The sequence below is a fragment of the Sphaeramia orbicularis genome, chromosome 17 (genome assembly GCF_902148855.1).
Source record: "Sphaeramia orbicularis chromosome 17, fSphaOr1.1, whole genome shotgun sequence".
Classification (NCBI taxonomy): Eukaryota; Metazoa; Chordata; class Actinopteri; order Kurtiformes; family Apogonidae; genus Sphaeramia; species Sphaeramia orbicularis.
In genome coordinates this window covers 14,802,850-15,044,363 of record NC_043973.1, presented here as the reverse complement: position 1 = coordinate 15,044,363, position 241,514 = coordinate 14,802,850, and the positions used below count along the sequence as shown (strand labels likewise).

Genomic DNA, 241,514 nt, shown 5'->3' with positions numbered 1-241,514 from the left:
CAAAAATAAGTCATTAATTGCCAAAAGGTCTACTTTTGCACAGAGTCTTTCATCATCAAAACACGGACAAATGAAATCATCTTCTACAGTGTTTTTATTTTTTGAAGTGAGATAATCTTATGTTTTTTACTCTGTGTTCATGTTGGCATTTTATGTCATTTTCTTCTCATTATCTCTTTAAGTCAGATCTTCAGTCTTTAATGTTATTTTTATCTTCTTTCATCTTATGACTGAGGCCTCAACTCTGCATTTCCCATGACTTCAGTGAAAAGGTTTATAATCGGTCATCAGGGAATCGAACCGACGTTCCTTCGGTCATAAACTGCATATTCTCACACTGCTGATGCTGCAATTCAGCCATCTGCAGTGATTCTGCTATTTCTACACTTTTCATATTCATGCTGTATATGACATTTATATACATATTTTACATTTTATGGGGACACTTTTGCCATCATGTATTACTGTAATTTTTATATTAGTATTTATTGTAGTCTTTTCTGCTTTACTCTTTAAATGTGAACATGACTGCTGTAACAGAAACATAACCCAAAGTGTGAATATTGTGTGATGTTTTCATACAGTCCTTTTAGCACCAAGTGTTTGTGCTGCTAAATAGAACAAAGCTGCTAAACTGACTTTCATTGTTCCAGTGACAGTGACAATAAAAATCTTTTCTATTCTATTCTATTCTATTCTATTCTATTCTATTCTATTCTATTCTATTCTATTCTATTCTAAAGTATCTACAGTCATGTACAATTTTTTTTTTCTTCTCCACGTGTTTCTAAGTACATTACAGAACAATTATGAGCATTTTACATTTTAGATTTCAGACACTTTTATTGGCAAATAAATCGTATTTATAGAAACAGGAAATTTGTCAGAAATGCTAAAATTGTAATAATAATAATAATAATAATAATAATTCTGTTATTATCATTATTATTATTATTATTATTATTATTATTATTATTATTATTATTATTTATATAGCACCTTTACAGTACCTTTACAAAGTACTTTGAGGGCATACAGGACATTTGGAACAGAAAGGTCATTACCACGTGTTAACCAAACAGTAGCGAACAGTCAGCGAAAGTCAATTTATCATGGCCGTGGCTGTATTTATATATTTTTAGATGTATATAATAATATGAAGAAGAAGAAGAAGAAGAAGATTATGATGATGATGATGATGATGATGAAGATGATGATGATGATGATGATGATGAAAAAGAAGAGTTTGTCCTTTTTTTCCCCAACTTTACTGAAAACATTTAAGCATATAGTACAAAAAAATTGAACAAACAAGATGTCAAAAGGGAAAAAGCATTTGAACATAAGTTTAAGAAAATAATGAAAGATACAAAGCATAATATACAAACAATAGTATAAAAAGTAAACAAACAAACAAACAAACAAACAAACAAATAAATAAATAAAAATAACAGATCTAACAAATATAAATAAATAAATACAACAGAGAGTTCAATCAATGTTAAAGAATTGTTTATAAATAGCCAGGGTGTTATAGCTTTATTATTATTATTATTATTATTATTATTATTATGGATAAATTCTAAAGATTTAATATAATTTTCAAATTCCAATACGATTTTAATTTTTGGGTGTGTTTTTTAAAATTTGGGTGTGTTTTAGTGTATTTATTTTTATGTATATGAAATTTTCCAAATAAGATGAACAAATTTACAACAAATTCGAAATTGTGAATATCGTGTTTAAAATATGTAATTCAATTTTGGGATGTTATAGTTATCTTATTATTACTTTTAGATATGATATATTTTTCAATTTTGGACCAGAAATTAAAAGAATGTTCATATAAAAGAAGAGTTTGTCCTTTGTTCAGTTACATTGTAATAAAGACTGTTTTCCGGGTTTTGACGGAACCGGAAGTGCGTAGGGCTGAACCCTCTCATTCCTCCGTGTCACTCTCTGGTTCTCTGCTCCGTTAATCGATCCCTGGCTCCACCTTTCCCCTGCTCTTCGTCGGGTCGCGATTGATATCAAAAAGTCCTTATATGGAAGGAAACTTCCCGAATTCCTGAATGGTGGGAGTGATTCTCCGGTCCCACCCTGCATACCAGACGAGCACCGGACCAGACAAACGGTCGCACTGAGTTGAGTCACTGTCGAAAAAAGTGCAGAGGAACTAAAGTCAGTCCAATGAGCTACTGGGCTGACGTCATGTCTGTGCTATGAGGCTGCAGATAAGAAATACAACTACTATTCTACTGGCAGAGTGTGTCCAAACAGCTGCACAGTAATGACTGATGAAGGACAGGGGTTATGATCTGTTTGATGTGGTTTATGGGGGGGGGGGTTCCATTTCACACAGCACAGAATAAGAAAAAAAAAAACACTGAAAATATGCCTTTAAGAGAAAAAGTGGAAGCATCAGACTGTTTTACCATTATACATAACTACGGATGTCCGATATTGGCTTTTTTGCCAAAAAACGATTTGCTGATATTGTCCAACGCTTAATTTCCGATTCCGATTTTTACCGATACCGCTGCCGATATATGTGGAATATTAAACTAATTTTAGGTAACATCACATATCTCCTGTCATGGAATTAACACATCATGCCTAATTTTATTGTGATGCCCCATTGGATGCATTCTCAAATGCAACAAGGCTTTCAAAATGTAAACACTGTCTGTGCAAAGAATACATACTTCAACTTAAGTTGTGAAAAAATGTCATATTTATTTATTTTCCTCTCCCTCCCTCCATGAGTCTATTACAGTGTGGCAACTCTACTGTACAATTTTGAAAACTGCACATTTCTTTCAGCTACAAACAATGCGTCATTTACATGTCGGTAAATGCCGGCGAAATCAAGGCATTATTTTATCGGTTTTAATGATAGGCAAAAAAAACGATAACGATATTCACTGATATTACATTTTTATGCCAATATCGGGCCGATAATATCGGTGAGCTGATATTATCGGACATCCCTATACATAACATTATACTTGGTTATTTCACTGTAGCGCAGAGGTGATTTCTCATAGACTGCAAGGGAAGCCCGGTGTTCTGGTAGGTGGCTCAACAGGACCCCTGTTTTCCCCTAAAATTACGAAAATTAAATGGTTGAATATGTTCAGTTGTGTTGACATTTCATTGACTCCAAATGTGTTAGAACACGTTCATCTCACAGATGAGTTCGTTCAGAATCAGCTTTATCACAAATCAACAGACTCTATGTTGTTCACTTCTCCTCCATTCCCGTGTCTCTGTTTTCTCATCCATCTCTGCTCAGTGCATTTGTCCGTAGACACTCAGCGTCCATGCACTTCAATGGGACTGAGTGGAACAGTTGTTTTCATTGCCTCAAAACTGGACGGTAATTGGATAAATGCCATGATGTTGTCCCGCCCCCGGACGCCGGGCGTCTCTGGGGGTGAATGGAGCTGTGGGCGGAGCTCAGCCGGGCTGGATGCCAGGGATTTCACATGCTGATTGGAGGATCAGTCAAAGGCTGAATCCTGTTTGATTGACAGCTGTTTTCAGATCTACTCCTTCACTGACACAGTTCAGTTTAATACTGTCGCACATTCTGCTGTGAAATTGAGAGAAACCACTACGAAATAACTCGTTCATTTCTTGCACTGTAAATAAAACACACTCATTGTACTTCCTTGTTTCAATTTAACATAAGTTCAGCATTTTCGTGTTTCAGTTACATAATTTAATCATTTCTTGTTCAAGTTTAATATTGTTTTGTAGATAGTTAAATCAGTCAAACTGTTGGCTAGGTCGGAATGAACTAGCTATCTAGCAAGGTGCACATGATGGCAGACTGCTAATGTAGTCGACCTAATTTTGGCAAAGCCATTTGATAGTCTTCCTTATGAGGAGAAACTTTGAATTAAACAGCAGGGCAGATCAACACCTGACAAGACGCCTACTTGGTACGATAAGGTCACTGACCATTTTTTTAAAAAAGGAACGGAGGGACGAATTTATGTTTAAATAACTTGACAAATTTTTTGATGTAAGCTGACAATGAACTTCCCCTGTCTGAAAGATGAGCCGCCACCACTGCTGTGGCATAAATGTACATGTTAACTGAGCTCTTTCTAAGTAGTTTATGTAAATTATCTATTTCATGGGTGTCAAACATACGGCTTGTGGCCCAAAACAGGCCCTTCAAAGGTTTCATTGCGGCCCATTGAATGAAAGTGCAAAAATTACACAGAAGTCACTAGTCCAGTGTTTTTAAACCTTGGGGTTGGGACCCCAAATGGGAAATTTCTAGTAATTGATAAAAATAAAAATAGAAACTTACTAATAAAAAATATATGGTGAGTTGAGAGAGACAATCCCAATCCATAAAAGACATGACAAACTCTGAAGCTGAAACTGAAGCACTGTGGTTCCTTTTATCTGTCAAATGTTCATTGTGGTCAGTTTCAGATGCTGCAGCTCTTTCATAATTCATAGTTTGAGTTCTTGTTTGTTCAGTATTAATTGTCAGCCTTGTAAATCCAAGCTGGACTGACTGTACATATCCTGACCAAGGAAAATAAAATTCTCTCTTTGTGCAGTAATCTACACCTGGCTTTTCTGCCTCCGTCCATAATAATACACATTATATAGACTAAATGTTGTCTAAAATTAACGTTTATTTGTAACATAGTATAGCAAACTATAACATGATAAAAAATAAATCAATTTTAGCAAAAAAATTTCTCCGTTTTAAATGTCTGGGGTCACCAGAAATTTGTGATGTTAAAATGGGGTCACGAGCCAAAAAAGGTTGGGAACAACTGCACTAGTCGTTTTTCCACTGACCCTAAAATTGCGCAAATATAACTTATGCATAAAAAATTACCTAATGGAAAAACGACAATTTCACCCAAACTTTCAATGTTTGCGCTGGCAAGAGGTGGTTTTTCAGGTGTAGTGAAATTGGTATATCACTGAAAACTTCAATAGAAAGACCTTTTTCTGCAACTACAATCATGTGAATAAAAAAAAAAAGATGCTGACAGATGTTACAACAAGTTAAGAAGAAGAGTTCTAAAAGAAACATGGTATGTGTGAACACACCAGGAAACCGAAGATTTTTTAAATTTATGCTGTGTTCCAGGCTGTTTTCTGAGCCCGTAAGTCACGACTTCAAACCACGACTCACAACTTTGTAACGCTCCAGGCAAGTCCCACCAAACTGCCTGAGCACAAGGAATGGTGGTAGTTAGATGTAAACAAACCAGCATGGTGGACCATACATTATGCTCATTTCTATCACCAAAGGTGCTTGTTTTTTGTTTATTTGAGGGAAAATGAGGAGTAAAAACAGTACATAAGGCAAGAGAAGCTGTTCTACCTTTTATGTTGTTATTTCAGTATTTGGATACATATTTGGTATTAATTTATTCTTGCACTAAGAAAACTAGCTAAGGCTAGAGTAGCTGCTGATCATGTAGAACATTTGCAGTTAAATAATGTCAGAGCAATACCTTGTTTTAATAAATAATCTGCATAAACACCGCATCCATGGGGGCTGCCATTGCTACGTGATGTCAGAGCTCAGAACTGGGAGTACTTCGATCTAGTACGAATTCATGGGTGGGACGTCACAGGTCTGACTGCCATTCCCGTGCCTTTTCACCAGTAGAAGGTTGGAAAAACATGAGTTACGGGTTGCCTGGAATGCAGCATTAGTACAGGATAGAGGAGTAATATATAATAATATTGAATATATCTGTAAATCAGCGTGATATTTACGTTTGTTGCCATGTTTATAAAATGACTTCTTGTGTCATCTCACGATAATAAATAAACAAATCATTGCATTTGTGATTTAAAGGAGTGATATTTTGCTTTTTTTAAAAGGAATTATGCATTTTAAAACATTTCCCTTTGGTCTACATTAACTGTAAATGCTATGCTTGGGTCTGAATTCTTCATTAATTCAACTCCACAGGTCCATCTTCAACCCTATTTCTGAGTAATGACACCAGAAAGGTTGTTTTTGAGTGCTGGCCCTTTAAATGCACATGAGCCACTTCATGCCCAGCCCCCTCCAGGTTGTTGGCCGTGCTGATCTGTCCCGTTCAACCAACAACTGAACATTTTAAGTAATCATTTCGAAGTTCGGACATATTTTCAGTGTTTACCACAACCGCTGCTGCTGACAAACAATTATGTCGTACTCGGAGAAATATTCATCCGAAGTCTTGACCTTATATGTCCAAATGTCGTGACATAACTAGTTATAAATTGTAACAAATTAAGCAGGAATTAAATGGGTTGTAGAAATCCACTCGATTTTTGCCAGAAGGAATATAAAGATAGCTTTGCAGCACCTGGAGGGTTCAAATTCAAACTTCGTGAACTTTTAGGGTCCAAATACACAAATAAATGAACCAAAGACGAATAAAAGTGGGTTTAGCAAAATATGACCCCTTTGATGAAAAAAAAAAACTTGACATTACGCACTTCTGTTGTCTCAACATTTAGTAAATATCAGTAAAGTTTTGCACAGATGTCCAATGGAAAAGCCACTATTGACAGTCAACAGAATCTTTATCTACTAATATTAGCTTTTCAATAACATTTAAACCACTAATGGTATCAATGCATGTAAATAATTACGGTAAAATGCAGTTTCTTAGGGTTTTCATTGCAATTATACATTACCCATTTGGATGTTCAGATGCTCCATAGTGAATGTAGAAACGTTATCTGTTTCTGCAACATTGATTCGCCAATAAAACTTGTAAGACAGTGGTTGTAGACGCTTGTTTTTATGTTCAGTTACTGATATATTTTGATGAAGAAGTCAGTTTTTCTTCAGTTTTCTGTTTTCTTATAACCTTTTACTTCGTAGTAAATTAGTAAATTAAAGGAAACTACCTGATTTAAACTGAAAAATGAAAAATTCAGAGAAGACTACTATAATAAATTATGACAAATCATTTCAGAAAGGTTAAAAAAATAAATTGAATTAAATGTGTGCTGAGCTTTTATCAGTAAATTAAATAGAGGAAAATATTTGAATTTCACAGAAAAATGCTAAAGTCAGACGATAATATTCTAATAAATGGTGACAAATTTCTGCAATTTCCCCGACTGGGATCAATAAAGTATGTATATATCTCTCTAAATCACTTAAAGGATAAAAATAGACAAAAATTTCACCAACAAATATACTTAAATGGTTAAAGTTTGAACAGTTTCAGTTATAGAAAGACCATTAAATTACCTACTTGAAGCCACTGGTTAGAGTTTTCTGTCTTATTACCTCCGCCAAGGAGGTTATGTTTTTGCCAGGGTTTGTTTGTTTGTCTGTTTGTTTGTCTGTCCGTTAGTGTGCAACATAACTCAAAAAGTTATGGACAGATTTTGATGAAATTTTCAGGGTTTGTTGGAAATGGGATAAGGAAGAAATGATTAAATTTTGGTGGTGATTGGGGGTGGGGGGGCCCACGGGGGGGCCCATTTCCAACAAACCCTGAAAATTTCATCAAAATCTGTCCATAACTTTGAGTTATGTTGCACACTAACGGACAGACAAACAGACAGACAAACAAACAAACAAACAAACAAACCCTGGCAAAAACATAACCTCCTTGGCATGGGGGGGCCCACGGGGGGGGCCACTGATCAGCCTTGGCGGAGGTCTGCGCTCTACGAGTGCTTCTTGTATTAAGATTTTTTTGCTGGTATTTGCACATATTTGGACACTTTATACAAAGTTGTATTCTGGTTTCCTGCTCAAACAAAAGGGTTTTTAACCCTTTCATGCATGGTGGTCACTACAGTGGACAGTTATTTTACAGCTGTTATAGTGTATATTCATGGGTTTTGTTGTTTTAGTTCCATATCAGCCAACACAGTGGATGCTTATGCATCGTCCCATACACTGACATTCAGACCATTACTGAAACTTTGCTGTTTTTGATCAACCTGATCTGCAGAAACATGTTTGAGTGTAAATCAAGTGTCATTTGTTAGACAAAATCAGGGTTTTTTTTGTATATTATCTCCATGAAGTGAGTAATAACTAGCATTAGAATATGTTAAAATGAGAGAAAACATCAGATTAGCAGCATTAAAAATGTTATTATTTCATTGTTTTTATATCACTTTCTAATATTGGGTTTTAAACATGTTTCTTAATTTCCAAAATTAAATGCATGGACATTTTTGTGACTTCATAAAAAAAATAAATAAAAAAAAACCTTGATTGCATTGTTTTTTCATGCCTAAGGAGGAATAAAAACACTCAAGAAAAAAAAAATCTTGACTAAGGTTCTTATAATTCATGCATGAAAGGGTTAAAAGTGAACAAAAAAGTAGGATAACCAAAGTCCAAACAAAAATCCATCTGTTGATTTAACAAAATTCAGGAGGAATGGTACGGAAAATTACTTAAGCTGTTGGAGGAATGTAGAATGTGTTTACCTAAAAAGATACAGATGAAGATTATTGATCCCAAAAGGGGAAATTCACCTTTTTTCATCCGATCAATAAAAAGAAAGAAGCATTGTAGACTCTGATGGCAGTTGGCATGAAGGGTCTTCTATACCTCTCGGTCCTGAATCTTAATGAGGTTAGTCGTCCACTGCAGCTGCTTTTCTGGTTTGTTAGAATGACATGAAAAGGATGATCTGGATTTTCCAAGATGCTCTGTATAGATATAGCAGAAAAAAGTCAAGTAAAACACAAGTGGCAGGAAAAAAAAAAAAAACCTGAATATATTTTTACTGAGTCAGAAACAAGAAAAGAAGCAGAAATGTATTTTGTAGGTCACACAAAAAAAAAAAACAAGGTCACATCGCACTTTATCTGTGGCCTAGAGGAAAAAGTAACATTAGATTTATTCTTAAGTTGTTGTAAATGTAGAGCAACAGTGTCACAATGACAATACCGTCACTAAAACATGATCTGACTGTCAACATTTGTCTTCAGATACTCCCAGTACATGACAGTGCAACAATACAAGTCGATCCTCCTAAAACAGTACCGAGGAAAAACCCATCATCAGTTTTACACTCGAAGGGACGACCTTTTATATTATATATTACACCGCCACTCGCTGAAAAACAGGTTGATTTATCGCTTTTGCGGGGTTGAAATGAGCACACATGTTCATAACTCAGTCTCTTTTCTTCTGATACAATAAGAAAATACAGGAAATATGTGCACAGCCTTAAAAGACACACAAATCTGAACTAAATGGGCTCTAAAAGTTACAGTCAGTGTTTAGTGTGACCTCTGACCTCTGAACAGAAACACCTGACATGTGATGAATGAAACCTGGTATAAAACATCAGAAAATGAACTCAATAAATCTCATATTGTCCGAACAGAAGTATTAAAAGGAAGTCACAATAAAGACTATCTCTTTGGTTTATAGAAGCTGTTTTTCCCAGTGAAACTTTTGTTTTTCCTGTTGTACATACTTCACATATATCCAGATTGGATCTTAACACAAACACTGACAAATGCATACAGTCACGGCAAAAATTATTAGACCATCAAAAGTCAACAAAAACAATAGTTATGCAATCAAATACTAACTCCTGTGTGTATCATGTGACTAAAACAGACCGAAAAGAAAACATGGAATGCCTAAAAGCAATGTTTTTGTCAGTATAATGCCATAGATATTGATGTACACTGACAGTCATTAAAAACTTTGAGGCAACATTTGGTGGAATTATTTTTATTTTCTTATCTAAAATGTAAGTTTTGTGTCACAGACAATTACACAGACATATCAACAATGAGAAAACGTTAAAAAAAAAAAGGTCAAAACAATAACCTAACCTTGACAAGAAGTACAAAAGAAAATACTGAGTGTGAAAGTACTGAGTGTGGCCTCCATTAGAGTTAATGCAACCTCTCTAATTAGCCGCCGTATGGTGTCCTGCACTATCTAAATCCACTCCTCCTCCAGTGCCTGGACCAGTTGTTACCTATTCTGAGGCTGGGGGACCCAATCGCCAACCTGCCTGCCAAGTTAACCCTTTCATGCATGGTGGTCACTACAGTGGACAGTTATTTTACAGCTGTTCTCTTGTATATTCATGGGTTTTGTTGTTTTAGTTCCATATCAGACAACACAGTGGACGCTTATGCATCGTCCCATACACTGACATTCATACCATTACTGAAACTTTGCTGTTTTTGATCAACCTGATCTGCAGAAACATGTTTGAATGTAAATCAATCATCATTTGTTAGACAAAATCAGGTTTTTTTTGTATATTATCTCCATGAAGTGAGTAATAATTAGCATTAGAATATGTTAAAATGAGAGAAAACATCAGATTAGTGTCACAACGGGGGGGAAAAGAGAGGACTCAAGTGCACGGTACTGAAGAGAAAAAATTAAAAGTTTATTTAACAAAAATGAAAACAACACAACGAAAAACCTAACACCAAAACTAAAGCAGAGTCCATAGAAAAAAACAACATACAAAACCTGAATCAGAGTCCGTGGATGAATATGGCTAAATGTCCAGGCTATGAAAAGGAGATAGGAGAAATGGACCAGCGCTGCATGGCTGCAAACCAAAGCCTTAAATAGGCCAGAGGTAATTGGCTGCAGCCACGCAGCGCCAGCAGGTGAGTCAGATGATAATAATTTGGAGAAGGAGGAGCTGAGGGTCACACAGGCACAGATCCTGACAATTAGCAGCATTAAAAATGTTATTATTTCATTGTTTTTGTATCACTTTCTAATATTGGGTTTTAAACATGTTTCTTTACTTCAAAAATTAAATGCATGGACATTTTTGTGACTCCGTAAAAAAAAAAACAACTTGATTGCATTGTTTTTTCATGCCTAAGGAGGAATAAAAACACTCAAGAAAAAAAATCTTGACTAAGGTTCTCATAATTCATGCATGAAAGGGTTAATCCCACATGTGCTCGATGGGGTTCATGTGTGGAGAACAGGCAGGCCATAGCAAGACATTCCCTCTGAGAACAGCACAGCAGCCCAGTGCTGGTGGGTTCACCTCAGGTGTGGTCTAGCCCATACGCCTTTAGGTCACACCAGCCTTCACCATCCCCAAGACCTTCACGTTCTTCACGTGACACACATGGCATTTTGACATGCACTGGAATAACACTGGTGGCCATTTTAGACCTTATTTAAAGGTTTTTCAACGTCTTAAAATCAGCATGCAGCTCCAGTCACTTCAGTTAAAAACCTCAGACCAGGCCAGGAATTTGGGTGTTGTCATGGATTCAGACCTGAATTTTAAAAACCACATACAAACAATTACAAACTCAGCTTACTATCACCTCAAGAACATTTCTAGGATTAAAGGACTGATGTCGCAGCAGGACCTTGAAAAACTTGTCCATGCATTTATCTTTAGTTGAGTTGACTACTGTAACAGTATCTTCTCTGGTCTGCCTAAAAAGTCTATCCGACGACTACAGCTGATCCAGAATGCTGCTGCTCCAGTCCTCACTAAGACCAAGAGAGTGGACCACATCAGTCCAGTTCTGAGGTCTCTACACTGGCTCCCTGTCTCTCAGAGAATAGACTTTAAAATTCTCTTGCTAGCATATAAAGCACTGAATGGTTAGGCCCAAAATACATCAGAGACCTTCTAGTCCAGTATGAACCATCCAGACCACTCAGGTTGTCTGGTGCAGGTCTGCTCTGTGTTCCCAAAGTCAGAACTAAACATGGAGAATCAGCGTTCAGTTTCTGTGCTCCGTATATCTGGAACAAACTACCAGAAAATATCAGGTCTGCTGAGAGTCTGAGTTCTTTTAAGCCCAGGTTAAAGACTCACCTGTTCACTGCTGCCTTTGACTAAAAGGATTTTGACTTTTTAACCCTTTCATGCACTGTCCACTCCAGTGGACAGTTCTTCTCCAGCTGTTCTCTTGTATATTAATGGGTTTTGTTGTTTTAGTTCCAAATCAGCCAACACAGTGGACGCTTATGCTCCATCCCATACACTGTAATTCAGATCATTACTGTAACTTTGCTGTTCTTGATAAACCTGATCTGCACTAACATGTTTGAGTGTAAATCAATTATTTGTTAGACAAGAAGGTTTTTTTTTTGCATATTATCTCCATGAAGTGAGTAATTACTAGCATTAGAATATGTTAAAATGTGAGAAGACATCAGATTAGCGGCATTAAAAATGTTTTTATTTCATTGTTTTCATATCACTCTCTGATATTGGGTTTTAAACACATGTTTCTTTACTTCAAAAATTAAATGCATGGATATTTTTGTAACTCCATAGAAAAAAAAACTCGATCGCATTGTGTTTTTCATGGCTAAACACTGAAGAAAAAAATCTTGACTAAGGTTCTCATAATTCGTGCATGAAAGGGTTAAATTTTATATTCTCTTTTGAAACTCTGCACTGCAACTCTTACTTTAATATGTGTGTGTTTTATTTTTATTTTTTTTTATTTTTTATTTTATGTGTTGTTTTCTTACTTGCTGTTTTTAATCACCTTTCACATGTTTCTTTTATAATGTTTTAAATGTGTTTCTTTTTCCCTGTTGTTGTATTTCAATGTCCTGTGTGAAGCACCTTGAATTGCCTTGTTGCTGAAATGTGCTATACAAATAAACTTGCCTTGCCTTGCCTTCAAACCACTCCTCAAACTGTACAGATTCATATTGTTTACTTCTCAAAATACATTTGGTCCACTTTTCCACAGTGGCCCCTAGATGTGCAATGAAACATGACCAAGAGACAACTCCTCAATTTCTTAAGCAGTCACACACCAAGTGATCAAACAAAACAGATCGTATCAATCCATCCTCCCCACTTACCCAAATATACCAAATTTGGTACTTCAAAGTTTTGAAAGACTGTCAGTGTAAGAACTGAAGTGATTTTGGTTATTATCAAGAAAACCATGGAAAATGGATAGATATCAGCTCTGAAATTAAACTGTTACGAGCTATTTTTGTTGTCATCATTATATTTGTCCAAATAAATCTACCTTTAGTTGTACCAGGCATTAAAATGAACAAGAAATTGAAGAAAACAAGGGTGGTCTAATAATTTTTTCCATGACTGTATGTGTGGTCATTAGAGCTTTTTACTAAACCAACAAAGGTTTAGTTAGGACTTTTCCACAGTACAGGAAACTATTCCTGCCTTTGGTCATCAGACTGTTCAGTTCCTCATAATAACCACATATTTTTTAATAACACCACAATATTTTTGCACACTTATTTATTTATATCTCTTTAATTATCATATTGATAATATATTGTCTAGTCCATATTGTACAAACTGCTGTTCTAATTGTGTCGTAACAGAGTGTTTTAATATGTATATTTGGTGTATGTGTGTGTATATTTAGAGTTTTATATGTGGGTCCAATCAAGTGAAAGTGAACATCAACATGAAAAAGTAAATTTGCACACATCATTTATCAAGTGGGCTCATTTTTTAGCTAAAGATCTCTATTTTTACCCTGCTCCCAAGGAGTATTGTTTTTGGTTCGGTTTGTTTGTTTGCTTGTTAACACTCTAGCAGCAAAACTATTGGTTGAATTCATACCAAAGTTGTTTTGTAGATTGCCAGTGACCCAGAATAGATCTGATTATATTTTGGGAAAAATAGGTTAAAGTAAAAAATTTTTATGAATTTTTAAAATCTTTTTTTCCCCATTTACTTATAATGGGTGAAATTTTTAATGTCTGTAGCAGCAAAACTATTAGTTGAATTCATACCAAAGTTGTTTTGTAGATTGCCAGTGACCCAGAATAGATGTCATTACATTTTGGGAAAAAAAGGTCAAATTCAAATATTCTATAAATTTTTAAAATCTTTTTTCTTCTCCCATTTACTTATAATAGGTGAAATTTCACATGTTTATAAAAACATCAATTTTGTTTCAGTTTACTTCAAACTTGGCACATATGTATATAGAGGCAATTGATATGCTGACATCAGCACATGCATAGACATGATGACATCAGCTGGACCGATGCCAAAATAAACCTGTAATATGTGTGAGGGGCGAGGTTTGTTTTGCATGACACCACTTGTATGGAACTGTTATCATTTTTAAAATACTATTTATACAGTACAGGAGAAGTTCTGAACCTTCTGCTAGGCTGCATTAAATTAACAAAAAGACGTGAAAAGACTGTCTATTACTTTGAGGAATTAAAAAATCTTGAACAATGAAGTTTGTGAATTCATGCACTGGTCACATTTAAAAAGACTATCTGAGAACTGTTACCGAGAAATGACTCTTTATTTGTACTTTACCTATATCAGTATGGACCAGCACAAGTTGTAAATAACACTGTTAGTATTAATATATTAAATAAAGCAGTGTTTTTCAACCTAGGGGTTGGGACCCCACGTTGGGTCGCCTGGAATTCAAATGGGGTCGCCTGAAATTTCTAGTAACTGATTAAAAATAAAAACAAAAACTTACTAATAAAAATATATAGTGAGTTCAGACAGACAATCACAATCCATAAAAGACATAACAAACTGTGAAGCTGAAACTGAAGCACTGTGGTTCTGTTTATCCGTCAAATGTTCATTGTGGTCAGTTTCAGATGCTGCAGCTCTTTCATAATTCATAGTTTGAGTTCTTGTTTGTTCAGTATTAATTGTCAGCCTTGTAAATCCAAGCTGGACTGACTGTACATATCCTGACCAAGGAAAAAATCAAATTCTCACTTTGTGCAGTAATCTACACCTGGCTTTTCTGCCTCCGTCCATAATAATATACATTATATAGACTAAATGTCCTCTAAAATTAACATTTATTTGCAACAATAGTATACCAAACTATTACATGATCAAAAACAAATTAATTTTAGCAAAAAAAATAAAGTCTCTGTTTTGAATGTCTGGGGTTGCCAGAAATTTGTGATGTTAAAATGGGATCACGAGCCAAAAAAGGTTGGGAACCACTGAAATAAAGCATCATGATTATATCTGACTTGTTGTTTTGTTTAAAAAATAAATCAACATTTTGGGTGATGCATACAATGGTAAAGAGTCGTACATGTGTTACCACATTCTCATGTCAATAAAACAAAGACTTTTCAATATTTTACTCCAAACATTATTGTCAGCATATAATATCTGAAAGGTTTTGTCCTACTTGATATCAGTTTCTGTCAAGAATCGCATGTTTTGATTGTTTGCAAAAAACTGATGTCCATTTCATGCCCACGTGTTACGGAGCAGTAATTTGACATTTTTCACCTAAAAATTTTATCTCCCCAAATTTTGTTACACATAATGTTAAAGTGCATATAAATACCTACCCAAATAGCTTATTGCAGGGGTGTCAAACTCATTTTAGCTCAGGGGCCATATCCTCCCAATATGATCTGAAGTGGGCCGAACCAGTAAATTAATAACAAAATAATATATAAATAATGCCAACTCCAAACATTTCAATGTGTTTTATTGTGAAAAAAGTAAAATTACATTATGGAAACGTTTACATCTGTAAACTGTCCTTTTGTGAATAACATGAACAATCATGAAAAAAATTAAATTCATTAAGAAAAATAAGTGCAATTTTACCTCTATTCTGCCTCTGTTTATCATTTCTAAATGTGCATTACAACTTACAGATCACAGAGGATCTGCAAATTTACAAAATATTTGAGTAACTGGCAGAATATTAGTAAAATTACACTTACTTCTCTTAACACATTTCTAATTTTTCATATTTTTTTGTGAAAGACGAGTTTGTGAATTTACACATTTCCCTGTAATTTCCCTTTTTTTTTACACTAAAACAGAGGAAAAATTTGGAATTGTCATTATTTGTAGGTTTTTGTGGTAGTATTTTACTGATCTGACCCACTTGAGACGAAAGTAGGGCTTTAAGTATGGGCCCTAAAGTAAAAGGATTGACCGTTAATATCTTGAGTGTAATTTTTGCATTCCACAAATTCATCCCATGGGCTAGACTGGACCCTTTGGCGGGCCGGATTTGGCCCCCGGGCCGCATGTTTGACACCTGTGGCTTATTGAATTGTTGAAGGAATTAGTGAAAGGTCAAGCACCATGTGTTATATTGTTCTCAGTGCAAACTTCCCTTAGTAGCACTATGCCTTGTTGATATGGTCAGTTGGCTCGTTGGTCTAGGGGTATGATTCTCGCTTAGGGTGCGAGAGGTCCCGGGTTCAAATCCCGGACGAGCCCATTATTCTGGAATTTCCCCTCATGGGACTAGTAAAGGAGCATCTTGTCACTCTTAAATATGTATAATACACAGGTGTCAGACATGTGGCCTACCGAAGAATCCAATCTAGCCCTTGGGATGAATTTGTAGAATGCTAAAATTCCACTAACATATTAACAACCATTTAGTTCAGGTTCCACATTCAAACCAATTCAATCTCAAATGGCTCAGATCAGTAAAATACTACCCAATAACCCATAAATACTCATAACTCCAAATTTTTCTCTTTGTAAATGCAATATTTTCATGTATTTACACTAAAACAAAGTATAATTTCGCCAAAAATATGAACAACCTGAAATGTCTTAAGAGAAGTAAGTGCAATTTTAACAATATTCCACCTGTTACTAAATGTTCTGTGTATATGTAGACCTACTGTGATCTGTAAGTTACATACAACGCACCTGTGGAAATGATAAACTGAAGCATGATATTGTTAAAATTACACTTATTTTTTCAGTTTGTTCATGTTATTCACATTGTTTGAAAGGATAGTTTGTAGATGTAAACATTTTCATAATGTAATTTTACTTTTTTCACTCTAAAACCTAGAGGAAAGTTTGGAGTTGACATTATTTATATATCATTATGTTATTATTTTACTGCTTTCGGCCTACTTCAGATCAAATTTAACTGAATGTGGCCCCTGAACTGAAATGACTTGGACACCCCTGGTATAATACTTGCGAATAAATTACTCTGTTTACATGTCAGACACTGATAATCGCAAAATGTGTCCATGTCTAACTGCTTGATTAAACCTACATACATAAATTTTCTGTTTTTGTTGTGTTGATCATTTCTTTCCTGCTACTTTTTATTATACTTGAATGGAGCAACTGTAACACAAGCATTTCTCTCTGGAATTAATAATGTATTCTGATTCTGTTTTTCATTGTATATACAGGTCACTAATCTACTGCATCTGTGGACAGTGTTTTTTTTTTTTTTATTTTATTTTTTTATCATGTTATCAGTCATCAGCAGACTTCACTATATTTCACAACTGAAACTGACTTAGCATTTTCTGAGATGACGCCTCATGAGTCTTCAAAGATAAGAAGACCAGATGGGAGGTGTGATGTTCAAAAGGAAACATGACGTTAACTCGTTTATACTCCTCAGACTCTGACGTCGTGTCCACTCATAAATACACCTGACTATGTACGCATATGTCATATAATAACATCATCCAGGTGTGTAGAGGACTGACTCAGAGCCTGACAGTAAATACAGCTGGAGGAGGGGGTGGGGGTGGGGGTGGGGGGGTATTACTCATCCAAATAGCTGTGGCTCCCTGTGATGTAATTATAATACCTCTGATGTGATCAGACATGTCACGACTGTCCGTAGGATCTACTAAAACTGAGGGGAAGGGAAAGGAAAGGAATGGAAAAACCTGCATCATGTATCTTAATAATAAGGTGTTGGGATTCAGTCGACCGTGGGGGAATTTTGCCCTCACGTATTTCTTGCAGGAATTTCTGGCTTTTGCACAAACAGTAAAGAGTTCCAATGATTTATCCATTAGTGTCAGTTGAATCAGTTTTCGTAAAATTAGCTCCAAAGTGGTGTGTGTTTTTTGGTTTCTTTCCTTCTCTGTAGCAGTAAAATAAATATCCTCAGGTATTTGAGCAAACTAGACATTCTGGGATTTGAGAAACAAATGTTCGCCATTTTCTGATATTTTATAGTCAAAACAATATCTAAGCAATGCTGTATGGGGGGGGGGGGGGGGGGGGGGGGGGGTATGTTATTTTCTTTGATGGATGTAACTCATGAATGTAATAACTAATCCCATAATTTTCTGATGATGTCTTATGTTTTTAATGATGTTTCTAATGGTTATTGCTTTTACATTTGCATTGTTAATAATGTGAATTGTGATTGTCATGCTTATCGTCGGCTAAAATTTACTTAGGGGGTCAAATGAGCGGCCATTTTTGTCAAAAAAAAAAAAAGTTGTAAGAAATGCATAGAACTGTGTTGAAATAATACTAATACATTTGTGCTCAGACTACTGATATTATTTGACAGTGGAAGCTATATTTTCAGAAATATCGGATTTTGAATAGCACATGTATGTGAAAACTTTTGCTGGTGGACGGACGTGACATTACCCATGATGATCTGGTCAGTACCAGTACTTTATTAGTAATAAACTTATAGACTTACTATTGCTAATTCTCCTCTTATTCATAAATGTTAGTATTGTGGATCTAAAACAATAACAGCTGACACAAAAACACAAAATGTGTCAGTGGACGGATGTGACATGGTTGTTACAGATCCCATCATACTGATGCTCAGCAGCCATGTCACCGTTTCCACAAATGATCCCTGTGCAAAAACTAGTATCAGAATTATTTATTGTATAGTTTATCATCATACTAAAGAGTAAATAACAATATAGAATTGTTATTTCTTTATAAAAATGCTTATTAGAAAACTATTGATTTAAAAAGTGACGTGTGACATTCTTAATGTATGTGTTGGCGTAACATAAGCAGGATGGATCAGCACCATACTCCATTTTCATTCATTCATTCATTCATTTTCTGAACCCGCTTTATCCTCACTAGGGTCACGGGGGTCGCTTGGAGCCTATCCCAGCTACATAGGGGCGAAGGCGGGGTACACCCTGGACAAGTCGCCAGTTCATCACAGGGCTGAACATATAGAGACAAACAATCACTCTCACATTCACACCTATGGGCAATTTAGATTAACCAATTAACCTATTAGTGCATGTTTTTGGATTGTGGGAGGAAGCCGGAGTACCCGGAGAGAACCCACGCAGACACGGGGAGAACATGCAAACTCCACACAGAAAGGTCCCACCCCCGTCGACTGGTGTTGGAATCGAACCCAGGACCCAGACAGATACTCCATATTGCAACCTGTAAAAATAAAACATGTGATATGTAGGATAGAATCTTGTAAGAAAAATTGGGGAATCTAAAAGAATAGAATATTTGTTTTTCAGGTAAATTCAGTTCAAATATAACTTGGCCATTTGTGACATGAAAATATAGCATTAATTGTGATGAAATTGGACATTTTTGACCTGAAAACATAGTTCATATGACCATCAACATGTTGCAACAGAACTGAAATCCTGTAAATTTGCCTAACTTGCATTTACCAACACAAAGTTCCTTTGGGGATTCACTTATGTTGATTTCTTATGCACAAAGACATAAATAAGACCTCTAAGCAAATTTTAGCCAATATAAATATTATAGTTTATATTAGAAAAGGTTGATTATGCAAATCTGACTGTGTGTGAGGTGACTAAAAAAGTGTTTGTGAATGTTTTTGTATGGATGTTTTGTATTATTGTAAATATACAAGGGTTGGACAAAATAATGGAAACACCTTAAAAAATCAACAAAATATAATTTAATATGGTGTAGGTCCGCCTTTTGCGGCAATTACAGCCTCAATTCTCCGAGGTATTGATTCATACAACTTGTGAATTGTTTCCAAAGGAATTTTAAGCCATTCTTCAGTTAGAATACCCTCCAACTCTTTAGAGACGATGGCGGTGGAAATCGACGTCTTACTTGAATCTCTAAAACTGACCATAAATGCTCAATAATGTTGAGGTCTGGGGACTGTGCCGGCCATACGAGATGCTCAACTTCATTAGAATGTTCCTCATGCCATTCTTTAACAATTCTAGCTGTATGGATTGGGGCATTATCATCTTGAGGTGAAGGTGTTTCCATTTTTTGTCCAACCCCTGTATATATAAAGTGTGTTAACAAAGCAAAGGAAGCTGAATTAATTCAATTAGTTTGTAAAAAGGAGGTGGGAGTTTATAAGTTATACTTCTTCCCACTCTTTTTCGAGAGCTGAAAATTTTGTTTGACCAAGTTGGTTCCTTGTTATCTGATGATGTTATGTGCTTTAACTAAAACTAATGAAAAATAGTTTTTTTTCTGTTTTGAGTAAAAGTGAGAGTTCTGTGCGTCACACTTTTCAGTAAGATTTTTTGACTTAAACTTTCTTTTCAGGCTTTTAAAGGACAAGTCTGATCACAGAAGTTGATATTACATCAGATCTCACTCCAAAGGGACATTTATAGCAGATTTTGGACCAACATATAAAACAGCGTTCCCACCAAACAATGAATATAACATTCATCTGTCCAGTAGAGTTTATACAGCTGAAGACCTGAAATTTAACTCTTCTGGACACATGTGGTAAAACAGTTTACCAAGACAAGTAATGTTGGGTTTTCCTTTCATTTTTCACCTGTCAGAAAAACACATGGACAATGTGCGCCCCCACGTGGAGGATCTGGGTAAGTACAAGACATTAACACCAACTTCCTACAGTGAAGGTGAAAATAAAAATCACTGTATCACATATACTTTTCCAAAACCAAAAACCCTTCTCAGACACTGACCTGGTTAAAACAACAACACGATGCGTTACATATAGCTCTGAAAGACAAACAGGTCCATAGACTGAACAGAAGATTTAGATAATTTTATTTTTCAAACAATTGAGAGATGTTAAACACTGAACAAATAAAGATGCCCCAGTCAAAACTCCAGAAAACAGATGCTTATCAACCAGTTGTAGCACTTTCCTTTATTGCCAGCTTTGTTGTTGTGCAGTATTCATTGTCTGCAGCTTCACCCTCACTGGATCAATGTGTAAAAAAAGAAACATAACGGTGCATATACCAGCGTCGTATTGATTTGGAATTCTCGCACATTAACCCCAACTCCAAGGACAGGCGTGTTTAATGCGGAAGCAAATCTAGATTTACCATTTACCAAGGCACATTGGTAGGGATGAATGACTAACAGAATGGATGACTGAAGAGGCTGTGCAAAAGCCAGTCTGGGTTAAAGTCAGAATGTGTGAACTGAGGTGGTAGTGACTGATGAGTAGAGAGATAAATCAAAAGTTCCACAATTAGTTGTCAAATTGAAACTGCAACGATATCTGATGCACACAGCTTTCTCTGTTTTATGTTATGCGAAAGAATGGAAGCAAATAAATGCGACCTCAGACAGGATCCTAAAGGTTTTCTAAACTCTCACAAGCAGCTGAAGTTTAAATGCGTCTGAAACTCCGAATAAACTATGGTACATAACTGGAACTTGCAGGAACATCAGTCACAAAGTCAGAGATCAACAAGTTGCCAACTTACGTACAAGTGCATAAGAGGTGTCATACCTGTACATTCACTAAGGCTGTTTAACTTAAAACATCTTTAAAGATATTTCAAAAGGCAAATAATATCTATAGGAATGGAAGGAGAGTTTCAGATGCATTCAGATTCATGGTTTTTGTCTCTATAATGTGATTACTGATGAGCACCAACTGTTTTGACATTCTTTAATTTCAGGCTAGAGAGAAAACTAGTGGGTGACGAGAGCATTTCATGTTAATGAAGCTGAAATAATTATGAATTAGCTACCACCACACTACAGTACTTCAATGGAAATTTCAAATAATTGCTAAGGATATGTTTCTGCCAGAGAGTTCAGACAGATGCTGTGTGACGAGAGCGAAAGTTGGTGAAGTGAGGTATGGAATGTTAATGACCGAATGCATTGACCCACCTTAAAGACGGACCATGCAAAAAAAAAAAAAAAAACATTGTTATGCCCCCTTTTACACTGCAGATCAGGTTGACAACATTTTAATGCAAACAGGAAGAAGGAAAAAGAAAAGATCCATAAGTTTTTGAACATCTGTTTTGATGAACATCCCATAAATGAACTGGTCAAAATAAATAGATGTATACATGATAAGAAATCTATAATTTACTCTTTATATCTCACATAAAGCTTCTTGTAACTGCCAAATATGCTCCAGAATTTCACACCCTGGACACACTTGGCTCTACCTGTGCTAGATGAACACCTTTCTGGGCACCAACATGGCGGTCTGAACAGGACAGCTAAACCCCAGCCTTCACTCAGATTCGACCCTAGATTGTAATTCCTCATTAGAAACTAGGAAGAACAAAATAGAAGAACAGCACCATTCCACTGAGCCTGAAACAAAGGCCTCGTTCAGAAATGTAGTTTTGGTGGTACGTATTGTAACACTCCCCTTTTGGCTGAATAATGCTGTCCCCCTATTTTGCCTTCTCTGTTAGTAGCAGCATGTCTGCAATGAGGGCCTCAGTATTCCTGTGTCTTTCAGTTTGAAAAATAAAACAGAAACAGCCCTTGATATTATAAACTCAACTATTTTAATTTTTTCTCTCTTTTTTTATTTTAACAAAACCTTATTAGATCTGAGAGGACAAAGAGGCATGGGTGGGCAGGGGAGTTTAGCAGGCCTGGCTTTTGCCAAACTCACAGTGGACAAACAAAATCACAAAGTATCTTGTCTCTGTGGGGAGACAAAGACAGGAGTGGAAAGGACAGGAGCCTTCCCAAACCCCTTCAGTCTAGGCAAACATATGGCAGGATGTTCAATTTGTTTTCATCCCCATGAGGGTCCAATGATATGCATTCTGTCCAATCATACCACTTGCCATTGGTGTCATAACACCCATTAACCCCCGGCCAGTTCTGTGTATGTATCCTCTCCAGGTCCTCGTCCGTCACCTCCCGGCTCACGCCCGGTAAATCTACTACAGGGTTGTCCACCTGCAGAACATGCGTCTTCCTCGTCTCCTTGATGTCTTGCTCTTCCCTTTTCAGATACTCCGACATGAAAAAGTGTGCGCCAGGGGCCTGGACCCCTGAGGAGGTGAGCACATTGCTCTGAAGGTTCAAGTACGACTGGATGATTTCATTCCTAGATAGCTCCTTCCAGTTTGTCTGGTGGAAAGGGTTGGGACCAGGACCAGGACCCGGGGCTGTGGGTGCATGCTGTTGTACAATGCTTTCAGTTCTCTGCCGAGACTCAGCTGGGTCAGGAGTGGAGGCTTCCTCTGTGGGAGAAAGTTCTTTATGAACCAGAGGTTTAATCTGACCTGTGACGGGGTCAAATGTTAATCTACGCTCTTTTAACCGTACAGGTTTAGTTGTGTCTTCTATTTTCTGGCCTTCTAAGTTGACAGCGTAGTCTCTAGACCTGTACTTTCTCCTTTTATGCTCTGAGTTGGGGACTCCTGTGCCGTCCGGGTCATCGGACACAGTCATAGCACCCTCAGGTGTCGGTCTGTTAAGTTCTGAATTGTGCTGGGGATGAGGAGGTGATGGGGAAACTGATGGGGAGTCCAGTGTTGCAGAGATGTCTTGTGGTGGTTCTGACGAACTGGCCCAGTGCATTGAAGACCTATGAGAAGAATGTGGCAGCTTGTCAGCATAAGAAGGCTGGGCAGGGGAGGACACAGACTGGGATGAAGGCAGAGGAGAGTCCCTGGAGGAGGGGCTGGGGATAGACGTTCCTTTCAGTGCATGTGCCAAGGAGCGCTTGGTCATTGTGTCTTGCTTCATGCTCCTCGGGCTGCCAGTGAGGCTACGGGGGCTTCTGGCTTGATAATACCCCCCTCCACTGTCGTCCATTCTGGCCTGTTGCTGCATCACAGCAACTTTGATCAAAGAGGAAGTGCTAGGTAGTTTGGCCACTCCGGGGGAGCTGGGACGAGGCTTGACAGCATTTACTGGAATTCTGTTTAATTTATCATTATCTAGGTGTTCTAACCGTGATCTGTCAGGGGAGGGGACGACTTCCTGCTCAGGCATTGCGTCAGGACTGCCTGCGATCCCATTACTGGGGGGCGGTGACGCAGAGTTATCATAAGACGACATCCGGGAGATTTTTTCCGGTAAGTGCACTCCGCTGTCTCTATGCTCCGCCCTGCGTTTGCGGCTGCTTGATTTCTCAGCTTTTGGCGAGTATGTGTTGTGAACATCATTTCTGACTTTGACTTCGGGGACACCCTTCCCTGACACAGAAACATCAGGAGGAGAAGAATCTGTTCTGCAGGGATGAGAGCTGCCATTGGTAGATCCAGGGACACTTGGAGCCACAGCTGACCCAGGTTCAATCAGCTTCTGCCAATTCCTTAAGAGTTTCTTAGCACGTTTGGCAAGGTCTTCATCCTTGGTTTTCTTCCTTACATCATTAATCAGTTTTCCTAGCCGAGTTTCCTATTTGAATGACAGGTAAAAGAATAGGAAAAAAAATTAAGCAACACAAACGGATGAGGGTAAAGATAAACAATAGGATGAGCCATCTTACCTCAAGTGCTTCTTTGGTGATAGGATACTTTTCAAGACAGGCAATTACCTCCAATACAACCACCATATTGCATATCTGAAGAACAGACACAAAAAGCATTTTGGATTACTTCTTTGCCTCTCAGCTATCATATAACAAAAAGCACTTAAATAAAAGTCAGAGTGACAGTCAATATTATATGAACTTGAAATTCCTTCTGATGTGATTTCCTCCTTGTCAACTATACTTTACCTTTACTGTCCATTACGGTGTATGTGCAGTGTTTTATATTCAGCTGCTGATGGAGAATTTGTACATATTTTCCATTAAGCTCATGTTTCAAAATGAGAATCCCTGTGTGGGAGATATATGGTTGTGATACGTACCACTAATAGCAATAAGAAAATGCAAACCATCATGAAACCACAAAACACGGTGGCAAACTTCCTCTTGAGATGATTAAAAACATTGATAATGAAATGTACCTGAAGTGACAAAACTTATCAATTAAGAGGGGGGCAGTGCAAAGCCAAGCTAACACTGATAAATTGGGGATCAAAAGACATCAAGTAGCATGGGAGAAAATCTGCACACCAATGTATCTGCCTCTGAATACTTTATAGAGCTGTGAAGTTTCAAGTACAATCGCTTTTTTGAGTTTGTGTTCTTTGATTACAGTACCCTAGTGTGATGAAAATAATACCTGCAGGTGACATAAGTGACACACCTATTCTGGGGGAGATCAAGACTTGGTAAATTATAGCTAAACCAGTTACCTGTGGAAGCTACATGACAATGACATGAGCAACAAAAAACTCTTAACACCACTTCGCAAGAAAAGAAAGTGTAGCACACAGGTATACACTTTCCAAATGGAATACCACTGTAACCAAGTGGTTTAACACCGCACACTGACCCTGTACATACCACACTGCATTCAGCATTCTGTGTGAGAGCAGAAAATGAGTGTGACACTTAAACTTTCAGATTATGTAAATACTGATTGGTCTTATTCTTTACATTGTATTTTGTTGCATGTGTGCCTTGATATAAGTGACCTCATCCCAAACTTTTTTCTCCCCCCTTCAAGATCATTATTAAAGGCCCAACCCCATGCTCACATATCACTGTGTTTTGTGACTTTACAACTATTTTGTCACGAGATTGGGGCTTGTTGGAGACACTCACAAGTTGGAGGTAAAAACTTGAGCAAATTAATAAATATGTCCAGTAAAAATGGATGTATGACAGCTAAAGCCCACCAGTTCAATTACTGAGGAAAGAACTATATTTTCACATTACGAGATAGAAAGGAGACGTTTTAAAAAGGGTGCACAACTTTTTAACGAGATGACAAATCATTTAACCTACTATATTTTTTATTTATGTATATATTACATGTCTTGATGGTATTTTAATACCAGTTCTATTGAGAGAATAAGACATGAAGAGAAAAACTGAGTGGAATAAATAAGGTTACAAAAAATCCTGTGTTAAACGAAACTCAAAGTTATTCGTGCCTGCAACGTGTGTTGGGATGAGACTAAGTTAGCTTCCCCCAAGCTAGGTAACATTAGCTTGTTTTACAGCTTTTGAGAGACTGAGCGATGTTGTAAAGTACAAATGGTAAAGTGACAACTCGAAAAAAATCTCAACTGACGCATAATTTTGATAAACGTGGCATTTGTCGGAAAAAAGACATCTAAATAATATTTGTTTTAATTTTAAGTGAGTTTCTTGTTCGGCTGAGAAAGGCAGTCGCCTTTTAAGTGTCAGCAGACGTACCTGTGTTAGCTGATTTGGCTACAGCTAACATTTACCTAAGTTGAGAAGGAAGGGTCCGACTATTTCCTAAACCGTAGCCATTCATGCTAAAGTTAGCTAGCTACCTTTCTACACGTCGGTTGCAGGGGACTGAAAACGTGAACCACATTGGAACGAAACTCCGGTCAAATAGGATTAACAGGCGATTTACAGCAATGTAAATTTATATCTAAACCATTTTACATAAAGTCTCTTTATAGAGTTAAATAGTTTCCAGTCGCTTTGGTGTTCCGGCTAGGCTAATGTTAGCATGCTTGGTAAACCAGCTAACACCAGATTACAGTGTAAAGGGTAGCTAAACGCTGTTGCTAAGTTAGCTCACAAGCTGTCAACTCAAGAGCTCCACGTCTCTGCTCTTAGCACACTTCGACATGAAGGCACTGTCACAAGAGCTGAAATACGCTTCTTTCACAACAGTAAAACTCTTAATTGGTAGCTGTGTGGTGAAATGTGTAGGTTAGTTTTTGGAGTCCAGGTAAACAAGCTAATGTAGCTTGCTAGCCAGCTAGCTAGCTCCACTCACATTGCTCTGACTGTCGATGGCCTGCAGCAGCCGGTCCCTCATCTGCTGCGGGGTTGCTGAGACCGTTGTCATTGCCTGTTCGGTGCGATCCGGAGGATGGAGGGAGGAATCCTCCAAAATGAAAACCGGGTGACAATGGTGACTCAAAAGCCGCTGCGGTGACACGTCAAGCGTCCGAACAGCATATTTTTCGTCGCCTCTAAGGTAGACGGCTCCGTTTATCTCACATGGAGTGAGCAGTGTGTGTGCGGGGCTGACCGTTGGCTGCTGCCTGCTCGGCGCTCGAGCAACTCACTCCCAGCTGCTGGGTCTGTGCACGGCCTCCTGCTGCATGCTGGGATACGATGGATGCGCTTTGACGTCTGCACGTAGCCAAGTAAACATCCCCACGGCCCACCTACACTCGTGGGTTTACCTGCGGGTGTAGCAAGAGGTGGGTAGAGACTACATCATCTGCAATAATTTCCCTTGGGATTAATAACGTATTCTGATCTTTATGAATATCCCACAATGCAACAGTCTCATATTTGTGACTGTATATAAAATGAACCAATAATACTGTCTTATGTGGTCAGGTCCTTTTTTGGGTTTTGTTTTGTTTTTAATTAATCCACTACAGAGGATAATTAACACTGCTGGGTCTCAGGGCGATATTGTTATTTTATTTTATTTTATTTTATTTTATTTTATTTTACTTTATTTTTTTTTATATATCCTGCTGGAACAGATAATGCATTTTGTACTTTTTTGTTTGTTTGCTATTAGGGATGTAACGATATGAAAATTTCATATCACGATTAGTGTGACCAAAATTATCACGGCTATCATTATTATCGCGGTATTTATACTTATACACACACTGAAATAATCCAACCAAGTTGTATTTTGAAAATACTACTACTACTACTACTACTACTACTACTAATAATAATAATAATAATAATAATAATAATAGGCACAATGTACTTTTTGTTGGCAGAAACGTTCAAATATTAACATGTAAACATCAAACATACAAATGTGCAATAAAGATGGCACTGTATGGCCATTGTTTGACCATTTTCCAGATCAAGTTTGAGTTGTTTTAGTTTCTTTTTCATAGCTAGCTAGCTAGATAGATAGATAGATAGATAGATAGATTTACTTTATCAATCCCCAAGGGGAAATTCAGAATACAAAAGGCGGTCACAAAAACAGTCATACCACATCAACAATCAATAAATAAATAAATGCAGAGTATAAGTAACTAAGAATAAATTAGATTAAAAAGATAAATTAGATTAAAAAGGAGAAATACATGTATTACTTGTATTAAATGTATTGGAAATACATGCATGAATGTAATGTATTAATTTTATTTTTTTATTTATTTGCACAAATAAAGATAGATAGATAGATAGATAGATAGATAGATAGATAGATAGATAGATAGATAGATAGATAGATAGATAGATAGATAGATAGATAGATGTAAACAAACTTAATAAAAATGTTGAATATAAGCAACAAATGAACAAAATACGGTACAAATTGGACAAAAATGCACAAATATAAGCAGCAAAATCAATGAAAATGAACAAAAAATGAGATAAAATGAATAAAAACTGACCAAAATTGTCAAGAAAATGAATAAAAATAAATGTAAATAAGTAGCACAATGATCCAGGAAATGTGCAGTACTGTGACTTTTCAAAGTGCGGTAATCAAACACGATTATCATGATAATTAGAATTTAAACGGTAATACTAACCGTCGAGAATTTTACCGCGGTTTATCATTATACCGGTAATCGTTACATCCCTATTTGCTATGCACCTCTTGCACAATAATTTCCTGATGAAGTTTTGGAAAAGCAGCAGTAAGGCATTAACAAACAGGTGTCAAACATGTGGCCCGGGGGCCAAATCCAGCCCACCAAAGGGTCCAGTCCGGCCCTTGGGATGAATTTGTGAAATGGAAAAATTACACTAACATATTAACAGTCCTTTTAGTTCAGGTTCCACATTCAGACCAATTCAATCTCAAGTGGGCAGGACCAGTCAAATACGATCATAATAATATATAAATAATGGCAACTCCAAATTTTTCTCTTTGCAAATGTACATATTTTCATGTATTTACACTAAAACAAAGTATAATTTTGCAAAAAAATTAATAACCTGAACAAATATGAACAACCTGAAATGTCTTAAGAGAAATAAGTACAATTTTAACAAGATTCTACCTATAACTAAATGTTTTGTGTATTTGTAGATCCACTGTGATCTGTAAGTTCTAATGTACATGTGTAAATGATAAACTGAGGCAGAATATTGTTAAAATTACACTTATTTTTTCAGTTTGTTCATGTTATTCACATCTTTTGAAAGGATAGTTTGTAGATGTAAACCTTTTCATAATGTAAATTTACTTTTTTCGTTCTAAAACATAGAGAAAAGTTTGGAGTTGACATTATTTATATATTATTATGTTATTATTTTACTCGTCTGGCTCACTTCAGATCAAATTTAACTGAATGTGGCCCCGGAACTAAAATGAGTTTGACACCCCTGCATTAACAGATTAATAATATTCTTGGCATTTTACTATTCTTACTTTTAGTATATTTCAAGATAATCCCTCTGCACTTTTACCTAAGAAGGCAATTGTTTTGAATACACAGCCTTTCTTACTCTGCGGTAGGGATGTAATGATATGAAAATTTCGTATCATGGTTATTGTGACTTAAATTATCACGGTTATCATTATTATCGCAGTATTGTTGAAATTGTGCTCAAAATGTTCAAAAAGTACTTATACACACACTGAAATAATTTAACCAAGTTGTATTTTGAAAAAAAAAAAAAAAAAAACAACAACAAAAAAACCAAATAAAATAATAGGTATAATATATAAACAAATGTTTACTATACCCATGTTTGGTATCTTTTTTTTCAGCACAACTTCATATATCTCATCTGCCTATTATTTTTTCACTTTAACCTACTATATCAACACAAAAGGACAAAAAAACACAAAAAAATATATAAAATCCAATTTGAAAAATGTATATACTTTACTGCATAAATAACACAAAGATGCTTAACGAACCTTTTCAAAGACTTTAAAAGTGAATATTGGTTCCAAATATTAGGTATAGAAAATTAAAATTGTAATAAATTTAAATTATACTCAAATATTTGACATAAAAGCAGATCTTTACATAGGGTTTTTTCCCCTAAAAGTCTGGTAATCAAACACAGTTATCATGATAATTAGAATTTAAATGGTAATACTAACCATCTGCAATTTAACTGCGGTTTATCGTTATACCGGTAATCGTTACGTCCCTACTCTGCGGTACACTATTGTTAATCAGTGTCATTCTTATCTTATCTTATCTTATCTTATCTTATCTTATCTTATCTTATCTTATCTTATCTTATCTTATCTTATATATTTATTATAAGACATCAAATTTAACAATTTAACAAAACTGGATGACAATGAAAGTTTTTAGTAGAATATAGAATATATAACTAATAGCATTGTTGAGGGACATGCATATGGAACAATCTGTCATTATTTATGTATATTATCCTTGATGCTTTGGTAATATTATTCACCATGATATTTATGTCAATAAAGCACAATGAAATGAGGAAAAAAATTATTCACATTTGAGTGTTGGGATAAAAAATTTTTTTTTAGTTATTTAGAAAAAGAAAATCAGACACGCCAAAGTGAAAATGTTAAATTCTTATAATTTATCAGACATAACATACATTCTGACATACAGAATACATATCTTTAATACATGAATTTATTTAAACAGTTGCCGTGTCATATAGTTCTCACTTATATTTATAGATGTTTATCTTTTTATCGTCAGTTTCCATTTTAGTTTGTTAAGTTACTTCGTACATTTATTTGTAATGGTAAAATTGTAGTTTTCTGTGAGGCTATGTAGCTACTTGTTTATTGTGCACCAGGTTTGGGGATGTAAATGCCTGTTTTTTGTGCCAAATAGGACCTACTGAACTGAACTGAAGTGAACTGAACTGAACTGAATTAAAAGACAGTTGGGAAAGTAGGCGTACTTCAGCATTTGTCCAGCAGATGGAGCCCTGTGGCCTTTAAAGTGGATTAAAACCCAGTAAAGAATCTGTCTGGAGAAGGATGCTGCATGTTTGGACCAGTCTGCCTGGTGATAACATCCATCCATCTAAGCTCATCTGTGACACTAAAGGTTCGGAACACGGTTTTTAATCGGAGTGAGTGTTGTATTTGTGAACCCACCACGCTTAGTTTTAATGCATTCGGTGGTTTTCATTCATTATTAGACGCTCTAAAGCTGTGTCTTTGGGTGTAAAGACACCATATCTTAAATTCTATTTTCTAATTCCTACTTTTATTTGAAAATCCAAAAGAGGAGAAAAAAACTTACAATATGTCTGTTACAGTTTAATAGAAAATGAGGCACTAGGAAATGCCAAGTTCAATCTTTGTATTTATGTAATGAACTGACACCTGTGTACATTTGTCCTCTGCATTTCCACGGTTGTGTTTAAATATTTCCCCTGCATTCATCATGACTGAATGTTGGCATCAGTCATGCTGCTTCAGTAAAGAACCTCCGCTTACACTTGTCAAATAAGCTTTTTGATGCCAGTAGCATAAGCCAGTAAATAAAAATGTTCCAACACAAGTTCTGATCATGACCACAACAATTCACACGATAAACAGAAATCCCACCACCAGCCATTACTTTTGTCGTGTCCATCCCACATGCAAAATGTCCAGTGTCAAATCTTAATTCGTGGGTGTGGACAGAGTGGGAGAGGCAGGGAAAATGCTGGGCAACAGGCTGTGGAGTGTGTGAGAAAGTCTAAGTTATGGGACTGAAGTTGTGTATCGTTTCTCTTTTTTTTTCCCAGTTCCTGTGATGCCAAAACAGGATAAGAGACATGTTTGCTTACTCAGATATATCTGTTTTAATTTCCTTTACAAATAATAATGCAAAGATACAAAGACTGAAGCCTTCACACAAGAAAAAATACATCAGGTACAGTTCAAACAGAAGCATATTTCATCTTAAATATAGCACACATTTACAGCCAACTTGGATTCTTTTGGTCCGATTTGACAGTGAAATTAGAAAACACACGATTTGAAGAACAATGTTTGAACCAGTCACTTTTAAAGGGTTAGCTCAACAAAGTACCACCTTGCCAAGCTGTGCTGCAGAATGCTAAATCTTGCATATTCTAAGAGCATAATATGTTTCCCGTTGCTGTGTTCCTTATGAACTTATAGGAACATAATGCACCCCGAACGGCAGTAAAATGCACGTGCACTGTTTGAATTAGTATCACTGTACTCAGAAACAAAATACATTTTATAACAATTTAGCTGCCATTGTATGAGGTTTGAACCAGCAGAAGGCTGCCCTCAAAATGTACACAAAGCATCCATAGACTCCTGAGTCTATCTCATCCTCCTGATTCATTCCGTTTTAACATGTGTCACAAAGTCAACCTACATAACCTATATTTATATATCTATAGAAATAGCAGATACAGTATGTGGATCTGTGACTGCATTTCATGCTGTATGTTAATGCTTATTCCTCAGACTATGTACGTATATAGTGTTTGACAGCAGATTTATAAAACATACTCAGAACTAAATGCTTTTGATTTAACAAAAATGTCTAAATTTTTTAAATTCAGTATCATGCAGAAAAGAAATTTCCGGGAAGTATATATCAGTCACGTCTCTTTATGCTGCTATAATTTCAGTAACTATCCTCAATGTAAACAATGCATTGATAAAGTCATAGATTATGTAATAATTCATACTCCACTAGTGACAGTTGGGACACATTATATATTCTTACTTCTGTTCTTATTTATGGCTATTTTGAACTTTGGCTTTTTGGTTCACCTGTTGTTTTAACAAGAAAAGAAAGACTAGAAATAACATTACTGATTTGCTTTAAAATGTCTTAAACTATCATTAAAATCTTATTTATTCCCATACCCTACTGTAATTCAAGTCAGCTTGTCCAGGTAAAAACGACAGCACAGAGCTGCTCATATTAAGTGTGAATAATCAGAAAAGTGCTTTCAGGGCCTTGAAACGCATACAGGTTAAGTTGAAATTATTAACATAACTTCCAAAACTCATGATACAGAAAATATCATAACACTTGTGGAGAATTGTGTGTTCATATTATTGAAATTACATAATGGATTCTCAGTTAATTCTGGTTATTAGAAAGCTAAATCATTTGCTAAACTACACAGCAAGTGGCTAACATGTAGTCTGTGATTCGGTTGAGAGAAAAACCAACATTGCTCTCTTGTAAACTCTTGTCTAGTAAACATTGGTACTAAACCAATGAATGCTGATGCATAAAAGGTGGCATAACAGGCGATACATCAGAGCTATCTACATGAGCACAAAAAGAGTGAAAAGAAAATACCAAAAACAGAAGAATGGACCTACAAAGATGTCAGGCTCACTATAAAGTCTGAGGTCCAGCAGAGAATATAGAGCCACAATGACATATTGCAGCACAGGATTTCTCAGTGCATTTTCTCACTTTGACATCATATCACATAAAGCACAAAAACATTATTCCTACCATATAGCAATATACAAAGCTACTCTATAGATTTACCATGACATAATCAAAACTCTGTGGGTATTGCACAGAAAATAAGCACATACAGTATATTGCAGTGTAAAACATAGTACCAAACAACAGCGTGTACATGTGCGTAAAAAGGCTGATTACCATATTTCTGATGCTTTTAGGCTCCATTTAGCGGTTACATAGCCTACACATGATGCTGAAATAATGAGACAAAAGACAGTATCACCAAACAAGAAAAAAAACAACACACTTAGACAAAGCTGACCCCGTCTTTTCGAAAGAAATAATAAAAAAAAAAGCAAGCCATAACAGGGAAAATATCCTCAGAAATAAGTCATGCTGTCACAAAGTTATTAAAATAGAAAAAAAACAAGAGAAATAAACCAAAAAAACACTGCATCATAATTCAAAAGCATGATGCAACCTTAGAGTATTTAAAAAAAGATACAGAAAAAAACCTGAAAATGAAAAGCTTAAATTCGATCACATTTTCACAACATTTCAGATTGACATTGTATGAAAATAACAGTGAAATATGCGGGCACAGGAGGACCTTGACATACATCAACGGATGTAACATCGCAGCTACAAAATACAGTGTGGAAAATATACATGAAGAATGGTTATATAGTGTCCTAGAAAAGAAAGAATGCTCTCTTTTATGGGCTTATATTAATTAAAAAGAATATTCAAAACTGGACTGAGTTACGTATAAATTTAATAAAATACTTTTTGATTCCATCTAGTACATTTTTGTGATGTGACTGCAAATTTTATCTGAGAAATCACTAAAAATGTGTCTGGAACAATTTTAATGATACACTAAAACTGGCCAATTAGTGATTAAAAACAGTTCCTAGTAAAGTTATTTATTAAAACACGCCATCAATAGCACAGAGAGCTGCAGCACAGGAATAAGACCATGTAGGTCAGTTATACAGACACCTTTAATCACCACTGCCCAAGTATACAAATGTAGACTAGATTACCAAAATTTAGGAAACAACGGTGTAACAGCAGACGGCTAACAAAATACTCACTGATTAGAAACTCAGCTCTTTTAAATAGACGATCTGTATATGAGTTCTTCCAAAAATAACTGTCATTTAATTTAGCTTTTTTAATATTATATATATTTTTTTTTTACAAGAAGGCAAGTTTAATCAAAGACAGGGCGAACAGGTCCAGTGCACATACAGTAACAGTCACAGGGGGGGTGTTGGTATATAAACTCTCATAAATTTGTGTTTTAAATAAATGCATAAAGTGCAATATGAACAAAGTGAAACATGGGGCAGGGCAGTGAGTGGACGTTCTGCATCCACTCACTGATCCACACGCAAACTTCACAGAGGACTTTTAAAGAGCAAATGCACAAAGCGATAAAAATGCAAAACACACAAGACAGACAACCAACACATTGATAAAGGGCACACACAACATGAGCAAGAAAAAGAACTGGGAATATTCAGCGTGGTGGGAGTGTAGTTCCACAGAAAAAACATGATGGGTACATTTTTAACAAACATATTTGGTCCTACAGTACATTAAAACCATACAAGAGGCGACAAGGATGATGAGATGGAAACAACACAACTGTACAGATGTGACCTAAATACATTCTCATTGCATCAACAATGCTGTTCTAGTATAGAGGCAGTTCAATTGTTTGGAAAAATATAAATATTTCAACTACACTGAGGTCACATCTTTGGGGAAAAAAATCCAGGAGTTTCAGTTGCTATTTTATGCCACACTTCACCGAGCCTTTTTTTTTTTTTTTTTTTTTCCTTACACCGTATTCATCTGAAAAGAAAAATGTCTTTAAAGTATCAAAAGAAATATAACATGGCACCGTCGCTGTGCATTCTATAAGAATTTTGCACATTTGCTTCATCTTTATAAGGGTTAATTTTGTCGGTTTTGTTTTACAGTCCTAAATCAATCGCTGTAGTTTTGCATAGATACCATTACGCAAATCTAATCACATTCTGTACATGTAAAATATAAAACAAAACAAGCCTGTAAACATCTATTTCATAACAAAGAAGTCATTTATCTGTTTAGGTTTTAGTCATTAATGTATGTATATGAAAAACTGAATGTTAGTGACAATAGATTTTTGAATAAAGATCAGCACGCCTCAAAAATACAACTACAGAAACACAACTGTGAATTATATAGGCCAAACCACCTGTAAAACATGAAAAATTACTCAACAGGTAATACATTTTTCCATTTATATAATAGTCATCTTTGCATGAAAACCAAAATGTCAAACTATTAAGGCAAAACAAGTATGCACAGTGCTTTGTGATTTCATGCATAACTGATGACTGCTATTTACTATGATGAAATTAAAATTCAGCAGTTCTTAAAGTAACTTTGGTGGCAAAATCACTCTGACACTCACGATTTAAGAGGAAATTTGGGGTCTGGTTTTGGCGTCTTTGCCAAAACGACACAGGAATTTGCACTGAATTAATACTATAATTGAATGTACATGAAGAACAATCGTCTTGGCACAGAGGGACGTAAAAACTTCACAGAACGACCAAAAACCAAAAGTAGGGATGGGAATCAAGAAGTGGTTCCAAACTGTGGAATGCATAAGAATAATATGCATTTTGGGTTTAGCAAAGAAAGAGTTGAAAGTATTATTTTAGGAGGTAAAAAGTTGTCTTTTTTATTTACCCAGGGCAGGTTTCCTTTTCCCCACAGAATCAATAATGGGATTTGTATCGATAAAATCGTATTAATTCCCATCCCTAACTAAGAGTGGTTTCCTCTTATCATCAAGCTACTTTATGTTAACAAGTAAGAGTTTTAGTGTAAATGCTTTCTCTGCAGACATAAACCACATTTCCATCCAAAGTGACTGGAACGTTTACTGTCAGAACTCTAGTCTGAATTTGTCTGGAGCCTCTCTGGTTACTTCCAAGAAGACTGGATAAACTTACAGCCAATCAGAGCACTGACCAGCAGGTAAATGAATGTTACCCAATCATGTAAGAAGAACAAGAGTTGGTATGTTAAACACATCCTTCTTATCAATGAGGGTCTTAAGTGTAGCTGTTCGTTCTTGTTCTGTTCAAAAGACGTATTGTATGTTTAGAGAAGTCATCGTATTGACTGGTTTGACACAATGCGGTTTGGTTCCAACCTGAACTGAGTCAAATAAGAACTTATGATTGTGCTTGTGATCTAGGAAATCAGCGGGCGGATTTAAATGAAATATTACAATCAGGAAGATGTGTTTGGTTCCATGTTACCAGAAATTGAATCCCAGGAACTTAAAGGATGTAAAGACAATAACGCCTGGAATTTGGGCTGACCATCGCATGCTTTTTCCCTCCTACTCTACAGTAATAGGTTGAAAAAGAGCTAGGGCTTTTTAAAACCAGTGGCTAAAGTGAAACCAATTAGAAATGTTTACACCCAAAATTCCTGAACTATTAAAGAAAGACCACACAACTAAACTTAGACCCTGATCCCTGTGATGCAAACTGAGTTCTTCCAAAGGTTCCTGGTTCCAGTGATGGAAACGCAGCTTTACTGTAACTCATTCAGTCAGTTATAAACACAAAGACTCGGCTCCTTCTGCCCACATTATACTTATATATATATATTTATATATATATATTTTTTTTTTTGTATCAAGCTTCCTCAAACAAGTGCTTCTAAAAACTGGGCATCTAAAAATAAATCAAAAGAGATGTGTCATTAGCAAAGAGTAGGAAAATAACCATAAACAGGACTCATTCCATAACATGTACGTCATTAGTGGTGAACCATCTTTCTGGTTCTGAGAAGATGGATGGCTGGTAGCACTGATATTTCTTCTAATCACGTCTTCGAGGGTTTGTTGGGTTAGTCAGTGGTCGTGTGGAACTGCTGGACCGCCACCAGATTACTCCAGAAACCCGCTCCTCCTGGTTTTATCCTGTCTGATGTCAACTCAGAGCGGCAGTAGTGTCCACACACCTGTGCGTGAGTGTACGGCGGGGGTTAGAGCCGGTCGAGGCGAAATGCGTCCTCTGTGGCCGGGTCGGCGAGGACCATATCGGGATCATTGAGCATGTGCAGGCCATCGAGTGTCAGTGGGTCGATTTTCAGATCGTCCAGCGGGAACTGGGAGTCGACATCGAAGCTGACGTCTGAGGGCAGGGACGCTGTCAGGTCTTTCGGTAGACTGGGCGGAGACTCTCCACTGACTGAGGAGACGCAAGACAGCACAGTTTAGAAGAAGGCAGCAGTGGTGTAGTTTTATTTTCTTTTTTCTTTTATTTTAACCCTTAAAGACTTAACTGTTTTTTGTGGTGATTTGTAAATGCTTTTCTATAATTTCTTAGGTCATTTATCTTCATTTATTATTTTATTGTCTGTATTTTCCAGTGAAAAGCGGATACTTTCCTAAATTTTATTTACTGAAAATCTACATCAATATTCACATTTAAAAACTGTTGTAATTTTTTTTCTTGATTAGCTCCTAAAGGTGTATCAACTTTCAAATTAATTTCTTAAAATTTTTTACCTTCCTTAAGTGATTTATCATGATTTATTATAATATTCTCCTCTACATTTTGCATTTTTCATTTTAAATTGGGTAGTTTAGTTTATTTAATTTACTAATCATGTAGATTTTCATAAAAGGTCAGAGTAAAAGGTTATATCAAAACAGAAGAAGCAAAAGTGACTTTTGTAACAAAATATGTCTTTAACTGAACATAAAAACTAGAGTCTATAACCACTGTCGTTTGTCAAACTCCATGGGTTTTACTGATGAATCAATGTTGCAGAAAATGACAGTGTTTCCAGGTTCACTACGGAGCCTCTGAACGTCCAAATGGGTCATATCTGATGATGGTGAAAAGCTGAGAAACGGCATTTTACCTGAATTATTTACATGTATTGACAGGATTAGTGGATCAACAGTTATTAAACTTCTTATGTCAATAGTTGGTTTTGGTCACCAGCGGCTGTTTGGGTCCTTGACGCTTTATTAGTGGGTTTCATATTTTATTTTAAGTTGCACAAATTGCATCTTAAGTGGGTTTAATTTTCAATCTAATCTTGAACTAATTAATTATCAAACGTAGAATGTTTTTATAGTAATTTAATTTGCATATAATGTGTTTTTTGGATGTCCTTTTAGTTGTGTTTCTTGTATAAAAGTTGTTATAGTTACAAAAAATATGTTTATTTGTGTAGCACATTTGAACGACAAGCAGTCACATTAGTACAAGTACTACTACTTTCCAGTGTGCAAATCCCTGATTTTCAATAATGTTTTTATAGTTATTGTTATTCTTATTTTCTTGTAATATTTGTTATGTGTACATTAGGTGTTGTGTTGCAATTGGAACCTCAATTTCCCGAGGGCTCTGCCCAAGAGATCAATAAAGTTCTATCTAATCTAATCTAATCTAATCTAACATTTAGTCTTCTATCTTTTGCCACTTTGTCACTTCCTTTGACTCTAGAGGTTATTTCAGAATCAGAATCAGAATACTTTATTAATCCCAGGGGGAAACACATAGACCCATTGCCCTGTGTATGAATTGTGCTATACAAATAAATCTGCCTTGCCTTAAAACAGCTTTAAAAACATTTCAATATTAAAAAAAATGCATCATAAAATAAAAGTTAGGCGAAATGGAGATATAAAAGTTACAGTGAATACAGAAAATAACTGAGAATCGTAGCTGATATGCAGTTCTCTGAGAGTTGGTTCCAAATAACTGGAGCATAAAAACTGAATGCTGCTTCTCCGTGTTTAGTTTTAACTCTAGGGATGTAGAGTAAACCTGTTCCACATGACCCAAGGGTCTGGAAGGTTCATAACAACACCAGATCTTAATCCAACAGAGCACCTTTGGGATATGATGGAAAAGATTTGCGTCAAGGGTGAGCAGCTGACAAATTTGCAGCAACTTCCATGTCAATGTAGACCAAAACCTCTGAGGAATGTTTACAGCATCTTGTTGAATCTATATGCCACAAAGGCTTACAGCAGTTCTGAGGACCAATGGGGGCCCGAACTGGTATAAGCAAGGTGTACCTAATAAAGTGGCCAGTAAGTGTACATCACTTATTCTCTTATTTTATTGTAGATATACTTTTATTCGGTTTAACTGTATCCTAGCCTCATTCATTATGTCATTTGTAATCATGTCTATTTTATTTTATTTGGTTATTTTACTATATTTATGTTTTATGTGACATAAATTACTTTATCTATTGATTTCTGTTTTTTAATTAAGTTGCTATTACACTACATTTCAGTTTACTCTTGTTATGTCTTATTATCTGCTAATGAGTCACCAGTGAAGCATCTTGAGCGACAAAGGTACAGATAAAATTTGACTGTTCGAGTGAAAAAAACAGAAGTACATCTAAAACAGAAAGCATGGTGAACTGTCTTGGTTATAATTTGATAGCAACTTGGGAGGGTTGACATCTTGACATCATAATTACATATTTCAGTAAAGAGGCACTTAACAAGAGAGACAGCCAGTTTTCAGAAATAACACATAAAATTGGTTTGTCTCTATGTGATGTGACAGGGCGGCGTTAATGTTAATGTCAGCAGTATAAATCTGTCGCCCCTAACACATGTGGATAGCTACCAATGTACATCATATTAAGCCTTTTCAGACGTGTTTGGGAAAGTTGTTGACATTGTGGATCAACTGTCAGGAGGAACATGTAGTTTATAAATGGAAGATGACTTGGCTGTAAGAAAAAAAGTAAATTTAGAGACTCAATCGTCAGAATGAATTAAATGCACTGTTTTTTCCAGAATTGATACTACTAATGTATCTCACCATCTTCTCTACTTTGACATTACAATTATTGTTTGGGTCTTTCCATGTGAAATCACTGGAAACAAACATGACACATTTGTAAATTTGAATTTTTAGAAAAATATTTAGTCAACACAGCTTTAATACAAGATGAGAAATAAATACACCAATTTAAAAGATGTGATCTTCAGTCTGGAGATGCACAGATCCAAAAATGTATTTTATTTTAGGAATGAATGAATTTTAAGATGAAACACATTGTATCCAGCAACAAGGAAACCCAGAGAAGAAAGCAGTGGAAACAATACACTAGGTACATTTCCATATATGTATTTAAAGGTGCAGGAGACTTTCGTGACCAATTTTTCATCAAATCTGTAAAACCCCAGTCATAGCCTAAGTATCACAAATCTGTAAGTCTTTCTGTGGTTACTCACCTGAATCTCTTGCATTACGGTGAACAATTTTGAAGTGCCACCCACCATAAACAAACCATATGTTTACAAACAGAGCCAGTAAGTAACTCGGGTATCTTCAGAATTTTGTCGCGACGTGTATTGTGGGAAACGCCGATTTGTGCCGCTGTCTGGCAGTGGTAGCTGCTGAAGACACGATGCGGAAACGGCAGGAGCTCCCTTCCCTCTATGCATATTCCTCCAGCCATTTCTGCATCGTGTTTGTTTCATCCACATAATATCATTCGTATAATATCATATGCTCGCGCTGCCGCTGTCAGGCAGCGGAGTGAGCCTTCACCTCCCACAATGTACGTCGCGACAAAATTCCGAAGAGTTACCTTCCGACTCTGTTTGTAAACATATGGTTTGTTTATGGTGGATGGCACTTCGAAACTGTTCACCGCAATGCAAGAGATTCAGGTGAGTAATCACAGAAAGACTTACAGATTCTTGATACTTAGGCTATGACTGAGGTTTTACAGATTTGATGAAAAATTGGTCACGAAAGTCTCCCGCACCTTTGAGCTGCATTATGACATTTCACCTTAGAGAATTTATGGAAACTGCTGAATTTCAGCAAAAATTTGGCAAAAATGTTTTTTTTCACTCATTTGAGGTGATATTTCCTTTTTTTGCAGAAGAGTAAATGCACATGAAATGGAAACACCTTAGGGAACACTAATGCATGTGATTGATTAGCTTGCCCAACTCTGAAAACAAATCTGGTGCAAAAGGTTGTGTGGACTAATGAGGAAATTGAATTATTCCTTTGTCCTATGCATGAAAAAAGACATCACAGAAAACAACTACAGAATACTCTCCATCTTCTACTCGGTTAATCAGAGCCCTGTTTAATGTAGCCTACAGTACTGTCAGCTGGTGACATAACACAGCCTGGATTATTCACTCTAAATCAGCTCATGAAAGCACATTTAATTTGCATATTCAATATAGCAACTTTGCAAAAGTTTGCCTCACATTTATTTGATATTTTATGAAAACAGCTATTCTCATGTAGTTGGTGAGACTTGGCAGGTTTTGGTCATTGCAGATTAACTGTTAGAGCCATTTTTTGTGCTTCAGTTAAAAATTCATATTTATATTTATATTTGATTTCTTATTAATAATTTATGCATATTATATGAATGTTTGAGTAATAACAGCATCAGTCTTGATGTCATTGTGTAATGCAATCCTATTGGCTGCTAAGATTATAAAAACGTAAAGAAAGAGAAGCAGAACCGAAGTCTGGAGCCCAGGAGCATCACAGTCTTTTGGCCGTCATGTAATTTAAATTAGGAATTCATCTTTTGTTTGTATCAATTTAAGTTTTAAGTAAAGACACGAAACATAAAAGTTTGGATTCCTGACCCTTGGTTTACTGATACGTGTCGCATGCAGAAGAACTCCGAGGTCCACGGCTGGTGAGTTAACATGCTGCACTCACATTAATGCTTACGTTTGATCTGTCTCTACCTTTGGTCTGAACACCAGAAAAATCAAGAAGAATAATCAAGAGGAAGAAGAAGGATCAAAAAGAAGAAGAAGAAAATGAAAATCATAGCCTTTAAACGATTTCTCACTTTATTTACAGTTAGCAATTCAGTCAACTGCTCTGTGTCTTATATTATATTATTGTATATATTCCTGTTGTTTTGCACTGTGTTCAGTGTGTACTGCAACCAATCATTTCCCATCCTGGTATTCATACAGTATTTCTGATTGTGAATGATTGTGATTGTGAATGTATCAACAAATATTTATTCATTCATGAAGAACAAGCAAACAAACCCCCACAGAAGTGCCATTTCTGCCATTAAACACAGGTACAATGCAATGCTAATGCTAATGCTAGGTACTGTATGTGTATTCAGATGGGTAAAATGCAAAGACAGAATTTTCCTACAGGGATAATAACGCGGGTTAACCTTAACCTTATCCTCAGAATGTGTGTTCTTTACATTTCCAGCTGTAGTTCTCCATCTAAATAGCCTTAAGGGATAAGACAGAGCTGTACCTGTGAGAATGATGTTGGGAATGTTGCCATGGTTACTGTAGCCCAGCTGCTGCGAGTCCTGTATGTTGCAGTGCCCACCGGTTAAACCCATCATAAGCGCCTGGGAGTAGTTGAGGGTGGAGGTCTGGTTGTATAGGTTGTCAGAGCTGATGGGAGTCTCCATCATGTTGAACTGCTCCAGCTGCCAATCACAAACCAAACGGAAAGAAATATCAGGCAGTTGAATGTTTCCTATTGCATCTGAAAACACTCTTGCAGGTTGATACTACAGATGGAATGTGGCATCTGTACCTGCTGTGAGAGAGCGCTGGCCTGGATGCAGGGGAGCTGCTGGTCGTAGAAGTCTGCGAACACACTGCCCAGTATGGAGTTATGCTGCAACAACAAACAGGCCCTGTGTGTTTACTCACACTCAAGTACTCAAGTATCAGGAAATAGTCTTCATTCAGGCCGTAGAAGTTTAGACACTTTACAGAGAACATGAAGCATGAAAACGTTAGATTAGGAGAAGACAGAGCAGCAAGTCAACACTGAAACGGCAACATACAAATCATCTGGAAATGTGTCTTTGAGACATGATGATGCTATATTCTTCATTTTTGAAGAACTGGACTACTGTTACTGTGTTCTTTTATTGGAAGCTCTAAGGACGAGTCTGGATTCAGATCAGTCTCAAAGTAGAAAAAATTTATTCGGATCACGAATAAGGTGGACACTCAGCGCTGAGGACTCAAAGACAATGAGCCCCAAACATCACATGAAATGTACATTTATTGACCCTATGGGCGGGCTCACATGTACAAATGGGTTGGTCTTTAACTAAGCGTTATCTAAAAAGATCAAACAGATGTGGGGTCTTAACTCTCAGTAAACTTATGCTAACAATAAGTTTACCCTTATCACCTATATTTGACAACACTATGTGTATGAATGTGTGTGTTCAGACGTGTATCTTAAAGAAGAACAGAACCTACTTAACTCTTGTGCAGACAGATGTTTCCTATCTTAACAAGTTTAACCAGTGAAAACATACTTAAACTACAACAGAGTACTACATAAATCCTGGTAACAAAGAACTCACTATTGACATTATTGAAGTAAAACAGATTAAACAAAAGAATCCGATGTTAAAACAATAACTACTTAATATCAAAACAATTCATCCTAAAACTTCAATATCTAAAGCAAAATAAATATTTCACTAGAGAGTGAAATTTTTACATTATTCTGGTCACAGTTTTCTTTTTTAGCTACTTTTACACAGAGATCCCAGAAAAAAGGCAGGATGGTGATCCCTCCTTTTTTCCACCATTGACTGATTTCCACAGCCAAGCCGAAGGAGTAACAGAGGTGAGACAGGCTGGATTTTTACAGCCTGTCTCCGGAATCAAAGGGGTGGTGACGCAGTACAGTGTATAGTGCGCATATAGAGAAACTGGCATGGATTCTGTAGCAGCCGCCCCAGGTGCCGCGGGTCCTGCGGCTTCGTGCCACGAGTGAAAATGGCATGTAGCTGCGGCACTTGCGGCACCCCTGGCACATAGCCGTGGCACCTGGGGTGGCTGGGGTGGCTGCTGCAGAATCCATGCCAGTGGCTCCATATGCACCCGCTGTCTCTCAGGAGGTCGCTGTCATCAAAACGTCACACCTTGGTTGTGGAACGAGAGGTGTTCCCTTTCCACCAGGGGTCTCAAACATGCGGCCTGGGGGCCTAATGCGGTCCGCAAAAGGTTCCAGTCCGGCCAGTGTGCAAAAATTCCACAGTCAAGGCTTTTGAACTCATTTTAGTTCAGGTTCCACATACAGACCAATATGATGTACAGTAAAATAATAACAGCATAAAAACCTACAAAAAATAATGACACTATATTTTCTTCTTGCTTTGATGTGAGAAAAATATTACAGTATGCCTAAATAATACAAACTTCAATTTTTTTTCTTTGTTTTAGTGCAAAAAATAACATTAAATTATGGAAATACTTACATTTACAAACTGTCCTATAACAATATAATGTGAATAACCTGAACAAATATGAGCAACCTGAAATGTCTGAAGAAAACTAAGCATAATTTTAACTATTTTCTGCCTGTTACTAAGTGTTTAGTGTCTTTGTAGATTCGATCCATAATGCACATGTATAGATGATAAGTTGAGGCATAATATTGTTTAAATTACACTACATTTCCTTAAGAAATTTCAGTTTTTTTCAGGTTATTTACATTTTTTTTGGACAGCAAGTATTTTCATAATTTAATGGTCCGGCCCACTTGAGATCAAATCGGGCTGAATGTGGCCCCTGAAAGAAAATGAGTTTGAGACCCCTGCTTTACATAGTATTCCGGAATCATGGTTCCACCTTTATCACAGCTCTGTTACTACCTCCAGAGGCATTACAGAGCTGCGACAAAGCCAGGACCAAATGATCCCACCATTTCGTTTTGAAATAAAAGTGAAATATTCCCGTAACAGAAGTGCTGTGTAAAAAAGGGGCTTTTCTTTCTTTCTTTCTTTCTTTCTTCTTAATCCATTTCTTTTCTTTTTTTTTTTACTCTTCTTTTAGTTACATTCCTGACAATCTCGTGAGTTGGAAGTATCAGACTGGAAATATAGGGATTATCTTTAGCTCTGCAAATTTGTATTCTTTTTTTTTTTTGTTCCTTAATCTAATGCAACAACGTCAGGTACAGAATGTTTATTGTACTGTGTTTTTGTATATCCTCCTGACACCCAGGAAACCAAATATTTTGGCTTTTTTATATTAAATAATTGCCATCTTGATTGCCTTGATTCAGATATATTTTTGAGTTTTTTTAAGTATTGTTTGCAGTGGACAGCTTTTTTTGTAAAACACACTGGAGTATATTCTCAGCTAAAGGAAAACAGGACAACAGTGTACTTTTTGTCTCCTTTTCCAAATCTCTTCCACATTTTACAGGCCATGTGGGACCCATAAATAATATCTGTACAACCCAACCAGAGCAGAACGAACATAGAAGACACATAGAAGTGAATACAGTCAAATCCTAATGAACATACAAACAACTGCAACAGCTTGATTATTATGTGTATAAGTCCATTCTTAGTGGAAAGCGGGGAAAATAAACATGTTGCAGCCAGCTAAGCACTCCTCTGTCTCCATTTCTAATGCAAACTAAACCAATCCCCATAATATTTGCCGAGTCTTACAGTATTTAAAGTGTTTTCAGAAGCAAAAACCCATGACACCAAGAAATTATGGATGAATTTTTCATGAAGTGAGTAACTTACACCATTCCCAAATGCCACTTTAGGAGCTTTTACTCAAAAATACTATTATACAGGCATTAATAATATAAAAAGGGTAGGGTGTAATACATAAGGATTAATCAAAGCAGTGAGAACTATTATGACATGTATTGTCATCACTAACATCACTAACTAATATTAGAGGAAAAGACACCAGAAGTAATCAGGACATTACTTTTTAAAGACTGTTCCTTCCTCTGCCTGTCTTCTGTCTCACTTGTATTAATTAACACAAACCAAATACAATCAAAACCAAATTAAATAAACCGAATCACTGAAAATATTATCCCCATTACGACTTTATTCTCCCGCTGCTGAGCCATTAAGTGTAAGATAATTCTCTTGAAGTTTCTCATCTGAATGTTCTCACTGAAGCAGCAGCAGAAATTCTCCTTATTCCATTGCGGCCTTTTTAATGTATAAGTAATTGGATCATATTCTCGGGCCGTGCTCCTCCTAGTTCAAAACCAAATTATCGTTGTATGCTGCAGATGTCCCCACAGGCCAGTGCAGGATAATAGAGCACAGCCTGTCAGTTGTGGTTTAGCCCGTTTACAACCTCAGGACAGAGAATGAGCCGCTTCAGCACAAGAAAAGAACCGTGTTTGGTGAGGAAACAGCAGGAGAAGCACGTTGACATCCCCATCAATGTCACTCTGCACATTTGTCTTCCTCGGCGTCGCAAACATGTTACACTGACAAGTCATCAGAAATAATACTGTCATAAAAAAAACAAAAAAAAAAAACGCTGCTGGCTTCTTTGGTTGAATGATGCTGTTAAGATGTTAAATTAAAGCTCAATAGTAACATGGTAATAGTTAGGTTGATACAGAGGCAAGAGCTGGGTATTAACATGGGAATAAGTGGTTGATATTACACTGAAATCAACTGAACAGGGTAATTATGTGGAATAATTTAAAGATAGAAACGAGGTAAAACTGGAAAGTAGTGGTGGGCTACACAGACTGACCTGGTATACTGTTTTTAATTTTTCATACCAACATACTTTAGTACGGCTGAAACAACAGCTGCAATGATTCAGTGGGCAGTAAATGATATCATACTGTTTGACACTAGAAACTATAGTGTATTGTGGGAACCATATATTAAATATGGTGACACTTCCTTCTAGGGCTGCACGATTCTGGCAAAAATGTGAATCACGATTTTTTTGCTTAGAATTGAAATCACAATTCTCTGGGACGATTTTTTTCACAAAATAGTTATTTCACCGCTGTCAAGGAAAATGGGTTCTTTTACCTCTGATTCACGTCTTTCATATCACTCCGCAAGTAGTCTGTTAACTTACGGTCCCGGTTGTTAAGTGACATCAGCTGATCTGTGAAAGTTTGCAGCATGAAGAAACTTCCCAGCCGGCACAATGTTTTTTTTTTAACCCTTTCATTCATACTGGTCACTACAGTGGACAGGTATTCTACAGCTGTTTTCTTGTATATTCATGGGTTTGGTTGTTTTAGTTCCATATCAGCCAACACAGTGGACGCTTATGCACCATCCCATAATACACTGGCATTCATACCATTACTGTAACTTTATATTCTTGATAAACCTGATCTACAGTAACATGATTGAGTGGAAATCAATGGCTAGCTGTTATTCGACTGTAATTAACAGTTTTCTTAAACAAAAACTTTTTTTTTATATTATCTCCATGAAGTGAGTAAGAACTAGTATTAGAATATGATAAAAGGTGAGAAAACATCAGATTACCTGCATTAAAATGCTTTTGTTTCATAGTTTTCACACTTTCTGATACTGCGTTTTAAATAAATGTTTCTTTGCTTCAAAAATTAAACACATGGTGTCCAAATGAGTGGATTGTAACTCCATGTAAAATAGGTTAATTTAAAAAAAAAAAAAAATCAATCTCATTGTTTTTTTCATGCCTAAAGAGGAATAAAAACACTCAGGAAAAAAAATCTTGACTGAGGTTCTTATAATTCATGCATCAAAGGGTTAATATAAAATTTTTTGGAGAGGGTGAGGCTTTTGATTCTTGGTTAAAGGCTGAGTTATTCTCACTGGCAAAGAAAAGAAAAGAAAAGGAGAAGAAGAACAGCGCAGAAGTCAGAGAAGTGAAAGTGAGAAGACACCTGGATTTGGACGACAGAAAAGAAGACCGACATGAGGTTAACACTGCTGAATGTGAACCTTTATTAGGCACGAGTTCAGGTGGGTGACTCTTCCCACTACCACTGGGGTTTTCATCCGGTTCACTCTCTTTACCGCAGATGTTCCTCCGCTGTAATTCACTCTTTCTTTACTCAACTGCAGCCGACAGCAGCAGGCTCACATGTTGTAAAGACGCTTTATCATTGGTTGAGGGAGGAGGAGGCGGCGGTTCTGCGCTTGTGGGCATTTGTTTGTAATGCAGCCCGTGAAATAAAATGCCAAAGAATTGTCCGTGTTTAGAAATGAGATCGCATACATGTGTGAATCGAGATCGCGATCTTTAAACGACTAATCATGCAGCCCTACTTCCTACTGAGCTTGAACTTTTTAATATAACAATTAAGTAAAACAGCTTGATTTCTAATAATAATCTATGTCTTTAAGGCTCGGAGCTCATTATAAACAGCTAAGATTTTATTTTGAAAATGAAATAAAAGAAATGATGGAAAATGTTTAAGCTGCACTTCTTCCCACCCCTTTTCGGACATGTAAATGGAACTATTGTGCTGTTCTTCTGTCTAAAATGGTTATGATTGTTGATATTTGTATTATGCTGCATGTTTTGCTTGTTCGCAAATATGTTAAACTTCATTGCATGTTCAGAATAAATCACTAAATCAAATTATGTTTTAAGTGCACATTTTGCAGTACTTTCATGCATAGAGTCTGCATTTCATACTGTATCATTTTGTGGGTTCAAGAAATTTTGAATATGCCATACATGATTGATTTAAAAGGTTTTCTCATATAGTACTGAGCAAAAGTTTGAAACCACAAGTAGGTTTGTTGTTTTAGTAAGACTATAATAATAAAAAATAACTAATTACCCTACTGGTGGGATTCATACATTTTTCTGAATGAATAATAGTATAACGTACAGTATTGTGCAAAAGTCTTAGGCCACCTTTATCTGTTGTTTTTGCAGGGTTGAAATTAGTATACATATTTAATTTTCATTCTCTTTTCATTAGATACAACAAGAAAATACAGGAAATATGTGCACAGCCTTAAAAGACACAAAAAAACAGAACTAAATTGGTTCTAAAGTTTCAAGTCACTATTTAGAAATATCTGACATGAACTGAATGAAACCAAGTATCAAACATCAAAAAATAATGCAATACATCTCACATTGTTTGAGCAAAAGGGTTTAAAACATGTTAACTGCAAAGAGAGGTCACACTAAATAGTACCTCTTTGGTTTATAGAAGCTGTTTTTCCCTGAAACTTTTGTTTTTACTGCTGCTTAACCATGAAAAACACTGTACCGTCTGTTTCAATTCATCCAACACCACTCTAACCAAGCAGAAACATGCACTTAGAGGTTTTACTTAATACATAATTGACAGAAAACACAAATACTGAATGACCAAAGCTGTGAACTCTTGGCAGTCTTTAACCAAGGTTACAAATCTCTAATGCTTTACTGAGTCTGACACAGATTAACAACCCTGATGTTTACCTTGGGTGTGTTTGGTTTACCTTTAAGCTCCACCCGGCCATCAAGGTTCAGTTTGTTGAGATTCAACCGCGTAAAATTATCAACAGCGTCTTCATTTGGTCGATTAAGAACAGGGTGATAAACGTCTCCCCTCATCCTCACTCCACCCCCCATTGTCAGTGTACAAAACCACAGTGAACATATATAACAATAACAGATATCTGATGAACATAAAAGCTCAGAGTCCACTGTACTGTAGCAAGATGTGGGGGAAACAGTGGAGATGCAACGCAAATACCACAAAAGCAGCAGAGAAGGAAGGTCAGGGACACAGCTACATCACAACACATCAATGACACTGAGTGTTTCAGGACTGGTGGTCAGATCTGGGCAAAATGAAAACGTCTAGTTTAACATCCGTCGCTGTCAGACGACCACATTATTTTCAATATTTGACATTTCAACTAAAAAAAAAAAATGTCTTGAGGGAATTGTTCTAAAGTCATTTTCACCAGGACTGTGTTTACATTGGGTTCTGTCAGAGCAAGAAACCCCCAGGTGCAATCAGTGGATCTTTATTATCAGTGTTGAGTCTGATGACTCTTATCTGAAACCTCATTCTTTCAGAACACCTGTGATCTTTTGCCATGTCGAAAGGTTGGATGCAAGTGTGTGTTGCATTAGATTTTTTTATCACCCAACCCTAGCAACTGTGTAGCTTGTATCATTTCTGGTAAGAGAGTAATTAGTATAAACAAAATAAGTTACTGAATAACAGTGGTGGAAGACATATTTATAACCTTAAGTACTGACGCTGCACTGGAAGCACAGATTTCGCATAAAAGTATTTAAGTACGATGAATAAAACTTGCTTAAACTAGAACAATTAGACAACTTCAAAATGCATTTTTCTCATATCAAACCACTCCTACATGATTTATCATCATTTACCATATTATCCTCTGCGTTTTGCATTTTCCAGTAAAAATCTGATATTTTCCTGTATTTGTTTTACTGATCGTGTAAATGTTCATAAAAGCTCAGATTAAATTCAAAGGTTATTATATCAAAACAGAGAAAACTGAAGAAAAAGTGACTTTTTCTGAAAAATATATCATATACTGAACATGGAAACCAGCATCTACAACCACTGTCATTTATCAAACTATATGGGTTTTACTGGTGAAGAGGGGTGTGTATTGGCAAAAATCTGGTGATACGATCCCAATCACAATACTAGGATCACGATACAACATATTACGATATATCATGACACTATTTCTGTTGTAAAAAAAACAAAAAAAAAACCCCAAATTTCCTGGAAGAATTGAATTATGCCAGAAATATGCACAAATACTAAACACATTTTTTTTTTTAGCAGAACAGGATCTAATGCTATATCACAAAATTTTCCTCTGTAAAAACTTAAAAATTAAATTATGTCTAACAGAAATTACAGTTTAAGATTATGTTCAAATGTTCATATTCTATTAGTTCATAACTAACATCGTAACATTATTTTATACAATCCCAACAAAGGAACTAACATCTGCCTCTCTCGGACACTAAAAAGTGCTTTTAGGATGCTTCAAATAACCATTATTTAATAAAACAACATTAAATAACAATAAAATAAAATACAAACAAAAAAAAACAAAAATAAACTTCGGCCATATCTGCATTTGAATAAATACATAAAGATATTGATACAGTAATTTTTAATATCAATATAGTATAGTGAAATCAAATGTCATGATATATTGCAGAACCGATATTTTCTTACACCCCTACTGGTGAATCAACATTGCAGAATATGACAGTGTTTCCAGGTTCACTACAAAGCCTCTGAATGTCCAAATGGGTCATATCTGACGACAATGAAAAGCTGAGAAACTGCACTTCACCTGAATTATTTACATGTATTAATAGGATTAGTGGTTTGACAGTTATTATTTGAGATCACTATTGGTCACTGGAAATTGTTTAGGTCTTGAAGTGTTAAAGTATGAAAAGTTCAAGTGATTTTTCTGCAGTAAAATGCTCACTATCAGTGTTTTACTATTACATATATTGTGTCTGGATTCATATTGGTGCACATTACTGTTAATATTAATATTACATCATATTTTACTGCTGCAGATGTTTAGGTTTCATCTTTGCACATAGTGCTGAGTGGTGCTTGTAGCTTGTGAGAACCACATATGCCAAAAAAATCTCCACTTTTCTTGAAGTCAGAAAGGGAGAACAGTTTTTTTAGCTTTGTGATGAGACTATTTCCATCTGGGAAGGTTTTAAATACTTCATTGAGCTTAAGAAGGAGGAGAATTTTTAACTCAGTCCCTAAAGAAACACTTCACCCTTCAGTTTATCACAAATGTTAAAAATGCACACGTTTAGAAATGGCTTCCACTGAAAATCCAAAAAACTGTAAAGTGACTAAAGCTATCAGACAAATATAACTGACTAAAGAAATAGAGAGGAAGCACAAATCTGCTAAAACTGTCAATATTCAAGTAAAGTACTAATACTTCAGATTTGTATTTTTTTTTTTCAAGTATAGTCAATTCCACCACTGAACTGGTATTTTAGTGGACACTATATATCAGTTGTATAAAGCCTGATGTCATCAAGTGATCTTTTTTTTTTTTTTTTTTACTGATTCCTAATTTTTGACAAAGTGCATGTAAAATCTATTGTTGACTGGCAGAAATCCACTTTAAATAAAGGTACAACAGCAAATATCTAATTATTTAACTAGTCTGATTTAATTCATTTCGATGTTTTTTGCCCAGATCTGCAAATGTCGACACAAGAAAGCAGCTGTAGGGGGCAGCCACAGAGTCCGACTTGGCAACGATAACCACAGAGCTACGATGCAGGGACGGTGAAGTTTATACAAAGCGAGCCAGCAGCTCGTCGGTTCACACGCCCTTACTTGAGGCGAGCCTCCGGGTGAGAAGCCTTGATTGGAGACGGGGGAGGTTGGAGACTGATTGGCAGAGGATCCAACCCTACTGCGGTACTGTTGGAGGGAGGAGGCCTGATACAAGAGGATACGTTTGAGTTATTCATCCACATGGGGGGATTTCAGTGTCCTCATCCTGGTTTTTTGTTATGTGTTCATCCTGGATATGAAGTTTTGTCGTGTACCTGTCATAATGTGAGCTGCTTCGTATTCAGTTTACCTTCAACCAGCTGGAAATCACAAACAGCAGGAACTCTGACAGAAAAATCTCTAAAATATTCATCATTGCACACAGTTATGGGTACAACCGACCATACTTCACTAGTGCCTGATATTGAAACACATTTAAAGTAATTATTTGAAGATGGAAAACCACAGTGAACACTACTTACTCCATATATATTATTAATACTGCAAAGGATATGAAAGAAATAAAGGAAATTGGATGGGGCTAATTAGGCGAGGAAAACATATTGCTGCCAATTTGAGCTGAGAGACTTGAAGATCAGAGAAATCCATCTCTTCCCTCTTTCATTTGCTCCTGTTTTATCTGTTCGTTTACATCTACACACCCAAGAACATCAAGAGAAAACTACCAGACAAAAAAGGATAACATTCACAATACATTTAAGGGATACGCCATCTAACGTAACTGTGGAAAGAAAACACAGAGGTAGCATCACAGAAGACAGATGAGCTATCATTTCAGAGGTTTATCAAATAAAACTGATAATCCCTTATCGTGCAAAAGCTGCGGGAGTTCAAAGCTCCACATTCCTAATCTACTGATAGATAATATATCAAAACATTAAGAGAAAGGAGATAAAGAGTTCAAGGTCTCTAGGATCACATATAAACCAGTGATAGCTGATGCAGGATACGTGTTCGATGTCGAGAAGGACATCCCAAACCATCTCATCCCTTAATTTGGGGTTTAATTAATGCAATAATTACTCGGTGTGTTCCTTGTACTGTTTTGCTTCGCACCACACAGTAAAGTCTGAGTTGAAGAGAATGTAGGCCACTTCATTTCTGCAGTAATCCAAACACATTCCCACTGCAACAGAAGTAGAGCAGCGAGAGCCAAGATCTGAAGGACAAGCAGTGAGTTGAAAAAGCATTTAGATTCCTTGATGTTTGGAACATCTTTATGCTTTTATTTCACGCTTTGCTTTGAGCTTTTATATTTGTTCTGATAAAAGCAGGTGGCTAGTGAAGAACTGATTCTACGATTGTAAAAATTTGTGTTAAATTTACCTTTTAAGCATTTATATTTACATTGTTATGCAAATCATTGCAATTAATGATTTAATTGCTATTTATGTTCATTTTACTAATATACACTGTTGAAGTTAAAGTTAAAGTTGGAATAATTTTGTTTTCAGACACATTCTTTTGTTTATTCCTATTTATATACATCAGTATCACCTTTGACCAAGTGCAGTTACAGTTTATCTATCAAGAATAAATCACATTGTCACAATCATTTTATGAGAAGAGGTAAAAATATTTGAATCCAACTTTATGGCCAACAGTGTACTATAAGCCTAGTGATAGTTAATTTATTTTTAGAGTATATCTAATGAAGAACAAGAGACATTTATTGACACTGATCACTGGAACATGTAAAGAAAAAGTGAATTTCTGTTTCCCTATTAGGCTCTGTAAATAAAATGTAACTTAACCTCCTGAGACCCAGGAAATGTCAGCAAAGTACAAGCTTTTTTTGTTTTTATTAAATAAGTGCCTGTATTGGAAACATCATGATGCAGTTTATTCAGATGCAGTTTTAAACATTTTTATGGAAAGTCCTTTGTGGTGGACAATTTTCTTTTCTTTTCTTTTTTTGTATAAAGTTGTGAAACTCTTGTCCACAAATGTGGACAGAAAACCCATAGCTGGGTCTTGGGAGGTTAAATATTGAAATATATATAGAGAAATGATTGACAGTGACAGGTATTAAAATAAGTGCATTGAGATGAAGGGGGAGCTAATAAAAGTGAAAGTAAAAATTATGTAGAAATAGTGTCGGAAATATGGCATTTTTGTTAGATGCATCCAGTAAAGTCTGATCAGGTGATTATGTAATAACCAACTCAATCAGAGAAATCACAAATACTGTCACAGGCTTCAATTTCAGCTTCTTCTTGATGTAAGTGATGTCATAGTGCAACATCTGAGTAGCTGGAAAAGTAGGTGCATTGTCATTAAGATTTGAGAGAAGTGAGAAATTAGCAGTGGATGCATTTCTTTTCTAAAACCCACCGACATGACGTAAACAGACTGCTCACCGTGTTCATGTCCATGGTCATGTTGGTTTGTGAAGACGTCTGGTTGTCTGGCGTCGAGCAGGAGTTCACGGAGGACGGCAGCTGGACCAGGCCTGTTTGCTAGAAATTAAAGAGTGGAGTCATAAACAGACAGACCCATAATACAGTCATCAAGTACCTCTTTATGGTCTTAATAATCTTGGCTTATCGCAGATTCATTTTATCACTATCTGCTTGTAATGTTGACAGTCATATAAAAAGATTTTGCAAGGAATAAATGGCTACAGAGGCATTTGGATATCTTAATTATTTTAAATGTGTGAAATGAAATCAGCGTTATTATGGCAAATTTCCTATAATTTTATTTTTATTCAGTCTTTCTGTTTGGCTTTTGGGCTCAGTTCGGTTCTGTATATTCCTAGTTTTACATTAGTATTTAGGTACCATGTATTGATTCAACACAATGTGATTCAATACATTAGAATGTGATGCTGCTCAATATGGTACAGAAAAATCAATCTGATTATCCAGTGTTTCTCCAATACTGCAACTGTACTGGTTCTTTTTTTTTTTTTTTTTAAATACTTGGCCCTTGAAAAAGTCCCCTGAGGAACAAAGACAATAGATGACATAAAACCAGGCCTGGACCTCGCCTTAAACCAGTCCTTCTTTTCTGTTCTGTCTACAATTACACTTTTATAACACGAAGCAGCATAAAGTTTTGTTTATACTCCCAAAGAACTTGGCAGAAGGATTTGGCCACTGACAGCAGTGGAGATGAGAGAATACACTTGAGAAACAGTTTCAAAAGGAGTTGGTCTGCCAGTAAGTATGAAAATTATGGCCACATTTCGAAATAATAAAGGCTTCGATGATTAATTAAACCTAAGTAAATAAGATTATACCAAAGGAAAGATGCGTCGTTATTGTAAATGGCTATTATGGCCTCCTTTTTCTCCTCTGAACATGTTAAGTTCATCTGTGTGAGCCGTCCTCCACACCTAGTGACTGCTTCTGTACCCGGACCCACCTCCCATCTGTCTGATTGGACCAGTGCCCCAGTCCTGTGAACCAATCAGGCTTCAGCAATCACCGCCTTGGGTATAAAAGCATTACTGCAGCTTCAGTCATGCAGCTGTGATTTTGTGTGAGTAACATTAACAAAGCAGTCACGAAATTAGTGTTTGTGGTTTTTCTTTTACAAAGACCTGATTTTTTTAATTGACTCCTAGAGGCTGGGACAGGTAGCACAGCATGTTGTTTTTTGAGTGGTTTTTTTGGTCTGGTTTGTTAGTCTCAAAGATCACAGGAAGTTAAAATATGTCTTTAGTTGTTTTTGGTTAATTTTAGAACAAAAGGTAAGTTAAGTGGTTTTCAACTCATTTTGTTATATTACTTTATTGATCTGACTGATCTGTTGGCTCTTTTTAAAAAGCAAATTTAAGGAAATTAAAATTTTCACTCTACTATTATTATTTTGTACAGACACAAAGGCTCAAATACAAACATGCACAAACAGAAAGCACATGTACTTAAACTGGAAGTGCAGGCTGCCACATGGTTGTGCACCCAGAGTAGTTAGAGGAGTAGTGCTTTGCTCAAGGGCACCTCAGCAGTGACCTAGCACCCCTCCAGCTACCACTTCACATGCACTAACTTGTTGGATGGGATATGAACTGTCAACCTAACTGTTACTAAGCCAAGCCCCTACCAGTTGAGCCACTTTTACGCTCTATTATCCACCTGTTTTTGTTGGTCTTTTGCAGTTACTTAATGGACTGTGTCATTTATTTTGTACACAAACCTATTTATTATATGCGCTAAGGAGGTTATGTTTTTGCCGGCGTTGGTTTGTTTGTCTGTCTGACTGTGTGCAAGATAACTCAAAAAGTTATGGACAGATTTGGATGAAACTTTCAGGAAATGTTGATACTGGCACAAGGAACAAATGATTAAATTTTGGTGGTGATCTGGGGGGGTGCAATGATCTGCCTTGGCGGAGGTCTGTGCTCTCCAAGTGCTTTTCTAGTTTTAGTTTTATTTTACTGGTTTATTTAATAGGGACCATGCATATTTATGAACACTGCTGTATAAAAAATACACCCATGTAAATATGAGTAAAAATAACTACTTTTCATCTGCACCCATGAATCCACCCATGAATACCTATAACTTGCTTGCATACCCGTGGCTCACCTGGTATCATGCATTCCACATGACTGAGGGCATTACTGCAGCAGCCTGTGTTTGATTCCTAACCCAGCTGCATGTCATTCCCCATCTACATAGTCTCTAATAAAGGTGTAAAAGCCCAAAAAACCTTACAAATTTCTTCATCCTCGTTCTATTTTGTTTTATGTTTTTAATCTTTCCCCAAGTGAGCTGTGGTCACATTGTGAGCTTTTATGCTGGTGCACCAATGTGAAGTGAATTGTTCCATGTCTAGTTTATTTTCTGTTAATTCCATGCTGCTGTCCCCTTAATATGGCAGCTATGACTGACCGTTCATCCTGATTTAGTTTTTGCAGATAGTGTTGAGGGTAACTCACTGGTTGACTCTGGTGTGTCTGGGTTGACGGCTGCTGGTTGAAGAAGGCATACTGGGACAGCTGCTGTTCAAGGTTCATGGCGTTGATGGCCGCCTGGGGGAAGAACACATTTATTGGCTGGTTGGTTGGTGTACTGAGAGTCTACAATGGATAGTCTAATAAAACACATTTCCTTCTCTTCTGTTAGAGTTGGAGATAAATATACAGGAGGTGGAAATCAGGGGAAACATCTTCCTTCTGCAGTCTGCTCTTCTGCATCCAAATGAAAACACTAAATATTAAGATAGATGACCTGATGCTGTTTTCTGCTGCTGTGCAAACACATGTTTAAAGGAGCTGCCAAGTTGATTCTATGACAAGCCATGGAGCACAGTAGTAGAGTAAGTTGTGATTTGTGTAATTGAAGCTGTTAATCACATATTTAATCCTTGTACTGCTCTGAAAACATTTATGAGTTATAATGGAGTAGATTTTATGTTGTATTATTACACTTGGTGAAATGCTGAAAGGCATTTATAGATGTCTGAAAACTATGACGCACCTTTGAATGTCCGTTAAAATCAAGGGGTAAGGACTTAGATCCAAAACGAAACCAATGAGGAGGCATCTTAAAAGTGTAAGATCATTAAAGGCCACTGGGGTTGACTCGAATAGACTTACACTGAACTTCTGTTTACTAAAAATACATCAAGATTTTTCTTCCTCAGCAGTCCTTCTGGTCTTATTCATTTTATATAGACCCTGTAATTTATACATGGATAGGTGGTCCATCTCTGAGGAATTGCTTCATTAATAACGTTTAAATGTCCGTCTTGTCCGGCTCATTCACCTGCTGCAATGGACACTGGGACCTTCTGTTTATTTAATAAAACACATTTTACGCTGTAGCTGTGTTTGAAAGGTTCCATTAACAAGTATGCATGATGAATTATTTGCAGAATGCTGGATGACATTAACCATTTTACAGTCAGAAAGCTAGCATTTAGCATTAGCTCACCTATGACCCCTTACGCTCCCACAGTTTTGCCCTTTTGTCCAAATATGACCACGTTCATCTCCAAAAAAACGATATTACTGCACTACTACACAAATGACAGTTCAGAAAACAGTGGTTAAAAGACTGTAGGTTAAGGACAACTCACTTTATTGTCCCCCTGGGGAAATTTGGTCCCTGTATTTTACCCATGCTAACACACACATTGTACATAGCATTAGCAGTTAGCTTTAGCACACAGCACATATTAGGAACAATGAGCTGCCATTGAAGGCGCTCAGGGACCAAGTTCAGATCTTCATCGATACTATGGTCAAGGACACTCACAGGAGAATTAACATATATATATATTTATTTAACTACTATGCCACCGTGCCACCCAATGGTGATATCACAGTTCCTCTGTCCACTAATTATAGAGTCTATGTTTAAAATATATTATTCTATTAACATTACACAACAAGTAGGACCTAATAACTATTTCTCACAAAATCAATGTGAACCACTAGTAACTGTCTACAGTAAATGAAAACAACACAATCATCTCTTATCAATAACCAATAAAGCGGTCATGATGGACTCTGTAGAGAAGGTCAGGATCTGGGTCAGGGCTATACCTGAGAGAGAGTGAGAGGTGGAGATGTGGGAGAGAGCTGCATGGGCGGCTGCTGGTGGGAGTCTCCTGCGTTTAAGATGAGAGGAACCATGTTGTCCTGCCCAGGCTGCATTTCCATGGTTACTGCGGACTGAGAGGCGTTCACTCCTACCCAGCACACAGACACAGCATAAGGAAAGAGTTCTTAAAAAGCACACATCAGAGTCTGAAATTAAGACTAAACAAGGGCCAGAGACAGTTTAGAAAATAATTGGCAACACAATATGACTGCCACACTGACAAGAAACCTACAGAGGATTATGCTGAAACTCATGGCAAATTGTAAAAAAAATCTGATTTAGTAAGATACCAGCCCTTTACAGTGACAAAATGTTGGTGACTGAGCTCAAAAAACTGTTGTAGCAGTGTAAGCATAACAGAGGGTGTCTATAGTGGTACCTTGTGTGTTAGCCAGAGGCTGTGTGCTGTTAGAGGAGCTGAACGAGGCGGCAGCTGCATCCTCTAAGTCCAGCGGAGTGGGCAGTGGAGGAGGGAATTGGATGTTGGTCAGGTCAGGCAGTGAACCGCCAGTATTGTGGGCTGCTGGTTTTAGTGAAGCAGTCAGCTGCTGGTCCGGAGACGGAAATATGCTGCAGAAAGCAAACAGGAACTCAACAGTGATGACAAGCAAGATACCAGGGTTGAAGATGAAATAATAGTGTTGCATGTGTAATTATGAAATTAATAGATAAGTAGAATCTCTTACAATTGCTGATTAAAAATATGTAACTAAACTACAGCTACAAATCAAAATGTTTGTGATTGCAAAGAGGTTTCAAGTGAATGTAGAATATAGCATTCTTTATTGGATTTTACAGCTGTGAAGGAAAGTGTACTTTTGGATGAAAAAACAAGTCCTTAAGTCAAGTGCAACACCATTAAAAGCAAAATGGCTTACGAGTCGTTGTCTCTACATCCAGACAGACTCGATCCAAGTAGAATGCACTCAGATAAATCTTGCTTGAATTTGCACCAATCAACTAAACTGCACAAAGCAACTTAAATCTGTAGATGGTTCCATTCAATGTATGTCAATACAAAAGAGGTACTGAAAAAGCAGTCATGAGGAAACAATGCCAAAACTTGTTTCCTGAATGACCCCAGCTTTCTTGATGGTTCTATTCCCATTAAACATGAGAAGAATACGAAGAAGAAGGTAGAGGAGAAGAACAAGAGGAAAAAGTAGAGAAAGAACAGTAAGAAGAACAAGAGGGAGCATAAGAAGATGAAGATGGAGGAGGAAAGACACAAAGGATAAGAGGGAGAAGAAGAAGAGGAGAGAGGAGGAAGAGAAGGACAGGAGGAAGGACAAAAAGGAGAAGAAAACAGAAAAAGAAAATGGAGGAGCAGGAGGAGAACAGGAAGAAGTTGAGAAACGACAATAAGAAGGAAATTTAGGATTGGAAGAAAAAGATGGAGGAGAGAAGGAAGGACAAAGAGGAGAAAAGGCAGAAGTAGAAGAATGCTTCCATTAAACAGATTACCAAACTTTCTCACTACCACCCATCTCTGATATTTGTCAATCTGATTGGACTGTTCCAATTATTAGTGTAATATTAGGGTCAGAGTAAACACAGTCACTGACAAGATGAATGAACGTGGATTTCTTCTTATTTGGATTACTGAGCATTACTTAAAAACATTTTCTGAGACAAACCACACTAGAAATATTTGCACTTCCTTCATGTCACCAGCTGTACATTTGTTAATGTTTCAGCTTTAAACTCTTGGCAAGCTAATGAGTAAATGTAAATTAACTGCAGTCAGATGGCTTCAAGTTATAGCAATGTTTTATTCATACACTTTCATTGCGCATGTGTAAATGTGCATTTCAACACCATTTCTGCTCCAACAGAACATCCTAAAGTAAATATTTTCAGCACATTTTGCAATATTCAGGTTTTTTCTGCAGCTCTGGAGGAAAGTCTGCAAAATACTCACTGTATCCCAGGGACTTTGCAGGGCTTTGACCTCGAAACATTCTGAAAGGAAGAAAAATATTCACAGATAAAGCACTGTACAAACACAGCAAGCTGCTGTAAACATTTATGTGAACGTACAAGTTTCACCTTTTTGCATTCCCAGTTCTGTTTTTGCCCATCTTCATCAACCTCTTGCTTAATTGCTTCAGACATTGGAACAGTCAGCAGGAGAACTACAGAAAGGCAAAAGAAAGAAAAAAAAATCTCTCAATCTCATGGGTTTACTGATGTCCAGCCTGTTTGAGCTCAGAATAATTAAAGCCTATGTCTTCATCTGAGATGATAATGTGATAAATAAATATAGAAAACCACAAAAAGGTTGTAATAAAACACACGATGCAAGAAAGAAACAAAAAGATGAGAACCTTTAATGTTGTGTAAAACCCAAAAGATATCTAAAAAATTTGATTTATACACAGCTAAGTGCTCCTAAAATGAAAAACATCAGCCCAGCCAAGCCATTAGGACTAAAATTCATCGGACCCTTGAATGCATCCTGCCTTCTCAGTCGTCATTTTCCTCCTCAGCCTTCAAAGCTACACTCAGACCCTTTCATCATATCGAGTGCACTCGACTGAATCGTCAAGAGAAAGCAGAAAAATACCACGAAAATAAACGGGCTTACAACAAAACAGCCTCAGCCAACCCTGCCGAGTAGCACAACAGCAACACCTGAGCACTCGAGTTAGGAGGAGAACACAGTATACATTAAATACTTAGAGTATGTGTGTGGTCTCGGCAGCTCCGTAATGAAAGCCTGTGATTTTCTTGTGTTGTTTAAGTGACATAATCTGTACCTCGTTTCGGTTGGAGCTCCTGTGATCCCCCGGTGAAGGAGGCCTGCTGTGCCGGAGTCAGTGTGCTCTGGTGCAGTGCCGAGTCAGAGTTTGTCCTGAAGCACAAGGAATTAAAAATGACTGTCTTAAGTAAATTCATTCATTCATTTGTGCACCCTTTATTTTAGCTCAGCATGTACTGAAGTGGAGACATAGAAACATAGTAGGAAACATTAGGAGCAATTGCAGCGATTAAAATACAAAACAACTGAATCAGCTAAAACAATGTGACAGAATTAAGAGTGTAAAATACCTTGGGGATAAAAATGAAGTGAGGGTAAAATCCCTCTGCACTTTCATATAAATTGCAAGATAAGATAAGGCTGTCACAATATTGAAACTGTACATTACCGTCTATTCTGTTACCACTGTAGTTTAAGATAGTTTAATTATGCACATACACCTTATCAAGATGAAGAGCTATTAATGTAAGAGGATTCTGAAACTTAGAAAATTAATTATAATCATGTTTGCTGTTTGTTAAAAAAACTGAACATGGCAGAAATAACATGACTTATACAAATCCCATTACTCAAATAATTCACCCCAGGTACAAAAACAAAATAATCCATGTACTACTGGTAAAAAAAAAAAAAAAGGTGATACTTATAAATCAACAAGACCATAACTGACAAACTGGACCAAGGTACAATATCAAAATGAGTAAATAAACAGATCAATAATAAATGTCATTAAAAAAGTGTCAAAAAATGATCAAATGTCATTTCTGTTAGTTTTAGCCAAATGTCTCCACAGCTGAATGGAGACAATGATCCTGATAATGTCAACTAATCACAATAAATAAAAAAACCTGTGTTAAAATAATAATTACAGTAGGGTTAGTTGTGTACAAGCAAAGAACAAACATACACACAACAGACCACAGACACAATGTTCCACAGCACTCATTATGTAACATTCTCCTTTTAAAACCAGGCAAACAGAACAATTATCAACAACATTTTATAACAGGTGTTAAAACTGATTGTGTTTGTGTTGATCTTAAAAACACAGGAGAGATCACTGTTCACCTACATTTACAGTACATCTGACTATGATAACTTATGATCAAATGTAAACTGAATGTCTTTAATCACTCAGCTCATGCAATATATATTCATTCTTTTTTTTATATGCTTACATTAAGTTATCACAAAACCATCTTTTGTGCATAGAAAATTCTTAAAAATGGAGTTGAGCTATTTATCATTATGGCAGTGTTTTATCACAGTTAAGTCATACACTTGAGTTTAAAGCTCAAAATATTTATTTTTTATGCAGTGCTCCTTTAAAAAACATGTTCTCATAAGAAAACAGGATTGCACCAGATGTTAAAATACTTCACAAAACTGAGCAAAACCAAACCATGTTGTAATAATTCATTTGTCCTCATCATACATTCCAAACAGGAACAAACTGTCGTAAATCCTGTTTGCCTTCATGTGTCACTTCTTCTTGAGGTAAAATTACGAGCATTTATCAAACCCACTGCCTTTTTCCAAAATTGTGTAATCAATCCTTTACCATGTCACAAACACATGTTTATCATTATTTGCTTGATTTTGGCATTAACCCTCAAAGACTCCAACAGCCGCCAGCAGCCAAAACCATTTACTGACCTAAAATATTTAATAACGTTTAATCCACTAATCCTGTGATTACATTTAAATAATAATTCAGGTAAAATGCAGTTTCTCAACTTTTCATCTGCATCAGACTAGATTAGATTAGATTTCCTTTATTGTCATTTTGTCTAAAATATACAACAAAACTCAAAGACCAGGGTAAAAACAGAACATATCAATCATAAATAGTGAAATAAATGAAAATAAAAGTACAACAGTAGAGCAAGTAAAACTAAAAGCATGATAAAAAGAATAATGCGCACTACTCACTTGCATCTACACATCCATGCATCCTAAATCATAACCTTATTGCACATTATTGCATAGGTATTGGATATTATTGCACAGGTTAGAGTTTGCCCGTATTATTCAGATATGACTCATTTGATCATAAAAACCCATGTAGTTTGATAGTTGCAGAGGGTGTAGATGCTTGTTCTCGCATTCAGTTACGGATATATTTTGCAAAATAAAGTCAATTTTACCTCAGTTTATTCTCTTTTTATATATAATAACCCTAGTTACATAGTAAAATACCTGCTTTTTGCTGACAAATACAAAATGCTGAAGAGAATACAATAATAAATGGTGATAAATCACTTAGGAAAGGTTATATAGAGATAATTTACATTTGGGAGTCGCCACAAAGATAGCTCTAGGTCTTTAAGGGTTAATGTTGTCTTTATGGTCAAATAGGAACCATTTCTTTCAAAACAATCTCTTCAATGTCTTTTCTAATCCGTCATCTTCTCTCTGGCTTTGTATCTTCAAAAACTACAGCATGGTATTACTCAGGGCACAGGAAGAGTGTATTGTGATAAATGTAAAAAAAAAAAAAAAAAAAAAAAAGTCAACAGTGGGAGATGTACCATCATGCAGTGACAGTGTTTCATCTTACCTCCTCCAGCTGGTATCAGGTGGTGGTGACAGATATACTGAACCATATGGACAGCTGTCAATGTGAGACTGCAGGTTAAGAAAATACAGCTGGAGAGGGAAAGTCTTGGCAGATTCAGTGTATTCCACACTGTGAATTCTTTTAACACGAGGAGCTGTAATAAAAAGCAGAGTGTCGACGGTGCCTCGAATAAACCAGAATGTGAGAAAAGTGAGAAAACATGAACTGTGAACTTCATATGATGAGGGGCTGATGTTGGTCATGGCTCGACTCACAGACTGGCTCATTTTACAGGATGCTTATTTGAGACTTTCCAACTAAACACCTTCTTAATTTGGCTTTAATTAAACATAGGCTGAAGTCAGCTAAAAGTAGTCACAAAAAAACACCCATAGTTTTCATGAGTCAAAATTAACGTAGGGGTGGAACATACATCGATCAGCCAGAGGTTGTGCAAGACATTTTTATTGCCCGTCATTTTGATGGACAGGGTCGTAAAAATTCCATCATAACATATTATTATCCGTCATTTCAAATTTTTATTTTTTAATGATAATAAGATATATTTAGTAGTATTTAATGTTCAAAAACATCTCAATGATGCAACAACTGTAGTTGCTGCTGGCTGATAAACCAACGTGGTATCACGACTCGCATGATTATATACGCCACTTTTAATTGGTGTGTTATCTGTAGACATTATAAGCTTTCCTTGTGTAAGTTCACGTAGTGTCATACACCATGCACTGAGGGTAAGGGTTTGGGTTATGGGAACCAGAGATCTGGGCACAAATTGACATGTCATCAAATAACACATGAAAGGTAGAAAATGCGTACATATAGCACACCAAATGCCATAAGAACTGGCGTATTCCTTGCTTGTCCGTCATCCTTCACCACATCAGTCCCTCTTTTTTCACCACGTTTAATCAATGCCATCCCACTTACTGGGCTTTTTAAAAAAACTAAGGAGACTGTGATCAGCCATTTTATTATGACCACTGACAGGAGAAGTGTTAATAATACTGACTATTTCAATTCAATTTCAATGCATTTTCACTGGGTTGGATACATTAGGCAGCAGTAATTATTATAACAAGTGGTGCCAGGTACAACAAACCCCGCCCCTCACACATATTGTAGGTTATTTTGGCATCGATCTAACTGATGTCCTCATGTCTATGCATGTGCTGATGTCAGAATATCAGTTGTCTCTATATATGTGCCAAGTTTGAAGTAAATTGAAACAAAACTATTGTTTTTATAGACATTTGAAATTTCGCCCATTCTAAGTAAATGGGAGAAGAAAAAAGAATTTAAAAATTCATAAACAATTTTAACTTTGACCTACTTTTCCTGAAATGTAACCACATCCATTCTGGGTCACTGGCAATCTATAAACCCATTTTGGTATGAATTCAATGAAGACTTTTGCTGCTACAGACAATTGAAATGTCGCCTATAAGTAAATGGGGGAAAAAAAAGATTTAAAACATTCAAAAAAGTTTGAACTTTGACCTACTTTTCCCAAAATGTAATCAGCTCTATTCTGGGTCACTGGCAATCTATAAACCCAATTTGGTAGGAACTGAACCCATAGTTTTGCTGCCAGAGGGTTAACAAACAAACAAGCAAACGGAAACAAAAACAATACTCCTTGCCTCCACTTCGGGGGGCGGGGTGATAAATAATTCACACCATTTGGCCTGTCAGTGGTCATAATGTTATGGCTGATTGCTGTAAAAGTATACATGATGTATTACAGCTTGTTCTATGTTGAATGCAGTAAGGAACTATACCTTGAATGCAAAATACAAACTTTAACGTATATTTTATGCCACCGGCATCAGCCAAATACAAGGTTAAAGATAGTATCTTATAGTCAGCACTTTGGTTAGTCCAATTTAACAGGCAGGAGTTTGTGTGATGTGTTTCGTTGGCACTGAAAAAATAAAATCATGAAGGCTGAAAATGAGCAGACCGCTGTTACTGCAGAACTGAAGAGAGGAACTAAATGAATCAGCTGGTGTATAGAATGCTGTCAGTGATATCGTATCAGTGATATTGTATCTTGCCATTCAGCCAAAATACATAATTTTTTTTAGTCTATAATTACCTATCATTATATTTCTAGATTTCTTCTATCTCTATGCATCTATCTGTGTAAAATGAACACGTGTAACCATGACAAAGAAGACCAATTTCATAGAACTGCTTTAGTTTTGTCAAGTTAGAGGTGAATTAAAGTCCCATTCACATTAGAGTCCTTGAACTGTAATCCAGTTGGTTCCATTAAAAAATATGAACTGAAACCTAAAAAATTATTCACAGTCCTAGCTGACATCACTAACTCTTCACATTAACATAAGAAACAGGAAGTGTTAAAGGATATCTGGCGTCCATGTTTGTCGATAGACAGAGGTTTCCGGTGGGGAGATGTGATACGGTTCCTGTCTCTGTAGACTCTGTCGACCAAACCGTGGTGTCGTGTTGTTCTGTTTGTGTCCAGCCCTGAATTCTACAAAAGGAAAAGGAGGTTAAAGAAATGATCCAACTGTCAAAGCCGCTCTGGAACATCAGACAGTAATAACTAGGTAATGACTAAAACTTGAATTTTGGAAATGTATGTGAAATTAAAGGTCTGTTTGTCTACAATGAAAAGTGTAAAAATGGGATAAAAACATTAGTATTTTATCCGTGAAATTTGAGCATCACCTTTTGTTTGTGCTGCTACTGAACGTTCTCCTTAAGCCTCTTGTTTGTACACATAATGCTAAGGTCTTCCCAAGTTGCAGTGTGTCAACTGATCGCAAAATACATTTGTGCTTTAAAGCTTTTACGTAAACTTGGTCCACCCACACAGGTGTTTTCGCTATTTTGTCTGATTAGTCCTCCTGTCTGGACTGTGTGGGCATGTACAAGCTGTGCAAGACTGACGTTTCCTTCACTCTGCTGTTGGATTTCTGCACCTGTTAGAATGAGGCGAATGGGAAATCTATCATCCTCACTAGTAAATGGAGTTTGGTCACTTTTCACTATTTCTGGACGTGAACCAGAGCAGAGGTTGACATGGTTAAAGTGGCTGAAAAAACCTGCACCAGCTTAAACATGATTTAAGAAGTCCATCTGTTCTCATGTTTTATCCATGACAATGAGCTATGAGTCATGATTTTAGAGGAAATATAAAATTTTGCTTTTCATTTTTTCATTTTATTGTGAAATGATGTGAGTTTTGCTGGACTGTACCAAAGTTATTCCCAAATGGTCACTTATGTGAGACAATATGTTTTGAATCTTTCACCATTGTGCGTCATTCATAATTCTACCTGAAGCAACAAAAAAACCTGCAGCTTCTGTGATTTGTATCACTCATTTGGCCAGATTGTGATTATGGTAACACACTGAGCAGCTGTGCGGCCCTAGGGATGACCAGTGACGTGTATTTTTTTCGTCCTCCATCATCATCGTCATCATCAAACACAACACATACAAAAGTACTGGGAGTGTTTCATAGTTAAAAATGGGCCGGGCTACAAAAATGATCAAGAGGAATCCAATAATATAGTTTTATATTGCAATAAACATGGAGATACATATCTAATTAATTTTGTTTGCATGTTGTTTTCATCATTTTTTTATTAGTTTTTATAACAGTGTAACACCCCAGGGTTGAGAATCAAGGTAAATAGAAAAGATTTACATGTACTTCTCTATGTATGTACAAGTACTCAAACACATATACACATATTTCTACAAATGCATATACACAGATACATATATAAGCATATCTGTTTGTTGTTTACATCTTTTGCACTTATCTAAATACTTCAGTACTTAAAATACGTAACAATACTTACAATTTTCTCTATATTTTGTTTTTACTGAATTTTACTCAGTGTTGAAATATTTTTATCATTATAACTGCTCTAAATGTTCTACCTCTAGATCTATTTTCAGGCTGAGGCTGATCTTATAACTGTGATTCATTCATAACTGTAAGTAGTGACACATTTTACCTGTAGCAAAAAAAACTGCAGTTGCTGTTATTTGCATCATTCACTTGGCCAGATTGGGTTTTTGATTATTTAATCAACTGTGCGGCCCAAGTGATGATGAAATAAAGTGCATTTTCATCATCATTACATATATATTCCATTGTTAATACATTTGTAATGTCTTATTTACATTAATGTGCTATAACATATGCTTTTTTTTCATACAGTGTGGAAAAACACATTTATACTTTAAACCCATAAAGCTGGAATAATTATGTTTTCAGACACGTTCCTTTTTTACTCCTATTTATACATATCAGTAATCACCTTTGAGTCCCATTTACACTTTATGGGTAACAGTGTAGTTAATGTCTGGGAAGCTACACTAGCACTGAACTGTAAAGGCAGAAATGCATAAAAACTGCACAAGTAAAACTTCAGTACTTGTTTATTGATTACGTAAGTTACGTCATCATCATCACAATACTGAATAATGTTCTTGCACATTCCTGATATGGACTTGCATGCTGGTTTTATGTTGAATGCTAATGGCAGCCATTAAAACAGGTTCCCTACTAGACAAATAATTTCCACTTTTCTGAACATGACTGTTGGAGGAACACATCTCCTGGGAGCAAAGTTTTAAAAAATTCCCATCTTGGCATGAAGTTTCAATACCTGCAGTTGCCTAGAGCAAAGGATTCTTTCCAGTGTATTTTGGGTGAAAATCTAAAATGCAGCAGCTTTTCTCTCTTATATATAGTGTCTGGCTTTGTAGACAACATTGCCGTCACACAGTGAGGAACATAAAACAGCTGCTGGTTTCATAGAGTCAGGGTACATTTCTGAAATTGTAGCAGGTTATGTGATTTCTTATCTGTCGAACTGAGCATAACTGAAGAAAAAGATCTTGTTTTTTCACTTCACTGCCAGTTTGTGAAAGTAATGTTTCTCAGAAAACACTGCAGGTACTGAAATAGAACAGGAGACAATAAATGCAAGCTTATACTGGCCCACAGCAAACGTCTGTTTACTTTGTACTTATACCGCACCTCCATGTTTGATCTCATTAACGGTAATGCCAGCATCGTCGTGATTAATATTCTGTCGGCAACATATGAAGTTATTGGTGACTAACCCAACAGTGTGGACACAAAGATAAGTAAATATTCAATGCTGTTCTGGCCTGGGGTAAAGCTCTGATTGTAACACTGAGCTCTGTGAAGAAGGGTGTAGCCCGGCAAACTAGAGTAAAAACTAAATCTTTCAGGGACTCCACCTCCTTCTGAATCCTGTAAACAAAGACCTCTTGTTGCTTCCATCAACAAGTTTGTAGTGTTTTTGTTTCCTGTATAACAGAAGAGGATTTGGCCCAGGAAACAGGGACTGTATAGTGTATAAAAGGCAAATGTAAACATTTTATAGTAGCCACAGGTTGAACCAATATTCCAGGGCATTATTTGACCACAGTGGATGGTGGAAATTTGTTTATAAGAGGCAGCTGTGGGGTTTATTGTAAAACAAATTGTGTTCCAAGTGAAATATTTATTTGTCACTGAAGCATCATGGGTCAGTACTTAATAAACTATAATGATGCTATCACAGTGGAAAAACACAAATACAGAACTGTTCTTCAAAATCTTAGTTAAACATTAAAAAATCCCTCACCTGAAAAGGCACTTCAATAGTGCTGTTTCCAATCTGATTGACATTTGGCAATGATCCTCCGTAGTACTGCCCACGGTTCTGTCCCAGCTGCAAATACTGGGTCTTCTGCAACTGTAACTGTAAACATAATGAGACACAATCATGAAATTTCAATCCACAACTAGAGATAAATAAGACTGTTATAGTTTGTCATGTATGTTAATGCTCTACTCTACAGACAGCAACAAACAAAAACCAGCCAGCACATTGTAAATAAATTATTTAACTTCGGTTTGCAACCACTTTTTATACATCTAACCACAATGACAGTTTTCTTTATTATCTGAGGTGCACAATTGAAGATATTTGAAAATTGTAATGGTCACTTAAGCTATATTCACACAGCACTATTGACCTCTGGTAACTTGTAATAAATGCAGTGGTTGTTTATGATCTTAATCCCATCCAAATTAATCATGTATGCAATTTATAAAAAAAAATAAATAAATAAATAAAAAATCCACTGCAAATCCCTAATCCTTTCCCATCCCATTCCAATCAACGTCTTTGATTTCTATGATTTTGAGTGATTTGCAACATTGTTTTGCATCTACCAAGCATTTTTTTAAGCCCATTTCGGTTTAGGCATATGGAGGCTACGCAGCTGTTGATGAATGAAAGTTTTAAAAGTGATTTGGCTGCAAATTCAAGAGGCTTATGTCCCAATACAGCATGGAAAATCACTTAGAAGGCAAACCTTAATCCTTCAGAGGAGCGACATCTTAAAAGATGATGTGTTGGATGACATGCATGACAGCTGAGGTGGGGAATATTTTATGACTTCTCGCAGTTATCTGTATGAGCGGAGCCTGCTGTTGACATCAGAATTGTGTAATAATGTCAGTAAAGTTGAGCAAAAAACACAGACGTTGCTAATCCCATGCCAAGGTGCCACTAAAATCACCAGAGATCATTAAACAAGGTGTCCACAAAGTCTCTTTACAATTTAAAAAATGTATTACAAAAGCAATTGATGAGATATGTTAATCAGATTTGTTCTGTGTATTCAGTGGTTATCACAGTTTTTAATCCTATTGTGGAATCATGTGCAATTGAATCATTGGTCCAGTTTTCTCCAGTGAAAGATCAATTACTGTAAATGTTGACCTTGACCTTTTGACTGAATAAGCAGCACCATAACTGGATGACCTTCAACCAACCATTATTTTCCAGGTAGATGGTGTACCACTACATTAGGGACTGCATGTTGGTGGGTTCCTTAATCAAACATTTCCAGACTGGTAGATTGGAAGGGATGGTCCAATTCCCTAGACACCTCGTTCACCAGATATCACTGCCCTGGATTTCTTTCTACGGGATTATGTTAAAGATATCGTGTAGGCCAGGGGTGTCCAAACCTGGTCCTCGAGAGCTACTATCCTGCATGTTTTAGATGTTTCCCTCTTCCAGCACACCTGACAGTTGTTATCAGGCTTCTGCAGAGCTTGATGATAGGCTTATCATTTCAATCAGATGTGTTGGAAGAGGGATACATCTAAAACATGCAGGATAGTAGCTCTCAAGGACCAGGATAGGACACCCCTAGTGTAGGCTATCAAACAAAGATATGGGACATCAACGACCTGAACCCAAAGATCACTGATGCCATTGCCACCATCGATGAGGTTACACTACAGCCAGCATGGCAACAAATCCTATAATGTCTTAATGTGCTTCGTGCAGCTAATGGTGCCCATATAGAGGTGTATTAAATGAACTTCAATATCTACTTTTCATTTTAAAATAATTTCCAGAGGTTTGACTATTCACTTGCTTTTGTAATAAATGTGTTAAACTGTAAAGAGACTTTATGGACACTCTATACTAGTCCCAAGTGAATAGGGCTAGAGGCAGATAGCACTCAGGTCAAAGATGAATGACAACAACAAATCTGATGTGAATGTAAAGGAATTGAGGAAAGATCCAACATAGACTGAACTTGCCCCGTGGTTCAATTTCCAAAAGCAAACTCCCTGAGGTTTTATGACAGTGTTTATATTTCAGAACGGTCTCGAGTCCCATTTCCAATTACAAAACCCATAACTGTTCAATTAAATTTTCTCATGCAAACCCAGAGGCAGGGCAGAAAATCTAATAATAAGAATTACCATGCCTGCATCAGGGATGTATTCTGATAAGCCTCTAACCTCAGAGTTTATTTTTCTTTAACATTTGTAGCTCTGGTGTTGACAAAGGATTATATATCGTAACATCTCTGGCTCAGGAAGAGCCCAATCCAAATCTTTTCAACCACAGCAGGAGAGGTACAACAAAAGAGTGAAGGAGGCTGAAGGGAGGGCAGGACAGCAGTCAGTGAAAGTCTAAACCTCAAGACTTCTTCCCACAGGTCTCACCCTGACAGCTTTCTATTGCTTTAAAAATGCCCAATAAAATAAAAAAAACAATCACCAGATTCATTTCTGGTGAGGAAAATGTGCTTTTCTGGGTATGCATGACAGAACATAAGATCACATGATAATTAAATAACACATAAGTAATGTTACCATTCATTAGTAACTGTTTCTGAAACAATCATCTCCAAAGAAAGAATAATTTTTCCTCCTTTTCAGCAAAAACTTTATTTGTGGTAATGTGAGAACTTGTCCTTTAAACCTAACAATAATAAAAACACACTCATTCACTAACGATGATTAACAGCAGGAAGGAACACAGTATGTTGACAGCCCTGGAAACATACTATCATATAATCATATGCTTCCACATGAGCACTGGTACAGGCCTTCACCTAGAGGCAATTTGACAGATAATACACAAAAACCTGGAGGTATCTAATGTTCATAACAGCCGTGCGATTTGACAAGATATAAGTGCATGTAATGACAGAAATATGTCTATACGTTGTGTCAGTAATCATACTCTATGCACAGACACTTTGGTGATTGGACAACATGGCATGCAAAGGTCGATCAACCAGAGCGCTGTTGCATAACAACAAAATTATAATACAGGATGACTGACAAGAAAACTGTAGAAGACGGCAAGTAACTGCGACAACCACCGCTTTGCAACCAACATCATTTCCCATCGAGGTGTCATCTTGATGTGTCATCTGATCTGCTTTTCAGAGGGTTAATACTAGAGGTTGAAACTAGAGGTTTCTAAGGCAGATGCCAAGTTTTGTAAATTTGGTCAGCCGAGAGCCGATATCTACAACTGATTTTTGAGGGCGATATTTACGGCCTTTTTTTTTAAAGCACATTGACTGTTAAATACAATTGAAACACTCAGATAATTAAGATTTTTATGCAGCAATATAAATGAAATTATTAGGCCTAATACACATAGACATAGTACTATTTTAACATTTACTGAACTTCAAGTGCTGCCACACAGGTGCCTGATCAAACGTCTTATAACATTTTTACTACTGATCAAATATCGCCATTCAAAAAACAATTAAGGCTGATGGCCAATATTGAAAAAAAAATAAAAATAAAAATCGATACATCGGTCTACCTCTAGTTAGTACAGATCATGATATGAAATAAATAAATAAAGCGCTTTTCAAACTGTTTCACTAATGCACAACTTTGCATTATGGAATGTTTGCATTAACGTTGCTGGGCTTGCAAGTCCATTTAAGGCTTTTTATCGTGATTCTTAAGCATCTACGCTAAAATCTTTGGCTAAATCATGATTTACGGAATGCAGACTTCATACAAAAAAAACCCCCAAAAAACAAAACATCTTACAATAGTTTGATTCTATAGAGCAGGGGTGTCAAACTCATTTTAGTTCAGGGGCCACATTCACCCTAATATGATTTCAAGTGGGCCGGACCAGTAAAATAATAGCAGTGAAAAAGTTAAATTACATTATGAAAATGTTTACATCTACATTTCCATTAAAAATCATGAACATGAGAAACCTGAAATGTCTTAAGAAATGTAAGTGCAATTTTAACAATATTATGCTTCAGTTTATCATTTACACATGTACATTACACCTTACAGATGACAGTGGATCTACAAATACACAAAACATTTAGTAACAGGCAGAATATGGTTAAAATTGTACTTACTTCTCTTAAGACATTTCAGGTTGTTTATAGTTGTTCAGATTATTCACATTTTTTGTGAAAAGATAGTTTCTAAATGTAAACATTTTCATGTAAGTTTACTTCTCTATACTATAAGAAAAATTTGGAGTTGTCATTATTTATAGGTTACTATGAAAGTTTTTTACTGGTCTAATGGACTTGAGATCAAATTGGTCCGGATGTGGAACCTGAACTAAAATGATTTTGACACCCTTGATTGTTAATATCTTCAGTGCCATAAATTCATCCCACAGGCCGGATTGGACCCTTTGGAGGGCCGGATCTGGCCCACGGGCTGTATGTTTGACACCTGTGCTCTACAGTTATTGAGGACACGAAATTGGATCAGGTCGTGTCAGTGCAGTAACTCGGAGTCAGCGTCAATTTATACAGACTGACCAAAGCAATGATCCAAAACACAACATTAGAAATATTTTACATTACTATGAGCAGTGTAATATTTATTTAATTTTTGTTTTATATATAATATTTTCAATTCACTGTGAAACTAAGATTAAGAAAAATCTGAGTAGGCAAGCAGCTACAGTATTTTGTTTTCTGAATTTCTGAAATGTTGCACTACTTGTGTTAAGAAAGAAGAGTTTAAAACCACAAATTGCACTCTGGTTTCGTCCAATAGAGTCACTGAGGACAAACAGGTTCAGATCGTGTCACTGCAGTATCAAATAGCAGACATCTGACATTTACATAGACTGACCAAAGCAACAGCACAAAACATAATGTTAGAGATTTTTGACATTATTATGATGACTGTAATATAATTTCACTTCACTGTGAAAATTTGAGTACGGCAAACAGTGACAGTATTTTATTTTCTAAATTTCTGAAATTTGGCATAACTTGCTATGTTGAGAAAGAAGGGTTACAACCACAAATCACACTGTGGTTTCTTCGACTTACATCTTTACACATAATGTCTGACACTTAATATCAATGTAGATAAATAACTTTTTGTCATAAATAACATTTTTATCCATATTGCTCAGATATAATTCAATATGTACTCAAAAGGACTTTAATCTTAGCATTTAAATCACAGGTGTCAAACATGCGGCCCGGGGGCCAAATCTGGCCCCCCAAAGGGTCCAATCCGGCCCATGGAATGAATTTGTGAAATACAAAAATTACACTTTAGACATTAACAATCAATGGTGTCAAAATCATTTTAATTCATGTTCCACATACAGACACATACAATCCAATTAGAATTCAAGTGGGTCAGAACCTAGGGCTGTGCAATTAATCGAAATTCAATTACGATTTCGATTATTACACTCAACGATTACAAAAATTATGTAATCGAGAAAAAAAGATTATTAATTTTGATTAATTTCATTTTTACATGAGCTGCTACTACATGGAACATACTTGAATTTATAATTTGCACTTCACGTGTTTTTTTTTTTTTTATTGCTATAGTTCTATGGCAAGTCTATAGCAGTTTAATTACAGTGCACTATTTGTTTACAAAAGGAGACATACTTGAATTTACAGTTTACTTATTTGCATTAAAATATTTTTTTGTTTCGCATAAAAGTGAACATACTTTGTTTTAGTGTTTAAAAGCTTTATTTATGTTTAAAGAGTATATTTTACTTTGTTTTGCAAGAAAAAAAATTACTTTAAGGTTAACAAATAATCATTTTTAATAATCATGATTTCAATTATTGCTAAAATAATCGTGATTATTGTTTTTTTCTATAATCGAGCAGCCCTATCACAACCAGAAAAATATTATCATTATAACCTATAAATAATGACAACCCCAAATTTTCTCTATGTGTTGTTGGTGTAAAAAAGTAAAATTACATGAAAATGTTTACATTACCAAACTATACTTTTACAAAAAATGCGAATAGCCTGAACAAATATGAACAAACGGAAATGTCTTAAGAAAAGTAAATGCAATTTTACCAATATTCTGTCTGTTACTAAATGTTTTGTGCCATTGTAATGCAAGTTGCAACGCACATGTGTAAATGATAAACTGATAAACCGAGGCTTAATATTGTTAAAATTGCACTTGTTTTTCTTACGACAATTCAAGTTGTCCATGTTATTCAGATTTTTAAGGAAACTTTGTATATGTAAACCTGATCATGATATAATTTTACTTTTTTCACTGTTATTATTTTACTAGTTCTGCCCACTTGAGTTCAAATTGGGCTGAACTAAAATGAGTTTGACATCCCTAATTTAAATAAACTGTGTATTCATTCAGTTTCCAGAAATTGTTGTTATATTGTAGTATATTTTGTTTTCTGGATGCAAATTAATCTAAATGAGGATGCAGATTTTGGTCCCATTGCAGGGTTCCAGTTCTGTGTATCATCATGCATCCACTGAGCAGCCTCCATAGGATTAATTTGGGAGGCCTGTGCCTGTATGTGGTTTAAATGCCACATAATCTGCTGGCCTTTATCTTTGGTTTAGATGTCAATCACCGTACAGAGCTGCAGGCCTGAGGACCTGTCAGACAAGTTTACACAGACACGCTGCACTCACACCCCACCGCCCACAACCCTGGTAGCTTTTTAATACTATCTGGAGTCTATTAATTCAACAAATGGGATTATTTTATCCTGCAGCATCGTATAATCGCCTGTTCTCTTCCAGCACGGCGCGAGAGGAAAAAAAAATCATAGCGCGCGCTGTCAAATCCACGCACGCCCCTTTCCTTTCCACTTGGCGTGGGACAGAAATTGTAATAACTTTTTCGAACGACGACCCCCGTCTCGTCTGTATTTCCCAGAGGGCTGTTACCTGCTGCCTGCTGTGTTAGTTGTCATCGTTGGGAGATAAAGGCTACAGCTGGCCGGAAGCGCCGTTTGTTATTGTTTACCTATTCTGCCCCCGCCGCCGCAAAACGCGTATCTGACATCTCGCAGAAAACAAACGAAGAAGAAGAAGAGGAGGGAGAAAAAAAACAATCAGAACTGGTTTCGTTACCCTCGCCGCCCGGGTTATGCTGAGGTCTTTCATCACTTCTTCGAACGCTGCCGTCTCTTCTGCCTGTTTCTGGTTATGTAAAGCGATTTTCTCGCTGAATTTCCGCGGATTGTTCGAAGTCGCCATGTTTCGCTCCTCTGCTCCGTTTTCCTTCAATGGTCACCGTCAAGGCGGACGGAATGAGGACGACGACTTCCGGTGAGGGCACGCGCTAAACCACCGCATAACAACTGTTTGTTTTTTTGTTTTTTTATCGATTAATTATTTTATTATTTATTTTAACAGGGCTACATCCATGGGTGTAGGTTTCATTTTAGTAAATATCTATTCACCGATTTATGTCGAAAAACTCAGAATTAGGGTGAAGATTAAAATTAAATTAAATTAAATTACATTAAATATAAAATAAAATATATCTACACCCCTTTCAATGATTAACCAGTTTTTAACATTGATTAAATTAAATTAAATTAAATTAAATTAAATTAAATTAAATTAAATTAAAAAATGAATCTGTAACCCTCCCAATGATTAAGTGGTTTGGAACATTAAGGCATGAAATAAAATAAAATAAATCTACAACCCTTTCAATGATTAACTAGTTTGCAACATTGATAAAACAAAATAAAATAAAATAAAATGAATCTGCAACCCTCTCAATGATTAAGTGGTTTGGAACATTAATGCATAAAATAAAATAAAATAAGTCTACAACCCTTTCAATGATTAAGCAGTTTGCAACGTTGATAAAATAAAATAAAATAAAATAAAATAAAATAATAATGAATCTGCCACCCTCTCAATGATTAAGTGGTTTTGAACATTAATGCATAAAATAAAATAAAATAAAATAAAATAAAATAGGATAAAATAAAATAAATCTACAACCCTTTCAATGATTAAGCAGTTTGCAATGTTGATAAAATAAAATAAAATAAAATAAAATAAAATAAAATAAAATAAAATAATAATGAATCTGCCACCCTCTCAATGATTAAGTGGTTTGGAACATTAATGCATAAAATTAAATTAAATTAAATTAAATTAAATAATAATGAATCTGCAACCCTCTCAATGATGAAGTGGTTTGGAACATTATTGCCTAAAATAAGATAGAATAAAAATAAAATAAGTAAAACAATTTGTCTCTGGGGTGTAAAGACATTAATAGAAAGAGACAGAAAATGAAGTCAGTCTTTAAGATGCTCAGCTAATGCTAATATTAATGTATTAACTATAGGTTTTTCATCCAGCAGTACTTACTAGAGTTTTTGGTTGTTTGCTTTCTTTCAATGAAAATACAATTAATGTAAATTGGTTGATCACAAATAGATAATAGATAGATCCCAGATAGATAAGTAACATGTCTACAATAAAATAATCCTTTAGCTGATGAATGGATTAACTTACAAATCAAGTCGTTTGAACGGTGCAACCAACCTTGTCTGCTATATTTGCATAGTATTTTTCATTAACCAACTCACTGCTTATTGGCTGTTACCATTATCTTGGTGCCTACGTAGATGTTTCTCTCGCCACATGTTATTATTTTGTAGACAAACCGTATGATTTCCGGTGCCTCTGTCATGTCACAGTTGCTTGCTGTTGCTGAAGCTTTGCGTGATCACGCCGCTGCGCTGCGCAGGGGTGGAGGCGCACCGCACATCTGGACTGCACAACACCCGCAAATCAAACTTCAGGACCAAACAGCTGCTGGAGTCCCATTCACACCAGAAAAGCCCAGTAGAAGTAGTAGTAAAAGAAGAAGTAGTAGTAGTCTTAGTAGGTTTAGTGAACAGAGTGGGATGTTTGTTAAGCCATGTCAATATTGGAAAAGAGATTTTAGCCCCAGTGAGGATCTTCTTTGGTTAAATAAAGATTATTATTATTATTATTATTATTATTATTATCATTATTATTATTATTATTATTATTATTATTATTATTATTTTAGAAGTTAAGTCATCAGCAGCATATTATTAGTGTCTACATCATGATAGTAAATGCTGAATGTGCAGATTAAATAGGGAAATTGTATAAATGCAAACTGTCGGTGAATGTTTAATTATATGTGTACATAAAATGCATGTAAAGTGCAGAATAATTGTAAGACCATTTGACTCTCAGACATTTCATATTATGGACATTTATTTATTGCATGCATATAGTTACTTATTTATTGAAAATTTATTGCATCTATTGCTTTTCATTCTGATTTACTTATCTTCAAAATAACCCTAAACCCATGTTTTAAATAAATGGACTCTGAACCATGCAGGTAATAATTAAATAAATACGCAAATTGATTATATGTGTCCCAAATTTGCACATTTTGTTGTATTTGCATGAGAGTCCATAGAGTGGCAGTGTCTACCTCCTGTGGGTTTGTCAGTGCTCCCCTGCTGACAGAGGATAAATACTGTCATAACACTGTCTCCCCCTGTTTTCCAGCTGAATAAATATAATAAAGGTGAATGGACTGTGCCCTCATGTGAGAGATTTGCTTGTGGAAACAAATAAGCTCCTACAAGAAAGGTAGTACGTCTGTATTTTAGTTTGTTAAGCCTTTCATTGGATTTCCTCCCTGTGATTTGTGTCATAAATGCAGCAATCATTACAAAAACAAAGTGCATGTCCATTCTTGTCTCTGGCTTCAATGGGAGTTTCACTTTTTACTTTCTGCTGCAGTTACAAAACCTGCACAATACAAAGACTATAGGAAATAACATCCGACATAAAAACTAAAACCACTAGTCATTTATTTCTCAGGATACAGATATCTAAAGGTAGTATCTCTTGATATGTTTTTAACTAAAGGAGCAGGAAAACAGAAGAGTCTTTCCACCTGCGACTCACAGCAGTGTAATTTGTCTGTAAAGTAACCATGGTAACACAGAAAAAGAAGTGACTCCCAGGCAGGTGCAAGATAGGACACAGTTCTGTTATTGTTATCAGGGGGTAAAGCCTTTAGCTGAGCCTGTTTGGACTGAAGAAAACCACATTCTGGAGCGGTCATGTATCCAGCTGTAACTTCGCCAAGTAGTGTCAATGTCTGAAAGGTTTTTACTTTGGCCCTCACTGTTTGATGTGAAAACTTTGTAGGATTAATTATCTGATAGATAGATAGATAGATAGATAGATAGATAGATAGATAGATAGATAGATAGATAGATAGATAGATAGATAGATAGATAGATAGATAGATAGATAGATAGATAGATAGATAGATAGATAGATAGATAGATAGATAGATGTAAACAAACTTAATAAAAATGTTGAATATAAGCAACAAACGAACAAAATATGGAACAAATTGGACAAAAATGCACAAACATAAGCAGCAAAATCAATGAAAATGAGCAAAAAATGAGATAAAATGAATAAAAACAGACCAAAATTGACAAGAAAATGAATAAAAATAAATGTAAATAAGTAGCAGTAGTAACATGTAAACATCAAACATACAAATGTGCAATAAAGATGGCAGCGTATGGCTATTGTTTGACCAATTTCCAGATCAAGTTTGTGTTGTTTTAGTTTCTTTTTCATAGATAGATAGATAGATAGATAGATAGATAGATAGATAGATAGATAGATGTAAACAAACTTAATAAAAATGTTGAATATAAGCAACAAACGAACAAAATATGGAACAAATTGGACAAAAATGCACAAACATAAGCAGCAAAATCAATGAAAATGAACAAAAAATTAGATAAAATGAATAAAAAACGAACCAAAATTGTCAAGAAAATGAATAAAAATAAATGTAAATAAGTAGCAGTAGTAACATGTAAACATCAAACATACAAATGTGCAATAAAGATGGCACCGTATGGCCATTGTTTGACCATTTTCCAGATCAAGTTTGAGTTGTTTTAGTTTCTTTTTCATAGATAGATAGATAGATAGATGGATGGATGGATGGATAGATGGATGGATGGATGGATGGATGGATGGATGGATGGATGGATGGATGGATGGATGGATGGATGGATGGATGGATGGATAGATAGATAGATAGATAGATAGATAGATAGATAGATAGATAGATAGATAGATAGATAGATAGATAGATAGATAGATAGATAGATAGATAGATAGATAGATAGATAGATAGATAGATAGATAGATAGATAGATAGATAGATTTGTTTGTCTAATGTACACATTCAAAGTTAAGAAAGTACAGGAAGTAGACTTTGAAAATTTCACTTCACTTCATTACTTTCAGCCCGGAAGTTCGATTCTTTTTTTAACCTCATCTATGTCCAACAAACCGCTAAACCAACAGCTTTCAGCCACATTCAGGTGAGAAAAGTGTTGCGTTATCACCACGTATGAAGGTTAAATGTTGAAGTTTTTGATTCGAGGGTGAATCAGTCTCACATATCTTTAGTTTTTTGCTAAACACAGCAGCATTTTATTTGTCTTGTCTGGTTTTCTGTGTAAATGTTCACAGTGAGGGGGCTTAATAAGATCTAAATCCCCCTATATATCCCCTCTTTGTCAGTATAGGCATGTAGATTCAAGAAGTTAATAACCCAAACATGAAATTCCTTGATTTTTTTCCTTTTTTTTTCTGTTTTGTGATTTATAAACTCAGTCTACATCTTCATAAATTAAGTAGATAGACCTGGTATAGCTGTACCTCCTACTACTCCTAATATAATACATGAATACATAAGTGTAGTTGCTCATTTTTCCAATTTTACTGTTTGAGCTTCTTTAATGACAAAATGATTAAATAATTTGTCATCCACTTTGGTGTCATATCTTGTCTTGAAACAGACAAATGATCATTTGATATGTAAATACAGTTTTGCAGGTCTTTCTGCTTTCCTCATCGAACCAGAAGGTTTGCATGAGGAAGTCATATTTTTAACATCTATCTGAATTTTGTCTCTAGCATAGTACATATTTGTCGTCACTTTCTCTCATTGCGTGAGGCGTCACTGTATCTTTCATTACCATCAGTGAAAAAGCACCCAGACTAAGATGAGTCAAAGCGATACCACAACAACAACACAAAGATGAATACGTGGTTTTTACTTCTTACTTTACTTTTGTTCCTGTCTAGCTTTAGGTTTTTTATCTTGGCTTTATTTAATACATTACATTATTAACCCTTTCATGCATAGTGGTCACTCCAGTGGACAGTTATTTTACAGCTGTTCTCTTGTATATTCATGGGTTTTGTTGTTTTAGTTCCATATCAGCCAATACAGTGGACACTTATGCACCATCCCATCCACTGCAATTCATACTGTTACTGTAATTTTGCTGTTCTTGGTAAACCTGATCTGCAGTAACATGCTTTAAATCAATTGCTAATTGTTATTAGACAGTAATTAACTTTTTTTTTTTTTCATATTATCTCCATGAAGTTAGTAATAACTAGTATTAGACTATGTTAAAATGTGAGAAAACATCAGATTAGTTGCATGAAAAACATTTTTGTTTCATAGTTTTTCTTTTTCCCACACCAAGTTTTTCTTCTTCCCACTTCTTTTCGAGTGCAGATGAATGATTTTGGAATTTTGAATTTGCATTTATTCTGTAAATGCTTGAAATAAACAAAAAATGAATGAATGAATGAATGAATAGTTTTCACACAGTATATAACTTTCTTATGATGGGCTTTAAATGCATATTTCTTTGCTTCAAAAATTAAATGATTGGTGTCTAATTGAGTGGACGTTTTTGTAACTCCATGAAAAACCAGTTCATTAAAAAAAAAAAAAAGAAAATCAATTACATTGTTTTTTTTTTATGCCTAAACAGGAATAAAAACACTCAGGAAAAAAAATCTCTACAAAGGTTCTCATAATTCATGCATGAAAGGGTTAAACATGTTTCACCTGCACATTCAGTCTGACCTGATCAGTTCTGATCTGGTCCAATTTCATGTGTGGTTCAAAGTCAGAGACTGGTTTGATGTCAGTGGTCTGCAAATAAAATGCTTCCAGAATAAAAGTAGTGAAGCTTGATCGAAATTCTGTCACTTACAAAAGAGAGTGAGTCAAAAGTGCGATATGGTTATTGTTTTTAAGAAACAGTATTGGGTCGAAATGCGATATTCTATGAATTAATGAGAAAATGGGTTTTACTCAAAAGCAATGTTTGAGCCACAGGTTGCGCTTCAAAACACACATTAGAATACATTCACTATTCAGATTCAATCTAGTATAAGATTTCTACATCACTTATTTAAATATATACACGTATATATACACTGATGAGCTATAATATTATAAGCACATCCTCACCATTTATAATAAGACTCTTGTCAAAGTCACAGTCACAAAGTTAACATCTGCTCACAACTTCCCTGATATCTCACCTTCAGTTTCCACTTCATTTATTTATAAAGCACCAGACAACATGCAAAGCAGAGTTTCACAGTGCAAAAGAACATAGACACTAGAGTTATGCACATCTTAAAAATCATAAAACACTGAAAAATGCACAGAGACCCATAAACAAAACCATACATTGACTTCAGTGTGCCCTATCCAAGCTTCAGGACAACAGAGTTCAAGGTTCAACATTCAAGGTTACTTTATTTGTACTCGTGGGTAGATTTGTTTTGCAGTCGAGGTGATTGCTTTGGCATTACAGCAAGAGATATATTGAACATGTTAGACAGGTACTTGATCGAGCTTACAGACAGGACAAAAAGTCAGGACAAAAAGTGCTCAGAGTTCCACCATTCAACACTATAGCAGCATGGATAAGTAAAAGAATAAAATAAATAAATAGGATCAAATAAATAAAAACAAGATGCAATAAAACACAATAAAAACCCAGAGAAGATTAAAACAATCTGGGATAAAGACCAGGATAAGAACATAAAATTTTAAAATTTGAAGTCACAATAATAATAATAAATAGAGCAAAGAAATAGGATAAATTACTAAAACAAACGAATAAAGTGCAATGTCACTATTTCTTATTGAGCTCAGTGACGGCGACAGGAACAAAGCTGTTTTTATAACGCTGTGTCCTGCACCTTGGGACTAAGAACCTCCGGCCAGAGGAAAGGAGCTGAAATTCACCTCGTAAAGGATGGGAGTCATTATTAAGAATTGATGAGGTCATCCTCTGTACCTGTTTAGTGTACAGGGAGGCGGGACAAGACTGGGACTCACCAATCAGGCGACTGGACCATCTAACTATTTGATTCAGTGAGTTTCTTTCTGCAACTGAGGTCTGACTGGGGGTGAAATGCCCATTTGTTGTTATTTTGTTCATAGGATAAAATAATCCTTTTTTCATTCAGGGATATTTAGTGTTACAACAGAAAAGTGGCAAGAAGTACAATAAGAGCAAAAACGTAAGAAGAAGAAGAAGAAGAAGAAGAAGAAGAAGAAGAAGAAGAAGAAGAAGAAGAAGAAGAGTATTATAAGAGCACAACAATCATCTATTTCACATCACCATTATTGGATATTATTGGAGAAAAACTATAAAATAATGATTCTGCAGCAAAAAGCAAAGCCAATACTATCAGTATAAACAGAAATAAATAGTAAGAAAAAAAAGAATGATAATGATAAAATAAAGGTAAAAAATAGCATCAAAAACAAACATAGAAGATATGTTATGATATAGCGTAGGGATGTAACGGTTACCGGTATAATGATAAACAGCAGTAAAATTGCCAACGGTTAGTATTACTGTTGAAATTCTAATTATCATGATAACAGTGTTTGATTACTGCACTTTTCCGGAGAAAACGCCTATGTAAAGACATGCTTTTATGTCAAATATTTGAGTATAGTTTTAATTTATTACAATTTTAATTGTATATACCTAATATTTGGAACCAGTATTCACTTTTAAAGTCTTTGAAAAGGTTCGTTAAGCATCTGTGTGTTATTTATGCAGTAAAGTATATACATTTTTCAAATCAGATTTTATTTTTTTTTGTGTTTTCTGGCCTTTTGTGTTGATATAGTAGATTAAAGTGAAAAAAAATAATAGGCAGATGATATAAATGAAGTTGTGCTAAAAAAAAAAGATACCAAACATGGGTATAGTTAACATTTGTTTTATATAGTATATAAAGGCAAAATCAAAAGTACTGAAAAACGGACAAAATAGGCTCAGACCACTAAGGGTTAATACTTGAATGTTTCTGCCAACAGAAAGTGCATTGTGCCAATTATTTTATTTTTTGTATGTTTGTTTTTTCAAAATACAACATGGCTAAATTATTTCAGTGTGCATAAGTACTTTTTGAACATTTTGAGCACGATTTCAACAATACCGCGATAATAATGATAACCGTGATATGAAATTTTCATATCGTTACATCCCTAATACAGCGTAAAGGAAACCATAACAGCAAAAAAGCTTTATCACATTATTATTATTATTATGCATTGGTTTAATACACTGTTGCCCATAAAATTGGAATAAAACATGTTTTTATCTCTTCTCATGAAATGATTTTGACAATGTGATTTATTCTTGGTAGAAAAAATGTAACTTGGACTCAATATGTATTCATTGTACCTGTTTACTGATGTGTATAAATAGGAATAAAAACAGGAATATGTGTGAAAAGAAAATAATGACAGTTTTATGGGTAAACACAGCGACGCAGTAATAAACATAGAGCGACAGTATTAATGTAAAGTGGTATAAATGAGCTGTTTCTGTGCTGCAGCAGTGTTGTAATCTGCTCAGAGGAGATGTCTTGTGTTGTGCATGCTGAGAGTGAAACTGACAGCAGGGGGGGACATACGTCCTGCTGCACTGTTTCCAACTGTGCTGCACGTTCACGCTTGTGTTCCACATTAACTGCATCTACAAAGTATCTCATGTTATGTGATAGGCTTTCAGAATCCAGTTAGCGCTACCTAAGTGTGTCTTGACACATTTGACTGTGAAAAACACAAAGTGAGAAATAAATATCGAACCCAAATTTTTTTTTTTTTTATCCATTTCCAACCAAATTTCATCATCTCCAAGGTTCCATCAAGCTGAAACCATGACAGTTTTTGTGCTCATATTGACAAGCTGTCTCATGAGTCATCCAAAGTTAATGTTAACATGAATTCATCTCCTGTCAGCAGCTGTCTATTTTCAGAACAGGCCTTTACAGGAAATCTTCTGGTTTTGAAGCTTTCATTGCTCAGTTCCATGATTTCAAAAAAACGGGAACTTCTCTGTTTCTTGTGTGAAATGTTAAAGACAAACGACTTCACTGACGAATCAGACCTTGACCGACATCGACTGAGGCTTGAACGGTAAGAGCACTGCTTTTATTGACATAGTGTGCCAGGAAACAGTTTAACTTGGCTTCTATGAGTATTTACAGCACTTCACACAGACTTTTTTTCCTTTTTCATTAATATATTTATTTTCCCTCAGTAATAGATCAGAAACTTACAAATCGATATATAATTTTTTTATGTGAAGGCCTTTCTGACACAAATATCACCCTGAACTTGTGTTTTGTTTTTGATTTTTTTTAACCAATTTAATGTTTTCTTTTCCCATTTGCAGATCATGAATGTCAATAACACTTGTGTGAACGGAACCTCCACATGTTCAGGCTCCGGTTCTGGAACAGGTCTTGCTGTGGGTTTGACACTCTTCTTCTTGCTGCTTCTGACCGCAGCAGGTGTATTTGTGTTCAAGTACTTCTATAAAAACAGAAACATGTTCCACCTTGGACGCAGAAAAAGCCAAATGAAAGATGATGATTATATAGAAACACCACAAACAGAACCTCACCAGTATATGACCAGAGAAGCTCCTGCAGGACAAATCCCAATATATGAAAACCTGACGAATCGAATGACGGACAACAGCAGAAGATCAACAGATAAGCAAAGGTGAATACATTTATGGGATACTTTTAGTTGCTGATGATTATTTTGGCTCTGTTCACTCTTTTTTCTTTTTTTTGACACGTTAAAGGAAATGCTACAAGACTGCAATGTCATTTATGAAACAGTGGCTGAAGAAATACTGTGTGATTAATGAATTTCCCCATTTTGCTCAATATGTTGTAATATATGCACAGTGTTCAAGTGGCGTCTGGAAGTGAGCTCCCTGTGTGTTGTTTCATTTGATTGAGAATGTATTAATCACTCGTGCCAGCTCATGACTCACTGCTGGAGTTTTTCTATGCACAAAAATAGAACGAACATAAAAAAGGAAATCCACACAGTTTGCATAATATTTGACCTGTGTCACATTGGTTTTTATCAGAATTTCATATACAGACATTATATCTGCTACACTTATTCCTTTACTCCTTCTCCCCAGGTCGCTTGGTGACCCTGATGAGGATTTGTACTTGGAGTGCGATTTACCAGATGATGCAATATACAGCAACGACCCAGCGTGCAACCTTGCCATTCTGCCAGATGGCCACGACGAGGACGTGTACATCGTACCGGATTCGTGATAGCTTCTGTTTTCTGTCAGAAAATGCTCAGTGTCGACACTGAACCTTGTTGAACTCCTCGTGGTTTGAGCGGTCATTGTCTCCAGACAACGTGACGAGAACCAAACTAGCAGTTTCAGTCTTTCATTTCCGTTCAGTTTTGTAAAAATTATATGAATTGCATATACACAGGAAATTTGCCTGAGTAAAATTTACTCAAATTGATGAAAATTTTACTCTACTCAGATAACATTTGGTAAATCTCTAAAAAGAATAGAAGTTACTCTTTGGGTAGGGCTCTCCAAACTCAATTTCGAGCCAAATTTACTCATTATAGAGCAAAATTTATTCTTTTTGAGGAAAATACATTTGACTCTGGAAAAAATGCTCAGTAATTTTTCCTGTGCAGCTACATGCAGGGAAAAACAAGCAAAAACAAGCCAAATATGCAATTCTTTTTTTTTTTTTTTAACTGTGTATTTCTTTTATTGCTACTGTTTTTGGCACAGTACCTGTAATATCACACCATCCAAATCATCATCATAGTCCACAGTAATCAATTCACTGATTAGATATACAACTATTTTATGACTTTATCTCAGTGTATCTGGAGTTGCTGATACAATACTTTGATTTTGACCTTTAGAGAGGAGAAGTGTGACATGGTCATTTGTATCATTTTCACCTTTAGATGAATTTCAGCAGCAAACATTTGGTTGTAGTGTTCACAATACAGTGGACAAAAGAATAATAACAAATTTATAAAAGTCAGCTCTGTTTTTTAAGACATTAAATACCCAGAAAGAGAATAAACAAGATGAAATTAAGCTAATTTTTGTACAGTGCTTTAATATGTTTTATAGTATGTCATTGAGGTCTTAATGCACAGGTGTCAAACATGTGGCCCGGGGGCCAAATCTGGCCCACCAAAGGTTCCATTCTGGCCCGCAGGATGAAAGTGCAAAAATGAACCTGAACAGTCCAGGTTGTCAAAATCACTTTGGTTCAGGTTCCACATACAGACCAATGAGATCTACAGTAAAAATAACAACACAATAACCCATAAATAATGACAAGGACAAATTTTCTTTGTGAAAAATTATGTGGAAAATTTTAAGTGAAAAAAATAACATTACACTGTGAAAATATTTCTATTTACAAAACTATTCTTTCACAATAAAATGCAAATAAATACATAAATAAAAACAAAGATGAACAACCTGAAATGTGCAATTTTAACAATATTCTGCCTGTTACTAAATATTTATGTAATGCTGTGTGTAATGTACATATATTAATAATATATTGTTAATAATATTGTTAAAATTGCACTAATTTTTCAAATGAAATTTATGTTTTTTCAGATTATTCACATCTTTTTTGTAGAATGTAAATATTTTCATAATTTAATTGGGGGTTTTTTGTACTAAAACAAAAAGAAAAACTTGGATTTGTCATTATTTATAGGTTATGAAGTCATTATTTTACTGGTCTGGCCCGCTTGAGATCAAACTGGGCTTAATATGGCCCCTGAACCAAAATGAGTTTGACACCCCTGATCTAATGATTCTTTCAAGTCTGTTTGCTAATGTCTGACTTATATTTGTTTTATTTATATCCCTATGGGAAGGTGTTTTTTTGCCACATTATTCAAATTATTTAAGCAAAAATAATTAAGCAAAGAAGCAGTAAATGCAGCAAGTCTTGACAAAAAAGAAGAAACTGTGTTAACAAGCATACCACAAAGTCTTGCCACAGATAAATGTGCAAATGTCAGCAGCACTTTACATGCTTTTGTGGTCCATCAGTTTATCGGAGACGACATGCATCAGGATGTAAAAACCCCTCTGTAATGAAGCAGTTATGATGTGGTGTCTTATAATAAATGGTTAATAGTGTGATTAAAAAACAGCACTAATGCATTTCTGCTGACTGTGACTGGATATCTGTGGAGTGGGATAAAATATTACACATTTTCTTTACTTTTGGTTTTGTTTCCTGCAGTTCTGTGAGTGTTTTTTTGTTCCTGGTAGGCTACGTGAGCTGCGAGCAGGATGAAAAAGCAGGAGAAAGCCAAATACCAGAGGTTAATGAGTTCATGCTGTCTTAGATTACAGAGAAGAACTTGATAAATACTGCCCCTAATTCTTTTATACTTGTATACTTTGGGTGGTACTGAAACTGAGGGCCTTTCAGAATCTAAGATTGAAGACATTTACATCCTGTCACAGTTGTGTAATAACAGAGGATGTCATCCTTGAAACAAAGACTAACAGGACAAAAGCAAAGAAATGACGGTGTGGTACTTGGAATAGGCGCAAATTTAACAAATGAAAAATGCAGTCACAGTTGGCATGTACGTTTACAGCTCTGATTAATCGCCTGTTCATTCATCTGCCTATTTATTCAGTCACCCAGGGTCACTCAATATGCTCCACCCTTTAATACATCGACTTTATTAATTGTAATACAACATATGCTCCTATTTAAGTGACCTTTACCTGCATAAAGATAAAAGCTATAAATTACTCATTAGGGGCAGTGGTGTCATGTCTCAGAGTCATCAAACAGTAAACATTACAGCGGAGCGTGCTACTGATTTGACCTTTATAAAGTTCAATCCCTGAATATGACAGACACTATTATACTGTTTTCCACTATAATAGTTACACTGTAAAAAAAAAAATCCAGTTGTTTTTACGGAAAAAAACTGGCAGCTGTGGTTTCCAGAACAATACTGTAAAAAACACATCCAACTGTAAACATGTTTGCGAGTAACATGTAGATTTAACATTTAAAACATGTAGATTTTACATTTTAAACATGTAGATTTAACACTGGATTTAAATGGACTGCACTTATTTAGCACATTCATGGTGTCCAAAGCACTTTCCAAAGCCACCAGGTCCAACAGAGAGCAGTTTAGGCTTCAGTGTCTTCCATGGACACTTTGACATATGGACAGTCAGAGCCAGGATTCGAACCACCAACCCTTTCATTATTGGACGAGCAGCTCTACCAACTCTACCAACGCATTAATTTACACATTTAAAATGTTACATTGTTAAATGTTTACTTTTTTATAACTTTTTGTGTGTGTGTGTGTGTGTGTGTGTGTGTGTGTGTGTGTGTGTGTGTGTAGGTGTGTGTGTGCGTGTGTGTGTGTGTGTGTGTGTGTGTGTGTGTGTGTAGGTGTGTGTGTGTGTGTGTGTGTGTGTATATATAAAGCAAATGTGCCGTTATTTCGGATTCTGTTGGGTTTCTGTAAATTGCCTTGGAGTCTGGTTTTTGACCAGCGCTATATATAAAGTGTCATGAGATAATTTTTGTTGTGATCTGGCGTTTTATAAATAAAATTTGATTGATTGATTGATTTGATTGGTTTTCCCCTGTAAGTCGCTTTGGAAAAAAGCGTCTGCCAAATGCATAAATGTAAAATGTAAGTGTATTTCAACATTATGGTCTTGCAATTTAAACAGCACCACATTGTATTTCAATTTACAGTTTAATTTTCTAAAAACAATAGAAATACATCATTTCTACATAAAAATCTGGTTTCGTTCACATACCTTCATTCCTGTAAAAGCTACAGCTATATTTGATTCAATCGTTAACACAAAAATCTTTTCAAATAAACACCATCCATCCATCCATCCATTCTCTTCCGCTTATCCGGGGCCGGGTCGCGGGGGTAACAGTCTAAGCAGGGACAAATAAACACTTACAGTTTTTTTTATGTTGCAATTGTACAACTTTTTGGTGTTCATTCTACAGTCATTTTTTACAGTGTACCTGTACTTTGGTTTCTCACAGGTGTCTCCATGTGCTCCTTCTATAAAGTGAATTACATTTTCTTGTCTTGCCAATCACACTTATCATAAGATATCTCACAATTTTATTTGTTCTTTCTTTAATAACTTATCTCAAGAGCACTTAAAAGCAAATATAACAGATACAACCTTTGATTACCTGTAATGAAAATACATTTACAATGACTGAACAGTCTGGTGTTTACACAGCAGGCAGCTTATAATTGACTATTGTTTTTACTATTAACAAAAAATTATTTTAATGATTGATAGGTACTTTTTTTGTACTTTGCACCAAAAGATCAATAGGTCAGTTGTGTTTTATCTTCTTTCCATTAGCTCTCAGTATGTTTTAGTGTAAAATTTAAAATTGCCCACTCAGTACAATGGGTGCTTTACTTGGAGATCCCCAAACAGAGATTTGATGTCAGTTTAGAAGCCCAGCTGAAATCTAAATAGAATAGAATCGAATTGGGTTTATTGTCAGATTGCAGAGCAGAAGTAGTACAGTCCAAATAAGATTTTCTTTACCTCTCTGTGAAGTGCCCAGTATAAAAAAGAAGAGAAAAAAATGTTTAAGATTTACAAATCTATGGATTCAGAGTGGTTACAGTCAGGGCCTTGAGGTGTAAAAACCTGCTGATTTTATTTTATTTTGGTGCCTTGGTAAGCACTTTGCAACTTTGGATTTTAACCCTCTTATTTCCTCATATATTTATTATTTATAACTTTTTTGCTCATAAAAATGTATAAATCAATACATTCCGACACTGATCCAGGAAAGGGTGCAGATTTGCTGCAGGGATGGTAGAAACATGTTCCTACCAATATCTGAGTTAACACGTTGACATTATCTTATCTTTCAGATAGTACAGCTTGTTACTGTAGAGGGCTGAAGTCATAGAACTTGACTTACATCCAATAAAGTGTATTTTTCTGTGTGTGTGTAGGTTTTGTACTTTGTCATGCTAGCACCAAAAAGAAGAAGGGGCATCAGGAGCTTTTATTTTTCACCCAAAGCCTGATTTATTGAGAGTAAAATGCGATTGTGACTGTGCATATAGAGACACTGATGAAGAACCAGACTGAGCATCTTCAGGGTACGTGGTCAGTGCGATAATAAACGATAGAATTGCAGAGACGAATCAGCTATAAAATGAGTCTAAGGATACATTCAGTCAAGTCCCATCAGCTGGTTTTATCATTTGTAAAACTTGGATCAAAAACAAATGGGGTCATATATTTTTATGCGTCCCTCATGGTGTTGGCAATTGTGTCCAGACCAGTGTCCAAACCAAACCCACACTGTAATTTATTCACTCTGATTAGATATAAAATCATTTTATGACTTTCTTTTGAAGCATCTGGAATTTCTGAGAGATTACTTTCATTTTGACCTTTACAGAGTGCTGTATAAATAAATATGATTGTCATTTATTTTCATAAACAGTGTTTTTCCTTGCTCCTTTACAGAGTTGTGTCAAGGTCATGAATGCAGCTTCAAGGCCATTAATGGAAGATAAAAGTCATCATATCTCTACATGCACATTTTTCTTCCACACCATAACCCAGTGTTTTTCAACCTTGGGGTCAGGACCCAACGTGGGGTCACCTGGAATTGAAATGGGGTTGCCTGAAATTTCTAGTAACTGATGATTTTTTTTTTTTTAAATTACTAAAAAAAATGTATGGTGAGTTGACAGAGACGATCCCAATACATAACAGACATGACAAACTGTGAAGCTGAAACTGAAGCACTGTGGTACTGTTTATCTTTCAAATGTTCATTGTGGTCAGTTTCAGATGCTGCAGCTCTTTCATAATTCATAGTTTGAGTTCTTGTTTGTTCAGTATTAATTTTCAGCCGTGGAAATCCAAGCTGGACTGACTGTACATATCCTGACCAAGGAAAATAAAATTCTCACTTTGTGCAGTAATCTACACCTGGCTTTTCTGCCTCCGTCCATAATTATATACATTCTATAGACTAAACGTCATCTAAAATTAATGCTTATTTTCAAAAACAAATAAATTTCAGCAAAAAAAAAAAGTCTTTGTTTTGAATATCTGGGGTCGCCAGACATTTGTGATGTTAAAATGGGGTCTCGAAGCAAAAAAGGTTGGGAACTACTGACATAACCTTTCTAATTTATTGATGAGAATATTTCTGTGAAAATTTCAAGTATGAGAAGACTTCATGGACACTTGTTTATTATGAAATGTACACTTTCAAATACAACAGCTCAGTAAGAATAAAACAGAAACTTAATTTTGATGTTCATATAATTTATTGAAATGTATGACACATGTCTTCTATAAACCACTGTTCACAAAAACAACACAATATGTAAAATGATAAACAGCAATAAAATTAAATAAGCAATACGCTGTAACATAAAACAACATAAATGACCATAAATAGAATTTCAAATAAATAAAAGTCAGTGATATTAATCCACAGATCTACTGTTGGATTCACACAGTGGCTCTACCAGGCAGTAACTTCATCTTCAGAATAAAGCAGTAGTGCGTTACTGCAATTTTAATTTAGATTAGATAACCAATGAGCAATGTGATATCTTGTAACATACTTTATCTATTGCCAATGCTGATCCAGTAGTCGGGGTCAAAGGTTAATTGCACTGTATGTCGTGGCCGTGGTCCGTTAAGCGCAGTAACATTTACTGACGATCATGTCATCAAAAGGTGTCAGCTTCAACTTTCCCCTACTGTCATAGTGCATGAGGACCATGGGTTCGTAGGCGGCCGGCACGCAGCAGGGGTGAGGCAGCCCTCCTTTTGAGAGCTGATGCAGCCGAGACTTCACCTGCGTGTGCATACTCGCCGGCTTGTAGTTGTGAGGACAGGCGCCGTCACAGAAGTGCATGGTGTACTCTGTGGGTGCCACCACCCAGTCTGTCCAGCCGATGTCCTTAAATGACACAATGACAGACTGACGGCAGCACAGTCCTTCCTCATCACAGGCGTCTTCTTTGTTAGAGCGCGTCGTCCTTGTTTTTTGAGGTTTGGACTCTGTGAAGACTAATTCGAGGGAAAATTCGAGATGTGATCTTGGTTCTGCTGTTTCTCCCACGTCCACCACCAGCGACCGATCGTCATCTGCCCTCAACCACTTCTCCACCTCAGAGCTAACGTCTAAAACTACATTTTGAGTCGATGAAGCGTTGCCTTCCAGCTGTGTCCAAACTGCAGATTTAACACGCTTCATCCCGCTGACTCTAACTTTAACCTCTTGCTGTAGCTCAGTCTGAACCGGCACGTCTAAAATCTGCCTGGAAATCTTCAGTTCAGCTCGGACTAGAGTTAATTCAGCTTTTATGTTTGGGTTCTTATGGAAAACAGCTCTGTACCACTGCATGTGTCGACCTGACTGCTGATAGTCTCTTCTCCGAAGCATCTTTATGCTCCTCACTGGAAAACAAGCAAAGGAATAATAATTACAAATCATCATTACAAATATCTCACACTGAAATTCAGAAGTCATAACCAGTGAAAGCCTGTAGTCAAGTGTGATATCATGACCAAGGTGTGCCTGTCACGCTCATAGTTTCTAAAGGCTTTAAGGAATGTGTTTGCTTTCTTTCCAAAGCTGTTTGATGCTTCTATTCCCGACCATTTACATATGTTTCAGCTTTTCACTCCCATTCCAGGACGTTGTTTACCTGGATTTTCAACTACAAAGTTAGGAGTTATTTATAGTGTTTACAACCACACCAGAACAATAGCTTTTCACTTGCTTTAAGCCTTCTCTTCACTCAAACATTTCATATTTTCATTGATTTCTGTGCATGACAGCAGCGACATTTGGCCTAAACCTAACCAAGGTTATTATCGTTAACGAAAACTAACGAAATGATGAAAACTAGAAAACACATTTTCGTTAACTGAAATAAATACAAACTATAATTAAAAGAAATAAACGATAACTAACTAAAACTGTATTGTGTGTTTACAAAACTAACTAAAACAGATAAAAATTATGGATAAAATTCCCTTCGTTTTCGTCTTTGTCAAAGTCGATTTATTTCCCTCAAGCCATTTTATCTAGCAGCACCATACGACACTTCACGGTCCGTTACTTGTGGTTTACAGTCGTCTTCTGGTCCCTACTCTACCTGGACACATGGAGACTAAAGTTGGGAGAAAACAACAGAGTCCTGTCTGGGATTTATTTGAATATGATGGTGAAGAAGAGAAAAGATATGCCAAAACTAAAATTAATACTAAAACTAAACAAAAACAAAGCATTTACAAAAAAAAAGAAAACTAATAAAAAGTAGCAAACCTGCTCTAAAAATGAATTAAAACTAACTGAATTAGAGAAAAAAAAGTCAAAACTAAATAAAACTAAACTACAATGAAAAATCCAAAACTATTAGAACCTTGAACCTAACAAATATCTCACCAGCAGTTGGGAAAAGCACTGTTGACATAGTTGACCGCCTCGTTTCTCTCATAATCTGGCTGGAATTTCCACTCATCTCCCTTAGTTTCTCCCTGTAGAGCTCATGCATCCTCCTCAGCTCCTGCTCCGAGGCCTTTTGAGCCGGCCTGGGTGTCCTCTCCATGCCCAGAGAGTTCAGGATCCCACTCTTCACGGCCTCCAGTATCAGGACCTTCCGGCTGTCTGAGAAGTCCACATCAGGTGCGCCTTTGTGGGCCACACGGGGCCGACTCTGGCCTGAACTGGAGAGGCAAACCAGCAGGAGCACGATGTGATGGTGTGATCTGAACATGGTGAGTCTGACAGGTTTGTGAACGCTGCAGCTCTGTGCATTGGGTTTGTCCATGTTATGAATGAAATTCTTGACATGCTTTTATTTATAGAGCTTCTGTGTTGCCACACCCCTACTTGGTCAGGTGAGTCTTAACTAGGACCATATGTCATTGTGTGGTAACATTTTCCACCATTGTTGTGTGTGTGTTAACAACATGTGATCTGTGTAATTAGAAGTCTCTCCTCTGAAGGGACTGACTTTGAACCATTTACTAAGTTTTTTTCACTTTTACTTGCACACAAAAGGAAGTGAAAGTCTAGTCAAGCCCAAGAAGTCAACATTAAAAAGGTGTCTCTCTCATAGTCACCTAAATAGAGAGAATTTAATTGGAAAAAATACAAATTTATTGTTTTATCACACCTAAAATTAAAAGTACACAAATGAATACTCAGCAGCCATGTTGGAGACTATGTAATCACATGGATTCAGATCACACACACATGTTTTGGAAATGCTCAAATATCCAAACCTTCTGGGGGAAGGTTCACTCAGCTCTCTGTGAAGTGTTGGGATATGCAATCCCAAGTTCTTATTTTGTTCTGTACCTCGGACATTTGGAAGAATCGGTGCATAAAGGAAACAGATATCTTGTCAAGATCCTCCTGGTGGCCAGGAAGAAGGCCATAACAAAGAACTGGCTTAAGACTGATGCTCCGTCTTATAAACAATGGATTTCAATCATAGATGATATACTTGTCATGGAACATCTGACATATAAACTGAAGTTAAAAGCTTAGTTTAGTTTACTTTAGTTTAGGTTAGGTTAGTTTAGTTTAGTTTAGTTCATAATACAAACAAATGGAACAAAATAAAAATAATAACAATAATAATAAACAATACACAAATAAAAAATCAAACAATAGAAAAAACAATACTGGTCAACAAAACTTTATTGTTTAAGTTTTTTGAGCTGATTTAGGATAATTTTGGTGTGCTGAATCCAAAAATCACATTAATTTTGCTCAATCAGGTCAACTTTCTGAACTATGCTACATATTGGCTTTTTAACATTTTTGCTTACATTTATGGGCCTTTTCACATCATATGATACAAAATTCTTTCATATTTCTTGCAATAAACGAGTTCTGAAGATTTTACTTTTGCCAATTTATGATTAATGGTTTTTTTTAATATTACAAGTGAATGAAATGGCTTCGACTAGAAGATCTTGCAAAAATAAGCCTGACGTTTTCTGCTACATCTGCAGTGAATACACCATTGTACCTAACAGGAATCAAGTCACAAGTTTCATAAAGTGTGCTTACCAGTCTTATTTTGGTATTAATTATTATATTTTGTGAGAAGATCAAATTTTTCAAAATCAAATTAGCAAAAAAAACCTGACCTGATTGAGAAAAACAGATGTCATTTTTGGATTTAGCGGTGCAAAATGGTCCTAATTCAGTTGAAAAAACCTAGACAACTTGCAAAAAACATTTTTTGTAACCCAGTGTAATAATAATAATAAACAAATAATAATAATAATAAATAAATAATAATAATAAAAAAATAATAATAATGATAAACAAAACATTAAAAATCAAATAATAGAAAAAAAGAACAACTGTTGTGCCTGAAAGGGAGTAGGAAGAAGCCACTGCTTAACCAGTCCTACCCCCTGATTCCAGTCCTCAGACTGTTGGTGCTTAATCGCTTGATATAAAACATAAGATTGTTATTCTCTTTATGAAAAACTGGGGAAAATGGCTGACATTCAGAGACAAATGTATCTATTAAGGGACCTTAATATTCTGACACCATCACAGGATGTTCTTTTCATCTGTTACTTTTTTTTCTTCTTTTTGCTCTTTTCCTGCTCCTCAACCTAAGGAGACTGTTTTGTACTGTTAAAAATTGAGTAATAAAAATTTAAAAAAAAAAAAAAAAAAAAAAAAAAGGTGTCTCTATGTTATGAATGAAAATCTCACAAGCACATGGTGTTCACCTCAGCATGGCGCGTCACTGCGATTGTCCCGTTATACGTCACTTAATCAAATAAATGACCATATGTCTTACAGTCACTGGTTCCAATGAGGGGGACAATGGGCAATTAAATTAGATCCTACAGGGTTTATAATGATAATATGACCTTATACTGATCTCTATGACAATGTGGCTTGCTGTGCCTTTCCCTTTCAACACAGCCTTGCACGGTCAGGGGTAGAATGAGTATCAGACGGAAGGATTCAGATCCTACTTTTACATTTAAAGTACTAATACTCCAATGCAAATGAAAGTTATGCATTGAAAAATATGTAATCAGCAAAATATATTACAAGTATGAAGAGTAAAAGGAGTTATCATGCAATAAAATGGTCAATGTCACTGATTTACTGTTTACATTTTACTGCCAGTACTGTAGATGTTGAAGGCTGAAAGTTTAATCTACAGCAGTGCATTTTCTTCTATAAGATCACTGTACATTTCTGTGTTAAGTGAAAATTACATACTTCTAAAAAGTCTATTTTTCTTGAGCTCAGAATAACAGCCTGTTTTCAGCTTTGATGATGCATTTTCTAAGAGTTTATTCACTTTAAGAAGTATGACAATTTTTTTTTATGAATGCAAAAAAGAATAATTTATTGCTAGTTTATCACACACTACTATCAAAATCACAGGAAAAGTCACTAAAGCTGTCCGACAACAGTTCAGCCTCATTACATACCCATATATATACTTTCAATGCATGATATTTCACTTTTTCTAACACAACCTACAAAGAAACCAATATATCATGTTTAAGGACCCGGTGTGACATTTGTGGCAGCTCCAAAAGGAATTTTTCTCTATATTTAACCTTCCTTAAGTGGTTTATCACTATTTATTGTAATATTATCTTCTGTATTTTATGTTTTTTTCTGTGAAAATTAGGTATTTTTCAACATTTAATTTGCTAATCATGTAGATGTGCATAAAAGCTCAGTGTAAAGTTAGGGATTATTATATCAATAACAGAGAAAAATGCAGAAAAGTAACTTTTTCAGCAAAATATGTCATTATTTGAACATAAACCCAGTGTGTCCATCCACTGTCATTGATCAAACTCTATGGGTTTTACTGGTGAATCAATGTTGTAGAAGATGATGGTGTTTCCACGGTAACTACGGAGCCTCTGAACGTCCAAATGGGTCATATCTGATGACCATGAAAAGATGACAAACTGCATTTTACACCAATTATTTACATGTATTGATAGGATTAACATGTAAGAACAACTGAGGTGAGCTGTTATGTGGTGTAGACATTTTTTTGTAGGATTTAACCCATAAAGACCCAGGACTACTTTTGTGTTAGTTCCCAAATGAATTTTTCTCTATTTTTACCCTTTCCTAAGTGATTTCTCACCATTTATTCTAATATTATGCTCTGTATTTTGCATTTTTTCTGCGTAAATTAGGCCTTTTCCTATATTTACTCCACTGATCATGTAGATTTTCATTAAACCTCAGATAAAAGTTGAGGGTTATTATATCAAAAACAGAGAGAAAACTGAAGAAAAACTGACTTTTTTCAGTAAATCTACCATTAAGTGAGAATAAACCCAGTATGTCCATTCACTGTCATTGATCCAACTCCACGGGTTTTACTGGTGAATCAGTGTTGTAGAAGATGACGGTGCTTCCACGGTAACTACGGAGCCTCTGAACGTCTAAATGGGTCATATCTGATGACCATGAAAAGATGATAAACTGCATTTTACACCAGTTATTTACATGTATTGATAGGATTAATGGATCAACAGGTATTAAACATTTTAGATCAGTAGATGCTTTTGGTCACCAGTGGTTGTTTGGGTCTTTAAGGGTTAAAAACAAAAATTAACAAACAAAGATCTAATCTTTCTTGACTATATCTAATCTGTCTTTAGTGTCATGTGTCAGTGTATTGTTACTGTATTAAAAGTACCTTGTTTATTTATAATGTCTAAAATAGACTGAAAACATATCTGATTGTTACTTTTATTTCTGGGTAAAAATAGAACATTCCTGCTGTATCAGGAGTACATAATGGAACAATCTAACATTCTAAGAATAGACTACAACAGTGTTTGCTCTGTGGTCTGTTGCCAAGCATTTATCAGTTGTGTAATCTGTAGAAATCCTTACTTTTATCAGTTACGGTTATGGGATCAGTCCTGTCCTTGACGTGATGTGGTTTCTCCACTGTGTTACGTAGTACATATGTGACATTGACCTGTTTTGGGGCTTTTTTTTTCTTTTCTTTTTTTTTTTTTTCCACATGTGGGTTTTCCCAACCAGCCGCCACACTGTAAGCCCAGATAAGTAGAGTTTACTCAAAAAATTTGAGGCAAGTGATTGCACTTAAATGATTTGAGTAATGATTGACTAATCAATTGGTTTAAGTAGGTTCAACTTTAATGCTAAAAGTATTGAACTTAAACTATTAAGTACAAAACACTGAAAGACAAGCTATTTGTACTTAAAATCTGTTGTAAAATCAACCCCACTATCCAACCATTCAACTCAGCATTTTAGGTTACACTGACTAATTTCTCAATTGCAGCCAGATTAATTTATCATTGATTAAACAACTTTCTTTAAGTTAATCAAACTCAAAATCCTATACCTGATCAAAATAGTTAATAAGTTAATCAATTTGATATATTGTTGCACTAATGGAAGTCCGCTCAAAATTCTTTGCTAGCATGGGAAGTATTATTAATTGGCACAACATTAAGATTTTCTTAATATTTTTAACTGTTTTAGATGAACAGGAAAGCCATTGTTCTTCCTCTGGCTCTGACTCATGGTGCAGCTCTACAAAAATACAAAAACAACACAAAAAGGCCAATAAACACTGCCACACACACATTAAATCCAAATTAACACTAACACCACAACCCTGCTGAACCCCTGCACAGAAAAATAACACATTTTCAACAACATGCCCAATACCCACAATGCAATGCGAAGATAAAAGTGTGGTCATGACTAAAAGTTAGTGATGTAATTCCATTCAACTTAAACTTTCAACTATGTCTACAAATTAGTAGAATATACTTAACATTTTATAGTAACATCATAAACTGAAATCATTTAAGTGCATTGTAATAAAGCATTTTAGTAAATACAAATTCTGGGCTTACAGTACACTGACTGGTAATGACTGCAAAATGTCAGAGAATGTCCATGAAAGCATCATATTTTCTATATAAAGCAAATAGTTGTGAACTCATAAAGCCTCAATATCCACTGATCTAAAATGTTTATAATACCTGTGATCCATTAATCCTATCCTATATCCTATATGTTCTGGAGCACTGATGATGACAAGATGAAATGGTGGTTTAGTTCAAATGTATATAAATTCGCATTATTTGTTTGTAAGCCTGGAAAAAGCGGCAGATGTGTTTGTTTAATAGGTCAGTACTTTGTTTTGTTCATATCTACTGTGCCTATTGTCTGGTATTTGGTTTTTGGGTTATATTTTTGGTGTCTTATAGCCCATGTAAGGGCTGGGCATGTTCTTATGCAAGACATAATAATAAAAACATTCATTCATTCCTATCAGTCCATGAAAATAATTGCTGGAAAATGCAGTTTGTCATCTTTTCATGGTCATCAGATATGACCCATTTGGACGTTATAAAACATTTGTAACTGTGCTTATAGACCACATACTAATGAGTATTCATGTCAGAAATATGCTTTCTAAATAATAATTATTTGTTAATGCTTAACTAATGCTTCATAGTGTGTACTTATTATACAGTGTTATCACCACAAAAGATGGACTGGGTCTTTTTGGGTTAAGTCAAGGGTGTCATTTTAGTTCGGGGGCCACATTCAGCCCAATTTGATCTCAAGTGGGCCGGATCAGTAAATAAAAAACAGTGAAAAAGCAAAAATTATATTATGATTAGGTTTAGATCTGCAAAGTTTTCATTACAAATCTGAATAAAATGAACAACTTCACTTGTCTTAAGAAAAACAAGTGCAATTTAACAATATTCTGCCTCGGTTTATCAGTTTATCATTTACACATGTGTGTTACAACCGCACAAAACATTTAGTAACAGATAGATATGGTTTAAAAATTACATCTACTTTTCTTAAGACATTCCGTTTGTTCATATTTGTTCAGGTATTCACATTTTTTGTAAAAGTGTAGTTTGGCAATGTAAACATTTCATATAATTTAACTTTTTTTACACCTAAAAAACAAAGAGAGAATTTGGGGTTATCATCATTTATAGGTTATTCTGATAATATTTTACTGGTCTGATTCCACTTGAAATCTAATTGGACTGTATGTGTCTGTATGTGGAAACCTGAATTAACCCTTTCATGCATACTGGTCACTCCAGTGGACAGCTATTCTACAGCTGTTCTCTTGTAATTCATGGATTTTGTTGTTCTTTTTTTTTTTTTTTTTTTTTTACACATATCTTTATAAAGTTTTTAAGACACTACATATCTTTCTGACATGAATTGGTAACATTATGTAGATCTCTCCTGAGCATAAATCCCCAGAATCACAAGCCCTCCCCATAGTTTTCACACAATTTATCAGTAAATTCGTGTTTCTGTGCGTCAAAAATTAAATGTGTGGTGTCCAGCTGAGTGGACATTTTTGCAACTTCATGAAAAATAGGTTCATAAGAATTTTTGTTTTTCATTATTATTATTATCATTTTTATGTATTTTTGAATTTTTTTGAATTATTTTTATTTTATTTCTTTTTTTTAAATTTATTTTTCAAAATAAATTTTTCAATCGCATTGTTTTTTTCATCCGTAAAGAGGAATAAAAACACTCAGGAAAAATTTTGATTAAGGTTCTTATGATTGGTGCATGAAAGGGTTAAATGATTTTGACACCACTGATTAATATCTGCAGTGTAATTTTTACATTTCACAAATTCATCCTGCAGGGCCGGATTGGACCCTTTGGCGGGCCGGATTTGGCCCACGGGCCGCATGTTTGACACCTGTGGGTTAAGACTACACATACACTTTACCATGAATTAAAATAACATAAAATATTGTACGTCTGTGTCAAAAAAAAACCCACCTTCCTACAGCCAAAGGCTGCAAAGTATCAACCACCCTCTTCGCCTGTGTTACAGAAGGAGCTGGAGATGTAAGATCGTTATGGAGTGTTTGGATTTCTGAGCTGTGAGTCACTGAGGTGATGAAACCATCGTGTTCAGCCAGGTGAATTCCCATGCAAGTTGAAAGTGTGTGAAAGGTATAAAGTGAGTCATGCAAAGGACACTGTGCTAAAATTCACTCTCATACACTGTCTATGCTTGTGGAAAACAAATGGAGGTGGAGGCAAAAGACACCAAAGCATAGAGACTATCCATGTTTAAAAAAAATAAATAAATAAAATGAAGAGAAGAGAAGTTTGAGAGTTTCATCATCTTCACTGGGAGCAGAGCGGTTATAAACAGCTCTATACATTCAAGGTGAAACATGTTGCATTTTTCATGCACTGAGAAACACTGCCCTTTTTTTGAGTTTAAATAATCTTAGATCTTTTCTGTTTTTAGTCCACACTGGATCGACTACTGCTGATTATGAAGACTAATGTTAAGAGATATTAACAATTGAGAATAACAGCATCCAAAGAATAGAATTTACTATCAGTATCCATCAGAGGAACAGCGAAACATGGGAATATTGAACATATGCTTCAGTGTCTTTCCATTCATTTATTAGTATTTGAATTTTATATATAATTTGGATAGTTACCTGTTATATTGTGCTGCATTCTAATTATTTTTTCCACTGTTTGTGTTATTTTATGAGATTTTGTCACTTTTCTAGATTCTTTTTAGACTGCCTTTTAACATCTGGCCAAAGACTACATATGCAAATTAGATTAAAAAAAAATCAATCAATCAATCAATCTTTATTTATATAGCACTTTTCATACATTAAGGGTGTAGCACAAAGGGCTTTACATATAAGTTTAAAAATCAGTACCACCCCCCACCCACCCAACCGCTCACACACACACACACACACACACACACACACACACACACAAGCACAGACTTAAAAAGACTAACTGTGAAAAATGTAAGTTTCTTTTGTTTCAGTTGAATAATAAGCTCTTTCTATGTCAAATAAAGCAATAAATACAAACACAAAATCATTATGTTAGAATAGAATAGAATAGAATAGAATAGAATAGAATAGAATAAGAAGAATACAATACAATACAACAACAATATAATATAATGCCTTTTTTGTCCTTATGCATATGTACAATGAAATTAAATGAGACAACTCTCTAGTGGTGCAATGTGCAAAACAGTTTAAAGAAAGAAAAGTGTAAATATATATACAGAATAAAAACAAGCATGTCACCAACCAAGAAACAGAAGAAACAGTAGAGATCAATGTTAGTTTGTCGATTGCATGAGAACGCTCATATCTAAAATATTCAGACATTAGATTTACAGAGAATTTTTTCAGTACAAACAGCATTCAGTTTATTTCCTGACAAAACCACAATAACTCTGTAAATACTTGTACTTTGTTTTCCTTTTTTTCAAAGTCATACCACATCTCAGAGGAAAATATTGTACTTTTTTACTCCATTATAGTTGTCTACAGCTTTAGCTTTCAGGTGACAGTTCTGCGTTATCTTCTTATCCAGCGAAAACCGTACATCTACAAATGTTGTTTTGGAACAGAATAACAATGATAGTAACCTGAAGAATGGATTGAGAAAAATTTTCTACCTCTTAAGCTAAATTAACAGGAAAATGTATTGTCACAATTGTCACTCATTAAAAGCTGACACTACATAAGATGCATTGATGTACACTTGAAAACTATATATAATGTAAATAATGCAACATGTGCACAGACACAGACAGGGACAATTTTAGTGTCCTACTGTTCATTTTCATACACTGAGCACATTTTACTTATAATAATTAAATATATTTACTAAAGACTTTGATGCAGAACTTGCTCTTGTTTTCACAGTGTGTTTTTTGTATCTTTTCTCAGATTAATAATCAGAATACTTCCACTACCTGGTGAACTTCACAGGGTTAATACAAATAGACAAGATGCCTTAACCTGACTTTATGGCGCCCTCTGATGGCACTGAGGCTACATCACAGATTTATTTATTTTATAGCTTTATTTATTTAAGTCAGACATTAAGACATAAAGTACAGTCATTGTTTGGATGAACATTGAATCAAGTTAAAGGCTGATGAAGTAGAGAAGTTTCCAGACACAATGCAAGAGGATAAACTGTTCGATTATATAGATGCATGAACTTATTTTAGACTTTTTTTTTTGTTGTTCTGCTGTTTGATCCTCGTCCTTTCATAGATTCACAGGTTATTGAAGAGTTATCATATCTGATTATCATCCACAGTAGTAAAATCACTGATCAAATTTTTGTGAAATAACTACTTACCAAAGGAACAATGGATTAATTATTTTTTTTAACATGTAAATGAAGTAAAATGAACACAGAGAATAACATTATCCATCAGAAACAGATTACATGATCAAAAAAAGTGGGACAATTCACATAGTTATTAAATAATAAAACAATTAATTATCCCAGTTTTCAGTATAAACCATAACTTCACTGTGAAAAAAAAACAAAACAAAACAAAACAAAAAAAACGGTATTATTCCAGCAGCTGGGGTGCCAAAAAAAATACTGTTAAATAATGGAAAATAACCATCTCATAAAAATACGGTAATTTTCCATAATTAAAATATTTTTTTTTGCCCTAACTTTACATGACATTTTGCACATTTTTTTTTTTTTTTAACTTTTTAATGTTCAATAAAGAATATTTACATGTATTAAAACAATCAAGTTACCTATAAATATGGACGAACTTTGTTATAAAACAAATAATAGGACTTAAAATTGCAGAAAAGTTCTGTTATTAGTTGGTGTTTATCACATAATTTTATGTTAAAAACGTATATATCAATTAATATTGATGTAATAAAATGATATACGGCACATACAAACATTTGATTTATCTTTCAAAACCTTTCTAACTGTTAATAAACTAGTTGTCTGAATTTTAATTCCAACAATTTACTGTTAATTGAAGTTGATACAGAGAAGTCTTGTTAAACTTACAGAACAAATACTTCTTTTACGATTAATTGTCAGTAATTTTTATCTCGTTTTATCTTTTCTTTTTTTTCTTTTTTTTACAGTATTAAACTTTAAATTAATAGTTTAATCTCATAAATAGAAAATAAATATTTGTGAAATTACGATAGATTTGCAAATGTATTTTAACTGTATTTTTCTGTGAAAAAAAATCTTTTAAAAAATAGAAATTTTATGGTTATTCACAGTTACAGTTTTTTCATGTTATTTTGCATTTGACATGTAAAATCAGCCTATTTTTGTCATTTCATTTATATTTTCCTGTATCTTAAAAGGACAGAAAAAATCTGTAAAATAAACAGTAAAAATTCTGTAAAATTACAGATTTTTTTTATAGTGTTGGTTACATTATCAGTGGATTTGATTACAATTGTCATTAAATTTTTGCCATTGTATTTATTTTTATTTGGTCTTTATCACCAGTTTATAGCGATAAAACTCAAAACCATGGATTTGCAGAACAATGGAAATACTCTTCTCTCCCTTCCTTTAAAAGGTAGAAAACAGTGAATGAGGTTAAACCAGAGACAGGGAGAAGTTGGAGTCCAAAACCAAGTTAAAAACACGTCAGAAAAAACATAAAATAAAGAGTCCATGTTCATGCCTGACTGATTCAACTAATGAGCATAGATCATCTGAAGATGACCTGATGGCAAAAAGACACACAGTGCTCTACTTCCAGTACATGTCTACTGAAGACAAAACACAAACACGGGGAATTTCTGATGAGATAATTTTACAAAGTTAAATGATTCATACAATAACAGGACTAACTGTGTTTCCTTCTTCCTTGTTGTTCATTTCCTTCTAAGAGTATGATTCAGAGGCGATTTCTCATAGACTGCAAGGGAGGCCCGGCTTCCCCTAAAATTACGAAAATTAAATGGTTAAATATGTACGGTTGTGTTGACATTTTATTGACTCCAAATGTGTTAGAACACGTTCATCTCAAAGATGAGTTCGTTCAAATCAGCTTTATCACAAATCAACAAATGCGATGTTGTTCACTTCTCCTCCATTCCCGTGTCTCTGTTTCCTCATCCATCTCTGCTCAGTGCATTTGTCCGTAGACTGCGGGCGTCTGTGGGCTTCAATGGGACTGAGTGGAACAGTTTTTTTCATAGCCACAGAACTGGACGGTAATTGGATAAATGCCACAATGTAGTCCCGCCCCCGGACGCCGGGCGTCTCTAGGGGTGAATGGAGCTGTGGGCGGAGCTCGGCCGGGCTGGACGCCAGAATCCCACGTGTTGATTGGAGGATCAGTCGAAAGGCTGAATCCCATTTGATTGACAGCTGTTTTCAGATCTCCTCCTTCACTGACACAGTTCAGTTTATACCGTCGCGTATTCTGCTGTGAAAGAGAGAGAGAAACCACTACGAAATTACTCGTTCATTTCTTGCACTGTACATAAAACACACTCATTGGACTTCCTTGTTTCAATTTAACATAATTTCAGCGTTTTCTTGTTTCAGTTACATAATTTAATCATTTCTTGTTCGAGTTTAATATCATTTTGTAGATAGTTAAATCAATCAAACTGTCGGCTAGGTCGGAGTGAAAGAAGCATCTGTAGTTTAAAAAGGCTGAAGTCTTACACCCACAACACAATGGGCCAAGGCAATCTGAGCAGAGAGGACACTGGTCCAGTCCCTGGAAGAGACGCCTACTTGGTACGATAAGGTCACTGAGCATTTTCTTGAAAAGGAACGGAGGGCCGAATGTATGTTTAAATAACTTGACTTTTTTTAATGTAAGCCGACAATAAGCTTCCCCTGTCTGAAGGACGAGCAGCCGCCACTGGTATGATGATATCTTTAATATCAAAACAAACATGTTCGATGTTCTCTGTGCAGGAAGTGCCAGGTAGAGGAAATCAGACTTCTTGGAATACAATGAGAAAACATATTGAAATGTTTGACGAGGACTCATAAGACTGTTGTAGACACAGGAGGAAATCTGATGTTTTCTCTGTCTGCTTAAGAATTATCAGCAATTGTCAACAAAATGCCATCTAGTATTATTGAATAAATATCATCAAATATGCGAAATTAACTAGATATATAACAAAAATCCTGTGCATTTCCCAAAGTTCCTGAACATTTTTCTTCATTTCTGTATTTTTACCAAACCCTATCTAAAATCTTAATAGCTTTACTTGAATAATTGGGCATCATTTCATCCACTTTTTAACAATTAAAAAAAAAAAAAAAAAAGAAAGAAAGAAAGAAAATACAACCAAAAAAACTACATCAAGATATCACTAAACTAATTTAGTCGAGTAATATTATGAAAATTTCCAACATTATGTCTCAATTCAAAGTATTTGACACCAGTTACTTCAAAATTACCAAAATTAAGCTATTTAATATATAATATATATATATATATATATATATATATATATATATATATATATATAATAATATATATTCACTTTTCAGATTTCTACTAAAATTTACTCAATGAGTGATTTAAACATCAATACACCTTTATATTTGTAAAAACTACCATTTACCTCTATTTTTAAAATAAATATTGCTAAGAACTTGCTAAATGTGGTAAATACAGTATGTGATGGCAGATTAGCGCCTCCTGCTGATGGTATTTGTGACATTTTTTTTCTCCTTCTGGGTTTTTTTCTGGCTTATTACACTGTTTATTACACTGTGGATAAGTACAAGATGTTATGCTGTCAGTAGTTAATTGTATGTTTCTATGTTCAACCCCATGACTCATTTAATATGTTGCTTAATATGGTCCATTTTGTGTTGTTTTGTGCATGTGTTGTGTGTCCTGTTTTGCATGTTGTTGTTAGAAGAAGAGCTGCTGTGAGGAAGCACACTGTAAAAAAAAAATAAAACAAAACAAAACAGTAAAAAAAAAAAACAGAATTACTCTGGCAGCAGGGGTGCCGAAAAATACTGTAAAATAACGGAAAATAACCATCTCATAAAAATATGGTAATTTTCCATAATTAAAATGCAGTTTTTTTGCCCTAACTTTACATGAGATTTTAAATATTTTTTGACTTTTTAATGTTTAAGAAAGAATATTTACATGTATTAAAACAGATTACCTATATATAAAAAATATAATAAATAAATAAATAAATATAATACTATAATATATATATATATATATATATATATATATATATATATATTATATATATTATTATTATATATATAGATATATATATATATATATATATATATATATATATATATTTATATTTATTTATTTATTATTTATATATATGTATAGATATAGATAATTTTCAATGAGACTAAGTTGTACAATCCACTGATTAAAAACTGTATTTGGACAGTTTATCAGTGCTTATACATGTTATACATTCACAAAAATATTTATTCAACTTTTTTTTGGTGAAACCTCCTGTAATTACACAAGATATTTGTCAATTAACAAACAAGTCTTATTAAACTTACAGAACAAATACTTCTTTTACAGTTAATTGTCAGTAATTTTATGTTGTTTTAATTTTTTTTTTTACAGTATTAAATTTTAAATGAACAGTTTAATCTCATAAATAGAAAAGAAATTTGTGAAATTATGATACATTTGCAAATGTAAAAAAAAAAAAAAAAAAAAAGGAATGGATTGGAATCATTAAAGAAATATACAATATGGAAAAAACTAACTTTTCCTTGAACCATAATTTGGACAAATTTACTAATTATTGACTAAAATGAACATCTATCCCAGAAGTTGTGACGCCCCAATAAGGACAACACCTTGTTTTTTCTCATGAGAAATATACATTTATCTCAACATCTGTGTGTTTTATTATCAACATGTGTAAATATGCATTCTAGGAAAATGTGCACAAGTATTTATGAAAATGATGGATGTAATTATGTCAGTAGGTTTATGCACTGTAAAAACCAATGTTTAGAATCTACTCAATTAAAGTGAGGTAACAATTTGCACTCATTTTGGTTGAGTAGATTTTACCCTATATTTGAGTAAATGTGATTAAATTTAACAGCTTTAACACACTAAAAGAAATCAGGTAAAATCCACCTTTCATATCCCAATAGATTACACAACAAATTACTCATAAAAAGTGAGTAATATTAACTCTCAGTTGTTAATAGGAATATGTTCATCTACTTAATTTAGAGCAGGGGGTATCAATTTAAATATCAATAGTACCGATACTAAGGTGTGTGTGTGTGTGGTGTGTGTGTGTGTGGTGTGTGTTGTGTGTGTGTGTTGGTATCAGATCGATACCAAAATTCCCAGTATCGCCCACCCTTAATTTGATTATTATTAACAACTAATCAGTATAATTATTTAACCATTATATTCAAGGAAGGTTAGTTTTACTTGAAAAGCTACCAGTCACAGGAGGTATTCATCATTCAACCCCAACCCTAAGAAGCATGTGAATAATGAGAGATGAGGACCTTAACCCTATCATGCATTGTGTTCACTCCAGTGGACAGTTCTTCTCCAGCTGTTCTCTTGTATATTCATAGGTTTTGTTGTTATAGTTCCATATGAGCCAACACAGTGGACAATTATGCAATATCCCATAATACACTGCAATTCATACCATTACTATAACTTTGCTGTTCTTGATAAACCTGATCTGCAGTGACATGTTTAAGTGTAAATCAGTTATTTGTTAGACAAAAAGAGTTGTTTTTTGCATATTATATGAGCTAATAACTAGCATTAGCGTATGTTAAAATGTGAGACATCAAATTAGCAGCCTCAAAAATGTTTTTATTTCATTGTTTTCATTTTACTTTCTGATATTAGGTTTTAAATAATATTTCTTTACTTAAAAAATAAATGCATGGACATTTTTGTAACCCCATAACAAAAAAAAAAAAAAAAAACTTGACTGATTTTTTTATGCCTAAAGAGGTATAAAAACACTCCGGAGTGGGGGGGGGCAGGGAATCTTGACTAAAATTCTCACAACTCATGCAGGAAAGGCTTTAACTTGTATTTTATTTTTACCCCCCAGTGTATGGAATACCATTACAGAGGATAATGAAATAATGGAGCAACTTAGCTCATGGTGCAAGAATATGCAATTCAACAGAAATATTCATTCAAAAAAAAAAACTAATCAAATCAGTAAAACACACCATAACTGTGCTATATATTAAAACAACAAACAACAACAACAACAACACTTCTTATCAACTCAGAACACTGTTAAACACATAAAAACTATCCCAATTGGTTTGTCCCAATGCATGTTGGGAAACTTCCCCCGCTGCTCTTCCAACACATCACAATATTATGGGGTAGATTTTATTATATTTAAGTAGCAATTGTTACTGTTAACAAATAGGTAGACTTTAACCAGTCCTAATAGATTTCACTGGCTGAATATTACTGTTGATTAAAATGTAACTGATTTCCATAGTTTGTGTTTACCAACCCCCAAAACCATTTTTTACAGTGTGGGACATGATCTGATGCAACATGAGAATATATCTGAATGATCTGACTTGGACTGAAACAGAACAATACCCAAACTAACTCAACCCTCTTATCATGATGGAATAACATCGTGACTCATTGACCCACTTCTCTATTGTTGTATTTTATGTTTTGTTACTGCCCTGTCTGTGCTTGTTGACGTCTCTTGTTTCGAATGTTTTTACTTTTTTATTTCACTGTCTGTTAAAAAAAATGTAAAATCTGTTAACCCTTTCATGCATGAATTATGAGAACCGTAGTCAATATTTTTTCTTGAGTTTTTATTCCTCTTTAGGCACGAAAAAAACAATGTGATTGAATTTTTTTTTGTATTTTTTTTTTATGAACCTATTTTTTGTGGAGTTACAAAATGTCCACTCATCTGGACAGCATGCATTTAATTTTTGAAGCAAAGAACCATGTATTTAAAACTCATCATCAGAAAGTGATATACTGTGTGAAAACCGTGAAATCAAAACATTTTTAATGCAGCTAACCTGATGTTCTCTCACATTTTATCCTACTCAAATACTAGTTATTACTCATTTCATGAAGATATATCCTCCTGAGACCCTTGGACAATGACAATTTTAGCTTTTTTACACTAAAAAATTGTATTGATTGGAAACTGCATAATGCAACAGTTTTTTCAGATACATTTTTATTTATTTTTTTTTTTATTGATTGATTTTTTTTAATGGAATGTCATTTGCAATGGACAGAACTCAAGTAAAACTGTCAAACTTTCGTCCCCAATAGAGGACACAATGCATTGCTGGGTCTCAGGTGGATATGCAAAAAAAACCCAAAAAAAACCCCCAAAAAAACCAAAAAAAAAAAAACAATAACAAAACAAAAAAACAACTTTTTGTTTAAGAAAATTGTTAATTACAGTCTCATAACAATTAGTAACTGATTTCCACTCAAACATATTAGTGCAGATCAGGTTTATCAAGAACAGTAAAGTTACAGTAATGGTCTGAATGTCAGTGTATTATTATGGGATGGTGCATAAGTGTCCACTGTGTTGGCTGATATGAAACTAAAACAACAAAACCCATGAAATACAAGAGAACAGCTGGAGAAAAACTGTCCATTGGAGTGAACACTATGCATGAAAGGGTTAAAAATAAAGTATTAAAAAAAAAAAAAAAACTGGAGAAACACAAAAATGAGCTGAGTTAAAATGAATTAGATTAAAACCTTTATTTTCTCATTTACAAATAACATATAAACAAGAACATCAATTCGGGAACAATGAATACAGCAAAAACAGAATCTAAAGGTTTGAACTGGTTGAATTTCTCTGTAAAATCTCGTATTTTCTTGTAATTATTTCCAAAGCTGTCCATAAAACCTTTGCTTAGTGCTGGAGCAGGTTGCTCTGTTAGACTCTCTTAATCTGTAGTCGCTTGGTCGTTCCCTCTTTGAAGCTTTTTCACATAAACAGTCGACTCTGTGGGAGAACAAGGAAAGATTCACATCCCTCTGGGCTTACATAAAAGGACATGTGACAACACAGGACTTGACACTAACCATTGTTGAACGGGGGAAAAAACACATCATGGTACCAGTGGCTGACAGGCACAGATCAATCTCAACCCTTCAGCCCAACTTCAAAGCTCGATTGTTCTGCATCCTCTGTGTTGGGGTTTGGACATCATGTGTACATTAACAGCATGTGACGGGACTGTAGCACGTACGACAATATATAGAGAAACGAGGGGAGTGCATGTGTTCAGGGCAGTGAGGACACATGGTTTCTGTCTTCACACTGGAAAGACAGTTTGTTAAGAAGATCTTTGATCAACTATAAATGTAAGGACGGAAGGAAGAAGTACTGGAACAAGTATACTACACTGAACAAAAATATAAATGCCACACTTTTGTTTTTGCTCTCATTTTTCATGAGCTGAACTCAAAGATCTAAAACTTTTTCTGTATGCACATAAGGTTTATTTCTCTCAAACACTGTTCACAAATCTGTTTAAATTTGTGTAAGTGAACACTTCTCCTTTGCTGAGATAATCCACCTCACCGGTGTGGCATATCAAGATGCTGATTAGACAGCAGGATTATTGCACAGGTGTGCCTTAGGCTGGCCACAATAAAAAGCCACTCTAAAATGTGCAGTTTTATCACACTGCACAATTCCACAGATGTCACAAGTTTTGAGGGAATATGAAATCAGCATGCTGACTTCAGGAATCTCCACCAGAGCTTTTACCTGTGAACTGAATGTTCATTTCTCTACCATAAGCCATCTCCAAAGGTGTTTCAGAGAATTCATGAAGAAGACTGCGTGAGGAAAATGGTGGTCACACCAAATACTGACTGGTTTTCTGACCCCCCTGGACCACCCAATACAGTAAAACTGCACATTTTAGAGTCCCTTCCCATCCCTTCCAACAAAAAGATTTTCCAACTTCCGTCAACACAACAGTCCCAAGATTGTATGAAAGCAGTACGTTACGGATCTAAAGAAATAATTTGGGAGACTCGGATTTCACAAAATCACTTATGAAAGACAACAAATCACCTTTAAAAAACTGGCTAAGTGAAATGCAGTGACTATGCTAAGCTAAGCTAACAGAAGGGCTGCGAGAACAAGGCAACGTGAGCACTGCAGCGCAAACCCTTTTGCTCACTTATCTACCTCATTAATTCCTCATGTAAACCTTTATTCGGGTTTAACATTTCCATGTAAACAGAAGAGAAAATACTTTAGTTCTGAATTAATGTCTTCTGGAAAAATAAATTGGATTTAAAAAACATCATGTAACCGTACCCATTGTGATGCTTTACGCGTGAATTGGTCTCTGTTTGCATTTTTATTTCCATCAAACTGTATTAATCAATTACTTGTCAACTATTTTAATGAGCAATTCATCTGATCTAAGTTGTTTTTTAAGGGGAAAAATCTGTTTTCTACCTCTGAAAGGTGATTATTTTCCTCTTTGATGGTAAACTGAATATCTTTTATTTGCAAATCAAACCAGACATTTGAGGACATAATTCTAGGCTTTGGGGAACATTTTTTACCTTTTGCGTCACACTGTGGAAATACTCCAGAATTCAATGCACACATTCAACATTTAAAAGCTAACTCAGCAAAATAAAGTGCACAGTAAAAGTAGTTATAGCGCAGTAAATCGGTGCATGTCATACTATTACATATGAGGCTTGTGGAGTCATTTTACAACTGGATTAATGTAAATATTGGATTAGAAGTTCAATAGCAAAGCTGAATCATACAGGCTGGTTTATTACATAAAAGCAGTGTTTCTCAAACTGCAGGGCAGGCCCCTTGGGGGGGGGGGGGGGCACGAAGGCTTGCCGGGGGGGCATTTTTTTCTTCAGGTTAGAACATGTACTAAGTGGAACTAATGTTTTAGCGTTGGAGCACCCTGGACTCATTTTAGAGACAAACAACAAACAATTCTACTGTCATGGTGATCTGCACGACTAGACAAAGAGTTTAGGTTTGGAGAATGGACAAGGACTGGATTGGATAAGAAAATGTTTCTGTTTTTGCACAGTTTGTACAGTTTGCACTTTAATGTTCTGACAAGTTCAATGTAAACAGGCTCATTACAGCCACTGATATTGTTCAAATGTTTGTCTTTGTTACCAAAATTTTGTTTGTTGTTCTAAAAAAAGTAACTTTATTGTCATAGGTGTAATATAATTGCACATTTCTTATTTTTATTTGGAAAAAATATTGTCTCAGGGAGCAGTCTTGAGGAGTTTATTTGTATTGTTCAAGCAAAAATCTAATTTATTTTTAATTTGAACAAATTATTCAAGGAAAATCAAAAAGTATTCTTACAATATTGATGTTTCTTCCAAAAAAAAAAAAGGTATAATTTCACCACTGTTACAATGTTGTTGGGGTTGAGGGGGGCCTGGAGATTTTTTGCCCTCCAAAGGGGGGGCTCCACAGAAAAAGATTGACAACTACTGCACAAAGTGGTCACAATAAACTCTAAAAAAAACCATTGTAAATAAAGGAGTTCAGCTGACCAACAAGTACCAAAACCACATACAAAACCCAATGAAACACACCCAATGTAATACTTTACTGCTCATTATAAGTAAATGGGAATTTTTTTTAAAAAATTCATAAAAAATTGGAACTTTGACCTACTGTTCCCCAAATGTAACCACATCTATTCTGGGTCACTGGCATTCTATAAACCCAATTTGGTATGAATTCAGCTGATGGTTTTGCTGCTAGAGTGTTAACAACCAAAAAAAATAAACAAGCAAACAAACAAACTGAACCAAAATATCACCACAAACTAAAAAGTGAACTCTCATTGAACCATTTGAAACATTAAGACAAAGACAAACATAAGACAATTCAAAAACATTTATAAGAACATGTTTTTCACAAGATATGGGGAAGAGGATTATTAACTGTCATCATATGTTCACTGTTGTTTATGTATATAATTCCTTCCTTGAGTTAGTTATTATTTGTTTATTTATTAGCTAGCACAATTAAGAAAGGCATTGGTAAAAGATTGTATGTGTATTTGTATGTGTGTATGTATAAACGTATATGTGTATATGGATGAATGAGTGTGTGTGTGTGTAGGTGTGTTTGTGTGTTTGTGTGTGTGTGTGTGTGTGTGTGTGAATAGATATATAAATATAGAAGAGTAATGTAACACTGGGTAACAAAAAATGTTTTTTGCAAGTTGTCTAGGTTTTTTCAACTGAATTAGGACCATTTTGCACCGCTAAATCCAAAAAGACACCTGTTTTTCTCAATCAGGTCAGGTTTTTTTTGCTAATTTGATTTTGAAAAATTTGATCTTCTCACAAAATTGATTACATTTTTGTGACTTTATCAGTTGATTTTTTATATAGTTCTCACTCAAAATAGGTTTTAAGACAAAGAAAATCATTTTCTAACAGGATGTATTTGTTATTTATTATGTATTCACCGCAGATGTAGCAGAATATGTCAGGCTTATTTTTGCAAGATCTTCTAGTCGAAGCCAATTCATTCACCTGTAATATCAAAAAAACCATTAATCATAAATTGGCAAAAGTAAAATCTTCAGAACTCGTTTATTGCAAGAAATTTGAAAGAATTTTGTATCATATGATGTGAAAATGCCCATAAATGTAAGCAAAATGTTAAAAAGCCAATATGTAGCATAGTTCAGAAAGTTGACCTGATTGAGCAAACTTAATGTGATTTTTGGATTCAGCACACCAAAATTATCCTAAATCAGCTCAAAAAACTTAAACAATAAATTTGTTGTTGACCAGTGTTATTAATATATTGTAGGGAGAGGGGGTGGGATTAAATAGGTTATACTTCTTCCCACCCCTTTTCAGGTATGTAAATGGAATTATTGTGCTTTTCTTCTGACTAAGATTGTTATGATTCTTGATATTTGTATTATTATGTATGTTTTGTATGTTAAATTTCATTGCATGTTCGGAATAAATCACTAAATCACTTAAGCAAAATGAAACAATATAGAATATGATAATATTGTACTAGCTTATACAAGGTGTCCCATAAGTCTCCATACATAGGAGACATAATACATATGGTTCTAACATGTATTTCTTTATATTTCTTCTTTATAGTTCTTCAGCAGTGGAGGACACGCATTGAAATGTGTTCCTGACAAAATGGCAGTCATATAGAGCATACAGGGTGGGGAAGCAAAATTTACAATGAACATTTAGTTGTTTTTTCTCAGCAGGCACTGCATCAATTTGTCATGATCTGTACCTGTGTGACTCTCAGCTCCTGCCTCTCATCTCTTTATTACCTGACTCACCTGCTGGCACTGCGTGGCTGCAGCATGTCAGGATCTGTGCCTGTGTGGCCCTCGGCTCCTCCCTCTCATCTCTTCAGTATCGGACTCACCTGCTGGCGCTGCGTGGCTGCGGCCAATCACCTCCTAGCCTATTTAAGGCTCTGGTTGGCAGCCATGCAGCGCTGGTCCATTTCTCTCCATTCGACTCCATAACCCGGACATTTATCCATCTTCTCTACGGACTCTGACCCAGGTTTTGTGTGTGTTTTTTTTTGTGAGTTTATTTGTTGTTTAGTTTTCATTTTTTGTTAAATAAACTTGTATTTTTTTCCCTTCAGTACTGTGCACTTGAGTCCTCTCTTTCCCCCCCCGTTGTGACACAGTTGTTTTGAAACCAAACATATATTGATGTCATAATCATACCTAACACTATTATCCAGACCTTTTCAGAAACTTTTGCCCATATGAGTAATCAGGAAAGCAAACGTCAAAGAGTGTGTGATTTGCTGAATGCACTCGTCACACCAAAGGAGATTTCAAAAATAGTTGGAGTGTCCATAAAGACTGTTTATAATGTAAAGAAGAGATTGACTATGAGCAAAACTATTACGAGAAAGTCTGGAAGATACTATTAAAGAAGAATGGGAGAAGTTGTCACCCGAATATTTGAGGAACACTTGCGCAAGTTTCAGGAAGCGTGTGAAGGCAGTTATTGAGAAAGAAGGAGGACACATAGAATAAAAACATTTTCTATTATGTAAATATTCTTGTGGCAAATAAATTCTCATGACTTTCAATAAACTAATTGGTCATACACTGTCTTTCAATCCCTGCCTCAAAATATTGTAAATTTTGCTTCCCCACCCTGTATTATATAATAAAAATGGTTTATGTCAAGAAACGTTTATTTTTCCTATGTATGGAGACTTATGGGACACCCTGTATGTCCTCTGAAAAACTAGATCTTGACAGGTGTCTTTCTGGATGCTGAGGTCTTGGCTTGGTTAAAATGGACTAATCTGGCAAATGATGACAACCAAACCGGTGCTGCGGCCCTCTGGCATGCACCGCCCTAAACCATGCCAAGTGCACAGTGACATTCCTCACATGTTTGGTGCAGCAGAGCTACACACTGGAGCATGCTTTCCACTATGTTTGGGCTTGGCTTTATATTGACTAAAGAGTGAACCAAGTCTTCATTTCTAATTAAGAAATGTGACCGCTGACTTTAACAATAGGATTTCCCATTGTAGTGTGAAATCCTCTGCTTGGCGTACTCACATTACTGTGTCTAGACCTTATGAATACAATGGAATATTATACACATCACAAACTACCCAGGCATGTCATTGTTCACTTACCTGCTAGAGTGCATCCCACATGGCCCACGGCCTGACCACATTGTCCTGGGTTTGATCCCCAGCCCAGGTCTTTTGCTGCATATCTTTCTTGTCTCTCTTTACTATACAATATCTCTAACAAAGACAAAAATGGCCAAAAATATCTACTGAAAAATTAAGGTGATGCATTTTTATTTTCAGTATATTATACACACACACACACACACACACAATAAGCATTAATATAAAGTCAAGAGTAACCAGCATGAACAAGTGTCTACACTGCTGCCCATAAAGTTGGAATAATGTTGTTTTCATTTTTTTTGGGCTGTTCTCTCTTTTTCTTACAGTGGATAATTTTTTGGGCTGTTCTCTCTTTTTTTATAGTGGATAATTTTTTGGGCTGTTCTCTCTTTTTTTCTTATAGTGGATAATTTTTTTGGGCTGTTCTCTTTTATTCTTAGAGTGGATAATTTTTTTGGGTTGTTCTCTCTTTTTTTTATAGTGGATAATTTTTTGGGCTGTTCTCTCTTTTTTCTTATAGTGGATAATTTTTTGGGGCTGTTCTCTTTTTTTCTCATAGTGGATAATTTTTTGGGCTGTTCTCTTTTTTTTATAGTGGATAATTTTTGGGCTAGTGGATAATTTTTTGGGCTGCTCTTTTTTTCTTATAGTGGATAACTTTTTTGGGCTGTTTTCTTTTTTTTCTTATAGTGGATAATTTTTGGGCTGTTCTCTCTTTTTTTCTTATAGTGGATAATTTTCTGTTCGCTCTTTTTTTCTTATAGTGGATAATTTTTTTGGGCTGTTCTCTCTTTTTTCTTATAGTGGATAATTTTTGGGGCTGTTCGCTCTTTTTTTCTTATTGTAGATCATTTTGGGGGGGGCTGTTCCCTTTTTTTCTTATAGTGGATAATTTTGTTTTTTTTTTTTGGGCTGTTCTCTTTTTTTTTTTTTTCTTATAGCGGATAATTTTTTTAGGCTGTTCTCTCTCTTTTTTTTCTTATAGTGGATAATTTTTGGGCTGTTCTCTCTTTTTTTCTTACAGTGGATAATTTTTGGGGGGCGTGTTCTCTTTTTTTCTTATAGTGGATAATTTTTTTGGACTGTTCTCTCTTTTTTCTTATAGTGGATAATTTTGGGGCTGTGTCTCTCTTTTTCTTATAGTGGATAATTTTTTGGACTGTTCTCTCTTTTTTTCTTATAGTGGATAATTTTTTTGGGCTGTTCTCTTTTTTCTTAAAGTGGATAATTTTTTTGGACTGTTCTCTCTTTTTTTCTTATAGTGGATAATTTTTTGGGGCTGTTCTCTTTTTTTCTTATAGTGGATAATTTTTTTTGGGCTGTTCTCTCTTTTTTTCTTACAGTGGATAATTTTGGGGGGGCGTGTTCTCTTTTTTTCTCATAGTGGATATTCTTTTGGGCTGTTCTCTTTTTTTTTTTTTTTTTTTTTTGTCTTAGAGTGGATCATTTTTTGGCCCGTTGCACCTCTGGGCCACCGTACTTTAAAGTAGTCAATACACTAAATACAGTAGGTGTACAAAAACAGACTGACCACAGTTTCATCAGATGGGTGGGGCTATTTTGACTTGGTTAACTGCCCCCCTAGCCCCCCACCCCCCGCTGCATCATCAGGTGATTTGGCTGGAGTACCCATCGTTTCAGGTCGGATGAGCATCCCGCCCCTGGGAGGAGGAGGAGGAGGAGGTGGGGGTGGTGGTGGGGGGTGTAGAGCAGTCATCATCAGCGGCTGTGAGGAGGTCCCTATCCAGGCTCCAGGGTGGGAGACCGCCACAGCTCAGTATGAAGTGGAGAAGCCGCTGTGGGGTTTTTATTTCCCGTCTTCAATAATGGATGAGCCGAATATTCTGAGACGCCGCGGTCTGCAGGTAAATAAGACTGAACACCACCCGGATGGGATGTCGCTGTTTCCAGGCAAAGTGGATGATAAGATGGTGATGAGCCGCTGGCGAGGATGAGAGGGATTTCTTGGAGGATGCGCTCTGGGTGGGATGCGCTCCTGTTGGATCTCCTATTAAACCCAATTATTTTAGAGGGATATTTACATTAGTGGTGTTAAAAAGCCAGGCTGTGCTCTTCAGAACAGCTAATCATCAGCATTTGGAGATGTTTATTACTCATTCATCATGTTCCACAGTGTCTGGTGGCCATTCATTAATTAGAACAAGACATGGCACTGTTATGACTTGTGGCAATTAAAGCCTGATGATGCAGATGATGAATGTAAACTCCTAAACACATCTGATCCTGCTTTCTTGTGTTTATTTTGGAGCTTTCCATTGGTGCTGTGGTGAAACTGGTTGCCTTGGTGATAGAGGCATAAAATCCAAGGAAATGATTGGCAGAGACATCCTTTTAATCTTCTTCTAGGTGCCATGTTGATGAGGAAAACGTCCAGAGTAGGAATAATGAAGTGGTTTTTTTTTGTTGTTGTTTTTGTCTCCCTCAGTTCATTCATGTGTATATTTTGTTTATTCTGCATAAAGCTGCTTTGTTTCCAGTCCTGCATTGCTTTTTTTTTTCTCCCCCCTAAAGGATGAGGTGCTGGTGTGTTTGTGTTAAAATCCACATAGATCCAGACTGGGTGTTTCCATTCAGTTACAGTAATGAGGGTTTTTCCACTTCATATTCATCTGCTATTGAAATGTTAAGTGTAGCCCTTGTATTCCACTAATGATCAATGCTTGATGTGTGAATAGATGCAGGCTTCCATTTGTGTCCCTGTTCAGTTAGATTGATCAGTGCTTGTCAACTATTCAATAAATTACCAAGTAACAGTATTTTGATAATGGATTAATCTGAGTAAAAGTCTGATTCCTGTCTCTGCGATGCAGATACTCTCATATCCACTTTGACAGTAAACTGAATGTCTTGGTTTTGTAAGACGCAAGACCATTGAGGCTTTTGGGAACATTTTTTGCCATTCGCTAACATTATCAATGGCCAAAAAACAAAACCTCCTATCTGCAAATTTTTAGATTTTGAGTTTTCACATTAAATGGTGAGAACAAGGATGATATTGTTAACACATAATATAGAAAGAGAGTCTGAGAAGAGTAGAATATGCTTGGATATCTTTAACAAAGACCATGCTATAGTAAAACTAAATGTTTTTTTTTGTTTGTTTCCTGAAAAAAGTTATTTTTTCAGATAGGAGGTTTTGTATTCTGGCCATTGTTATACAAATCAAATAAGTTAAGTAATTGAAATAATCAGTAGTATCATTAGTTGCAGCCCTTATTTCAATGCTATAGAAAAAGAGAGCACAATAAAAGTCTGTCTTCATAGAGGATTCTTGTGATTTCTGCAGCTGATGTTGACTAAAACATGATTATTTTAAAGCTGAGATTCCTGTGTATTGATATCTGTTTACTAGGTCAGAAAAAATTACCAAAATATTATTAAAATCAAAAAATGGTCTAGTCAAGTGTCGGGTAAGGAGCTCTTTTTTTTTTTGCTTAAGTGTTAAAACATAAGCTTATGAATGAAGCATTGTTGTGCTACAGAGATGCCCTGACCTACAAATCAGAACTGAGCATTCTTGTTTAGAGCAAAATCACATCATGATACATTTATGAATATATTTTCAGCAATAACAACAGCTGAAAATATATTCCACTTCATATTCATCTGCTATTGAAATGTTAAGTGTAGCCCTTGTATTCCACTAGTGATCAATGTGATGCTTGATGTATGAATAGATGCAGGCTTCCATTAGTGTCCCTGTTCAGTTAGATTGATCACTGCTTGTCAACTATTCAATAAATTACCAAGTAACAGTATTTTGATAATGGATTAATCTGAGTAAAAATCTGATTCCTGTCTCTGCGATGCAAATACTCTCTTATCCACTTTGACAGTAAATTGAATGTCTTGGTTTTGTAAGAGACAAGACAATTGAGGCTTTTGGGAACATTTTTTGCCATTCGCTAACATTATACAAATCAAATAAGTTAAGTTATTGAAATAATCAGACATATCATTAGTTGCAGCCCTTATTTTATTTCAATGCTATAGAAAAAGAGAGCACAATAAAAGTCTGTCTTCATAGAGGATTCTTGTGATTTCTGCAGCTGATGTTGACTAAAACATGATTAATTTAAAGCAACGATTCCTGTGTATTAACATCTGTTGACTAGGTTAGAAAAATTTACCAAAATATTATTAAAATCAAAAAAGGGTCAAGTCCAGTGTCGGGTAAGGAGCTGTATTTTTTGCTTAAGTGTTAAAACGTAAGCTTATGAATGAAGCATTGTTGTGCTACAGAGATGCCCTGACCTACAAATCAGAACTGAGCATTCTTGTTTAGAGCAAAATCACATCATGATACATTTATGAATATATTTTCAGCAATAGTTCTTCAAAAATGACCACTATGACTCACTAGACAAATGCACAATCTGTCAAATAATGACAGTATGATTTCTTTTTTGCCTGTACAGAGCTCTATTGTTGACCCACTTTGTCTTAAGTGTGACTGGCTGTGACTGAAAATCCAGCGTAGGGAGCTTCATAATGATTTAATGTATGGCATCATTCACTGTCCTTAAAACCTTGATTGGCAAGGGCGGGTGCCACAAGCTCCAACACACCAGCCACAGGCAAGCAAGGATTTATATCCTTATATTAAATGACTACAAACCCCACATGTCATGCAAGAAACTAGGCCATCTATACTGCAGCTAATGATATTTACACTGCACTGAGAGGAAGACAAGGGGCAGCGACAGCAAAGGGTGACATTCAAGGGTCTGTCAGGACAAAAAATAAATAAATACAGTGTCTTTATTTGTTGGTTTAATACACATTATACAAAATGTTTAATCAAAAGACATTCTTTTGATTTGTGACCGATAGAACTGCAACATCCAAAGATGTTCCCACAAAAAGCAATGTGCCTCTCCCAAAAAAACTGATAAGCAGTATTTATTTTACACAAATTCTTTATATTATAAATATTTGCTTAGTCTTTTATTCTCGAGCTAGTATTTTATTTTGTATTTTTTGGTTTTGGTCTTCTCTCTATAGCACTTTGAGATTCCATCGAATGAAAAGTACTTTATATATGCAATTTCTTATTCTTATTCTTATTTTTATTCTTATTCTTATTCTTATTCTTATTCTTATTCTTATTCTATTAAGATATACATATTCACCATTTAGCAGTAGCTTGTTAGCGTACATATTTACCAGTGTATCAGCTCTTTGTTAGTCCTTCTATAGTGCTTATTAATGCCATATTCTGCATGATATGTGTAACATCAAGACCACAGGTGTCAAACATGCAGCCCGGGGGCCAAATCTGGCCCGCCAAAGGATCCAATCCGGCCCATAGGATGGATTTGTGGAAAACAAAAATTACACTGAAGATATTAACAATCGAGGATGTCAAAATCATTTTAATTCAGATTCCACGTACAGACCAATTAGATCTCAAGTAGGTCAGACCAGTAAAATACTATCATATTAAACCTACAAATAATGAAAACAGCAAATTTTATCTTTGTTTTAGTGTAAAAAAGTAAAATTACATGAAAATGTTTATATTAAAAAACTGTTATTTTACAAAAAATGTGAAAAACCTGAAATGTCTTAAGATAAGTAAATGCAATTTTACCAATATTTTGCCTGTTATTAAATGTTTTGTGCATTTGTAATTGTAATGTAAGTTGTAATGCACATGTGTAAAGGATAATCTAATAATCTGAGGCATAATATTGTTAAAATTGCACTTGTTTTTCTTAGGACGTTTCCAGTAGTTCATGTTATTCAAATTTTTGTAGATGTAAACATTATCATGATTTAATTTGACGTTTTTCACTGTTATTATTTTACTGGTCCAGCCCACTTGAGATCATATTGGGCTGAATGTGGCCCCCGAACTAAAATGAGTTTGACATCCCTGATCTAGACCATTAACTAACAGGTTTCCTCAATAACATCCTATTCTCCCTCCTATTAAGGAAGAATGATTATTTTTGTGATGCTACTGTCTTATATGCCCCTATAGTACCACTGTTTGATGCACAGGGTACATGACACAGGTCAGTCTAAGTCCTTAGACATCAGAAACTGACAACAGGGTCAGATGCAAAACTTTGGTACAACATGGATGTGGTTGTTATGGTGGAATGCTCAAATCTACATATCTATATCATAATACTGGAAGGTCGCAGACCGTCTGTGTGTGTGTGTGTGTGTGTGTGTGTGTGTGTGTGTGTGTGTGTGTGTGTGTAGGTGTGTGTGTGTGTGTTGGCACAATTCTGACAAACTGAAACATTTTACCTGGCCAATTTGGTACCTACAGTTGAGGAATAGTCCCGTCTCCACATTAACCCTTTTGTGCATGAATTATAAGAGCTTTAATCAAGATTTTTTTTTTCCCTGAGTGTTTTTATTCTTCTAGGCATTAAAAAAACAATGCAATTAAAACATTTTTTGTGAACCTGTTTTTCATGGAGATGCAAACATGTCCACCCAGCTGGAAACCATGTGTTTAATTTTTGAAGTAAAGAAACATATTTACTGTTATAGTATGTGAAAACTATGAAATGAAAACATTTTTAATGCAGCTAATCTGATGTTTTCTCACATTTTAACAGATAATTTGCAAAAAAAACCCAAAACTTTTTGTATAAAAACCAAACTCTTAATTACAGTCTAATAATAATAATAACAAAAGCAATCAATTTCCACCCAAACATGTTAGTGCAGATCAGGTTTATGAAGAACAGCAAAGTTAACGTATGAATTACAGTTGAGATGATGCATGAGCGTCCACTGTGTTGGCTGATATGGAACTAAAACAACAAAATCCATGAATATACAAGAGAACAGCTGGAGAATAGCTGTCCAGTGGAATGACCACTATGCATGAAAGGGTTAAAAATCTCGGCAAATTGATAGGACCAATATTTTCTGAGATATTAGTCATTTTGGAATACAATTGCTTTATAATCACGGAAGTGCAGTACCACTCTGCATGATGGGAAATGAAGTTAAAAACAGGAGCACTGTATTTACTCTTGCTGTCCTCACATTTTGGTATTAACATTGGCGCCTGCAGCCATACAGCCTGTACGTACTGAGTGACATTTGAGAGAGAGAGAGAGAGAGAGAGAGAGAGAGAGAGGGAGAGAGATAGGTAAGGTACATCCTGGTACTTACAGAAAACTCCCACCACCACATCTACATCTACCACATCTACATCCCATGGTTCCCCTCAGGTCACATACTTGTATAAAGTACATTTTGTAACCCTGAAATATTGCTCGTCTCACCAGGGCTGTGGGTAAGGTGGGTTACAATGGTATTCTTGGTGCTGATATGTTTTGCTATCTTCCGTGCTAATAATCACCAAACGGCAGGACAGTTTCAGCCAGCTTCATTGTCCGCAGCTCAGCACAATGTACACAGAACGTGCTCCACTACGGACATAACTCTCGTGTCACGCCAAAACAGGTCGTACCACACACAATAGGCAGGAACCAAAATATTAAGAAAGGCAAGAAGAAACATAATAAAAGACTATATAAATTGGCCCTGCAATGAACTGGCAACTTGTCCAAGGTGTACCCCACCTGCACCCCTATGTAGCTGGGATAGGCTCCAAAGTGACCCCTGTGACCCTAGTGAGGATAAAGCGGGTTCAGAAAATGAATGAATAACATGAATTGACTAAATAATTCATGAAATAATATGTAAATTACAACATAAACAAATGTCAATAATAATAAACAAAAATTAATCATTTGGAAATAAAATAATATTCAAATAAAATGTTACAATTTTTTCTGTTTTCTGACTTTTGTTTTACTTACTTCCCTATACTTTTTCCAACCCTAACTAACTTTGTTCTATGTATACGCCTAATCAAACTGTAATTATGCATTGTCTGGACGTCTTGTTGACTAGCCTATGTGTTGAAAAATGACACCTATTCTGTGTGTGAAAAGTTACACCTACCCTGCTTGCTGCAAAATGGTGCTATAAGGGTGCCTTAATGCCACTCTGTCACCATGTGTATGTCTGAGCCAAGCCTATTAACCCATGATGAACTTCCTTATTTACTGTGTGCAAGAGGGAATTAAGATGTTACTGAGGGAAAACTGTTAGTTAATAGAGTAGAGACTAAATCAAATTGGAATACTGTCCAACAGAGTATGGCATTAATAAGTGCATTATAATAACTAATAAAGAGTCTGTCTATATATTATTATGCCGCTAATAGGCAAGTTAATGATGAACATGTGCAACTCTTCATAATACTTAATGAATTTTCTCTGTTTTCCATTTTAGAAAGAACTGAGTCTTCCACGCAGAGGAAATGTGTAAGTACCATCATTTGTCTTAGTCTGTGCTGTTTTTTCTGTGCCTAAACCAGACCATCTGGGTGCCTGTCACTTGTCAAGTTCATTATGAAAGAATGACATATCTTTCATAACAGTATATATTTACGTGATCCTCTCCTGAAAGGCAAGAACTTCAAAACCTGCTTCTGAGGATCACCTGTAATTTAAAGCAGTCTCACCGCTCAGACAGGTTTTATGTTTATGTGGGAAAGGAGGGAAATGGTGCAAAAGAAAAACAGACTCAATTCAGCCTCCAGTTCATGGATTTCTTAGAATGACTAGTCTAAATCAGTGTTCATTCTTTAACTATGAGTATACAAAAATATCTAATACCACAGTTAGTCCTGTTGCTCTTTGAAAAAAGCTACATAAAACTAAGACACAGTATTAAGACACTATATACTTGTTTTTTGGTCTGACAACATATTTCTTTTTACCAGGTAGGCTGTATTTTAGACCATTTCACTAGTTTCAAGTATTTTTTCTACATTATTATGAAAAGGTATTAAAACATGTTATTGGGAATTTATTAATGGTACTCTGGGGGCACTATAAAGGGGTGTAAATGTGACAAATTTATAGGGCCCAGCATTTCCAGGTTGGCCAGTTAGAAGTGGTGAAAATTTCGTGTAAGCTCCACAGTAAAAGAGAGGTTTAGAAGCCGGGAGTCGGACGTCCAAAGGTAAGTTTAACTTTCATTGTCACGCCAGTTGCGGTTGTTACAGCATGTAAGAAACACACCCCTATACCTCCAGTCCCTACCCGACGACGACAGATTTACAGATAATTTCTTTTCTGAAGGGCCCATAATGTTTACCTTCCATGTAGTCCACAGTTGGCCCCAGCTGGTGCTTAATAACATAATGCTTGATTCAGAATTAACAGAAATGTAATGCTGTTTGATCACCATTGGACACTTTGGCAAAATCTAAATTTCTTATCTCAAGCGCCACTTCCCTGTACAACAAATTATGATTTGTTGTGTCAATCTTACACCACAGCCCAACAGTCCTTAACTAAGTCAGGTAGTTGTTTTAAGAAGAAAACATTTACTGAAAAACACTATGTATAAATTGTTTCTCTATATGTAGAAAAAATGCTTAAATAGAGTCAAAATAAGACTATATATTTTGGTATTATATCTTAAAACTGTATTTTGCCACCAAATACAAGTTTTATTAATTTGAAAGGAAAGTAATAGTCACACAAAAGAATGTTATCAATATGAGACTGAAAAATTTCAAATACTTTGCAATAACTCCTCATTTGTATTTTAGTCTTTCCATATTTTTGCATTTATGGTTTTAGTGCCCATGCTGGTTCTATTCCATGAAAAACCCCTTGCATTTAAACTAACGTACTTATCTGTAGCTACACAAGTTTGAGATACATGTGCATTTTTCAATCCTTGATATTTGTTCTCTTATGAAAAGAACAACAAAAAAAAAAGGTGTTCTGTTGGTGTGTAATTTTGGTGATTTTGAAGTGATATTTCTGTTATTATTTTTTCCTGCTCATGAGAGCTGTGTTTTTTCATTACTTTATCAAAACTCTATGTGAGCAAGCAAGCTGAGCAAGCTTCTCCGGGTAACAGCTTAATGATTTTTTTTTGTCTCTCCCCTGCCAAGGTTTCAAGTGATACTGTTTGACAATTAGTTGAATTTTACCTAGCTGAACCATCATGGCTCATCAATAGGAGAGTGACGGACGTGATCAAGGGTGACAGAGGTCATTTAGTTAATGTGTTTCAGTCATGTCTCTTACTTAGTATAACCTGCTGAGGGGCTTTCCCATGCCTTTAGGGAAGAGATTAAGCTGCAATAGATTAGCGTCGGTGACTCATAGTCACAAGCAAATAAGCATCACAGAAAACAGCAGACAACAGGTGACTGATTTATAGGTGATTTATGAAATAGAAAACATTGTTTGTGCCAGTTTTTAGGGGCTGCACCCTGTACAGACAAAATACAGGTTATAATACGAAAATATGCTAAATGGATCACCATGTTCAGTAGATTATTATAGTACTTTTAACCCATAGAGACCCAAACATCCCCCAGCAACCAAAACCATCTCCTGATCTAAACTGTTTAATACCTGTTGATCCACTAATCCTATCAATCCATGTAAATAGTTGTTCTAAAATACAGTAATTTATCTTTTCATGGTATTCAGATATGACACATTTGGACATTCAGTTCACATTCACTCCATACTGAACACTGAAACACCGTCATCTTCTACAACATTGATTCACCAGTAAAACCCATGGAGTTGGATCAATGACGGCAGATGGAAAAGCTTGGTTTAAGTTCACTTAATGATACATTTGCTGAAAAGGTCACTTTATTCAGTTTTCTCTGTTTTGATATGATAACCTTCAAATTTACTCTTGAGTTTTCATGAACATCAATGAATTAAATATAGGAAATTAAATACAGGAAAATATATGATTTACAGTGAAAAATGCAAAACATTGAGGATAACATTAGAATAAATGGTGATAAATTGCTTAAGAAAGGTTAAATAGAGAGAAAAAAATCATTTGGGAACTGCCACAGATGTAGCTCTGGGTCTTTATGGGTTAATGCAAAAAATATTTTTGTCTAGGACAACATTACTCATACATTTTTATCAAGGGTTGTAATGTGCTTGTAATAAAGTTCAGTGATTTATTTGTTGCCTCTAATACTTACTTAAATCTTTAATTAAATGCAATACTTTCAATGACAATGACAATTGTGATTATATGATAATAGAGCAATACATTAGTATGTACTAGTGGCAAATTACTGTAGTGATCATGTTTGAACAGATGGGACCAGTTCAGTTGTGGAATGTAACTAAGTACTTTTACTCAATTACTTATTTATACTTCTACTCCAGTGTGTCTGGATTATACAAATATTATATATTATATAATATATAATATTATATATCATGTCTAACAGCTTTAGTTTCACGATAACATTTTTTCATCCCCTTCTTATCCAGTGAAAGCCACTTTTCCAAATATCTTGTGATTTTAAGTGTTTGTGATAAACTGAAGTGTTCCTGCACAGGTTGACCTTAAAATTCTCTTCTTCCTTAGGCTACATAAATTCTTTAAAAGCCCTCTAGGATTCCTGGAAAAAGCATTGTCACAAAGCTGAAAATATGACCATTTCAGCTTGTATTTTGGTAGTTCTCATAGTTCTTACAGGACAGCGATGCCACAAACATATGATGATATTATGGAATATGATGAATTGCTTCAGATTAAACCACCCAACAATATATAAAGTACTTAACATTACCTCAACATTAAACCTCTACAGGGTTAAAATACAGTGTACAGATTAATGCAGCAGCAACATGGATCCAAAAATATCTTATATAATCGTAAAACACTGATGGGATTATTTCACTGCATATGTTCTTTATGTATTGTACATTGGACAAAATGTACTAGTACATTTTGCATTACAGGTGCACACTTTTACTCAGGTAAACATTTTAATATGTACTGCAGCATTTTCACAGTATGGTATTAGTAGTTTTCACTTGAGTACAAAATCTGAATACTTCTTACATTACTGCATGGTATATTTCTTGATAATAGCCTGAGGATCTCAGTATTGCCTGATGACAAATGCAGCATTCACGGCTACTCGTAAACTGTAAAACTAAAAGTAACGTGTTTTAAAATAACTATTTGTCTAGTTAAATGTATGTTTCAAAGCATGAATATGTAGGTATAACTAACTCCCCATTTATGTTCAAACATTTTTTTATATTTGTTCGGTTTTATTTGTTATTTGTGATGTGTCATTACTGTTCATGTTCGAATAACATATTTCCTATGTTCATGAAGGCATCATTGATGTCCCTCCCAACTCCCCTCCGTCGCGCGGTGACGCGGCTGCGCGGTGCGGTTCTGTGGCGGTGCTGCTGGAAAGTTTGTATCACTCTTCATATTTTGGCGAAGATACTACTCGATAATGTCACAAACTGCGGACAGTAGAATATTTCGGAAATATTCTCTATGTCTACAGCAATGAGAAGAATGGACATGGCCGTTACAGTTGTCGCCTATGAGCACCGAGCTGCCGCGCCGTGGGTCTGGGGTCAGTTTGCACCAAAGCTGAATGGAGTTCCAGCCGTCGGACACTGCGTACTGGCCTAACTACCCCCAATAACAAACCCACCGGAGGACTCTCAAACATTATGCTCTCCCTTTAGAGGATAATTCACGGATCTGGATTGGATTTATCGGCACCACCACCACCAACATGTCTGACCAGAATTACTACTGGACCGTACTGCCGAGCTACAAAACTAGTTTTGTGACCGGGGCTATGATGAAACGGTCAAAGAGGTAAAAGCCGTTACGTTTTTTTTTTCTCCTTTAGCATAAATATAATAATAAATGTCTAGCAGCCTCTGTGACAGACAGAAGCGACGCGGTCTTATTTGAGCTCCCGCATAGCCAAACCGTCTGTTCTGTGTGTAGTTGTCATCTGGTCCCTGCTGAGCTCACATCCACTGCATAAAAAAAAACAGCAATTTGTTGAACTTTATGTTGAGCTATTTGTTAGAAACGCGCAAGCGCAATCACCGCTTTGTTTATAACCTTATCAGTGCACGTCTCAGTTCAATAATACCATTGTTGTGTGCCTGATAGCTTACAGTAACCTTACTGTACTGTATGTGTCGCTTACATCCGCCCTAGTTTTTGTTTCCGACGGAGAAACGTGGCCATTGTAGAGTGTTGTGTGTGTGGGCAGACTGCATTGTCTGCTACCAGCTGTCGCATGAAACGACACTATAATCTCGCTGCTGATCAATACACTGATGTGGTGTCGGAGCTGCACTGTGCTATAAGCCTATGTGTTTTATCTGGCATAAATGGAAATGGACTCGGCTTTCACACACAGCAGTTGTATTCACCTTTCATCCTCAGGCAGACTCGGAGACTTGCAGTGATCTTATCATACTTTATGACAATATTACCTCCATGGGTATCATCTAGTACATCTGTTATAAGCTGTGGTTTGCTGTGGATACATTCAGGGGTTGCCTTCAGTGGCTACAACTGCAGAATCTATCACTAACCCGTAAAGATAATGAAGAAAACATGTGCCCCCTCTTTAAATACTGCTTTCCCCAGGACTCTGCAGTATTACCTTAGAGGTCATTTCAACAACACTTACAATCATCTAGCACATTTTCTCTTATAGTATTTCCCTAAATCACCACATACAAACCCTATTTCTTATATACTGAATCATGTACTTCACTGACAAATTAAAGTTTCATGTGATCATTTGTTTATTTTCCCCTGTAGGTCAAAGAATACAAAAACCAAACATATAAAACCATTAACAGTATTATTTTTTGCATTGTAGCAGCAAATAGAAATGAATTCTGACCTAACATAAATGTTGGTGAACAAAATATGGAACTCTTTTGTTTTGAAACTAGAGCAACCAAATAAGGCTGTCAGTGTAATTAAATCAAATATAAAAAGTAAACACCTACATAAAACATCCTAAAAAAAGAGATTAGGCAACAGAGCTTACCTTGAGTTGCGTTGATGGTAAGAAAGATGCAAGACAGTGATGTTTGATAGGGCTGAATATCACCACTGATTTCTAAATTCCCAGAGTAATGCGATTTCTCATTCAGTTTGATTCAGTATTGATTTGCTTGGAAAGTTTCCAGGTAGAATGTCAGTTTAGCTTGGATATGAAAGAGGTTCTCTGAAAAATAATTCTGTTAATTGTACACAGAACCCCCTTACCTGGTGCATCATTGAAAATATTAATATTTACATGTGAAGTGGTGACCCTTTTTTGTGTTTTCTTTCATTCATAAGTGGGTTAAAGTTCAAGCTATACAAAAGGCCTATATTGAAAAATTAATTTCTTTTTTTGTAACCCAGTATTAATCTTTGAGTCTGTTGTTGGACCCAGTCTGAGGCATGATTTGCAAAGAATTGTCAAAGACTCTTCACTAAGACCATGTCCATGAGACGGAAGTAACGCCTTGTTTTGTCTCAGCTGTTCACAGTTTGTTTCCTGTTCAGAATTATCACGCTGTGTATCATATTAATTCTCCTCGTGTTTATTTTGTTAAGTTCATACCAATTTCCTATTTCCATCTGTGTTGTTTGTAAGAAGGCAAAGCCAAATGATGATTACACAATGTACCAAAAAGAAAAACAAGTCAGCACTGCTCTGTGATGACTACTCTGCTGTGATTTTGGATGGGAGGAATTAGGTTAATATACAGGATGATTCACCATGACACCTGTCAGTATTCATAATAGGTCATGGTATTAATAATACATGTTGCTTCCTCTAATATGTGGGGGCTCATCTGTGAAGAAAGAAGAGAGATGGTGTCTAGAGGGGATCCAGATTACAGGAGGATAAACAGAGCATTAAACAAGCTAAATTATAACTCTAGGGAATTAACATGACTAACAACGTACGCATATTAACATTTTATTTACAAATAAAACTGAATAGCAAGGTAATAAACATTTCACGGCTCTACTTTTCTAAACACATGTAATATAGGCTTCCTACATGCTGCTAATTACATTCTGTGGAATATCAATACTCTCTTTCTATATAGGTTGGCATCAGTCATGTTACCCATTTAACACAGCGTAGCAGACTGAATAAATGCAGCCCTTCACTATGAGCAGACATGTGAAACATTCAGGCCTGCCTCTCAGTGACCCATATTCATCATGCTACATAGCTGCATGCAGACCCTACAAATCACTACTCTTAGTCGGAAACATGACTAGCCTTTATCGCTGCTAACTGCTGATAAAACTCTCACGTGGCCATGATGTGATACAGCACTGCTTTCATGCCATTTGTTGCCCCATAGTGAGAAAAGAGTGTTTATTTTTTGATAAGAGTAAAATGGAGTATTGCTAAAATGTCTGAATGAACCTGGTGCTCTGTCGTAGATGTTTTGAAACTCCTATTCAAGGCTCTTAATGGTTCTTCCCTTTCTCTGATGCTGTGCCATCCCTGCCACTTTGAGTCTTTTTGGGTTGGGGGCCATATACTGTGTGAATCTGTCTCAGCACCGACCCAGAAACGTCAGGCTGTGTTGTCGTCTTAGTCGTTCAATTATTTTAGGTCACTGCAGAAGGGAAAGGGAGAGACTGCATCAATATCACTAGGAGGAAACAGAGAGCATGATGGGATCACACCCAGATTTCTTCTGGGAATGTGGAAATACATGAAAGTGGAGCCTCAATCCATATCTGAATGAAGCTTTAGTTTGAGTACAGTGGGCACCTAAGACCTGGAGGCATATACAAGCAAACATCCAGGAAGTGGACTGAAAAACACTTAAAACTAATGCATCATAATGGACTTGAGTCATTCTAAGAGAAACATGACTTAGTCAGCCTTAAAACTTCTTTTTGACTTCTCAAAGAAAACATTTATCCCCATTTTAAAGATGTCACTCATCTTTTTGTCAGATCTGCTGACATTAAACAGCCCGTGGACTTAAAAGTACTTGAATCGTGCTTTCTCTACTCAGAATTAGTTTACTCTAGGTCATCTTTGGAATGATTTTAGATTAGACATCTGGAAAATCTGGAAATAGCTCTCATGCTATGATAATAAAGGTATTTTAGAAGAGTGTAGCTTTGAGATTTCTTGGATTTTTGTCTATACACATACCACCTAAAGACCACCACAAACCAACTTGCTTTGAGTACAAGAAGCTCCTACCCAATGATTTGTTCAACAGAGTACCTTGACTTTTTGATATTCTGCTCAAGGACTAAACTGTTCTTTTCACTTTCTCTAAATGTTCTGATCTGTTCACATCTGGGCTACTGGAATTCATGAACATTTCTGTTTGAATTGACTATATCAGGACTGCTTAGTAATGTATTTAATGTATAACTGCTATAATGGCTATGTTTTCTCTTGGGTTTAATAAAGTCTACTAAGTAACTACACACTAACATTCTATTAATTCATGGTATCAAAACATCGAGAATAAATGTTGATAGTAAAATCTTTGCCAAAATATTAGCGTGTCGATTAGAAACAGTTCTACCCACAGTTGTGTCTGATGATCAGACTGGATTTATTAAAAATCGCTATTCATTCCATAATATTCGAAGACTTCTTAACATTCTTCACAGCCCCACTCCACCCAATATCCCAGAAGTGATTTTGTCACTAGATGCTGAGAAAGCATTTGATCGGGTGGAGTGGGACTACCTTTTCTACACTTTAAAAAAATTCGGCTTTGGTGAAAAATTTATATCGTGGATTAATATTTTATACACTTCACCTGTTGCAGCAGTTCGTACAAATGATAACCTTTCATCCTTTTTCCACTTAGGCGTGGAACCAGGCAAGGCTGCCCTCTCTCCCCATTATTGTTTGCATTAGCAATTGAACCCCTGGCAGCTGCAGTACGTAATGATGTCACAATTAGAGGTATACTAAGAGAAGACTCTGAACATAAAGTGTCACTGTATGCGGACGACTCTTTTGTATGTGTCTGACCCATTAAAAAGTCTACCGCAACTGCTTACTCTTCTGAACGCTTTTGGGAAAATATCGGGCTATAAAGTAAATATGCAGAAGAGTGAGCTTATGCCTATTAATTCTGTAGCCAAACAAATTGAGTTAAGTTCTTTGCCATTTAAATTGAGTAAAGACAAATTCAAATACCTAGGAGTGTGGATTACTAACAGTTATAAACACCTGTATAAAACAAATTTCCCTCCATTAGTAGATTCAATAAAACAAGATTTTCAGCGCTGGAACACACTACCGATATCCTTAGGGGGCAGAATAAATATAATAAAGATGAATATATTACCCAGATTTCTGTATCTTTTTCAATCTTTACCCATTTTTTTGACAAAATCATTTTTTTCACTTTTAGACAAATTAATATCATCATTCATATGGAACGGAAAAACTGCGCGCATTCGGAAGAATATTTTACAAAGAAACATGGAACATGGGGGTTTGTCATTACCAAACTTTCAGTATTACTATTGGGCAGCCAATGCACACGTGTTGTTGTATTGGCTTAAGATTCCTCTTAACAACTGCCCTAAATGGTTGAGTCTTGAGAACGTATCATGCAGATCTGGTTCTTTATGCTCTTTGCTTTGCTTGAAATTACCTCTGTCTCGACCTATCTCTGAACTGTCTTTAAACCCAGTGATCAAACATTCATTTAAAATATGGATGCAGTTCAGAAGAAGTCTATCATTGAATGATTTATCAGTCTATTCGCCTATTGTAAAAAATGTTATGTTTATTCCATCTGTCATTGATCATTCTTTTGATATTTGGGCAGCAAAAGGACTGAGAACACTGAAGGACATGTATGTTGATGGACTTTTTGCCTCATTTCAGCAAGTAAAAGCCAAGTTTCAAATTCCAGACTCTCACTTCTTCAAGTATCTCCAGGTCCGCAGTTTTGTATCTTCTTCGATCAGCTGCTTCCCTTCCCAGCCACCTGACTCACTTCTCGAAACTATTCTGGACATAAATCCACATTCCAAGGGGACAATTGGCAAAATATACACTGTAATCAATTCCTCAAATTTGGAACCCTTGATATGTGTTAAAAGAAAATGGGAGAAAGAACTGGCCACAGAATTTTCTGAAGATGTATGGCAATCTATACTTCACAACATTCATTCATCCTCAATCTGTTTAAGACATAGAGTAATTCAATTCAAAGTGGTTCACAGACTGCATTGGTCGAAAGTGAAGTTGACAAAAATTAAATCGGATTTGAATCCTACTTGTGATCGTTGTGAAGCTGAACCGGCCACACTGTCTCATATGTTCTGGTTTTGTTCAAAACTGAAAAACTTTTGGCAGTCTATATTTAAATTTCTTTCTGATGTAACAAGGTCTCATATTGAACCTGAGGCAACAATTGCAATATTTGGCATTACATCACATTCTTTTTATTTTAGCCAAAAATCTAAAAATCTAATTGCCTTCACCACTCTTCTAGCTCGTAGACTAATACTACTACAATGGAAAGATAAACACCCTCCAACATTCAAATCTTGGTTTCTAGATCTTTTACATCATTTAACACTGGAAAAAATCAGATATTCTATAAGAGGATGTGCCAATAAGTTTTTTAGTACCTGGCAACCTGTTCTGAATTACATAAAAAAGGTAGATCCCTCACTTATTTTACAATAGTCTTATTAAGTTTGTGACTAATATCTGTATTCGTTATTTATTTAGCATTTTTTATTGTCAATTATCCCTTTTTTTTTTTTTTTTTTTTTTTTTGGGGTGCAACAGGGTGGGAATGTTCGTGGGTTTGGGTTTAAACACAAAAAAGAACAATGACTGTATTACATTTTCTCTGTGACTTGATATGTAATAAAAAACACTTTGGAAAAAAAAAACAAAACATCGAGAATAGATGTGTAAAGACATTGTCATTCTTAAATCATAACATCCTGTAAAAAGTATTTTAAGACATTGCATTTAGGTGAGAAAACACAGAACTCCCAATGTATCGATCAGTTATGGAACTGCTGTTCATGTGTGAATAATGCGCTGTCCATGATGATGCCGCTTTAATGGTGTGGACAGTATGTTGGACAGAAATGCTATAGGAGTCACTGTGTCCTGTTGATCCTTTGTATCATTGTGTAACAGTCAAGGTTGTTTGACACAATCATTGTAAAGGTAACAGTGATATAAGCACTGATCATCAGTGATACTTTAGAGTAATGCTAGACTATAAGGTAGCACAGGGGATATATTGAATATACTCAATATAGTATGGCTTTTTCCACAAGGGATGTACATTCTAGTAAAAAATAATTTGTCCTATACGTTAAAAGGTATTGTACAGAAAACGTTGTATCATGGGCTAGTGAGTGTATATAAGTTTGTTTAAAGTAACCTGTGTCAGTACTGAAAATGTTCTGTTAGTCGACTCTAACCTGCATGAGTTTCTCTTACTGGCACTGTTAAAAGAATGTTTTTGCAACATCTTATGTCTTTGGAAAAAATATACATATAGAAATGTTAGTGTGAACACATGAGTCCAATGTAACGCACTTTACACACTTTCACTGTGCGTCTATGTTTTTATATTTACAGACATACATGTTTGTAGCTACATGTTTGTGTGTACATATAAACACCATTACCAGTATTATTACAGTTATCAGTGGTTTCCTTGTTATGATCAACATACCGGGTTCAGAGGTTGGCCATATTTGATTGAATGTGACTGATAAAGAAGAGATTAACCGCACAGGCTCAGTTTTCATGTTTGTAAATGCATTGCATAATGTTTTTTGCTTTCTGTTTGTTTTCCTCCTCTCATAGCTCCCGTAACAACAAGAGAAGGAGTTTAGCGGTCGGGACCCCTTCGCCCACACTCTCACGACCGCTTTCACCTCTCCCACTTGCAACAGGTACTTGTGTGTTGCATGTCTGCTCTGCTAAATCTGATAGCTGTTTAGCAAATAGACTGGAGGATTATTAAAGTACAGATATGGCGAGTAATAAAGAGAAGAGACACGAAAATTATGACATGATGGCAGGAGGATACATCAGCTTTTTGGTGCTATAGGCCTTGCATGCACTTTGATGCTCTATGTCACAAGATTTAGCATTAATTCCCTTCTGGCATTTGTGGTAAATTTTTTTTTCTGATAAATGTGCCTACAGTATACAGTCATAAGAGATTCAACAGTTCTCCTCCGCGGTGACTCTTTTTAAAGATGCTTTTCGGGCAGGTTCCTAGAGGCTACCAGTACTTCATCCAGATGCTTTGTTTGATATATGGAAAGTCTTTCATTCGCTGAGTCTGTTTTAGAGTGATTAAGGGCGTGGCAGTGCTTTGCCTGCAGGGGCTGGCATCAAATCCCTCTAGTGACCCTTTCAAGAGTAATGTGGCGATCAACAACACGACTCGACTGAAACTCAAATTCTTCTTTAAGGCACAGAGGAGTCCTGTTCTTCTGTGGGTGTGTTACTGTAATGAAAAGAGTCAGTGGTTTCAGACTATAAACTGAAGTAAAATGCAAATTTCACTCTGAGATACTCTTTCACCTCTGTTTTTAACCCATCAAGTGAAATGAGGATTACGTCAGTGGCAAAACAACTTGAATGTTTTTTCCAGTTTTTAATGATTTCTGCTGTGAGTAATTGCTTTCTTTTTTTCCTTAGCTGGCAGCAGCCCTTCAGAAAGCCCCAGAAATGTGTCTGCCAGCACCTCTGCCAACTTCCAGTTTGCCCGCAGGTACGAGTTATCTCAGATGGTTTTTGGTAAAATGCCCAAGCTCACCCATAGTAGTAATACAGAGATGTTTTCGTAATGCGCTCTTTGGAATATTGGTACAATGTTCTTTTATATGCAGTACACATGCCTCACAAATTCAGATAAATATTAGAAAAGATTTGAGGGAGTAAAACCCAAGTACTTCATTTCTGACCAATGCAGAAGTATTTATAACTGTTTTAAGGATTCGGTTGCTTCTGTAAGAACTCTTCAACAAAGTCTGAATTTTATACCTTAAAGAGGTCATATTTTGCTAAACCCACTTTTATTAGTCTTTGGTTCATTTATTTGTGTATGTGGACCCTAATAGTTCAAAAAGTTTGAATTTGAACCCTCCAGGTGCTGCAAAGCTATCTTTACTTTAATTTGGCAAAAATTTAGTGGATTTCTAGAACCTGTTTTAATTCCTGCTTAATTTGTTACATCTATAATTAGTTACATCACAACATTTGCACATATAAGGTCAAGACTCCGATGAGCATTTCTCCAAATATGCCATAATTGTTGTCAGCAGCCGCGGTTGTATTCCATACTGAAAATATGTCCAAACTCCAGCTGATTACGTAAAATGTTCAGTTGTTGGTTGTATTAACGAACATAATGTTTAATTAATGAAGATTTCAGACCAAAGCGTAGCATTTACAGTTTATGTAGACCTAGGGATGTAATGATTACCGGTATAACGATAAACCGCGGTAAAATTGCCGACGGTTAGTATTACCGTTTAAATTCTAATTATGATAATCGTGTTTGATTACTGCACTTTAGGGGGAGAAAACCCTATGTAAAGATTCACTTTTATGTCAAATATTTGAGTATAGTTTTAATTTATTACAATTTTGATTTTCGATACCTAATATTTGGAACCAATATTCACTTTGAAGTCTTTGAAAAGGTCCATTAAGGCATCTTTGTGTTATTTATGCAATAAATTATATACATTTTTTAAATCAGATTTTATATTTTTTTGTGTTTTCTGGTCTTTTATATTTTTATATTAGGTTAAAGTGAAAAAATAATAGACAGATGAGATAGATGAAGTTGTGCTGAAAAAACAGATACCAAACATGGGTATAGTAAACATTTGTTTATATAGTATATAAAGGCAAAATCAAAGTACTGAAAAATGGACAAAATAGGCTCAGACCACTAAGGGTTAATATTTGAATATTTCTGCCAACAGAAGGTACATAAGGTGCCTATTATTTAATTTTTTAAATTTTTAAATTTTTTTTTTTCCAAAATACAAACTTTGTTAAATTATTTCAGTGTGTGTATCAGTACTTTTTGAACATTTTGCGCACAATTTCAATAATACTGAGGCGATAATAATGATAATCTGATAATTTTGGTCACAATAACGGTGATATGAAATTTTCATATCATTACATCCCTATGTAGACTATAGGGAAATGTTTAAAATGCATAATTCCAATTTAAAAAAAAAAAGCAAAATATCACTCTTTAAACATCATATTGGCAAGTTTTAAAAAGGATGCAATTTCTTTTACCAAGCTGCATGAACTCCAGTTTTCACTTACAAATGTGTGTTTTGGGAAACAATGGCACTAATCTCACTGTAACAAAGCCAACATAGAACCAATCACTACTCATACAAACTGAGGCCTGTGTTGCAATGTTGCTGTTGAACAGGTATTCTGGAATTTAAATAAGAGGCAAACATCAAGCTGCAGTCAGACGCCACCAGAATATCCTCCCCACCAAACAATAGTTGTCTGTATTCCTCATTGGGAGCATCATTACAGTACGGCTCCAGCATGATGAGACATGAAATACTGTTGGTTTTAAGTCTTCCATTTAAACTCGATGAAACCAGGAGAAAACCTAAACAGCTCTGCTCAGTTATTTTAGATACTACTTTACAAATTATACTAAAATATTCACTGAAACCCAGTTCATGAATATTAGGTTTGTCTACGCAAATGAGGCAAGTGAGAAGAAGACCTGACCAGCTGAAAGGCCCCGGGGCCACTTGCTGGACTTGGGTCTTGGCATTGTCAAGCCAATTAAGGCAGCAAGTCAGTGCACACAGTCATTACTCAGGGCTGCTGTGATTATGGGAAAAACTGCAGTGCTTGGCCTTTTCATCATGCCTCTTGTGTATAGACTGACTGGGATTGAGAGGAACACTTAGTGGAATTTGCATCCTTCTCCAGGTGTACGTTCCATCGGACTAGGCAAAACACAGCATTAAGTTTTTAAGAATGAGTCTTTAAATATGAATGCGATGAAATAAGTAGTAAGATTTATATGCTGCTTACTCCCAATATCAAGTGTTTTGATTTAGTATTTTATGTTGCAGTGCTGTTTGGCATATTGCACCATAAGCACCCGGACACGGAGGGGATGTCTCCTGATAGAAATGCCTTGCACGAGCCTGCATGACTCATCAAAATTTATAGAGACTTTTAATGCTGCCTGTGTGGAGACAGATGCTGCGACTGCACTTTTGGGAGCTCCGCTGGGTGTATTTGTTATTCACGCAGGCTATATAGCTGAGCTGTTTCTGAGGTTATTTTGTCATGTAAACATGGAATACCCGAAAAGAAGTAATAGAACTCAGGCACAGAAATAAAGCAAATGAAGGGACACGGTGACAAGGACCAGCAAGTGATAATGGGATTGTTGCAGCTCCCCCTTTACCATTAAAAAGCTTTTTTAAACCTTGGGGTATGAAGCCAATAACCCTTTACACGCCAGGTTCTGAATGTAACATTGATTTAAAGCCTTGTTTCAAACCTTAGCTTTTATCCCCCTAAGCTGTAATGCAACAACACAGCATGCACATTCACTATTAGACAGATAAGAAAACACACATGCTTCATACTTGTCACTAATCCTCAAGGCTTCATTCTGTTTCATTTTGTTGCCTCTGATTAGCTGCGTGGCTCCCAAGAGCTGGTTACCGCGAGAAAACATTTGACCATCCTTGTCATCACAGATTGAATCAATGACAGAAAATGGGCCATGTCCTCTGAGTGCCATATTGGATTGAAAACCAGGGGGAGAGAGGAGATAAAGGCACTGAGGCAAATGTTAGACAGTTGTCGGAGGTTTACATTCACCTTCACACTCAGTTTAGTTCTAGTTCAGTTAGACCACAGGTGTCAAACATGCGACCCAGGGGGCCAAATCCGGCCCGCCAAAGGGTCCAGTCCAGCCCTTGGGATGAATTTATAAAATGCAAAAATTACACTGAAGATATTAACAATCCGTTTAGTTCAGGTTTCACATTCAGACTAATTCAATCTCAAGTGGGAAGGATTCAGTGAAATACTATCAAAATAACATATAGATAATGACAAATCCAAATTTTTCTGTTTGTAAATGTAAATATTTCATGTATTTACACTAAAACAAAGTATAATTTCGCAAATAATGGGAATAACCTGAACAAATATGAACACCCTGAATGTCTTGAGAGAAGTAAGTACAATTTTAACAATATTCTGCCTGTTACTAAATGTTTTGTGTATTTGTAGATCCACTGTGATCTGTAAGTTACAATGCACATGTGTAAATGATAAACTGAGGCAGAATATTGTTAAAATTACAGTCATTTTTTCAGTTTGTTCATGTTATTCACATTGTTTGAAAGGATAGTTTGTAGATATAAACCTTTTCATAATGTAAAATTACATTTTTTCACTCTGAAATACAGAGAAAAGTTTGGAGTTGACATTATTTATGTATTATTACGTCATTACCTCCGCCAAGGAGGTTATGTTTTTGCCAGGGTTTGTTTGTTTGTTTGTCTGTTTGTTTGTCTGTCTGTTAGTGTGCAACATAACTCAAAAAGTTATGGACAGATTTGGATGAAATTTTCAGGGTTTGTTGGAAATGGGATAAGGAAGAAATGATTAAATTTTGGTGGTGATCGGGGTTGGGGGGCCCACGGGGGGCGCCACTGATCAGCCTTGGCGGAGGTCTGCGCTCTCCGAGTGCTTCTAGTTATTTTACTGGTTCGGCCCACTTCAGATCAAATTTAGCTGAATGTGGCCCCTGAACTAAAATGAGTTTGACACCCCTGAGTTAGACCAACAACTGTATTTTGTTATTGTGAAAATTCTTTTTTTTCAGGTTTTTATTCTTATCGCATTCTCAGAGGAAAGTTTATGTAGTCTTTGTTCATATTTGGTGGCATTATCTTTAAACTGTATAACTTACAGGGATCATATTTTGCTAAACCCACCTTTATTAGCCTTTGGTACATTTATTTGTGTATTTGGACCCCAATAGTTCAAATAGTTTCTTTATATTCATTTTGGCAAAAATCGAGTGGATTTCTAGAGCCTATTTTAATTCCTGCTTAATTTGTTACGTCTATAACTAGTTACATCATGACATTTGCACATATAAGGTCAAGACTTCCGACGAACATTTCTTAGAGTACGCCATAATTGTTTGTCAGCAGCAGTGGTTGTAGTAAAAAACGGAAAATATGTCCAAACTTCGAGCCAAGTCCCTAAAATGTTCAGTTGTTGGTTGAATTGGACAGAGCAGCATGGTCAACAACCTGGAAGGGGTGGGGCATGAAGTGGCTCATGTGCATTTAAAGGGCCAGCGCTCAAAACAACCTTTCTGGTGTCATTACTCAGAAATAGGGTTGAAGATGGACCTGTGGAGTTGAATTACTGAAGAATTCAGACCTAAGCATAGCATTTACAGTTTATATAGACCACAGGTAAATGTTTTAAAATGCATGATCCCATTTAAAAAAAAGCAAAATATCACTCCTTTAAGTCAAACATTTGGAATAGTTTTCCACAATAGCTCATGCAGAACTTGTATCACTGACTCGGGTTTGTGGGCCTCCTTACACAAATCTGTTTTTTACTTCAGCTCACAAACATACTGTTGGATTAAGGGCAGGGCTTTATGTGGGATGCATTGCCCTGCTCAAACATACATTAGTGCTGTCTTGAGATGAAAGTTCAAAATATCCACATTTTCTTTTTCCATGATGCCATCACATTTATGTAGCGTGCCAGTCCCAAAACATCACGCTCCTCCCCCGTGCCCCATGGTTGGGATGGAGTCCTTTGGGTTACGAGCCTCAGCCTTCTTCCTCCATGCACAACATTGATCATTGGGGCCAAACAGCTCTATTTTTGTCTCATCTGACCAGAGAACATTCCTCCTAAAGCTCAGATCTGTGTCACAGTACTCATTGGAAAACTTTTTTTACACTGGTTTTGGATTAAGTGTTTTCTCTGTCGGGCTATGGCAATGCTTCACTCACTTTACTGTGGTTGGAGATATTTTTTTACCAGTTACCTCCAACGCCTTTACCATTTCTTTGGAAATCTGTTGAAGCCACTGCACCCAAGTCCATTCATTTGTGGTAGTTGGTAATGAGTACTACTTAGGGACGTAACAATATTAAATGTCATATCACGGTTATTGGGACCAAAGTTATCACGGTTATCATTATTATCACGGTAATGTTTAAATTGTGCTCAAAATGTTCAAAAAATACTAATACACACACTGAAATAATTTAACGAAGTTGTATTTAAAATAAATAAATAAATAAATAAAATAATAGGCACAATGCACTTTCTGTTGGCAGAATCATTCAAATATTAACCCTTAGTGGTCTGAGCCTATTTTGTCCGTTTTTCAGTCCTTTTGATTTTGCCTTTATATGCTATATAAACAAATGTTTACTATACCCATGTTTGGTATCTTTTTTTTTTTCAGCACAACTTCATTTATATCATCTGTCTATTATTTTTTCACTTTAACCTACTACATCAACATAAAAGGCCAGAAAACACAAAAAATATATATAAAATCCGATTTGAAAAATGTATATAATTTATTGCATAAATAACACAAAGATGCTTTATGAACCTTTTCAAAGACTTTAAAAGTGAATACTGGTTCCAGATATTAGGTATATACAATTAAAACTGATATAAATTAAAAACTAAACTATACTCAAATATTTGACATAAAAGCAGATTTTTACATGGAAGTTTTTTCCCCTAAAAGTGCAGTAATCAAACACAGTTATCATGATAATTAGAATTAAACGGTAATACTAACCGTCGGCAATTTTACTGCGGTTTATCGTTATACCGGTAATTGTTACATCCCTAGTACTACTACAACTACTTAGTACTATTGTTTGTTTATCTGAATACTGTACCTTCAAATGGTTGGATTTTTTTCTCTAGGACAAACCAGATTTGTCTTTATTTTACTCCTACAGTCTCACCTGATTTCTTTAGATTTTCCTGTGATGTCAAGCAAAACAATACTCAGTCTGAGGAAGGCCCTAGAATACGACTAACTGATTCCTATCCAAACTGAAGTTTCTAAAGTTATGACATCAATTTGCTGAAGTTCCCAGGCTGTTTGAAGACATATTAAACTGATGACCGACTGAGAATGTGATAAAGTAAATAGAAGCCGAAATAAAAAAGAAACTCATTACAAATATCCTGAAATGTCACATGATCAAAATATAGCCATGGGGGTAGTCGTTATAAGTTAGTTTGAATGCTTTTGACTCAGGAGTATGTAAATTTACAACCTCAACTGTAAATGGAGGTTTGATACATAAATGTTTTCTGTTGATTGGGGGTTTGGATGGGTGTTCCGTGGTGTATGTGGGAGCATGCAGGGAGTTTTCGTGCATGCGTGTGTGTAATGAATCACAAACTGAGTGTCTGTGGGCCTGAGTGGTGCAGTATGATAGCGACTTGGCAGGTGTTCAGCAACAGCAGCAGCGGCCGACCGCCACTGGCTGTGAGACAGACAAACAACACAGTGACGGTGACAGCCAGACTTACGCTGTCACTATCATTAAACACTGTTTATTTTCTTTCTCATTTTGTGTCTCTTGTGTCTGTGTCCTTCATCTCTCTGCATCACACTTGTGTGTGTGTTTTCCTCTGTTTTGTGCATCTATGCAGCCAGCTGGCCCGTACTGAAAGGTAAGGAAATGAGATGCTGCTGTTTTCTTCTTCTCTTATCAGTTAAACATCAAATAATGCATGTGAATTTGCACTAGAAGAGCACTTTTATGAAATGAGATTTGCGTGTGTGTGTGTGTGTGTGTGTGTGTGTGGTGGTGGTGGTGGGGTGCTTTGAAGATGAGAGCAAGACAACAGGATGTGTGGGTTTCATACTGTAGGAAAATGAGCTAAAACTCAAGACTGTTTCTGGTTTCTTTCGACAGAGCGGATGGCCGAAGGTGGTCAGTGGCATCAGTTCCCTCCTCTGGATACTGCACCAATGCACCCAGCTCATCTGTCTCTGTAAGATGACTTTGTTTCAGTTTTCACCATCTTGTCTGTTACCTTCATCAGCTTTTGAAACAACTGTCACGGGAACATTTAGCTTCCTGTTACTCATACCTAGTCTTCAATCAGTTCACAAGTCTGTGATGTCTTGTAAATACATGTTGCTGACTGACTAAACCTGTAAATCATATCACATTGTCACAGCGGAGGTATTACAAGGAAATAAGTCTGCCTATAAATAATTGTCCACTCTTCATAGAGAGTTATTTTATAAAAGCCATGTCCAACTGGACCATAACAGAGGTCTGTACTACTAAAACACTAAAGGACAATGGAGAAGTGGATTTTGCAGCAGAAGTGTGTTTGATGGATTTTCTTTTTGAAAACTTCTTATCCCAAAATATCCATCAGAATTGCTCTAAATTTTAAGTTCCTTGTTTTGATGAAGAAACAAACTGCTCTTTACAACAACTTCTTAAGAGATGGAAGTTTTACATTCAGGAAAGACTGGTGTGTTTTGCAGTATTGATAGAGCTTTGAATCTTACTGGGTTAGTTTGGATTTTTTTTTAAGATGATCCATATGAGGTACCTATTTATTCTGACATAATTCCAGTTAAGAGAAGCAGACAGAAGTGCCGACACAAAAGCTAAATAGTGTCCTGCTCTGGATGGAGGCACCAGAAAAAGGAATTTTAGCCCCAAAAAAAGCTTTGCACCAATTTAAGTCTGTATTATATTCTGAATATTTTTTGTTGCCTTAGTTAGTTTTTTTTGTGATGATTTAACAGGTTAATTTGGATTCAGTTACCAAACAATCTAAAAATTCAGGACAGTGAGGAAAAATTACTGTTTTGTCTAGGGATGCACCGATACCACTTTTTTCCAGACCGAGTATGAGTCCTTACATTTGAGTACTTGCCAATACTGAGTACCGATACGAGTGCTTAATAACCCCATTCCAGTTCTTAGTTCCTTTTGTAAATGTGCTTTTTTGTTGTTGTCATTAGTCTGACTGGAACAAGGTGCAGATACTGACATTTAATTGTTGGAATGAGCATTTCTCAATTAATCCGCCAGGGGGCGCCGCTCTTAATTAACCATACTGGACAAATACCACAAAGAAGAGTAAAGTTTTTTGAGAAGAAGAAAGTCAGTAATGAAAAACATGGAGACGACAGAGGCAACACTAATGTGATACTAATATTGCAGCATTTTCGCTAGTAAGGTTTAAAAGCGAAGCTTCAGCAGGTAGGGAAAAGATAAATGAGCGATAAGTTTTGTTTTCACTTCAGCTGGCGGCGGTCCGCACCACTCCATACCCCTGGCCCAGCCCTGGGTAGTTGTCATAAATCTGTCAGTAGTTTTTCACTAACTCACACAGTTGCTCTTTGAACAGATCCTCTACCTCCATGGTTCCCGTTAGTATTCTCCATCTGGATACACATCCGCCAGCACCTGGAAAACAGATGGAATGTACGAGGGCTGTTCAATAAGTTCATGGCCTCACCCAGAAATACTGGTTGTTATAATACAGGATGTTACATTCTTTCGTGATGGGATAGTGATGCTTGAACATCGATGGACCAAGTGCATTGCTGTAAATGGAGATTATGTTGAAAAATAAAATATAAATTATCAGTCTTTGTTGTTCTGTTCTGGGTGAGGCCATGAACTTATTGAATGGCCCTCGTATGCAGAAGATGGACAGAACGCTCCGCCCCTATCTGTCTGTGTCTTTAATGTTACTTGCAGTCAGCGTTACTTTTATCACCGTCATTTATTTTGAAAAATCTCCACACTCTTCACACTCCCCACACATTATTCCACCACCGCGTACCTGCTGCACTGAACTGTGAATGTCACATGGCCGTAAGTGGTATCGGTGCATTTGTATCGGATTACTTTTACGAGTACGAATACGAGTACACTGAGTATTGGAGCCGATGCCTGATACCGGTATCGGTGCATCCCCAGTTTTGTCAAAGGAGTCTGGCAGTTCTAAAGACAACTTAAATGCAAAAAGAAAGGGCTGTCTGATAGGTAAAGGTGAAGTGGTGGAAATATTCTAAGTATAGCATATACTTAAACTGATATTTATATTTGTTTTAGGTGGCTAAAGTCTTTCCATCTGTCCACAGCAGTATGTTCCTCAGGTTCTGTACTCCTGTTAGCCTTTATACTGGGAGTGTGCCGGCTGCCATCCGTCATAACTTATAAGAAAAAAATGTGAAGTAATGCTTTAACACTTCACAGCTGAGTCAGTTTGGTTAACTGATGCTAATAAATATGAGTGGAAGCAGGTGGAGAACTTGACACCAGCCCCAAAACTGTTACATGACAGTGTGGTTGACCATACTTTCAGCATTGAACTGATTTATTTAAAAACACTGAACGCAGATGAATGTTTTATCCTCTGATGACTCAGTCAGAACAGGATATGTCCCATGATGATGCATCCCTTCATCATGAGTCCTTATCATGCTTTTCCACTGCGGGAAAGGAAACTGAAATGAATCCGCAGATGCCTTTCCCAGAGATTTCACGGAATATTTTATACAGCATTGGTTTTAATCGGAAAAGACTGATTACACTGGTCTACAAGTAAAATGCTTCTAGAATAAAAGTAGTGAAATTTTACCACGTGTTAAAGAAAAATTAAGTCAAAAATGCTGGTTGGCTGAAGTTTCCCAGGTATCGTCTTAGGTCCAAATGTGAAATTTAAGAATTAACAAGAGAATGGGTTTTAATAAAAAGGAATATTTATCTCAGAGCTACCAGATCTACTTCAAAACACTGTCTGCACATTACAATACATTCACTTTACAGGTTCTATCTAATGGAAGATTTGTAAATCGATTGTATAAATGTACATAGATCAATATATATGTGTAATAACACTTCATCATATAAATTGAAAACATCAGCAAACCAGCACTTTTGTCATTTGTTTTCCAATTAATCTTATTAAAATACGTAACGTTTAGCACATTTAATCTCTGAGGGAGATAATTTCTAAAACGTTGTAGACCAGTGTTAGCAAGGGTATAAAAGTGTAGTTTTAGACACTATTAATTACTAAAATATTGCTGCATGTGGTTTATTCTTATAGATACATTTTATATACTATTTTCAGGGAAACAAAGATTAAAAACAATGTGGAGTAATAGTGTATAAATGACTATGGTAATCTGAGTAGTTCACTCTGTCTGTCCCCTTTGACCGGAAAGTACAGGAATAATAAGGCTAATCACTAAAATAACACAAGTCTTGTTGAAATGCTTGGCTTCTTTTTCCTGGATGACATCATAAATTGAGTAGGGACTGTACAGCATTTCCTCACGTAACTTTTCCTTTCAGGAAAACTCAGAGCACGCCTGCAGAGTCTTTGCCCACCTCCACCAGTCAGCTATTTATCGATAGTTTCTGTGGTGATTATCTTTAAGGTCATTACTGAAACTGCAGCTGGCTGTTAAAACAAAACTCAGGTCCTCTGTCACGGCTATAATTTTGCATGGCCGACCACATGGCTGGGAGACGGTGAGGTCAGCCCTACCGACACAATGCCCCTTTCAGGGTTTCTGTCAGTGCAGCCTTTATGCTGATCTCCCTCGGCTCAGTCAAGTCTCTAGTTTCCTCCTCAGGGGATCTTTCTCCTCTCTTTCTACTCCTCATTCTCTATCAGTTCCTTGCTCTCGTGCTGTTTTTTCTGTCTGATTATTTTCCTCTCTGCTTTCCTTTGACTTTTTCTCTCTCTTGGGCTTTTCCCTTTCCTATGAGCCCCTTTTCTCTTTGCTCTTCCTCCAGTCAAACACCAAATCCCAGCCAGATGGGAGTTCTCATAAATTCCAGGCCATGTGTCGCACATTTTGGCTTTGGAAGACAAAACCAATGCATGCATGGCTAAACCATACTGCCACGCTGCCTGCCTCTGGGCATGCTGCAGCAGGAATGAAAAACCCAGCTTCAGGAGAGCAGAACACTAAAGCTAACGCGGCTCTGGAAAGGGATTTATGATGTTTTATTTTATTACAGCTTTTCTCAACATGTCCTTGTTAAGAGTTACATCTAATCCACATCCACAGTGGAACATGAAAGCCTTTAAGGCTCTGACTTAACAGGATAATGAGTGAATCTATGAGAGTTGTGCTGTGACTGTCTTATCAGAGGAAGGCCTCAAACACAGGATGTTATATCATCAAAGCTATAAAACCTGACGTAGATACAAATTACTAATTAAAAGTTGACAAAAATAGTAAAAGGGGAGTTAGCTTTTTGGAATTGAGAATATGTCTTTTTTTTTTTTTTTTTTTCATACAACCAGGCTCGTGTTGTACATTTCTGACTTGTGTACTTTATAAATCAATCAATCAGATTTTCTGGTATAGCACTGAATCATAACAAAACTTATCTCATGACACTTTACATATAGAAACCAGACTTGTAAGCCAATTTACAGAAACCCAACAGAATCCACCAGGAGCAAACACTTGGTGACAATGGTGAGGAAAAATGTCCTTTTAACAGGCAGAAACCTGGAGCAGACCCCAACTCCTGGTGGATGGTTGTCTGCTTTGACCAGTTGGGGTTAAAGAGGGAGGGTGAAAGAAGAGAAAAAGAGAGAGAAAGAGATTGGGGGAGGGGGGACTTATCAAATGTTTCCAACAATGTTTAAATTTGGGGAAGTCTGTAATTTTATCCCATGTACTGGCCCATTTCTTTGGCTCACCTGTCTGTACTGTTGCATCCTCTTCACTGGGAAAACACACTTAATACTGGATAAAATTCCAGATGTAGTTTAATACAAAAAGCAGTTAGATAAGTTTATTCACCTAATGTGAAGTTAGCATTTAATATTACAGTAAATAACATTAAATGCAGTTATTGTGTTAGAATGTAATGACAGCGTGACTAAATATCAGTTAAGGTCGTGTAAATAAAATATTAATGTGTTGCCTCAGATTATTATCAGCAGTGGTGGTGAAAGCAATAACTCCCATCATGATACCGCGTTACATCACAATCATTAAAATACCTCTTTTGTTATTATTTTGACTCAGACCAGTAGGAATGAAACTAATATCTGTGCACTTCAACTCCTCTCCATTCTACTTAGTTCTTAACATTTTTTTGCCTTTTCTTCCTCCCATCTGTACTTGTCTCTCTCAGTCATCTTCTTCCCAGGAGTTATTGCACCAGTTGCCCTTCCAGCCCACTCAAGATGACCTCCACTTCCTCTTCAAACATTTCCGGAGCACAGAGTGTGTGGCGGATGAAGAAGGAGCCCATCCCTCACCCCCTGTCAGGATCCGCTCCCGAAGCCTCAGGTACGTAACTACAACTTTACAGTAACTTTGCCGTATGGATATACATGAGACTTTTTTTGTTCATTACACAGACACTTGTGCTTCTATCAGCTGAATTAGCTGATCAGTTCATCTAATCGATTGTAACTTGTAGTGTCATAGAATGGTTTTCATCCCTCCGATAGAGTTTATGTATTTGTAGAATCAGTGTTAGTTTTCCTGTAGAAAAAAGGGTATTTTTATACTGGGAACTCTGACAACAAAAGATATCAGAACAACACACATAGTTAATTAAAAATATAAGAAAAATAATAACAATCCTGTGTTCTCTATGACATTACCCGCAGAATGTTATTTTGCACATTAGAAAAAGAAACACATGACCTTTAACCTCTAACCAGCCATTCTTCTTTTATCAACCTTATTCCCATCCAGACTTGTTTTAGTCAACTTTTGGTTCCTTCTGTGTGATCAGAGACTAAATGTTGCCAACTTTTCCTAAAATCTCTCAACTTATGAAAGTGTCCACCAGAATTATGAGAACTCCTTTGTTTTTTTCCTACATTTTGATCCATTTTATGTAAGTCCATATGCCAGGAAATGATTTTGCTGTAGTTTTACTTTCCTTACATCATTGGATATCCCCAGAAATATCTAGTCTTTCATGTATGCATATAAATAATGAAATACACACTGGGTGTGTTTGAATACTACAGGATAATTATTTCATGTGGTTCTATAGAAAGCATCTCAGCATGATGCCCTGAATTAGAATTTAGCATTTCCTCATCATTCAGCATGGCTGCTCTCATAAAAAAAACTTAAACCAGCTTTCCAAAAACCTCCAGCAGTGTAGAGGTTTGAGGTTGCTGGAGACATTTATGATGGGCTGTGAAGGGTGTTGCCAAAGTCTTGATGTGGTTCTTTTTTTCTATGACGTCTCCTTACTTATGCCACATAAACATACGTAGCCACACATGTAGCATATATAAAGGGGCATCCTGTGGGCTCTAGATATGTCCATTGAGGAGAGAGTTGTTAGCATTTTATGCATTTAATTTTTTAACTTAAAACATTTTCATGTTAAGAACACTGAAAATCATTAAAGCAGATCTCATCAGCAAAAAGGTCCATCTGGGTTTTAGTCAACTAAACTGAAAATGTGTACATATTATAATAGCTTTGCTTTTTCAATTACTGCAGACAACTGACACGTATCAGTGTTGCTCTAAAATATCTTAAGAGGGTGTGTAAAGCATTTCTTATTGCCTTCAAATAGTTCTCAGGGGCAAAACTGTTGCTGTTTGACTTAAATAGCACCAGTCTGTTCATGCAACTGTTGTGTTTACTCAGAAATAGTACAGCATGTCACATGCTGATATTGTTATTTGTAGTATGAAATGTATAGGAACACTCATGGTGACTATTTTTAACATTGTTGATGACACTGCATTGATTTGTAACATATAGATAGAGTTTAGAAGTTGCCCTTTTGTAACTGATCTCTTGAACACAACAGATGTGGTCATGGATACTGCAGATGAGAACATGATCTGAATCTCATGGGTGTTACTTTCAAACAGGCTGTGTTTATGACCCATAAACTCATTTAGTCACACCTAAGTTTAAGACCTTTATGTGTGTTTGTCCACAAATGTTTTTGTGGAATACATTGGTGCAAATAAACTATATGATATTTAAGGTGAAGTTTCTGATCTGTTTTCTCATTTCTGTTTTGCCTGGCTGCTCTTCAGCCCTGGGCGGACATGTGGAACGTTTGACAATGAGATTGTCATGATGAATCATGTCTACAAAGAACGCTTTCCAAAGGTACTGCAAATACCCCTTTGCTTCTCATTTCAATTTTCTTGCATTCTTTCTGTATTGTTTTTTTTTTTTTTCTCAGCTCTTTCTTTAGAACATTAGTGTTTTAATACATATCCATATAGAAACCTACTTAAACTGCTCCTAGTTTACAAACCTCATTTACATATTGAGGTGAGAATAGGAGATTTAAGTGGATGCAGTTAGTGAGTCAAAAAAAATGATATCTTACATCCTTTAAAACTTGATTGCAGTGAAAAGCTTCATGAGGTGTAGGAGAGATATACAGGAGAATTCATGTGGACTGAGGTGAAGATGACTAATGCAAAAAGAATCCATTTTATGCATTGCACCTGTTATCAATGTAGGTCTGCCACGGAAACTAAAACATTCCAAAGATGGACTACTAACAGCATTTCATAGATAAAGCCAACTGTTGTTCTTATTGTGTTGTTTTATGCACTCTATAAACTTTTACAGTCAGTTGAAAAATATGACTTTATTACCAAAGTTGGAGTTCATATTTTAAAAAAGTAAAATAGACAACTAGTCACAAAATGAAATGATTAAAACTGTTTAATAAGTAACAGTGACTTGATGATGATCTGCATCCCTTGTTGGCCATGTTTTATATTCAGATGGTGATGCAAGGTAGTATGTGTTGGCAATATCTCCTTTCTTTTGTTAAAGGAGTCCAGTGAAACAAAAGGGAGACCTGAATTACCTTTCCTGAGTAAAGAATCCGCAGAACTCTTATCACGATTACTGCCAAGATACTTTTAAGTAATTTCCCTGAGCTAAAAAACTTCGTATGCAACAAAAGACTACACCATCACAGCCAGAATCTTGAGTCTCCTACAGATCGGGACCAATGAACACCACTCTGCTGTCACAGTCTGAAATGAAGTCTTCCATCCTTGTGTCCCAGGCGACAGCCCAGATGGAGGGTCGTCTGCTCGACATCATTGCAGAGTGTTCCCCCGGCACTGCTCTGCCCCTGGCGGATGGCGTGCTGGGATTCATTCAGCACCAGCTGGTCGAGCTCGCCAGAGACTGTCTGGACAAGTCCCAGAACGGCCTGGTAACCTCCAGGTACTTTGTGGAGCTGCAGGAGAAACTAGAAAAGCTGCTGCATGAGGTGGGTATTGCTGTTTGATACAAGATTTCTGTAGGTGATTCTAAGAAATAAACAACTTTGTCCCTTTTTTTAATTCATCATCCAGCCATTTAACAAGTGTGTGCTCCATCTAAGTGAATTCTGATTGTTTGCGGCTCAGATTGCCCTGAACATTGCATGCTGTACTTTACTGTGGCTGCACTGAGAACATTAAATTGAAATTGCCTGTGATTCCAATCCATTGGTCAGTAATGGTGCTGTCATTTTCTGTTATTACACAGATCTGTGCAGTGGTCAAGCGTTTGATTATATAATGATTTAGTACATAACCTTTTACTGCAGCTAACACACACTTCTGTAGAATACATTACTGCTCCTGCTGCAGACACAAACCCTTTTCTTTTTTTTTTTTTTTTTTTTTGTTGCTCAAAGTTAGATAATGTATCTGGGAGTTCATTAATAATGCGTCCAGAGTTAGCATAAACCCTTTCTTTTTTAAATCTCATCATTCTAATAGCTAAGTTTATTCCACATTACAATATGGATATCCATAATTTTTTTCTAATTTTCTCCACTGCAACCACATTTCTGTGACTATTTTTTCACCATAGCCATGAACATCATTTTCCACATGAGAAAAAGCTTTAAGTGATGACTGCTGCCTTCTGTCATATGCTGAATTTGTCCTCAGTCTTGGCGTCTTTCTTTGGAAATATTTTTCTTCCATCATATTGATGGTGATTGTTTGTCTTGGAAAATAATATGTATTCAAGTGTTAATATAAGAATGAAACAAAAATAGCCAATGTTGTAAGAAACAAAGGAGTAAGCTCACCAGCCTGAACATTGACTGACATCATTATTTCACTCCCATGGAAAAGCAAACTATAATTGTTTGATCAAGGCAAGGCAATGTTGGACTAAGATAAGGAGACAGTTACTGTTAATAAGTGTGGTTGAGGCTTTTCATATTTTTTTTTAAAGTCTGGTGTGTCAGAGAACAGAAATGAGATGCTGTTTCATTGCAATTGATGCAACATGGTGAAATACCAGCCCTGATTCCCATCAGATAATGCAAGAAGATGAAATGGATGCTAAAAATATTTGCCAGGCCAAAGTGCAGACAGCCTCTGTAGATGAGCTGTGCTGCCGCCTCATGGCTTGTGTCAACTGGATTAAGTCACAATAATAATCCGTCATTGTCTGTTCTGTCTTCATTAGGCGTATGAGCGTTCAGAGAGCGAGGAGGTGACCGTCATTACCAAACTAGTGAAGAAGATCCTCATTATCATCTCCAGGCCTGCCAGGCTCCTGGAGTGTCTGGTAAGACTCACAGACGCAGTAGTAATAGAATGTCCACCACAGATGACTCACATACATTGATGATATATTGTGATAATGATAGTTTTTGCAGTAATAGATGTTGGTATGAGCCAAAAGCAATTTACTTTGCTGGATATGATGATGTTTTGAATTGTAGTCCTTAATAAATCTCTTAATATTAGTTTTAACTGACATGAGGAGCTTGTTTTTTGCTGATAAAGTGACATTCATACTGCATGCTGCATGACCTCTTGTTAGCTTTAACTAATGTTACTGGAAAATCTTTGTTCCAGGCTTGTGGAGCAGAGTGCGTTTCATTTTTGTTTCCTGGTGTGCTAGCTTTTCCATTAAGAACTACATCGCTTTGTGTTGCAGTCTATTTTGTGCAGTGATCTGTTCATTTATAGTAGTAGATAGTGAATATTGCATCAAGTTATCGCTGTGGAAGAGAAGTATTAAAGAAGTCTGGAGTAAATATAAGGATCATTGTGTCAGTGCGCAGGCCCTTATCATGGATGTAGGCGGAGACAGCAAATAACAAGCTTACTAGCACTAAATGGACTCCAGCACAGATTTAATGAGACTATGCATGTGTCGCTTAATGTACCTTTTAAACCAAACTCATTCTTAATTTTATTCTTTGCAGGAGTTTGATCCTGAGGAGTTTTACCAACGTTTGGAGGCCGCAGAGGGTCAAGCCAAGGTGGGCCACGGCATCAAAACTGATATCCCCAGATACATCATCAGCCAGCTCGGCCTCACTAGGGATCCTCTGGAAGGTACAGCTCTGATACTTCACTCACATATGCCCTTTTCTAAATGCACAGTATGTTATTTCTGCAGCTAGAAGTCACATCATGCAAAAGACATAGCAGTAGATGAAGTTATGAAGCAGCATGAGAGTAACATGCTGTTTTTGAAAACGTAAGATGTAATTATGTTTACGCGTTCTAGTTTTATTCACCTTTTTAGTGACATATATTTACCTTATATCTTTGTTATGAAATGGCTGCAAATTGTGTTAAACATCAATGTTAGTAAATGGGATGTTGAAAGGTGACCAAATGAGACAGGGCTGTTAAAATAATACAACGAACTTAAAACATTTGCAAGGGATTTGGTTGAAAACGTAAACAAAATGATCCCAAAAGACAAAAGAAAACATACGCTGCAAGAATTATGATTTGAGTTTTACTGCCCAACCCGAAGCACAAGTCAAAAAACAAGTAACTTAGGCCTAGCTGTTATTTTTTGAAACTTTTAATCCAGAAATGTCACACATTATATCTTTAATTAAATCTGAGAAACTTTAATCCTTTTACTGGACTGTAACATTTTTAAATAATTGCGTGTACTTCTGCTGAAGAATATTGAAAGCAGTGACAGTTGTGTGGTTTTGCAGAATTAAGTATCATTAGTCAGTGTAAGATGAAAGCACTCATTGTCTGTCCTCATTGTGGTTCAGTAAAGCTTATTAGAGTTTGATGTGACGTCTGCTGTTGTGACAGAGATGGTCAATTTGGAACAGACGAGTCCAGGTCACAGAGCGGCCAGCAGAGAGCCGGATGACTTCGGAGAGCCCACACCTATACAGGTAAATGAAAGAGTCTTCTGTCATTACATTATGATTTGTAGTGGAAGAAGAAAGTTAGAGTCAGCGACAAACACTTATATATGAGTGTGAGGAAAGAGTCATTAGGTCTATTATATGATCACAAGGAAGTCATGAAGTGCATGAATTTATGCTTTTTAGAAGTAACACAGCTAAGTTCCTGTTATTTTCCTTCTGTTTTTTTGTTTTTGTTTTTTTTCTTTTAATGTGTGATTCAGAGCCGAGCCGCCTGCACCCCTCCTCGGAGGAAACCACTGGAGAGTGACTTTGAGACTATCAAGCTCATTAGCAATGGCGCCTATGGGTGAGTAAGACAGACGACTTTGTTTGCATTTGACTTACTCAGTCTTTTTGTGGACACCACAGAAAGGCCAATAAAAGCAGAAAAGAAACTAAAATGAGGATGTTTTTTTTGTAGTATTTTGGTCTGGACACAGAGAGTTAGTCTGGTCAGTTTTGAGTCTGTGTTTTTGTTTTGTAACGATGCTTGTAGTTCCTCAACTATTTCTTCCCAATGTTAATTTTCCATCCGTATTATTTTTTTCATTTCTCCTGGCCCTTTTTATTCTGGACCATGTAGGGCTGTGTTTCTGGTCCGCCACAAGGACACCCGGCAACGTTTCGCTATGAAAAAGATCAACCGGCAGAACCTGATGTTAAGGAACCAGATCCAGCAGGTGTTTGTGGAGCGAGACATCCTCACCTTCGCTGAAAACCCATTTGTAGTTTCAATGTTCTGCTCCTTTGAGACACGGAGGCACCTCTGCATGGTCATGGAGTATGTGGAAGGTAGGCCTGAGGTTTTGGATTGAGAATGGTGACACTTTTCTCTTTTTTATTGTGTTCTTATTACATTAGTTTGTTGAGTTTTTGATTTTGATGGATCAGTGATGACACTGTGTGAAATGTTATTCCCCAATATTCCTGATATCCCTATCTACTCACAGTAGAGTCAGAAAGCTTTGTTTAGAGTGGGATCATTTTAATCTTTTTTCAAATCAGTAGAATATTTTTTCTTCAAATTGTTAAATTCACTAGTAAAGAGCTGTGTGATAGGTTGGATTATTACTGCAAAATAGATCCTTCCATCCGGTCCCCTCCACTTTGTGTCCAGGCTCTATATCATCCTGTGAGGGTTCATTTTGCGGTAATGTCCGCCTTGCTTTACCCATATATGTATGATGTTTAATATTTTCTTGCATATTAAATGAAACTCATATATAATGAAGTATGTGGAACTCTTATATGCTCAAGAAGGGAAAAAAAAGTAAAACTGGAATGAAAAAGGTTTTTGATCATATAAAGTGTAGTACAGATGAAAAGCGGAAAAGCAAAGCAAGTTCTTTCCAAGCTCAGTGGGGTTTAGTTTTCATCTCTGAAAATGTGAAACTTAAAGACTTCAATAAATCATCACAGGAAATCAGATCTCTACTTTTTTCAGATAAGTCTAAACTTACTTGAAAATTGGCCTTTCATGATTTATTTTGTAGTTTCTTTCACCTTGAAAAGCCTCAGAGTTTGATGTGTCTGTTCATTGCCTCCTTCCTTCTCACAGGTGGAGACTGTGCTAATCTATTGAAGAATATTGGTCCTCTGCCAGTGGACATGGCCCGGATGTATTTCGCAGAGACTGTTCTAGCTTTAGAGTACCTTCACAACTATGGCATAGTGCACAGGGACCTCAAACCTGACAAGTGAGTTCTCTGCCAGCCTATAAAGAGAATATTCCTACACATTTCACATTTTTCATGTTTTTTTTTTATTTTATTTTTTTAGTAGCAACGAATTAAATCAAAGCTTTCATCATTTCTTGTCTTCATGTCATCATTAAAAGCCCTGAAATACTTTTGATGTCAGAGGAGTGTTTTCTGCTTTTGATATTTGCCACTTGATGTGAAATTTGTGTTTTTGGGTCATCATTTGATTTAACTTTAAACACATCTGTGTTTTCTTTCTTTGTAGTTTATTGATAACCTCCATGGGACACATTAAGCTGACGGACTTTGGACTGTCAAAGATCGGTCTAATGAATATGACCACCAATTTATACGAAGGACACATTGAGAAAGATACCAGAGAGTTTATCGACAAACAGGTTTGTCTTTAGTCAGCTTGTGTCTTCTCTTTTTGGCTGTATTTTTGAGCTCTCCTGACACCGGTGTTGCATATTGTTCTCTATTTTTTATTCTCCTTACAGGTGTGTGGAACTCCAGAGTACATTGCTCCAGAGGTGATCCTGAGACAAGGCTATGGGAAGCCGGTGGACTGGTGGGCCATGGGCATTATCCTCTATGAGTTCTTAGTGGGGTGTGTGCCTTTCTTTGGGGACACACCAGAACAACTCTTTGGCCAAGTAGTTAATGGTAAGAGGTCACATTTGTCTATTCAGTAGGGGTGTAATGGTACAAAAAAATTTTGGTTTGGTACGTTTTCGGTACAGGGGGTCTTCGGTTCGATGCGTTTTCACTACACATGGGTTCGGCTTGCAGCCACCCTGCTTCCCGAGTGTTTGCGTTCTTCACATAGGCTACATGTATTCATTCGGTACACCTCTGTATTGTATTGAAAGGCCTGTTGCACCGTAGTGAGTGCACAGCTACACCCCTACTATTCAGTCTCAACTGCACTGTAAGTTAAGTTGACGTGGGCTTCAAACTAAACCTGTATTTGTTCTTTCAGATGAGATAATCTGGCCAGACGGAGAGGATGCTTTGCCAGCTGATGCCCAGGACCTGATCACTAGACTGTTGAGACAGAGCCCTCTGGAGCGACTGGGAACAGGTTAGTGATAATGAGTGAGCCTGCTGGGTTCACATACTTGTTTTCATCTTTTGTCATTAAATTCTGTGGCAAGATGTAGCATTGAATATGTCACTGTTGTGGGATTAGCAGTTGCAATTAATGTTGACATAAATCTGTACCTGAGGTTACATGGATGACTTCATTCATGTCCTTGTTTCAAACCTTAAATCTGATTAGATCTGCAGCAGAAATGTGTAAGATTAGCAAACTATTAGGGTGTATATTGACACAGTCAGTGTTTAGAAGTTAAGACAAGCAGCTTAATTTAGTCTGCTAATGCTTTTGAGAGGAATTCGGGTCAATTCTGTAATTTTGCAGAGTGTTCTCACAACAAAATTTTATCATATTTCCTCTCCAGGTGGAACCACTGAGGTGAAGGTGCATATGTTCTTCCTGGGTCTGGACTGGAATGGCCTCCTGAGGCAGAAAGCTGAATTCATCCCCCAGCTGGAGACCGAGGAGGACACCAGTTATTTTGACAGTATGTAGATTTAACCAGGCAGATTTATGAACAGTTAATTAAATGTAAATGTAAATGTTTATACTAAATAGTAGCAGAGTGATAATAAAGACAGTTGAGCTGTTTCACAAAATGTTCCCCTTATGTACAGAAGGGACAAGAGATCTCTAAACCTCATCTCAAAAATTAAAGCTAATGTTGAACAAAAGACTAAAAGTAACAAAAACTAAAAACAGGTCTTAAATTATTTTCATAATAAACTTGGAAAAGTCTGAAATGAACCTACACCTGAATAGTGCCTTTACTTGTCACAACATAATAATGTACAGTTGTGGAAAAAATTATTAGACCATCAAAAGTCATCAAAAACAATGGTTATGCAATCAAGCACTAACTCCTGTGTGTATCATGTGACTAAGACAGACAGAAAAGAAAACGCAGAATTCCTAAAAGCACTGTTTTTGGCAGTACAATGCCATAGCTATTGATGTAAGAACTGAAGATATTTTGGTTATTATCAAGAAAACTATGGGAAATGGCTAGATATCAGCTCTTAAATTAAACTCTTACGAGCTATTTTTGTTGTTACCGTTGTGTTTGTCCAAACAAATGTACTTTTAGTTGTACAAGGCATTAAAATCAACAAGAAACTGAAGAAAACAAGGGTGGCCAAATTATTTTTTTCCGCGACTGTGTCTACATTCACACCATGATAGACAACTAGAAATGGTGTTACACGTATTTGCATCTTTCATTGTTGCTGCATCCTTATTTCAATAGAACACAGGTATCAAACATACGGCCCAGGGGCCAAATCCAGCCCGCCAACGGGTCCAGTCTGGCCCTTGGGATGAATTTGTGAAATGCAAAAATTACACTAAGATATTAACAAACCTTTTATTTCAGGTTCCACATTCAGACCAATTCAATCTCAAGTGGGCAGGAGTCTGTAAAATACTATCATAATAACATAGAAATAAGGACAACTCCAAATTTTTTTCTTTGTAAATATAAATATTTTCATGTATTTACACTAAAACAAAGTATAATTTGGCAAAAAAATGTGAATTACCTGAACAAATATGAACAACCTAAAATGTCTCAAGAGAAGTAAGTACAATTTTAACAATATTCTGCCTGTTACTCAATGTTTTGTGTATTTGTAGATCCACTGTGATCTGTAAGTTATAATATACATGTGGAAATGATAAACTGAGGCAGAATATTGTTAAAATTACACTCATTTTTTCAGTTTGTTCATGTTATTCACATTGTTTGAAAAGATAATTTGTAGATATAAACCTTTTCATAATGTAAAATTCAATTTTTTCGCTCTGAAATACAGAGAAAATTTGGAGTTGACATTATTTATGTATTATTATGTTATTATTTTACTGGTTCGGCCCACTTCAGATCAAATTTAGCTGAATGTGGCCCCTGAACTAAAATGAGTTTGACACCCCTGCAACAGAACAATGACATTACCAGTGAGTCATTTGCCACTGTGTTTCCCACAGCCCGATCAGAGCGCTACTGTCACCTTGGCTCAGATGAAGACGATGAAACCAATGATGATGAATCATCTCTAGAGCTCCGTCAGTTCTCCTCTGTGGCCCATCGATTCAGCAAGGTATTAGTTTAATCTCTGTATATATATTGTTATTCCCAGGTGGCACTTTAGATCCTGTAAGTATGTATTTGCAGTAGTTATTTTAAAGCATGTGGTTTAAGTACTCCACAGTAGATCATGTAATATTGATCCCTCCCCACCCTTTACTCAACCTCTAGGTGTACAGCAGCACAGAGCACCTGTCCACCTCAACGCCATCCAATCAGAGTCTGTCGTCATCGGAGCGAAGCCACAGTGAAGAGAAGGAGGAGCGTTGGGAGGGCAGAGGAGTCCTTTCACCCGTTGACGGACACAAACACTTGGCTGGTGGAGACAGGAGGGCAGATGGACCCAGAGGGAGGTGAGAGTTATAATCCTTTTTATAAGAAGAATATGACAGCTCTCATTCTCACCTTGTTAGCTCCAGGTTTCAGAAAAAAATATTGCAAAAAAAAAAAAAAAAAAAGTCAGGCAAATACAGTATTTGATTTATTCCAAAGACCATAAATTCTGTATATTTGAACTTCAGTGTTTAAATGTGTTTCAAGATGAAAATTTTACTGCTGATGCCAAAGGGTTTCATCTTCCTAGACAGAGTTTAGTTTTGTATTTTTCATTAGCTTTCTTTTCGATTTGCATATTTCGATTTTGATTTTATGTTGTGGAATTGACAGGTTTTATTTTGTTTTTTATTTAGTTTAGTATATGAGGAAAACTTTTATTCACTGAAGCTATCAATGTTATAATGAAACAACGCATGACATCAAATGTGACTCAAGAAACCACTGTTTATTAAAGGTAAACGTCCTTTTAGATCAGCAATACCTGCGATTCATTGTAGTTTTCATGGTTTCAGTTAATAAAATTAATTGCTTTTTTTTTTGTTTTAGTTGGTCTTTGTTTTCAGTTAGTATAATTAGCTCTTCTTTCCCTTCAAGTCTCCGTCCTCGTGCTTCCTCCAGTTCCTCTCAGTCGGAGCGCAGCACCAGCCCACTAGTGATGAACAGCACCCAGAGCCTCGACATCATGCCTCGATTCGCCATCTCTGCCGAGGAGGAAGGTAAGACTGACAAACACAAACCTCTGTACAACAACTTCTCCAATTATGATAGATAGATAGATAGATAGATAGATAGATAGATAGATAGATAGATAGATAGATAGATAGATAGATAGATAGATAGATAGATAGATAGATAGATAGATAGATAGATAGATATACTAGTAAAATGATAACAGTGGAAAAAAGTAAAATTACATTATGATAAAGTTTACATCAACATTTCCTTAAAAATCTGAATAACATGAACAACTTGAAATGTCTTAAGAAAAACAAGTGCAGTTTTAACAACATTATGCCTCAGTTTATCATTTACATGTGTGTTACAACTTACATTACAATTACAAATACACAAAACATTTAGTAACAGACAGAAAATTGGTAAAATTGTACCTCTCTTAAGACCTTTCAGGTTGTTTATATTTGTCCTGGATGGATGGATGGATGGATGGATGGATGGATGGATGGATAGATAGATGGATAGATGGATAGATAGATAGATAGATAGATAGATAGATAGATAGATAGATAGATAGATAGATAGATAGATAGATAGATAGATAGGGAATTCCATTTAACAGTCTCCAATGCGATTTCAGTCGATTATAGAACAGTATAAAAAAAGCACAGACACTGACATTTCAGACATCATCAACATACACATACACACACTGTCTATGTGAGCAGCTTATTGCGGTCGGAAACAGTAAATAAATAAATAAACAGGGACCCTACAACTCTAACTCATTCAGCAGCCTTTTGGCAGAGGGAATAAATGACTTCATATATCTGTTTGTTCTCCTCTGAAGTGCACAGTATCATCTCCCTGAGGGTATGAAGGTGAGTCTAGCCTCTATCACTCTTCTCACATTGTCAATGTCTCACATTCTCCTCATCCTAGATGGGATGGTTTCCAACCTGCGACGCATTCGTCTCCGGAGTAACAGCACAGGTACAAGGCCTTCATTCAGGAGAGGAGCATCCCGGCGAATTGCCCACCAGTTGGAGACACCAGAGAAACCCAGACCCCCGGCTGGAAAAGTCCCCAAGTCGGCCTCAGTCTCTGGCCTGTCACTCATCATTACTCCAGGTAGATAAGACAAGAACACTCAGTGACTGTATGAGAGCCAAATGACTGTGGTGGAATTATGGGTACTGAATACAAAATGTAAACTGAAGTGATTTTTAAAAAAAATATGTTTGTTTTTCATGTTAGGTTTGTTGTATATCAAGGGAACTGATATGGGTATAGGAAATGTGTGGAACTCATGTTTGACTAAAAAGTAAAAAATGGGGTGGAAGAAAAAGGTTTTTTAAATGGACAAGATACTTTTCTTTTGAGGAGCTCGGGGGGATTTTTTTTTTTCTTTGATGGAAGTTTAAAGCTTGAACAGATCACTTCTCCACTGTTCTTTGGACTGAATGTCGAAATGCAAGTTAAAACATTGTGCGTACTTAAAAACCACGTATCAGGATTTATTTTGGCATTTTAGCTCTATGATAATGATGGCTATGATACATAAATAATACACCGGTTTTATAATACAGCTGGGTGGTGACTTGAGTGGGAAAGAAAAATGAAATTAAACCAGGGTATTAGTTTAATAAAGGTACAGTTCCCTGTTAACTTACTTGCAGCTGGTTCTGGTGTGGATATAGTGTGTTGCACAAGACCAGTTGAAATGAATGTTGTTAAATGTCCATCTGTTATCTTTCTGTTTACCCAGAGAATGCATTCCTGTGTTTACAGTGCCCTCTACAGCCTGATACTGCATGATTTACACAATAAACACAAACCATACAGTATATGCTAACAAATGTAGCTAATACAAGAGCAGAGTACATTGCTGACCATCGGATTTTCTGTTGATTCTTGCTTTAAACTAAAAATGATACATTGTATTATAACCTGTACTTTTAGTTTACATTTATTGGAGCTTTGCAGAATTAAGTACTTAACTGCGTAAAATGTAAATAAGTAAGCAGCCATCAGAAGTTTGTGACTCCCCTAATGTCTCCTCTGATAAATATGCTTTTGTCCTTTCTAACCACCTCCGTCTCCGAATTCAGATGACTCAGCTGGTCCTCCCACAAGCCCCAAATCATCCTTGTCCCTGTCGTCCAACCCCTCGTCCAGAGATTCATCCCCCAGCAGGGACCTCTCTGTCAGCATCAGTTGCCTCAGGCCTCCTGTGGTCATCCACAGCTCGGGGAAGAGGTTTGGCTTTGCTCTGCGAGCCATCAGAGTTTACATGGGAGACAGTGACGTTTACACGGTCCACCATATGGTTTGGGTATGTGTCCTCATATCAGGGTTGAATAGAATAGACTGTGAATGTGAAATATATCTGTTTTTTTCATTGTCTTCATGTTCAATTCTTGAATGTACTTTTTGGTTTAATTAATGTAAACACAAAAAGTCTAAAGTCTAGTCCAGTGTAACCTTTATACATGTGATTCACTAATCACAGTAATAATGTTGTGTGCAGGTGTGTGTATGTCTGGGATTTGTTTATTATAATAATTTTCCAGGCTAAACATTATCATTCACGGAAACAGCTGATGAGGTGGTTGTTTGACCTGTAATTTTGTCGTACGTGTTTATGGTTGTGTGTTGTGTGTCCATAGTGTGTTGAAGAGGGAAGTCCAGCACACGAGGCAGGATTGAGGGCTGGTGATCTCATCACTCACGTCAACGGGGAGTCTGTTCAGGGACTCGTTCATACTGAGGTGGTGGAGCTGCTACTCAAGGTAATGAGACATGCTTAAGAAAATAACCTGAATTTAATGTTGGCTTACTGCAACAAAAAAATGAACATGTACTGCACATTTTTCCAGAGATGCACTGATTGTTCAACCGGTTTTCAGCTTGCATGCAGCAGCACAGTCAGCAATGTCGTAGCCTCAAACACACACTAACATGTCAGCATGGAAGTTCTTCACCTTGAGTGAAGAACACACAAAAATGGAATTATTAAAGGTGACTCATCTCATCTGCTACTGTTACAGTCGCAGATACGACTTCGAATTGATTTTTTAAATTTTATTATCATTTTTTTAAATAAACATACAATTACATTTTCTTTTAAAGATATAAAAATGTTTGTGGGTGGTTTGTGGTTATAGTTGATGAAGAAAAAAAAAAGGTAAAAGGTTTTTTTCTTGACTGTTTCTCTTTTGTGATACATTTGTGATTCACTTCCTCACTCTGTTTTAGTTAGACAAAGTGCCATCTAGTTCAAGCTTCTTATGGTACTGATCTCTTTTTAACAGAGTGGAAACAGAGTGACTCTCCAGACTACTGCACTGGAGAACACCTCGATCAAGGTGGGACCTGCCAGGAAAGCAAGTTACAAGGCTAAGATGGCCCGACGCAGCAAGAAGAGCAAGAGGAAGGATGGACAGGACAGGTATTTAGGAGAAGAATGAAGTGTACCACACTAACTACATTAATGTTGAATATTTAGATGGAACATAAATGAAAAATATAAAACAAATGTGAAGAATAAAACTACAGACATGTGTTTATATGCCTTTTTGTCTGAGCAGCAGGCGGCGTAGCATCTTGAAGAAGCTCTCCAAGCATACGCCTCCTCCACCCATGCACAGCAGTCGGAGTTTCTCATCCGGGTTCCACCAGTCGTCCAGTGACAGCCTCTCCGGATCCCCCACTCAGAGCCTCTCCCCTGGACCCTCCACCCCTTGCCGCTCTCCTGCTCCCGACCACTCAGGAGGTGAGAGAAGACACCTTATGTAGATTCAAGGGGAAGTATCATGACTGTAATACTGTAATACTACTGATGGCTACTAGATTCTGGCTCCAGAAAATCCTGTCTCCACTTAAGCCTCATTTAAAGAAAGAAAAAGAAACCTCCTCTTTATAAATATTCAGTCCACATTTTTTTTGTATCTAGGATTCACCGTACTCTTACTCTATTCTGATCCTATAATCAGTGTAGTGGTGTTTTTTTGTGAATGATTGATCTATTAATAAGATTTTTAATAATAATAGGCTTTGTTGTATCGATGTGGACAGAAAGTTGGGATCACTCCCCCTATTAGCTATATTAGCTAATGTTACGATGAATTTAGTGACATATTTGGCCAACAAGCCTGTAATTTTGTTTGTTTCTTATAATTGTTTCTTATAGCTAGTGTACTTATCTATGTGTAAAGATAAAAACCTGGCACTCGAGTGTAAGGGTTTTTTTTTTCCTATTATTGTTGCCTTACAGATCAGGTATGAGATCACACATTCAGGTAGGGGTGGGTTTACTGATGGGTTTAATTATTTAAACTAATTAATTATTTAAACTTATTCATGTGATTGTAAGCATCTGGAAAAAAGGAATTCAAGGTATCCTGGAGGACAACAAAGTAGCTACGACAGCAAAAATTAGAATCTTGGTCGCTAATGCTATCACACATCACACACTGAGCAGACATGATAATCATTATCTGCTAATCAGTGTACCCCTAAAAAATAGCAGAGCTGAACTCTTCCGTGTCTTTTTCCGTCCCTACAGATTCCAGTTCTTCTCCTTGCTCCAGCTCTCCTAACTCACCTGTGCCCCAGGCCCGCCCCAGTTCCCTTCACGTGTTGGGTCGTTACACCAAGGCGGGCCGCTGCAAGTCCACCAGCAGTATTCCCCCTTCACCCCTGGCCTGCATCCCCCCTCCTCAGCCTCTCTCCCCCCAGTGCTCCCCATCTTGCCTCCCCAATCACCCCAAGTCCCTACAGGGATTCCACGGCAAGACGTTGTCCCCTCCCACTATCGCCCGGCATTCGGTGCGCCCTAGGAGCGCCGAACCACCTCGCTCCCCGCTGCTCAAGAGGGTTCAGTCTGCAGAGAAGCTAACAGGAGACAAGTCGTCAGGTTACCATGGAGATAGGAAGGCTTATAGCACCCGTCGCCACACCATGGAGGTGCCTCTGTCTGAGGGGGAAGGACTGGAGGACCTGGAGGGGGACACCGCCACCGGCTTTGTCTGCGTTGGCGAGCACGGTCGTCAGGGTCTGTGCATCGGCGGGCACAGAGGACACCAGGACACGGTGGGCGGAGGCAGCGATCTCCACCGGTCCAGCGCCTCGCCACAACACCGAGGCAGCAACCACCACTCCAAAGAGGTGGTAGTGATGCGTAAGCTGGCCCTGTCCGAGCGGAGGGACTCGTTCAAGAAGCAGGAGGCTGTACAGGAAGTGAGCTTCGATGACTTGGAGGAGAAAGAGGCGACGCCGAGCCCCACGTTTCCTGTCACGCAGCCAAAGGCATTCAAAGCATCCTGGATCAACTCAGCCCAGTCAGAGTCTAGTCTGAAGCTGGATGGAAGAGGATCACAAAGTACGACACCGCAGAAAGCCAAGTCAAAAGAGAAAGAAGGGTTTTAATTGGTTCACTTTGCCAGGGATTAAACGTAGCTCAACATGGAATGGAATCTCAATCAGGACGAGGCTCAAAAGTGAAAACAAGTCTTTGACCTGCTACTGTATCTACATCTGAAGACATTGCATGTGCGTCCAGAAAACTGTGACCAAGTCTCAAATCATTACAAGCATCTGAAGGCAGAAGAACAAACAAATAAGGTTTTTCAGTAATATATGCATCCTGCAACACTGTTAACAGATTAATGACTGCCATACTATGTTTACTTCCGTTTTGCTTGTTCTCTCTTGGTTCTGAAATCACTGTGGCACCTGTAATTGATATATTTTGTAAATATTTTTTGTTTTAAATGAAGAAACTTATTTATGACTTTTTATGCTCATCTTACTTTTTTTTTCTTTTTTGTTGCTGAAAACGCCTTGGGTGCGTTCTTCTCAGCTGTTCTTATTTCAGGAATTGCACAAAGTGAATGCCATGAAAGTCACATGTGGCTTTACAGTAGGTGCAGAAAACCAGAGTTAACACCATTCAGTACTTCAGTTTTTATATACCACAATGCCTGTCTGAAATTAAGTGTAGTGTTGTGTTTTCTGATTGGACCTTTGAAACTAACTGACTGTGTTTATCCTGCAACGTATAGTGTATCATTACGGCGTTAATCTATGCTGCCTCTCAGATTGTCATACATATTGTAGTGGTGAACATTGGGACGCAAAAATATCAACATCACAATACTCTGAAGCCTAGCTGTGGTGCCAAAGTATGGTTCAGCCATAGAAAAGAGGTACTGTAGTTGTACATAAGAAGCTTTGTGCATGTTGGGCTCAAAGACGCTACTTCTGTTATTTAAAAAAAAAGGAAAAAGTGCGTCAATGTAAGGGTTAGTTCAGTTTTTATTACGTGGAATCAGTTTATTACCTGCAGTAGATGGCGACTGGCATGAAATGTACTGCTGTGGATGTAAAAAGATGTACAGATCAGTATTAGATTGAGTCTACACTATATTTAGAAGGTCTTACTTTGCTGTCAGATGGCAAAATAAGGAAACTTTTGTAGGATTTTTTACCTGTAACTTGTGGCATCACCCCCACCGATATCACTGGTCTGCAATTTTTTGGAAATTGTTTGCCTCAGAAACTAAATGTGCTGAATCTTACATATTTTAATAAGATGGATTGGAAAACAAATGACAAAAGTGCTGGTTTAATGATGTTTTCAGTGTAACTGATAAAGCGTAATTACACATATATAATGTTTATGTAGAATTTATACAATAGATTTCTAAATCCTCCACTAGATAGAACCTGTAAAGTGAATGTATTGTAATGTGCAGACAGTGTTTTGAGGTAGATCTGGTAGCTCTAAGACAAATATTCCTTTTGAGTAAAACCCATTCTCTCATTAATTCTCAAATTTCACATTTTGACCCATGACTGTATCTTGTAAACTTCAGCCAACCAGCAGTTTTGACTTGATTTTTCTTTATCAGTGACTCACACATGGTAAAGTTTCACTATTTTACTCATATTTACTTGTAGACCAGTGTATTTTATTCAAAGATGAGGCTAAAAAATGCAGAAAATCTTCACTGAATTAACGCTTTCAGCCACTTCTGAAATAAGATCTGTGTCCAGCCACAGAATCCAGAGCAGTATCTGTTCTGTATCCTCCATTATTCTTGTTTGTTGTGTTAAAGATGATCTTCTGGAGATTTCTTACAATTACAACATTGAGGGTTTGCTAATTATCTGCAGTGAAAATAAAGTGCCATCAAATCTGGTTTATAGCAGATATACTGAACGCTGCGGTGGCCCAGAGGTGTAACAGCCAGAAAAAATTATCCACTATAAGAAAAAAAAGAGAACAGCCCAACAAATTATCCACTATAAGAAAAAAAAGAGAGCAGCCCAAAAAATTACCCACTATGAGAAAAAAAAGAGAGCAGCCCAAAACATTATCCACTATAAGAAAAAAAAGAGCAGCCCAAAAGAGAACAGCCCAAAAAATGATCCACTGTAAGAAAAAAAAGAGAACAGCCCAAAAAATGATCCACTATAAGAAAAAAAAGAGAACAGCCCAAAAAATGATCCACTATAAGAAAAAAAAAAAAAAAATCATCATCCACCTTTTCAATTAAGGGGGAGCTGTTTACCTGAAAAGTCTCTTGCTTTAAAATTAAGGCCACCACAAAAAATAAAAGCATAGGCTGAAAATTTTTAAGGCCTTCAGCTAATGTGGCTAATGCTAACAAAGCAACCCACCGGAAGTGGAGGTCGATACGCTAAAAATAATTATATTAAAAATATATAGTGGATAATTTTTTGTGCCACTGGATAATTTTTTGGCTTTTCTCTTTTTTTTCCTTATAGTGGATCATTTTTGGGCTGTTCTCTTTTTTTTCTTATAGTGGATAAGTTTTTGGACTGTTCTCTTTTTTTTCTTACAGTGGATAATTTTTTGGGGGCGTGTTCTCTTTTTTTCTTATAGTGGATAATTTTTTTGGACTGTTCTCTTTTTTTTCTTATAGTGGATAATTTTTTGGGCTGTTGTCTTTTTTTCTTATAGTGGATAATTTTTGGGGTGTTCTCTTTTTTTTCTTATAGTGGATAATTTTTTGGACTGTTCTCTTTTTTTCTTATAGTGGATAATTTTTTGGGCTGTTGTCTTCTTTTCTTATAGAGGATAATTTTTTGGGCTCTTGTCTTTTTTTCTTATAGTGGGTAATTTTTTGGGCTGTTCTCTTTTTTTTCTTGTAGTGGATAATTTTTTGGGCTGTTGTCTTTTTTTTCTTATAGTGGAAAATTTTTTGGGCTGTTCTCTTTTTTTCTTATAGTGGATAATTTTTTGGGCTGTTCTCTTTTTTTTCTTATTGTGGATAATTTTTTGGGCTGTTCTCTTTTTTTTCTTATTGTGGATAATTTTTTGGGCTGTTCTCTTTTTTTCTTATAGTGGATAATTTTTTGGGCTGTTCTCTTTTTTTCTTATAGTGGATAATTTTTTGGGCTGTTCTCTTTTTTTTCTTATTGTGGATAATTTTTTGGGCTAGTGGATAATTTTTTGGGCTGTTCTCTTTTTTTTCTTATAGCAGATAATTTTTTGGCCTGTTGCACCTCTGGGACACCGTAGAACGCCATCTACTGCAGGCAGAACTACTTACACGACCACAGAAAACCCAAACTAACCCTTTGAGCAGTGTTGTAAATCCTTAGCTGAGCAGCACACAAGTGTGTAGATAACGCTTTGTGACTACCTTCAGAACCCCAGCTGTCGTCCTCCCTCCTCTATATCGTCACATACCCGCTTGTCAAATCAAGCCTCCGTCCAGCTCCCTACAAACCTAGTCTAGCCCAAGTGTTTGCACAAGTCGTAGTAGCCGTGTAACTGTTTGAGCACATTTATCTTTTCAGGACGATCTCTTTCTCTGTGGGATTCAGAAATTGTACAGTGGATGCAACTGAAACTGGCTTCCTTGGCTGTTTTTTTTTTTTTACATGTATTATGAATGAATGTTTACATTTTAGTGCAGATATGCGTGTGTGTCATGGTTTTTTTGTTAAATTATTATTAAAAAAAATGTATGACAGAATGGAGGAGTGAGTTCAAGCAGAAGCAGAGTGGATGAAGAGTAGAGGTGATCTCCTTTTGTATATTTTGATATGGAAATAGTCTTGTTGCAGTACTAATAACCTATGCTGTTGATGTATATTGTTTAAATAATGGTGGACCTTATAACAGCTGTCGGTGGTGTATTGAAAGTGACCTTGTAAGGATAGTTGGACTCATATAATGTGTAATGTCACTTTCGTGGCAGCATCTTAACTTCCTTTTCAAACGACCTCAAAGGATTGTGCATGCTTCACATCCAAATCTAATTTTCTTACATTTATCTAAAATATCTTGGATATTTTTTTTTTTTTTTTAGTTTTGTTAAACTTTTTGGATTGATATTGAATTAGAGGTATTATGAAAGTTTTAAGTTTTCAACTATGTTTTCTTTTTTTCCCCCCATTTTTTTGTTATAGTTTTCTCATGAAACTAAAAATGATTCCAGTTTTATTTCCAGTTCTTAGAAGAAAATCTGTCCTCTGGTAGTTTTATGAAGGAGAAAAGTTGAGAAAACTGTTTGATGTGGGAATTTCTAATGGAAGTATGACACTTAAGCCTTGAACGTGTGATTCAAATAAGAAGTTTGGAAGTTATTTTTTGTACTTTCGGTAAAAAAAAAAACAAAACAAAAATGTCTGTTAATGTGAGGTTTATTTAGGACTATCTGATGCAATATATACACGAGTATGTTCTTTGTTTTGTTTTGTTCCCTCTCCACACCGTTATTGTTCTCTAAGCCTTGTGTTCAGACTTGCGTCGTCATAATTCACCTTTTATTTGAAGTGATGAATATAAATCAAAAGTGATAAACGTCAGCTGCAGTCCTTTTTGCATCCAAACGAAGCACCATAACAGACTCCTCATGTCATAATGTGCCAAGTGTGAGTGAGTGCGATAAGTTCATGTCTTCATGCAGGTGCTCAGCTGTCATCCTTCATCATTTCCACACTTTGTTTTGGTGTGTTGAAGTTGTCCTCTCGCCGAATGACAAACTGGCCTTTGTGAATTTCCTACCATGTGGGTATCTGGTGCAGACTGGTGTGACATTGTATGTTTTTCTATTGTCTTAACAGTGCTTGAAATAAATAAATTACAGAGGACTACAAAGTCCATGACTCTGAAGTGTCGGTTGTTGTCGTCTTTCTCTCCTACAAACATTACACTGGTCAACAACAAATTTATTAAGTTTTTTGAGCTGATTTAGGATAATTTTGGTGTGCGGAATCCAAAAATCACATTAATTTTGTTAAATCAGGTCAACTTTCTGAACTATGCTACATATTGGCGCTTTTTTTTTTTTTTTTTAACAACTTTATCATTTTTCCATTACAATTACATCTTTAACCTTCATCCTACCGTGACAGTTTACATACAAAACTTACCAAGTGGGGTCTTTTATGACCCCAGTCTTATTTTGGATGCAATTCAGTATGAATTGAAAAAAATTGTCATGATATGTCACTTAGTCAAATAGTTAGTATGCAGCAATGTAACCAAAGTATAAAAATACATTTTGTAGTGATGTTTATTGTGAAATGGTCAATGGAACAATCAACAAACAACTAATCTGACAAATGCTTGTGCAGCAGTATATCGAGCAGGTCTACCTCTCAAAGCCATATTTCACTGTAAAGGAAAAGAATATCATGTTACAGATAGATTATTACAGGTAAGTATATTAGAAAACATATGTGTCATCAGACACATACTGCCAATTTGGGAAAAAAATGTTGGGGTCATCCATGACCCCGGACACTCAGTCCATCATAACAAGTTCAGTTGATGTGATGATCCAAAACTTTTTACAATACAAACACCGGATGACACCAAGGAACAAACTCCTAAAACCATGAATAAATGTTTCAGTTTAACACACAATGACACACATGAAACAACGTCTGGGGTCATAAATGACCCCGTTTGGTAGGATGAAGGTTAAGCATATCTTATGCAATTCTTAAACTTGCCCCCCCCCCCCCCCCCCATCCAGGTGGCATCCCCACAAATACATCCATATAAATACAGAGACAAACAAAACACCAAAAAAAAAAGACTCAAACCAATTTATGTTGATCATTTTGGTCATATCACCAACATTCTGGACCTCTTGCATAAGAAAAAAAAAAAAAAAAGTCCCAGCAGTCAGACTGTGGGCACTGAGAAGACTAAGATGGCAGTAAAAGAGTGAAGAAGAAAGAAAAATGCATTAAGTAAAAACAAGGAATCAGGAAAAAGGCAAGTTCTTGATATGATTTATAAACTGTGACCATGTTCTATCATATTTATCCTCCAACCCGCAGACTATATACGTAATTTTTTCCAGGTCCAATCCCAACATCACCTCTCTAATCCAATGAACATAGGCAGGAGGGTTCTTCCCTACATATTGGCTTTTTAACATTTTTGCTTACATTTATGGGCATTTTCACATCATATGATACAAAATTCTTTCATATTTCTTGCAATAAACGAGTTCTGAAGATTTTACTTTTGCCAATTTATGATTAATGTTTTTTTTATAATATTACAGGTGAATGAAATGGCTTCGACTAGAAGATTAGATTAGATTAGATTTAATTTATTGGTCCCCGTGGGGAAATTCATCTTCACTGACTGAAAACATTACAGGAGAAAAAAAAAAAAAAAAAAAAAAAGACAGTAATATTATACAACACAGATGACAACCACAACAGTGGGGGTAGACATAACGAAAAGAGACATTTATGGGGTGGCAGTTGCAGACTGGTCAGCCTGTCAGCGGGGCCTGGTGTTTAGGGCAGCTATGGCTGAGGGGATCAGGCTTTTCCCAAGCTCTTGCAAAAATAAGCCTGACGTATTCTGCTACATCTGTGGTGAATACACCATTGTACCTAACAGGAATCAAGTGATCAAATTATTTTTTTTTCTCTTAAAACCTATTTTGGGTGAGAACTATATATAAAAAAATCAACTGATAAAGTCACAAAAATGTCATCAATTTTGTGCGAAGATCAAATTTTTCAAAATCAAATTAGCAAAAAAACCTGACCTGATTGAGAAAAACAGATGTCATTTTTGGATTTAGCGGTGCAAAATGGTCCTAATTCAGTTGAAAAAACCTAGACAACTTGCAAAAAACATTTTTTTGTAACCAAGTGTAATAAGAGATGGAATATTGTAGAATTTGTTCAAATTTCAGTTCCAAACTCCAAAATTTTAAAAATATTCTGCCTGTTACCAAATGTTTATGTAACATTGTGTGTAAATGTACATGTATAAATAATAAGTCGAGGCATAATATTGTTAAAATTTTACTAATTTTTCAAATGAAATTTCTGTTTTTTCAGGTTCTTAACATTTTTTTGTAAAATGTAAATATGTTCATAATTTAATTGTTTTTTTTTTGTACTAAAACAGAAAGAAAAACTTGGATTTGTCATTATTTATAGGTTTTAAGTCATTATTTTACTGGACTGGCCCACTTGAGATCAAACTGGGCTGAAAAAGAGAAAAAAAATATACAAAAAGAAAGAAAAAAACAAGAAAAAAAAAAAAAACAGAAAAAAAAACAAAACAAACTGGGCTGAAAAAAACCTAGACAACTTGCAAAAAACATTTTTTTGTAACCCAGTGTAATAAACTTAATTCAGTGAAGTTGTCAAATATACAAGGTTATTATCGTTAACGAAAACTAACGAAATGACGAAAACTAGAATTGTAAAAACATTTTCGTAAACTGAAATAAATAAATACTATAATTAAAAGAAAAAAACGATAACTAACTGAAACTGTATTGTGTGCTTACAAAACTAACTAAAACGTATAAAAAAAATTATGGATAAAATTCCCTTTGTTTTCGTCTTTGTTAATGTTGATACAAAATCGATTTATTTCCCTCAAGCAATTTTAGCTAGCGGCACCATATGATATTTAACGGTCCGTCACTTCTCATCACTTGTGGTTTAGAGTCGTCTTCTTGTTCCCACTCTACCTGGAAACATGCAGACTAAAGTTGGGAGAAAGCAGCAGAGTCCTGTCTGGGATTTATTTGAATACAATGGCAAAAAAGATAGAAGATATGAAGAAACTAAAACTAAGCATTGAGAAAATAACAAAAACTAATAAAAACTAGCAAACCTGCTCTAAGAACTAATTAAAACTATCTGAATTAGAGAAAAAAAAGTCAAAACTAAACTATAATGAAAAATCCAAAACTATTATAACCTTGCAAGTATAGTGAACCAACCAACCCAATAAGTACTCTATTATTAAACTGAATGAAGAGGCAGATACATGTAACAGCAGTGTAGGGGAAGTAGAAGATGTTGATTGTAAAAAATGAAAAAAGACTGAACGTCAGTGATAAAAGGCCTGTTTTAAGATCATAAAGCAACAGCAACGCCATAAATGTGATCATCTGACAGAATATTTTACATTGCATTTTGTTTTTACAACTTCACATTACACTTGAAAAATACTTTAGGGATACAGGAATTATTTATGGTTTCAGTATTCACTCTTTAGAACAGTTCTACTTTGTACAATAACTTTGTCAAATTCAAGTTTATATTTTCTTGTGGAGGATTATTTTTAAACACCAAATATTTTCTTGTCTAGTATTTTCTTGTAGTAGAGGATTATTTGTAATAGAGTATTTTCTTGTATTGGAGTATTTTTTTGTAGAGAGTGTGTTCTTGTAGTGGAATACTATCTTGTACAGTATTTCTTTGTAGTGGAGTATTTTCCTGTGATAGAGTATTTTCTTGTATATAGTATGTTCTTGTAATAGAGTAATTTCTTGTAGTAGAGTATTATGTTGTAGTGGAGTATTTTCTTAGGGAATATTTCCTTCCAGTGGAAGATCATCTTGAAGTGTATTAGTTTGTAGTCGAGTATTTTCTAGAAGAATATTTCCTTGCAGTGGAGTAGTTTCCTGTAATACAGTATTTTCTTGTATGTACTTCTAGTAGAGTATTTTCTTGTAGTAGAGTATTATGTTGTAGTAGAATATTTTCTTGAAGGGGAGTATTTTCTAAGCAAATATTTCCTTCCAGTGGAGTATAATCTTGAAGTGTATTGTAGTACAGTATGATCTTGTAGTAGAGTATTATCTTATACAGTATTTCTTTGCAGTGGAGTATCATTTGTAGTGGAGTATTTCCTTGTAGAGAGTATGTTCTTGTAGTGGAGTATTATCTTGTCCAGTGTTTCCTCATAGTGGGGTATTATCTGTAGTGGAGTATTTCCTGTGATAGAGTATTTTCTTGTGTATAGTATGTTCTTGTAATAGAGTAATTTCTTGTAGAAGAGTATTACGTTGTAGTGGAGCATTTTCTCAGGGAATATTTCCTTCCAGTGGAAGATCATCTTGAAGTGTATTAGTTTGTAGTCAAGTATTTTCTTGTAGTATAGTATTATCTTGTAGAATAGTTCCTTGCAGTGGAGCATTTTCCTGTAATACCGTATTTTCTTGTATAGAGTATGTACTTCTAGTAGAGTATTTTCTTGTAGTAGAGTATTATGTTGTAGTAGAATATTTTCTTGAAGGGAGTATTTTCTAAGCAAATATTTCCTTCCAGTGGAGTATTATCTTGAAGTATATTGTAGTACAGTATTATCTTGTAGTAGAGTATTATCTTATACAGTATTTCTTTGCAGTGGAGTATCATTTGTAGTGGAGTATTTTCTTGTAGAGAGTATGTTCTTGTAGTGGAATATTTTCCAGTGGTGGAGTATTATTTTGCACAGTGTTTCCTCATAGTGGGGTATTATTTGTAGAGGAGTATTTTCCTGTAATAGAGTATTTTCTTGCATATTGTATGTTCTTGTAATAGAGTGATTTCTTGTAGTAGAGTATTATGTTGTAGTGGAGTATTTTCTTAGGGAATATTTCCTTCCACTGGAGGATTATCTTGAGGTGTATTACTTTGTAGTCGAGTATTTTCTTGTAGTAGAGTATTATTTTGTAGAATATTTCCTTGCAGTGGAGTATTTTCCTGTAATACAGTATTTTCTTGTATAGAGTATGTACTTCTAGTAGAGTAGAATATTATGTTGTTGTAGAATGTTTTCTTGAAGTACAGTATTATCTTGTAGTAGAGTATTATCTTATAGAGTATTCCTTTGCAGTGGAGTATTTTCCTGTGATGGAATATGTTCTTGTAGTGGAGTATTTTCTTGTGGTAGAGTGTTATGTTATAGTTGAGTATTTTCTTGTGGTAGAGTATTGTACTGTAGTGGAGTATTTTCTTGTGGTAGAGTATTATATTATAATGGAGTATTTTCTTATGGTAGAGTTATATTGTAGTTGAGTATTTTCTTGTGGTAAAGTATTATACTGTAGTTGAGTATTTTTTGTGGTAGGGTATTATAATGTAGTGGAGTATTTTCTTATGGCAGAGTATTATATTGTAGTGGAGTACTTTCTTGTGGTAGAGTATTATGCTGTAGTTGAGTATTTTCTTGTGGCAGAGTATTATAATGTAGTAGAGTATTTTCTTGTGGTGGAGTATTTTATTGTAATGGAGTATTTTCTTATGGCAGAATATTATATTATAGTGGAGTATTTTCTTGTGGTAGAGTATTATAATGTAGTGGAGTATTTTCTTGTGGTAGAGTATTTTATTGTAGTGGAGTATTTTCTTATGGCAGAGAATTATATTACAGTGGAGTATTTTCTTGTGGTAGAGTATTATACTGTAGTTGAGTATTTTCTTGTGGTAGAGTATTATATTGTAGTTGAGTATTTTTTGTGGTAGAGTATTATACTGTAGTGGAGTATTTTCTTATGGCAGGGTATTATATTGTAGTCGAGTATTTTTTGTGGTAGAGTATTATACTGTAGTGGAGTATTTTCTTGTGGTGGAGAATTGTATTATAGTGGAGTATTTTCGTATGGCAGAGTATTATAATGTAGTGGAGTATTTTCTTGTGGAAGAGTATTGTATTATAGTGGAGTATTTTCTTGTGGTAGAGTATTATATTGTAGTTGAGTATTTTCTCTTGGTAGAGTATTATATTGTAGTCGAGTATTTTTTGTGGTAGAGTATTATACTGTAGTGGAGTATTTTTTATGGCAGGATATTATTTTGTAGTCGAGTATTTTTTGTGGTAGAGTATTATAATGTAGTGGAGTATTTTCTTGTGGTAGAGTATTATAATGTAGTGGAGTATTTTCTTATGGCAGAGTATTATATTGTAGTAGAGTATTCTCTTGTGGTAGAGTATTTTATTGTAGTGGAGTATTTTCTTATGGCAGAGTATTATATTATAGTGGATTATTTTCTTGTGGTAGAGTATTATACTGTAGTTGAATATTTTGTTGTGGTAGAGTATTATATTTAGTGGAGTATTTTCTTATGGCAGAATATTATACTGTGGTGGAGTATTTTCTTGTGGTATAGTATTGTATTATAGTGGAGTATTTTCTTATGGCAGAGTATTATAATGTAGTGGAGTATTTTCTTGTGGTAGAGTATTGTATTATAGTGGAGTATTTTTATGGCAGAGTATTCTATTGTAGTGGAGTATTTTCCTGGGGAATTTTTCCCTCCAGTGAAGCATTTTCTTGAAGTGTATTACCTTGTAGTACAGTATTTCCTTTTAGCTAGTATCTTCTTGTAATCGAGTATTTTTTCTCGAGTACTACCCCGTCGCCCGGTATTTCCCTGTACTGTGTTGTGGTATTTTCAGTCCGGCTCCATCCTGTGACCCCTCACTCCTCACTCGGCTGTTTCCGTGGGTCTTCGGCGCCGCTCGGCTCTCTTCATATTAGTTCCCACGCACTCTCCTCCCTACGCGGAGCTGAGCTGGAAAATGGCTGTGTCGGGGAGCAGGGAGTTATGAACGGGAAAAGAAAGGACGGCGACGCCAGAAGTGGACACGGGCTCTGCTATAAGTTTAAACGCACAACCAAAACTCGCCTCTCGGACGGACTTGGACTTCCAACGCCGGCTCGAGGAGTTCAAACCCCGCGGACAGAAGCGCGAGGCGTCGGGACGGATCCACGGTGAGTTTTTCCAAGTTATTACACATTTCCAGTACCGACACTGTACTGGAAAATGGTGGAAGCGCTGCAAGTGTGCTTTGCGCATGTAGTTAGCTCCATGCTGTTGACTCCGTCTGAAACTTTGAACGTGGATTTTTCACCCTTTGTTTGTCATTTTATTTATTTACATTTTGCGCTGAAATCTTCCTGCATCCACAAGTGACCACTTTCACAGGCTAAAGCCGTTACACTTCCACGCATTTCTGTGTTTTCTTCATGTTTCCGTGGGTTTATTAAACTATTTTGTCCTCTATGACTTTAATATTTAAGACCAGATGTTATAAAACTTAACTTTACCCAGAATCCACTTCCCTACAAGTTCAAGTTATATTCACTATATGATATTAGGCTTTTTTTTTTAAATTATAATGTGTAATATGTGGGTTAGTTCAACGGTCCATGCATTACTATGGATTAAACAATATTTAAAGTAGTTGAAGTGATCTTAAGCCATGCATAAACTACATATGTTGAAATTTCCAATAATTAACTTTATTTTAGTGAAGTTGTTATCAGGTATCATGGATGAATCAACACAAGCAGTACTCAGCCACCATTATTAAAGTTAGATTTTCTTTTTTTTGTTGAATTTTAATGTGATATGTGGGTTAGTTCAACGGTCCATGCATTACTATGGATTAAACAATATTTAAAGTAGTTGAAGTGATCTTAAGCCATGCATAAACTACATATGTTGAAATTTCCAATAATTAACTTTATTTTAGTGAAGTTGTTATCAGGTATCATGGATGAATCAACACAAGCAGTACTCAGCCACCATTATTAAAGTTAGATTTTCTTTTTTTTGTTGAATTTTAATGTGATATGTGGGTTAGTTCAACGGTCCATGCATTACTATGGATTAAACAATATTTAAAGTAGTTGAAGTGATCTTAAGCCATGCATAAACTACATATGTTGAAATTTCCAATAATTAACTTTATTTTAGTGAAGTTGTTATCAGGTATCATGGATGAATCAACACAAGCAGTACTCAGCCACCATTATTAAAGTTAGATTTTCTTTTTTTTGTTGAATTTTAATGTGATATGTGGGTTAGTTCAACGGTCCATGCATTACTATAGATTAAACAATATTTAAAGTAGTTGAAGTGATCTTAAGCCATGCATAAACTACATATGTTGAAATTTCCAATACTAAACTGTATTTTAGTGAAGTTGTTATCAGGTACCATGGATGAATCAACACAAGCAGTACTCAGCCACCATTATTAAAGTTAGATTTTCTTTTTTTTGTTGAATTTTAATGTGATATGTGGGTTAGTTCAACGGTCCATGCATTACTATGGATTAAACAATATTTAAAGTAGTTGAAGTGATCTTAAGCCATGCATAAACTACATATGTTGAAATTTCCAATAATTAACTTTATTTTAGTGAAGTTGTTATCAGGTATCATGGATGAATCAACACAAGCAGTACTCAGCCACCATTATTAAAGTTAGATTTTCTTTTTTTTGTTGAATTTTAATGTGATATGTGGGTTAGTTCAACGGTCCATGCATTACTATGGATTAAACAATATTTAAAGTAGTTGAAGTGATCTTAAGCCATGCATAAACTACATATGTTGAAATTTCCAATAATTAACTTTATTTTAGTGAAGTTGTTATCAGGTATCATGGATGAATCAACACAAGCAGTACTCAGCCACCATTATTAAAGTTAGATTTTCTTTTTTTTGTTGAATTTTAATGTGATATGTGGGTTAGTTCAACGGTCCATGCATTACTATGGATTAAACAATATTTAAAGTAGTTGAAGTGATCTTAAGCCATGCATAAACTACATATGTTGAAATTTCCAATACTAAACTGTATTTTAGTGAAGTTGTTATCAGGTACCATGGATGAATCAACACAAGCAGTACTCAGCCACCATTATTAAAGTTAGATTTTCTTTTTTTTTTTTGTTGAATTTTAATGTGATATGTGGGTTAGTTCAACGGTCCATGCATTACTATAGATTAAACAATATTTAAAGTAGTTGAAGTGATCTTAAGCCATGCATAAACTACATATGCTGAAATTTCCAATACTAAACTGTATTTTAGTGAAGTTGTTATCCGGTCTCATGGATGAATCAACACAAGCAGTACTCAGCCACCATTATTAAAGTTAGATTTTCTTTTTTTTTTTGTTGAATTTTAATGTGATATGTGGGTTAGTTCAACGGTCCATGCATTACTATAGATTAAACAATATTTAAAGTAGTTGAAGTGATCTTAAGCCATGCATAAACTACATATGCTGAAATTTCCAATACTAAACTGTATTTTAGTGAAGTTGTTATCCGGTCTCATGGATTAATCAACACAAGCAGTACTCAGCCACCATTATTAAAGTTAGATTTTCTTTTTTCTTTTTTTTTTGTTGTTGAATTTTTATGTGATATGTGGATCATTTCAGTGGTACAGCTGGATTGTAAAAATATAAATATATGTATAAATTGCAAAAAATAAAATGTTGCTTAACCCTTTCATGCATGAATTTTGAGAACCCTAGTCAAGATTTTTTTCCTGAGTGTTTTTATTCCTCTTTAGGCATAAAAAAAACAATGTGATTGAAATTTTTTATGAAGCTATTTTTCATGAAGTTACCAAAATGTCCATTCAGCTGGACACCATGCGTTTAATATCTGAAGCAAAGATTAAAACTGATCATCGAAAAGTGATATACTGTTTGAAAAGTACGAAATAAAAACATTTTTCATGCAGCTCACATTTTATTGTACTCTAATACTAATTATTACTCACTTCATGGAGATAATATGTAAAAAAAAAAAAAAAAAAAAAAAAAAAGCCCAACTTTTTGATTAGGAAAGTAGTTAATTACAGTCTAACATCAATTAGCAACAAATTTACCCTAAAACATGTTAGTGCAGATCAGGTTTATCAAGAACAGCAAAGTTACAGTAATGGTATAAATTACAGTGTATGGGATGATGCATAAGCGTCCACTGTGTTGGCTGATATGGAACTAAAACAATAAAACCCACACATATACAAGAGAACAGCTGGAGAAGAATTGTCCACTGGAGTGACCAGTATGCATGAAAGGGTTAAAGGCATGTTTTATCAAGTTCATAAAGCAACAGCAACACTATAAACATGATGATCTGATAGAATATACTGCATAACTGTAGACTAAACAGTACATATAGTAGTGCAAATGATCTTAATCCATGCACAAACTGCATATGTTGAAATATGAAACAGCCTTAACACAGCTTCTCAGGTTAAATGAATCACAAATGTAAATTGAAATTATTTCATGGTAGCTATGGTAGTTACATTCAGTATTTTTCACGTGCATTATACAGATTAAATATGTTTATCTGGCATATGTATACATTATTTAATACTTAATTCGTAAAAGAAGAAATCCTATAATAAATTAATAGCGAGTAAACTAAAAAAATCAAGGAACTATCAAATTCTCTTGGAGAATGACTCCACACTGAACAATGCCTGCAATAATAGATGAAAAAAGTTGTGGACATATTTAACAATAGGTTTCATTGTATTCAGCAGATGTTCATTTTACATTTCTGTGCAGAGGTCATTGAAATCATTAAAATCTAGCCAAACTATTTTCAATAAATCTGACATGTAAATACTGTATATAAAACTAACACATGCAAGGACGTGTTTCTTATTACACTTTGAATTATGCATTGTTTTTGGTCTTTTTTTTTTCTTTTTTTTTTACTTTTACATTGATGCAGATATTTGACTTGTTAAATGTTCACACTTTAAAGAGTTAATAGAAAAGACCAGGCCTAAAATGTGAAAAATGAGAGGATTCTTGTGTAGGTAATAAATCTTTTTGCAAAATTTGACTGCAACCCTACTGTGTGATCTGGGGTAATGACAGAAAAAAATGTGTTTTTCCAATTATACTCACAAATCACACTATTCTTATTTTCATTATGTGCAGGACACTGTGACAAATCAACAAAATGTTGTGAAGCAGTGAAGGATTATGGGAGTTGTTGTTTTTACCATCATTTTCTAATGAGACCAGGTTACTTATTAAGTTTTTATTTACGTTGTGACATAAATTCACACTGTCATCTTATGGAAAAGTTGTAACACCATTGACACACGACCAAATGAAGCAGTTTATTTTATTGCGGAAATGTTACATATTAGAGATGTAACGTGACATTGAACAAAACTAGACACTCATACCTGAAAGACTGGATACTTAGTGTGGATGGAAGTGGTTTTGGTGTGAAAAGTGTAACACGAACCTGGAAAATATACTTATACAGGGTGGGGAAGCAAAATTTACAATATTTTGAGGCAGAGATTGAAAGACAGTGTATGACCAATTAGTTTATTGAAAGTCATGAGAATTTATTTGCCACAAGAAAATTTACATAATAGAAAATGTTTTTATTCTATGTGTCCTCCTTTCTCAATAACTGCCTTCACACGCTTCCTGAAACTTGCACAAGTGTTCCTCAAATATTCGGGTGACAACTTCTCCCATTCTTCTTTAATAGTATCTTCCAGACTTTCTCGTAATAGTTTTGCTCATAGTCATTCTCTTCTTTACATTATAAACAGTCTTTATGGACACTCCAACTATTTTTGAAATCTCCTTTGGTATGACGAGTGCATTCAGCAAATCACACACTCTTTGACGTTTGCTTTCCTGATTACTCATATGGGCAAAAGTTTCTGAAAAGGTATGGATAATAGTGTTACGTATGATTATGACATCAATATATGTTTGGTTTCAAAACAATTGACGTAGTGCCTGCTGAGAAAAACAACTAAATGTTCATTGTACATTTTGCTTCCCCACCCTGTACATAAGTATTTGATATTTTGATACAAGCTTTGACGCAAAAAGAGAAAAAAAATATTAGTGGATCCCTCTTATTTGTTAAGTGTAACTCACAATGCAATAAGAACAAACTATTTTTTAATTGAATTTTCAGAAAATATGATATTTCTTACATGAAATGACCGATACCGGGATGTGAGAATAGATGTAATGCAACAAACAAGGCACATTTTGCAGTGAATTCTGGGTAAACAGTGTTAGCCATGTATGCTATAACATGTATATTGAAGGTAGAGAAAAGGAGGCGTTGCAGTGTGGAGGCCGAGCGTAGCCCAAGGCCTGGTTCGAAGTGTGTTAGGTCCCTGGTTCGAGGATTTGGCACTTACCAAGAGTTAATGGAAATTGTGCCACTTGCATAATAAGACAAGCCACTCAACTGTGTGGAGACCCTCTCTCATGTAATTACTGGATCCAGCATTATGCAACCAAATGTCAATCCTCCATTATGCTGCTTTATCAATGTGCTGCATGACTTGTGGCAAAGCCTTCATTCTTCTTCAAAATGTCTTGAAATGCTCTGAATGACTCGCAGGGCTTGTTCCATTAAAACTTCCAAAAGAAGTGAAGCTTTTCTAAATGCCAAGTGTCACTTCTCTGAGGCCTGAATAAGATGTAAGCTAACTTTCCACCAGACGCAGTACAGCTGTGGTTATTTTTGTTAGATGTCCTTCAGTCCGGGGACCCAGTTAAACTGAAATGCTCTTTTTTCATCAAAATAGCAACAGAATACGACTTTAGGGCCAATTAAGGCTCCTCTATGTATGCAGCAGACTCCAAGTAGGGGTCTGGACCCCAGAAAGAATAAACATCTGGGATATAATCAGAATTTAACCCTACTAATATAAGGAAATATTACCCTTAACCTTTTTTCTTTTTGTTACTGTCTGTCTTTCTACTTTGTTCATGTAATTAGTCCATTTTGACAGAGGTTTAACTACTGGGCTTCTTCAGTGTATACATCACTGAATAATAATGTATTTAGGACATTAATGTTCATGTAATTGTGTCTAACTGGACCTCAGGACACACTGATGCCGATACGTTGGTTCCGATCTTTCAGTACTAATTTGAACAAAAAGTAAATTACATTATATATCACCACTGAGCTGCGTGAAAACTTATATCTCAGTTTTATTCAGTGTTATGGGCAATTTACAGTTTTAATTCATTGTACTCCTACTGAATGAATTGAAGACAAAACTAGATTAAAGAAATATTCTTTCTTCACAAAACTTGACATATATGACAAGAAGGAAATATGTTCCACTTTCAATTTTTGTTAGGAAATGTTGCAATTTAGGGATTTTCCACAATTTTCACTGAGTAAAATCTCAATTAAGTGGATAAATTTGATGTATTGCAGAGCCCTATTGTGGCCAAAATTGGTATTTGTGAGTTGAGGTTATTTGATGGTTGTCATGAAAAAGCACACATTACTCGAATTATGTATTTTTTCCAACTCAGTCATACAAACTAGGGACGGTCATTTTTATGTTTTAACTTTTTTAAGTTAAGCGGACAAGCCAGTTTAAGTCAATGGGTTATAACTCCACCCAAAACCAAAATAATTGTAAAACCCAAAAAACTTAGACTTAACGTATGCAGCTCTTTCTTTGAAGTAAATCATCACTCTCCCCCAATAGCTAGTCAAATCTTAAAATGTTAAACTGGTATTAAACATATTTTTATGCAGTATCCCTGGCTGCTCAGTGTCACCAAAGTCTGGATCTAAAATATCATCCAACATACAGCCTCATATGATTATACACTAGAATTACACAGGCTGATGCTCAAAGTATGAGATTAAGTTAATTGTGCAGTTTTGTGCAGCGTTACATATTTTTCAGCTCATCTGCATTTTTAATCACTCAAATCTCCACATTCCATTAGTGCCAGTAGTTGAGATGGATCCGGCACATCCTCTAGAGTCTAGAGGGAAAAACTGTTTGGGTTGTTTGTCTGGTTTGTACTAATCTAGGCAAATCACACTCAACTCAAATAGACATTTATTACAATTAAATGATTAACCTCTAAAAACTCAAATGCCCACCATCAACTAAAATCATTTACTGATCTAAACTGTGTAATACCTGCTGATCCACTAATCCTATCAATACATGTAAATAATTGGTGTAAAATGCAGTTTGTCATCTTTTCATGGTCATCAGATATGACCCATTTGGACGTTCAGAGGTTCCGTTGTTACCATGGAAACACCGTCATCTTCTACAACTTTGATTCACCAGTAAAATCCATGGAGTTGGATCAATGACAGTGGATGGACACACTGGGTTTATATTCAGTTACTGATAGATTCTACGGAAGAAGTCAGTTTTTCTTCGGTTTTCTCTGTTTTGATATAATAATCCTCAACTTTTATCTGAGCTTTAATGAAAATCTACATGATCAGTGGATTAAATATAGGGAAATACCTAATTTACACTGAAAAAAATTCAAAATACAGAGCATAATATTAGAATAAATGGTGAGAAATCAGTTAAGAAAGGGTAAAAATAGAGAAAAATTCATTTGGGAACTGGCACAAAAGTAGTCCTGGGTCTTTATGGGTTAAATCCTGCAAAAAAATATATACACCATATAGGGATGTAATGATATGAAAATTTCATATCATTACCAAAACTATCACAGTTATCATTATTATCGCGGTATTGTTGAAATGTGCTCAAAATGGTCAAAAAGTACTAATACACACGCTGAAATATTATAACCACGTTGTATTTTGGAAAAAATGAATAAAATAATAGGCACAATGTAATCTCTCTTGGCAGAAACATTCAAATATTAACATGTAAACATCAAACACACAAATGTGCATTAAAGACGGAACCTTATGGCCATTGTTTGACCATTTTCCAGGTCAAGTTTGAGTTGTTTTAGTTTCTTTTTCATAGATAGATAGTCTCTCTCTCTCTCTCTCTCTCTCTGTGCACTTGGACCGGGTCTCTCTGTCTTTCTCTTTAAAGTTCACTTTAACCTACTATATCAACATAAAAGGCCAGAAAACAGAAAAAAAATATATACAATCTGATTTGAAAAATGTATATAATTTATTGCATAAATAACACACAGATGCTTAACGAACCTTTTCAAAGACTTTAAAAGTGAATATTGTTCCAAATATTAGGTATATAAAATTAAAATTGTAAAAAATTAAAACTACACTCAAATATTTGACATAAAAGCAGATCTTTACATAGTCGTTTTCTCCAGAAAAGCACAGTAATCAAACACAGTTATCATGATAATTAGAATTTAAACAGTAATACTAACTGTCGGGAATTTTACCACGGTTTACCGTTATACTGGTTATCGTTACATCCCTAACATCACATAACAGCTCACCTCAGTTGTTCTCACATGTTAAAAATGATCACAGAAAGGAAGTAGTCGCCCAATGGTGGGATTATTCCAGCGAAGTACTTCCTGTGAGCCTACACTCAAAGCAGCTTTAATAAATAGAAAACACAAACATATTTACAGCAGTTTGCATGGTAGCAAAGACCTAAATAAACAGTATTCAGTACTGTGTAATCAGTTCAGCTGGAAAAGCCCTACAGTTATTGGAGTTAGTGTCTCAGTCAGAGTCAACATGGAGGCATCAAACTGACTTGGAATCATCTTGAAAATAAGTGATTTTGTTCAGCTTTTGCATACAACTGAATTGTGTCCCCACATCAGAAAAAATGTCAAAAGCTACATCCACATTGAGTCAAAATATTTTTTTCCACCGTCGTTCCCAGCCCTGTAGGCCTACCAGTCACTTATATAATAACTTCTAGGAACTTTACTGAAAACAATCCTTTAATATTCTGAAGCGTTGACAGAAGTCAGCGTCTTATGAACTGATGCCTTCAGGCCTTTTTTTTCTCTCTTGTGTTTATTACCTGTGTCAGAGGTAACATGCTGATAATAAAACATTTTTATAGCACGCGGATGTAAAGCAATACACTTAGAGCCAGCCCTGTTAATTGACTATTGAATTGATTTGCTGAAGGTGCCACTTAATTTGAGTCATTGCATCACCGGCCGAGTGAAACTGGTTCACTGTTAATCTGCCTGTGTCACAATGGGATTAGTATTTGATTAGCCTGGCTGTTGTAAGGGAAGCTGATGTATGTATGTTACCTGAATATCTGCAGCTGAATAGAGGTTGTTATGGTCGTGTGGTTCACTGCATTTTTATCTGCACCGTGAGGAGAAATACTGGATTTATCTGTATAATGGAGAAGTCATTGGGGTGGATGTCATTACTGCTTTAATCATGGAAGAGAGCAACAACTAATGAGACTTAATAACCACTTACTACATGCTAACTATGCTGCAAAAGGCCTGCTGGATTTTTATCTGGTGCAGGCTTTGTTTATCAGATTTTCTTTTTTTTTGTTCCGATTGAACATCTGCAGCTGCACAGACCTTGAGTTTTCTGATATTTCCTCGCAGATATAGTGAGTTGGATTTGACTTTTCTAAACGCTGCAGTGAAAATTCACTTATTGAGCTGTGTTTCTCAGAAGTGAATGTTGTTTTCTACTAGAAATAAGAATAATCTTGTCAAGCATGCTTTTCATTAGAAGAGTAATCTCATTTTAAGAAAGTGTATCTAGCTTACGATTTTCAAGCTAATATTGAACTGGATTTAAGCAGTAGTCTAACTAGGAAGATTTCATTGCAACAAGAAATTAGATCACATTGATCACTTGCACAACTTCTCAATTTGAGGGTATTTTCTCTACTCAGATAACTGCGTAACATAATAAAACCTTGCTATTTTCTATTGGACAATCTTTTATTCTAGTTTTAAGGATCCTAGACCAACTTTTCTCACCCCACTAGATTTGTTTTTTGCTTAAAAGAAGAAAGTTGGGTTACATTTAAGAAGATTTGCCCTCTTTTTTTCCCAAGTATGCCATTCTAAAGCTGCATAATCTTAAGAGCAGATGTTTCTATTTTAGCTTTTCAGCATCATTAAGGACAGACAGAATTCAGGTGAAGCTGAGTTAAATCTTTAAGGCCTGAGCTTTCACTTCAGGCTGAAAAGTAGGTCTTCTCAGGCTGCTGTGTTGCTGGCCTGTCCTCCATGCCTGTGGCGCAGTAGATTTTTCACTTCCATGTGGACAGATGGCCTGAAGCCAGGCTGCATGCGTGGTGGCTCTGTAGCAGGGCCGTAAAGGGCTACACGCACACTGACTTTAAAGCAATAATCTGGAGTTCACCTAAATGTCACCGTTTCATCCTGTGCATTTTTTTATTTCTCTTAATGAAAGGTTTGAAGACAACAGACAGAATATGCGCTCTTAACTTAAAGTAAAGCAACATGTAGCTCCTTACATAAAAAGCATAGACGAGCTCTGGTACTCATCAGTCCTTCTGCTCTTCTGGAAAAATCATCACAAACAAACTTGGGATGAACTGCTGCTGCTGATTCTTTGGCTTGGATTTGCCAAAGCATGTTTCATTTCAAACGTAGGAAGATACATAAGAGAGACATTTCGTACTGACCCACATAAATGAAACAATGTTCAGGACTGATGATGTGTTTAGGGGGAAAAAGTGAAAGAAGTTGCATTGCAGCTTCAGGTCTGCACAGAAACATGTTCCTCTGCATTTCTAGGTGAAGGCCAAGGGATGGATTGACAACTGAAATGAGTAAACCCAGAGGCAATTTGACTATATATACAATATTCTGTAAAGTGGCTGTAAAAATGGAATCAGTGTTGAAGTTTTTATATGTCGTGTGCTACACATCTTCCTGCGCTCCAGCATCTAGCTTTAGTACGACAAGAATAGATACCGACCGATGTGGGTTTTTTCTAAGGCCGATGCTAATTTTAAAAAAAATTTTGTCAGCTGATGGCCGATATCGACAGCCGATTTTTGAAGCTGATATTTAAGGCTGATTTTTTTTGTTTTAAAGGACATTGACCATAAAGTACAATTGAAACACTAAGATAATTAAGATTTTTATGCAGCAATATAATACTCTTTTTACATTTATTGAACTTCAAGTGCTGCCCACACAGGTGCCTGATCAAATATCTTATAACATTTTTACAACTGATCAGATGTTGGCTTTCAAAAAAAAATTAAAGCTGATGGCCGATATTGAAAAAAATCAATATATCGGTCTGTCTCTAGACAAGAAGTTGTTTTGTTCTACGCAAAGTGAAAATGCTGCTTAGTATCACTAGTGTTTCTTATTATTTCACAGCAATTTGTGGGATTTAAAGAGAATCGATGGCATCTAGTGTTAGCTAACAACTGAACAGCAGTTAGAGTCAAACAGAGAAGAAATTATTTGTTATTTTATTTAAGAAACAGAGAAAAAGCTTTTGTAACTAAACATCTTTTTCAATAGCACCGTATATTAAACAGGCCAGACCTGTTAAATAATAGCATAATAACCTATACATACTGACAACTCCAAATTTTGTGTTTTAGTGTAAACCACATAAAATTACAATATGAAAACTGAACTATGAGCAATCAGCAAGTTCAGTTTTAACAACATTATGCCTTAGCTTATTATTTACTTATGTGGATTACAACTTACAGATCACAGTGGCTCTAAAAAGACACAAAACACTCAGACTACATTCAGACTGCAGGCAAATGTGGCCCAAAAATGTGATTTTTTGCCCATATGTGACTTGTATCTGATCTGTTAAAGACAGTTTGAACAGTACAAATCTGATTTTTTTCAAATCCAACTCAGGCCACTTTCATATGCGTTCCTAAATCCGATACGTATGTGATATTTTGCAGTGCGACTTCAGTCTGAATGGCCAAATCGCATTTATCCGACCTTTACGTCATTGAAATGCGACAAACGTCACAATTCTGCATCCCAGGAGGTGGAGTGGTGAGAAAAACAACAACAGTCACAACACACGAACACACACGAGAACAGATGCCTCCATTTTTATGTCCGTAAACACATTGCATGCATGTGTGGTTACATCAGGACCTCTTTCGCACATGTGGGTCACTTCAGGGTCACATTCAGTTCATACTAAAAACTGCTAGAAGTCACATTTAATGTGTTTAATTTCACCCAAAAATCCAAACTGTGCATAAAACCTGCTGTCTGAATATAGTGTTAGTAACAGGCACCAAGAACTGAAAAAATATATTTAACTTTATGATCAAAACAACTTGTCAAGACTCAGTGACCCTCTTGACTGTTAATGTCTCGTGTGTAATTTTTAGACTTTGTAAATTCATCCCATGGGGGACAGATTGGACCCTTCGGAAGGCCTGTTTTGTCTCATGGGCCATATGTTTGACACCCCTTTATTAAACAATCTTAACTAAGGAAACACATGTTTTTTTTAAATAAGCAATAATTTGGATCTTATTAAGACTAAAGATAACATATTTATTGTGAAATACTGGTAAAGGCAAGTAGTTTCCTCACAGGTGTAAAACAAATCTGGTGTCTGGTAATGTAATGCATTCTTGGTAATAGTTTAGAATTTGTGGAATACTAATTTTGCTTCAAGTTAAATTATTTCTTCAACGGTCATGTTCTAGGGAGAGGAACTATGAGTTCATGAGCTAATTGGTATATGTTTGAGGAACAAATTTTGAAGGCCTACTCTAATAAAATTAGTTTCTAAAAGGAAGATGCAGATAGTTGATGAATTATCCAATATCACCAGACAAAAATTAGACACAGCTGGAAATGACCCGTTTTGGACATAATCAGAAACTGGATAGCTGTTGAACTGAATGACAGAATCAATAAGCAAATGCACATCAAACTTTTATTTAAGAAATCTGGAACAAAACATCAAACTAAACACAAATTACCAAGGTTTGATTTATTGAGTTGCTGTTTTCAAAGTCAATAATTCCAGTTGAAAAGCTTAGTATCAAGTGAGAGAGAGTCAAGTTCTACTGATGCCAACGGTACTTGAAACATCTTATCAGTTCACATTAATCAACCGAAACAATCAGTCCATCTGTCTCAGGGCTTAGAAAGAATGTTCCACTGCAACAACACTGCACCACTAGAGATATACAAAATAAAACCTTATAAATGAAGCGAATACAGCCTTCAAAACCTACAGTTAGTGTCAGTCAGAACAGACTTCATTGTCATTACGCAGTTGTGTGCAATGAAGTCAGACCAATACAGTGTGCACATTCACAGTATAAGAACATTAATAAATACGCAGCTCTTCAATGTAGAAGAAAAATCTGAAGCATAAAATAGACAAGGTGTATTTTACTAGAGCTTATTGCATTGTATATGTGATATTGCATGTAAAACTGATGTAGAATTGCACTGTATATATAAGATTGCCAATGAGGAAATAGACATTATCCCAATAGCAGAATTAACATTAGTTTATAAATTAATACATTTGCTTACAGAGAACCTACAGTGTCATTCAGCGACCAGTAGTGAGACTGTTTATACATTCTGTTTATTTATTTCATACTATAACATAACATATTGTGAAAGTGCCTACAGAGAGAAAAGTTTCAGCTAAAAAAATAGTCTAGTTTCCCAAATCCTCACAATAACTCAGATAAACCTAATAACATTTAAGCACCTGGACTATCTAACCCACTACATGATTAATATTAGACTATTTACATGTAATTGGCTAACTGATGTTGGAGGCCCGTGATGTATGAATGTTATCTGGGGTTTGTTTTTAACCTGGGACCAACCAGTCATAGTTTTACATCTGTAAGCAATAAGTTATTCTTTGTGCCATTATGATTAATAATTGGCTGGTAAAAATGTTGATTCAGCAGTTTCTATAGTATTTCATTTTCAGGAATTAATTATCTGTATTTCAATGTGTCATGCAATATATTGTATTTTCATTACATAAAATATAAATTGATTGTAATTTGATGCAATTAAAAGGGGTGGGAGAGTGGAAATTAATGAATATTTTACTTCTAAAGTGCATGTTACAATTACTACTGACTGAAAACTGAATTATTGTGAGTTTTATCCATGTCACCCTTCAAATGAGCAAACAGACCAACGAAAAATCGGCTAAATCACATGACAGAATATTATCTATGGCCCAAACAAGTTTCACTTATAGCAGATGAAACTCAGTAAGTGCAGTTGTATGGGTATTAGTAGTTTTTAATGCAAGTATAAGTGTATACTATGTTGGCGTTAGTGATGCTCTGAATAGCTTATTTGCCATTTTCAATTATGCACACTGGTGTATAATGAACAGGTCAGAGCTGCACCGGCTGACTAAACACATCACAACTTGTTTGATAGATGCACAGAGCAGAGGAGAAACCAGACACCGTTTTGATGTTTCAATCTACACTTCAGTTCACCACACAGATACATGAAATGTCCTTGTCTGCGTTTCTTCTTTTACCAGAAAATAAATCATCCTGACTGAACTTAAAAAGCAAACATCCTCTCCTTCCATCCCATTGCACGGCTTGTTCATGACTCACAGATTTCCCTCCAATCACAGGCCGCTTTCAGTTTTTCCATGTTATGTTTTTCATCATTATCCTGTGGCAGCTTCATTTCATTGAAGTCATCGTTTCATTAAAGATGATGAGCAATCATCCAAAAAAACGGTCAAGTGTGTGGGGAAAAGGTGGAGTTGTTTGGGTCAGATGTTTGATCACTGCCTAGATACATTTTCTAATATTAGAACGTTTCCTTGATTTGCCCGGCTTCTCTGGTGACTGGAGAGCACATGGGCACAGGAGCAGCCAATCAGAGTGCAGGACCAGCTTTCCCTCTCTCTAGCAACAGTGAGTTACTTGCTGCCTATTCATTAATTATTTTCCTGTGGTCTCCCTCAGCCGTTTGGACTCTGCTGATAGCAAAGTGCTCCGTCTCTCTGTCTCACTCTGTTTTTTCACTGCTTTTCTGTCGCTGTGCTCTCTGACTGATTAAAAAGTCTCAAAAAAGGGGATGGATCCAGTGTCGGTGAGCTTGCCAGCTGCTGCCTTGAACTGTGAGCTGCTACTACAACAACACAGTCAGACCAGGACTGTAACAGAGAGGACTCCTGTCTCACCTTGTACGACTTGCACCACTTTTCCTTCTCTGGAACTAAATAATAAAGAAGGATTACCAAACAAGAAGAACCCTCGCTGCGCACTGCTGTTTCTTCTTCTTCTGCGTCTTATTTTCACATCTTCTGTGCAGCAGTGGCGCTCTGACTATAAACAAATAAAACATGGCAACTGGAGAAACGACTGGACTTTTTCGCTGGCTGAGGATTGGGGGGGGATTCCAGTCGGAGGCAGGACTCTGTGTGTGTTTTGGGGGGGTGAAGAGCGAGCAGGTGGAGAGAGGAGGGAGGGGGGTTTAGGGTTGGGGGGGGGGTTATGGTGGTGTGAGGATTGCGGGCTGTGGTTGGGTATGCGAGTGCCACGTGTCTAGCCTGGCACCTCTTGCTTCTCGACTCGAAGGATGTTGGACCGAGAGTCTGGCTGAGCCTGTCCGGCTTCTCTCTGAACCAAAAGTGGGGTGAGTGTTGCACTCTGCTGCATCCTGTTATCACAGTAACTCTGAAACCTTTTCTCAAATTATGATATTCTTACTCACGAAGGTTTGCAGTGAATGTGCGTTCGTATTTTCGAATGTCGTGGGGGAGAGAGGATAATCTAGACTAAGGTCCGAAAGCATGCATTTCGGTATTCAAAGGTGAAAAACAAAGATTTTGGTTTATTTTTTATGCTTTCATCTTATTTTATTTAAGCGCCAGCAATGCATCTCTTAAAATATATGCAGGCTTCGGAATGATTGCACAACACCGGGCCTTGCAAACCAGGCCTTTGGTTGTTTGGATTATGGGAAATTGTCCCAAATAGCTCTGTGCTGGTGACATAGACGACCAAAACTTGGACCCACTGTTCTGCCGTTATCGCTGTCCCTCTGAACCTTCTTCACTCACATCCTCTGATCCGGTCCAGAGAGGTTAACAGGACCTTTGTCCTTGGTTGGACCACAGACCACAGATGTCGTACTTAATCTAGAGACCCTAATCTCTTTCTCTTTTTCTCCCTGTGTCTCATCTCTCAGTATATTTACCATTTTGAAACCGAACTTTGCAGCATTTTCCAAATTTCTACCCCGCTCAAAAACCACATCGCAAAAGAGACACATAATGTACCAGTATTTTGCGTCAAATATTATAGTCCAGTATTTTTAACACTAGTAATTAGTATTTTTGTAATCCGGCGTCTAATCATTCATCAGGTCATTTCGAGTTTATTAGAACACATTTTATGATGAACATACTGTGTTTATTTATCATAGCTGTTATATTTCCAGTCATAATTAAGCGCTTTGACTTCACCTTGCAGTCATTCACATCAGAATATTTGTTAAAGATCAATCGATTTGGCTTTTGTCTGTAGATGTGATTAACTAAAACAACTGTGGTTTTATACATGGAAATATTCCCTTTAAAATGGGTGTTCTGTGGTTTTGTGCTTGGGTTCAGTTTTTCAGTTGAGAGTCCTTTTGATTTTTTTCATCTGGAATAGACTTGGTACAGTATGATATACTTATTTTGACAGAATGAGCCCGAAAATATTTCAGAGGCAACACAGAGCTGCCTTTTTTCTCTCATACGGAGAGAGAACTGTTGCAAAGGGTTCTGCATGTTTCAGAAAATTCTGGTTTCCCCACAGTCGTGAAGAAGGTTCTAGTTTTCCTTCACATACCTCGTTCTGCGAAAAAAACCAAAACATTTCTTCACAATTTTACGTCCATTTCTGCAGAATTCTGTAATCACACATGTCGTGTAAGTTGAAGGGACGTTTATTTGACTGTGAAAGTTCTTGTTCCTGTGGAAAGTGTGATGCGTCAGTTACGGCTGTGAGTGTGTGAATGTGGAGTGGAGGGAATGGAGGCTCCTGTCCAGGGACCCAGTCTGCTGTTGGTTATGACGCAGCAGCATCATCCGATCTCTCTGTCCTAACCGAAGACTGCACAAATGCATGGAGCTGCCGCAGTTCGCCATTTTCATGCACCGCTTTAAGCTTCGTTTCACATAGATATGAGCCGCTTTACTTTTACTTACGTATCGATTAGAAACGATATTGTAATGGCACTAAATTGTGAAACTTCAGCTTTTATTGCTTTAATTTTTTGTCACTTTTAATTCACATTCCCTGTTTTTTTACCATTTTTGTGTTTTTATGTCATGCAGGTCGATCATAATCCCTGTCCAGAACATGTGGGAGTTTGAGAGAACCGAAGAGGATTAAAGATCTTCCCACTCTGCCATTCATTTGACCGTGGAGAGCCAGGGCCCTCGGCTGGCAAATCTTAACCAGGCTGCCCCAGTAACACCCAACCAGCAGGTTTTCGCTGCTTGAAAGAGCATGTTGCCAACGCTCTCCCTCTGCTCCATCATCTGGCTCAACCGGGGTATTAAGCTGAGGAAAGTGCACCAGTCCACCAACACCGGTCAGGTCTGAAACCGCTGCCACAGCACACAAACCAGCAGCTTCTTTATCGACTTTTAGAAATGCTTCTAAGCTTCGGGTGACTCCCCGCCCTCCCCCTAACTTCCCCAGGCCACCGTACCAACACCAACACCAGTACCAGAACTAAGTGACTCAACAAGAGGATTTCTGTGCCGCTGAATCTGCAAGGACTGCATCATCTAATCCTCTGATCGGTAGCCATTTTGATTTTTGCTTCCTCAACAAAATGGCGGCTGAAGGTTTCCAGTACCGTGCCCTCTACGCTTTCACTAAGGACCAGGAGGAGGACTTGGACCTGCAGTCCGGGGACTTCCTGACGGTCAGTAAGGCCTCTCTGCTGTCCATGGAGAACTACCAGGAGGGCTGTGAGGAGCAGCCCGAACGCCTCGGCTGGCTCCTCGGATACAACGAACGCACCAAGCAGAGAGGCGACTTCCCAGGGACGTACGTCGAGTATGTGGGCCCCGTCAAGATGGCGCTTCCCTCCAGTCAGCCCAGGTCACAACGACCTCTCCCTGCCGCTCCCACACCAGAGTTGTCTCAAGGTAAGAATCGATGTTTTATCCTCAATAACAGCAGTAAGTGTGGTTCAGTTTTTCACCTCGTTTTTCCAGAGTTTCCTCTACCATTACCAATACAGTAGAGCGGCAATATTTAACTAATTCACTGTCAAAAGTTCAGTTAAGCCTCAGCTTTTTAAAATGATGAATCAGCATGAGTAGGTTTTAAGAAAATGAGTCAAAATGATAAATGAAAATATTTGGCATGTGGAACAAAAATAGACAGATTAACTAATGAAAATTATTTTTCATTGAAGCCCTACACTAAATTGTTTTTGCATCATACCTAAAAACAGACGGAATATTTTTTCTTGAAATGAGCAAGATTACAACCACGCTATGACTTCTTCAATGAGCACATTTGTTTTGCATTTCTGTTTTCTGTTTTTATATAAGTGCAAAAATGTTTGGTGTAACAACAACAAATAAAGCCGTCATAATACTGACGTCTTCCACGAAGCAGGGAAAATGCTGATTTCTTTTACTAAGCGAATTCTGGTGTCAATCTAAAATGAACTGCAACATGTTTTAAATGTATAATATGTTTGGCACATTTTTAAACATTTTAATAAGAAATGAACATATGAGCACATCACACTTTGTAATTATGGATTGCACTTTATAGTTTATTGTGTTTGCATTATGGCTGCGCATTATCTCTTTCAATATTAGTCCCAGGATGTGCAAACGTACAGGATGTGAAAAATCAAATCAGACGTCACATCATTATGGTACAACTTTTTTGCAGCTTTTTTCAAAAGGAAAACGGTCAGTTCACATTTTCCAACCAATCGACTGGATAGTCTGTCTGATTTAAAGGTTCATGGATACACAGCATGTCTGCAGGAACAAAAAATTAAATAAAATTCAGCTTCACGTCTAATGTTTTTGTGGTCTAATGCACAGGTTTTGCTGTGTGGAGTGTTGAGCTCGGAATTTACGATGTAAAAAAAAAAAAAAGCTGTGTCCTACTCTGTGACCTTACCTTTTTGTTTTATACAATTACAGTTATTGCAGTTACCTGTTTTAGATTAATCAAATGTACTAACTAGTTGGACTAATTAGTAATAACCATAGTCCTTTGTAAACCTGGCGCTACACAGGATCATGTATGCATTTTTTTTTTTTTTTCGTTCACATCTACCTGTAATGTGGATCTGTCAGAAACTGAGTCTTGAATTTGGTTAAAAATCCTCTCACATTTTTGCATTTTATCATAACCCAAATACATATATGTCACAGAACACAGGTTAAAATGAAAATGATGATTACTATGATATAATTTTATGTTATGATTTTCCTTGGAGGTCAGCAGTTTTTACTATTTTTTTTTGCCATATAAAGATGATCACTATTGTACAAAAATGTCTGCAGGATTGATTTTATTTAAAATAATAAATAGCTGTCCATTTTGTTAAATTAAGATCTGGATATTCTGTATTTTGATCTAACAATTACCAAAGTATTCACACAACCACAAACTACAGGTGTCCTTCAGTGCTGTCATGCATTTTGTCGTGTTTTTTTGTCTTGTTCTCATCATCTATGAAACATTTAATTTTATTCAACTTTCACTCAGGCTCCAAAATCTGAGTTTAGACTGCAAAGAAATAATGATCTGCCACTTATTTAGCTAATTATTGATTATGGTTGACCTGAAAACTTTTATTGCATTACTGTTTTTTGCCATACCGCCTCGCTATGTTCCTTTATTTATTTATTTATTTTTTTGTTTAAGTATCACGCAGCTATAAGTGGCATCATTTCCTCAAATGGCTTTCACCTTTCAGTATGACAGTAGTTGCAGGGCTGCTGGGAGTTTTGATACGACTCTCACATTTGGCTTGACCTCATGCTGACCCTTTAATCTATACTTAAAGCACGTCATAAGCCTTACCACTTTGGAGCACGGCTAACCAAACTCCCTCCTGAATAATAAAGCACTAATCCATCTACTTACTGGACTCTGGCGTTGATTCTGGCCGTCTGTGTGGCCCTCTATACATTCGACATTAACGTGTGTCTCGGACATCCATAGAAATTCCCTCCTCTCTTTCTCTGCGACCTTTTATTGACCCCCCACTCACCTATTATAAAGGACGCTACAGTCCTTTGGGGAGGGGGGCTGAAGGGCTTTGCAGCTGGGAACATTACTGAGAAACTCCTTTTGGATGCTTACTTACTGGCATATTTTAGAAGAAAAACTTTAAAAGGTTTCTTTGTGTTTTTTTTCAAATTGGGAGTTATTCAGCAGTTTAGTAAAAACATGTTGCATTTTTTTTTTTACTTAGAGATAAGCGCTCTGTTGTTCACACCTCTCTTTCCTCCTGTGACGCTGGGAAAATAGGCACATCTTATATTTATTCCTAATGGTAAGAGCCTGCTTCCTTCGGCTTCCAAGTCAAACATACACTTGGCATGGATTTGTCTACCTAAACAAGTTCAACTTTGAGCAAAAACTTTGATTTGTTACCAAAGTTCCCCCACACTCCCCAGATTTCCATCATTTTCTCCTCATTTGCACTCCCCTGCTTTTGGCTCCAGCTGGTTAATTTATTGCTTCCTTGTATGCGATGCCAGAGCAAGAAGGAGCACCGGGCCAAAGTAGTTAAATAAAAGTTTTTATATCATTCTGCTTCTGAAATGATACAGTCCTTGCATATCAAAAGTCGTGTTGCCCGTAATTCTCTGGGCTTTTTTTTTTATGACAGATGGGCTAAGTACCACTGAGCACGTAGGCTGTGAACTCTGCATTACCTCTGGTTGAGCCAACTGGCTATTCACCGAGTACAACAAAGTACACTGGGCTGCATTCACATTCATTAGTCTGAATCCATTTCTTAAAACCAGGGAAAAGCTACAGCACAAACATCATACCCTTCTAGTTTTGTGTTGCACAATCAAATGAGCTTTCTCCATGTTTATGTAATACACACAAAAGTATGAGGACTATAGGTGTGTTTCCATCCAGCTATTTATATTAGCAAGTTGGAATGACGAACATTTAAAAGAAGCTGGGAATATTGCTTGCAAGAGGTGAAAACATTAATACATTGATGGAAAATAAATGTAGATAAATGCACTGGGAAGAGATTTAGAAAATAATTAGTGCATTTGCATAAGGAGCCTGCAGTGTTTTGAGGTTTAATACGAGAAATGAACATAAATGCCGTATTAGATGGGAAATGGCAACAGAATGCTACCATGTGTGAAAAGCTACAGCAACAAATGTGTTGATAAACTGTGGCAAATTGCAAAGAAACATGGTCCAGACCAGAGGCTCAGTTTTAGGTACAAAGATAAAGATTCAGGTGGTACTAGATGGTTTGAAGCAAAAAAAATAAAAAATAAAAATGCAATTCTGGTGGTTTGATTGTGTATCATGGTATTTATTTATGTATATTTTTGGCTTATTCTTATTCTATATGAATAGAATACAATATTTCTGGACTATATGGTTTGTCACATTATGTATTGAGGATATATGAAATAGTTACATATTGTGGATGGCGCTAACTTTTACATTGTGACGCACAAATACACAGATATACAGTACCTTCAAGTTTAACTCTGCATAATTGTGTTGCAGAGTAACTTATGGGTAATTAATTATTGTGATATAGCTGCTATGTGACTTTGACCAATAGTAGACTTTTAAAGCCTTATATAACAATGATAATTTTTAAATGATTAAAAAAAAAACTGTGGTCAGATAATCTCGTGAGAAATGGTTTGGATGCTGATGAAAATGTACTATTTCTGATACAGTACAAAGTGATAATGGTAGTTACATAAATGAATTAATAATAAATCCATAAATGAATATGGATCACTGAACATCAGACTTGAGGATTAATAAATGTAGACCTAAATGTCAAGATAGCTGTCAGAAATGTAATGTAATGTACTCTCAATTCTATGTGCAGTTTTAGTTTTGTTTTCAGCAATTATTTTCCATCATTGTCAATATTAGCAACACGTTTCCATCAGAGCCAAGTTCAGCCCATATGCTAGTTTGTAAAAGAACCTTCCAGCACCAGTTAATTAAAGACCAAACTAATTAATCTGTTTAATAATCCAAACAAGTTGTGTTTCCATAAAATGTCAACTGAATTTGAGGTGAGCTTGCTTCACAGATGAGGTGGAATAATTCAGTCTCCACCTGTTTTACCGGCCATGTCTTCTGTTAAGACGCAGCGAACAGCTGAGCAGTCAGCTGATCGGTCATGTGACTTAAACATCCACTACATCAGAATTTCTTCCAAACATTCAAATGTGTTTATGTCAATGCACATACAGTCAATAAGAATCCTGTCTGAATACTGAAAACACTCTAGGATTTTTACAGCGGTGGAAAAAACTTTTTGGACACCCCATGCATTTGTGATATGGTGCATTAAGAATCACTCCAAAGTCATTGAACTCTGCCAAGTATTGTTCCATTCTCCAAACCCACATGATCCCTTCTGCATGTGCTCTTTTCCACTGAAGTCAAAACTAGATGTTCTAGAAAGATAATGAAACACATCCAGGGCATGACAAGACATTTTTGATTATTAATAATAAGCAAAAAAAATTATTTGCCATTGTCTTTGAATTTCTGATGCAGCCACACCTGATGACATGCAAAAAAGATTTTTCCACAAATATTTCATGATATTTTTTGAAATTTTAAGGGTGTCTGTTAACTTTTGACTGTGTGCTTGCATGTAATGCAAAGCACAGGGTACTGTTGTTCGTCATATTTCTGACTTATGAGTTATTATCACAAAACTTTGAAAAAAAAATCCAGCCCAGAGTGTTGGAAATAGACCCAAACATATTATTGCAAAAATGTGCAGCCTGGTCTCGAAAGCTGTTTTATGACTCAAGTTAACAATCCGATGCACGGATTTCCAGCCAAATTTGTCCATCCAAAATGAATTGGGCCATTTTCAAGTGGCTACCTTTCCCACATGATTGATCTTGAAATTATTCCGTCAATATGAAGAATGTGTGGCACATATACCAAACCACATACACACGGGGAACAGACTGCTGACAGCTGATTGGCTGAAATCCTCTCACTCTAACTTAGAGTGGAGAGGGCTGGGTTTCATTATCCTGGATTTCAGCAACAATTTATACATCAAAATGTTGGAAAAACTCTTTTCTTTCAGAGACTATTCACATGCTTATCTTAAAACCTGTTTTTAATCTACAGGCCTCTAAGTGCACAGAGTGCCTATTTTTCTCTCATTCACTCCCATGTTAAATTTCTGTCACTAACATGTTTGACAAACTCCACAATCACTGCTTATTCAGTTCTGACTTTTTTCCTACATTTTATACTTCGATACATTCACAAGACTCACCACAAGCCTCACCTGCAATAATTTTTGAGATAGGATGTGCGGTTATGGATCGACAGCAGTTTATTTGAGAGGTGGTTTCTCAGTGAATTTAACATGGACACCCATGTCTCCTCCACAAGGAGAAATGTTTATAAACAGGCTTTCATCGACTGTGTGTTTTGTCTTTTCCAGAAAATTCTACAACAGCTCATGGCAGAGGGGTGGACAAGAGATAGGCTTACTGTCAACTATTATTATATGGATTTAGTGAATTCCTATCTTTCCAGACACAGATACCACAGTTGTTTTCTTTCTTGGTTGGATCTTGTCCACAGGTCGTTAGTGGTTATCAGGAGCACCTGCCATGTTTCTCCTCACCTGGCTGTAATTGTCTTTAAAAGGAGATTGTCCCTCCCACCCCCCATCCTGACCACTGACTCCCATTTTAAATACTAAGGCCTATCTTTTTGCTTTTTTCTATCTCTGTGATAGACTCAGTGGGTGATTGTAAATTGTATTTTCAGTCTTCTTTTAGAACCCCTTAAAGGGCCCCCAACTGTGTAACAGTCTACCCGAGGGCATGAGGTCCGCTGCGAGTGTTCATATTTTTAAAAGTAAACGTAGAACCTATCTTTTTAGTTTAGCTCTTAGTTAACTTATACTTTCTAACATTACGTTACTCTGTTGCTTTTATTTTACTTTTATTTGCAACAGCAGAACAGTGGGGAGGGGTTTGGTGTAAAGCACTTTGTGCTACAAGTAATATGTATGAAAAGTGCTATACAAATAAAGTTTGATTGAAAAAGGTACTTTATTGGTTTGACCCCCTTTCATGGTTTTTGTGCAGTTTGTTTTGTTGCTTTCACAATTTGCGACCTCCATCCATGAGTTGTGTTTTGTGTGTGTGTGTGTGTGTGTGTGTGTGAGAAATGTAACATATTACATTAACCTTTCCAAAATTGTTCATGCAAATTACAAATTCTGCTGTTAATCTTATGTGATTTGTAAAATTAGGTTTTGAAAAATGGTATGAATAATTCAGCTGATCCTTACTTTTTCTCCACTTTTTTAGTTTCCACTATTGTTTAATTTGCTGCCTCTTAATGCTTCACAGCTGTTGTTTCAGTTATGCTACTTTATGACAACATATGAAAAATCTTCTACAGTTATTCCGCTTAATCCAGTACATTGTCAAAAAAAAAAAAAAAAACTGGCACTGGGCAATGTACTGGATTAACTGGAATAACTATAGATTTTTTATATGTTGTCATGAAGCAGCCTATCCAAAACAACAGCTGTGAAGCCTGAAGAGGCAGTAAATTACATAAATGCTGCAGAGTATATTGAGTATTGAGGCATGATTCTTATTAATTGAATGTGCATTGCCATAAACACATTTTTGGAATAAATTCTGAGATTTTTTTTTTTTTTTTTTTTTTTTTTTACAAAATACCATCACCTCCTCAGTCAACACCTCAGGTGGTATGTTGTTGATTAAATACTGCTTATGACAGACTGTTTTAAACCACGGTATAAAGAACCAACTCCTGAAGGTGTAGAACTGTAGTGGATGGACACATTTTCTTTTGCTGTTTTTTCCCAGAAATTTTGGTGAAAATTTTCAATGCATTTGGGTGGAAAGTGAGTGAAAAGGCCCAGGCATTACTTTCAGCACCAGAGGCAGGTGAGGGGGAGAACAGTTTCCTTGTCATTTGACAGACAGTGAGACAAACCAGTTGGGCAGCAGGCGTTTGTGTCTGTGATGTGCAGCGACAGGGGCAGAAGAACCCAGTGAAACCCGGAGAGATGGGGGAGGGTCAGGTCAGGAGGGGGACAGAGCAGCGGCCGGGGGAAGACACCTTGGGTTTGTACCAAAACTGCATTATAGATTCGAAATGGTCAAGCCCGAATGTTGCAAATATCATCTTTGATTTCCCCGAAGGAACGGAGGGCCAGGTCGATGCGTGAATATAGCTATTGTTAGTGTGGCCCATTTTCTATTCTCAGGGATTGTAACATTTGGCATCAAGGTGCAGCACCAAAGCCAACAGGTTAGTGAGGTTGAGTTTAATCTCACCTCAGTTTTTACCTTAACTCTAAGACAGGGCACCTGCAGGTGCTTAAAAAGTCTAAAATCCAATAACCCCAGTCTTAGACCTTAAATTATCCTAAAATCTCTTATATCTGATTTTGTCAGGTCTTTATAATGGATTGGATTCCATTGACAGCAAAATTCTTGGTTCATACTGATAATAATATTTGATGCTTTTTGTACTTATATAAAATAACAATGATGAAGAAATTTGGAGAAAAATGTGATTGTATTCATTGGCCTGTTAGTCAAACCATATGTTACTTGTACCTGTTTTATCACAATAAAATAACATGACATCAATATATGTTATTGTAAACTGTAAAAACTTTTGTAAACATCATTTCTTCGTGAGTCACATCAGATGGTGGAGAAAACATCAACTCCCATGATCCCACACTGCTTTGCAAAACATCACCTACTGTAGCTCTTGTTATTGTGTTGGTTGAGAGACTCAGAGTGTAAAAATTACTGGCTTAAAACTTTACGCAAGTCCATCTTACTTTTAAATGTGTATTTGAGAAAAAAAGAATTGATCACACTGTAACAAAGCTGTAGATTGTAAACCAACATGGAACCAGTCACCGCTAATGCGTAAACATTACTTTTATCTAATATATTTAAGCATAATATCATTGAGATCAGACTCGGTAACAGTGTATTTCGAGCTTGGTGGAGGCATATTATACTGTTACCAATATAAGTAGGAAGTTTTGAGTATTAAGACATTAGAATCACATATAAAGTCGACATAAAGCCGCTTGTTCCTGGGTCAAAATCAAAATCCAATCCTTTCATATCCTTACTTTCTTTTGCTCATACAGATGTAAATTTGGTCTAAAGTTGCCTTCATAATGGGCTTAAAAAGTCTTAAATGAAAGTTGTTAAAACCTGCAGAAGCCATGTAAGCTGATGAATTTATCCATGATTTGTAATTATTAGATCACGTGTTTATTAACAGTTTTGTAGCAGGTGTGATCCTGTGCTTAAAACCAGCACATGCATGTACACACAAGAAAAGCTGCTACTGTGAGAAACCAGGAGGGGAGCTGGATGGTGTGTTGATGTGCACTGCAGTAACCTGGTTACCATAAAACCCCTGCAGCTGGTCACTTATCAGATTTCTACAAGCACACTTTGAACCAGAAATCTAATGCATAATTGACTTATGTGGAAAACGGCATCCAGCATTTAGCCTTGTTTATTTCATTTCATTTTAAGTACATTTATATTTCTGACTGTCTGTGTCTTGCAAGAAATCAGGTTTCTGCTGCAGAGATGTTTTTGTTGACTGCATTTCTCTAAATCCCTCAAGAAGATTTAGAAAACCAGGTTTCATTTGCATAAAAGAAATGAGGCTACTGCAGAATTTTGACAACAACATAAGCTCATGTTCATGTACTGATGTTTTCAGCAGTGACAGATTAGATGCAAAACACAGATGGAGTGTTGCAAATATAAAATGCACAGCTTTTGTTTTTGCAAAAATTGTGCAATAATAGGATGATTCTAGGTCAGTGTGTACCATCTTATTTGTTGTAGACATTTTGTATCAATGCATTACTTCTTAGGTGCATGTCTGGCAATGAACTACAAATCAACTTTCTTCTTTAAATTTTTTATTTTTCCATGCATTCATTACATTTTTTTGCAGACGCTGTGGCACAACTGTTTCAGTACAGCTTGGATTGTTGGTAGATGAAAGTACACAATGAATACAAATCATGAATTAAAAATGCGTTTATTCCCCGGATGCAGAGGTAAAACATTTCTCAACTTGCAGCAGAAATAATTCTGCAAACCCAGAGAGTGTTTTTTTTTTTTTCCTCTCCCTTCCCCTCCTTTCTCTCCTCTCCTCTCCCTGGCCTCACTTTAACTGCCTGCTGAAGTGAACCATGGCTTGGCATTTTTTGTAAACCCCTCCCTTCTTCCACCCCCCCCCCCCCTTTCTCCCGTCTTCCCTCCCTTTTTGCAGCCTCTCTCCCTGATTCACATACACGTCTGATACTGTCTCTGGGCAGCTATAAACCATGTAAGAGGGGTCCATTCTCAGAAAGGAGAGGCCTCCACTCGCTCTCCGCTCCCTGCGCCTTACCAGGAAAACACTTTCAAAGAACCCATGGAGGGTGTGGGAGAGGGGCTGAGACAGTAGAGAAAGAGAATGGGAATGATATGGAGAGGCTGAAAAGGGTGGGCGAGAAGAGAGTGTAAGCCAAGGCCACCCAATCCAACTGCAAATATAAGAACCAGCTGTATTTGGTTTCTCTACCAACTCTCATACTAGTCTCACAGAGTTTAGTAAATTGAGCATTTTTACAGTTTTGAGACCTGTAGAAAATGTTATTTTCTGGGAGCTTCCTTTGGTACCACTTCACTAAAGGAGAATTCATTCATGCGTGAAGTTTTACTTAAAGATTAATGGCTTTAGCAAAACAGGAGCAGGCAGGACATTTTGTTTCTTACTGCAAGTAGAAGCCAAATGAAAACACCATTTCCTGTTTGTTCTTGCAGAATGAAACATAAAGATAATATTGTCAACTAAAGTTCTACATTAGAAGTATAGTTGTTTTTTTATTCTGAGGTGAAATCTCCTAAAATTATACACATTAATACTGAAAAGTTGCTTTTCCACATAGACACTGTGCTGTGCAGTTATAGACATTAGATTACATGTTTACTGTGTTTATTTTTATACTGCCAGAAGCTATGTAAAATATTTGCTATGCAGTGCTTTATGTGAGTGTCAGAATTATGGTTGAATATAGTTAATGATTTTATATATTTGTTTTGATTCATTTTGATTCCTGTTTCAGACTCCGGAAGGGAAAAAAAAGAATTATATAACCATTACCTGAACATGCAGAAGTAAACAGCATTCACTCCTTACTATTAGTATTTAGTAAATGCTAAAAGTAAAAATGTTTAAAGAGAATGTTTAACAGTTGCTACTAGTAATCTATTAGTTTTTCTACTTTACTATCATTTGGTATCAGCTCCACTCGTCTTGACTCAACGTGGCTGAGCTCAGTTTTACCAACAGTACACAGCATTTCCACTGCCAATATAACACTTGCTCAATGCAGCTGGTTATGATGCGATGTGGTGTAAACTATTGCAACGTTGTCTTCAATGTGATGCAGCTATGAGGAAATGCAAAAATGAAAGATTAAACTAAAAGTGAAGTTGTGATTTCTAAAATGAAACTTTGTATTAAGACTTTTTCAGGTGAGAATATAGTCGGTCATGTTTAAAGTCTGTGGTTTATTTATCAAGATTGAGCAGACTTGACCATTTGCGAGTTTTTATGCCAGCTTGGTTCAGTATTGCACAACTCAACATTATGATGCAATACGTATCCATGATCAGTGTGATTATATGTTGTCATTATATTAGATTAGATGTTGGAACCTTGGTGAGGGTGGTACTAGAAATATTATCTGATAGTCCCTGGTGGTCCCTGTTCTCACACAGTGAAAGAAAATCTGCACCAATAAAGAGGTGATCACAATCTCCATTCGATCCATAACTCCTGTCACCAAATAATGCCCTTAACCAGAGTCTGAGTTATTAATGTTACATTCTTTGCACTTTCTCTTGATGTGATTTTCTTTTATTAAGTGAAGCCACATTTTCGACCATTAGACACGGTCAATTCCTCATACTGGCATGATGTTAGCCATGCATGCTAGTTCACATCTAAATGAATGGCACGCTGTATGTAGACAGGTACTACCAGATAACTCCAGATGTTTGACCTTTGTTTGGAATTAACTTATCGCAATTAGGAACTGATAGCAGAAACAAAAATGGTAAATGTACTGCACTTATATAGCGCTTTTCCCACACCTTCATAGTGCCCAAAGCGCTTTACAAAGCCTCACATTCACCCATTCACGCACACACTCATACACCAATGGGTGGCTGCCGGCATGCAAGACAAAAAGACTTGTACCTATGTTTTATACTTTGCATTTGTGATTTGATTCAAAACTGGGGTCATTTTTTAGGTGTAAGTGAAAGTGGTAATGGGATTCTGGACTTAAGTGAGGTTTGATTATTGCCAGAAATGTGGGAAATATTAGGAAAAGACAGAAATAACCACCCATTTCTATACGTGGGAGAAACAGTTCCATCTGCCACTAGCTAATCACCTACAGAAACATGAAAACTAATCGCGCAGTATAAACGATACTGTCATAAACCTGTCTCAGTCAGCTCTTTAGTACAGGTGTTATTGCACACTTTTTCACTAATTCACCTCGCAGCTGTGCCTTGAAGCCTAAAGCCACGTTCAGCGTTGTGTAGAGACATGTTTGCAGGAGCTCACTCATACATGTGTAGCTTTGAAGCATGTTGTGAGAGGAGAACGGATGGTGTGCCCGGTCATGATGCATTGCCTTTCTGCATAGTTGGGATGTGGTGAAGACATGTAGCCGTGAAACCTGACCAGTGGCGCACACACCGTTACACACCATTCGTAAGACAGACACCAACTGGCCTTGTCAGCACCGTGCAGAAGAAACACATACATAGAGTAACTGGCATGGCTCAAAAGTGTTTTACCAAATTTGATCTTTATTTGTTTGTGAAGTCGTTTATTTTCAGTTTATCCTCCAATCAGTGCATGTGGAGGTCAGGGAAATGCAATAAATGGTTGAAGTAATGAGGACAATAAACACAACATTTAAATCAAATTTTTTAAGTTAAGCTTTCCTACCCTGGAGCAGCGGTTATTGTGTTTGTAAAGTTTGGAATACTGTAGAGTATTTATCTCTTAGGTATCACATGTAAGAGCAACAGCCAATTTAATTGTCAACTGAAAAAATGTGTGTCTGCAGCTTTTATGATAATTTATGAAGTATTAAATTTTGACAAACATTTCTTTCTCAAACAGGACATTTTGTTTCACATAAAGATCAGTGAAAGGCTTTGGACTAAAATGATGTAAGAAAAACTATTTGAATACATATCTTTGTCCTTTAAAAGACAAATATTTAATATAAACATTAAATTGGAAAAATTATCAGTAGTTTAATTGATGATGAAATAATTTAACCTCAAGTACCTGAAAGTTTGATGAGAGTGAACAGATTTTGACTTAAGATCTTTCATAGGTTTGGAGTGTTGGGGAGTAACTGTAACTGAAATCCATTACATTTGATAGCCTCTTTTTCACCACAGGGACTTTACAAGGAACTTTATCTTAACTCAGGATTTTGAAAGACATGGCATGTTTCCACCAAAATTATCCTGGTAAAAAAAAAACTGCCCCTCAAGCCCAAACTTTCCCTGAAAAAAAGTTCTTCATCTGAATACACTCTGGATAATAAGCATGGACCTCATCGAATGTATTTGATTAATACACTCAAAATAAATTCAGTGGGACTTAAACTCGAATTGACCGGGCCTGATTTGATTTCCCACTTTTACCCACTTAAATAAGTTCCTGGTAATACAATTTCCAGGGAATGTTGGCAGCTATTGTGAAAAAACAGGCAATTAAATTACAATAACCAATCAGAATGTTGGTGACAAGCTGATAAATCATCAGAATATATTCCTATGTGTAGATAATACTTTACTTTTAGTGCAATCATAATTTGTTTTCTAATGTATCTACTTGTTATTGGTTTTGGTGGTTATGCTTTAAAATCACATCATTTTGAATCTAATTGAAATGGCTTTATTATTTTCATTTTCAGTGTTACTAACGGTTTACACATTTGTTAGAAAAGTAATCAAAAAGTAATAATCTATGTTTACTTTGAAGTAAGTAAAAATAATCACAGGGTAACTAGTAATCTGCAACCTATTAATATTTTAAAGTGACCTCCACAACACTGTACATTAAACATAATCATTTGCAGCATTAATGGGTTACAGCATTCTCAACTTATGCTAATATTCAGTGATTCATATTCACATAAACAGTGTTGGAGTTAAAATGAAGGTTTGATTCATGCCGTATCTCTGCTCTTCAGCTTTGACAACGAGCTCTGAGACGGAGAATGCAGCAGAGCAAGCGGTGTGTTACATAAGACTACTGATCGTGAAGATACAGAGCAAATATTTTTGCTTCACATAGCTTTGCTTCATCCACTCTCCTTTTTGCCTGCCTGTTGTGTGCATCAGTGCAAACACACAGACAGGATCTGCAGAGTTCACATTTCCAGCTTTGTGCGTGGATCGTAGATACCCCAGACGACAGCATAGCTGACCTTTCTCCAACATGGCTGAGGTTGAATAATGCAGTTTGATCATGGTTGTCTTGCAGTAATGAAGCTTATCTGAAAAGAGGGAGAAAAAACAGTCATGAGTTCTTGTTTAAATGCAGCAGGATGTGTTAGTTCAAGTGCAGGAGTGCAAAGCTTCCCTTGTCTGTCATGGTTTTTCTCCCCCTGTTCCTCCTATTGGCTGCGACTCAGGGCATGTCAACTCATATGCCTGTCTCCTAGAGTGCAGTCTGCCAAGGAAGTGCCTCCAATTGACTCATGAGTTGCTGTTACTTTTCCTCTGTTTCTCTTTCTTCCTTTTCTATACCTTTCCAAATCCCAGAAAATACTACCAGACTACAGTTGAATGTAATAGCAACAGTTTAATGAAATAGTTTTTGAATTTTTACTGTGCTTTTATGACAGTCCACTTGAGCTTTGCATTGGCAAGAATCTGGTGATTTGATAGATGTCATGACACGGGTCAATTTACAATACATTGCAGTACTATAAATACAACAGAAGTTTATTGAAAATGCTGTTGTATAAAGAATGCACCACTAGATATGAGTTACTTTTATGGCTCTTCCTGCCTCAGTTCATTGTATGTTTGAGTGGTACAGTCAAATACAACATCCCGGAGTACATTTAGAATACAGCAATAATTTCATCATTGCATGGTGTGATGTAAATTTAGTGCAGCTAGCATTTCATGTAGCTGTTAGCAAACAAAGATGGTTGAAGACTAATGGTAAGATACTCATGTTTTAACATTGAATGAGCTAATTTACCTTGTTGTGTACCATTTCAGTAAATGACATGAGCCATTGTAATCATGACAGCGATTCTGTTTTGGATCACCATTTTGATGCCAATTGTTTAAGTTTTTTCTGACGCCATCTTGACTTTTTTAGGCACTGGAAGTGACCGTATTTGGACAAAAGGCGTTGTAACAGAGTAAAACTGTAAATATCATTTAACAGTTGTATGACAAAGTCAATTTAGGGTCTTGTTAGTTTCACTACTAACCACAGCTAAAGTCTGTCAGGAAAAAAAAAAGTTTTATTCAACCGAATTCCCACACAGCAGATATCAAACCTTCTATTATCTCTAAAATCTTGGGAACAAAACGGTAATTTAAAGATGGATTTATGTGAGAGTTTTAATAAAATGAATGAGACAAAAAAAAAAATGCAGAAGAAAAACTCATGGCAATATTTGTAGTGAGTAGCTCAGTGTAAACCTATGGGAGTGTGGCCTTTTTGGATTCAGCACCTAGTGGCCATTAGTGGTATTACACTTCTACATCAGTTTCATTGTGTACTTTTATGTTTTACTTTGTTTACCTAGGATTAAACAATGCATTTTTTGTCGATCACATTATATTTGTGAATGTAGATCTTATGTGCACATCGCAAAACTTGTATATACTTGTCTCAGATATTTCAGAGCTAAAACTTTCCTTGAAATATATAATCTACGTATATGTGATTCATAATTTAGTTAATGACTAGAAAAATCTTAGCACAAATTCTTCTGTCATTGAATCATACAAAACACAATATTATCTATTTATTTGTGGCTGTGGTTGGTAATGAACCTCCAAAACCTTAACTGTGTATAAAAAGTAACTTTAAGCAGTCAACTGTGACTGAGCTCTCCCACAACGTTTAATCCAAACATGTTGTGTTTGGGTTTGGAAAAGTGTAAACTGTCACGCATTGTTTTGGCATTTTCACTTGTTCTGAAAATTACCATAGGATGGGACATGGGACATAAGAAGGAGTTCATTTGTTGACAAAACAGAGATTCTGTGAAGTTTGAGTAGAAAAGGTGAGTTATTCTCAGGTAAAGTAGCCTCAGTGATAAAGAAAGTGCCATGTTTCACAACAGGCGAAGAAACTGAGAAAATGGTACAGAAAAAAAGTTGTTAAAAAAAGAAAGACTGAGTGAATAAAAATGTAAAAGAAAACACCAAAACGGTGAGAGAGAAGGGGCAAAAGAGAAAGTCCAGTGCAGAGAAGTAAGAGAAAGAATTCAAGAGTGCAAAGGACAGAGAAAGAGAGAGGAGGGAGGGAGCGAGAGACATTAACAGAGACTGAGAACAAGAACCAGCGAAAGAGAGAGAGAGGGAGAGAGCGAGAGAGAGGGGAACGGAATGTGCTGATGCGGCGTTTCTTGTCTGAACTCCCCAAATTAATAATCAGCAGCGGTTTAGCCGAGCCGTGCCAGGAACAGGAGCCTACTGCCAAGCCCCGGCCAGGCCAGGCCCTCCCTGCTCCCACAGCCCTGCCTCCCTACCCCCTTCGCTGGGGCCGGAGAGGAGGCGCTGCCTGCCCGTCCTGGTCGGGTCGGGCCTGGCACACTGCCACAGGGCTTTTGCTTGTTCAGGAGTTTTGATTAAATCCTTTATTGTGCTCCACTCACGCAAAGAGCTAAGGTGAAACAGCGAGCAGGACGGAGAGGAGGGAAGGAGAGAAAGCGAGAGGGGAGAAAAGAAAAGGGAAAAGGAGGGAGGGAGGCAAAGGGGGAGGGAAATGGGATCTCTTTTTTTCCCTCTTGCTTTCTCCTTTTCTCTTTCACTCGGACTGAAAAGATGTTTGATTTAGTCTATGGGGAGTTGTAAAGTAGATAAAGTTTTTGCTCGCCATCAGCTTTTTTTTCGGGCCTTTTTATTTTCACCCGTTGAATAAAAGCTCTTTCTCTTTCTTTTGTACTTTTTGTTTTTGTGTTTGACCACAGTAACCTTCTTTATATGTGAATAGACATACATCTGAATGCATACACAAATTCATGTATGGAGACACAAATGTACTGCAAAAAAGTTAAGAAAAAAAAAAAAAAGACTTATTTCATTGGTGTGTAAAACTTTTTTGGGAAGAACATTTTTCACTAGAAGTCTAGATTTAACCAGGTACAAGGCAAACAAATGCATAGTATTGCAAAAGAGTAAGAAGATGTTTTTTTAACTTTCTTTTTTATTTTAATTAGGTTTCATTTAGTATTAATTTTCCAAACTATCAACATCACTGGGAAAGCTGTGCCTGAGAACACACTCACAGCCTCCAAAACCACCAAGTTAACACTCACTGAATAAACTATGAAGTTCATTATTCACACACATCTATATTACAGTATCATCAAGATTTCCCCTTCAAACCAAACATGCTGTATCAGCTAATAGTTTACATTAAAGCTCTGGTAGCTTAGCTCTGGTTTGTATTGTCAGTAGCTGAACTTAAGATCTGTGTGGAATCATCCAATCAAGGTCAGAACTGTCACAGTTTAGTCTGAACCATGGATCAACAAACAGCAACTTAGCAAAAATAATATCACATAATAACTTTATACCTTCATAAGTCTCATAATCAAACTCCCCCTTGTATAAGAAACACTGTTATTTCATCATCCAGCTCCATTCTTTTCATGCAGAGCTGTGTCCAGTGGTGAAAATAACAACAGTACATATAACTTTTATCACTTGTCGCCTTGTTTGACTTTGAAAGTTGATGATTTAATGTGTATATAGATTATTTTCCTTTCTCTGTTGGATTTTTTTTTATTGTGTATCTAAATAATAAACAAATAGAATAGGACTACAACAAACAATTTTCAGTTATTGATCATTAGTTGGTTTGCTGAGAAAATGTCAGGAAATGGGGAATAATGCCGTGAAATTTTTCTGAAACTAAAAATAACATCCAATGTCTGGATATGTGATGCAAAACCCACGAAAATATTCAGTGTCCTGTTATAGAAGAGGAAAGTAACCAGAATATGTTTACATTAAAGAATCTGAAATCATAAAATTTTGACGTATCTTATTTAAAATGTGTCCAGGTCAATGAATTGATTATCACACTTGATGATTAAAATGGTGATTGATAAAGTACAGAACAAGAAATTTCGAGCAAGAAATTTCCTCACTAGAGAAACTAATATAAACTTTGCCTCAAAAACTCACCCTAAATTAGTCACCAAACTCATTGTACTTTAATCTCTTTTCTATGTATCACTGGATTTATAAGATATAACAAATAATCAGTGGAAATAGGTGTAAATACAAAGTGCGCTCTGTGATTATATTGAAAAATGTATCTTGTAGCATTTCTGTGTTTGGTTATGTTCTGTTTTTTGTACTATATCGTGTGAACAAAAGCATAAACTGACTCCAGTGCTTCTTGTGAAATGACACTAAGCTCCACCTTGTGACATTTTATGGACTGTTTTACAGATTTTATATATACTCTCAACATTACAGCAGTAGCTTCTCGTGTTAACTGTGCCCTTGTCTTTGCTGCTGGTGCCCCCCCACCCCCCCTCTGTCTCTAGAGACTTTGTGCCAGAAGTGTAACAGTGATTTGTGTTGTTATTTCAGCTGTTTCTGTCCCGGACCTGGGCGAACAGTTCACACCGCCGGAGACGGCTCCCCCGGTCCTCGTCAGCCTCACCCAGGCCATAGAGAAGAGAGGTACGAGTGCGTCAACTGCTGTTCAGCCGTCTGTCTTCTCTCTTTCTCGCTGACTCTCTGTCCGCCTCCTTGTCTTTCCGTCTATGTGCGACTGTCTCTCTGCAGCCATCTGCCTCTTGCGATCCTGCCAGCATTTGCACAAGTGTAGACGTATAGACATGTGGATCCAGTCGCACACATGCATGAGTTCACAGCTCCTGCTCAGTTAATAACTGACTTCTTCTACATTGAAGTCTGCTCTCAGTCCTTTCAGTCAGTGCAGCTCTTCTTCTTGCATATTGCCTCACTCAGAGTCCTGCACAGTGGGTTCGATTCACACCATGTTATTAACAAATAGCTCTCAGCAGGGCTCCATTCACAGTTTTTATGTCTTCATTTTCTTTCTCCCTGTCTGTCTTTAACTCATTCACACACCAGCTATTTGCACACTCTGAATATTCACAATATTGCAGACATTTTGGGAAGTGATGAAGGGAGTTCAACACTCAATTATCTCTTGTTAATTTTACTAATTAATTCTCCATCGGCTCCAAAAGAAGGAGACAGGAAGCAGAAAGCTGTAAACAAACTTTCTATGGCTCTTTAAAACTCAAATTATACTTTAAAATCACTTAAAATCCAATAATCTGAAAGGCCTTGAAGTAGGGGTGTCAAACATAGGGCGTGCAGGCCCAAAATTGGCCCACTAAATGGCCCGTGGGATGAATTTGTGAAATGAAAAATTACACTTAAGGTATTAACAATTAAGGGTTTCAAAATCATTTTAGTACAGGGGTCACATACAGCCCAATTTTGTCTGAAGTGGGTCAGACCAGTAACATACTATCATAATAAGCTATATACAAAGACAGATCTGAAATTCACAGCCCTGTATTAAGCCAGGTATTCACTGTGCAACATTATCTCAGACAAAAGTTAGAAAATCTACATTCTAAAAGCCAAGTGACCTCTGTGTGTGTGTGTGTGTGTGTGTGTGTGTGTGTGTGTGTGTGTGTGTGTGTGTGTCTCGGGATTCACACAAAATCCGGAAAGAGCTGACTGCTGTTTGGCATACTTGTGTATTTTTGGTCAAGGAACAGACTAGCAAAAATGGCCAGTTGATAGGACCAGTATTTTGGGAGCTATTAGTAATTTTGGAATATAATAGCCTTACAGTTACATTGCTATGTCCAGAACGCTTTGGTGGTGACTGCTGGACAAATGCGGTACAGCATGCACGAATACACAACAGCATAGAAACTACCACATCTAGAACCTGTGGATCCCCACGGGTCAGTGCACTAGTATAGTAATATCTATGGTCACTGTGTGAGGTTCTCTGACGACAAAAGATGAGGCAAAATTCTGACAGTGGTGGAAATATTGTTTGGTCATTCACAGGGTGACTACTGCTACAACCTATGTCAAAACAACCAATAGGAATTTACCATTATATTAAGAACTAGAAGCACTCAGAGAGCGCAGACCTCCGCCAAGGCTGATCAGTGCCCCCCCCCCGTGGGCCCCCACCCCACCCCCGATCACCACCAAAATTTAATCATTTCTTCCTTATCCCATTTCCAACAAACCCTGAAAATTTCATCAAAATCTGTCCATAACTTTTTGAGTTATGTTGCACACTAACGGACAGACAAACAAACAAACACTGGCAAAAACATAACCTCCTTGGCGGAGGTAAATATGAAACTCAACTGAGCCCTATCCTCCTGCACCTTGACAAGTTTGAATTTTTTCCCACACAGTAAGTACTACTTTTGTACCGGTACAGTCTTTAGATTAACATTATTGTGTACAACTCCAGGCAATGTGCACTGATAATGTTTTAATTCTTACGTACCTGATGTACCCTCAGATTCAGAGGGTTTTGTCAAAACACAGTACCCCATTTATTGGATACAGTCACACAGTGAAGTTCTAAACTGTGGAACGTCACAGTCTGAAGGAGCCTTTAACCATAATTTTGACAGGTATTGATAGTTGATTACATGGGAATCTGACTTTTATCAAATTTAACTTCATCCTTACTTTTAAATGTGATTTGGGGATAAATTAGTCACTACAAAACAAAATTAGGAAATTAACTCAAGAGGTGTAGTCAGAATTTATCAGAGCACATCCAGGTAGTCATGATCTGCAGGTGGAAAGCAGGTAGTAGCTGAATTTGGCTCATTTCCTGCCTTAAGAGATTCATCATTTTGTGCACGGTCCGAGATAATAAATGAAAAACTAAACCAAAATGAGACTAATGTAGCATGTGGTCTAACGCTGTGGCTCCTCTAGAAATTAAAATAGTATCTGTTAATGTTTCTGTCATCTGATATTGGCAAGTTCAGTGTGATCTGAGATGAAAACATGCAGCGTTAATACTTGATAAAAAATTATGAATTTAAGTGGTTTATACTTCATGTGACAAAATAAGGCTCAGTTTGAAGAACCACCAGAAGATGCCTGTTCTGACACGATACTGTTCTGTATTTCTATGAGTGGCATGGCGTGGTACATGTACAGCTTTGTGTTGTCATGTTCTGCTGAACATCCATGTTGAATGTGGATAATTTCACAACAGTGACGGTTAGAACTGCACAATTAATTGAATCACAATGAAAGCCTGTGCAATTATATTGCCACAAAAGGTTGCAATTTGATATTTTAAATTGAGTGGTACTGAAACAAGTACTATGCAAATATCAAATTGTATTTTTATAATTGTTCTATTGGTGACCTACTGATGGGTCACTAATCAGCATTTTCCTTGATTACCAGGCGAACTGCAATAATATCTACAATTATGTGCTAGTGTGCTTGTAATTCATACTGTTTCTGCCATTATGGACCTGAAATAGGCCTTAAAGTATATTCACAATGGTCTTCACCGTCTGTTGTTGTAAATGTTGACAGAATTTTGCATTTCATCATAGTAACTGAGCAACAGTGCATGTATATACACATTCAGTGGACTTGTTACCCTGCAAAACCTGTTGGATTGTAATCGAAGAGAGGTTTCATAAAATTCTTGTTAGTCTAGTCACTTGTAAAGATTTCAATACAGATAGCAATTTAAGAGGCGACAGAAGGTCTGTCTCTGAATGTAAATATTATAATCTAGCAGTAATATTGAATTACTTCTCAGGGTTGTGTGCACACACACTCTGACTGCATGGTGCGGTTTTCACAACTACCTGAGAGACTGGTTTGTGTCTGAGTTGCCTCCTCAATGTATGCTGTCTGGAACCAGTGATCCTTCATGTTTCTCTGTGAGACAGTGGAGTCATCCTGAGTTTTTCTGCAGGGACATTTTCACAGGATGTTTGAAATCATTTGCTCATGGAAAAGTCACTGGTTTTGTCTCAGTCCAAAAAAACTCCAAAAACAGGAAAGATAAAGCCTCCAAATCAAATCTATGCTTTCGGCACCTTTAGCTTGTTTTATCTCTTTTCTGTAATATTACTCAATGCACAAACAGTCTGCACAATCTTTCAAGATTGTGCATGAGTCTGGCTTTCAGCATAGAGTTAAAATTTCAGCATCACCAAATGCTGTTTTCATGACGCTGAATTTTTTCCACCAAGAAAAGAACAAACAAAGAAGAAACACTTAGCACAGGAACATGTGTTGGCTCTGCTCTTGTAAATATTGCTAAATGAAAACATTTGAAGGACTGACTTTCCCCAAATTGATTGATTACCCTTCTGTCTTTTGTTGGACGTGAGGATGAAATGAAAACAACACGCAGCTGAATGTTCGTGCTCAGTATTTCCAAAACAGTTTCTGGCCATGTGCTTTGTCACGTAATGTGTAACTCACGAACCAAGAGTGTCCGAACAGTAATAAAAATCTGGACGACTGTTCATTAGACTCTGTTCACAGACAGCAGGTAAATCTCAGGAGAAACTCTTCTTTTACTTTCTCTTCATCTCATGACTGTGATATTGCAGATGGTCGTCTAATCCAAATCAAGCCACCACTGAGTCATCCTCTCCACTAAAATAAACCATTGGCTGTGGCGTAAGGCGTGCGTGTGGATTTCATTTTATGAAGATTTCTTTTCTTTATTTAATTATTACCATGCAGAGGGGACATTTCACCAGAGATACAACCTTACAAATAAAGGATTTTAATCAGTGTCCATCCAATATGGTTTTCAACAACTAGTTATATTATACATTGTTGGGGTAAAGTTGGAATTACTTTGTTTTCAGACACATTCTTATTTTTATTCCTATTTATACACATCAGTAATGACTTTTGACCAGTTACAGTTTATCAAGAATGCCATTATCACAATCATTTCAAGAGAAATATTTTATTCCAGCCTTTTTCCAACAGTGGACATTAACAATGTTGAGGAGACACTTTAAAATGTTACTGAAATAGAAGAGTAAAGAAATAATATCAATAATAATGATATTAAGAATATTGGTTTCCAAACTTCAGCTTGACACCCAAAAGAGAAGTTTTATCTCTCTTTGGGACACAGATAGAAAAATATGTCATGAATTGTCCTAGATCTACATTTTGACTCTTCTGCTGTCAACTTTAATTTTTTTTGTTTCCATTGCTTTTGTTTTGTTACACCTTTTATTCTTGTTCTGTCTTAACATAATTTTTTGTGTTGTCACGCCTTTTAAAACTGTCTCTCCTCTTCAGTTACATTGGCCATGTTGAGGTCAACTTTTGTAAATTCTTCCCAAAACACTCTTATCAGTTTTTCAATTTTATATGTTTTCCTTTTCCTCCTCCAGTTGGCGACCCAATAAAAACATCTCCACAATCTAGTTTTTGGTTCCCAAACCTGATTTTTTGTAAACATAGGTTTTGGAGATTGGACAAACTCACTTTTTCATTGAAAAATGCTAAGAAGTAATTCAGCAATAACAGCTTTAAATGTGGCCTTGGCTGGTTCAGATAAAATATAATATTATTTTCTGTAGGTGAATGGGTGCATCTCACTTAAATGTGTAAACAGTTCCTCATCTGCTCTGTCTTTATTTCTCAGGTTTGGACTGTAAGACACTGTACAGGACGCCTATTTCAGACAGCACAGTGCACAGTCCGAGCTGTGGTGAGTTTGTTTGATTATAAGAGGTTTCATGGATGCATTTGTTTCTTATTTCACACAATAAACACACCTTTACACACCAAGGACTTTACAAACAGGAAAAGACAAAATACACCTGTGAATATTTTGCATCCAAACTATTTATAACAGTAAATTTGCACCAGTTGCAGCAAATGTCCAATGAAAGGTCAAAATAGATTCACAACCGCTCTTTTTTTGTAGAAAAATTGTGCATTCAACATCGTCTGCAGAATTTAATTTAAATCTTATGTGTCGTATGCTATTTATGCTCCAGTGTCTTATTTTATGTGGAGTGTTGTATCTCCTGCAGTAAATAAAGGTCTCACTGTCCTGATATTTGGATTGTTTTGACCATGCTGCAGGTCATCATTGACAGAGGCTATAAAACTGCTGTTGTGATATAACATTTAATCTGCACAATATGGTTGCTTCCTTTATTTACAGTTTAATAGCTTAGAAAAAACTATCTCTTTCCAAAAAAACTCCCAAATTTTGATGTAATGTAGCTGTCATGTAATAGTTGCACTTTTAACAACACTTTGAACTGTTAAATAACAAACAGAAGAAACTCTCCTGGTATGTAAAGGCTTTAAGCTCCAGTTACGACTTAAAACCTTTAGATTCTTTTATAAAACATAATCATAATGGTGTTTGTGCTGTGGCCCAGAGGGTGACCTGGCTCAGAAAGACGTGGGTTACCTGTCAGAGTGTGTCCTTCACTACCTGAGAGACCTGCCATCGCCTGTCGTCCCTGTCTCCGTCTACCCTCATCTTCAAGCTGCTCTCACGCTGCAGCAGCAGGTCGTCCAGCAGTCAGCAGGTACGTCAAACAATAATACTGTCAACAGAGGCGTTTTAACTCAATTCACACAGGTGGACATTTATTGTGAAAAGTTTAGAGTAAAAGATTTTATCCCTGACTTTCAAGTCACTGATAGTTATTGGAGATGACAGAAAATCCAGAGATCAGAAGAAAAATCAGTCTTCACTCCAGATAATCTGAGCTTTATTTAGCTGGTTACATATCTGGACCTGTCTGCCAGTCCAAATCCAGTTGCAAACCATGTATTTTGCAGCAGCAATGACCTGCAGATAAATCACCACAAACCCCTATCCCCCTGAATGTATTCTTGTCATACATGTGTTTGTTTAGTGCCCACCATAATAATTTCTACTAATATATCGCAATAGAGCTGCAGTACTTGATAGTTTTTAGTGTCACTGGGCAAACATCCTACAATTCGCTTTAGACTAATTAACAGGAGATGTCTGCATCTAGTCCTTCCCTGTGATTTGAGGCTGTAGAAAACATACTCCTTGAAGCCCCAAATTACTCGAATCACAGACATTTCCAGACAGGTAAGGGTTAAATATGTGATTGACAGCTATAACTACCCGTCACTGATCAGATTCTGTCAGACGTGACCTGGACATGATTCTGCTGGTCTGGAAAAGTGGAATTGTAGCTTCTCTTTTCCACAATGGCATGAAACTGCCATCTATATTTATATTCAGTCTGTTGAGGAAAAGGAAGAGCTGCATGGGATGTTATGCATTTTCAATTTCTGGTATTTTTTTCCCCCTGATTCTGGCTTCTACAGCTTTAATTATATATTACATTATGAAATAGTGAACAATCCCTACTGGAGAACTTTCTCTCTCAACAAAAATCCAAAATACAACTTGTGTGCTTTTTCGTTACTGTTGAATTATTGATGTTTTATCTTTCATTTAGACAGAAAATATTTGATAAAGTTGTGTCAGGACTCAAACTTTTGGTGTCATCATCCAGCCTTAGTCTCTATCAGAATAAACTAATTCATACAAAAACATTTCAATTATTAAAAGCATAGAACAAATAAATCTTTATTGAATCAAAACACAGGCAGGCAGTTACCTGCTGTCAGTGCATACTAATTTATTTACCTCCTACTCTCTGCAGAAGAACAAACTCTTGTCTGTCGCATGATTTTGCATCATTTCTTGCATCTCATATATTTTGTTGCCAAAGCCTGTTTTTAGATTGTTTCTTATTATGTGTAACCCCTGTGTGAACCAATGCAACTTTAAAATACCTCATTATATTACTAACGTTCCCATGATCAGTGCAGCAATCTGATGACTTTGAAAGTCCTAGTTCTAGTGTGTAGGCAGCCTTATTAATTTTTTCAGCATAATGGTTTATTCATGGATTTCTGTCAGTGCATCTGCTAGATTACTGCTGACCATTTTCCAAAGCAAGCTGTTTTTTTACAGTAGGGACTTGAAACTTGCTTAAAATGATTACCAGAGTGGGGTTTTCATCATCTCTCTTACACTGTGTAAATTCCCAGCACACGCATTTTGAGGTTAATGAGCTAAAACATGCAAAGCCTCTGGTCATATATGAAAAACCTACATGTCGACCTGTTAAGAGTGAGAATTTGTGCACTGCAGACAAAACGGTGTAAAATGGAGCAGCACAAGCTGTGAGCTGCTGATGTTGCTTTATTGAACTGAATGTCACTTTCTCAAGGCTTTAATAAAAGAATTGCACGAGGCCTGAAGCGAGCCTCACACGCTGCAGATCGAGGTCAGTTGCATGTCACAGCAGAGAGAATAGAGTCAAGTGTCGGGAGAGGATGAGCTCACTGAGGCATGTTAGAAATGCTTCAGCTGATTCCTCCACAGAGAGACAAGACAGCCTCCATTTAATTTCAAATAACAGTCAGACCTATTTACAGAAACATGAATGCAGAACTACATGAGAAAATGTCAAAAAGAAGGAAAAGAATTGTGTCGGGCAAGTTTTTCTTTTCAAAAGTTTTCAAATTTTGAGGAAAATGTTTCTAACTGTGTCTTAGTAAGACACTCCAGTTGATACAGAGTTAGATTTGACCAGTAACATTTTAGAAAATACGGTTTGCATGATATCCCACCAGATACACAACGTTTCCTGTATTTGAGAGCACTTTCACAATCAGTTTAAGGATATGACGTCCATGTTAAATCACAGTGTTTATATTGATTTGAAAGGGGTTGTATGTTGCATTTCTACTTTAAAATATCAATAAATTGCTAAAAAATTATCTTTAAAGTGTTAAAATGTGAAAGAAGCCACAGGGCCTTTGAGCAAAGAAAGTGATGAGATAGGATGAGAACCACTTAGAAAAAACTTTTAGAGTCAAAGAAAATGAAGACATATTAAAATCTAGAAACACTGTTGTTTTCACCACTGGACACAACTCTAATTGAAAAGAATAGAGTTTGATGCTAAAATTGCTGCACTTCTTCCACACAGCTGAGTATGATGATCAGACTAAACTGATCCAAATAGATCTTTTGTGCAACTATTGACAACACAAACCGTGCAGAAAGCAGGTGATTTTTGGTTTTACTGTGACTGTTTTCTGTCTGAAAACAGAGCTAAGCTAACAGAGCTATAATGTAAACTATAAGTTGATGCAGCACATGAAGATTATAAGACACTGTTATTTTGACAGACTGTCTATTGTTTGAAGAAGAAAACTTGTTCATATCATAATACAGATGTGTGTAAATAATGAGCTTTATACTTTATTCACTGAGTCACACAGTCTGTGGTTACATAGTGTGATAGTTTAGAATATCAATACTATATGTAACCCTTTAATAACCACAACTTATTAAAAAATATATACTTTAAGTTAAGTGTTAGAATTTTTAGTTTTCTTTTTTTGGTTGAAAATCAAACCTGGTTCAGTGTTTTGTTTTGTTTTTTATTGTAGTTCCATGAAATCCAGCTATGCTATGTTTTCTTACCTCCTTGGTGGATTTATTTGCTTACTGCAAGACAATGTGTAAGTCTTGTCATAATGTCATAATATTTCTGTTTAATATGGCTGTTTTGCTGTGTGTAAAATAAACAAGGATGAAAGTAAAGCACAGGATTGTCAATCTTAATATTGTTTTAATTCTTCATATTACTCTTAACTGCTCACATGCTGGTGGTAGTTTCCTCTCTAGATGTTTCTCATCAATATCTGAACCCCTGTTTCAGACGGTGCAGTCGCTGGCAGCCATGACAGGGAGGTAAGCCTGGTCCTTGAGAGCTCCACCACCGTCCCCCTCCACCACCGCCTCACCCTGCAGTTCCTCCTCACACACCTGGCCAAGGTCATCCAGGCTCAGACCAGCAACGGCCTGGACACGCACACGCTAGGACAGATCTTTGGACCGCTGCTGATACGAGCCAGTCCTTCCACCTCCTGGTGAGTTCAGGGTGACTGATATTTCATCTGCCGGTCCTTATGGCGCAGTATAATACGGTTGAGTTGGATCATGTCTTATGCAACAGTATGTATGTTTTAACAGGTTGCCATTGGATGAGGAGTTCCCTGCTCTAGTGCTGGAAAGACTCCTCATAGAGAGAACCACAGAGCAAGACCTCACCCCTCCAGGTACTTGATACAGTTTCATGATTTAACCCAGAGATGTCAAACTCATTTTGGTTCAGGGGCCATATTTAGCCCAATTTGATCTCAAGCGGGCCAGACCGGTAAAATAATGACTTAATAACCTATAAATAATGACAAATTCAAGTTTTTCAGTCTGTTTTAGTACAAAAAGCCCCAATTAAATTATGAAAATATTTACATTTTACAAAAAAGATGTGAATAATCTGAAAAAACAGAAATTTCATTTGAAAAATTTGTGCAATTTTAACAATATTATGCCTCGACTTATTATTTATACATGTGCATTACACACAATGTTACATAAACATTTGGTAACAGGCAGAATACTGTTAAAATTTTGGAGTTTGGAACTAAAATTTCAATAATTTCTACAGTATTCCATCTCTTATTATTAATACAAGTACAGATCACAGTGGATCTATAAATGCAAAAAACATTTAGTAACAGGCAGAATATTGTTAAAATAGCACATTTCAGGTTGTTCATCTTTGTTTTTATTTATGTATTTATTTACATTGTTTTGTGAAAGAATAGTTTTGTAAATGTAAATATTTTCACAGTGTAATGTTATTTTTTTTACTTAAATTTTTCCCACATAAATTTTCACAAAGAAAATTTGTAGTTGTCATTATTTATGGGTTATTGTGTTGTTGTTATTTTTACTGTAGATCACATTGGTCTATATGTGGAACCTGAACCAAAAGGATTTTGACAACCTTGACTGTTCAGGTTAATTTTTGCACTTTCATCCCACGGGCGAGAATGGAACCTTTGGTGGGCCAGATTTGGCCCTCGGGCCGCATGTTTGACACCTGTCATTTAATCCATAAAGACCCAGTGCTACTTCTGTGGCAGTCCCCAAATCAATCAATCAATCAATCAATCAATCCTCTGGGAGCAAACACTTGGTGACAGTGGCGAGGAAAAACTTCCTTTTAACAGGCAGAAACATGGAACAGACCCCGACTCTTGGAGGATGGTCTTCTGCCGTGACCAGTTGGGGTTAAAGAGAGAGGGTCAAAGGAAGCGAAAAAGAGAGAGGGATTGGGGGAGGGGAAGAGAAGGGGAGGGGGCACATGGATGCACAGCAACCTGAACTAGAACTGTTAAGAACTAGAACAGCTGGTGTTAGTATAATTACCAACAGCTAGAAAAAATGTCCATAATTGTTAATACTACTACTTCAAATACAAGTACTAACAGTGGATATACTACTACTGAAACTGTTAGTAAAAATAATAGAAACCTCTACCATCTATGGAATTATATAATAAACATTATCACAGCTATATGGATAAATTAATTTTTCTCCCCATTTAGCCTTATTTAAGTGATTTGTCACTATTTATCATAATATTATCCTCTCTATTTTCCATTTTTTTCACTGAAAATCAGGGTTTTTCCAATATTTAATTTGCTGATCATGTAGTTTAATCATCAAGCTGAAATTACATATACATGTGCATTTCTTTCTCTACCAGGATATACACAACCAGAGTTTACGGGAAAAAAAGGAAAAAGCATTAAAGTAAAACATTTCAGAAAAGATGTGAACATTATAGAAGCGTGAATGCTCTGTGTAGATAAATGAATAAAGAAAAACTGCATGGAGTTTGGTTTCATATGCCATAAAAGAAGCCATTTAGTTCTTTTGTTTTAGATTGAGTAGATTGTTTTTGCATGTTGTATGTAAACTCATTAAAACTGCAAAAAACAAAGCTAATGGTGGTCTTTTGAATGCTACTTTATTCGTGTGTAATTATTTTATTGATTACTAGTAAATAAACACCTAATGCACCGGGGCCAGTGTTGTCCCGTTGTTTATTTTGATGGGTTCACTGCACATTATCTTTTATTTAGACCAATTATTCAATCCATCGGCTCATACTTGTCCCTGAACGTGGAAATCTGAACTTTTCATTTCTGTCTGAACCTGTTCCGTAAATATTTTTTCGTTAGCGTAACATACTTTTGATGTTGATCTCTGTGTATTTAATAACGCGTTGATATGTGTCCAGTTCTCCCAGCAAAGCCAGTCAAATCCAAAATGACTCCATCAGCCATCACAGACACAAGCAGCATGCTGAACGAAGCCGAGTGGTACTGGGGAGAAATCTCTAGGTAAGATATGAAAACAGACAGGAACTGCTGTATTTTCTCAGTTTGTTGAAATGTGGGACTTCTGTCTATACATAGTAGGAAGTTACAGTCTACACATACTGTAAACCAGCCTCCTGAAATCATTATACCTTATTATACCTGTTTATGAATGTGAACATTTAGCTGACCACCGGTAGTGTTTATAAAGTAAATATTTTGCTTTATTTGCAGAGAGGAGGTGAATGAAAAGCTGCGAGACACTCCAGATGGCACCTTCCTGGTCAGAGATGCCTCTAGTAAGCTGGAGGGCGAGTACACTCTGACCCTCAGGTAACACAGCTTTTCTTTAAACCCAATTTGTGCACAATGAATGTTATTTGTAGACTTTAAATCATATGTCTGTGCAGCAAAACGTTCCCGTATCCATGTTCATTCTTGCGAAATTCTCCCCCCTGCAGGAAAGGAGGGAACAACAAGCTCATAAAGATCTACCACAGAGAAGGAAGGTACGGCTTCTCCGAGCCTCTTACCTTCATGTCCGTCGTGGAGCTCATCAATCACTATCGTCACGAGTCTCTGGCCCAGTACAACGCCAAGCTGGACACCAAGCTCCTGTACCCGGTCTCCAAATACCAGCAGGTCTGTTTCTGTAGATTAAGTAAATGTTTGGAGACTTTGAGCACATATCTCCACCTGTTACTGTACAGAATTGGATCAGTTCATTGTCCCTCAACTTGTGCAGACATAATTGGTTGAATCCCTTGTCTGTCAAATTTTACTAGCCAATACACACTCTGGAATCACTAAGGCCCTCCCTATTACAGTTTTATGTGTAGAGGCATGGAGAGGGACAGGACAGAAATTCTTTAAACCTGTCAAAATAAGAAATGTAAATATTGTAAATATTCAGTGATTAATAAATATATGTTATACTAGTTTTTGTCTAAACCATAGACATGTAAAAAAAACTTCTACACATTTTTATAATTTCTTGATATTTTGTGTACTATTCTCAATGTATAATTTCTTAATAAAATGACGTCATTTCTACACTCAGAATGCTTTTTGAAGATCGGTTTAGTTTGCTGTAAATTGAATTGGAACGCAAGTTGTGGCGTAGTTTCACGCATGTGGGTGACCTAGCTGGAAACGCTCAGACAGCAGCAGTCCCTTGACAACCGTTAACCATCATGGAATGAAGCTAGTTAATGCGTTATTCCTGTTTTAACTCCATTTGCCATCATGTAGCATGGTACTTTGCTGCCAGTCAACCGAGTAACGGGATTATAAGGCTGTTGTATTCCAAAATGACTAATATCTCCCAAAATATTGGTCCTATCAACTTGCCAACATATTTAATGTGGAGTTGGGACTATTCCTCACCTGTAGGTACCAAATTGGCCAGTTAAAAATGTCTCAGTTTCTCAGAACTATGCAGATACACACACAGATGCTCTGAGACCTTCTAGTATTATGATATAGATAATGCTCCTGCATGCAGTGCATCATTTATCTTACATTTGAGACATTTGGTGAAAATACAATGACAGACAACATTTATGCCATTTGTCTACAATTACCTATTATTTTATTTATTCATATATTTCACTACTTTTGTGAAGCTAAGACTTTGGTAAACCCGTTTCAATCACCAAAACACTTCATGTGCATGAGTGAAGCTGTATTTTCATAAGAGATTTACAAGTTTTCACAAATCTGACTTCAAACTTTCAGCATTTGGGCTGAATTATCTCTTTCTCGGACAAAAATGGGCCTCAGTGTACATAAAGCTGAGCTCATTCTGAACATTTTGATATAAAACACCTTGGTTTTGGGGTGTTTGCAAGTACCTTAAAAAAATGAATTTAAGAAAGTATGTATAATCCAGCTAAATAGAATAAGAAATATGGTTTTATTCACTGATGGTGTGTTTGCTTGTTGTCTTCACAGCTGGTGAAAGAGAACAGTATAGAGGAGGTGGGAGAGCAGCTGAAGGTCTACCATGAGCAGTACCAGGACAAGAGCCGCGAGTACGACTCCCTGTATGAGGAGTATACACGCACCTCACAGGTACAAGCAACTAAAACAAACAGCATCATGTTTGGATGGTTTTTACACAGAGGAAGCCTCATTCACACATTCACAGACAAATATTTAACAGTATAGAAGATGAAGTATAATAAGAATTAGATAGAATAAAAAAATAAAACCAATAAAAACATGATTGAAAACACTGGTCTACAACTTTTTTTTTTTTTTAAGAAATTATCTGCCTCAGAGATTTAATTTATTAAATATTACATACTTTAATAAGATGAATTGGAAAACAAATGGCAGAAGTTCTGGTTAGTTGATGTTGTTTTACCCACATATGTTGGTTTATGTACATTTATAAATCATCCAGTATAAACAACCAGTAAAGTGAATTTATTGTAATGTGCAAACAATAATTTTGAGTAAAACCCTTTCTTTCATTAATTCTCAGAAATTCACATTTACACCCAAGACCGCATCATGGAAACTTCAGCCAACCAGCGTTTTTGACTTAATTTTTTTTAAATTAGTGACTAAAACTTGCTAAAGTTTCACTACTTTTATTCTGGAGGTTTTTTACTTGTAGAACAGTAAACTAGATAGAAATCAGTGCAGTAAAAAAAGGAAAAAGAAATAATGAAAAGGCAATTAAAAAAAAAAAAAAAAACGCAAGAAGAAGTGATAATTATTTATTATTATTAATTATTATCAGGGCTGGGCAATCTGTCCAAAAGATCATATCATCATGTTTTTAATACAATCCTTATCCATGATTTCATAACAGTCATTCTTCTCTGTTTTGAAATTTTTTGTCAAATCCAGGCAGTTTTGAAAAAATTATGAGACCACCTGTGATTTTTCAGTAGAAATTGAATACAACAGCTGTTCAACATTTGTAATGTTCTTAGCAATGTGTCAAATTACAGCACTTTATAGCATGCATGATAAAATCTGATAAAACAAAGTACATTGGATCAGTCATATAAAAACACTATTTTACAATAGAGGATTAAAAGCATATGTCAGACATCATTATTATGTGCATCAGCTTCATGTGTGGTGTAAGACTTGGAATCAGAAGAACCACTGTTTGGTACAACCTGCACTTGTAATGAATAAAATATGTTATAATTCCACCAAGATCCACAAAGGAAGAGGCAGAAAATGTATGTCAACAACACATCACTGTCACCATATAATTATTTCTAAAGCTGTAGAAACAATAGATTGCACCACCTGCACAATTAAAATACACACATATTTCCACTAGAAATTATTACTTTAGTTTTAAAATAATGATAAACACTATAATAATTTTATTGTATAATTCAAATAAAGAGTTGTAATTGTCTGTGAATAATAACTTAATAGTAAAACAACAATAAAATGTAAGTTGTCTTCAGTAAAATGATATTTGAAAATAATAATAACAACAACAGTTTACTAAGTGCTCTGACAGTCAAAGTAAACAGGACACTCAGAGGTTAGAAATGTAATAATGAAGTAATAATTACAATAATGAAGAAGGTTTGGATAAAAATTTGGGGGTGGGGACACTGTCATAAAAGATAATGAAAACAGGTAAACAGAACTACAGTAAATGTAAGTAATTTATAGTACTTTGAACTTGTAATAATCAAAAGCATAACAAAATTTCAGTAAGATAAATGCCCAGGCCCAGTAAAAGTAGCATAAAAGATACAAGAGACACAAGTTCACATCGCAAACATGGTGGAAGTGGTAAATGACATTGCAGTGTCCATAAATTCTTGGAACTGAGAGTGTGTGCGGAACCATAATCCCAGTATAAGATCATATCTACTCCAGTATTAAGTCGTAAAATGTGATGGAAATTAATGTTTGGTGTTTAAAACATTATCAATAAATTATATCTGCAACACAGAGACATAACACAACCACACACTAATGGACAGTAGGGATTTGTTAATATCAGTGATTATTTTGATTAGATTTGGTTAGATTTTTTTTATTTACCTATTGATTCCTGATCACTTTTCTGGAGGAATAGTACACAGAATAGAGTGTCAGCATTACTGTTAATTTATTTAATTGAGAACAGTGTAGAGTCATGAAATAGTGGCGCTTTGACCGTCTGTAGCAACACAGTGCAGTGATGTCATGTATAGGGAGGTAACGATATGAAAATTTCATGTCACAGTTATTGTGACCAAAATTATCACGGTTATCATTATTATTGCGGTATTGTTGAAATTGTGCTCAAATGTTCAAAAAGTACTACACACACTGAAATAATTTAACCTTAGTTTAACATTAGTGTGTTTTTAGTGTATTTGTGTGTGTTTTTAATGTATTTGTGTGTGTTTTTGGTGTATTTCTGTGTTTTTGGTGTATTTGTGTGATTTTGTATTTTGTAAAAAACAACAAAAAAAAAACCCAAAAATAATTGGCACAATGTGCTTTCTCTTGGAAGAAACATTAAAATATTAACCCTTAGTGGTCTGAGCCTATTTTGTCCATTTTTCAGTACTTTTGATTTTGCCTTTATATACTATATAAACAAATGTTTACTATACCCATGTTTGGTATCTGTTTTTTCAGCACAACTTCATTTATCTCATGTGTCTGTTATTTTTTTCACTTTAACCTATCTTATCAACATAAAAATATATAAAATCCGATTTGAAAAATGTATATAATTGATTGCATAAATAACACAAAGATGCTTCGCGAACCTTTTCAAAGACTTTAAAAGTGACTATTGGTTCCAAATATTAAGTATATAAAATTAGAATTGTAATAAATTAAAACTATACTCAAATATTTGACATAAAAGCAGATCTTTACATAGGTGTTTTCTCCGGAAAAGTGCGGTAATCAAACATGGTTATCAGGATAATTAGAATTTAAATGGTAATCCTAACCGTTGGCAATTTTGCCACGGTTTATTGTTATACCGGTAATCGTTACATCCCTAGTCATGTAGCATGTGTCTATGTAAAATCAAGTATTAAAAAACTACACAGCTGTGTTCACTTTAGCGTTGAACATGTTTAAGCTCTGCAAATTTTTAGTAAGTTTGTGTGATTTGAATTTCATAAACCACCATATGACACCATATGGTCGTGCTTTCAGAGCTGTAGTTCGTAAAGACTGTTGTCATTTTGGCAAACATAATAAATAGCTGTATTTACTTTTATCAGACAGATCAGAAGGTTTAATAGTACCATGCTAAGTTACCTGACGAGAGAAAACCTACATTAATATTATCTGCTGACATCATATTTAGAGAGAACACAAGTTTGCTGTTCCCACAATCCACCCTCATGGTGTGTGTTGTGAGCAGAAGCATAGTTAGATAAGGACAGATAAGCTCAGAGGTAGACAATTCTGATAGCTCTGGTTATTTCCAGCTGGTTTTCAGTACCGGACAGTCACAGTCTGTTAATTTCTTTTGTTCCACAGGAGCTGCAGATGAAGCGCACGGCCATCGAGGCCTTCAACGAGACCATCAAGATCTTCGAGGAGCAGTTTGAGACTCAGGAGCGTTACAGCAGAGAGTCTTTGGAGCGGTTTCAACGTGAAGGCAATGAAAAGGAGATTCAAAAGTGAGTTTATGTCTGTGTAAAGGTTTTTAATGAAGACTGGACACTTAACAAACAACAGTACTGACAGAACTGGATGGGTGGAAAATAGGAGCTCAGTCCCACCCACATTTTTTACAGCTAGTTTGATATTTAAATGTTGCTTAATTACTTTGAGCTTGATGTTCATTTCAATATTTGTCCATTTTACTTAACTGAAAAAGTCAGCGATAATTAATTAATGGCAGTATTAAACATTTGGAGGGTAATTATCTCCCTTTCCAGATCCAGGATAACATTATTAAAGATGCAGAGAGTAATATTGTGGGCTGATAAAATGCTGATATTTGAATTGACAGTTTGGCCAATAACCAATATAATTTGTGCCTAAAACGAGCTCAAGTTCAGTCATAGAAATGTATGAAAACACAACAGATTTAATGTAACACAACACGTTAATATCATCTGTTGCCATCGATACTGGGCTGATATATTTGTCCATCCCTAATTATTATTCTACTTTTTACAGTCTGTTATTGTCTGACTTGATTCTTAATAACTCAAAAAAAAAGACTTCTGCAGAGGCAAAATAGTTTATGTTTAAGGCTGTCAAATGTGATACATAACTACAAGTTTTTCTAACATAATTTTTCACTTTGTGGAAACAGGATCCAGAGCAACTCTGAGCGTCTGAAATCTCGTGTGAAGGAGATCCACGACAGCAAATGCAAACTGGAGCAGGACCTGAGGCAGCAGGTGTCCGATAACAGAGAGATCGACAAGAAGATGAACAGCCTCAAACCGGATCTGATGCAGCTCCGCAAAATCAGAGACCAATACTTGATGTAAGGGGGTTAAAGTTTACCTGTATGCACGCAAAAACGTGTCCTATCTATATATATAAGCACTCATTTACCAGCACTTAGTGTAGTGTGTTAACGTTAAATCCATGGTGCACTGACTTTACAGATGGCTGACACAAAAGGGGACGCGGCAGAAGAAGATCAATGAATGGCTGGGCATAAAGAATGATGCTGATGAGTAAGTGTAATGTACTGTCCCCAAATGACTTTAAACAGCTGTTGAGCTCATGTTTTAGAGAGTGGAGCATGCATGATGGGCTGTTTTTGTTTTTTCAGCTCTTACTCACTGGAAGAGGACGAGGGGTCACCCCACCACGACGAGTGTACCTGGTACGTGGGCGACATCAAACGCACCCAGGCCGAGGAAATGCTGAGAGGCAAATGTGACGGTACCTTCCTCATCCGTGAGAGCCAATCACAGAAGGGCTCCTACGCCTGCTCTGTAGTGTAAGTTTACATCTTTAAAAGTGTCTGTTTGAATTCAGGTCAGTGGATTTCCTCTTCACGGTCAAAAGGGAGTGTGTGAAATTTAACAAAAGGTTCAGTGTTCATTTTTATCCCCCCAACATCTGTCCATCAGTTGGTTTTTGCTGCAGAACTAGAAAACCGCTCAATATTTTTCCAGTGAACTACTCAAGAAACTATATGATTCAACAAGTGCCATTTTAGAGGTAGACATACCGTCCACTGATGGATCTTGTCTGTTCACTAGAAAACAGCCTGTCTTTGCATCAGATATTGTCTTTTACGAGGCTGGTGTTCTGCAAAAAAAGACACCACAGAATTAGGCTAAAAGGCTTATTTGTGTTCTGTGGAGAGGACTTTGTGACTGGGTAACTCAAAAACATCACAGTAAAAGTGCAATGGAAGGCTCATGAACAAATTATGCACCTGCTGATCAGCATCTGAAAAAGGGCTAAAGGATGTTGAGGTTAAATGAACCAGCATTAGCTGACTTACATTTATTTTTTTACACATTGTGATCATAAGCAATCATTGGGATATGCAATAGTTGTAAAGTAGTGAAAATACTGGCTTTTTGTTCATTCATTGTTGACTTCTGGGAAAAATATATTTGAAACTGTAATTCCTACACTTATGAAAGTCATCCCTTTTTGACCATGAAAAGGAAAATGTGTATTTCACTATCTGATTTAGATTTTTTTGTTTATTAATACCTGTTCCTGTAAGTTAGCTATTACGTATCACAGTAATTACTAAATGGTTTCAGCATAGCTAGCAAGTGCTAATGTTAACAATCAAAATAATAACTGTAAGCTGTGTTTACATGTAAATACGTTAAAATGTCATATTATCAATACGCTAATATGTGCATGCTTCAACATTTAAGCCTTTCATATGTTAATATCATATACACTACTGTGAACAAAGTTGGAATAATTTTATTTACAACACTAACTGCCAATTTTGTACAAACTTTGCTAACATATTCCAGATCAGCATCACTGTAAAGCAGAATAAATTCCTGTAAATTTAAATCAACACACAACAAACTAGAACAATGCACAGAAACTAAATCTAAGCTATTTGTTATTTCAAGCATTAAACAACTAAAAACTTTGTTTTTGAAGGTGAAGGAAAGATGTAAGACATAAGGGAAGCTTTAGCCATGCACATATCTGGACTTTGCTATGCCATAGTGCAGTCCAGTCCAGACTATTGTACAGTGTTTTAATCTGTTATTCTCCAGTACTGCCAACTTGTTTAGATGAATTGAATCAAATGGTAAATGTATCTTAAGGCAGAACATATACAGTATAAAGTTTGCCATAGTCTTGATTTTTTTTTTTTTGTCCTCATCTTTTCCAGTGTGGAAGGCGACACGAAGCACTGCGTCATCTACAAGACAGCCACAGGTTATGGATTTGCTGAGCCATACAATCTCTACTCATCCCTCAAAGACCTGGTACTCCACTACAAAAATGTCTCATTGGTCCAACACAACGACCAGCTGAATGTAAATCTAGCCTACCCAGTCCTGGCCCGCTCTCAGAACCAGAACCAGCACCCCAGATGAATGACCCACCAGCAGAGTCGGACGCCAACCAGGACAGGAAAGCTAAATTTTCATATGCATCGGGAAAAAAAACAAACCTATGAACAATGGTTGCATTTAAGTGGTGGGTAAAATAGACTTAGAAGCCACAAGTTAAATGTTTTTGGCAGGAGGCTGGTGTCAGCTGTGACTCCAGTCCAACTAAAAGCACTCCTTACAAGCAGCATGGCTTCAAAAGCACATTATTACCAGTCACTAAGCACTGTACAGTTACTCTGGCTGACGCAGTGAGTTTTAAGTGTTGCCTTAGCCAGTCATGACTGTACAGTGACTGAGAAAAGTGAGAAATTCACAAGAAAATAGCTTTGACACAGACTAAATGTGTTAAAGGAAGACAAAATAAGCACACAAAAGTTTTGCTTTCAACATGGATTGGAACAGGAGAGATTGGACAGTGAGATGATGGGAAAACTTACAGGAGGTGCTTTGTTTATTCTTTTTTTTTTTTTTTTTTTTTTTAATGCCTTGAACACATGAACTGTCCATAGACAAAGGGCCAATCTGTCATCCCCAGACTGCCTGCAAACTCTCCGTAGACAAAAGCCTGAGCTGTCATCCACTGAACGGACTGGCTTGGCTGAACCAGGCTGCTCGCTTCACACCTAAAGGCGGCTGAGAATCCGTGGACCAGAGGGGGTGTCGTCACTGGAGCCTGGGTGGGAGGGATTGTGGGAGGGTTCGGGAACAGAGAGAGTATACTGGGGTTGATATTTGTAGGGGTTTAAAACTTCAATTTAAAGGTTGCTTAAGTGCCATAGTAATAGCTTTGAATGACCACAAGCCTGTGTCAGTAGAACAAGGGGGCACATCGAGGTCGAAAAAGGAAGGGAAGGAAGAAGGGTTTGATAAACAGCTGTCGACGTAGACAAAGCTACAGCTTTAAGAATACTTATATATATAGGTATATATTTTTATGAAATGATCTTTATTTCCGGCTGCTTCGGCTTGTCGCTCTCTCAGTGGGCCTCCTTTTGAGCGAGGAAACATTACAGAATACAAATGCATGGTACATATTTGGTATATTGTGAATATAGAAATACTTTTTAATCACAATACACTAGATGGAGATTGATAAATGCAGTTCCACATGGTTCAGCGTGGAGAAAAACCTGCATCCAACTTCCCATGTTTCAGCCTTTCTCCTTCTTTTTTCATGGTCTTTAATACTGTAGCACCTGTAGCCATTGACTTAACTGTTAGTGCTCCTCTTATTGTCTTGTTTCTATATGCTAAAGACATTTGCAGAGCATCAATCTATGTGATTATTGTATCTTCAGTACTGTATTTGCTTCGTCTCTAGCTAGGTAGACTGTTCTTAGCGGTACAATGTCTTTGCAGATGTTTATTGTTGTTTTTTTTTTTTACGCAGATTTACTCACGGTACTTCCCCTTTTTGCGCTTGACTGTTGATTTCGTCACAAGCTTGACTCACAGAGCTGTAGAACATTGATGTACAAAAGAAAAGAAAAGTTCAAGATAAGCAGTAATATAACTCATGTACAGTATATTTCAGACACACATGCAGTCGGTGTATGTGACCTTATGCGGTTTTAATTGCTGTGTGTTTTTATGTTTTTCAGATTTTTTGCTCTGCTCTTAGATTCTGTTTAAGGATCCAGCTAATGTGAGCCAAATGAAGGATGTCTTTTCATGTAGCAAGAAAGAGAAAAAAAAAAAAAAAGAACCAGTCTTTTTGCCATTTAGCGTGGCCTCTGTGGTCTGAGAGATTATCTAGTACAGTATGCATGGAGTCCTTCGTTTAGGTTGTTTTCTTTTGTTTTTTTGTTTTTTTACTTGGCACCAGTGGTTTATCGTTGTGCTTTTTTGTAGTGCATAAACAGTATGGTGTGTGTGGTAGTACTATGCACAAAACAGTAGTATATGGATAAAAACAGGTTTCACTTTTACAGAGTTCCCAGAGCAATTCCTGTCCTCATTTCTGTGCCGTTGCAGTGAATTCCTCCTCTTCCCTCTTGTTCGTTTGGCTCGAGGTTACGATTGTACCATCTCCGTTTTATCTCACTTTCAAAGCACAGTTCCTTTGTCTCGAGGCAGGATTGTTCAGTTCTTCTGTGGTTGAACATTTTGCGATGAAAAGAGGCTTCATATGATGCTTCTTTCAGAATTGATGTACATAGCTGATTTCTTGAGATACACAAATATGAAAAATCTATCAGATTTCTTACATATAGTATATTGATTGCCAAAAAAATCTTTCTTTATGTTGGTGTAGAAAAGAAATTGGCAACTAAAAGACTGAGAAAAGGTGCACTGTCTGCAAAGTTGTGCATTTCGGCTTTCTTTATTTTTCAAAATGGAAATGACAGATCTACACCCATTTATTTTGTTTCTAAAAGCAGACGAGTTGAGTTGATTAATACTACGTTTAATCTGAAGACCAGTAAAATGCAATGATGTTGACAAAGTTCAGGTAGTGACGTTTTGTCCAGTCAGACAATTCCCATTTTTTTAAGAAAATAAAACACAACCGAAAATTTTAGCTCCAGACCTCATTTTGATTTCAGTCAGGACTAATCAACTGTACTGTACTTTGCACAGTTCTTGGCAATGAAAAAATCCCAAGAATTAAAGTAGAAGTGACTGCGGCGGTGCTTCTGATTAGAGGGCTATAAAAACCGTGGGTGAGGAAAGATTGGAAGTGCCTTTTTGTCATTGTCATGAGCTCGTCCTCATTGTCATTGGAGCGTCGCTCCACCAGATGGTGCCACCACCACCACATGCTGTGCCGCATGCTTCACACGTTTGCCATTTATCTAAAACTTAATGATACCTGGCAAATGAGCATTGTTGTTGTGTATGACGATGTGCGTCTGTGTGTGTAAAAGCAAATGTGAGCATGGTATAGATAGAGATTGACAGATTTTAGTTGTGCTTCTTTGTTGTTACATCTATTATTGTTACATATTCCTTCTTTCTGTGGTGGGGGCTGTACAGGCGCTTGGTGCTCTTTCTCACTGCACACAAGCTCTTTTATGGTGTTTTATTTGGATTTGTCTGGTATTTTTTGAATGAAACTCAGTTAAGATAGAAATGTGAACCGTACACATCCCATTCAAGTTGATTGAAACTCATTTAAATAAGCTCTCAAGTTTAATGCATGCAGCATTTCTCAGTGTTTTGTATTACAGTAAGTTCCATGTGAACTAATGATCTGGTTGAGTCATCCACCACTGCTGACGCATCCATTATCCAGTTTGTTGGACCAACACTTTAGTGACTGCACTTTTTTCTGTTCCACACACTTATACTAGTGTGTCTAATGCCCAACAACCTGAACTAACAGACAGCGGTGAAGCTCAGTTGTTAATAGTGTTTTAGTTGACAGTTTTCAACTCTTTCCATAAAGTGTATCAGGAGTTCTTGACATTTTTCTTTATGATATCGGAGTATACAGTGTACAGTATATACTTTTGTTTTTCTGCAGTCAGTACATGTCATGTAATTCTGGTGTTTTTTGACTGATGGCAATGTTTTCATTTATAGAACTAGTTTTAGTGTATGGGCGGTATTGACAGTTTTAGTGAGAGCGGCTGGCTCGTTATGCAATTTCTGTCCACAAAGCAAATCTGTCCAACTTAACAGGACGTTTCACAAGTTGTGACGCAAACTATAGAAAGGTTTTATTCACATTTTAGCAGCAAAGGTGAATATTTTGCTGATATCTGCTGAGATATTAAGATACTGAATGTTTTCCACTGAAGAAAGCAGTAGATTTTAGGTACATGGACAATTTAAGTGATGAAATTTTTTTCAAAACCTCAGCACATGAAGCTTAAACTGACTGGTTTACCAAGTGTAAATGTTAGTAAGAAAAGGATTTAACCCTTTCATGCATGAACTATGAGGACCATCGTCGAGATTTTTTTCCTGAGTGTTTTTATTCCTCTTTAGGCATGAAAAAACAATGCAATTGATTTTTCTTTTTTTTTTAATAAACCTGTTTTTTTACAAAGGTAGATGTGTTTCTTTATTGCTTTAACTAAAAAAAATTAAATTAAATTAAAATAAAGTGTTTGAATGCAAAAAAAAATTACAATCCAAAAAATTGCATTTGAACACTTTTTCTTTGATTGAAGTGAATTTTTTTTAAAAATTGATTTGTTTTGTTTTTTAATGAATTTTTTTTTTTTTTTTTTGGTTAAAGCAATAAAGAAAAAAAATCTACCTTCATAATTTTTTTGTGGAGTTCCAAAAATGTCCACTCTGCTGGACACCATGTGTTTAATTTTTGAATATCAGAAAGTGATATACAAAATCAAAACATTTTTAATGCAGTTAATCTGATGTTTTCTCACATTTTATCATATGCGCAATTTTTATTAGCAATTGATTTACACTCAGACATGTCACTGCAGATCAGGTCTATCAAGAATAGCAAAGTTATAGTAATGGTATGAATGTCAGTGTATGGGATGATGCAAAAATGTCCACTGT

The 241,514-nt window shown here is 36.1% G+C and overlaps 5 protein-coding genes and 1 non-coding gene across 10 annotated transcripts; 3 read left to right on the top strand and 3 right to left on the bottom strand.

Moving 5' to 3' along the window:
- The first annotated feature begins 16,106 nt into the window (after positions 1-16,106).
- Positions 16,107-16,178, top strand: trnap-agg (transfer RNA proline (anticodon AGG)). The gene has a single exon. It is a non-coding gene; the product is annotated as a tRNA-Pro (tRNA).
- A 4,522-nt stretch (positions 16,179-20,700) lies between these two features.
- Positions 20,701-27,043, bottom strand: crsp7 (cofactor required for Sp1 transcriptional activation, subunit 7). The gene is made up of 3 exons (XM_030160915.1): positions 26,714-27,043; positions 24,388-24,462; positions 20,701-24,296 (listed from the first exon to the last, which is right to left on the bottom strand). Exons 1-3 carry the CDS (start codon positions 26,783-26,785, stop codon positions 22,638-22,640), a joined length of 1,806 nt encoding a protein of 601 aa, XP_030016775.1. The 5' UTR covers positions 26,786-27,043; the 3' UTR covers positions 20,701-22,637.
- A 4,619-nt stretch (positions 27,044-31,662) lies between these two features.
- crtc1a (CREB regulated transcription coactivator 1a) lies at positions 31,663-77,237 on the bottom strand. Of its 2 annotated transcripts, XM_030159794.1 has the most exons (15): positions 77,061-77,237; positions 69,992-70,108; positions 66,721-66,846; positions 64,329-64,390; positions 61,767-61,861; positions 61,057-61,142; positions 60,929-60,969; positions 59,387-59,577; positions 58,950-59,095; positions 57,339-57,431; positions 54,811-54,909; positions 52,490-52,594; positions 42,926-43,009; positions 42,635-42,815; positions 31,663-37,567 (listed from the first exon to the last, which is right to left on the bottom strand). In XM_030159794.1, the coding sequence occupies exons 1-15, from the start codon at positions 77,184-77,186 to the stop codon at positions 37,362-37,364; spliced, it is 1,758 nt and encodes a 585-aa protein (XP_030015654.1). In that variant the 5' UTR covers positions 77,187-77,237; the 3' UTR covers positions 31,663-37,361. The 2 variants fall into 2 exon arrangements, with proteins under 2 accessions (XP_030015654.1, XP_030015655.1); XM_030159795.1 differs by lacking the exon at positions 52,490-52,594 and having other exon boundaries at positions 37,362-37,567.
- Positions 77,238-93,545: 16,308 nt separating this feature from the next.
- gdf15 (Growth differentiation factor-15) lies at positions 93,546-96,071 on the bottom strand. The gene is made up of 2 exons (XM_030160932.1): positions 95,697-96,071; positions 93,546-94,702 (listed from the first exon to the last, which is right to left on the bottom strand). Exons 1-2 carry the CDS (start codon positions 96,025-96,027, stop codon positions 93,936-93,938), a joined length of 1,098 nt encoding a protein of 365 aa, XP_030016792.1. The 5' UTR covers positions 96,028-96,071; the 3' UTR covers positions 93,546-93,935.
- Positions 96,072-120,548: 24,477 nt separating this feature from the next.
- On the top strand, positions 120,549-170,161 carry mast3a (microtubule associated serine/threonine kinase 3a). 3 transcript variants are annotated; one of them, XM_030160130.1, is made up of 28 exons: positions 120,549-120,687; positions 127,118-127,149; positions 138,537-138,625; positions 139,383-139,455; positions 146,439-146,459; positions 146,705-146,783; positions 151,937-152,094; positions 153,828-153,903; positions 154,826-155,035; positions 156,235-156,336; positions 156,983-157,115; positions 157,845-157,930; positions 158,167-158,252; positions 158,529-158,737; positions 159,504-159,642; positions 159,911-160,043; positions 160,146-160,311; positions 160,628-160,729; positions 161,109-161,231; positions 162,728-162,840; positions 162,999-163,180; positions 163,758-163,879; positions 164,781-164,969; positions 165,950-166,173; positions 166,508-166,630; positions 167,153-167,289; positions 167,429-167,613; positions 168,406-170,161. In XM_030160130.1, exons 1-28 carry the CDS (start codon positions 120,649-120,651, stop codon positions 169,266-169,268), a joined length of 4,194 nt encoding a protein of 1,397 aa, XP_030015990.1. In that variant the 5' UTR covers positions 120,549-120,648; the 3' UTR covers positions 169,269-170,161. The 3 variants fall into 3 exon arrangements, with proteins under 3 accessions (XP_030015990.1, XP_030015989.1, XP_030015991.1); XM_030160129.1 differs by lacking the exons at positions 120,549-120,687; positions 127,118-127,149 and adding an exon at positions 131,081-131,527; XM_030160131.1 differs by lacking the exons at positions 120,549-120,687; positions 127,118-127,149; positions 146,439-146,459 and adding an exon at positions 131,081-131,527.
- A 10,465-nt stretch (positions 170,162-180,626) lies between these two features.
- pik3r2 (phosphoinositide-3-kinase, regulatory subunit 2 (beta)) lies at positions 180,627-238,777 on the top strand. Of its 2 annotated transcripts, none has more exons than XM_030161289.1 (16): positions 180,627-180,856; positions 197,959-198,783; positions 216,814-216,906; positions 221,903-221,968; positions 222,654-222,806; positions 226,005-226,215; positions 226,319-226,404; positions 228,441-228,543; positions 228,754-228,852; positions 228,981-229,161; positions 230,473-230,592; positions 234,001-234,143; positions 234,788-234,964; positions 235,089-235,160; positions 235,259-235,429; positions 236,813-238,777. In XM_030161289.1, the coding sequence occupies exons 2-16, from the start codon at positions 198,465-198,467 to the stop codon at positions 237,018-237,020; spliced, it is 2,202 nt and encodes a 733-aa protein (XP_030017149.1). In that variant the 5' UTR covers positions 180,627-180,856; positions 197,959-198,464; the 3' UTR covers positions 237,021-238,777. The 2 variants fall into 2 exon arrangements, with proteins under 2 accessions (XP_030017149.1, XP_030017150.1); XM_030161290.1 differs by lacking the exon at positions 180,627-180,856 and adding an exon at positions 196,142-196,268.
- The last annotated feature ends 2,737 nt before the right edge of the window (positions 238,778-241,514 follow it).

Bases quoted from the DNA above. Each gene is read 5' to 3' on its own strand.
- crsp7 (XM_030160915.1), bottom strand. From the start codon at position 26,785: ATGACAACGGTCTCAGCAACCCCGCAGCAGATGAGGGACCGGCTGCTG. The intron at 24,463-26,713 runs GTGAGTGGAGCT...TCTGTTCTTCAG, and splicing joins CCATCGACAGTCAGAGCAAT to ATATGCAATATGGTGGTTGT. The intron at 24,297-24,387 runs GTAAGATGGCTC...TCATTCAAATAG, and splicing joins TCACCAAAGAAGCACTTGAG to GAAACTCGGCTAGGAAAACT.
- pik3r2 (XM_030161289.1), top strand. From the start codon at position 198,465: ATGGCGGCTGAAGGTTTCCAGTACCGTGCCCTCTACGCTTTCACTAAG. The intron at 222,807-226,004 runs GTACGTCAAACA...CCCCTGTTTCAG, and splicing joins GGTCGTCCAGCAGTCAGCAG to ACGGTGCAGTCGCTGGCAGC. The intron at 229,162-230,472 runs GTCTGTTTCTGT...TTGTCTTCACAG, and splicing joins CGGTCTCCAAATACCAGCAG to CTGGTGAAAGAGAACAGTAT.
- gdf15 (XM_030160932.1), bottom strand. From the start codon at position 96,027: ATGTTCAGATCACACCATCACATCGTGCTCCTGCTGGTTTGCCTCTCC. The intron at 94,703-95,696 runs GTGAGATATTTG...CTTGTTTTCCAG, and splicing joins AGTGCTTTTCCCAACTGCTG to TGAGGAGCATAAAGATGCTT.
- mast3a (XM_030160129.1), top strand. From the start codon at position 131,442: ATGTCTGACCAGAATTACTACTGGACCGTACTGCCGAGCTACAAAACT. The intron at 153,904-154,825 runs GTACTGCAAATA...CTTGTGTCCCAG, and splicing joins ACAAAGAACGCTTTCCAAAG to GCGACAGCCCAGATGGAGGG. The intron at 164,970-165,949 runs GTAGATAAGACA...CTCCGAATTCAG, and splicing joins GTCACTCATCATTACTCCAG to ATGACTCAGCTGGTCCTCCC.
- crtc1a (XM_030159794.1), bottom strand. From the start codon at position 77,186: ATGGCGACTTCGAACAATCCGCGGAAATTCAGCGAGAAAATCGCTTTA. The intron at 60,970-61,056 runs GTGAAACTTGTA...TCTTCCTTTCAG, and splicing joins AGAACTGGGAATGCAAAAAG to AATGTTTCGAGGTCAAAGCC. The intron at 52,595-54,810 runs GTGAGCAGTCTG...CTCTTGTATCAG, and splicing joins TGACCATGGACATGAACACG to GCCTCCTCCCTCCAACAGTA.